The sequence below is a fragment of the Pelmatolapia mariae genome, linkage group LG9 (assembly GCF_036321145.2).
Source record: "Pelmatolapia mariae isolate MD_Pm_ZW linkage group LG9, Pm_UMD_F_2, whole genome shotgun sequence".
NCBI lineage: Eukaryota > Metazoa > Chordata > Actinopteri > Cichliformes > Cichlidae > Pelmatolapia > Pelmatolapia mariae.
The window spans coordinates 22,315,723-22,555,026 of record NC_086235.1 but is presented as its reverse complement, the minus strand read 5'-3'; the positions used below and the strand labels follow the sequence as shown (position 1 = coordinate 22,555,026).

Here is a 239,304-nt window from a genome sequence, read left to right as displayed (position 1 = left end):
TTATCTACAAAAAGGTACATTTACTTTGTTATTTTTACCCAGTAGTAGCATAACTTTTTAAAAACTTGTTAGCACAAAAGTTTGTAACCCATCCATCCATCCATCCATCCATCCATCTATTTGGAGACAGTGGCAGTGGCAAAGCTTTTTACTGCACAGACTCTGGAAGTTTTTCACTCTGAGCCTGAGATCTGCAAACTCAGTGATCTCTTTCTACAAACAGTTAAAAACTCATCTTTTTAGATTTGTTTTTGGTTAACTTTTAACGGCAAAATCCCAAACAACAAAACACACCTTTTAGCATTTCATGCATTTTAAAACTGTGTTTTTTGGAGACCTGGAATGGGGTTTTTAAATGTGTGTACAGACTGAATAAAATAGACAAGACAAGCAACACAAAAATGTTCAGACATTTTTCATAGTGCATCTTTAAGGTATACTTGTTCATTTCTAAAACAAAAACAAACCAACAATAACAATTCATTGGGTTACATACTGAACTCAGAGGACAGAAACAAAGTATCAATGCTGTTGACTTAATATCACTCCAGTATAAATACCAGATTTCAGCAGTGTTGATATTTGGTATGGACATTTGGAACATTTATGGAAGTAGGGAAGAAGGCCATGCAGAGGGCTGGTGTGACAGGGGAGGGTGAGATGCATGGAGGTAGATGATCTGCTGTGGTATCCCCTAAAGGGAACTGTCGAAAGAAAAAGAAGTGGAGTTGGAACAGTAAGATATGAAAATGACCCTTATGGGTTTCTGTTGTCTTCAACACAGGAAGCTGTAAACATGTAAAGACAGATCACCAGGCCTTCTCCTCCCTCCTCCTGTTTAATGAATAATTTCCTCCCTAAATCCTCTAAACATCAGGCTAAAAATAGTCCTGTGCAGTGACTATTAATTATTTGTGTACCATATATATTTAAGGTACTGTTAACACTCATTTAAAACATAAAAAATACTTTTAAAATTGTGAAACTAAACAAACAAACGCTTTGAAAAACTTTGCCATGAGCTAGAAAACAGTAAACAAAAGCATCCAATAGTATCTGTCAACGTTTCAGCCTCAGGAATTGAGTGGCGACGTGTGATTGGAGGACAGTCGATGATGGCGTCCAATCACGACGTGGCAAGTCAGACAAGTTCCAGTACAGGGGAGGAGGAGGGGGTGAATTGTGTGCTTTCTGAAGGGCTAGTTTGTATGAAAGGTATGCTAAAGGTTGGTGGGGCCACACATCAGTATTGATCCGGGCGGCTGGTCTGTGCAGCCCGCAGTGTTTTTGATGACATTCATCAGCCTTTTTTATTAGCTAAGTTAATTAGCCGGCTACTCGTGAGCGAGCAGCAACAACGGTTGACGCGGGGCCGTATCATCTGTGGACACAATGAAGAAGCTTGCTCTGCTGCTAATTGTGCTGCTTGGCGTTGCACATTTCGCGACTGTCAGCAGATGTGAAGAGGGTGAGTGTGGGCATTTGTACAACCCTGCAGCTGAACTAGTTATTGAAGTAGGAAGGTCGGTTTATTGTGTTAAAATTAACGAGCTAATTAGTGTAGTTGTAATAGCATGCCAGCTAACGGGACCGCTAATGTCAACACACTTGAATAAATGCACTTTAGGGTCTTCACTGAATGCACGCGGGAAATAAATCCAGGCTGTGGTGGATCTGACACAGATTGAAATCAGTGTGTGCTCTGTTTGCTTGCTTATTTGGTGTTTAGATGTTGCAGAAAGCAAAGAGGAGACTGATGAAGAGGACAGTGACGATGGAGATGATGATGAAGACGACGATACAGAGGTGAAAGAAGAGAACGGGGTGCTGGTGCTCACCGACAACAACTTCGACACCTTCATAGAGGGCAAAGACACGGTCTTGCTGGAGTTTTACGCTCCATGGTAAGTTGGATGTGCCTAACTACTTAAATCCTTATGAGTCTGAGTGAGTTGGAGAAACAGAAAACGCTCTGATATGTTTTCAAACTGTAACCAATGAGCCATGCAAACTTAACAGCGTGCCTCTTCCTATCTACATCCTGTTGCATTATCTGTGTCCCTTTGTTTTTGGTATACTTTAGGTGTGGTCACTGCAAGCAGTTTGCCCCAGAATATGAAAAAATTGCCCAGACGCTCAAAGAGAATGACCCTCCTATACCTGTGGCCAAAGTGGATGCGACAGCGGCCAGTGGTCTGGGGAGCAGGTTCGATGTGTCTGGGTATCCCACCATAAAGATCCTTAAAAACGGGGAGCCTGTGGACTATGACGGAGAGCGGACAGAGAAGGGTAAGAGTGGTTCGTCCAGTCTGAGCATCATTTTGTTAAACAAATGAAGCACCAGCATGGCTAATTTTATCCGTTTCCTGCAGCCATTGTGGAGCGTGTTAAAGAGGTGGCTCAACCAGATTGGAAGCCCCCTCCTGAAGCCACACTGGTGCTGACCAAAGACAACTTTGATGACACTGTAAATAACGCAGACATCATCCTGGTGGAGTTCTATGCCCCATGGTGAGTCATTTATGAAGTACTGGTTGGATGCCATAAACTGTAGAGTGATGGTCTCTGAGGGGGTAAAGTAATAAACTAATTATCACCTCCAGGTGCGGACACTGTAAGCGTCTGGCTCCAGAGTATGAGAAGGCGGCCAAGGAACTGAGCCAGCGCACTCCTCCCATCCCTCTGGCCAAGGTGGACGCCACAGTGGAAAGCGAGCTCGCCTCACGCTTTGGGGTCACCGGCTATCCCACTCTGAAGATCTTTAGGAAGGGCAAGGTGTTTGAATACAACGGACCCAGAGAAAACTATGGTAGGTCACAAAATGTGTGCTGCAGTTTGGCACAGCGTGTACATTTGGCTTCTTTTCATCCTCTAATAAAGCTGATCCATGTCTTCCACCTTCTCCATAGGCATTGTTGACTACATGAGTGAGCAGGCTGGGCCGCCCTCCAAGCAGGTACAGGCAGCAAAACAGATCCAGGAGCTCATCAAAGATGGTGATGATGCTGTCATAGTCGGAGTGTTTTCCAGCGAGCAGGACGCAGCCTATGACATCTACATTGAGGCTTGTAAGTAATTCCATAAAAATAGCGTACAGTTTTTTTGTTTTTTTTTCCCCTCGCCTCAGGGTTTTGATATCACTCATCTTCAGTTCTCTGGAGTTCTTTGGGATTTGCATATGTATTAACTGTATTCACTACTGTTTGGCTTGCAGGTAACTCGCTAAGGGAGGACTTCACTTTCCGTCACTCCTTCAGTGCCGAAGTGGCCAAACTGCTCAAAGTTTCTCCCGGTCACGTCGTCATTGTTCAGCCTGAAAAATTCCGCTCCAAGCACGAGCCATCGTCTCACACGTTTTCAGTCAAGGTGGAGTCTTTTACTACAACAGATTGTTGTGACTGATTTGAATTTTGTTTCAGTGTGTATGAAACTCATCAGCATTGCAAATGGCTGCGCTTTCGTTCAGTCACCGTTGGTGCATAAATGCACTGCATCGCCTAGCAGCTATCGTTTTGATTGTTGCATTACTCTGATCTGCAAATATCAGCAGTGTTGCGTTGGTGGGGAAAAACGTTTGACATCAACACGTTCTTCTTCATAACACAGGACTCGACGGTGGTGTCTGACGTGCAAGAGTTCTTCAAAAAACATGTAATTCCTCTTGTGGGACACAGAAAACCAAGCAACGATGCTAAACGCTACACAAAAAGACCCCTGGTGGTTGTGTATTATGGCGTTGACTTCAGCTTTGACTACAGAAAAGGTAAGTAGGGTGGAGGAGTCATGTGCTTACACTTGCAACTACTGTGAATAGCAGCGACACTCATGCGGGAGGAGTTCTGTAACACAACGCCTTGTCTCCTTTCACTTTCAGCTACACAGTTCTGGAGGGGCAAGGTGCTCGATGTAGCCAAAGACTTCCCAGAGTATACATTTGCTATCGCTGATGAGGAGGATTATGCGGAAGAGCTGAAGGGCCTGGGCCTGAGTGAGAGCGGAGAGGAAGTGAATGTGGGAATTCTGGCAGATGGAGGCAAAAAATATGCGATGGAGCCCGAGGAGTTTGACTCGGAAGTGCTGAGAGATTTTGTCGTGGCTTTTAAGAAAGGCAAGTGCTAAAAATCTGTGTGGGGGTTTTTTGCATGAAGGACTTGTTCATTTAGAGTTTGTATTTGACAGATGTGTAAATTTCACTAAAACTCTAAATTTTGTCCACAGGAAAGCTTAAACCCATCATCAAGTCCCAGCCGGTGCCAAAGAACAACAAAGGACCTGTTAAGGTGGTTGTAGGAAAAACTTTTGACGATATCGTCATGGATACCCAGAAGGACGTCCTGATCGAGTTTTACGCCCCCTGGTGCGGCCACTGCAAGAAATTAGAGCCTGATTATTTGGCTCTGGGCAAAAAGTACAAGGGTGAGAAAAACCTGGTGATTGCCAAGATGGACACCACAGCCAACGACGTACCCAACGACAGCTACAAAGTGGAAGGCTTCCCCACGATATATTTCGCCCCAAGCAACAAGAAGCAGAGCCCCATCAAATTCGAAGGTGGAGACAGAACAGTAGAAGGGTTCAGTAAGTTCTTGGAGGAGCACGCCACAAAGCTATCACAGAAGAGAGACGAACTTTGAACTTCCTCGGAGAAGTAGCAAAGAACTCTTACCGTGCTTGTGCAGAGTTTCAGAGGATGCTGATAAAACCTCTGGGAAGGTGAAGGGAATGCAGTAATTAAACAAAAATGGTGTTACTGATTTGCTGCGATGGTTACTTTTCAATCATCCTTTTAGTTTGTGTTCATTCCAAGATTCAGGTTTCTTCTGTTTCTGAAAGCATGTAAGCACTGTTCAAGATTAATCCTTTTTAAATAAAACTGAAAATGCTGGCACATTTGCAGGCCAGCGCTGAGAAGTGGCTCTTTGTGTTTGTTTAATGGATACAAGTCATGCCAGAGAATGTGTTGCAAATATAGGAACAGGCACTGCACGCAGTTTCAGAAAACAAGTGTTTGGTTTTAATTACATTTAAGAACAATTAAAACAATTACTAATACAATTGGCTACATTCTGAGACATGTGAACAGCCCAGAGAGTACACCTCAACGTGGCACGGGCATAAAACAACTGTTAGTTAATCAAGTAATCCCTTAAAATGAATTGGCAGGAGAGGGATGCACCTGCAGCAGAGTAAGAAACTGTAGAGACAATCAGTACTATCATCAGTTTGAACATTAAAAACTGGCAGGGCAATACTTTAAGAAAGTGCATCATGTAGTGAAACTTATTGACATCATCTTCATGTACTGTACGAACATGAACGGGGCTTCCGCCTCAGTCACGTAAAGGTACTTAATGATACTGGCACTGAGCAGTTGGTTCTTGAGATGTGGGACCATTAAGAAAACTCTTGTGTGAAGCGCAAGTGGAACTCCCGGATCTTCTGCAGTACCACCTTCAGCTTCTCAGTTGGCGGCAGGATGGTCATTCTGGATGGAGAAAAGGTGGGTTCAGATTAATGATAAAGGTATCGGTAGAGGTGCTGTAAAACTGGAAATCAGATCTACGTAATAGAAGGACGGTGCAAACAATCAGGCTTTATCCAACACAGCTTTTTTATTTTTGGATCAAGGAGTATTTGTTAAATACTGTTGGCCACCAGTGCTACCCCTCAGCCTCCTAGTAGATGCAGGTGTAGTATGCATTTGAAAATCCTAGTTCACGTTCATCTTGAGTTATCATGTTCACAAACCTGGGTGTCCACACTGCCTGCCCTGCCTGTGTTGCAGGGTGAGGATAACACCTCATCAGCTTCATACAGCTGAGAGGTAAAAACTGCAATGAATTACGCTTTTTTTCAACATGTTTTACAAACTACATTATTTTATTTTGACTAGTTTGTTTTCATATAAATGCACACTTTGCTTAGACTTAAACCTGTGTGACTGTAAACTGACACAAGGTGTCACCGCTGACCCATAAATTGGCAAAGTAAAACTTTCTCCACAGTTAAATCAAAATGTTTACATTATGAACTGACTGAGCAGGTATTGACTAGTGCTGCAGATTCAGATTGAGTTTCAGAGTGCCAGCTGCCTCTGTGCAGCACAACTGAAATTCACAGTTAGATGAGTGATAAGCTTATGTGGCACGTGTCACCGCACCCACAAGTGAGCCACAAAGTGAACAGGATCACGAACTCTCCTGAAGTCATGAAGTGTGTGTGTTTGTATTTGTAAGATAGAGAAGTTTAACTTCTCTAACTTCAGGATGGAAGGGAGACAAATAGAAGAGCAGCAGGGCAAAGGAGTAATAAAACCCAAACTTAGGTGTATTTAGTTTCAGAATATTCAGCATAATGTTAGTGCAAGGCAGTGGGAGAGTTGAAAAGTTCATATTTAAAGAAAACTGTTCATGTCACAAGAGAACTTGTGATCAAGTGGAATTGGATTTGGGGATAAGCAGAGGGTGTTAGAGCACATATGCAAACAAGATGGAAATACTGGCACAGAAAGAAACGTAATGCAACATCAGAATAAACAGATATAAGTGGTCTCATGTCTCATTCTCTCTTGTTGGTGAATATATATCAATATGACTTAAAAAATGAATGCAAAGTGAAATGTCCTTTTATTTTATTTTACACCTGAAAAGTTTCAACTCTGAATGTGGACAGCAGGGGGCGGTAGTTAGGTTTGACTAGTACAAAAATTACCTCCTAATCACTTTACCTTGACCCTGATGAAAAATGTCATGACGTCAAGGAAAGGTGTAAATTGATAAGAAGTGCGTAGAGAATCAAACCGCATCAAACCACAACCGAATCAAACTAGACTAACGTCACACTGGGTGCTGTGGGGTTTAAACCAATCCACACGTTTTTACCCCACCGATTTAGTCAGGTCATATAAATGAGAACTGATGAAAATTACTACTTCATTACAAAGGTTGGAATTTTTTAGAAAAACAAAGATATAGGGTCAGTATTCTGAGAGTACTTTAAGTTATCTAATAAAATATCAATATCTGGTGTCCCTGTATTGATACAATATTGCCACACAAAATATCACCGCTGCATCAATTTTTCCCCCTCACCCCTAGTTTATACAGTGGAAAGGTTTGTAATAACGCAGAGCTTCTCTGGATAAACCCTGCACACCACCTCAGTCTCAGCCGACGGGACCTCACACAGAGCCGGGAATTTGTATCAGAGACTTTGTCCTTTCATGAAAACCACTGATTCCTTTTCAGTCTCTGCTGGAACTACATTGCTGTTTTCACAAAGAAACACATACTTAAGGCCTGCGTTTACACTGTGTTATTTTGGACCGACTCCCTCCTTCACTGGGTCTGCTGGCTTTTGAGCCACAAATCTGCTCTGCTCTGGGCACAATGCTGGTTATTATTGAAATGAACTGGCTGTGTATGTAAATTAGCACACCGTTAGTAGATGATCCTGTGATTGCGGCATCAAGCTAATTTGCCTTGCTTAGTAAATGTCCCTCATAGCCAAACAATGAAATAAATCTAAATAAATAAATAAATAAAGTGTATTATTATTTTTTTTAAGTTTTCCTGCTGCGGAGTGTAAATAACTCATCATCAACTCCTTTTCTAGGATTTCTATGACTGAAAATTCCCTCCATCTAGCTCTTATCCCATATTTTTTTATTAATTCATGATCATTCAAAAGACCCCCACACCCCAGAAATGAACGTAAATCATACAGACACACTTTAATTATTATTGCTCACAAGTTAGATTTAGAGAGCTTACACAAATCTACATTTTTTATGCAGGGCAACAAATTGACAAGAAGGAGATTTAGTAGTTCAACTGTGGGTTTAACAGGCTTGTGTTTTTCATAATATATCAGTATTTTGTGCTACAGAAGATAATAAAGGAAACACTGGAGCTCTTTTACTCAGAGAATTCCAACAGCTCTTCCATCCATATACTTCCAGGTCACTTCTCTCACTTTGAAATCTTTCTAAGCAAAAACTATTTGAACATACTCAGCATGTGAATTTAGCCATACTGACCTGAAGTGGTAGGTTCCCTCTCTCTGACCAAAGCCACTTCCTGGTACCAGGCAGATTCCCTCCTCATCTAACAGCCTCATACAATAGAACATGTCTGGAACCAGGCCCAACTCCTGCAGACACAAACACCTTATTTATAAGCAAAATTGTCAGCACACAAGAGTAAATCAAGGGATGCAGTGAGTGTATCGAGCAGACCTTGGCTTTGTCAATGGCCTTCTGAGGTAGAGTGATGCGAGGGAAGGTGTACATGGCCCCCTGGACTGGGTTACAGGTGATACCGGGCACTGTGTTGAAGATCTGCTCTGTTAGCCGGGCCTTCTCTGCCAGAGCTGATAGCACTGCAGTCCGCTCCTGGAGGGAAAACAAAAGGTAAAACTGTCGGTAAAAAGCCGTTTAAAATAAAATACAATGCTACTATGTCAGCCCACGTTCACATGATACTATGTACTGTTTTAACTTTGGCGTTCATTTGCCAGGTTTTTGTGAAGTACCAACTGTGATTATTTTGTATTCTGCATAAAATAGTAAGGAAAGATACTGGGTAGACAAAAACATGTATATCTGGTTTCAATGTGTAATTCAGGACGTAGGCTTTGAATCTAACACAAACAATCGTTTGTTTACCAGCCCCATTGTGGCCAATGGTGGCATACCTGTATGTAGCCATCCATTCACTACACAATAATTGAAGATCAGGCTTTCCCACAGCTAAAACTCGCAGCTACACACTGCAACAACAAAGACAACTGAAGATTCACATTAGCTATGAATCACATTAATGATGATCAAGCTGTCTTTCAAGTCCTCACTGAACACATCGAGTTAATTACTCACAAAGCAGGCTGGAAAAATCAACCTAAGAGAACCTCTGTGACATTGACTTCTCTAAAAGCTACTCGGAGTCAGGTGTACCAAGTAAGGAGATTAGATTGGAAGTGTGAGTTGCAGTAGAGGCCCTCCCAGCGAATAATACACAAAGTTTGGTTGTGAAAGTCTGTGCCCAAGAAAGATCAGTGTGAACCGAACCTTGATTACAACAAAGGTTTAAAGCATTACAGATCTCCGAAAGCTAGAAAACGGTTACAAAAGCCTTCGCAAATACCTGGGTGTAATGTTCACTTCATATTATTACAAACTGCATACAAAGGAAGGTAATTCAAGACTGCTGCTAATCTCCCAGAAAAGGGTACTGAAAGATCACGCCAAGAGCACAGCTTGCAGTCTTGAAATGGATGAAAACATAACCAAGTGTAATTAAAAAAAAGATGTGCAGCAATCTTTGCACCTTGCTAGAAGACAACAGACTAAATAAAATGTAAATGGACAATATGAAAGAAACTACTGCTTTTCAAAAATAATGAGTTTTCAAATATAATATTAATGTTCCATAAAACATTTAGACAGCAAACACTTCACACTATCACCAAAGGTCCATCTTAAATCTGGATCATGAAGCATGGAGCAGAATGGTTACAGGACATTTTGCTATCTCAGGACCTGAACGCCTTGCACTCATTGAGAAAACAATAAAAACTTTTACAGGCGAATCTCTGGGCAGTACTCCATGACACAACCCAAGGGTTATGTAATGCATAAAGACGTTATGTAATGCATAAAGACAGTAACCAAAAGTCCAACATAAGTAAATCAACAACAATGGAAAATAATTGAAAAAGAAGGAGCAGCTGAGACGAAGTAACCAGAATAGGGCGGTTCAATCCGGACACCACAAATACTGATGAAATAAAAGGAGTGTTTTTTAAGGAATGATTCAAAAACCTTTCTCATCATTGTGTAAGTCTCACAAACAGCTAAAGAGAACATCCGTGGGAGTTACCAGTTTGCATACTTGTTTAGTTAGACTGTGGTCATCTATAATTGAGACTTAGTGAAGACCAGACCACAATGAGTAGTCAGCTTTGAAATCCAAAAGATGTGAAACAAAACAGCTCTGATTGTATGTTCAAATTTCAAAACCTGATCTGACTGAGTGCCACCTGAGAACTTTATCAAACCTAACACAGCTTTTGTGTGTAGATTAGGTGAGGTGATGTTTGCACTAGTTAATTCTGTTTGCATACACTCAGACCTTCATAAAAGTGGCAAAAGAGGGTTCATCGGGCTGTGGGGGGTTCACCACGAGATCCAGTAGGGCCTGTCCGGGGACTGGTGGACACAGACGCACAGACACTAGTTTTATGAGTTGGGCTTTCACTTCAGGGTCCAAGTTGATGACCTCCATGTATCCTCCACGGAATCCACACCTAAAAAACAAACAGAGACAAGAAAGGTAAAGTTTGCTCTAACTGAAGGAGATGTACACGTCAGCAAGGATTACCAACTCCACAGACCATTTTCAGCTGCCCTGTGGGGTTTTCATGCTTGTTTATTGGTTTTAGTTGAGGTGCATTACTAATAAGCATCTGTAAAACTCAACCAAAAACCCCCACTGAAAACATGAAGTAATTATGTTGAGTAAAATGCAGCTGAAATATATAAAATCAAAGGTTTATTTATTCAAACAATGAATCATCAATGAGAATATGCTTTGTATAAACAGAATAGCAATCAAGTCAATTTCACTTAACCAGATTCCAATAAATGTAAAATTTTACATTGTGTATATGTAACAAAAATTTTTTTTTGTGTATTTTAATCTTGTTTACTGCTTCCACTCATATTTACTGGCTTTCACTTTATTTTCTTTATATTTATGGCGTGTGCATGTGTGCGGCCGTATCTGTGTGAGATACTCACTCTCCCATGTAACATTTGGAGGTGGAGTGGAACGAAGCCATTTCCACCGTGTTTGAGTACTCCGGTCCCATCTCAAACAGAACTTTCTTAAAAGAGTGAAACTGGCAGCCCTCTGCATATACATTATCCTGGTAGACCTAAAAGAAAATAAACATGGCTTTATTAACATTAATAACACTTCATTGTATTTATAAACATCAAAGACATTTTTCTTATACCCTTTTTGTGTATATGATAAAATATTAGCAAAGTAAATGAAACAGTTGCTACAGTGCAGTAAGCTTGAAAGAAATCTTTAAAGCATAAAAGTTTGCACTCTAACACAAAACAGAATGTGAAATACGTACTTCATCGGCCAAGAGGAAGAGATGTTCCTCTTTAGCAAAACGGATCACATCTTCGATGCACTTCCTGCTCTGGACCTGACCTGTCACATAGGGCAGAGAGTTTGATAATTAGGAGAGGAGTGTGAAGACAGAGAGAATAAACTAAATGTCTTTGAAGTCTTAACTGTCCAAGTTCAAATATTGTTGTTAACAAGGTTTGGTTTTGGTCCACACATACACAACAAGACTCTAAAACATCAGCAGCTCCTTAACTTCACATGGAGAAACTGCAAAGAGGTGTACCCGTGGGGTTTCCGGGGTTGATGATGCAGAGGACACGAGGATTGCAGTGCTCCCTCGCGGCATTGAGCGCTCTCCTGAGCTCTGTGATGTTCAGACTCCAACAGTTGTCTTCGTCCAAGTAGTAATTTATCTGCACAGCGCCCAGGTCTGCCAGGGCAGCTGAGTACAGAGGGTACTGGGGGATGGAGATCATCACTCCTGTTCGGTCACGACCCTCCCCACACACCAGCAACTTCAATATGGTCTTGGATTGGAAGGTGTAGAGAGAAAAAGGAGGACAGAGTGGAGTGGCGTTATTATGGAGACTACGTATGGACTGTTGGGTTAATTGTGTACATTAAAAAGAAGGGTACAAACAATCAATTTTGTTGGGAGACAAACTTTAACACCTAAATAGAAACATATTGGGGAAAAACAAGTTTCATACTGCAGGATCTTTAGTGCAGAAGTTAGGGTATTTTAAGGTCATTCAGCAGCCTGATTGGGTTGCATAAAAGTGAGACAGACAAAGGTCTGTGGGTGGAGTAGTATTAGAGATGTACAAAGTACAGATAAGTATATATTTAACAAAAGCTGACTAAAGCACCTGTCCTCAGTTGCCATTTGTACAGCAGCAAAGTGAGTCAGCACATACCACAATGGCATCGCTGGCCCCAGTAGAGAGGTAGATGTTGTCGGGGTTGGAGGGGATGCCACCGTCTCTTTTCTCGATGTAGCGCGCCACATCCTGACGGATGCACTCGATCCCCTGGCTAGCACTGTAGGCCCCTAATGACATGACACTGAACTTTGTTTAACAAATAACATATTCAGTTGACCAGTTTACACAGAGATCAGACTGTCCAAATTAATAATTAATAAGCAGACAAATAGACGTAGATGCTAGTGACATAGGTGCTGAAGGACTGACGACAGAGAATGTGGTTGGTGTAGTGAGGGGGAGTTGTCTGACCTATACTGTGGCCTCCGCAGGCCTCAAGAATGCGCCGTGCTCTTTTCTTGGCGTCCTCAGGAAACTTGCTATCTTCCAACAGTGCTGGATAAGAGCAGAGAGCCAAGACCTGAGAGGAAAAGAAAAACACTAAATGTCCCACAACTGTGACCACTGTGACTTATTCAATCTGTAATTATTTGCTAAGTTAAGCATTTATTGTTCATGTTGTTTAATTTTAAATCCAGTATCGGAGGTTACACTAAAATGCCACCATTAAGCTTCTATTTGAGTACTTTTATCTCAGTGCTGAAAGTACTGTGTATATGACATAGACATCTATGGCTTTTGGGTATCTGGGGAAAACCCACAGGCCCAAGGAGAACATGGAAGCTTCATATGGTTTAAACTGAGAACCTTCTTGCTGTGAGGTGACGGTGCTAGCCACTGCACCACCATGCTACACCAGTTTCATAATATATGACCTAAATTGCAAGACTAACAAGGAGGTGGTCACTAAATATTTCTTCAGCAGGAATGTGTTGCCTCAACATTATTTCGTATGCGGTTTTAGGGTTGTTTGGGGTTTTCTGTCATACAGTTTTGTTTCCTTCTGTAATTATGAGCAAAAACACAGGCATTATCAGATTGTAAGCTTGAAGCAAGAGAGTGGTCTAACCTGTCTGAAAAATGTGATTGGTTTCTGACCCATAGCGTGGGCGTCACCTATGTTGGCCTTGATGACTTCTGTGAAAGGTTTCTTCGCTCCCTGGAACAAAACAGAGAAAGGTACCTGATATCAGTGACTGAGCAAAGTGTGAAAAAAAAAATCAGTCATTGCATTGTTAATTCTAGGAACAGATGCTCACCAAACAAGTTCGGACGTGTAAAAAAGGAGTAAGTGAGGAGGAAACAAGTGAGCAAAGGTAAAGCAGAAACGTTACTGTTTTCCCTTTCCTTTTCTCTGTCTCTTCTTTTGATTACTTTCAACATCAATCATGGTTAAAATGATTATGGTTATTACATCATAACTGACATCTGGAGAAGAGCAGATGAGAAGCATACCCGGCATAAGAGACTCTTTGTAGGGAGAGATTAAAACAAAGACTCATAGGAAGCAGGATTGAGAATTGCAAAGTAACTCCAAGGGGTACATCACAAATCACCTTTGCTGTGCTCCTAATCTGAGCAACCTCAGCTTATAGCTTACAAGCATATAACTGATTACTACACATAAAACCTCAAACTACTAAATAATAAAGTCTGTGTGAGAAGGGGATCACCATTTCAACAAGATCACAAGAGAAGGTTTTCTTTCTGACAAGCATATACATGACAGACATTTAGTCACCAGTCCTGAGCGCTAGCATTTCTTTGCCCTTTAAGCACTGGTATTGTCATGTAATCCTTTAAAGCAATAAAAGCTTGTACTTGCTGACACCATAAGAGTAGAAAGCAAGCCAAGCATGAATTATGTTTTTATGTTTACTTCCACCCAAGCATGTTTAACAGAGCCAGGGGTTCAAATGTACAGGCTATACTTGTCTCAGGAGCTGTAAGAATACATGTAATCATTAATGAACACACTAATGTCATGGAATTTACAACTGCAGTTAAAGTCAGTCACCTTGTCCTTCGATATTGTTAGGCTTATCTTCTTTTTTCATGTGCAATGTTTGCTTTTGGTTCTGGTTTTAGCTGCAGTGCCTTTAACTTTTAAGCAGTGTTGTATTTTTCATTTTCCCTATTTGGTTTGCTCTTCTAGAGGCCCTTACCCCTAGCAACACTTTCCATTTGCTCCTGGGGGATTCCGAGGCATTCCCAGGCCTGATGAGATAATCTCTCAAATCAGAAGTCCTTGTATTCATCTCACATAGAGCTTTTTGTCCCCTCAAAAACCTCACATGGATCTTCTCACCCTTAGAAGTTTTTGTTTTACAAAGGCTCTGGCACAGACTCTAGTTTGGGCTGCAGCGCAAAAGTGCTGGCCTGGAAGGGCACAGTCCTGCTGCCGGGGCTACCAGACACACAAAAACGTCATTTGCTATTGTTGATGTTGGGGTTTCAATCACAAATTGCAGGCTGAATCCAATTATAAGACACTCTCGAATCCTCTTCATTTCATTCCTCTATTTATCCAAACCATTTTCTGCTTCTGTCCACCTTCATTTTATTTGAGCCCTTCCTCGTCAACTATTTCACCTAACCGAATTATGCAAACGCTGGTCTGGAGCCCATTTGTCTATTTACTGATCACAACATGTGCCACCCTTTGCTGTTAATTAGAGGAGGACATGTGATAACAGATGTCTTCTGTTACTTTGGACAGCCTGGGCCAGTCATAAAACTAAAGTGAAAACTGTACTAAGCCTTCATTGAAGGTTTGTCTGAAATACAATTAGAAAACTGCAAATCCCCAGTTTGTATTGCATTGTGATATAAACACAACTACACAGTTCATCCACACTTCACTCAAAGGGGAACGGTGGAAAATTTGGGTTATTACACAATTATGCCTAGGTTCTTCACTTTTATAGATTTAGCCATCCATCCTTTTTCATAACTGTGGGTAAGAGGCAGGGTACATCCTAGACCAGTCACCAAACCATCAAGAGAGACAACCACACATTCTCATTTGACGCCTATAGCCAATTTAGAAATCCATTTAACCTGAGAAGCATTTGTCTGGACTATGGGAGGAAGTCATGCAAGCACAGAGTGAACATGCAGTACACAAAAAGGCCCCAGCGTACCAGGAGGCTCAGCCCAGGAATGTTCTTGTCGTGAGGCGACAGTACCCATGCACTGCTGTGTGGCCATTAAACTTTACCAAACACTTCCACAAGTGCCCTTTAATTAGCATTTCAGGAGAGGATACAACATTTTATTATCTAGTAATACAATTTAAAAAAAAACAAACAAAGGACATAAAAAGAAAAAAAATCCACAGAACAGTTCCAGAAGTACATCTGGAGCTTGCACCCTGTTTATGTAAACTGTGTTTGTGGTTCTGAAAGTCAGGACATGCTGTTCTCATTCTACTGGCTCGCACCAATTCATTTTGGGTTTTATTTACTTCTTAACATTCATCAAAATAAGTGGACTATATTGTGGTAATATACACCTTACGGCTTCTCAGGACAGCTTTATCCTTATCCTGTCGAGTCCTGTAGTTTAAGTTCTCCTTTGGGTTAAACAACTACATACACACAACAAACAAACTGCTGTTTACATTATTCTTGCCATGATTCACTGTGCTCTACATGACAAAATAGCAAGCAAACAGCCTCTAAGTTCAACTGAAAGTGTTTTTCTTGAAACCAAGTCACTATTAGTCATTTTTGTGTCCTTGAATAATATCAAGAGCAAGCTCTCGAATGTGCTTTGAGTTAGGATTTTGTCAGATAAGAGCTTGATTGGAATCTAAGTAAGGGGATGCAGCACGTTTCCTTTTTAGCCCCCATTCTCGAGCAACAAAGAGACTGCTGTTCTCCGGGTAGAATAGGAGCCAGTTGGTTCCCCGGCTCGCTGCTTCGTTTCTCCTGCTCAGTCAGCACCAGGCAAATATTACACAGACCAGACCTGCAGACCAGGCCAATAAAGCCTGTGGGACAACAGGCCTGACAGTCATCGTGAATGTTATTTCACTTACAACAGCTGTAGTTTGGACTCTTGGTTCTCTATGCTTAACTGTGCTAGAGTAACTGGAACACGGTTCATTCAAGCTATAACTGAGTCAAATTGGAAAATAACCTTGTTGCTTTAATCATGTGGTTTATCAAAGTCAATTTTACTGAAATGCACTCAGTGTTCATTTCAGTAAAAGAAAATTAAAGAACTGTTTACAGTAATAGATGGGCTCTTTTTCCCCGTTCTACTGGTGTATTGTCACCCTTTTATTATGACAGGAAGTGCAGAACTGCCAGAAGCTGAGGTTCACGCCTGAATTAGTACTGTGGGCACTGTTCTGCCAGATGTCTGGGTCATTATCACACAGACACACACACGCATAATATCTGCTGAGTTGTCAGTATGTGTTCCAGTTAAAAGATTTGACAGGAAGCTCACCAATACATGACAAGTCAACTTTGTCATGACTTCTGGGAAAAGTTTTTTTGCAGGATTTTATTTTTTTACGTTTGCTCACATCAGCAGCGCAGCGAGTGGACCCACTGCACTAGACAGGTGAGAGAGAGAGAAATGGGAAACTTAATGTTTAACTTTTAGCAAATCATGGAGTTTCTTTGAAAAAAAGCATGCTTTATATGTACAGTTTCATCAAAAGTGACACCGTTTACTGAACTGTTCAGTTTGACTTGTTGAATATAAACCTCCAAATCTCCTAAAGGCTGATTTTATAACACTGCAGCAAATGACATGTGACTTCAGTCAAACATGAAATGCTGAGTATGCTTTGGCTTCAATAAGCAAAGAAAAACAATTTGACAACCAGAGAAGTGAGGCCACCTTTCACCAGAACTGGGGGGGCTGCTTGTTATAAGGCTCCTTGCACAGAAAGGCCTCTGAGGCTGCTGGGCCTCACAGCTGCAGCTCAGTTCAATGAAACCTCTCCCCCACGTGCAGAAGGGAGGTGGGTAAATCCAGAAAGAAACAAAGGAGGACAGAGAGTGCACCCTCTCCTCTTACGTAATAACCCTTCGTATTATACACATCCTTTTGGATTCTTTGGCTGCCCCTGGCAAGATGAGAGCAAAGTGTACTCAAAGAAGGCCAGAGCCGTCCCCGCAGGCTCATCACATGTCTCGTGAAGAGGACATAACTGCAGAGCCGAGGGTTGCGTTACAGCTTTCAAAAGACAGCTTGTTCAGCCCTAGCCGTCCTTCCTAAGGGAAGCACAGTAAATCAATATTGCCCTGTTGAATGTAAGACGAGCAGAGGGCGACAAGCTCATCGTGGCGCATGCGAACACTTTGAATGCTGACCTGCCCTCTATGTCCTGCTTCCACTCCCTGAGCCAGTCAGCAAAAGTCAAGCATCTCATGCACAAAGCCTGCCCTGAATTATTATTTTGTAACTGTATCTGGAGGAAACAGAGCCGGGAAATTACACTTTTTACTTACTGTGTGCCAAAATCTAATATGAGGCCATCTTAATAATTTCTGGGCTTATATATAAAGGGGGTATTTCCAACAGGTGTGACCTATGACGGCTGTGTAGAGTTAGATTCCAGCTGTTTAATAGTTTCAACAGCTGGGCAGGATACCATGATCTGATTTCAGAGCTTTATGTACATAACTGCATAATCGTGTTTCCCCCTTGGCTAAAACAAACAAACAAACAACAAACACATTTAAAAAAAAAAAAAAAAAAAACACGGGAAATATGATTTAACACAAAAAAAACACGTTAGACCCGCACTTTAAAGCGCATAGCTTTAAATTAACAAGCCATTCTTTTGAAAACCAACTCCCTCCTGAGTGCCACCTCAGCGATACTCTTAACTCAGTTCGCGCTTTTCTCCTGCTTTGTCCAACTTTGGCTCCACTTTACCTCCTTCAGCTCCTTCTCTATCTGCACCGCCCGCTGGACGATGGGTCCACGGACCGCGTACTCCACCCGCTTAACGTTGGGGTTCATGCTGTCCAAAGTCAGCACCCTGCCCCGGTGCGAGACCCCGTTCACTGCCTGCTGGGACATGTTTGTTATGTCACGAGCGCACCGTTGAAGCTTAAGCGTTATCTGAAAGATAGAAAAAGAAAAAAAAAAGATAAGAAGTTCAGTAATTAGAAGCTCCTAGCTGCACGGGTAGCAGATAAAGTATATCAGCAGTTACCAGTTGTTCAGCGGGGATGTTGTCAGAAAAGCTCCCGTGTTTACTTTCCCTCCAAGCCCCTTTCCTTTAAGCTTCAACTGACACACGAGCCTCTGCACCCTGGGTGTTTGTATTCCCCCCAGGGCCGCCCCGTGCTGCCCCGCCTTCGCGCGCTGTCACTTGCGATTGGCTGGATTTTCCCAACCGTGATTGACGTCAGCGTCTAACCTCGCTGACTGGCGCCGTGTCATACTGCAAATTTTGTTATCGATCCGATACCAAGTGAATACGGTGCAGGTCCTGCCGATACCAATACCAATACTTTTAACCTACAAAGGCAGCTTATGTAGGGGAGCGTGACAGTGTGTTGTGTGACAGTGACATTTTAATGATTACAAAGTTTTTGTGATTTCCACTTTCCACAAAAATTGGTTATTTAAAAAAATATTTTTTGAGACTCTAAATCGCTTTGGGTTAGTTTTTGCTATGTATATAGGTTAAAACAGACATGACAGTCAGCACAAAAAGGCTAATAATTTTTTCATAATGCATGTTTGAGGTCTATTTTTCCATTTAAAACAAATAATTTATTTAGGAAAATTTAACGGGCGACATACTGTATTGGAGAATAGAAGCAAAGTATCGATCCTATTCTCCAAAAGTTGATTCTGTTCATGTGGACGTAGTGTTTTGTGGGAGAAACATTTCGTCACTCATCCAGGTGACTTCTTCAGGCTCAGCTGACTGCAGGTTTCCCCAATCTTATAAACAGTACATTGCATAATGACTGAAACTAGCCCAGTCAAGGAACAATGGGCTGGGAGGTCCAGTTTTGTGGGAGAAACATTTCTCCCACAAAACGCTACGTCCAGATGAACAGAATCAACTTTTGGAGATTTACTTACCTGGATGTGATTGAGCACGCATCAAGATATCGATCCTATTGCGTCAGTATCAATCCAATACCGATGCCAGGTTGGCATCATACTGGATATTTGGATCGATCCGCCCAACTCTAAATTTAACTTCAGCTGCCTTTTGCTTCCATGTTTTTACAGTTATTCTTAATTGTTATGCATCGGGAAGTATTTCTTTAAAGTTAAAGCATGAACTAATAAATAATAAATAAGTAAGTAGCATTTAACGTTGTTAGCAAGCAGCGGCTAATTTACGTTAAGAGACAATGTTAGCGTGTGCAAGTCCGAACCAATGTTGGCCACCTAAATAACAGTGACGAAAAAATGGATGGTAAAAGAGTGCACGAAGTACAGCCCAAGTTCTTTAATAAGGAGATTTTTCTTGCTTTCTTTGTCCTGCTTGAGAGTGTGGCTTGTCCAGTAGAAGAAGCCGCTTGGAAGATGTTAGTTTGCTAGTTTTATTGGCTTTTCATGAAGACAAGCAGCACAGCTCAAAAGAAAGAAAAAGCACTAAAGGTTAAGTCAAGGTCGAAGTTCCCACATTAAAGCGTTTTTCTTTTTTTAAAAAAACTGAACTGTATAATTAGAGAAGAGCTAAGCAATAAGCACCATTCCCAACTGTTATAAAGTCATATTTATGCTAGGTTCTCAAAACTGCCTGACTAAATCGCCTGGGATAGACCTCTGGCGTGTTGTATCTGCTGTAGAAATACTTTATTTACCTTGGACATGGACTTCATCGCGACGACGGCTCTGTTATCATGTGAATACCGTAATCTGTACTTCGTAAAATCATACAAGACTAGTCCAATTTATTAAATGTCCTTCTTGAGTATCCGCTGCTGTGATCAATGTGGAGCAAAACAGTAGAGCAACATGAAGAAGCCACTATCTGATTTTTAGTACAGTTAATCAATAACCAGACAGTATTTAATAAACAACTTTTTCCCGCATGGTGCTCTTGAATTATCTGTTCATAATGTAGGTCAGTTGTTACAACTCCAGTTACAATAGTTGTTAACAACATATAATAACTAGTTTCAGTTTTAAGTTATTTTACTTAGGTTTGTGTTTAAAAATAATATTAATACAAATCCTTTTTAGTTTTAGAGATCCGTGTCAATCACACATCATACAATCAAACATCTAACTTCTATTTTTATTTCTCTCATTCAGAAAATTCTTGCTGAAAACAAAAACTTGGGTTTTAATTGGGTGATTTGTTGTGGGTTCACCACTGGACAACAGTGTGCAGTGTAATATCAGCCATACAATGGCCCTGCTCTGAAGCAGAGATTTTGATTCGACATAGCAGGTGAAGCAGGCCTGGCTTTTCTTACAGTGAGGTGTCCCAGACAGCCATTACAGGTTGACAGTCAGCATGCACAATACCAGGACCCAGAATGTCAAGCAGATAAATGAAATGCAGGTATCATTAATTTTATTACTTAGCATTTCTAGCTCTTAAAAAAAAATCCATAAAAGAGGTATACAGCTACAGTGAATGTAACGACAGAGTAACTATTAAAGTATTATGTTGTCAACTCAGAATGGAAACTTCTTTGCTGGAGGGAGAGAGTCAGATTAATGCTGTCTGTGTCATTTTAACAGTATCATTTCTATTGGATTGTTGATGAATAATGCCCTGTATTATGACGGACATTAAGTGCAATAGCAACAGCTAACATATAGAAAAATAGACTTCTAAAGAGGGTTTGGGCAAGAGTTTTGAAAGTTTTCAAATTTTTTTTGGCTGCTTTTTCAGTCATCTTGAGTCCAGTCCTTGTACCTTCACATTTTCAGAAGAATGTGTTTGTTTGTTGAACAACTTAACGCTGACCTACAAATCATTCAACTATGAAAACGGCACCTAAGTCAAGGCATGAAACAATGTTGTGTCTACACATCACACAACTTAACAAAGAACCCATTTTAAATTGTATCTTTAGGCTCTTTGTGACTAACAGCTGTCGCAAAACTCGTCATTTGTTACATCAAAATATGAAATGCCAAAGATAACACAGTTTGAAAGGCATAAAACTTACCAAGAAGGTCATTTTCAAAGAGCTTAGTTGAAAACTTGGCATCTTTCAGCATGGTGTGTGGCATGCCCTTAAAAAATCTGATGGAGTAACACAAAAGAAGGTGCAGGTCTAAAGACTACAGCAGAAGAGCATCTGATAGTCAGGTCCTTAAGAAACAGGGGAAAAAATCCAGCAAAGACCTGATGCAGGACCTGAGAGATGCATTGCCCCTTCAATTGATACATCTGTTGTTCGCTCAAGCCTCATCAGAAATGGTGTCAGTGGAAGAGCGGCTGTTAGGAAGCCATTATTGAGTAAGGAAAACATAGAGAAAAGGCTGAGGTATGCCAAATTACACAAGACAGACTGAAATCAGTAGCAACAGGTTTTATGAAGTGATAAATCCAAATTTGAAAATTTTGGAAGTCAGGACACAGAGACAACAGTGAGTGTCTACATTCGACTCTAAAACATGGTGGAGCCGTGTTGAAGCAGTGTGGGCTCATCTTGACAGGAAACCAAAAGCAGCCAACATCCAAAGAAGAGCTTTAAATGTCCTTCAAGAAGCCTGGAGAAGTACCCCTGAAGACTACTTAAAGAAACTACAAGACAGCTTCCATTAGAGTGCAGACTGTGTTGAATAAATAGTGGTCATTACCAAATATTGATTTTCAAAGTTCTTAGAACTATATTCATTCTTTTGCATTGTATACTGTATTTTGGTTTATGTTATTGGACTGCGGCACGAAGGTATGGGTTAATAAATTACATCCACAACACATCACTGTGCTGTCTTTTCATGCGAAAGGAACTACAGTGCCAGAGAAAAACCAACTATCAGGCAAAGAATGCAGAGGAACTTGATGCCGGGGGTGCGATGTCAAAGTTCATCTTCACATGGAAATTTACTTCCTTTGCATGTTATTTGTTTTAATCAGAGACAGAGAGGTGTGTGAGCGTGTATCTGTAGGACAGTGTGAGACCCCCCCCCCCCCCCAGATGTCTTGGAAAGAGTTTGGGAAAGACATTTGATATTGCAAACTAAAACAGTTCACATGCAAGCATGTGATGCCCTGGTGACTTTCATGTGCATTTTGTCAGACTGTAAGTGCATCATCTGTTCCAACTTTACCTCAACGTTAAATGACAGATCAACATCACATACCTTATGTTGTGCAACAGCTATATAAATACTAAAAGAGAGACTTACAGGCTCAGTCCTGGTAACTCAGTGGTGCTGGCTCACAGTCAAAACAAGTCTGAACATAAGCAGCTTCCAATTTTAACACACTACCTCCCCATAAGAGTAACTGTTACCGAGGCCTTATACAACATAAGGATCTGTGCGCATATGTTTATGCGTGTGGATGTAGGTAATTCTGGTGCACCACAATGTTAAACCACCTAAATAAGCTGTCATTGTGTATTAACTGCTGCTCTGGCAGATGGCTCGGAACAGACTGTGTCATTCGAGATGTGCGGAAAGTCAGAGAGTGACTGATCTGATCTAAGAGGAAGACAAAAGGGGGAGTGAGGGCAAGTAAAAAATATTCAGCTGATCATTTTTACCACAAGAGGGAGCTGTCATCAACATCAAACAAACAAGACAGACTGGGATGTGTTCAGCTTTTTTTGAACCAACTATAAGGCAATAACCTGATCAAATCTATGCCTCAAATCACACACTTAAAAATGTAAGTTGGAATAAAATAAAATATTTCATTTTAAACCCATTATCTGATCTGATCCCCTCCCTGTAAGCATCCCAGTCATAACATCCAGATACATTCATTAAGAGTTCTTGCATATTAAAAAATATATACAAAAATCATTTGTGAAAACATGTTTTTATGTTTTGTTTTTCTAAACAGGGATCAGTAAAAATCACTAACAAAACTAAAATGCAATACAGAAAAAGAGTGCATTGAGCGTACATCAAGTCCATGTCAGACCGATTATGTAATAATCCCACTGCTCACAAAATTTAAACGTGGGACTTCGTGCAAGCGTTGCAAACCTTTTTTTAAATAAGACATTTAATGAAGGCACCAACCTCTGATAAACAATCGTGACACGTTTGCTCAGTTTGACAAGAAAACTAAACAGACTCTTTGACAATTCAGTTAACACAAACATATCATAATTTTCTTTTTATAAATTGTCTCCGGATCAGGAAGAATAAATAATATGATTACATTCTGAGGGTAGAAAAATAGAAATACTGACAGAAAAATAGGAATCTGATAGATGATGATGATGATGAGGCTGAGCTAAATTTCCCCACAGTAGAGACAAATGGTTCATTAGCAAATTGCACCATTTCAAATTTTGTGCACTTGAAAGCAACAAGAGAAAATGTTTTTCAGTCCAAAGGAGAGAAAAAATAAATCAAGCAAGGAAACGGTCCATCTTCATTAAATATAAATTCAGAATATTGATTAAACCAATCATGATCAATCCCCCATAAAGAAACAAACCTCTTTCACTCTCGTTTACAATATAAATGTACGCTAATGTAGATCATGTACCTGTCATAGCACTCATTAAGAAAAAAAAAAAAAAGAACCTCATTGATTTAAAACAAATCAGCTGCAATTCAGTCTTCTGCCTTATCTAGAAAACTTCACATGATTCTATGGCTTTCAGCCAGTCTAATTGTGTATTTAAGAGATGAGTAATGTAATGCCCCAAAAAATGGAGAGGGGGAGCTGTCTGCTTCTAACTGCAAGACTACAATCTGGAGTTCTCCTGTAGGTGAAGCAGGAGGGACAGCTAGGACCTGCTAAAGGTGTGAAATGTGCAACAGTAATGAGAAAGCTAATCAAAGGAGGAATAATCACAGATTGCACTTTAGTTCACTTGGAAATGCAAAGCAGATTGATCCATCATTGGCATGTAGCCTTAACCTAAAGAGTCTCCAGTGATTCACTTAAAGCATGTCTGTTTTAACAGGGGTTTTTTGCCACTTTTTGCCACCAGCTTTTGTACTTTATAGGCAGCATATTTGTCTGATTGCATGATTCTTTCTACATGAGTCCACAGCAAGGCTCCTTATTGTTGGACTGCTCTTCCTCAGGGGCTCGGAGTTTCAGAAGTGGAGGATCTCCACTGGCTGGGGTGAAGTACACCTGGCTGGGGGAGACTGCCTCAGCGGCAGGCGTCATTTCAGGTTCTGGCTGAGCCTGAATGGCTGTCATCTCAGCTGCTGCAACAGAGGGCTCCTCCTCAACGGGCGAGGGCAGCGGTGGTGCAGGTGCTTGGTATTTATTGAGCTTAGCAGCTGCCCGCTGGCGTTTCAGGTCAGCCAAGGTGTGGTGTGATTTCTCCCGAGTCATATTGTCTGCCCCCTCGCCCTCTGCAGACCCCGCTCCAGACGCAGAGCCGAGCTGGTAGGAGGCGCTGCGCTCCATGATTCCTCCCCCACTCCACTGCTCTCCAGGTACAGAAGATGCCAGAGAAACAGAGGTCTCTCCATTCCCTAGGCTGGGCATAATTTTCCTGTCTGCAGCCTCCAGTTCTTCCAAATGTGATGTTGCTGCACCTCGAGTAGCAACCTAAAACACGAGGGGGGGGAGAACAAACAAACAAACAAAAAAAAAAAAAAAACACAAAACATTTACACTGTTTGTAATGGTCACAAAAACAGTCATGAGAAACATTTTCCAAACAAAACCTCCATCACCATGGTGGCATGCTGGTGCAACTCATTGTCGGTCTGTCTGTCCTCATCGTCGTCCTGCGGCTCGGGCTGTCGACCGCGTTCCTGCCACACCATGGCCTCTTTGTGGTGCTCCCGGCGGTAGAGACTGGAGCGCTCGTTCACGCTGACGCGACGCACCACTTTACTGCACATAGAAATGAGAGACAGGAGGGGAAGCAGTAAAACAATGAAGCGTTTCAACTTCAGTGTATGCTTTTCACTCTCTGGTTCCACTGAGCTCCACGCTCACCCTCTGCTTCCTGTGCTAGACGCTCGTCTTTGCAGTGTGCCTTTCTGCCTGTCCTGGCTCTTCATGATGGCATCATGTTTGTGCTTCAAGTCCATCAGTTTGGCTCTGACTTCCTCATCAACACATAAATCTGAAAGGCAAAAGCAAGTTTGACACTTGTGTGTCTCTCATGAATAAGTTTGATAATAAAGGCAGAAACAGCAGCAACAACAATACTCTAGTTTCACCTAGTGGTGTCTCCTCTAAGATGGACTTTGCATTTAGATTGGCTCCGTGTGCCACCAGCAGTTCCACCATCTGCATCTATGGAACAAAAAACACAAAACACTATGAATGAGTCATTTCAGAAAACTAGTTGCTTTAGGCATGACAGCAGTATGAACCTGTCCCCAGCAGGAGGCAGCATGCAGTGGAGTCCACCCATCAGAGTCCTTCACATCCACCTGAGCCTTGTTCTCTAGTAACAGCTCAGCCACAGACATATAGCCGTTAGCAGATACGATATGGAGCTAAAAGAATAAAGAAAATGAACTGCACGTCAGTAAAGAACAAGATTTCACAACAAAATAAAATTAACAAAATATTTTCCCAATTCTCTGAACCTTTATATTATTATTATATTGGCTGAATGTTACAGAAATGGTTGGTAAAACATTACAAAGAATGCAGGAAACCTGTGCAACCTGTTAACAGTCAGGGAATTATTGCATTTATAATCAGATGTTTTTAACATATCTTTACAGCATTAGATATAGACTTGAACTCTGAGCTGACAAATCTTAAGTGCACCACACAGTTCATGTGCATGCGTCCTTGTGTCTCACCAGAGTTGCTCCATTATCATCTTGTGCGTTTAAATCTGCTCCGCTCTGAACCAGAGCCCGAATGTCAGCCAGCATAGCCGCCTCTTTAGCCCCTCTGCATTCATCTATACGGTCCTGAGTTATCCCTTCACAAAACAACACACACAGGGACAGGATTGAAAAGATCACTTGGACTTGGATTTATTTTCTTCCTACTTTGGAACTGCACATAAATGTTGGCCATCTGATTTCAAATGTGATAAATGGCAGGTAAGTTAAGCTTGATCATGCCTCTTTTTCCCCAACCTGTCAAAGGCAGGAAGGTTAATCTGTGCACAAACGTCTCACTGACCCTGTTCAGCCATAACCATCTCCAGCAGCTCAAGGGTAGCCTCGTCCTCACAGATGTCATAAGGCATGTTGCCATCCGCATTGACAGCCAGCAGATCGGCCCCACTGAAAGCACACATATCCATATGCAAAAAGACCTGAGTTAGAGTGACACACCCTAATATGCAAAGCTGCTAAGTGTTTTCATTTGCATTGGGTTCAGAAACTGCTTTCTTTTCCCAAGAAGGCTCTAAGTCTCTAATGTGGCCTAGCAAATAATATCCACTGAGGTTGAAATGAAAAAAAGCACATTATAAACAAAATATATTAGCTTAGAAATTTAAACACTTTGTGAGAGAAACAGAAAAGTTATGATGTGAGGCAGCACTCACGCCTGAATCAGGAGCTGCACCAGACCAGTGTGTCCACAGGTGGCAGCAGCGTGCAGAGGGGTCCACAACTCACTGTCACAAGCATTCACATTGGCACCAGCGTCTAGTAGACACTGCACTACCTCCACAAAATCATCAATGCAGCACTGAGAACAGACAGCAGATACAATTGGGTCCATAAGTTTTTGGACAATGACAGATTCTTTTTTAATACTGTGCTTTTGCCTGTGTGCAACTTTAAACATGATGTAATTGAAGTGCAAAATTTCCATTTGAATCCATTGGATGTAATCAAAGTACTGTAATAACCATTTAGGAATTACAGCTATTTTTATATATTTTTATATATTCCATTTTTGGAAATCTCAAAAGGTAATTGGACAAACCAACGTAAATGTTTTAAATGTAAGGATTGTTTTCAACACCTTGGTATAAACCGTTTGCAGTCACTGACTCCCTAAAGTCTAGAACCCAAGGACATCACCAAATTCTGTTCTTCCGCTGAGATGCTTCAGTCGCTGCTTGTTTGTGAGACTCTGTGCCTTCAGTTTAGTATTTAATAACTGAAAACATGCTCTGTTTGAGATTAGCTGACTGACATGGCGATTGAAGAATGTCTCATGTCTCTGCCTTGAGAAACTCTTTGGATGCTTTTGCAGTTTCCTTTGGCCCATTATCCATTAACACTGTGTTTCTGATCGGTTTGCAGCATTTCACTGAATGTGAGCAGAAAGTATAGCCCTGTACACTTCACAGTTAATCCTGCCTTTCTATCAGCAATCGCATCATCAATAAACACTAGTGGCCTGTGGCACCCATACATGCCCATACCATGACACTGCTCCTACCAAGTTTGATAGAGAGTGTGGTCTGGTTTGGTTCATCTTGTTGTTTCTCTCATTTGCCAACTTTTTCTGTTCCCATCATTCTGGTACGTTCATCATGGTTTCATCTGTACAAAGCTTTTGTTTCCAGAACTGTGCAGGCTCTTTTAGAGGTTTTCTGTCAAAGTCTAATCTGATCATCTTGTTCTTGAGTGTAACCAGTGGTTTGTTCCTTTTGGTAAAGCCTCTGTATTTACATTTATAAAGGCGTCTCTTACTTGCAGACCTTGAGAGCGATTGAGTGTGTTCTTGACTTAGTCAGATGTTGTGAAATTGTTTTTCTCAATCACAAAAATAATTATGTCATAATGCACTTTAGCTGTTTTCTGGGGTCTTTAAGGACTTTTGATTTTGCTGACATGACCAGAGCATTCCTTCTTTTTAAGAATGAACAAGATTCCTGATTTGGACCCTCCTCAAGTTTTTCCTCTATTTATGGTAGGTTTGTGCGGATTTTCAGCCTAATGATGGTCTCCCTCACTTACAACAACATCTTTTTGAACATCATTTTAGGAGTTCCAGTGAGAAAATCCCAAATGGAACTATTCTTCTGCTTAATTTGTCATGGAAACTGCCTGTCAGTCAATTTTCCAATTAACTTGAAGCCTCTGAAAATTGTGGACCGTTTATTAAAAACGGATGGAATAAACTTGAGGGAAAAAATATGATGTTAGAAAACGAGTACAAGCAGAGATAGAAAAATCTAAACATTAGTATTAATGTCAACTAAAGCACTGGATAAAGAAAAGAATTTGCATGTACTCAGCCCTCTGTGTAAACACTAAATTTTCCAAGGGAAATGGCAAAGCAAACCGCTCTTGCAGTTCTCTGTGCTAACAAACAGTCCTCTCAGGAGTGTGTAGTAGTGTGTGTATGTGTAAACATATAAGGAGAAATTAAAAAGGGGTGAGAAAATCGCAAGGATTTAAGGTGTCAACTAACAAAACACAGCAATATTATGGTGGTTAAGTGTGACTGAGGTTGCCCAGAAATAGGAATGCAAGACAAAAAAAAACAACCCTTTTTCACCTTTTCCATCTATAATCCAGGGTAATAACTACTTTCTTTATGTAAAGTAACCAAGAAAACGTTAAGACATAATAAACACAACTAGTACTTGGTGAGCTCAAAACTGTGACCACACACAAACAAACATAAACACAGACACAGAACAGAACTGGCCTAAATGTTGACAGTGGTATATGTGCAACATGTGGTTTTACCGGCTGTAACAAAATCATGCCGCGTAAGCAGAACTGCTTTGTGTGTAACTCAGTAATATTGATGATACATTTAGCATTCGATTAGTGCAAAGGCAGAACTAGGTAAGTGAGAGGAGGCATTTGAGTTTGTACAGTGTTAACAGTGAACAGTGGTTGACTGGTGGCGGCTCCTGGAGCTAAATGCATGTGTACCTGATGCAGAGCCGTCAGACCATCCTCGTTGACCAGATCTGGGTTGATTCCGCTGTTAAGCATCTCCCTCACTAGCAAAAAAGAAAAAAAGAAATTTACAATCATGTATATACAGATTATGCATGACCACCAGGGCAGAGTCTTTTCCATCAAAATACAAACAAACAAACAAACAAACAAACAAACAAAAACAACCTTGCCATTTACCTGCCCTGAACATAGAACAATCTTTACAAAATGGTATGTGTAAAATGTAAAAAGATTTACCACCTTACCAACTAGCTTAGATCCAACAACTTACAATAAAGCTCTAAATACTATTTTTAATCTCTAATATATTCAGTACAATTTTTTCACTTCCTGTAAGTCATTGGTTTTTACAGTGCAAGAGCTTCTTTCAGCAAATGCCAACAGCTACAAGACAAAGAAGCCTTGGCATTACAGTCAATTCATGGCACCCCAATACTTCTGGGGTCTCCCTTCACACGTTTCTGAGATCTGGATCAGTCTTCTACAGGTGTCAATACCCTGGATTAGTATATATTTGCACTTTGATGCTCCAAAATCACTGAGTTTAAGCTGAAGCATTTGAAAAAATTGTTGTCTTCTGATTATGAACTTTTTGTGCAGTGTGTATACCCACCTTCATCCAGGTCGTTGCGGGAAGCAGCATCAAGCAGGGTGACAGCACTGGGGAATGTCACTTTGGTGGTGCGTGGCTTCTTCTTATCTGCTTTGGCCCTCGACCCTCGTGCTGCATCCTTTTCCATCTGTGCCCAAGCCTTCAGCTGCTGAGCGCGGCGCTTCTTGGCATGCTTGAGCCGCTCTGTGGCACTCAGACGCCCCATGGTTGCCATTTCAGCAAGCAGCTCGCCGTGATCTGCTGCCATGATACCGCAACGCCACTGGCTGCCACAGTGGCTCAGCTACTATAGTACTGTTTCTTTCACTTATGTGAGGATATCCTTTAGGGGGTTTCAGCCTTCTTAATTTATCATATGCCTCTCTTGTCCTTTTTATAGGGAAACCAAAGAGGCCTACATCAGGGTGGGAGAACACAAAAAGATGCTGCAGTTCATCTTTAAAAGTAACTTGAACCACAAAAAACAGCAAAAATTTCAGAAATATGATGGGAAAGAAACTAAGTTGTGCAATCAGGTGACAGATATTTCTGTCTCTTTCCCATCTTTAAAAACTCTTATCGTGCTAAAGTAAAATAGCAGCAGCAAGGTGTCCAAAACATAATAATCCAAAGGGTAGGTTTCAACCAGCTGTCAGTCCTCCAATCCATTTCTACTTTGGGTAACTTGGCGAATCATCCACTTGGCAAACAGAAAAAACAAAACAAAACACAACTATAAAAAGGTCAGTCTATCTTAGCTTCTAATCCAAACAGATAGCAATCATGCTTCAGTATATGGTCCAAAGGAGGTGTGGATTTGTGAGAATCCATAGGCAGCAGTGAAAAACAAATCCACAAGGTGGAAAGAACCAAACATACAATGAGAATAAAAAAGGAGTCCTACTTCAGTTACTGACAATAAAAAATATTTGACAGAATTAAAATATTTCTGGGTGGTGAAATAACAACATTTCACAACTTCCTGTTGATAGTGTTGGTGCACTTTTTGGTAAATCTTCAAAAGATGTGATCTAGGTATAACGTGTTCACCAACTTGAATGACATTGTCTTCAGCCTGTGGGTCAGGGAGAGAGAAGGAAAAACTGCAGTGAGACAAAATGTCAGGGCTATGTTACAGTATAATGAAAACATACTGCTCTCTTAATCCTGTTATCTTTAACCCCTGAGCTCCTTTCCCCTACTCCCTCCTCTCCCACTCCTCTCCTGAAGGAAACTTGAGAGGGTGGGATGCTTTTCATTAATGACTGACACACCCTGCAGCCCAGCACACACATTACATGTGTTACAGGGTATTCACACGGTGAGAGTAAGTGATGGATGTTGTGGCAATGCAGTTAAGTAACAAGTATGTGACCTGTTATGGTGCAAGTTCCCACCCCTGACAACCCTGGTCAGTGAGATCACTCTCATTGGCTTTCGTTCACTTCCAAGTAGAGATACACGGCTCACACACTCGGCTCTTTCCAGGCTGTTCATTTATTATTTAGGCCTGGGCCAGTGAGCGCTGAGAGGAAGGTCAACTAGAGGCACTCAGTGAGATAGAGAGAGTGACTGATAAGGCTGTAGTCCCAGGACACAGCTACTGCAACATTGTACCAATGACAAAAAAAAAAAAAAAGCTGGGAGAACACACCGGTCCATAAATCAGCAAGATTAGAGGGCAATCAAGTGTAGAATCATTAGACATAACAATTACAGCGGTCCTCTTGGACTTTCACCTCATTAAGACTCCAACAGTGTTTTTAATAGTTGTATTAAACACAAATAGTCCTTTGTTACAAACTAAGTGCAGAGGCCTATATCTTAAAGTCTTGTGTGCAATATGATATAGCATACAAAGAACTATAATTGTGCTTTTTAAATAGGGTTTTGCCCTGCCATTTGAAAGACTAGTAGTTCTTGCCTTGGGGACAGGCAAGAACTATTAGTATTCTGTGTACACCTACTATTTTCAGGATACCTAACCCTTCACCCTTTGTCACAAGCTACAATGTAAGGATTTCCTTAGTTTAAGGTCACACTCTGACTCTCTCCATGGATTGAAGGCTACTACGCAGATCTGTCTTTTAAACACACAGATTAATGCGGACTTGGAATGCACAGGACAGAGATATGTGTAATGAAGGTTAGTTTCAATTAGAATGTACCAACAATTGTACAATATAGCTTTTTAACCTTTCTTCCTCAGAGAAGAAAGCCATAGTATCCAAAAATCAGCACTGTAAAAGTCAAGAGTAAACAGTAAGTATGCGGACTATTAAAGAATAGTCCAATTACAGTTAGTGGCCTTGGTTATACTGCATTTAACTAATGAAAAGGGGAATAAGTTTTGTGGCATTTTAAGGGGCTTTAAAGGGGAAAAGGATTAGAGAAATCTGGAAAAATCCCTTCAAGAACTTTACTGATGTATTAGTGGGATAATTCCAGACACAATCTGAGAGATCAGTGGGAAAAATATCTTAAATATGTTGGGGTTTTTTTTTTTGTCAGACTCCCAAACCTAGTGTTTTTGACATTTTATCCTGTGCTGTGACCTAATTTTAAAGTTATCTTTTCATACTCAAAGCCTATGTTAAATGTTGACACTCAGACATAAACAACAAAGCCATAATATATCACCTGTATATTAAAATACATCCCTTAGTCCACATCTTTCATAAAAATCAGCCACTACTTGATTTGTGCACATCAGAAGTTCATTTCTTCTGAAAAAAGATGCTTCTATTCTTACTTCACTAACATTTCATGTTTACACAAACAAAGAGTGATAAACTTTTTTTTTTTTTTATATGCAATTCACAACAGCGCACATTAAAGAGATGGAATTTGATGATTTGCATTTCTAAAGTGATCAATGTGAGAATCAAGGCTGCCCTCACCGCTCTTTCTGAATAACGATATCCTACTGACTAAGCAGACAATAAAAGTGTGCCCCTTTTGTCCCTGTGACTATAAAACCGGTTTACTGTGTTTCCACCCTCACCATGAAAATATGGCCTGCTGGAACTGTGCTGGCCTGCCACTGTTGTGGTGTGTATCTTACATGGTGTATCACTCTGGGATGACAGCATTATTGCGGTTTCTTATATTATTGTGGTTTCTTATACTCATGACCACATTGCTCACAAGGTTTCCACCATATTGTTATCGCTGCAAAGAAGGTGCTACATCAAAATCCTCCTAGTGTTTGATTTGGTTACAGTTGCCTGCAATGTTTCATGTTTTGTGTGCAAATACTTGGCAACTATTAACCCAGTGGTAGCAAAACTTGAAAAATGAAAAAAAAAGAAAAGAAAATGCAGATGCTTCATCTTCAAAGTAAAGGTTGAGCCAACTGTGTCCATTTACAGTTTGAATCAGACTTTTCTCCATTTGTTCTCGAGCTCGGAGAATATCTGAAAAATGTTTCTAGACAAGTGCATCACTTAGATTTATTCTACGACCACAGCAATATAATAACAGCCAAATCACAAACAGGTTTTTGCCAACTGGTTGAGGAATACATATTTTTCCCTCGCAACAGGAGGTTGCAAGATTGTTGCAGACAGGTCTCCATGTCTGTGTGTGATTTACGTACTTATTCACTTAAACCTACAAGGTCACCATGAATGTCAAACATCCAGAATGGCAGACAAATTGACATCATGCTAATAGTGGTCACATGTCGGCAAAACCTCAATGATTATTCAATGGGTCATTAGAACAATAGTCTATTCAATATGTCCTCTGTAGTGGACATTGAATAGTTCTCAGGATGATATCACCACCTCTTGCCTTGGCATGCTCTTGACAACACCTGAGAATGTTTTTGCAATTTCAAAACAAACTCAGAAAAATCAATTTTAAGAAATATCCATGAACCTATGGATGCAGCCATAGTGTGGTTAATCCATATATATCTTACGCAGAAAATCCAGTCATCAAAAACACATGTCACTTAAAACAACCCATCCCTCCAAAAACTGTCATATATGTGGTGTGTTGACTGATTCACAATGGCAGATAATGCACTGAGGAAAATGCAAGAACACTGTTAAAGTTACCTAACTATACTATTAATACCAAACTTAATACTTCCTGAATCCTTTTCAAATTACAGTCTAAAGAAAATGTTGGAGATTAACAATAGGTCACTAAAAGCTACTTTTAGCTTCCCTCTTATTTCGTTACAGCAGATAGCTCCACATGTTTGACTTGGCAGATTGTTGTTTTTCTTCAGATTTCCTTTCTGATGCAACGTTCAAGGGATTTATTTCTCCTCCCAGGATCAAACTAGGGATCTTTCACCTGTTAGGAAAATCAGTAAACCATGCCAATATGGAGCCACAGTTTAGTAACTCATGCTATTAACCGGAACTGAAAATAACAGAGAGACAAAAGGAGTCAAAGAGAGAAAGAGCAGGTGAGCAAGTCAGACAGGCAGACTTGGAGAGGTAGGTAGAACATGGGTAAAGTGATTAGACTACCTTGGGAAGAAGTTACAAACTGTGTCCATGTGAACGCTCGTGCATGCATCTTTTGTACACTAAGGGACTTGAACACACAGCAAAATTACACACGAGTAGCGATGGGAGGCATGATACATCGCACACAGGCCAACTTTCTCGCCTGTGCAACTTAACATAGATAATGTCATAAATTTATTTCTAATTAAAATGTACGATTACACACATAAACACAAACTCTGGCATCAGAGCAATATATTCTGATGTTATGCCGTGGAGTGTTAAGTTTAGCAAACATGTAAGACATCCTCTCATACCAAGGTCCAATGAAGCACATTTATTTGTTTGTTTAACCAACAGCGCCAGAGTTCCAGGTTTACATTAATGTCCCAAGGCTAATGTTTTTTTGACCTCCATCACATCTTTTTCACTAAGAAACTAATCCTGAAACCATTAATAATAAATGTATCCATTTCAAAACCAAGTAGTGTAGCAGTGATAATACTTCCTAAATCCTTTCAGCAGGAAACACAGTGACAATTTCTCTTGCCAAGGACCAATTCTGGAAGACACAACATCCTTGTAAATGTTTTTCACTACGCAAGCTGATCTTGGAGAGTGTAAATAATGTTATGTGACAACTGCACTCTGCTCAGGACACTGTGGATTCTCACAGCTACCAGTGCTACCCCTCAGTCACCAGATTTTCAGAAAACCTGAACTCTGGGGCCTTGACATTGAGGTCACTGAGATTTGAACTCATCAAGATTTTTTATATATGCACTTTTGGTATATTTTTTGAAAATCCTACATTGCCTTCTTCTCGAGTTAGCACATGCAAAAACACGGGCATCCACACTGCCTGCCCAGGTGACTACAATACCCCATTAGCCTTTTACAGTTGAGGGGTAAAAATTGGACTGAAGGAGAAATTAAGTTCTACGTCACAAGTAATTCTATGTTAGCCCATCATCAACAAAGCAATGCGAGCACCTGATTCATAGTCACAATGTACACAAATGTATTTATAAATAACAATATGGTGATCCTGTCCCTGTTAAATCAAGTATACAGCCAACAGAAGCTTTGCTGTGAATGTGAACACAGCTAACTTGTTGCTACACACTGACCCAAAAAACAGTATGTGTCAAAATCAGCCACGTCCACTCTGGATCTTGTCTCTTTAAATCATATACTGTCCAGTTTTGTTTTGTTTTGACTCCACTTTAACCACGACCTTTCAGTCCAATCTTTGCTTTAAAGCCTAAAAGTAGGGAAGTTTATCCCTTTAGAGTATTACTCCGATAGTTCAGATTTAGCCAAACAAACTACAAGTCATGTTGCTATGACGTCACCATGTGAGGATATTTCTAAGATAAATATTGAAACTACAGTACTGTGCAAAAGTCTTGAGCCATGCCTGATTTCTTTAGATTTTGCTTCCAAGGAGTCACACTTTCTTGCAATTTTTCTTTTCTTTGCATTTTCTTGCAAGTGGGCGTGGTCAGTAGTTCTCCAGGCTTTCTGGAGGTATTTCAAAGTTTTTCTTTCACATTTCATTTCAGAGGAATGTTTTGTTTGTTAAGCCACTTAACACTGGCCTATGAATCATTCAAGCCTGAAAAAGGACCCTAACTCAAGGAACCAGTGTTGTGTCTACACATAACAGACATTTTCAACTGTATCTTAAGGCACATTGTTACTAGCAGTCTTTTACAAAGGCAAATAAATTGTTCCAATTTTTTAAGCTGAATCCAGGAAAAGTGCCAAAGATGATAACAGTGTGATAGAAATAAAATAGTTTGCACCAAACAGGCAAGTCCCAAAGAGAGCTGAAAGCGGTGCATATCTCAGCAATGTGTGCTCTTTTTTTGTAGAGGATAAAAGAAGAAATGGCAGGCTTAAAGACTCTCTACAACACATGAACACTATTGGAAAGTCACATATTTAAGAAATAAGAAAAAAAGCCAATCAAAGACCTGACACAGGGCCTTTGAGATGCATCGGATCCTTCAGTTGACCAATCTTCTGTTCACTGAGAACTTAACAAATTATAGGACAGTTTGTCTAAGAGAGTTCAGACTGTGCTGAAGAATAAAGGTGTTAGAATTGCACAAAATTTGTTTGTTTTTTTTATACTGTATTTCTTGTAGTTTTGCACATTTCAATAAAGAGCTGCAACGACTTCCCATTTTCGTACAGGGAAAAAAGGAAAGAAATGTAAGCTTTTGCACAGCACTGTATATTTTCAACAGTATACACTAGGATCAAGTGTTCAACAAAGAACAACCCCTCCCCCGTCCTTTTGTTTTTTTAGGGAAGGATTTTGCTAACTATTCAAAAAGAAATGAGGAGAAGGCTATAAATGGAAATCTGAACACTAAATGAACAATCTCATGTAACTAAATGATATCAATAATAATCTTTAAAAATTTGCTTCAATTTCTCTGCGATGCTGTGATCTTACCTTACCGATGTACTCACTACAAACACTTGATGCACAACAGACCTCAGCCTCATGAGTCTGTTAGTTTTGCTTCTGCTATATAAAGAATGGGGAATTTGTTAGTGGGAAGACTGTGGAAGAACCTTGTGATTCCCAGTGTTGGGCAAAGACTAGACAGGAAACTACACAGGAAAAGACAAGGTGATAGTGTACAAATTTTAGCACGGCAGACACCACAGCGCACACTCACACACACGCTGAAAAATATGACTAACATTTATTATGTTTGGGAAAACGTCTCTTCGTCAATGTGACACTTGTAGTCTTCTGACTAATTTTCCACCTAGTGACCTAACAGGAAGGTCTGTCTACAGCTGCTGACAAATATAACCTTTCACTCAACAGCTAGAATGAATAGAGTACTATGAATACATATACTGGGGCTCAAACATTCACCAGGTGGGTGGGACTGATCAAAACAGAAAATGCAGCCTAAACAGCCAACCTTAAATCTGGCCACACTTGGTCCTCTGTGCTTCAATCATGGGTTTGTCATCATAAAACAGCACCGGACGGCTCCTGTGTACAGCCTCCAGCCTGGTGAGCTATTTGATTTGAAACAGAGGACCTTACCGACCCACTCATTGAAACAAACATTGCTGAGTCAGTGTAGCTTGATGATTCGGGAATGATCCCGCCTGCAGTCTGAAACAATGCCAAAGTAGCCTAAAATGTGTGCCAGATACTCACAAATACTCACTGTTAGAAGGGATAGAGCTGGGAATGGCTTGTCAAATCATGAACCATTACTTCTAATCAAAAGGCCAAGCGTTACCCAAGTGTAGCATCTACACTGCTTCTCTGCGTTAAAAAAAAAAAAAAAGAAAGAAAGAAAAAAGAAAAACTTGCTTTAAATTTAACGTCTTTTTGGGCTGATGGTTGGACAAAGCAAGACAAATGAAGATGTCACATACCTTGAAATAATTTCCACTTTGGGTATTGATACAGGAAATGTTTGTAGCTGCAGCCCTTGAAGGACGGACAAAAATTATAATCACTACAAATGAGAGCGAGGGAGGAGGATCTACAATAAGCCCTGTCATGTGTTAAGGTTTGAGTTGCTCCATGTAATCACTCAGAAATCTCAGTAATTCTATCAAGCAGCCAAGGGTTAGGAGAGACCATGAGAAACAAAAAACACAATGATGAAGGCAAAGATACGTCACACAAAAGAGCCGCTGCTTTTTTTGGAAGACAGGATGTGGACAGAGAGAGAGAAAGAGAGGGTTAAAAGGATGTGGAGGAAAGAATGTGAAGGAGATAGAGAAGAATATGAGGAGGAGACAGGATGGGGAGGAGACAGCCAGACTAGCTTTGACTTTAACTCCTCCGACTGCTTGTAAGTAGGAAGTAGGGTCATGTCATGCTGGAGCGGAGGAGGAGAAGTGAAGAAGCAAAAAAGAAAACAGGAATCTTTAAATGGTGCCAGGTGACAGGATGAGATGTATCTTTAATATCCCATTGTTGTTAAAAACAACAATGGGATAATAAAGAAATGCCTCAGTAAGACGAGAGAGAGCCCCAAACCCGACAGAATTACTTTACAGAATTAATCTATTAGTTTAGTGGCGATTGCTACTCTTGCTGTAAAATCACAGTCCGGCCTTTTTATCCATTCTTCCTAAGTCTCAGAAAGCACGCAGCACTGTGTGGGCTGTCACATCGTGTATCAAGGAGCCCTCACACTAATTTTAGTCTATATTGTGAAACCTGCAAATATTTAACTTTACATACCAAGTCAATGTTGTTTAAGAGGCACTTTAAACATAGGCCTGACAAGAACAAATGCCTGTGAGTTTATTTAGGTTAATAAGTTATTGATGGAGGGTTAAAGTCAAATAGCTGAAGGGCCGTGCTTGATTGTGAATAATAATCTTTTTCTTCCTTAATCTCTTCAGACTTGTGGGTCTGCCCCTGTGCAGTGTGCCTATTTTCACAATAAGCAAATAAATTCTCTTTACAATTCGCTTTTAGCTGAGAAAAGAGATGTTATCATAAGATATCAGAATTTTTCATTATTATTCATTCAGTCATCAACCTGTAATATAATTTGCCAGACTGAGCTTGCTATTTTTATTATTATATTATTATTAACAAAATAGTTGATTAATTCAACTAATGTTAAAGTAATCCAACAAAACCCATTTCAGTAAATGATTGGATCTACTTGACCCTGAACTCTGAGCTGCCGCATGTAAGATAAATGAGTTGTATTTTTTTATGTCAGGGTAATTAACTGTATAAGTTGGCACGTCGCCCTTTCACGCTGCTGTGATATATTTAGCTTTAAAAAAAATAAGTTAAACTTAGTCCCAAATCACCTTCACTTTTTCATCACAGTTTGATGCGATCGCTATAGCGCTAAACGACAGTAATACAATAATGGAAAGTTTTAACAGCAACAGCAGCGGAAGCTTTAGCTCCTGTCACGGGATTAGCTAACCGACCTAGCGGTTCATAGACAAGCCCAACAGGTGTATGGTCTGCTGACAGGTAATGCAAGCGGCTCTTCCCCCACTGGCTTCATTCGTAGCTCTCATAACGTAGTTGTATCCCACACGCTTGACTTTGTAAGTTGAAAAATTGGCAAGCGTACCTGTTGTGCGGCTACCTGTGGTGAAGTCATATTATGCTAACGTTACCTTAGCTTCGCATTAGCTCGCTGTTCACCGACGCTGAACTCGGAGCCGCTGCCCTCAGATAATTAACGTTGACGTCTCGGCGACAACTAAGTTCAACTTATACACAATCGTTTGAACCGAGCAGGACGTGCAGATTCATTGTAAAACAATAGAAAAACAAAGTGGCGACATCTTACCTGTTGCGCTGCCTGTCAGCGGTAGGTCCTGTGCGAGCCGTGAAACTGAATCAGCTGCTGTCCGCCGCAGCTCCAGCTTCAGCCAGCCCTCTGGGGAAATGCTTCACCATAACAACCGGACCTGCGCCCTCTCCTCCCGCCAAACAGCCTCCACCAGAGGGCGGCAAAGTCTGCAGGTTGCGGGGCGGCAGGAGACAGGTGATCATCTGCCAAAAACATGCCCGTATTTAAACTGTTATAAGTGACTTGCTGACTCAAAAAAAAAAAACAAAAAACAAAAAACATCCCAATGTGTAAGCAGCAATCAAGTTTTTGACAAAGTGAATTTTATACATCATTTATTTATCCAGGTACAAAAAAAGTCTCTCTGAGATTAAAAATTGTATTTTTTTTAAATGAGATCTGGCCAAGAGGGCAGCAGAAATGGCAACAAACATAATGGCTCTATAAAGATATTTTAAGTGGATAGATTAATAGATACTTTATTCATCCCCAGGGGGGCATTAACAAATTCCACATACATGCTAGACGGGCCAGGACTGATACAAAAGCAATCACGACAATATGTACTGACTAATAATGAGCTATACTGTAGTGCATCATGTTATATTTAAAAGCTGTACTTTAGCTATTAGCGTTGGCTTGTGGTCAAAGTAGCCATTCATTTTACTTGAATCTCTGCCCTTCCTAATTTTTTCCCTCCATCTATTTTCTTACCACTCTCTTTTTGGGATTTCTGTCCCTCCTCCTGCACTTCTCCAAGACTAGTGCTAAGAACAGCAGTTGTTTGTGACGCGAGGGGTTTTTTTTTTTTTTACTAGTTGTTGCTGTTGACAGTGTAGCTGCTAACATGCCGGTTAATTTGACTCATTTTGTTGCATTTTTGTTTGTCTTTCTTTTTGTCTCTCAGCTTTTCAGCTCCACCTTTCGTTTTGCTGTCTTTATCAACCACGTCTTCCACAATAAAATCTCTTATACAAGGTGCGCGGGCGCACAGGGAACGCTGGCAGGGGAGGGAACAGTTTGAAATTAAGATATTTGATTGGGCAGTCCAGTGTCAATAATGAAAATGCACCAATGGGCTGCTGTAAGTGTTTGAAGGGCCGGTGCACAGTGGCCCTACGACCTGTTGCCTGTATAAGCATATCGACCAAAAACAAACAAACAAAGAACAATTATATTGACCCACCAGGCAAATGCGCGGTATGCCAAATTACCAGTCCAGCCCTGATGATAGACATTCAATAAATACTAACAAACACTAATAGATACTTGTAAATACACAGTATTAGTTAAAAATGAAACAAATCATCAAAAATCATCAAAATCTTTGCTTGATCACTGGAACAAAATGCAGATGGCTTATTGATTGTGACACTGATGCAATTACAACCTGCATTAGTCATGATATTAAGTTAAGTCACAGAGATCTTACTCGTCTAGTTGATTGTACAGCACTGGTTTCTTAATGCTTAATGATTGAAGCTGAAATGTTGAAACTAATGTGTTTCTGGTTGAATGTTTGCCAGAAACTGAAGTTAGCCAACTCTGTGGAAAAATCTGTGCTGGTGCTAAGGATCCCTTAAGCCTTTCCTCAACCCTAATGAAGCTGGCATGTATACAGTATCTCACATTAACATTCATATATTTATAGAGGCAGCAGAATTCATTTTAGACACATACATGGTGCGATTATCAAAGATTGCACAGCAGTTCCAGAGAAAGTGGAGTGGACTAGAGTCTTAACTGTGGTCATTATACTTTCATGTGTGTGAGTAGATATTTTAGGCGATTACAACAACTTACGGTATGCCAAAAAACTACTAAAAAGCAGTTTAAAAAAAACATTAAAAAATAAACAGGTTGAACTTACCTTAGTGTAAAAACAACCCATCCTTCATTTTTAAGTCAAATATTAAGGGTGTGTTTGCATGTATAAGGATGTGTTTGCCTATGTACCTGCGTTCTTAGAAATGTGAATACACTGCAGTCTTTTCACAGTAAACTGTTAAGGTGTGTTTGGTAACTAAATGATAATCGCTGCAACACACAAGCCTGAACAAGTGTGTCTTTAACACTCCCATAATTAAAAATCAATTTTGAGGCACTCAGCCAAAAACACTGTTGGACAATGAAATACACAAGGTGTCCCTGTGAGCATCCGAATCAGTTACTAAATCCTAAAAAAGAGATAGACACTGAAGACGCTGTGACCTGCTGACCCCCGCAGTGACCCAGCTATGCATCACAGCGGTGATACCCTGCAGAGTCACAACAAGGAAACTGCGTTGGAGCTTTTGTTACCATCTCTGGTCCTCGGGAGAAGATTCAGTGCAGTGCTTCTTCAAGTGTTTTGAATATGCATAGAACGAGTTTCATAAAAATGATGGCAAACAAAGAGAAGAGTGACTCAGTAATTGGACTGGACTCAATCAGCCCATGTGAAGAGCCTTGTGAAACCAGTGATGCCCATGTTTAAAATCAATTGGATTTGGCTTACACAAATATTTATTATCCATTTCTGTGTCAGGAAAGAAAAGAAATCTTCAGCGTAAATAAAAATACTATTTTCAGGCCTTTTAGTTCTTCATTATTCTGGTTTTGAATGCTTCGGAAAAGCCAAATTTCATGTGGCATGACAGATAAACTGCCTGATACCAGCCTACAGACAAAAGGTCAGAAACACCTGATGAAAGTTTTTCTATATGCTAGTACTAACCAATGGTATGCTTTTTTATTGCTTAAGTAAGCAAAAGTCACTCTTATCTTGACACATCTCAGATCAAACTTTTCCTTACTTTCTCTGTGACAAAGAGCATGCCTTTCTTCCTCCTCTATCCCGGTATCGGGATGGATGACAGCTTAGGAAGGATTTGTCTGGACTCAATCAGCCCACGTGAAGAGCCCTGTCCCCGATGCTGACCTATTCACGTAGGATCCCATTCTCTTTATGTGTGGCTCTCTAATCCAGACCAAACCTATTAACTGGCATTCCAGCAAACAGGAAGGGATGAATTGATAGTTTGTATTCAAATCGGTGCGTCTGGCACTGAGCCCTTCACTGGAGAATGCTATGCAAATGCAGGTTGAAACATGGTGCGTGGTAGTTTAGGAGTTTCCCCATATACACCAGTGATTCCTACCCTTTTTTGTGTCAGGTTTCAGCATGTGTTTGGTACTGTTTTTCCAGTACCTCTTAAAAGTATCTAGTATTTAGTTAACTCTTTTACTTTCGTTATTATTATTATCTGTTATTTTGTAGCATTACAATTAATCTGCCATTCCCTGATTGAAAATTTATCCATTACTTTCAGCTGTTTCTTAACTTTCAGACATATACCATGTATTCATTTTCTTTATGTATAACCTACAGAGGTTTTCCATTTTTAATCTGATTTTTTGTTTGAGACTCTTAGGCTGTGAATCATTCTTATACCTGTTTAATTGTCTCCGAATCTCTCAAATAGAAAGAGATATGAGGAATTTAACCCCGTTAAATTCTACATATTTATGAATCTTATTTAATTATGCTTAATTTGAATTCTTCCATGAAGTTAGTACTTCTGTGGTTTTTGAGTGAAACCGCTAGGTGGGGATAAACCTCCAGGGAAGGTCACCGACAGTGGAAGAAAAATACTGACCCAAATTGAAGCAGGTGTGCGACGGAGATTTGATGTTCACCGTGTTTAGGAGTGCCATCTGACCTAGAAAAACAAACAAACAAACTCATTCAAATATTTTTGCCTGCAGAAATTACACATTTGTGCGGTAAGTTTGTCACACGGGCGAATTATTTATTTGAAACAAAGCAAAAACGAGCAGAGCGTCCTTTTTTATTCTAATTTTTACAGGAACCTGATTAAAAGAGCGTCATCAGCTTTGTTGCCTGGACATTTAAGGTTAACTTGTGGAGTGGTGTGATGTGAGTGGGGGTCAATGTGAAAACGCCCAGTAGCGCCTATTGAAAGTAAATGGATTTTAATTGCAGGAAAACTGAGTTGTTTCCAGCTCTGCCTCTTCTGTAACTTTCAGGTGACACAACTGTTGGATCAAATCAGCTTTAATCTGCGCATTAGTGCGAAACTCTTTACAATCCCGTGCCAAAGTTCACGCTTTGTCACATGATGGATCCTAAAATTGATTCTTTAGTTGACTTGTTGATATTTTTTTCTGCTTAAGGGAGATGTTGAGGCATTTTCCAGCAGCTGGGGGTGTACGTGATTGCCCCTGTTTAAGGTGTGAATGTTCGACCCAACTACATCACTTAGCAGCCTGTAAGCGCCAGAAACCCCACAAATGGTGTTGAAACCCCCCGCTCCCCGTATTTCCTCACATGCTAAGCAGCTTCTCTTTTTCTTGGGATGGAAAAGTCTCCAGCTTCCCGATGGGGGTTCTTCTAATCCAACTTGTTTTCACTGTCTTGCTGGGAAGCAAGAGTTTCAACATTAGCACTACGTTAAGTTGAACAAAAGAGGCGCATACCCGAAAATAGTCTTTTCAGCGCTGAATGGCATGCTCAACACTCCAGAGGGAGACCCCACTGTGGAAAAACACCCCCGTCGACTGCAGCGCGTTATCAAACAACACAAAACAATGATGACTTCAAATATTCTGCAGCTACTAATCAGCTGATCAGCGTAGTTTAGGCTTTTTTTCTTCTTTTTCTTTTTAGGAATAGCTTTCATGGGAATAGTTTCTCCTCTGGAATTAAGAGCCAAATCAAATACACAATTTGGCTAATTTGATTTTAGTTTCTCACAATTAAAAAACATTCTAAAAGAATTCAGTAGGCAGTGAAGGCTGAATTGCGTATTTAATAATTAATAAATAAATGAAGTACTGAAAGGGGCATCTTCAGTGTTTGTATATTAGCCCTCTCTTGTGTATATTGCTCATCTATAATTGTTGATTGCATCCGAGGTTAAATCGAAAATGTTTGTACCCACCCTACCCCCACAAGTTTTACCTTTTACATCTAAGCTCAAGTAAAAGCTTTAGTGATATTAAAATTAAATAGACAAATAATTTAAAAAGTGTACGATAAGACTAAAATGTGTAATTGTGTAAAGCCAGACTTGTATTAATGTAGATGTGTTCCCCAAACACTTATAGTCTCCATGCACGAATCTTGTAAACGGAGTTTTTAAAGTAGTTGCGGAATCACTACGTTGCATGTCGGCGTGTTGATAAGGTATCGTATGGGTGGTTTACAGTTTGGCCCTCTCTTTCTCTCCCCTCTTCGCACACAGACCCAGCCCAGCCCCCAGGGCTGATCAGTCATTCTGCTTTCAGATAACGCATCATTCACCCCCCCGATTACGCAGCGGGATTTACATGAAACTGTTAATTGTTTGCTCTTCAAATAGAGTCAGCCTGGAGCCAGCAGTCTGCCAGAAGTTAAGGACCGACTCTTTGACCTCCTCCCCCTCTACGTGCAGAGCGATATTCCTCCCCTGACTGATCAGCATGACAAAGCATTGGCCGGGGCAGAGTCTCTTGGCACCGATCGCTTCATCCCACCTAGGAGAACTTCTCGACCATCAACTTGACTTCCACAGAAATGAGCAGCAGAGTTTTCCTCCCAGCGGCGTAGCGCCGTGGAGCTCACCAGCCCAACACTGGCCTTACCTCTCGGATCCGATGCCTCCACAGCAGCTGCCGCGCTCGGAGGAACCAACGGAGCGCCCCGGACACCTCACCGGCGCCACGGGATTCATGGATAAAGAGGAAGCGCCTGGATCTTTAAACCCGAATGATCAAGATGGACAGTTTAAGCAGGATGAAACGCAGGACATGTGGAAAAGTGAACGGGAGAAAAGAAATGCCGGCAATGGGAAGAAAAAGAACTACCAGAGGTACCCAAAACCTCCGTATTCCTATCTTGCAATGATCGCTATGGTCATCCAGAGGTCTCCAGAGAAGAAGCTGACGTTAGCGGAGGTAATGATAAAACTAATGCTTTTATGTGTTAACTGTGTAAATGCTGCCGGAGTTTGGCATTTGTGTGTAGTCGATGCGCGCGGTGTTTTACGCACGGTGCCGCTTATGATCGTCACTTATTTCATCAGCAGAAGCAAATCCATCACTGCTTCGTGTATTTAGAGTAGACTCCATTAGAGTTTTATGCGAAATTTCTACAATCTGTCTGAGAAGATCGTTTACAGTTCCTAAAGTGACACTAAACAGCCACATCGTCGTGACACTTGAGTGACTTCTACCCGTTCCCTTCTTGGTTTGCTGAGATAAGGCTGGACTGCAGTGAAACCAGACGCAGATCTGTATCAGAAACAGTGATAAGATATACAGTACATTCCAATATTAGGCTTCAAATAGGGGCTCCATTCGCTTTTTGTACCAGATGGAAAACGTATTTTCAATTTGTTTAAAATTCTATTTTAAGTTCAATGAGTATAAAAATCCAAATCCTTCGTTGAAATTTGTAGTTTCACCGAGCTGTTTTTACGCAAGCATGGATTGCAGTTAATATAGTGACCATATAACGAAAATCTGTGATGCTGGTGTGTGTGTGTGTGTGTGTGTGTGTGTTGGTTCAGACTTTAATGCTGATATTTGTTTAAATTTTAGATCCTCAAGGAGATCAGTACCCTCTTTCCATTTTTCAAAGGAAACTACAAAGGCTGGCGAGATTCTGTGCGACACAACCTTTCCTCATATGACTGCTTTGTTAAGGTTTGTATGGTAAAATGTTATGTGATGATCATTAAACAGAGAAAAAAAAACTAAAACTAAAAAAAACAAACAAAACTACTCTTGTAGGAATACACCATTGGAGTCTTTCTATTAAAACCTAGAACCCACTTTAAATCACTTGTGTTGTAATAATTATTAATGAAACTAGGTCAGTCCTGTCAGACTAGGTTGTCCAGGCAAGCACTAATATTACTGTCCATCCTTCCTCCACCTTGTAGGTATTAAAAGACCCAGGTAAGCCACAGGGCAAAGGCAATTTCTGGGCAGTGGAGCTGAGCCGCATTCCTCTGGAGCTTCTCAAGAGGCAGAACACGGCCGTGTCCCGCCAGGATGAAACCATCTTTGCTCAGGATCTGGCTCCTTACATCATGCAGGGACACAAGCCTGAGTCTGAGGCGCCCCCTGAACCTGTGACCTCACTCCCTCCCACATCTTCTGGAAACTCTTTCCCACCGCAGGATGACTTGTACAGACCTAAGCTGGATTCGTCCTTCGCGATCGACTCCCTGCTACACAGCCTGAGGCCAATCAGTGCCTCTGGGGATTTAGATATGGCTTCAGGGGACTGCTGGGGTGAGGTGGCTCGGGCTCGGCCTTCACCGGCTCCGCAACATCGTTACACCTCCTCTGCTCGCAGTGCCTCTGCCAGCTCTGCAAGCCCAGCCTCCACCTCCTCCTCTTCCTCGTCTTCGTCTGATGAAGAGTGGAAAGGAGTAACTGGGAAGCGTGTTCCTCCTGATGTGGAAGCAGGGGCAGATATTTGCAGGCCACCACTACAGAAATCAGCCAGAAGGGAAACTGTACCACCTCCATGGGAGCTGCCTACCTCCTACGCTAAATATGCACCCCCTAATGTCGTTGCCCCACCTAGCATGCGTTTCAACGGGGGTCCTCTGATGCCCCTGCACAGCGGGCTACCCATCTACGGCTATGGTAGCTCTCCCATGACACCAAGTCACTTCTTGGGCCATACATACTGGCCCATCCTCCCCACTAGACAAGTTTCAGTGAGAGCCCCTCCTTTACTCATGGACCTGGACAACATGTTGCAATCTGTGCCTCCAAATAAGAGTGTGTTTGATGTGCTGGTACCAGCCAGTCAAAACTCTCACCCACACCATCAGCAGCCCGGTCAGTACTCTTTGCAGAATGGGGCTCCTCTCAACCGGTACCATCAATACTGAGTATTACTGTCACCCAAACAGGATACCAAACCACAATGACAAACAACTGGATACACACCAAGATCCATAAAGGAACTATATTTTGTCTGCCACTTCCACAAACTCAAGAAATACTACAATAAATGTAAAAAACAAAACTCGCTGAGCTGTAGACAATGTTATCGATTGACTCAGAGTTTTATCAGGAGGAGATGAAAGTGTGTTTTTATGTTGCAATTTAAAAAAAAAAAAAAGGAAACAGTGTATGGAGTATTACATGGCTTCACTGAAAGAAAACCCTTTATAATAACTGTACAACAAAACGAGTATCTACCTCAGTCTTTCAGTGAAACTGTGTAATACTGCAAGTCATTGCACTGCGCCTATAGTTTGCACTGTTTCTTTATTTGCATAAACAAGCTTCTTTTTTTAACCTTTATTATCATTTTTTGAATGTTTTCTACCTATTGTGACTACTGAATGTATTACACATATAAAGCCACAAAGAACTGGACTACAAGGCCTATGCAGTAAATATGAGCTAAAGACTGACACTGTAGAGTTAGTAAATGAAGACATTGCATCTTTGTCTTTATGGTGCGACGGCGCACAGATCAGTGCCTACATCTAAATTATTATGATAGATACCAAAAGATACCATTTGTTTATGTACGTCTGTGTTGGTTCTATTAATGGTGGCATTGGCCTTGTTTACAGTTATTTTCTGTCATTGTGTGTGAGGGGAAAGGAAATCTATACTGGGAAGAAAACAAAAGATTTCTGGAGACAGTGTAATTTTTATAATATCTTTGTTTTAGTCTGAAGTCAGTTCAAGTGATATAATCTGAGAATCTGACAGCTTGTCATGACACTGGAGACTATTTTTCACATTCTGACAGCCAAAACGTACCTCAAACTGAATCATTTCCTGCAGAATTTGCACTGCTGGTTACTTTGCACTATTTTAATGCCATTACAATCATCTTTTATAGGAAGCTGCTTTTAAAAGTCTCCTTACCTTGACAGGTGAATGTTTTGTGAGTTTTCTGAAATTTTACTGTGAGTTTTCTTACAATTTTTTTTTTTTACAGTACTGAGTAAAAGTTCAGCTCAAAAGTTTTGGGTATCCAAAGAAGGTTCTGGAGTTTTAACAGGGTATGTAAATAAAAGGTTTATGTTAACAGTGCTGTTCAGTGTTTTGTGAGGCTGTATAACAATTACGCTGTTAAGTGCAAAATCCTGCTAACTTTACATGAATATGCCATATTTTGGTTGCACTATTTATGTGTATTTACACTCTGCAGCCACTTTATTAGGTACACCTTATTAGCAGTGGGTGGGACCCCACGTTGTGTTTTGAATTGCCTTCAATTCAGTAAGGAGCTGGAAACATTTCTCCAGAGATTTTTATCCATATTGACATGAAGCTAATCACACAGTTGTTGTAGATTTGTCAGCTACACATCCATGATGCAAATCTCCTATTACACTACATCCCAAATATGCTCTGTTTGACTGAGATCTAGTTACTGTTCAGGTCATCTGAGGACATTGGGTAGGCTGTGGCATTTAAACAATTCTCAGTTCATATCTGGGCGACTAAAAGAAATATCATCCACATTATTAGATGACCAGCACCAACCTGAACTGTTGATACAAGACAGGATGGATCCATGCTTTTAAGTTTTGTTTTAGTTTAATCCAAGATTCCATCTCTGACATCCAAATGTTGCAGCAGAAATCAAGCCTCATCAAATCAGACATTTTTCCAATCTTCTATTGTACAATTTTGGTGATCCTTTGCAAACTGTATCCTCAATTTCCCGTTCTTACCTGACAGGAGTGGCACCTGGTGTGGTACTCCTCTGCCGTTTCTCATCTGCTTTAAGGATCAACAGTTTTTGTACACAGAGATGCTCTTCTGCATACCCTGCATACCCTAATGAGTAGTTATTCAGTAACTATTTTTTTCCCTTTCCTGCCACTGACTTGATATTTCTCCCCTTTTTGGACCACTCTGTGTAATCATTAGAGATGGTTGTGTGGGAAAATCCCAGTGGATCAGCAGTTTCCAAAATACTCAGACCAGCCTGTCTGGGACCAACCGTGGAGTGATTAAATTAATTAAGTCAATTATCTTTCTAACTTCTGCCGGTCATCTTGACCATGTCTATATAAATAAATGAACTGAGTTGCTGCTGTGTGATTAGCAGATTTGTATTAATGAAAAGTTGAATAGGTGTACCTAATGAAGTGGCTGGTAAGCGTGTTTTCTTTAATATGCAGGATCACTGGTTTTAGATGATGGTTTCTGTTACTTTAAAAAAAAAACTGAACTTTTGTATTTTGAGAATCAAAATTTCAAGATATAAAGCTTAGCTTGTTCTTTTTACGTCATTAGCCTATTTTTTTCATAATTATTTTGTGAATAAATCTTCTGATGCCCTTTATATATAAAGCAGCTGTGTAAAAATGAATGGACTGGTCTGCTACAAGCCAGCCTATTTAACCTCAGGTATTTTGTGTCACCTCAAAATAAAAAGAACAGCAGAATGTCTTCTGAGTGTTACATCATCACAAATTACACTGAATTTACATATGCGAATACCATATGACTGATGGATTAGGCTCGTTTGAATGTATTATTATGTAAGTGAAGGTTGTAAAAATGACATTATTGAAATATTTAAATAAATTAACTTGAAATTCCTACTTGAAATTGCATGGGAGTAAAAGAAAAGAAAAAACACTTAAGTACCTCACGCTCAGCCTCGGCGCTCTCCTGATGCCTCAATTCAGAGTTTTTAACACTTAAAATAGTGCCAGAGGCTTCATCTTTAGAACTCAATGCTACGTCACCTCCATCAATTAGACTCTGACACATTTTAAATCACAGCTCAGTAATCTGTGTATCAACTATAACCATCATTTTATTGCATTTTACATTCATATATTACTCCAGGATTTAAAATCTTTTTATATTGTTTTTGTTATTTTTGTGCTATAAGCTGTCCTTGAGTGTTTTGAAACTGCCAAGAAATTAATTGTCTTTGTTATTACTCTATTTACTATATGAGAAACAAATGTATCAATTGAAAAACTGTAAATGGCAATGCACTTAAATATTTGCAATGAATCAGCTTTTGCAACGAAATATTTTTTTCTTGCACGTGTCTTTGAGCTTCTCCAGTCTCTCTTTTTTATGCAAACAGTTTTTTTGTGGGTTTTTTTTTTTTTTTTTTTAGTATTTTTGGTAACAGACTTTTTTTAAGCTGTTCTAGTGAAGCCAACACATCTGACTGCTTTGACTGGTGTGACGGAGTGTGAGCGTAACATTTATGTGTCTTTAAATACTCCTTTTCCCCCCTTTTCTTTGTATTTTTCTAATTTCTTTTTATCGTTAGTACTTTCTTAAAGTTAATACTGATAATAAGCCAGTGGATAAGGTGAAAAGACAGAGTGGGCCAAGCAGCAGCAGCAGAGAGGGATTTTGAAACCTTCTCACAACAATAGATTGTTTTATCACAGGAATTGTAATCCAGAAACAAGGAAGCTTTCTTTGATCCACAGTCCACGGCCTCCATAATGGGAGTTTCTAGTACAGCTATATCCACACACACACACACACACACACACACACACACACACACACACACACCCAGCTGATTTGCATCAATCGTCCAGCAGCCGTCAGCCTCCTGCTGCCTCCCCTGCAGTGACCACTATCTCTTTATCTGCTGCATACGCATGCCTGCACTCCCTCACTATCCTTCCTGCTCTGCTCCACGATCATTCCTGACCCAAAGATGGGAGGAGGGGACAACATTTTAAACAGGGACATGCCCCCACCCCGCACCAACACATTCAACAATCCTGGGATTTTTTTTGTGGCATGTCAGAAGTCATCCTAATCCCACTGTTTTCATTAACTATCCACGATCCAGGTCAAATAATTTGAATCTGCTCGTGCCTGGGTCACAATTCAGTTTAGTTTCACTGCATTCGAAGCTTAAACTGTCCTCATGAGTGAAGTTTGTGCGACACAATGTCGTGTGGAGGATGTCGTGTCATTTGAAATTTTGAGTAAATCTGAATAAGTGTGAGTGCTGTGGTGCAAAAAAAATCTTTTTAGTAGAAATAGAGTTTATTTGTCTGATTTGTTAGGACAAGAAAACATCTAGAAATCGATATTAGACAAAAAAAAAAAAAGACTCTTTGAGGTCTCAATGCTTTTTGAAAAAGCATCAAATGGAACTAAAAAATAAAAACTACTGAGTAGATTCAGTATAAGAACAGAGCGATGGACATGCGACATATAACAACTGTATGTCCGTTACAAAGGTCCTTTTGATACCATATTTAGTCTGGTGAGGACAGACCCAGCCTGAGTTATTAGTATTTAGCCAACTTCCCTGCTAATGTAAGCACAATCTGTCTGCGTAACACACCACATTTTTCTGTGCTGCATCTTTTAAACACAGACACTGCAAAAAAAGAAAAGAAAAAAAACAAACATCTTTTAATGGTGCTCAAGTAAAAATCTGAAATTCTGCCAGCCTGCATGTAGGCTTGAAATCCTTTTTACTCAGTATGTCTCGCATATTTTTCGCAGTACAATGACAAAACTGTCTTAACTCTTCCTCCTTTTCTCACTTCTTTTCACACTCCCTCTTGTGCCATTCTGTATTCAAAGATGCTACCCCTCTCGGAGAATGTCTCATTCAAGCGCCTTCGCTTGGTCTGAGGCCTATTGTTTGCTTCCTCTTCTTTTCCATATCCACCTCCTCCAGGGGTGTAGAGGCAGAACATGTCCTGTTTGGGGACACACACAAACACAAAAGCTGTGATCAAGCAACAGAAGTACCACAAAATGAAGCTCCTCTAGGTGTTACTTAAGGCTTGGTTTCCATGTTTACACCCAACCCAAGCAATGATTTTGGTCTTCATGGCCAGTGTGCCATTTCATGTTAAAGTACTGGCAAAGTAATGCATTATTATGGGTGTAACAGGTGGGCGCAGTTATTTTGTTCTTCAGCCTACAGTTGTAAACAAAGACTTTCTAAGATATAGGTGTCAAACGTAAGGCCCGCGGGCCAGAATATGCCTTACAAAGACTCCAATCCAGCCCACTGGACTGCTTTGGAAAAAATGCGGAGGGCATAAATTCTGGAGTTTAAACTGTATTTTTAAGTCATGAGTCGTGAGTCACGAGTCTCCATAGTGTAGAACAATGACATACTGTTGTAACTGCAGTTGTTTTTCTTATATTAAGATATCTCCAGGATTCAATGTGCAGTTGCTTCTGTGCAGTGACAAATAGGGAATGTTCACTGGTTGGACCACTTAACACTAAAGTGGGCTGTACCATGACCCATGATGTAATATAGGTTTGACATCTCTGCTCTGACTGGACAGATGTTCAGTTTCTCTGGTGCATACAATTTGTTTATCAGCACATTTTTGATTCACCAAAGTTAGCTTGTTATTTAATATCAAAGTGAATTATAATTTAAGATAGCTGGGCAGTTCTGGCTTTAAATGCATCACTAATCTGCCTGCACTGCTTTCTCATGTTGTCATTTCTTTCCAGCCTTTTGTGAACCGAGTAGCTTCTTCTGTCATTCTGCCTTTCAGGCTCCCATTCATGTGACCCACTTCCTGCCCATCTCCATCCGAGCCCTCCACCTGCTTCATTTCCACTTCCAAGAGGAAACTAGACTCTGGGTGTTCCTGTCCTACTTCCTTTAACTTGGAAGTGGCCAACCTTGCTAAACACAAGGCTTAAAAACCACCAAAACAATTGATGTTGCCACCATGATAATAATCGATGGTTTTTCAACCACAATAAAGCCATGTCCTTAAGTTTAACCTGTTTCAGTTCTGCCAATTTTATCTAAATTCAACCTTTTTTTTGTAAACAAACTGATCATGCTGTGGCCGACCATAAGCTGCATGGTTGGAGTGCAGTGGCCTGGATTTGAGTCTCACCCTTTGCTGATTGTCTTCCCCCTTCTTTCTCCCCACTTTCTTGTCTGTCTATCTTCCCTGCTCATCTAATGAAGGCAAAAATGACCCCAAAATAATCTAAAAACTAATAAAAATAAAAATTGAGACAAATGTATTTTTCATGAGTTTACAGTAAACAAGAAGTAGGCTCATTTTCCTATAGAAATCAATAATTCAAGACACCTCAGATATACATTTAGATTGCTTTTTGCAACCAGAGCCCACTGATGGCTGCTGGCTTCAACTTTCTGTTGTTTTCAGACTTGGATGCTATGCCCATCTAGTATAGTTATTCTAGGCTGGCATTTTTTCTGTGTAGTGTCATTATAAGTACACTAAAGCACGACAGTGCTTCACACGTGCACAGCACAGTCTTACCCCGGGGTCAAGGCTGACACTGGTCTTGGCTCCCAGGTTGAGGACTCTGCCTTCAGCTCTGTGGAGGAGGTTCAGCCCTGCTACACCATCACCTCCCCCTGACCACCAACAAAAGATTACATTTTTTAAGATTAAGTAAGGAAAATGTGAGCATTTAGACTTTTTTTAAAATTGTTGAGGACATTGGGACTGTCATCAGGCTTTGATATTGAGAATTTACCCCGGAGGCCATAGGGGCGAGTGGATCGCCTCTCTGTCAGTACCGACAGAACAACCTTGTTCCTGAACAGAAGTTTACGAATCACACCGTCTCCACCGCGGTATTTCCCTGCACCCCCTGAGCCGGGCCGTAGAGAGAACTGCTCTAAAACCACTGGATACCTGAACACCAGAAGGACACAGACAGCATTCAGATGAATAACAGAAATGATATCATTACACGACACAAATCGTCAACTTATATCCCACCTCTTCTCCAGAATCTCTGGGTCAGTGATGCGGGTGTTTGTCATGTGAGTATGAACTCCACTCCGCCCGTTCCAGCCCGGCCCTGCCCCAGCTCCTCCAGCAACTGTCTCATAATAACCAATTTTCTCACTTCCAAATGAAATGTTGTTCATACAGCCCTAATGGAAGGAGCGAAATAAACAAAACACCATTAACTAGTCAGTTGAATGCCAATGCATTGTGTTTCACACCATGTCAACAAGCTGTTTACTCTACAGGTGGAAAACACACAACAGTAGAAAAGCGGTATATACCTATCAGTCCATTAAAAGTATGCTTCATCAGCCAAGCTATACAGTAGAAACATGCATTTTTGCAAACATATTTTGGAATATCATTTACCTGTGAGGCCGCGCACACCTCAAATGCCTTAAAAATCACATCAACCACTCTCTGGGATGTGAGCACATTTCCTCCAACCACAGCTGCCTTCTGGGAAGGCTGGAGGATGGACCCAGGAGGGATGATGACATTGATGGGTGCGAGGCAACCCTAAACATGGGAAAAGAAAGGTGGTCAAAAAAGCAGCCCGAATGAATCACGATAGCCCCCCGCCCCAAAAATTACAACCAACATTCAAACCATGAGTTATTCAAAGTCAGCCAGGAGCTCCTAGAACTGGATTTTTACCTGATTGAGGGGGATGTCCTGTCCAACCATGCAGCGCAGGCAGTAGATAAGAGCAGACAGGGTGATGGCCCGTGGAGCGTTGCAGTTCCCCCACACCTCTGTTCCTGTCCCTGTGAAGTCAAACACCGCACTGCCCTGTAAAGAAGGAGGTTCACACATTTAACCAATCACAGTCCTTCTTGAAGAGCGGTTTATATCCCGGCTTTGCAAACTAATAAATATCCTGTGTTACGATTCCTCCTCACCTCTTCTTCATTAATCTGAACACGCAGTCTGATTGGTGTTCCGTCGTCCATGAAATCCTCTGACTCCACCTCCAAGGAGCCCATCTCCTGCCGCTGCCGACGTGCAAAGTCTCTCAGCATGTCCCTCACCGCCAGTTCTGCGTTGCTCTAAAATGCACAGAGGATTTACAACACCCTCATAGCCCATACTTTTCAGAAATAAGAATACTTGCGGCCACCAGTGCTACCCCTCATCGCCTTGTTCTCAAGTTATTGCATTCACAAGATTTTCAGAAATCTTGACCTCTGTGCTTCAGGTCAAGGTCACTGAGATTTGAAATCATCAACCTTTTGAGGGGCAAAAAATCTAATTTTTCGTTTTTAAATTTCTGCTTGTAGCAACAGTTTACCTGGATGTATCCCATGTAGGCCTGAACCACAGCAAGTCCATAACTGTCAATCAGCTCTCCCACCAGCTGGCTCCCTCTCTGATTGGCCGCCACCTGAGCCCGCAGGTCTGACAGGTTGTCATGGAGATTTCGAGTCCCAGAGCAGCCTGGGTATTGGGCTGGAGCCATCAGAGCTTCAGTTACAGCTGATACAGAGAGATGGGTAAGGGGTATAGAAAACAAAATGAATGCTAAAAAAAAAAAGTAGGTTAGTCAGTCAGTTGATTTAAAAATACTGACTTTGATGATGTGTTTAATGTCAGTGAGAAATTTGAACTGTCAGATTCAAAACAGACATTTTACAACATTTCTTGTGTATTTCTTTTTGTTTTAAAAGAAATGTCAACAGAGCAATAAAAAAAAAACTATTTTTTACTAGTAATTTTAAAAACAAAGAGTCTTTTAAGTGCCAAAGAAGGACTCTTTATCTTAAGTTAAGTGTCATCTCTTGATTTTCTATGCTCTCTCCTTTCAGTAGTGTATCACATTCAGGTCCTGACTCCTCTCCTCCTCACTTACCTTCTTCCTGGAAGACCCCACCAGTGACAAGCTTAAAGGAAGTGAAGACAGCGCCCTCCTGCTGAAGGGAAGTGGAATGGGGTGGCATGGAGCCTGGAGTGATGCCACCGATGTCAGCGTGGTGCCCCCTGCTGGCCACAAAGAACACAGGGCTGCTTACTCCTTTTCTAAACACCTGAACAAGAAAGAAAAAAGGCAATGAGGAAAGAATAGAAGAAGAATTTGAGGGAAGAAATGGTGTTGAAAAGCTTGGTGGACTGACCGGTGTGATCACTGTGAGGTCTGGGAGATGGCTGCCCCCAGCACATGGGTGGTTACTCAAAATCACATCCCCTTCTTTGAGCTTATTCCCAAGTGATCTGAGCTGCTCATGGAAGAAAAAAAACACCATCCTTCTGTCACTCTACGTGTATGGCCACACTAAGAAAAACTCACTCACACATGGCTGGACTGTTTGTGCCTCACCTGGTACTGGACAGTCTCCTGCATGGCTCCCAGGTGGACGGGGATGTGAGGCGCGTTGGACACCAGACCTCCATCCGGTCCAAACACAGCACAGGAGAAGTCGAGTCGCTCCTTGATGTTCGTGGAGATGGAGGTTCTTTGCAGAACTCTGCCCATCTGCTCTGTAGGGGAAGACAGAAGAGGTAAACAGGAAGTTCATACTTCTTCAACCTTCTTCCTCATCTGATTTTGCATGCCTGCATACCCGCGATGCTCATGAAGCGATGGGAGAAGATGGAGAGCTGCACTGTGTTGAGCTCAGTGCCGAGGGCGCAGTGAGGGTCTGAGCCTACCGTCATGCAAACGTCACCACCTTCTGTCAGACGAGCCTCACAGCAGGGCTCCACCAGGATGGTGCTGATGGAGGAAATAGGAGCAAATCACGTATGAAGTACAACACATTTAAAAATCAGCACAGGAAATTAAAAGTCACATCCACAGAAGTAAAAACTGCTGAAACAAGGACCTCAACTGATAACTCAAAGGTTTAATTTGCTTAATTTAAATAGATTTGAATGTCCTGAGTTCAGAAAATGCAAAAAGGAGAGCATAAAGAATAAAAAACATTATTTAGATATGTTTAATTTGGTAGTTGTCAGCAAAAAGCAAATGCCTGCCTGTTTTTGTCAATGATGATGGCTGGTCCCTGGATGCTGTGACCACACGGCAGCTCCTCCCATAGATACACACTGGTGTTGAGGTAACCGCCCTCGAAGTAGCACTTGGTTATCTACACAGAGGAGCAGAACAGACTGACATGAAATAAATGTGCCCACAAGTTTAGGTAAAACATCAATATTACAATGATGGAACAGAACATTTGTCTGTGAACAAATGGCATCTCCCACTTCTCCCATTCTGCCTGCTGGTTTTTTATGTTCACCTGCTGGTAACCACCTTTGTTTTATTAAAGGCTCTTTTTTTTTCAGCTTCTAAAAACTCAGACGTGGTCACAGCTTGAGCCGGTGACCATGCAGTGGCCCAGGTTTGATTGTTTTTCCTTCAGGCCTTGGTGAGATTGCCTGCGTGTGATCATGTCTGATAAGTGATATATGTGGTACCCGGTAAGTGACTCCATTTACCGTGGCTGGTTTGGCCTGTCTGTGTCCCATCTCTGCTTTGTAAACTGATGTAATACCAGATTGCCCACAACCCCTCACTCTGATGTCATCCACCACGATGGGTCTGTCTGGGATGGTGAACCCGAACTCCTTCAGATAACTGTAATAAGAAGAAGAAAAAAAAAGAGTTAAGAGGAGGAGAAAGAAATCAAGGGTACTGTGTACAAATGTCATGTAATTTTTTCTCCTAAAGATAAAAGAAGATGAACAACGACAGCCAAAAATATAAACAAAGTGTACGCAGCAGTGATTTACCCTCTGAAAGCGAAAACATGTAGCAGCCAGAAGCTCAGGACATGAATGGGTAATGAGAAGAGGAGCAAACCGTTTGGTGAAGGCACTGCGAAAGTCTCCAGCTCTACAGGACCGGGCGTTGCTGGGGTATCCGGCAGCGGTAACCATGAGAGCGCAGTCCGTGCCCTCGTAACGCATGTGGAGGAAAACCTCGGTGGTTATCTGACCGCTGAAGCGAACGAGAAACAAGACTACTTTAGTCTAGCGGCTATGATTGTTCAACAAACATCATGACTTCTTAACATTCACGTTTTTGCTTTTTTCACTTTAACAAAATGTAAGCAAGGCCACAAAGTCCCTTTTTCATTTTATTATTTGCTTTTAAATCTTTAAATGAGTTGGTGCCTCCTTAACATTCATCCTTTAAATTATGCATATCCGAATTGAACGGACTGAAACTTTTATAGTCACCTCTACTTGTTTCACACATATTCATACTTCACTTTATTCTGTGGATTTAAGAATTTTATATACAACCCCCAATTCCAAAAACGCTGGGACCCTGTGTAGAATAAAGCTAAAAACAGAATGCAATGATTTGCAAATCTCATAAGCTCATATTTTAATCAAAATAGAACACAGAAAACATATCACATTTTTAAAGTGAGAAATTGAGAAAATGAACCATTTTTACAAAAATATCAGCTAATTCTGATTTTTATAACAGCTACACGTCTCAAAAGAGGTGGGACACAGCCATGTTTACTACTGAGTAGCACCTCCTCTTCTTTTAACAATAGTATGTAAACATCTGGGACCTGAAGAAAGCAGATACTGGACTGCAGGCACACCAGTTTAACACCTAGACTCTTCTGCTATGAAGCCATGCTGCTGTAATAGCTGCAGTATGCGGTTTAGCTTTGGCATATTAACTTTTTAATCATCTCTCAAAGGGATCATCTAGATTGTAATTTCTCATAACATTAAGTTATCCATTGGGTCTTTGAAAGTTGACTAGCATGCCTGGAGTCTTACAGATGTGCTTGACCCCAGCCCATGTATTGTTTTGTGGTTTCTAACCTGGTGAAGCCTCGTGCACGGAGTGTATCGTGGCAGCGTTTCGATAGCTGCTCAACCCTTTGATCAAGCTCACTGAAGGACGCCGGCTCGTACCGCAGAGAGCACGGCTCCTGCACCTCCTCCACCACATCTGCTAGAGCCAGACCGTACGCTGACAGCACGCCGCTGTACCTGCAAATCACAAACACAGGCAACCGCTCACTCTGTGGCTCTCAGCTGTCTTTCACCTCTACTGAAACAGAATCTAGAAGCCTTACTTATGTATAAAGACAGTCTTCATCCCAAGAGAGCGGGCAATCGCACAAGCATGTTGACCGCCTGCCCCCCCGAAACACGCCAGCACATGCTGAGATGTATCGTGGCCTTTGGCCTGCAAGAGTGGAGCAGGTGGGAGATGAGTGGGAGAGAGAACAACAAGATGATTTTTTTATGCTGAAATATAGAAAACGCAGTTTAATACCAAACATACCTGTGTGAGAGCTCTGATTGGCCGGCACATTGCCTCATTGGCGACACGAATGAATCCCATGGCAACCTCTTCCATGCTCATCTCTGATTGTCTGCTGTGTGAGTGGTTGGCCCCATTAGCATCAGCCTTCAAATGAAAGCACAAAGAGTATTTAAACCTAATATCATCATAAATATTTGAACTTACTCCACACAGTAGTCCAGTAAATATCAGCGCCTGTGATTGGTTTGAAGACAGGAAGACGTTGATCTCTTCAGTGAGTTGGCGGAAATGCTTCGTGGTCTCTTCCAGGGACAAAGGCTCACTCTCTTTGGGCCCGAAGATCTTTGGGAAGAAGGAAGGGATGAGACGACCCAGGGCTAAGTTAGCATCTGTCACAGTCAGAGGTCCACCTGGGAAAATACCACAGCACCCGACAGGGAATCAGGTCTCAGTCTGTTTTTCAATAACCCCATTGTTCTGAGTTTTGAGTCAGCTTTAGCGTTCAGTGCTTTACTTGGCACCGAGGATGGTGGTATCTGAAATGAAGCTTAAGGCTAACCAATGAATCTACAGGGAACGTCAACGAAGAAGACTCAGATTTCTTTTTGTTAACACACTTTACAGTTCTGACTGAGAACTATGAGGCGAGTTTGTGTTATATCATCTCAACTTTGGACGTGCCAATTTCCAGCCTTCTGACGCATAAATCGGATGATTAACCTCGGGAACAGGACAGGAGAACAAGCTCCGTGCCAGTGGGTGCTGGAGTCAGTATAATGATTTAAAGAATGGATGGGAAAAACGAGCTGAAACTGCACAATTAATGAGTCACTAGATTGAAAAAGAAAGAAAGAAAGAAAGAAAGAAAGAAAGAAAGAAAGAAAGAAAGAAAGAAAGAAAGAAAAACAGTGAGAGAAGTTGGCAACAGTAGAACATGAATAACGGAGAAGCTGTTACCTTTTCTGTAGCAGGCTGGTCCTGGATGTGCTCCTGCAGACTCTGGTCCAACTACAAACATCCCGGATCTGGTAGGGTTAGAAAGAAGGGAAACACAGAGAATAGTCATTAAATAAGAAAATAAATAAACCATAAAACAATCAAAGTCAGAATGGGTAATACCACAATTACCACAACATCACATTATACTGGTATTAAAGAAGATTGCTTGCAAATATGGAGCTAGTCCCACCGTCAGTTACACTGTTTGTGCAAACTTGCCTGAAAAACAGTCGCGATCCTCCGCCAGCAGCCACGGTGTTGATGTCCAGCTGAGGTGCTTGCAGGGTGACTCCAGCTGTGGTAGCCTCAAACACATGCTCATACTGGCCTGCATACCGACTCACATCTGTGGACGTTCCTGCAGACAACAACAAACGAGAGCATGTAGGCACGAAAAGCTAAAGATGAAAAATAAAGTTAAAAACATCGCCCAAAAGAGAAGCGTAACTTTACTCCATAGCATCTGAAATATCAAATCCTAAACGTGGCACATGGAAGACAACAAACTGTCTGAACATCACACAAAAAGATTTCAAGACAATATCAAGAAGATGCTCAGTTGTCTCCTTTGCTCCCACATACACTCACCGCCCATGTCAAAGCCAATCACAGGCTTTTTCTCCATCTGGCTGTAGGAGGTGATGGCGTATCCCACCACACCTCCCGCTGGGCCGGATAGAATAGCCCGTGAACCGCAGAACTGCTCCATGGGAGTCAAGCCTCCATCTGACTGCATGAACAACACATCTACATCCTGAAGACACACAGACATGAGAGGTTTATGTTTTCAGACTAGTTTAAAGGTGTGGTTAAGTACAAATTTATATGTGGGTTGTATGGTTGAGAGCTGCTGTTTGTCTCTGGTGGTACTTAAAGGGGTGGTGGGAGAGTGTCTAACTGAGAGGAAAAGTACTTATGCATACAAGGGAGTTCTGAAAATTGTGAACCGCTCAAACATATCGACTGATGCGCGAGAAAAACAAACCTTCAGGCCATCCCTGAAGCCCGAGGTGAAACCTTTTAGATACTGGTGAATTTTGGGTGTGAGGTAGGCATCAGCGCAGACTGTATATCCTCGAGGCACCGCCCGCACCATCGGCATGACCTCACTGGAAAGAGAGACCTGGCTGAAGCCCAAGTGACGAGCCAGAGAACCCACTGCTTTCTCATGCTCAGACCATCTGAAGCACAAAGAGAAAGAGACCTGACGTAATCCTAGAAAGCAAGTGAAACATTAAACTCTTACGTAATTTGTTCTGCAGTATAATGTGTTTGTCTTATCACTTCAGTGTCCATTGATCACCTTCTTCTTAAAGCAAAGAACACTAAGTCTGGGCTTTCAGTGTGACATGTGACAGAAATCAAAAAATTAGAACTATTGGGTACCGAGATAAGAGATAAGGCTGCTGAGGTATGACGTCGGTAGACCGAGGTCAGCTTATTTATATAATGGAAGCAAGTGAGGCATAATTTTAACTACTGTAAAGCCATTTAAAAACAAGATAAAATAAAGTTAAAAAACAAGATTAAAAAAAGAGAGTGAGGAGAGAAGGAAAGGAAACAATTTCATAGAGCAGGAGACACAATAAGTGGGAAGCTGAGGGTGGGGTTGATGCTAACTTGAACTCCTACCCATTGAACCACAACACATACTAGAAACAGGCTGCTGGACACCGCACTCCTGACATACTTCCACAAAAACACGGAGAGACAGCATGGGAATTGTATAACTATGCAGAAGGATGATAAAGGAAGGGACGCAAGTTACTGGGAGAGGACAAGAGAGCAGATTAGGATCGTGAGTAAATATTAAAGAAGCTGTAATACTTACGTGTACGAGTGCAGAAGAAGGACAGCCAGACTGGTGATACCACGGGCCAAAACTCCTCTCAGGTCCTTTTCTACTTGCTCCAGGTCTAACTCCTTCCACACCTCAAGAGAATCCCCAGTACTGCCTGGGAAAGACACACAAAGGGATTAGTGGGATTAACTGAAATTATGTCAGTTAAGGCTTCCATGTTTGAACCAATAGCCAACAGAACTTTTTTTCAATATTTTCCTCGCTCTGAAAAAATAAATTAAAAACATAACTCTCACCTGAAATATTTTGTTATATATTTAAAATATTTATACACAAAGAAATCAAACACCAAAGAAAATCCTTGTGCTTACAGATTAGATGTGTTGCCATGGCCAGCTTTGTATTTTGCACTAAATACACTTGAACCATTGTTTTGCTTGTTAGGCAAATGCGTTATTATTGTATAAATAATGGGCTATTTAGGGCTTGTTAGCTTGTTATAGCTGTCAGTTTTTCAAGGAAGTCGAGGTAGCTGAATTATTGGTTTAAATAACCTCATGATTATTCAGTCTGTTTAGATTGACAAGATTCCACAGTTTGTACAGGCACCACACGACGCTTTGTGGAGTGGCACAGACAGTGTGAAAGATGGGCGTACCCACTGTTCCACATTCCCACTGGCCAGTGAAGTGCAGCTTATGAAGCATACTGAAACAGGACATGAGCATATATCTGGAGGATTCTCCTTTCTGACTCCAGTAATGGCCATAATTTACAATATAGCATGAAACCAGTGACTGAGTCCATAAAGTCATCAGTTTACTTTTCAGATGTGGAAATTAGATCTTTGGGAGTGACAACAATGCTTTAGCTAAAGGCTCACACTGATACTGATAACCTGCTAATGTTTAAAAGGTATAATATTAGGCCAATGTGATGGACCAACTCTGGATGGATTAAAAACCTGAAGCCACATACTGCTAACACAGCAGAAGAAATTAGCAGTAAAGGGAGTGCACAACTGCGCCTCGCACCTGTGACAATCCGTTCGGGATCTCTTCTGGGCAGCTGACAACCATCTTGCCTGAGGACAACTCGCTCGTCCACCTCGATCACCTCCTCGTACAGGACGTCAGGCACCGCGACCTCCTGTTACACACGTGCAAACACAAGTGATAGCAGCTCAAAGCGCATGTACTGGGAAGCCAGAAAGTGATAAACAATAACAGTAACTGCTTTTACCAGCTAAGGCTTCATTCTGTTATGGCGCAAAAGCTTATCAGGTTTAGTTGGTGTGTTCTGCTGACCTTAAAGGTTAAAGAAAAAAAATCTATGTACAGCACAGTAGGCCACAGTTTACTGATCTGTAACCTGAGCTTTACAGATAAGCGACCACTTAATGTGTTAACTCTACAGCTGGCTCAGGGCAAACTCCAGTACTTGCCACAAGCCTCAGCACAATGAGATAATAACTAAACCTTGCAGAGACACAAGCCGTGCCTCACACTACTAATGAGCACCACATGCAGTACAATCACTGGCACAGGCTGAAAAAACAGACCAAGTCAAACAGCTTTGGCCTGGCCTGAGTGCCAATGTGCAGCAGGTCCTTGAATCCCTTTGTGACCAGGAGCGCCGTCCTTTCTCCCTCCCTCTCCAGCAGCGCGTTGGTGGCTACCGTAGTGCCCATTCTGATCCAGCCAATCTGAGAAGTGTCTACAGGCTGATCGCGGGGATACGCCTTCCCTGTTTCCTGTCAAGAAATGCAAACATCAGCATCATATATAGCTATCCCTACAGATAATGTATGGATATGAATGTAGTGTTGCTCAGTATTACATAATGTCTCCACATTGAGCCGCCTATTCTGCTTTTATTGGTACATGCTTATTAATAATCTATAAAAACAGTGAAATGACAGCCATTATGACAGCAATTAACCTGATATTTCCTTAGCTGAAGGTGGACAGCGCAACATTACCTCCTCTAAGATTCTGCGGATCCCCTCAGTGGGAGCATCTTTGTAGTTCTGTGGGTCCCGGGACAGCAGCTTCAGGACTCTCTCACGACCATCGGGCAGCCGGGCAAACACATCGGTGAAGGTGCCACCCCGGTCGATGGCAAAGTCAAATTTTCCCTTAGTCTCAGCCATAGTGAAGAAAGTAAAGTGTCGCTCCCAAGTCTATAACTAAGAAAAAAACAGGAGAACGTGGAAGTTAAAATTATTCATTCAACACTGTGCTGATACAGGAGCAACTAAGGAACCTTTAATTTGAAGGAGAAGGAACATTTCTCATTTAAAAAACACCACCTTCCTATTTTTAAGCCAGCAGCCACCATGCTCACTCCTTCACTCACTTTCCTCTCTCTGCTAGACCTCCAGGTTTTTCTTTGTTTATATGACTCCAGACTGCAGAGACAACACATGCATTCCTCTCTCATAGTGTACCGCTAATGCATCAAGTCTGCAAAGTTCATGCATGGCTACCAAAGTTACTATAGTTTTGCATTTTTTAATTAGTGTTAAATATTTATCTCATTTTTGACTTTTTACTTCTAACTCAGTTTAGTTTCAGTTAGTTTCCAGAGTGGATTTCCATGTTTAGGTTTAGTTTTTATTAGTTGCATCTTAGTTTTACTCTTTTTAATTATTATTGTATGTCCGAGTAAAGATTTATGAAAATCAGTACAGGTATTACAACAAACACAGACACCCAGTCTCTAGAAATATGTCCATCAATGCCACATCAGCAAAGCTGTAACAAAACTTTGACCAAACTAACTAAACCTACGCATGTTATCTCTAAAAAAAATTTAATTGTATTTTTCTTAGCTGTAAAAGTTCACAAAATAATTTCAGTTAACTCTAACTTTTTTAAAGTCTACTAACTACAATAACCTTGATATCCACTTGAACTTAGTTCACACTACTGTGCAAGGTGACGCTTTATGCACGGTAAAGTCCCAGAAATGTGAGTTTAAACATTTTTAATACCTGGTGGTGCTCATTTATACAAATCTAGCCTCCACTATGTCTTTGCAGAAAAAAAGAAAGAGGTGATCTGATCAAACTGCACCAAGTAGGACAGTAGCATGCATATCCCAGAGGAAGCATGCAGGAATATCACAGACAGGTTAGCCAGCAATAAGAGTCAGAAATCCTCACATACGGAACTCTGCCCGGATCCTTCAGGAGTGAAGTTTTCCTGCACCTGAGACATATGCACATCTTAAACCGATGCGAACCGAGCTCCTTCACATGCAGCTCACAGCGTGAAGCATGCCGGACTCGAAGCAAAGCAGCTAGTAACAGCACCGACATACTCACCTGTCCGCCGGGCACTGCTGCTGCACTGCTAGTCTGCTAATCTCTGATAATCCGACGTCGCTGAAATCCTCCTCCCATAACCCCGCTCTGCCTCCTTTTCCAAGAGGAACAACGTCGAAGTAGCTCCTCTGTGCCGCTGTCCGGTCTTAACTCCGCCTCCCCCAACTCTTGCGGGGAGCTCGAGGTCTATAATTTGAGCATATCGAGTTACTGGGTGAAAGTGCTCGCAAAGAAGAAGGGGCTGTGGAAAGTGGGACTGACTTTGCGCTTAAACGAACATCATGTGCACTTGAAAATAAGTGCTTGTTTTGTTTTTTAATGCTAAACAGCAACAACAATTAACTATAAAATGTGACAACGGCGATAAAAGGCGCACAGGAAGTCCACTGCAGGAATGGCGGACTGGAGCAATAACCTTGAAACCGAAAGGTGATTACAGTAAAGGGTTTTTGCTGAAAACTTTACTTCATAAAAGGTATGTGAAGAAGAGTTTGTTGTTCTGAAGTGTGGTCCCATCTGATTAAATACACAAAATGGATGAATTGTAACATTAATAAAATGTTACAATCTACTAGATGTAAATGTTGTGAAGGCGGATGAGTTTAAATACCCGGGATCAAGCATCCAAGGCAACAAACAGTGCAGAAGACAGGTGAAGTAGAGAGTGGAGAGTGGGTGGAGCAGGTGGAAACGACTGCTATGACGTATGGTTTGGAGATGGTGGCACTGACAGAAAGACAGGAGGTGAACCAGCTTCACCTGAACTGTCAGAGTTAAAGATATGAAGATTGTCATTGGGAGAGAACGGGATAGGCAGTATTAGAAATGAAAATATCAGGTTGAGCAGTTTGGAAGGGTCATGGATGTAGTGAAGGAGGAGATGCAGAAGGTTGATGTGATAGAGAAGGATGCTAGAGTTAGGTGGGGAGATGGGGAAAAAATCCCCTAAAGGGAGCAGTTGAAAGAAGGGGATAATGTTTATGTGCATTTAAGAAGACATGCAGAAGTCACCAAGTCTTCTCTTTGGACGCTACAAATAGCCTTTGAATATTTACAAGCTGTGAAAAATTTACCCTACTAAAGGATTAGAAAGTACGATGACAGCTTTAAGGCTGCTCATTCACTCAGTTCTACGTTAAATCACTCTCAAACACACGTGTGAGTTTGAATGGTGTTTATTTATTGTTAAGGCACAACATAAAGTCAGCAGCACAGTGCTGACTTTTACACACAGAAAGGAGTGAGGATCTTTTCTTGGCCTGTCAGTTCTGGGCAGTAGTGTAGTCGAGGGAATACTCAGGAATTTGAAGTTAGGCATCTTTTTTGTCCCCCCTTTTCCAGTGAAGAGAGAGGGCATTGATGGGTACATGGATAAAAACATATTTTAAGTATTTACACTGTTCTGAATTACTTTATTGTATCCGAGGTCTTCTACAGGAATAGAAGCTTATTGACAAAAGGTGTTTACATGTGCCTCCCAATACAGGAAATATAAACTTAACAACCAATACCTGCCTATTAATTAACACTTTATTGGTGATGTCACCACACAATACTCAAATGTGAGCCGTTTCTGGGCGAACACGGAGTTGTGGGTAATAAAACACGACTCTGTGAAAACAGTCTGGTTTCTCTCAGGCATCAGACCAACGGATCCCAATCGAAGGAATAATCAGACACACACTTGTTTCGGTTCAAACCTCTTTGGTAACAAGGCACCCATGCAGTCATTACACGGCATCACGCAGACGTACAAACACACACACACACACATTCAGAAATGTTTCTATATGTAACTCGGGACTCTTGCTTCATCTATTTATCACATTCATCTATCACAATGAGAAATTGTCACATTTTGTGTCTTTCAGAAACACCCTGCTACTGATTTTTGTGCACGAGAAACAAGGCCACTTCAGTTTTATGTAATGCATCCAGGCTCGTAACTGCTAAAACAGAAAGTAACACACCTGTACTGCTACATCAGCTGTGCAAACATTCTGAAAAGGCACCACATGCATTCAAAGTAAACACTCCTGTTTTTTTATACTGCATAATTCTGACCACGCTCATCTTCGTTACATAACTAACAGCATATTCTTATTAGTGAGATGCAGCGACATGTAAAAATATTATTTCTTTCATTCGGATTCCAGTGGAAAAACCAGTGAAAATAAGTGACCGTTAGAGATTTGTTGATTAAAGATCTCAGTATGTATTTAATGTATAAATTCTGCACAGTTTTGTATTAAATATAGCTTAAATAGAAATCTCAGTCTTTCTTTCCATGCTATTGAGAGAGCAGCTTTTTTCCCCAAGTTCAGTCACTCATTCATTCGGGGCAATCTGACCCATTTTGACCCTCTCAGTGGCAGTTTTGGCATTTAGGGTGACACTTTCGGTTGTTCACGTTGCAACGGCATCCTCCACTGGTGTCCCCTGGACCCTTTAAAAGCAACAGAATGAGGAACATGCTTTGATGGAAAACAAGGCTTTGCAGTCTTTTTAGGTGGACATAAACAGTTTTTGAGTCTATCTGACCAAGGTTACTAAATAAAGCAAAAATAGATAAATTGTTAAAGTTAAGGTAGAAAGGACAGATTTCATACCCTTGGCCCCCAGCGTGGCCCTCTGGTTACCCAGCAGATCTCAGTGTGACAGACTGTACAGCGCAGCCAGTCACATCCATCTCTCTTCTGTACAATGATGCCACACTGTGGACAGCGCATGGCCTCCCCTGACTGCACAAGAGTCTGTTTGTGAGAGATAAAACAAGAACAAGAAAAAGAAGAAAGAATATGAGACCCGAGGATATGGAAAGCATTACCAGTATATATCAGTTTGTCTGTAAGCATTAGACCACAAAGCCATTCACTGCTTATGAGTGGAGGTAAAAAATGGATCTGCAACACTGTCCCTTCTATCTCTGTGTATTACAAATAGCCTTAAAACAGTATACAACTCAAAAGAAGTCTCTGTCATGTCCCACATCCCACATACAGTACAGATGTTGTGGTTAGAAGTTCACATACACTCATCATTGGCATGGGTGTCATGGTAATTTGGGGATTTTAATGATTTCTTTGGACGGTTCTTTTTCTAGGGTGGCACTGTTCAGCATACATCTTTTGTTACTTTGTTACTTTAAAACCAAGAATTTCTTGCACAAGTTTGAATTTATTTGAGATATTCGCTAATCTACACAGATTTAAAAGTATACACACAGGCACAAATATATACATACACTCGCTTAAATATTTTAATAATTAGTGATGAAGGTTCTACAATGTCTTTAAACTTGACAAAGCCAAGGCACGCTTACTTCTTGTTAGTAATTGTGATTGACTACAACTTTTTGTTTTTATTTGCTGCATAAAAGGGATTTGTGTGCTGATCATGAAAGATGCCCCTGCTCCAAAATCAACACCGTCTAGTTCAACTGAAATTTGCAGCTGCCCCCATGGACAACCCAAATGTGTTCCAAAGGTTTTATGGTCAGATTGAGCTGTTTGGCCACAATTACAAGACACATGTTTGGAGGAGTAAGGGTGAGGCTTGCAAACCTAAAAACAAAGTAAAACTGTCAAGCATGGTGGTGGTAGCATCGTGTTCTAGGGTTGTGGTACTGGTACAATACACAGAAGACAGGACAATGATCCCAAATACACACATAAACTGGTTTTGGATTAGATAAAGCAGGCTAACATTAAGCTTCTGCAATGATCTTCCCAATGTACAAACTTCAACCCTAATGGAAACTTGTAGACTAAAGGCGGGTCTGTGCCAAGAGACCAACTAATTTAAAGGACTCTACCAATTCTGCCAAATAGAGTGGTTAAATATCACAGACAGAATTATAGCAGAAGCTTGTTGATGGCTACCAAAAACATCTGCTCGTAGTAGAACTTGCTATGAGATATTTAACCAAATGTTAGTGGGGAAACTTGTGCACCCAATTCTTGTTTTTCAGAGTAATAAAAAGCTAAAAGCCCCAAATTACCGTGATATTCATGCCACAAGAAATGTATGAAAACTTCTGACCACAACACCATGTCTGTTGTAGCTCACATTTAGTAGATGTGTTGTCCTTCGAGCAGCAGAGTCATTGATAGCACGCGCTGCAAGATCGTCCTGGTACTGCTTACAATTCATACCCTCATGGATAGACTGAGGAGAAAATAGAAAGAGGAACAAATAAGGATCTTTTAAAAACTGTAATTTATGTAAATCACTCTAGGACAGTTGGATAAATTCAATAAAAATGTAGCTAGGAATGAGCAAAACAGGCATTCTTTGCAGAAATAAACATTTCTTATTCAATTTGCAGCTAGCATGAGGCAACCAAACCAGTTAAAAGCATGTCAATACTTGGACATTTTGTCATTTACGCATTCATTTGTACAAAGTATTTTTCATTTTTAACAGCATAATGTGCAATTAAAATAAACTGTTGCTGGCAGAAGCCACTCAAACTTATTCTAAATTAGCTTGGACTAATTAATTCGATCAAAGTTCAATCTGCATCTCTACAATGTGCAAATCTAATGCATCACATGAGTTCAAGCACCCAATATAGGAACAAAAGACAGGAATAAATTATTAAATTTCATTTTATACCAGTATATACTGTATATGATTTCTACCTTGCAGATTAGGCAGTTGTGTTTCTTGCAGACAGGGCAGTGGAAGACATTGACAGTATCCTCATACACACACCAGCCCAGACAGTCAGGAGTAGCACAGTGATAGCTGCCCTCACACCGAGACTCTGCAACTGAAAGACCCCTCTGCAGCCAGCGTTCATACTCCTCTGCAGGAACCAACTGTCACCAGGAAACAGGAGGAAGATGGTGAATGTGTGCTAACACTAAAAGCTAAAACTGTAGTATTAAAAAAAAAGAAAAAAAAAAAGTGTCAGAAGTTGTTAGTTGGTCTCACTCACAGCTCTGATCTCCCTCTCCTGCAGGAAGCAGGAACAGGAGTATGTGTCATCTCTGTAGGGACAGGACACCTCAGGCTCCTCGCTCAGCATAATGACAGAGCGCAAGCACTCTCTAAGCAGGCATGCACACAAACACAGAAAAGTCACCCAAGGTGTACAAGAAAAACAAAACAAATCAAAAAACCGCCACCCCTAAATTTTACCTGCAAAAACAGTGCAGACACTCCCTCAGGAGGATGCCATCTCCCGGCTGTAAGCCTGCATAGCAGATCCTACACTCCACAGATTCAGGGTTAGGCACCAGGTCCTGACCATCCATCATCACCAGCCGGGCAAAGTTCTGCCTTCGCTCCTCCTCCCTCGCCTGGAAGAAGGAGCGGTGTTGTTGGAGGAGGGAAGTGAGGGTTAAAGGCAAGTTCTGTAAAATGCGCTCTTCCAGCTTTTTCTTATAATGTGCATTTTAAACTCGATAATGCTCAAAATCCTCATTTACACAAACACAGACAAGCACACAGAGTCAAAACCTTTTATTTTTATCCATTCAGAGTATATACAGTATCGCAGTGCAAAATAAATGACTCATACATTCAACTCGGTGGCAACTATTGCTCCTAAAGAGTTCATTAAAAAGCCACTTCATTTGATTTGCTGAAAGGCTGCAGTGATTACGACTGTCACTGGATGTTCAATATGAGTAATGTCTTTTGGAGCCATGTATATTTGACCAGGGTCAAATGTAAAAAGAAATCTGACAGGTTTTTTTAAAAACCTGCTCGTCGTTGTCAGCATTACTGCTCATTCAGAGCACTTTTTCCACATTTTTCAGAAAATGTGCAAAAAAAAAAAAAAAAAAAAAAAAGTAACATGTTCTCACACAACCTGTAAACTGTACGATCTTATGAATCTGCAAATATGGGATGCAACCGATGCATGAATCCTGCCTAAAGACAGCTTAAAATGACTTCAGGGGTAAAATTCGACAGTTTTATTGCATGCATGTGGACATGAATATAGTCATGGGCAGTGTCTGCAGTGGAGATGGTGCTTCAAGGATAGAAACGAACATGAGATGTATGTCTGCCTGTGTCTGTATGTTCAGTAGTTCTGGTCCAGGTTAAACAGGAGTGAGGTGTTTTGAAGCTCAGCACTCCTCAGCCCCTCTCTTCTCCCTTTCTCCTTCAAAAAACAGAGACAGAAGAGAAGAGAGTCAACCTGAGAGAGCCTGAAAGTTTCAATTCAAATACCACTGTTATTAATTTTTTAAAAATAAATACATATCACCCTCTCCCTTTCACCGGTTTCACTTTGAGCATTTTGTCAAATTTGGCCAAACTGTGTGTCACTAAGTGGTGCTCCCCTCCCTGAATTTTTAACTGAGCTTTGTGTGCCCATCATCATGTTATATTCCAGAAATCATATTAAGTATGTGCACGTAAAAGCACGTTCATACTACCCGGAATGTATTCTTTTTTAAATACCTGCTGGTATTGTCGGATAGCTTCTTTCTCCTTCTGAATTCTTCTAAGCTCCAGTGTATCAGGTCGATATCCCCCCGGGACAACGTAGTTCTCAGGTCGGTCCGTACTGCAGATCTCACAGCCCGGCCGTGTTGGTTTGTTAATGTAGGTGCACGAAGGACATGACCAACCCTGAAAATTTGTTTAGCGCCGTTATTCTCTACATTCTTTTTACCTTTCTGAACTTAACTGTGTGTCTTTTGAGTATATGTTTTCGATAGGTTGACAAAAATTACATTACCTGGGTAGGCGATGTTTTCGGGCTCAGGGCTTTATCAAGCTGGGGCATCTCTAGGTTGATGAGATCTCTGATCTCTCTGATGTTTTGCCTCTCTAAACCTCCTGAGGCATTTAAGGAGAAAAAAAAGAGACTAAGCAGCCAACATCAAATCTGCGTGCAAACATGTTTGCTCAATATGCCAGTGTGTGAAAGGCTTTATGGCTTTGGTTGATACATGTAGCAGGTGCAAATAATATATATAACTTGCAACTGCAAAAAAACGGTTCCTTGCTACAGACTACAGCTGAATGTGCTACTTTAATAGGACAAGCAGCTGCATTTTGTCCTGCAGCTATAAATTTGACTACACTGTCTAATGTTAATCATTAGGCTGGACACACAAAGTGTATGCATATAGATTTAAATTGAGTAATTATTTATTTTCCTTGGTATTCTGCTGAGTTACATTTTCACTATGTGGGCACAGACCATACAAAGTCACAGACAAACAATGGCACAGTGTTTAGTAGGCGACTGCTCACTTTACATTATTTATTTATTTATTTTTATCTAACAATAGAAATAAGGTGTTAAAGAGTCATACAAGGTGAGATCAATAAAGTCTTTGAATCTGTCACTGAAAAACAAAAAGCCATACTTAATTTAAATGTAGTCACTATTTTTGGTCTTCTTGGGCAGGGCACAACAACTTCAAACACTTCTGCTTCTAGATCATGTCTCAGAAACTGTGCTGTGACCTACTTTGTGTGACAAAATATTAAGTTCTTTGTTAAACAGGTCAGGAGCATGCTTGTCACTTTTTTCCCTTCGACATTAACCCCACCGTGCGAAACGTTCATTCCCCCAGCATTAGGCTGTCAATGCAGGCCACTACTGTAACGTCTCAAGGTGCCTGAGAGTTCAACACGCGCTGAACTGAGCAGGCAGAAGCTTTTTCATCACACCATCACACTCATGAGCCCTACTCTCTGTCTTCATACTCAAAAAAAAAAAAAAATTGTAACGTATTGGAACGGGAACACAGCACAGATTAGAGGTGGAAAAACATCGATACAGCACGGTATTGCAATATTTTGCGTGGCTATTTTGTATCAATATAGGGGCACCAAATATCGACATTTTATGAAATAAATAAAGATAATTTGTAATAATTTGATAAATTGTAGTATATGTTATTGTGAGCTTATTGCAAAATGCTAAAAATTGCAATAATACTGTATCGTGGGGGGTCTTATGATTCCCACCTCCCACAGATGCACACTTGCAAACTGTCAGAACAGGACTTCTAGGAACTGATCTAAAATAGCAGGAGCCCTGGAAGCAATGTAGAGGTGCACAAGAACACAACCTTAAAGAGGAGACCTTTCAATTTTAAATCACGCCAGGATTTTGCTTTTTTGTGGGAAGATTCATCTCTTATTAGAATAACATATAGAAGATAAGAATGTAACATACCATGGTGTATTTTTCAAAGCAATGATCACAACGGTTTTAGCGATAAGGTGTTCAAAGGCCCTTTGTTAGTAAAGCAACAAATACACATGTGTAATTGTGATTTAAATAGCTCAGATTTCACATAAACCACTGTGAAGAGACCACATCTTACCAGTGTTGGTAGTGGTACGGAGTCTAGAAGGAAGTGTGGTGTAAGGCCTCCAGTCCTGAGATGAGGGGCCATTTGCAGAGGTAGTAGGGAGTGGCGGGTTTGGAGAAGACTGAGATGAAGGGCTGAAGAGGAGGATGCTCTCCTGATCCTGCTGGAGGGCCTGCGGGGTCAAGCGAGCATGCCGGGCTGACAAGAGGTACAAGAAGGCCGTGTCACCGTGCTGACGAACACCGTACGACGCGAGGGATCGGTGGTCGACGCACAAGCACTGGCCGATCACCCAGCGCTGCACTCGTGGGTGAAAGCCGTATTCGAGAAACATCTAGAAAAAAACAAAGAGAATGACAATGAATGAGAGAGAAACATTAACAGTGGGGCAGAATCGAAATCATGCTGTGACAGGAATATGATATACATATATATATGTAGCTCAAATTAACCTGCTGTTTCAGCGACGCAGTAGTCATGTGTGGGAAAACTTTCACAGTGACACAACAGGATGAGGACGAATCCTCCACTACGACAGCCAAACTGCGAGTCAAGATGAAACCCGTGCAAACAACTAAGATTACATCAAATTATCGAAACATAAAACTACTGATTATAGATCGTGCCGTGAAGTATAGAAATCATAACAAGTAATCGTGTTCCTACTTGACTTCATTGTATTCGTGGTCTCTGGTGGAGGGCTGGATCCTAAGTGCCGCACGCTGATGGGCGAGCGTAGCAGCAAAGGCAGAAGCAGACTGCATGTCACCTGCCTCTATCGCCTTGGTCAGCTCTATACAAGTGTCCTCTACAGATGAAACAAATGCACGCATGATGAAACACAGAGAGACATGCAGAGATCAGAAGGACACTAACAACAAATAAATGAATGAAAACAGAAACAGAGGTGTCACACTCACCTGTTTGCTGCAAAGCTAAGGTGTTCTGATGATGGAGACCGTCAGGGGGCTGCTGCGGCTCATTATGGTGAGAGGAGGCTGCCAATATATAAATTTGAAACCCAGAGGGGGAAAAAAGATTTTAACTAAACAGATTTCAAAGACAAGAAAGAGATAAAGAAAACACATTAAGCTCCAGAAGAGACTCAATCATTCTGTGATTTTATCATTTCGCAAGTTTGTGTGAATTGAGCCCACAGGGGGAAGCAAGGCAACGTATGGAAATATGAAGAGTAACAGCTAACGTCTGCCACTCTGTTTCCACTATGAAAGTGGAATCAGTTGACTATGCTGTGCTTGGTTCCACAGGGCTAATTTGTATATCAGACCATCACTTCCACAGTTTGTATCCCAGTCACGCACACAACGCTGCACTTTTTCAAAAAAGAGAGGTCCCCATTGTTTGAGCTGTCGAGCAACCGTGCAGACCAGGAAGGACACGCAGTGTTTCATGCAGGTCCAAGTAATCGCTCTTGTTTTTATTTTAATAAATCAATGTGTATGTCGCGTTTATCTTATACGGTTTAACCTGTACTAATTTGCGTTTTGCATATATTACTTATGTTGCCTGTCCGATAATTTGTACAGCGCTGTGGTTGAGTTTGCTTATTTAAAAACATGCTTAAATAAATTTTATTTGATTGGATTTTGTGCAACTTCAAGCATACAGCCAGCGGCACGAACAACTATTTTTAGCCATGAGGAGAACAAAGAGCTCTCAGCTCACACAGGCCTCAGCATCCTTGAGTCAGCATGGGCAGTTATACATATACGGGAGAAGTTAAGGGAAGGGTAGGTCACAACAAACACCGAAGTGACGCAGGTTTGTTCTCTGTATTGTATGTTAAAAGATAAGGGAAAAAAGCTCAGGGCATGATTTAAACGATGCTCACTTTACTTAAAACTACACTTTATAGCTTTACGAACATCACAATGTCTGGTTAGGTTTTATACTCTGGTGAAGCTTGGAATGGTGAGGTTCATGGTGGTGTTGCTACCAGTCAATTTTATACCTCAATTTGCACAAACACAAATTCCCTACAGGGTGGATCAGCATAACAAAAGCATCCTACAATATTTTGCAAATTTGAATGCATTTGCACCATGGTGGTTAAAGCTATTGCCTCACATCAAGAAGTTCCTGGGTTTGACTCTACCATGTGGCACTAGCCTTTATGTGTGGAGTTTGATTGTTCAAACGTGTCTGAGTGGGCTCTCTCTGGCTACTCTGGCTTCTCCCACAGTGCAAAGACATGCAGTTAGCGGGGTTAAATTATTTGGTTATTTTAAATTTGTCATGTGTTAATGGTTGTTTCTCTGTGTCCACTGGATAAGCAGAATAAAAAGGCTAGATGGACTTTGCTCCAAGGCCAAATATCTGTTTGTCATCTACAAGTATTTGCTCTCCTGGGTGACTGACCTCTGTGTGCTTCTCTTAGTGACGACATCACCACAGTAGCCCACTCCTGGGCTTCCTGCTCGCAGCGAAAGTTGAAGCTGATGCGATCATGGGGAGGAACGGCCAAACTCAGCTCGTGGCACTTTGGCGACTTCACCTCATAGTTCACGCTCCTCAAATCAAACTCTGCGATGGTCTGAAATAATAAAGAAGAGCGAGCAACAGTCAGAGGAAATCAAAGGCAGTCGTGTTTGTCACTGTGTGATGGGTTTGTCTAAACTTTAATTTCCCACTATACTGTAAAACATAGCATTTGCTTCCAAGCAGAGTGGCCTGAATCTGTCCCCCTGGTCATGGGTGCCCTTTAAAAACACCCAAACAACCTGTGCAAAGAGGATATGGACAGACATTAATTTCTTTCACAAAAGAGTGGTTAAAATGGTAATATCTATCCAAAAAAAGAGAGAAAAGAACCTGCTTTGTCAAGCAACATTTTAATATTTAATAATTTAGAATCACTACCTCAAGTTGTCAAGGGTATGGCCTTTGCATAAGGCAATTTACATAAGAAACTTAAGACCCTGAAGGGCCTGCGGGGATTTCCTAGACCAGAATGGCTTTGGTGTAAAGCCAGAAAACTGTAAATCACTGCACTGTTTGAGGTAGTGCTCATTAAAAATAAACATGGACAACATAAAGCCTTGCATTGATGTGGAGGTACATCTAAAATACATCTATTTCCTATTATCTTTTAACAGCATGTTAACAACACGTTTAAAAACACACACCACAACAAGTCAACCCCCGCACTGCTGTGAACTCACCACACTCCGGCCAGTCCCGCCGTTCTCCAGGAGCGACAGCCGGAATTCCCCGGATTTCCCCGGGTCCATGCTGAGCTGCAGGCGGAGTGACTCATCACCTGCTCCCGGAAGACACAGCGGCCGAATCCCAGAATGGCATACTGACACCCGAACCGACATGAGGACGGTGTGGCAGCCAAGTTGAGACTGCGAGGCCCCATAGTGGCTGGGGAGCGCGGCGGAGTGGTCCAGTGTGTGGTCGGGGGAGGAGTGAGCCCAACCGCCTGAACTCAGCGACATCCTGCCCGAAGACTCATGTAGAAAATAGTTCCAGCGGAGTCCCGTCTGCCTGTGTGTTTACCTCCTGTCCCGCGTTCTTACCTGGTCTCGGCTTTCCTTTCTTTTACATTTCTGTCAGTGAGTCGTTTGACTGGTTATTTGACAGAGTCAGTGTCAACAGGAAGCAAGTGCGCAGAGTCGGAGAACTATTTTAGAGCCACTTCCAAAAAGTCAAACGCGAGCGATGTTTCACTTCTCTCTTCTTTTTTAGAGAAAGCTCCGTTTCAGGCAGATTCGGTGTGTCTTATTTTGGCTTCTAAGTAAAGTTCCCTTGCCTGTAGTCCCATAAATACCGTCCTGACTCCAAGGTTATGGTAGTAGTTTGAGACTGGTATCGATATTTTGCTGTTTGCTTTCATTTCACATTGCGCATGCGTTCCTCGTTGGGTGACGTATGCCGCTGTAATATTTATGAATCATGTGAACACTGTTTCTTTTTTTAGCTGCACCGAAGATTCACTTCTTTCTTCTCTCTTAACACACTATATATTTATATATTGCACACATATATTTGTTTGCGATGTAGTCCAGTAAAAAAGTCTATGTGCGCATTTGACCACAGAGAGGCAGCAAAGCATTCAGTTTACAAAAACGGTGGATGCATGTTCCCGTTATCTTCTAAATAATTCATGTCTGTGGAAATATATATAGTATTTATATAAGATTTTCAAGGTCAGCAGTGACTCCGTGTAACCTCAGCAAAGGAGTTTTTTTCAGTCTGCATTCGTTTTAGTTCTCACTTTTTGAGACTTTGTTAAGTGTCCTTTTTAGTAGTCTCAACCCAGGTGAGACTTAAACCCACAACCACCAGCTCCAGAGGCTGGTGCCTTGTCCATTAGGCCTCTGGGCCTCTCTGGTCCATTGCTCTCATCTGATGGCCTGAAAATGGCTTTTGTGACATTCAACAGAAAACATTTACCAGCCATCTATTTAGCAGTGACCTTTCGTAAAAGGTTTACTTTTAAAATATTCATGTCCTCACAAAAATAAAAAAATTTGTATCCTTTTTTTAATGTCCTTTTCGTCCCTGAGGTGTCTGTGGGTAAGGTTTGTGGATGTAGAATGTTTCTCTATATAAATGGCCTTTGTTCTGAATTCAAGGTGCAAGGGAAATACCTCCTGTTGTCCCATCCTCACACGCTTTAGATCATGGATAGTGTGTCAGCAATGTAGGAAAGAAGAGAAATGCTTTTGATCAGGGAGATCAAGCCCAACATGGTATGCTACATACAACCCTCTTTGATCTCAAGTGGGACAAACTCCCGTTTTTGCCAGTGTAAAGATGTTTAACTACATTAAAAAAAACTGTACTTGTTGATCTATTACTTAACCCTCTGGGTTCTATCCTGGCCATTTGTGGCCACTTCACTTTTCTTTTTTCAACCATTTTTGTTCTGTTAATGCAAATGAAATGAAACTTCCCAAAGCTGTGTATTTATTTCAGATTTTTTTAATTTTCAACATCAACTCCTTAATAATATCAATAATATTCACTATACACCAAATTGTTCCTCTTGACTCTATCGAGGCCATTTTTGGCCAATTGAAACCCATTATAACCACCTTTTTTGATTCCTTGTTACTGACAGTACTATATCATGCGATTTAGGTAAAATTGCTTTCATTCTAAACTCAACACATGAAAATTGTAGTTTTTAATGTTTTTTACCAAATTACATCATTTACCCATTTTTGGCCAAGCAAGCGATTTCATGTAATATTCCGAGTTTCTAGTAGCGGCCTTTGATGGCTTACCACACTCCAATGGACCTATATAATGAAACAATTTTGGCATAGGTTTGATCTTAAGGATCTAATAGTTTGTGTTTGTGCATGACATGCAGTACAAACATGTATTTGCAAGATAGACTGGAATAAATAATGACGCATCAAACATTACATAGGCTGCAGTGAATTTCTGTGGATGCAGTCTATTGAGCTTTGAGGTTCCCAGTCAAATTTAGCTTTGAAGCACATGTTAAAAGCGCTTTTACTCTTGTATTTTTCATAAAAAGATACCATACCCAAAATATTAACTCTAGAAACAAAAAAAACAAAACAAAAAAAAAAACCCAATCACAGGACATTTTGCAGAGTTCAAACCTGCAGCTGCAGCGCAAACAACAACAAACACTGTTTGTAAACGTGTCCTGGAGTTTATGCAGGTGCAGACAGAGCTACTGCTGTAAGTAAGCCTAACAGCTTCCAGATCATTTATTCTGGCAATATGGCAAGAAAGTCATCACTGCTTCAAGCACTGTCTATATGATCTGGTCAGAGAGCAAGGACAGCAAGCAGTCCTCTGCCATTGAAGAAAAGACATCTGCCCAAGATGAAGAAACTTCCTCTCCAGAAGATGAGGGGACAATCTCCACAGAGGCTGACTGCATCACCACTGATGTTGAGTACTAGCCAGTGCCTGAATCCTCTTCTTTGGGGGAGGATTGGGGTTGGGGGCATGGAGGTGGAGGCTGAGCAGCTGATGGAAAAGAACATAGGAGCATTTTCTGAGACCGAGGAGCCGGTGACTGAGTGGATCCCTCATGAAAGGAAAACCATGTGGGTCCCACCACTGAAGAGAGACTGCTCTACAATCCAGTACCCACTGGTATCAAACCAGGGGTCACCCTGTATGCAGTTTCCTGCATTAGCAGCCTGAGATCTACTTTTGACTTTTTTATATCAAAGAGATCCTTTAGCTGCTGTGCACCCTTACAAACCTGCACGGGAGGCGAAGGTGTGAGGATTGGAGGATTATAGATGAAGTGGAGATAAAGCCTACACCAGAATAAAGCAATACATAGCATGTTGGATGACAACACTGGAAGTTCTCAGGAAGTAAAAAAGGGAAAGGGGTTCAGACTCCAACTGACGGAGGAGCTCCGAGGACAACGTCTTTCCTTCGGTCACATTGGCAGAGGAACTCCTCAGATGAAAACTGGCACAGGGGAAACAACCCAGAGCTTCCTCCCCAGCTCCTCCAGTTGCAACAGAGGAAGATTTTGTTGTCTGTCTTTGGGTTCACCAAAACTACCACGGCGATATCCCACATGCCAAAGCAACGGAGGAATGCGCTTCTTTTGACAGCAACACACAAGGACCCAGTCAGTGATGGGGAATAAAGGATGCGTGAAAGCAAGAAGCAATCCTGGACTACAGTAGGCACAAATATTGCTTGGATAACTTAGAGAGGATGTTGGCACCTCGAGTTGTAGAAGGAAAACTAACTGATGGCTGCTGGCTCTTTTCTCCAATCTCCTGGATGTCTTGGGATACGATGCCTTTGTCCCGCCGGAAACAACTTCACTGAAGTGGGGGAGTCCTCTACAACCTACAAATGAAGAGTGATCCTGGGAGAGCTGGGGCACATGCTGGTGACCTCAACAACTGCAAGACACCCTTCTCCTTAATTCTCAGCCACTTCTGCCATTGATCTCAAGATACAGTAGTCTGAACCACAGTGTGACCCACACCCCACCAACAAAATGAGAAGAAGGTGCAAAAGGCGCACCTCCAGGATTGGAACAGCAGCCCCTTGCACCAGGTGTAGAAAGTGTGCTTACAAAAACCACTCTACTGTGGTTAGCACATCTTGCTGCTAATGAGGATGCACACAGAAGCACACACTGGAATATAAATTTTGATCATTTTATTGGTCATTTGGTCATTAAATTACCTTTCTGGCCACTAACACACCATTTGTGATTTTCTTTTTGGTCATTCATGGCCACTTTTGGCCATGAACAAGCTGAAAGGGTAGTGATTTTGAACAAGCCTAGAGGGTTAAAGTGTAGCATGAATCATAACAGGGAGGACTTTATCAGTAGTGTTAGGAGCCTGTGCCAACCTGCTTTAAATTACTAACCCTATAGATCCCCATGTTCTGCATGTATTCTCGACCCAAGTGGGACTTGAACCCACAATCCCCAGCTCCAGAGGCTGGTGCCTTGTCCATTAGACCACTAGGCCACTGACTCCACTTGGCTGCCATTTATAAATAATTAACATATCTTGATCTTTCAGATCTATTATGCATAGCATGTCATGGAGCAGGAAGCCCTGCTGGCTACCTGGTGCTGTGACTTGATCAATACTTCTGTTCACTGTAACACAAAGAAAGCTAATCAGCGATTATTCGGGGACCTATGACCCCACAGTCACGAGAGAAAGGTTTAAAATGAAAGATACTGCAATGTCGTGTGTTTTTGCTTTCAGGCAGGAAAACGTGCTGCTGGAATTATCTGGGCAGGAGAAAACAATGCTAACACCCATCACAGCAGTGAGATAAAAAATTGCACATCAGGAACTGAGAACATTGTTCTGTGCCCTTTTTAAAAGTATTTGTCTGCAAAATGCATCCAAGGGTGACACCAGCAAATAAGGGTTCCCTGTCATAAATCTAATTTGCTTCATTATTTATGGATTTTTCCACATTGTGTTGCAATTGCACATCCTCAGGTTGTTATCTTCTCATTACTGCAGCCGCACTCTGCAACATACAATCTGATCTCAGCCATGACGCAAATATGGCTGCTCTAATCGGTAGGAGGGGCACAAAAGTGCTGCCGCAGGGTGGAGTTGTGTACATGAACATAAACACGTGCTATCAGTGATAGTCTGTGTAGTTTTAGATGGAGTTTAATAATTATTTGATGTGCATTTGAACGGATGCATACTGTAACATAACTGACAAAAATTACAGATGTATTTTTTTTGGTTTGAATAAAGTACACCTGCTTGTTAGGCACACCTGTTCAGCTTCTTGTTAATGCTAATATCTAATCAGCCAGGCATATGTCAGCAACTCAGTACATTTAAGTATGTAGACATGGTCAAGGTGAGCCACTGAAGTTCAAACTGAGCAGGGTGAATGACTGAATGTAGTGTAAAGCGCTTTGGGGTCCTTAGGGACTGAGTAAAGCGCTATACAAATGCAGGCCATTTACCATTAGAATGGGGGGGGGGGGGGGGGGGGGGGGGGGGTTAAGTGATTCAGTAATTCAAATAACTACTTATTACAACCAAGGTGCAGAAGAGCATCTTTGAAGCACAACATGAAGCAGAGGTAAATGGGCTACAACAGCAGGAAACCATACTGGGTGATGTTTCGGTCAGCTAAGAACAGGAAACTAAGGCTATAATTTGCACTGATTCACTAAAAGTGAAAAACAGAAGTCTGGAAAAATGTTTCCTAGTCTGGTGAGTTTCGATTTCTGCTGCATAAACAACATGAAAGCATGGATCCTTCCTGCCTTGTATCAGCACTTCAGGCTGCTTTTAGTGGTATAATGGTGAGGGGACCCTTATGACCAACTGAGCATTGTTTAAATTCCACAGCATCTCAGTGATGTTGGTTAGTATCTTCATCCTTTTATGACCACAGTGTACCCATCTTCTTATGGCTGCTTCCAACAGGATAATGCATCATGCACAAAGCTCAGGTCATCTCAAACTGTTATCTGAAACATGACAATGAGTTGGCTATACTCAGATGGTATCCACAATCATCAGATCTCAATCCATTTGGGATGTGGTGGAACAGGAGATCCAGATCATAGATGTGCAGCCAACAAATCTGCAACAACTGTGTAATGCTATGATGCCAACTTTGACCAAAATCTCAGAGGAATGTTTCCAACACCTTGTTGAATCTGTGCCACAAAGAATTATGTCAGATCTGAAACTTAAGTACTGTAAACTGACAAGGTGTACCTAGTATAGTGTCTGATGGTGTATTTTAAGGTTTATGGTTTTCAACATATACAGTGGAAAATATACATTTATATATTTATACTCTGTATATTTGTTTCTGTTTTGTAAAAAGCTCACACACCTGTAGAAGTGCAACATTTGACTTTAATTATAGATTCATCCATCAAATGTGATTCAGAGACAGAGGTACAATCTATTTACTGTCAGCTCTGAGAGTCTCAACATATGGATAAAGACAAGAATTGTCAATATATTGAACCGAATGGATTAACGCCCCCAAAAAACCTACCTATATTATGGATAAGCTGCACAGTTAAATTCAAAGCAGTTTTTGTTACAGTTTCTTGACCTTTACAGATGCTGGTTTGGGCCCCAAGGCAGCTTTACAGCTCAATACATTTGAAAATCTCTCCTCGCCATGCATAGCATCTCACTTGTGATTCACTGTCACCTTTCAGTACCTACCAGTGGCAAATACAGCATATTTACTCTTACTTCTTCCTCATGTGTAGCACTGTGAGTGTACGTGACTTTTCAGAGCCCGTCATGAATCAGTGAAGTTCCAAAAGCTTATGAGAAGACATCTTACCCAAGAAGCATTTTGCAGCAGCTGATTGTGTGCTACCCAGTCCCTATCAAGCTGATTGATGAAAGGCTAATCATAAAACGCCCACCAAAGCTCCGGGTCATTGTCTCACAGACCTACTTGGGCCGGTGGGTCTCCCCATGTTCATGAATTTAAAGGTGTCTGCATGTCATTGACTTGCTGATGGACTGCTCTGCTGCGTGACAGACGTCAGGAAAACTCTGAAAGCAAACCTCCATTCTCAAAAGGATGAGTGGGGGTTTAAAGAGTGGGAGGAGCAGAGGAAGGGTGATGCATCCAGTAGTCTGGGATCACTGTGGCTGACTGACGTTCTTGATTCATCATCCAACAGCCTCATGGGCAGCATGGATATATATATAAGATGGGGCACACCTGCCAACAATAAAGACTGGAGACGTCCACCAGCTGACCTCAGCCTGTTACCAAAGTTCAGGGTAAGTATTTACCATTTGGGGTTTACATTTTGCATGTGTCTAACGCATGCAAATTCTGCGATTATTTTTATTTTGCTTTTTGCTTTTAATAACTACAATTGTGCTAATTGCGGCTAATTATAATATTTCAACCTGCACATAATCCCAAAGGATCTATGATTTATAACCATCACAAAGTTTCTATCATCATCCAGAATTATGAAATTCAAGTTTTCAGATTAGAGTTTCAGTGATTTGTCCCGAGGTTTAAAAGACTTAATCCTACTTGAAACGGTGTTTCGTGAAGTTTTACTATCGCGAGCAACAAACGCACATTAAAAACAAATCTCCAATTTTATCAAGCTCTGTCTTTTCTTGGTTTTGCGAATAGCTCCTGTTTTCAGTGTCTTCTCAAAAGTGATAAGTTACTTATAACTGCGTCCCTCCGTCCTGTCTTTAGTGCCTTGAGCGACACCGCAGCATGCTGCCCGTGAGAGCGGCTGATGTCCGGCACTGCGTCCTGACGAGCCGCTGGCTGCCCGCAGCTCTGGCGCTGCTCCTCCTTCTCTCCTCCAGCTTCAGCCGCGCTCACAGCACCACAGTGGAGCACGACTTCCACATTGTTCATAATGTAGACAACAGAAGTAAGACCTGTTTTCTTTAAATCATTCCGATTTGACTTTCCCGATGAGGATCAGATGGGATTTATGCGCTCAAAAAGAAAAAAAGAAAAAGAAAAAAAAGAAAGCTAAATAGGCTGTTACACTTTATTAAATCAACAACAATTTAATAAAGTGTGTGTCTGAGTGTACGGAATTCAATAGATCTAATGTAATTATTTCTTAATAATCCTATTATATCCATTGAAACCTTTAAACATTATTTCCAGTTATTAAGTTTGAAGATATGCTGTCTGTCAGTGTAACCAGGAGACTTTCTGTTATTAGACTTTAAACTGATTTAGTTAATTACACACTGTTTAATTCAGAGTGAGGAAATGCTAACCGGGTTTTCACCTTCCATCAGCCATCAAATGTAAATTCAGTATGTGGTTGTATCATTATTGGAGTACTGTACTGGCTCCCCACGCTGGAAATTTTGTTACTGAATTAAATGTTTTGATAGCAACGCATTTGTTAATTTATTAATACTGTCGATCAGCCTTCTGTGTTGTTGCATACTAAACATTCTGAACAGATGTAAGCATTCATGCGTTTTGTTTAAAGACTGAAAACACATTTGGCAGTTAATTTGAAAGGCTTTCAGACTTTACATGGTAATATATCAGAATGCCATTGTTTTAGGTCTGAATGATAGCCACTAAAAGACACGATTTTTTTTTTTTTAAAGGGGGGGAAAAGGCAAAATCATGCCGTTTTGTGGCTGTAATAGTACTCTTTGTCCTCACAGTCCGTCCACTAACAGAATATTTAACCACCACTTTCCTAAATATTGATTCTGTTTTCAAACATAGCTGTTAACATCTTGTATGGATCCCTTGCTTTATGTGGCACTGATAAACTTGTCTCTGCTTGGTTTCCAGGTCCAGAGATAGACCCATTCTGGTATGTGGGGCGTGGGGTGAGACCCATTGGGCGCTTTGGGAAGAGGCACAGCAGTCTGGAGGCTCTGGGCAGCGATGGGATGCCCGTCGTCAGGACGTTGGAGCTGCTGCTCAGCAGCCTGAGAAACAAGGAGAACCTTGGAAAAGTGCTCGACGGGGAGGACGGTGATTGGCTACCGTGATGTGCTCTCCTCCTCACATCCAAAAACTCAGTTTCATTTTTCGTTTGTCATTTTTTAAAAATCGAGATTATATACACGTCTTCATAATTATATTTCTCTTGTGTCTGTTATGAGCCTCACCCATGTCTGTACATAAAAATGCACTCTATATTGATTAATAAATCAGGATGTCATGATTATATCTGTTGACAACCTTGCTTGTAACTTTCGTGAGTGTGAAGGCAAACTTTTTCTTTGAAAAAACAAGCAAACAAAAACAATTTTAAGTTTGCGAATTTTATTTATTTCATAATACATTTTTTCTCCGAGTATTGTGGCACATAGAGAATCTGCATTTTTTTTTCTTTTTTTGCTTGTTAATAATTCCCCCAACATATCGTATGGATTGCAACAAACAATTGCACATAAAAGTGAATGGCCCGCCTGTGGAGCGGTGCACAGTGAACCTCTTCATAGTCGTTCACACTGGATTTAAACAGGAACAAAAGCAACATTTGTTTTTAGCTCTGGGAGAATCGCATCACTTCTCAGTATCCGCGACACTGTTCCAACAACCAACGAGACGTCCTGTGCAAATCCAGCCTCACAAGTCATGACAATTATACACAGTCTCTTGCACAACACTGAACGATTTGTCAACTATGATTGGGCAATAAACACATTATCATATCATATCCATGTTTTTCACACATATAGTATATTAACAAATTCTGCAATGAGATATTGTTATTTTTTTATTCTTTTTTTTTACATTAGAAAAATACAGGACACTGATGATTGGACCCTTGTGGCTGTGCTTCTTAGAGAGACATTTTTCATCAGTTTGATAAAGCCAGAAACATGCTCTTTTTTACATCAACACCTCTGGAGAACAAGATTGACAAAAAATACAAGATCAATGTGCAAACCCAAGATGCGAAAGGCTGGGGATGAAAAGGTCACTAATAGAAGGGGCAGAGCATTCATACAGAAGATCATCACACCTTTCAAACACTATCAGAGAATCCAAACCTGCTCTTATTTAGTTGGAGCCAAAGCAAGAACTCTGATAATTGTATGCATGGCTAACATAAAATCTCCCCAAACTGAAAGGCAGTATTCTCGTGTTTAAGGAGTACAAGTGTGCCTCTCATCACCTGTGTTTTCAAAGCATTTACCATCGTCATTACTGGCAGAACATCGAATGGTAAATGCAAGCTTACACTGAAAGCAATTTGAGTCATCACACATAAGAGAGTCTGGTAGGACTGACTGAGGTGGGTTCCTTTGAGGAGAGAATAAAGCCTTTAATTTGCAATAGTACTTATTTCAGTGGTATTGCATAAAAACGTTCAGTACAAAAATAAATTGCTCGTAACAAAATCATGGTTTCATGGCATTTGTTATATAGCCCGTCAGACTTCGTTATGTAAAAATCTTTACAAGAATTTTTGAATGCAACACAAAAGATCAGACGTGACCCCGGCAAAGGGAAAACATGAAAATACTCTTTTTTTTTCTCCTTAAATAAAAGGCCACAAAGTTTGAAAGTAAACAAAGAAAATGACAGGGAGGAGGAAGAATGGCTTTGCGTTGGAGAAACTACATATGTCACGGAGGAGGATTTTCAGACCCAACTTGAATATCAGATGGATGCTCCATGCAGATCTATTTTTTTTATTTTGATCTATTTAAATGTTGTAACCCACAACTTCCAATTACTGGAATATATATGAATGTATCTACAAATCAGCTTTTTATTTCCTCAATAAATTTACACACTCCTCACCAGTGAAATGTCAGCGTGGCAAATGGATGCTTAGCTTAGCTTAGCTGAGAGACTAAAAAAGGAGGAAGCGGTGAGCTTGGTTCTGTCCAGCTCCCTTCGTTTTCGGATTATCATTAGCTGCCCATTTCTCAATTTTACCTCTCCTTTTTTCTTGATACAAGTTTGACAGTTTGTCTTGACAGTGGCTGGACTAAGTTACTTAGGTCACAGCAAGAAATTAAATGATTATATTTCCAACATGTTGACCTGGTCTTTTAACTAGCTTAATTTCTTCTCAGCTACAGTTTCTCAATGTGCTATTCCTTTATAGTCATCGAGCACATGGTGCAACGGACAAAACCTCCCCCAAACAAAACAAAAACACTTGTGACGTGATACTTTGAACATCTAAACAGTTCTTTTTTCTAACTCTTTTCTGGTCTGCTTGTGATTTGTATAAATCAGTAAAATGTTGAAGGTTACAATCATCCCCATTTGGTGATTACCATCTGATAGCTATATGCGGGTGGATATTGACAATCATCAAAAAAACAAAACAGTTTGAATAAATCCCCCGTAACATTTCTTGGTTCATGGTGACAAAGACGATGCAGTATAAAACATGGCTCAGCCTCTTTTCGGGACATTGAATCACACAAATTTTCTTATGATTTTTCCACAGCTTCATTGCACATTAATTCACAACACTCTTGCAAACAGATAGAAAACTGAGTTCTTCTTTGTCTGTACATATATATTCTTTTAAGTCGGTTTATGAGGAGTGTTTGCAGATCTTAAGGCAGAGAAACCGACTGCTGAGTAACATATTTCTGTGTGTGTGTGTGAGTCTATGTGTGTGCAGTAAGGAGGAAAAACAGCATGAAATAGATCTTGGTAAAAGAGAAAGATCCAGCGATGTCTTCTTTGATCTCTTTAACTGATGGGTACTGAGCTTGTGTGAGGAGTGAATGCTGAGTTGGATTACACAGGGCAGGTGGTGGCCCCTGCTTGGCCTGGAGCTAGAGGCAGATGCTGGGTCAAGGCACTGGATGTGAAGGGCCCCTGTCCCCGGGGCTTGAAAATAGCCCTGAGGGACTCATTGTGCTGTTGACTGTCACTATGGCCGAAATACTTTAACCTGCTGCTCTGGCTCCAACTTCTCTGAAATTAGAAAAAAATGCCACATTTTTATTTTAAGAAAAGCACACGTGTCTTGATTCATGCTCAATCATCCAGGTAAGGAAATCCCAAAAAAGTTGATTCTGTTCATCTGGATATATCGTTTTCCCGATGATGCTACATCCAGATGAACAGAATCAACTTTTTGGGAAAAATCACATATATGTGTATTTATGTCCTTTGTCCTGTCTCCATCCTTCACCCCCAACCTATCATGACAGACGGCCATGACAGGTTGAGGTAGCCTGAGCCTAGATCTGAAAATGTGAGATCGTGAGTACAAGCAGAGGAAATGGGCATCCTCCTTAGGGTGTCTTGGTTCTCCTTTAGGTAAGATTAGGTGCGGAGCGCAGTCATTCAGGCGGTACTCACTGTAGAGCTGCTACACCTCCACATCAAAAGGAACCAACTGAGGTGGTTCAGGAATCTGACTAGGATGTCTCCTCGGCACTTCCTACATGAGGTATTTTGGGCATGTCTTGGAGGCCCTGGGCAGGACTTGCTGGAGAAATTACATCTAAATGGGAATGTCACAGTGAATTCCCATGAAACTCTCAACTACTGTTGTTTTAAGCAATAAATCATGTTTCTGGAAACTGCCAGATAAAATGAAGGTTTCATAAAACAACGTGTATTACTCCTTTCGCAGAGCTCTGCAAACTGGCTCTAACCTGATTAGGAGTGGGGTCTCCAGTACACATTAGAGTAATTAGACACTTCAGTGTCCCAAACTGGCAGATTTATGACATGGTAGTGGTAAAAGACAGATTTTGATAGTTCGTGATGGGGGGTAGTACACACAGTTGCAAAGGCTTCTTCACAACCTTGGTTTAAACAAGTCATTTATGTTTATTCCATAATGTTGTATTGGATCAAAAAGTGCTTTTCCTCATGATCATTTCAAAGCAACAAGAAGGTTTGGTAGTGTATAGCTAAATGTCAGTATATTTTCACTACAAATGTGGAGCATGTTGTATGGACTGATAGAAGGAACACACTAAGGTGGAATTACTGAATCAATATCTTGGTCACTGAGTTTGACCCATTGTCCTTTCTGCTGTCTCTCTTTGGAGCTTTGCTAAAAAGCCACCCTGAATCAAAGTCATTGTGTAGATGACGGTGAAGAAAAAAAGAGAGACAAAAAAAGAAAATAAAGAAAGCTGCAGCAGAAAGAGGCCTTTCACGAATATGAAAAGGAACCGACTTACAGTTGGTTGATAAAACAGCCTTATCCCCCTGGACTGTGTGTGTGTTTCCATTTGGCTGCTTTACATCTAATGGGGCTTTTCAGTTACTTAGTCTCTTTTTAGCAAATGTATTCACTTTTACATCCATTCAATGGCCTCTCTCTTCTTTTAGGACAAAGCATAAAATGTGTGATGTTAACTAAGGCCGAATAAAAATGTCCCTCCCCTCCGTCTCAGTTCCCATCTCTACGTGTCTTGGTTTCACACACGTACGTAAGTATACACATTCACACTTTGTATATACAAGGCTGTACCCTGCATATGTCAGCAGTTTAGTTCAGTTTTAAAAAAAAAAATGCATAAACACATTTTTCTTTGTCTCAACATAATAGATTTCTCCAAAGTGAGCAAAATTAGCACGTTTGGTACCTTTTAGTGGAGGCGCTGGAAGCTTCCTCCTCTGATGGCGTGATGAGTCCAGGGTTTGAGGCTGTAATGAGAATATTACCATCGCTCATCTATTATAGTTCATTAAAATCAACAAACCAACCATATCTGACCATTTCTTTATTCCAATAACCATTCATTACTATATAAGCACAGACAAGTTCATCAGTTACACCAATACTCTTTAAAGACAATACATATGGCCTGAAAGTACAAAAAAAAGTACAAAAGATTAAGCGTGCAGGAAGGCCAGTGAGTACCTTAGACTTTGGCTTGAGCTTGGAGAAGCGATTGCAGACAGTCACGTTCAACCCAGCCGTTTTCAGAGCTGATATTCTTGCCTCAATGTTTGATATCTTAAAGCAAAAAGAGGATTTTTTTTTCAAGAGAATTTAAGGAGGATGTTTCAGGCAACAGTTCTTGTTATCTTTGTTCAGTTTTTAGTAAGAATATAACATATGATTGGCAGTATAAAGATGTGTGCAAACAGTCATCGATCCTCTGAAGTACCTGCAGTTCAGACTGCTGGACTTGAGCAGCCGCGGTAGCCACTTGATCTTCCAGGAAGGCCAGCTCTTGGTCTGTCGTCCCACTGCTAATACTGCGGGCGCAGTGTTCTAGGTCTCCCAGTGCTCCCTCAAGGCCATACACCGCACCAGCAGCAAGATAAACCTGCACAGAAAAGAGCAAAACCTTTAGTTCCCATAAGCACCAAAAGTTCAGGAGGCAAAACTACCGGGTGGAGGTGCTCTCTAGCTTACATTCTCCTCCATTTTGGTAAGTCTCTGGTCCAACCTGCGGGTCTCAGAGCTGCTGGATATGGGAGAAGCACTCATAGACTCAGAAGGGGTGTAGCTCTCGCCTCCCGCCTCACCAATCAGGTCCTCAGTAGCATTCAAAACCTTTAGCACCTCCGTGGTGATGCTGCAGAGCGAAGCCGCTGAGCACTTCTGCTCCAGTCAAAGAACAAATAGAATTAACAGACCGTTTGAATTAAAGTGAGATTAAAATGAATTCAAGTGAAATGTCCAGAAACACTGGAGTCAGAGAGAAACTGGGAAAACCTTATTACTCACACTGTTAAAGAGACTTAATGTGTGAGAAAAGCAGAAGATGTCAAGCAAGTACATCTAATCTGTAAACATCACCTTAAGGGCAAGGGCTTAATGTAGTGTAATACACATGAAATGATAATGAAAAATATATTTCATTTCGAGAGCAAGGGGATGTGACAAAAGGCATTTATGCAACTATTCAATTTTGGAACATTATGCAATCATTAGCGCTGTAAAAACATCCCCATTTCAAAAATGAATGTGAGCCAATAAACATAATGCGGCATCATGTTTTAATCAGCTGCATTAGCCCCCTTTGGTTTTCACACTGTAAAGCCTTAAAAATAATAATACACGAATAAAAAAGAACATTTTGCAGGTGACAAGTGCACATATATTTGTCACTCTGGTCGCCTAATTAATGTTTGTGAGGACCCACATCTACACATGCTTGACCTGGATAAGCAGTCAGAGGGTGCAGAACAGGGATGTGAGAAATGGGCTAATGAGGTCTCAAGACAAAGCCAGAGAAGTGAGTCATCTTCAGTTGTTTTTTGTGTTTTTTTTCTTCGGCTTTGAATTAGAAAATGATGGCACTGTGGACACATCATCTCTGGTCACTGAGCTTCAGGAAAGCAATTGCAATTTGGATGTGAAGCTGAGGATTGGATCATTATTCAAAATAATCTAACATCTGCCAGTAGAGGAGATAAGATTGTCGATTGATGCCTCGGCTAATCAGGAAATGGGAATGACTTAAGTCAGCTGTGGAGATCTCTCATTTCAGCCAAACCCAAGCAGCCTGCCTCCAAATTCATGCCATCTGTGACAAATAATCGTTCAAAAATAAAGACAGTGAGTGAAGAAAGTTGCCGTTTCATCCTCTTGAGCTCATGTAAACACTGACCAAGAATAAGAAATAGCAGTAAAGAGAGAAGGATGTTATTCCATAATGAATGAATCATTTGCTGAAGCTTTGATCAGTGGGATCGAAAGTCCATCGATCCCTCTCAGGCACAGTGTGACAGTCCGAAAAGCCGGATTTTAGCCGGAGAAGGTAGAAGCAGGTAGTGATGAAAAAGAGACGAGATGCTGGTTACCTTTTTTTCCTTTTTAAATCACTATTGATCGATCTTAAAAAGAATGAGACGCAGAGATGGACACAGTGAGGTATCGATTTGGGTTGGTCAAAGGAGGAGTGGAGATGTGCTGATCCACTTCAAAGAAGTAGGCCATCACCCGTCTGATCAAACAGTCATCACAGACACTGATATCTCACTCCTATCAATGAGGAAAGTTGATCCTAGTACATAAAAAACAAAGAAACTAGTTTGATGCCTTTTAAATATAGGAATATGGCACACACAGGGAAGATAAATACATAAGGAGGTCAGATTAGCGTACAGGAATAAAAAGTTGGTGCTCAACTTTTTTTCCTGTATCGTTCCCTCTGTGCATACACTGGGCCCAATTACCTTCTCCACCCTGAGGGCTAATCTCTAAAGCCTCAAATGACGCCACCTGTGTCCACAGCAGTGGTTCTAGTGGGGATGAGCTCATAAGGGCATGAAACGTAATGAACACATGGACGGAACCAGAAGGTGGTTGATATTTTGTGAATCTGGGATTATTTATTCAATATTCTTTGCTTTATGTCTATTTCTGTACACCATCCAGACCCTTACCTGCTGAAGATCACGTACGCCGAAAATGCTGTGAATTAGTACGACGGCAGTGAGCTAGTCAGTTTTCATTCGGATTCATTTAATAAAGGCAAAACACTAGATATCGCTTCAAAAAGGCGCAAATATCACGGCTATGGTCGCACGTTTTCCTCTATTCACATCGCACTGAGGCGTCCTGGCGGATTTGTAAAGGGAGCTGTGAAAGCCATCAGAAATAGATCACACCAGCACATGTGTCATACAAGCTGTAAGAGGCAAGCATTACTCATAGAAGCCCTTAAAATGAGTCTGCTTAATGATCAGCATCGACCCTCATGCCTCAGATGTATTGTCCAAGTGTGTGCGTGTGTCCCATCTATCTGACTTTGTGTAGTTATTGATTTCTTGATTATAAATGCAAAAAAATGCAACTTTAAATATCAGCTGGAACATTACTTTTGACATAACGGATTGTAGGTTTTGACATCTAGTTATTTAAAGTTTATTTTACCTGCCCAATAAATGTCAAAATTCATACATTAAACAATAAAGATTTCTGATAATACGCATACTTCTGTAGTGCACAAGAAATCAAAGTAATTTACAGTCTTATACAGAAATGTGAAGAAACGAATAACCTTCAGAAAGCCTGGAAACCTACTGCTCAACACACACTTTTAAAAAATTACAAGACAGTCTGGCCCCTTGAAAGCAAAATGAAGGGATATGAGGGGTTTGCACAGCACTGTATGGACTGATAAAGAGTCCAAAAAATAGAGCATTTTAATCATGTGTATGCAATCATAATGCAATTTACTACAGTGCATGTAAATAAGATATTAAGGCCATAAGTGAAATGGGATGGCTGCAGGTATTTGTATCCTTGTGCATGACTTCCAACTACATCCTCTTTCTAGCCCTTATATCTCACCTGCTGTAAGACAGAGGAGAGCAACTGAAGCCTCTGATGTTGCTCCAAGTCATTCTGTCCCACCTGACACATACGCACATACAGAAAGCATACACACGTTTACCAGGAACACACAGACCAGACAAAAAACTCAAAAAAACACAGCAAAACAGAGAAAACATGGGATGAGGGATAGATAATGACAGCACTGATTGTCAGGTAAATAACAGAGGAGGTTGTGATAGTAAATAGGTTTTGAAGGCACAAAAAAATAATTTAAAAGCTTACAAACAGGCAACAAACAGACTGCAATGCAAGCACATGCAGAAGACGATCTGCGGATGAAAATCAAATCTTGTGTTCATCTCCTCACCTGGTTGTTTGACAGCGCCCCCTCGTGGGAAGAAGGGGTAACAGCAGGCGAACTTGCACTGGATCCGCTCCTCGCTCCCCCTTTCTGTCCCGCTTCCTTCTCCGCATCTCGTTTATGCTGTCTCTTACTCTGCCTGTTGGGCTCTCTTTTGTCTCCTCTCTTTTGTTCCTGGTCTTCCACTTTCATATCTAAACTCTCGCATGCCTTCTCAAACCTCCTCTCCCGACTTCTGCCGTCTTCTCTCACTGAGGGACTCTTTATTAGCTTCTCACTTCTTTTAATCTCTTGTCCGTTCACTTGTTCTACTGCTTCGCTTGCTCTCTCTCTTGATTTGTCACTCACTCGCTGCCTCTCTCGCTCTCTTTCCTTTGGCTTCAATTTCTCTCTCTGTCTGTCACTTTCTTTATCCGTCTGCCTGTCTGCAGGCCAGTTTGTGCACTCCTCCTCAGATGAGCTGCCGTCTTTGCTGTTGGCACTGATGACCAGCTGACCAAGTCTAGACTGCAGCTCCCCTTCTAGAGGATCTCTGGTTTTGGATCCAGGCCCTGAGCTACTGGATGAGAGCTCTCGCCCCAGGGTCAAGGAGGGGGGCTGAGAAGGGCTGGGGACCGGTGAATTTGGCGCCACTGTGTCCAGGTCCTCTGGCTCGGTTGTCATAGCATCTAATTTGAAGGCGTCTGATGCAGCTGTGGCCACTGGTATAGTGTCAGATTTTGGCTGTTCCTCACTTAATCCCCTCTTCAGCAGGGCGTGGAGTAGAATACCACTGTTTTCCTTAAATGTCGACATGTAAAATCAAAAGATAATTGTAAAAATCGAGCAGGTAACCTATATTTGCAGATTTTAAAGACTAAAGCACTGCTAAAGAGCAAAGTAGCCTGAACTAGAGACCTTCATTTGTTGCCTTCCAATGGTGAAGCAATGCTTTACAACCAAGCCGAACAGCCCCAATAAATAGATGCATAGATGGATTTTAAAGTGAGTTCCTTTTAACAACCAATAAGGAATCACTAAATTTTACCTGCACTAAGGGGTAGACGGACTGTGGATGGCTCTGGCCTCCAATCCTGTTTTGCTCTGATGATGACTCCCTCTTACTCTTCCTGCGTCGCCGTGATCTTCTGACGGGATCACTTTGCCTCTCCTCTGCCTCGCTGCTGTCTCCCATCACCTGGAAACAGTGACAGGAAGTAAACAGGTACATGTGCCACCGTTACATATCAGATTAAAGCTTTCACATGATAACATGCTTTTCTTTCTAGGACTGTCTTTTGTTATCAGGTTTTAATTGAACGCAACTATTATTTCCGTATTTTTGTTGGCTCATTTGAGGCCTCTGCACCAAGGACTGCAAGTTAAAACTCACGTATCTTTTGTTCTCTATTGTTGTCTCTACTAAAAAAAAAGAGCTAACTGGAGGGTGGGTACTTTTCACTTAAGGAACATTGAGTCCAAAAAAAGTGTAACAGTGAGCATCCCCAGTTCTACAAAAGTAGTCATGACCTTTTAACCCTTAGATGCACCACGTGGGGTCATTTTTGACCCCACGTGTTGTTTTTCTTCAATATCTTTAAAATGCAAAGTTGTAATATATTCATATTCCAGGTATTCCTCATAAAACATGTTTGTAACATGAGGCCATTTGCATTTTTATTCATTTTTTCATTAATTTAAAAAAAAATGCAGTTTTTGTATCACTACCCCACTCTTCCATAAGTGGGGTCAAAAATGACCCCAAGCAGTTCCTATGGAATCTTCTATGAAACTTTCATTCTTAGCTACTCTGACTGACCCAATTACACTTCTGATGGATCAAGAATTAATTTTTACACAATAACATACATGATTTACAGTCAGGGCTGCACATAAGTGGTCCGCAGGTGTGCATTCGCTGTCAAAATAAGTATTCCCGGAAATTCAGAGAATACGCGCTTCTTTTGTGGTGGAGGAACACCAAAGTAATTGCTTACGGAGCTTGCTTCTTTGACATCTTTAAGGGTTCTGAACAAATGTCTGTCCTCCTCCAGAACATCTAATGTACGTAAACGAGCGTTCCAACTTCTTATCTGGTGCGTGTCTTTTTTTTGACAGCGAATGCGCACCTGCGGACCATTTATGTGCAGCCTTGTTTATAGTTTCCTGTGCATTTCAAACATTGTCCTTTCTGGGTTTTTTTTTAATATCTAAAGTAACATGGCTGCTATGAGGCCAGCTAGGATCCCTGTGGACCTTGCCCTACAAATGATCCAGGGCGAATGGGATGAAGAGCCCATCGGAGGCACTGACTCCGAATCTGAAATCTCAGATATAGAGGACCCAGACTATTGTCCCCCACACTGAACAAGGCCAGTCAGATACAGAGGAGTCCTCTGATGAGTCCTCTGAAGAGGAAATGGATATTGAGTCTAACAGAATGAGCCCCTCTTACTGCTCTAGCCACAATATACTGAATTAGTCAGCCAGGGCTTGCACCTGGGTTTAGTACTGTCTCCCCAATAGATGCATGGAAGATGTTCATGTCTGAGATTATAATAGAAGAGGTTCTGACATGCACAAACATGGAGGCATGGAGAGTAGCCATAGACCATCAAACATAAGCTCCTGGCCTTCATTTGATTGACCATTCTTGCAGGAAGTGAGAAGAACTGGGATGTACCAGTCGGTGTGTTTTTTGGGAGTCCTCTGCATAACCCATTGTACAAGGCCACTATGTCAATTCAAAGATTTAAAGATATTCGCAGTTTCTTGCACTTCGATGACAAGAGGACCAGAGCCTACCGACTGAAAACAAACCACATGGCAGCTTTCCACTACATATGGAGCCTGTTCCTGGTCAACTGCAGGCAGAAATTCATCCTCAGTGATTGTGTTACAGTGGATGAACAACTTGTGCCTTTCAGAGGGAAGACCCAGCTTCTGCAGTATATGCAGAGCAAGCATACAAAAGTAATACAAGTGATACAAAAACTGCAATTTCTTAAAATTAATGAAAAAATAAATAAAAATGCAAAGGGCCTCATGTCACAAACATGTTTTATGAGGAATACCTCAAATATGAAAATATTACAACTCTTCATTTTAAAGATTTTGAAGAATAACAACCGAGTTTATAGCAAAATGCACTGTTTCTATTTGGGGTCATTTTTGACCCCACTCGTGGAAGAGTGTAGGTATTGGTAGGTTGCGCATCCAAGGGTTAATCAGCAAATAAAGAGCTGTTAAGTAATGATATTTAATGATAAAGAGCTTTTAATTGTTTAGAATGCAGTAGTTGCATTTGAAGGTTATTTGTTCTTAGTACATTTTCCTTTGGTACCATGCAACGGTAAGCCATAACAATAAAACCAGTACTAGGTGAAGAGAATAACAATGATCGTCTTGTGAAAATTAAACTAAACCCTTGGTTCGGACATTCATGTGCACTCAATGATTGTCTGTGTCTATGTGTTAGCCCTGCGACAGACTGGCGACCTGTCCAGGGTGTAACCTGCCCCTCGCCCTAAGACAGCTGGGATAGGCTCCAGTCCCCCTGTGACCCTGAAAAAGGATAAGCGGAAGCGAATGGATGGATGAATGGATGGATGGAGCTCTATAGACTCTCTATTGGTTCCTCGTTTGCATTTTTCTTTTTGTTCTTTCTTTATTTGTTCATGTCTGTTATTATTCAGAGTGCATGCGTAATATGCAATAAGTTGACATTAAAAAGAGTAAGAGAAAAGGGGGAAAAATAGGTGAAAGTATAAGAATAAATATTCTTATCCCTTCATCACTCCTCCTTTCGATGGTAAGTAACATTCTCCCTTCTGATTTTTATGTCGATTTTATGTAGACACACTATACACTTCACGTGTAAGTTCACTAGAGCCTAACTGATATAGGATTTTAAGACTGATAGCAATACCGATATTTGATGAAGCCAATACTCTGATATATCAGTCAATATACTTTCTTTCTTCCTTTTAGAATCTCCCTAACATTTCTCATGTGTGGTTCTTTATTTCTTCAGTTATGCTCTCTCCTGCTCTGCTGGGATCAGCGGGTTGTTGTGCTTGTGATGATCTATACTCGCATTTCCAACAGGGAAGTTGCAGAGTGCCCTCTGGTGGACAACATCAACACTGATAATATGGTTGAAAGGTGTTTGCAGATATTATAATTATAATATTTGCAGATATTAGCCCACCAACTCCTTGGTAGGGCTCTAAAATTCTCATTACAAAGGACAATATTTACATCTGACTTTGTAGAACAGGATAATTCAAAGACATCACCTTAGGGTTAAAGTTCACATCCAATGACTCTGATTGGACTGGGTATGGAGAAAAGTTCTGCTGAAGGTGTTGGTGATGCAGCGGCTGGTGATGAGGGTGAAGGTGCGTATCCGGTGGTCCTTTCTTCCTCATCAGATTGTGGGGTGGTTTACGGGGACACGCAGAGAGCACTGACGAGGCCTCGGAGTCCGAGTTGAGAGTCTCTGTGTTGGTGTACTGCCCCGAGGATGGTGAGGTGACGGGGAGATGCTGAGTGTAAATCCACTCTGGGTCGTGCTGCGAGTCCGTGTAGTAAGTCTCATCTGACAGTTTGCGGCGAAACTGCCTCAGCGCTGCACCCCAGCCACCTTCATCGTCCTCCTCTGAGTCAGATCCCATCTCGTCGTAAGCGGAGACAACACCGGACTCCTTTTCCAGCACGCTGAACAACAGGCTCTTCCTCTTGGTGAGCAGGCTGGGCCGAGACAGCTGGGAACTGTGCAGAGCAATCCAGTTGCCGTCTGGACTCTGGAGCACTGAAGATGCACCTGGATGAAAATCATAAGCAGCAGCAGGAAGTATAGAAGAACGGAGTCAACTGCAGGGATTCAGAGAGTACTAAATAAATTCAATATCCATACTCTCAATAAAATTATATGAGCCTAATATAGAGCAATGCATGGGGTAAATTTCTACAAATAATTTGTATGTCTTTGTATGTATGTGCATCTTTATGACATGTAAAAGTAAATCTATGGCCTTTGTCTAAAAATCTTTAAATCTATTCAGTTATGCATCTACACAAAGTTATATTCAAACTGATAAAAGCAAAATGGAAAGCTGCTCAACCAAAAACAGTCTGTGAGTGTGACTTTTACTCGAGTTATCCAGACGATCCATGCTCTTCCAGGTGGGTAAAGATGCGGCCGCCTTTGGCTCCCTTTTCAGAGAAGCGTATTCCTGCAAGCCGTCGTTGCCGCCACCGGCCTCAGCCACCTCCTCCTCTGGACCCTTCTCCGGGGAGTCGTCACTGGTGAGAGAGAACGCTGACCGCAACCGCTGCAAGAACAAACATTGACACACACACACACACAGGTAAATACACAGAAATATGACACAGATCCGAAGAATGGCACACAACTCTGTTGACAAGTTCTTTCTTTTGTTTGTTTTCTGTTGACAGGAAGTTCAGACAGATTTTTAGCTGAGAAACATCTACAAAGATAACTGGCACTTGGCCAGAAAATATAATATCCATATATAGTAATTAACTAATACACATGAGAGCATTTGGTCGTTCTGGACAATTCACTTCCTGTCCAGCAATTAAAAAAAAAAAACCCCTAAAACGTCGCTACTATGCCGGCTGTAATTTACCATTCTAACCAGCAGGTGGAGCTATAACACTGAGCAAATATCTACTAAGGAGTTCCTGTGATTGTTTCTGTGTGAAACAAATGAAAGTTATACATTTACATTAGACCAAGATTTTAATATACTAAATCACTAGTCCTTTATTACTTAATTTTTGTGTATTGTGTATTTTTGTGTAATATTTGTGTATCTGTGGAACAACATAATTCATGAGAGCTTTGTGGTGCATTTTACATTTGGCAGCTTTTAGGAATAGTGTCTGATCTGTACTCTGGCGTCAATTCGAAAAATAAGCTAAGCTAAGCTATACTTTATTCTTCCCCAAATTTGAGAAATTAATTGCAGAATTAAACACAAAAAAATCATTCCTCTTTAAAAAGGGTGGGGTACAACATTAAGGTTTAGTGTTACACCACGTAAGTACGCATGTGAGTGTAAATCTGCATGCTTTGTCTGTCAGTGAGTGGTTTTGTAGAGAGCTGATAAACACAGCTTATCCCATGGCAGGCAGAGCAGTCGAGGAGGATCCCTGCGTATTTCACAAGACTTTGATCTTCACTGAGTGAAACAGCAGGAAACTGAAGGCAGAGCCCCGGGGAGAGCAGCCTTGATGCTCTGCACACACACAGGACGATGACAAATCTCCAGGAGTCCTTGTTGACTCGTAGTATGAACCCGTGCCAGGTGTGTGTACTATTGATTTGCCTATGTGTTCCTGTGTGAGGACTTGCTGTAGTTGGCATATTGTATTATCTTTTTTCAAAAAAAAGGACCTTTCCCTCAAACCCACAACAGTAAGTAAACTCTTCTAGAATTATCCAACACATCATTAAGAAAAATCAATATTAAAAAAAGAGTCTGAGGAAAAGAAACTACAGCTTATATTAAGAAATCTAATCGTACTACCTAATTTCAAGTGACTGCATTCACAAGTAGTCAAAAAAAGAGAACCTGTCATCGGTGGGTCATGTACAGAGCAGTATGTGATCCATGCTACTGAAAAGTCGCAGACTTGCTGGCAAACAACATTCCTGTGTTTAAAGCAAACAAAACTACGGACACAGCACAAACACACACCCACAAAAACAGCAAAAGAAAAAATGTACTCTTTGTGCTGTGAAATGAAACATGATAAAAATGTGCAGCATGTTTGCTGGGAAAAAAGAAATCACACACTGTAGTGCCTCTTAGAAGTGTCTCATTGGCTATGTCCTTCTTTAATATACAGCTCATGCTTTATCTGTATTTATTCTCCACGTATGTTTTTGACTTAAATAGAGATGGCTGAATACGGCAGCATGACATGCTCCATGTATCCCAATAGTTTGGACTGACACACGGACTCACATAGAGAGAGTAGGAGGTTTTGAGCGGGTCTTGTGGTCCTTGTGATGAAGTGTGAGGCTGAGAAGGAGAGGGCAGTTCACTGGGCTGGATCAGAGACTGAGACTGAGGCCAGACAAAGTCATACTCTGTCTGCATCTCTGAACGCTTCCTTCTCTGGATGATCTGAGGGAAAAGAAAAAGAAAAAAAAGGAAGTGAAGAAGATGATGAGAAGAGAGAACATGACAGAGACTGTGCATACAAGCTATAAGGCGTACACAACAAGCTTTTTAAAAGGATGAACTAGAATAATAAATGCACAACGGAAAACAGAAATGCGCTCGTACAACAGAATTTTATATTTAGCCATTAATAATTTTTAAAGCGATGATTTAATTTTCATTTAAATTTTATTGTAACATTATGTGCTGAAAGTATTTCATTTCCAGTGAACTGATTTCCAACACGTTTGACTTTAAACTCAAAGGCAATCAAACAACTGCAGATCCTGGCTCCACTCACTATCTGCATGCAAATTAGATGCCATGTGTAAAATTAAAGCAGTTGTCACTTGAATTTTAAAGTAATTTATGCAGATTTTGACACTCTAAATTATGATTTTCAAAGACCTTCTGCTCTTTTCTTGCTTGAAAATTATTTCCTGTGCCATATTTCACTAAAACGTTATATAAGTGTAATGATTTCTGTTTGAAATTATAGAGTAAAAGCGTAATTATTCATCAATCCATTTGTAAAGGGTGGAGAGGAAAGGCATAGCCTGAAGTGTTACATTTTTTTTATTTTGAAAGATTTTAGCTGCAATTAATGCTTCCACATAAAAGAGATGAATAAACCTGCAGTAAAGTAATACCTACTTTTTGTACAATGGTTGTGGCGAGTTCTTCTATGAGCTCCTCTTTGTGGTCCCGCAGATACCGAGCCTCATTCTGTTTCTCCTAGACACACACACACACACACACACACACACACACACACACACACACACACACACACACACACCATATTCAGTTCAAAGTGAATGTGAATTACCAGGAGAGAGTCTGTGCAAAGGTCTTTGCCAAAAACCATGACTGTATCCCGCTGATACTGAGACCAAGAGGGAGGCAAGAGGAGAGGAGAAGTAAGAAGCCATGACAGTGATATAGGGGATTGAAAATATGGGGATGGAGAGCAGGAAGGCAATACGAAAGCTCTGAAAAGTGGGGGGAAGAAAAGAAGAGGCAGAGGAGAAGAGAGTGAGAGGAAGAAGGGGAAGAGAGGGATGTCTTACCAAGCTGTCACTGAACTCCTCTGCCTTAGCAATGGCCTCCTCTATAGCCTCCTCAGCAACACGCAGGGCGACTGTGAGTGTCTCTGCCATACTGTGCCCTGATAACACAACACAGCGCACACAAGATAAATGCATGCATACATGTATACAGAGTTCCCTTAACCTTCCCTCACCTGTGGATGGTGATAGTGATCCACTGCTTTGCTCCAGAATGAACTACACTACATAGAGAGAGCCACATACACATTATACCTACAGTATCGACTTGAAACCCATGCCACAAAGCTCCGGGTGCACAGCTTTTGTGCTGATGTTAATGCCAATGGAGATTCGGTTCTATGCTGTTATTGAGTAAGCAAAGCGTCAGAGACTTTTATGAAGTCCATCAGCACTCTGCACAGAGAGACATAGACACCGCTTAATTAACTTTACACAAACCACGCTCAAATTCAGTCTTTAAACGACCGAATTTTTTAAATGTTTGTAAAGGCGCACTGCATGGCTAGCGGCAATGGGACTGAAAAGACCTGAATCCAAAGATTTAGAGGTGTGGCCTAATACTTTGGTCCATATAACGCATTTAAATGAATATTTCCTGAAATTTCCTACAGACATTCATAGTTTCCTAGAGCCCTAAATTACCTTATTTGACCTTTTTGCACAAATTTTAGTTTCTAACTATTGCAGCAGCAGTGCCATTGAAATTAGACAGGTGCTTTCTATTGTAAGGTAAAGACCCTGCAATAATACAGAGAAAACCCCAGCAATCGGACAACCCTCTACGAGCAATTGGTTGGCAACAGTGGGAAGGAAAAACTCCTTTTAACAAGAAGAAACTGGCGCCATCTGCTGTGACCTGTTGGGCACAAGGGAAGGGACTGTGGAAGGGTGCCTTCTGTCCTGAATGTAATTATAATAGCTAATGGTTAAACACAGTGGTGTAGAAACACAAAAAAGAGTGAAAAAGAGTGAGTGAAGAAGAAATGCTAAGTGTTTAATGGGAGCAGCCTGAGACCATTGGTGCATAATTAAGGTAGGTTTTCAGGGTCACCTGATCTAGTTCTATCTCCTTTATCAAAAAGGAAGTTTTAAGCTTAATCTTAAACACAGTCTGTCTCCCAAATCCAAACTGGGAGCTGGTTCCACAGAAGAGAGTCCTGAAAGCTGTCGACTCTGCCTCCCATTCTACATTTAAATACCCTAGGAGCCACAAGTAAACTAGCAGTCTGAGAGCGAAGTGCTCTATTGTGGTGATATGATACTATGAGGTCTAAAAGTTAAGATGGGGACTGATTATTCAAGATATTATTCAAAATGCTAGACTTAACAGGGATCCATCGAAGGCAAGGTAATATGGGAGAAATACGCTCTTTCTCCTTCTAGTTCCTATTTAGTGCCTGCTTAGTGCTGATGTTGCTAGGATGCTGAAATACAAACATCCTTTCAAACAATTTTATTTAATGTGTACAACGACCCTCAATTTGACTCATACTACGATTATTTTACCCTTGCTTTAAATCATCATAAAAGAGCGCAGTTTTGTTGGCATTTCTGACACACCTATAAACACAAATACACACACACACACATTAAGCATATGGTATTTTTTTCTGCGTGGGCCTTTTAGAAGCTGACATTATCTAAATGGCAGATCTTGATCACTGCACAAACAGCAGATAATTACCAGTAAACAAACAAAATTGGGTTTGTTTATTGTCAGCCGCATATCTTGTTAGCATATTTATCCATTTATGAAAGCGTACGTGTAAATATAATAAGCATCCACAAGAAAATCTGCTGTCTGTGGTGAGCGCAGGGCGAGAATTTTATTTATGTGCACTTTTGCATGTAAGGAGGTTTATTTGCATTTGCATCCAGGGGATATAGAAAAGCACAAGCATGCTGATTCTACCTGTGGCTGGAATTACCCATCTGCAGTGCCCTCCCATCACCGCATCCCTCACCTTCGCTCTGCTTGTAGAAGGCGGAGTCACTGCCGCAGACGCTGCCATCGTTGTCGTTGCTTCCCTCGTGAACGCTGCTTTCTGAAATACAGAGGCCGTGAAACGAAGCCTTCAGATAAAAGCTTTCAAACACAGCCTGTCACAGAACTTCAAATATCCTGCGTGTATCATTCCAGATAATATAATCGCCGCATGCTTTTTTTTCTGTTCTGTCACCACGTTAAAAGTAGGTTACACTGCCAATGTCACCAAGACCTCTTTTTCTACTCTCGTCAACTGGATTCCCAACTGCACTTTTGTCATCTTGTCAATTTGTATTGTTTCGCTTCTTCGACTCGGTGCCATTTCCCAATTGTGATGTTTAAAAAAAAAAGAAAAAGAAATAAACAAAAATAAGATGACAGTTGAAAGAAAATGACAATTCATCTGATAATTCCCTTTGCCTTTCAAACAAATGACATGTTTTTGCTCACCAAGGACACTTTCTCTTAAGCATCACAGTGCAGTGGTGTGTTGTTTTTCCTGTGTGTGTTTTGTGTCTAATTCAGGCCAAATCTCTTGTGAGTCTGTGCTATATTTGTGCAGTTATCTTTTTTGAGCAAATTCCTAAAATCTAGAGTTACAGCAAAAGGGACGTTACTGTAACTCAAGATGGAAATTTGACAGGTCTACTTAAAGAGCTGTGAAACCCCAGAGAAAGAGTAGTAGTTACTATATGCCCGCCTTCAAAACCAAATATTCCCTTAGTGGCCCATTAACTCCTGTTAGATATCTCCCCTGCGGTTCCCATTTATTGTGGCCTTTCACATCAATCTAGCTGTTAAAAAAAAATGAAAAGGGAGCACGTGGACATGCAGATTTTAAGAAGACAAACTGTCTGATGACACCAGAGAGCTCTCTGGGTGAATTTCCAACTTAGCCTCTGATATAAGTCCTTCTCAAACATGAATCCTGGCTCTTTTTCCATCTTTGGTTTTCACTTCAGCTTGTTTCCACTTAGCACCCGGAGCCAAAACAAAAACCAAACTTCTACTCAAAGCCTAGGCTTTGTCCCAACATTTCAGCCCCTGCTGCTAACAAAACCCACAAGCAAGACTAAATTCCATGATTCCCACTCTTGGCCCGTCTCCTATAGCTTCTGCCGTTAATCTAGCCCCGATGCTGCTCCTGTTGGACGGGCTGCTGTCACTGACTAAATACACAGAAGCAGCAGAATGTGCCCGATGGTTTGGTGCAAGTCTGCCACTGATCTCTGCCACAGCTAACTGCAACACTGCCAAGAAAACAGGCAAACCGTTACAGAGCCATCACTCTTTCACACTCCAGTGTTTCTATTGGATGAAAGGTTGATATCTCCCCTGAATATGTACATTTTGCAAGGAGCAGCAATATGTCTTATAAAAGGCTTTCAGTGCGGGTTTAATGGGTCCCACGGATGAAAAAAGGAAGCCAAGTAAACAAAAAAACAAATCCATCAAAATTACAGAAACAGCATTTTCTCCATTCCCCCATGAGAGCAGCAGTAACAGAGCCAGCTGTCAGCCGTGCTGTACTAGTCCAACTCTACTGCAAGATGAACTACTGTTTGTCAAAGCTCTGCAACATTATAGTGCAGAGCCCGAAAGCCAGGAACTCTAAACTGCTATATTACTTCTTTCAGAAAAAACAATGTTGAACATGCCTCTGCGCACTGCTTTAAAGTCGCGTTTGCCTCACTCTACTTTGAGGAGTTGCAATAGATTTTGCGCTGCCTCGTGCATGTCCACCTGTAAGCCCAGTTCTCCCAGTTGCAGTAAGGTATAACAAGCCCCCAAACTATTACACGCTCCACACCTCCTTTCCTCTTCCAAAGTTGTCTCACCTTGACTCACACAGAGTCCAACAGAGCGGTACTGTTCTCGCTTGGTTAGAGCTGAATTATAGTTTCTGACAGTGTGGAAGGAGACAATAGGTGGGGGAAATTACCTGCAGCTGCTCAGGACAATATAGACACAGAAAAGACCGCTGTCACAGAAAGTGACACGCCTCACAAGAATCACACAGACACACACTGACTGGTAGGAAAGTGGGTGGAACTGCACGTAGACACAGAGGATGAAAATCTTTCTTAACCTTAATGGAAGCAGCCTGGAGCACGCTGTCGTTTATTCAGCGTATATTCATCACCGACGAGCACTTTACAAATTTAACAAAAAGCGCCTCCACTCGCGACGAGCTGCAAACACAAAATTGACTTATCGCATAATAAAGTGAATACAGCAAATGTGTTGGCAAACAGTTGCTTATTTAGCATTCCCCTCACCGACCGTTGAACAATATATCTGTCTTACTCCATTTGTAATACTCTACTCTGCTCACCAGCAAAGTTGGTAATGTTTTCAGCAAATGGTGATTGGCTGGGTAGTGTATGCTTGATTTTTAACCTACATTAATATTTCAAAGCTTGTTTCACGGAAAGAGTCGCCTGCTGCAGCTTGCAATTAAGTCTGGAAGAGCCGTGAAAACAAAACAAAGAGTTTAAATGAACGACACAGTTAGCTGGACAATTTTTAAATAAAATATATACCTGCATGTCCGTTTTAAATAAAGAACATCATTGCTTCTGATATTTTTGATGCCAAAAATAATTAGATGTTGTGAAATTATTCATATCACTAAGCTTTGCAGCATTTGTATAATCATAGTGACTGCCAAAGAGGGTTTACCACACCATTGTTTTATTTTCCATTCTTCTGCTCATCAATGAGTCACATGTCCAAAGCAGCTTTGTGGCTACTGGGTAATAGGACACAACAGAGTCATTAGCTTGCTCAGAATGACACTGATATCCATCATTACATTTCCTTAAGGGGACAAATCCACCCCATACTGAAAATCGTTATATTTGAAGGTTGTTTAAATGTTTGGGGAAAGCTGAGATTTAGGCTAAGGTTAGCTTTACTAGTAGTTATTTTTAGGGTTGGAGTAAATCTCCAGGAAATGGATGTAAGTCAATGTACTGACCTCTGACAGAATGAAAAACAACGATGCACATTTGTCACTTAAAATCCTTTTTAAATCCTTGGAGGTGTTTTATTCTCATTTTGTGCTATGAGACACTAAAATATAGGCTACGTCTGAAATCGCTGCTTTTGTTCATTCATTCACAAATCTCTACATACCTGCATAATAAGTATGAATAAACACTGCTGAAAAATGAGTCATGTGGTGTAAGGTATTTTCCCCAAGTAACCTTTCCATATGGAAGAAGTGCAAAATTTTTTACCCAATTTGAACTGAACTGGAGAGCACAATACCAAAAAAAAAGTGATGCAGATTAGGAGTCAGATGCACTATTATCATCATCATCATACTATAATGATCATACAGTATGTCTGTATATTTGTTTTGTATCTTATATCTGTCTTTATGCTTCTGTATTGGTTATTATGTTATCTGACTTTTAGACCGGAAGGTTTTTTCTTTGAATTTGGTTCCTTACTGTCTTGTAGTAGAATTCCTTGGTCATGTATTATATCCTCTGTTTGTAGCCTGCCTATATTCTAGTTCATTTTCCTTTTGTGATCCTTTCCTGTCTCCCCATTCGTGTTCCCATGTCTCTCTGGCTGTCAATATCCCTGTTTTGCCAAGTGCGCGTGTCATAGTCTGGTTCTCAGTATGTGTGTGTTACTTCCTGTTTTATTTTGATAGTCCCTTGTCTTGTGTTTGTGATGTTCAGTCTGTCAGTCAGTTTAGCTTGTTGTCAGTCTTTCAATCAGTTCCTACACCGCCCTATTATAGTTATAAATTAAAATGATAGTTTCTTGTTTTCATGGTCTTTTGCCAGCAACAAAGTTAAGTTCACCTCTTTCTGCCGAGTCCTGCATCCAGGCTGCTACATTCTGCTAATTCTTTTATACATGTTTGTGAAGGTACACTAAACAGCTAGGGACTGAAATGCAAAGATTAAGAGGTGTGTTCCAATGCTTTTGTCCATATAGTGTATAATGGATAAATACAATACACTACATAGGCTAGTATGTAGTACTATAACTCCACAGTATGTGTAACCAGTTAACTACACAGGCGCTTCAAATTACAACTGCACAGACAGAACTAGCATTGTTATTGACTTTTCTAACTGACCAGTTGAGAGCAGTTTACTGTATAATTTATAGCTTTGGCGTGTTTGTGGAAACACATGTTGACACATGAAGGAGGATACAGAGTCCACACAGAAACACTGTCTGTCTGAGAGGCTGCAGTGTGCATCATACATCTTCAGCTCCAAAGGCTGAATTAATACAACCAAATGAGGCAACATTTGCTGAGTGTTGTCAATGGCAGTGTGAGAATAAGCCAGAGGCTCAGAGCAAGTGTCCCATGTGAAAAGCGTGAGTTGGCGACCCTGCTGATGACGTTTAAATATGCAAAGTATGTTGCCCCCGGAGACTGCTGACTGAAAATGTTACCATGCTACAACGCTGATAGTGATTTATGACTGATTTATGAGCAAACACACTAAAGTAAGATTGCAAAAATAGTAAATAATATATTTGCTAAGGCATACGCCACTGTGAACACACTGATTTCTGGATTTCGCCCACAGGACGTCTATGCCTACAACCTTAACAAGCTGATGGATGTAGCTAGCATATTGCTCAAGAACCTCCTTGTCCTTCTAGAGTGCTTCAATCTCCAACCTCTATAATGCTCCATATATAAGACAGAAGCAGTGTAGAGTCAGATTTTATTAAATTTTAAGGCATTACAATTAGATGAAGAACTTAATCTAGTTCATGCATGGTCTTACAAGAATAAAACTGTGTACGGATATTGAATAATATGGTTTAATAGGCCACTGCGTGCAGCAGAAATCCAAATTCTCTGCTGTGTTGGAATAAAAATATTGATTACAAAAGCAAGCGGAACTGCATGCTCTCATAAACAATTTGGGTTATGTTGATTGAAATAAATAGAGTGTAATAAAACAGACTATGTGGAAAGACAGAGGAAACAAAAGAGAGTAAGGGTGCATGAATAAATGAGCCAATAAAGCTCCACTTAGAGCATTCCTGAAGTGCCAGCAGCAGCGGCAGCAGGAGGAGGAGGAGGAGGAGAGTCTAGGCCGTTTCCTTTCAATTACTATGCAGCATCTGGCAGCACATACAGTCTCATAAACAAAGTCCTCAGAACAATGGCTTAACTGACAGAGTGTCTGTTCACATCATGAAAGCCTAGGTAGTGAAGAAAAGTAACGTTTATTTATCTCTTTAATTTCTGTGAGAATTTGGCGTTTTACTCATCCTTATTTGAGATTATGTCAAAGTCATTTAAATCTATCATGAAATGTAAGACACACGATGTAGGGTGTTTGATGAAATAACTTCATCCAGGTGGGGCTTCTAGCACCGGGAAGCGTGTGGGTTCATGCGTGATGAGAAATTAATTAGTATCGGGGCAAACACGGCTTTTAAAGTTCAAATGATGGCGGCGAGCAGTAAAATGAAGGAGAAAAATGTTTCCACTAATTAACTGCAGCTTTCAAATTTTTTTTTCACTTCTGAAAAGCATCCAAAGCCACCTGCAGACCATAATTACTTAAAAGGACTGACTTGATGACTTGAAGCAAGCAGCCGATTGGACTAATCTTTCTAATGCAGGAAACAGGTCACGAACAATGCTGTTTAATGACCCAAGAATGCAGCCCCGAGTCAGCGAAAATGCTCATTTGGGAGAAGAAGAAAACATTAATCCCACACAAAGCACTGCATGAAAGAAAAAGATAAAAACAAACATTATGGCAGAAAATCTTAAGAGGTTAGACATTAGTGTAGGAGTAGTTGAAAAGAGGAGTGGGATGTAGAAAAACTACTAGAAATAATACAAGGTGGGGCTAAAGATCAGACCTTTCAGTGCATCAACACACACACATACTGTATCTAAATGAATGCCAACAGATGCAGCTGACTTGTTGACACCACTAAAAGTCCAAGCCTTGTAGTTGTTTGCTTTAAACGTCAGTAGCTCTAGGCTCCCGGTTAACATTTTGCCCTCATCTTTGCACACATACAGAGCACTGTACTAAGAGTCACCAAGCTTTCAGCTCATAGAGCCCAGCCAATCAAAAGAAAAGATCCCACAAATGCCAATAAATGATTTCCATGACTGTCTGGTGGAATAGCTTTATCATAAAAGGTGCAAAAGAAGGTCTCAAATGAGGACAAATCTCTTAAAAATAAAAAATATATATAAAAATGATCCAGGAGGTCCTTGGGTTTTGTTACTACATTTCTCTTCTTCTGCACTATTTTAGCAGAACAGCATGAAGACAGACTCAAGGTCACTGTTCACATTGTCCTGTCAGTGACTCAGTAGATAAGCTACATGTAACCTACTGCATAGCAGTTCAGTGCTGAAGGTTGAGACTCTAATCAGTCAGTGGACAGAAATGGATCAGACCAGACCTCGTTCAGCAGCATTTAAAAGAAGTTGCCTCATGAGCACATAAAATAAAAGCTGAGCCAAGGTAAAGCATTGTATTTGAAAGCAATCTGCTGTTTGCATGGAAACACATTCTGTATTATTGTAGCTGCGCTGAAGCTTTTTATCACCACATGTGAATTGTGTGAATCCAGTTTTACAATATGCATCACATTCAAAAGAATGAGAAAAATAAAAGAAAAAAAAAAGAGACTCCTAAGAGAAAGATTTGCACAAATGTTTGCAGCTACACATCAAACATTTGGAGTTACATCAGGTTTACTCACACTCCTGCTCCTCTCTCCCTCAACTTTCTCACTACTGAGAACTGAAGGTGATACGATGCCGGAGGATTTCTCAAGTCACTGTCACCTTCCTCGATAGGTAAGCCTCCCGAGCAATTGAAGGGATGTGACAGCAAACACAAAAGGCAGGAGAAAAGTAGGACATCAGTAATCCTCCATTTGAAATGAATGAGATTTAAGTGTCAGAAAAAAAATTCACCATTCCTGCTCTTGATCTTTTATAACCAACTCACTGCGCTGCGTTTCATGGCAAATTTTATGATGTTATACCATAAAATGAGACTGGAGAGGCAGGGAGATATCTATAAACATTACATTGTGATGGAGATATTTAATCCAAAGCTAATCTGTTATAAAAAAAAATTGCCAATGGCCAATATCCAACATTGGCTACTGCACTTAAACCAGTTTACCACAGTGGAACAGAAATAGATTTTAGAAAGAAGCACAGCTTTTGCAAAAGACATGAACATGGAACAATATTTATTTAAAGTAGGCAGCCACTTTTTTAAGCACACCTGTTCGACTGCTCAACAGCAACTCAACAGGAAGAACAACCTACTAACACCATCAGATACAAGCATTTTAATTTCCTAAGCTCCAAAGCAGACAAGTGGCTTACATTAAACTAATTTAGAAGTTTGAATGACTCTGTTTGACAAGGTACTAGCAAGATGCCACAATTTAGATGACAGACATCTTTATTATGTATAACCAAACACCTAGCTGTGCTCCAGCTACAAAAAAGTTGATTACCGTACCAGCACGTCAAGCTCAATAGCATTACATTAGGGTTGTGCCGCTGGACAATGATGTCAGGGACTGATGATGGTCATTTGCTCTTCACACACTACTCTCCATTTAATCTTTACTTATTATTCATCTTTGGCTGTCCTCTGCAGTGTGTCTTTTGTCCTGACTTCCTCACATCACCCCCAACCAGTTACAGCAGACCATCTGATAGGCCCCTCCCTGAGCCTATCGGAGATTTCTTCAGAGTTTTTCCTTCCCACTGTCGCCAAGTGATTGCTCAAAGGGCGTTGTTTAAATGTTGGTGTTTTCTCTGTATTACTGTAGGGTCTTTACCTTACAATATCAAGCACCTTGAAGTGACTATTCCTGCTGGTGCTATATAAATAAAACTGAATTGAACTTAACTGAATTGATGAAGGTGCCTGTGCAGACAGAAAGGCCCCAGCCAGATAGATCCAGAACACAGGAATCCTCTTATCCCATCATAGAGGTGGCCAGTGTTGTTTCGACAGGTTTGAGAATCAATGATTACGTAGCACCACAGTTCAGGTCATTTCAGTGGGAAGAAAATGACCGAAGACAGAATCTGTGGGCCCCCTCCCACGCTGTTGTTAGTGTTTCCAACCTTGGCATCAGCAGTTTTGTACTCCTGCGTTGATGCCAGCTTGGAACTAATTCTTGATATTTCATATCAGTATTAAAATTTAAATGGATTCATACTCTGTCATGTGCTCTGTGTGCATAAGAGAAAGAAGTGCTTTCCCCTCTAGCCTCTTGCCATGACACTATACCATATCTCTGCTGTTTTCTGTCACATCTAATAGCCTCAGTTTGTTGACATGTAGGCTCTTATTCGCTGCAGGCTAAGAGTTTAATACTAAACTGTTTAAGAGAGACTAATGCACAATTAAAAACAACCGCTGCACACACTTCTTTTAATTTGATGCTATATTCCCCATCAAAAGCATTAATTACTAATTTAACACACATCCAGATTAGTGCTTTGCATCTGCCGATCCACTTAATCAGACACTTGGATCAGTTCTGAGAAAATAGACGGATGGATGATTCCCTTTAAGTCTTCTATCTGTCGTCACTGATATGCGATTTGCTCGTCTTCAGAGAACGTGGTCACCAACACTTCATCCATTCTTAATGCGAAAAAGTCCCCAGGCGCCACATTGATCACGGAGAGCAGCACTCATATCCTTGTGTGCACACACAGACTATCGCCACAAAGGAGCATCGCTGCCTTCAACAGGAAAACATGGACGTGAAAGCACAAAGAGAATGTTCTGTTCCTTGCGTGACCTTCTCTTTGTCCTCAAAGAGAAGGTCGCACTCTCTCTTTGGAAACACGATAGATGTAGAACAGTCACATCACTCCCACCGGCCGTCATGGCAGCTGACATTTCACACTCATGTGGAACTGATTTCACTTTCAGTGGCCCCTCGGTGATGAAATATTTAACACTCTTTTCTATGAAAGCAGACTATACTTCACATATAGCCAGGGATGGTTTATGAGGCCGCTTTTCTGTATGCACGAAGAAAAGAGATTATTAACATTCTGGCGGAGTTTCTGGGCTACATAACAAAAACTTATTTTTCTCGAAGCAAAACAGACCAAATGAGATGGTGCAACATCGGCTTGTTAATGAGCAACATCTTTATAATTGATCCCCCCACCACCACCCACCGCAATCTATTGCTGATTTACTTGCTGATCTTATTATTCTGTTGAAGTTAAAGCTCAGCAGTTCTGATGTAAATCGTGTTAATCTGTTTCCTTTATAAACTTGTCAAAACACTTTACATATTTAATTATTAGCAGCCAAAAAGGAGGTTTTAGGAGCAATTTTCTTAAAGTCAAAGCCCTTACTTTTCTCAGCTTTAGCTCTGTCTTTTGACCATTTTTTTAAAATATCTTTTGAGTTATTTTGACAGAACACAAAGGGGGTGGATGCAGGATGAATGATAATATATTTAATACAAACACAAAAATGAAATATAACCTCTGACAGCGAGGACATCCACAGCTCTCCTGTACAAGTCACTAATATCCAGACACACACAAAGAACCTGAACGGCCTGCACACGTCACAGCATATCCATATCATATGGGCAGTCCGTTAGCCAGTTACTGGGAGTGGGTGTGAGTGGGTATTTGAGAATTGGAAGCGGTGTAATCTACTGGTTGGTTCAGGCAAGCTGGAAGACCATGAGCAGAGTCACATAATCCCTCCTCCTCCTCCCCAGATGGAGGAGAGGAGAGGACCCAGTGCAAGCAGAATGGGGAGGAGGATCGATGATTACAGGGGAGAGAAGTGGAGAGGAAATCAAACAACTAGAGGTTTACAAGGATGATCATTTTGTCCACTCACACACCAAAATAAAAGCTACAGTCACAACAACCAAAAAAATAAAAACCATGAAAGCTTTGTACTTCTCCCAGAAGGACACCCTACTGTGAAAATGATAGAAATGAACTGCAAAATGTCAAAAATGCGTGGAAGCCACTGAGTAACTGCATACTTAGTTTTGTTTTTTTAAGATTAAGATTGATGCGCAGGGTGCAGATGTAAAAACAAAACAGTCCCATCAAAGCTGTGCGATCAAGCTTTAAAAACCAGCATTTTATTGCTTTTAATAAGACCATATAGTTGCTAAACTGAATTCTCACCATGTTATTAGACATATAGACATTAGACATGTAATCGTTTCTCTGGACATCATACTTTTAGATCTTTGTCATGCAGAATTTGGCCAATCCCATTAAAAGGAAACAACAATAACGCCACAGTAATAATTAATGTAAGTTGCATCGCAGGCTGTTGTACTATAGCTAAAGTCCTCTACTGTGTGCGTTACATAGTTGCAGATATAATTCCTTCTGGTTGTTATATTCATTGTGCCTCGGAAATCACTTTAGAAATTTCAGACAAAATAAACTTGATGTATTCCCTAAACATCTCAAGCTCATCTAATCGTGCCTCAACTCTGACCTGATTTATCCCCTCTGTGTTCTTTTCCTCCATTTAATCCCATGTACCAGGATATGAAATAATGCCTTGTTGTCAGCCACAGGGTGCAGCCCGATCATGGTGCAGCCCGGTCAAAACAATGTTACGTGAAGCAGAGGAAGGCTGGGAGAAAAAAAATAAAAATCTGTTGGTATATACAAGAAGCAAAATGACCTGAACCTGAGATTAGGTGGCAGGACTTTTCCGGAGGGTAGCTTAACCATGACCATTACCAACTCCAACACTCGTGAGCACCAGCAGCAGCAGCAGTGACTCACCCACTTGCACGAAAGGCCAGTTCATAGGTGCAGAAGTATTTTCAACAAAACCAAGAGAGTCATTTGAGAGACTAGATTTCTCAAAACAACAAAAGAAGAGTCAAAGGATGCGCAGCGGCGAGTTTCGCGTGAGCTGAAGATGTGCATGTGTGTGACAAAACCTTTGTTACCGATGACAAAACAATTAGGCAACCCATTACACGAGACGGCAAAAACACGTGAAACAAAGCGAGTGACCATTTAACAACGCGGACTAATGAGCAATCAAGTGAGCTTGGCTGCGTTTACTCTTAATGTCTGGCCAAAACCAAGAATCTCAATTTTTTTGATCATCTTTCCAGCAAAACTGCTTTAATCACAGCGAGATGCAGACGCTGCCAAAGAAAGATGGTATCTGAAATCAAAATGATGCCGAAGGGAATAATCACAGGGTTAAAAAAATATATGGCAATAAAAAAGCCTCATAATATGCAGGAATGTACTTACCTGGAAGATCAGAGAACGTTCCTCTCTCGATGATGTGCTTTCTGTACAGAGTCTTCAAAACCTTGGCGCTGCCGAACCTCTTGAAGCGACTCTTCACATTATTGTAATACCATTCGAGCGACTGCGTCTTCAAAATCCTGTAGGAGTGAAAGGAAACACGACATTGAGTCAAAATGAACAGATGGCAATAAAAGTGGTAGGGTTAAATTTCACTATAATCACAGCAGGATTATAACTTTGAGCTTAAGCCAAAACAATTAAATCTGCATAAGCTGAGTATCTTCTAATAATTACAGAGATAGGCAGGCAACCAGACCTTATAGATCAATTAAGAAATGAACGGATGTATTACCCACTAAAGAGTGACGCACACAGAACTGTGGATCTCTGTTTTTGTGGACTTTTCATGTGTTTTCATTTAAAAAAAATGGCTTTTCAAGGGCTTCTTCCTCTCGTTATGTGTAGGCTGTATAGAAGCTACAAAACCGTTTAAGCAGCACTGTTATGCAGCATCTTAGCAGCGTCTTTTGTGTTTGACAGCAGTGGATGCTTGCGGTTTTCAGATCTGTCGTCACATCATTTTCCAGCCCTTTTCTTATTTCTTGATGCACGGGCCAGTGTGGATGCTTGAAGGGCAGCCAGGCAGACCTTAGCAGAGAGCAGATGATTACATAAGCAGTAATTCATAACGGCGAGGGTTATGAAAAGCCCTCAGAAAACGCGCTCCCTTTGCGCCAGCGTTGCATTGGATTGCATGAAACTCTGCCAACTTTGTGGTTTATCTTGCAGTCCCTCCTGCTCTCCTCGTGCTTTTCCATGCCACTGTCACTCACATGGGAGGACAAGCAAAGACATATTCACTGTTCAAGCAAAGAAAGCCACATAAACGCACTGTATACATCATAGTACACAGTTAGGGCTTGTATGTTTCTGCCTTTGGAACAGTCTTCACAAAACAAATCACCATAAATGATGAACATTTCCTTTGTAATTTTTTTTTTTTTTTTTTTTTTTTTTTAAACCTGTCCCGTTTGGTTCTTTTGCCATCAGAATTATTGTCTAAAGGCGAAGAAAGATGCCCAACGGATTTACTTTACCAAATGGACCATCCCAGCCTTGCCGTAATGGTCCATTTGATTTACCTTTTATTGTTTATTTTATTTTATTTTATTTTATTTTTTTTACTTGCTAGATACGGGACAGGGGAAAAGAAAAGGGAGAAAGAAAGAGGGGGGAAAAAACAAAACAAAACAAAACAAAAAAAAAACAGCGGAGAAGAGGGACGGGGATAAAGGGCAAAAAACAAAAACCAACAAAATAAGCAGACAAAAAATACATATATCGATCACCTGGATCACCTGTTGAGAAAGAAAAAAGAAAACAAGCAGAAGAAAACGAGAGTAATAGAATAAACAACATCACAATGATATATGGGAATATAACACTAAATACTTAATATTAAACATTATTGTGCAGCACGTAAGATCGACAGCGCACAGTGTGCTTTGAGGTAGGAGCCAAAAAGGGTGTAGTTTGTGTGTGTGATCACCTGTGTGTACACCTGTGAGCATGAGCGCGCTTGTATTTAAAAGGTTCCTTAATGTAATGATCTGCTAGAGGGTGTGGGGGGCCACAGTCCCATCCTCCAGGGCATGAAGCAGGTATGGAGGAGATCAAAATTTACAAATCCTTTGTAATTTGTAATTTGTCTCAACTCAATTTCATTTGTGTGTGTGTGTTACAACATTTTGTGCACAAAAAAACACATACATTAAAAGTCTGTGGTACATAATAATTGATAAATTATGCTTTGACAACACTGAATCAGCAGTGGAAAATATCCCCCAACAAAAGTTCAATAGTCTGCTTTTTTTGTCTTTAATATGAATGAACAGGCTTCAGGTCTGAGAGCCGGGGCTGCGGGCACACAGTTCTCTGTGCAAATATGACTCCATGCTGCACATATCATTGGCTCTATTTCCCATATTATGAAAGAGCAAAGTGAGAGAGCTCAAACAGACATGACAGAGTTTTTTAATGCGCGCGCATGTTGGTGCTTCTGCTCAATGAGTGGACTGGTTGTGAAAAGGGAGGGCGAAAATAGCTATTCTAATAAAGGGATGTGGTGTGTCCCTGAGGCTACATGGTCTGCCACATCCATCCCCTCCTCCCTCCTTTTTAACCTCCCTCCGCTGGATTTATTATCCTCTGCCTCTATCAGCTGGGCTGCTCAATGGGCCTCAGCTCCTTAATTTCATGCCACGGGGTCAACCCAGTCAATTTAATGGTGGCTACCGAGCTCAAGTAAAAAGGCCTGGCTCTTTTTCATCTCCATATGGGCTCGGGGAAGGCGGTACAGACATGAATCTGCGAGTGCAACGCAGTTATGAGCTGGCGTCATATGAGGGAGAACTACAAATAGGGTCCATTTCTGAAATGAGCTGGTGCATCGGGGGCAATCTTTAAAGTGAAGGAAATACTGCAGGAAATGAAAGTGCTGCAAAGCAATGGTGAAATGAAGTTGTATGCCTGAGTAGCATCTATGTATAGAGCACAATGAAAATAAGTATCACTGACTGTCTGCTAAACCCCATGGCCATTTGAAATTTGTCACTACTGCTATGCCCTACTTTCTTAAAAGCCACAGTACTACCTGGAAATGTGGATTTTTTTTCTGAAATTATGACTGTTTAACATACTAATAGTTTCCACCATAGTCAGTTAAACTTGTGGTTAATTAGAGTATGCTGCCTCTGGCTTTCTTTAAAAAAAAAAAAAAAAAATCTGTACCCTTTTAAAACATCTTCAAAAAGGCATACCGAAAGTGCACCGAGGATATTGACACCAGACCAATAAGATTATAACACTGATCATCTCAGAGTGAAATTTTTCTCTGGAAGAGCGTTGTTGCTGTCAATCGTGGATATTACTTGGACACATAAAATCCACATAAACTTTGTTGCAGACCAACAACAATAACAATAGAACTCCTTGACAACACTTTGTTGCATTGTTGATCCATTCAAAGAGTCCAAATCTTTGACCAGACTTTAATCCAACCAAGCACTGCAATAAGTCTATGAAAATCCCATCCATGGACTGAGACCCAAAGGATCCAGTCCTGATGTCATATCAAATGTTTAAACTCATAAATGTTACTATTTCATAAAAAAAAAAAAGGGTGCTAATTTAAAATTTTATATGAGCAACGCATCTCAAAAATGTTTGGAAGTAGGTTAAGTAAGTGGTACTAAAAAGACAGCTGGAGCAACACTTTCCAACTAATTCGATTAGTTCGGCAACAGGTCAGCAACATAACTGGATGTCTTGATGCATTCTCAATCATCCAGGTAAGTAAATCTCCAAAGGTTGATTCTGTTCATCTGGACGTAGCAATATACGTTTCTCCCACTGAAAACACTACGTCCAGATGAACAGAATCAACCTTTTGAGAACATGATTGGATATAAAAAAGTGCATCTTAGAGAGGCAAAGATTGTCTGAAATAAAAATGGGTTCACTACTCTGGAAAAAACAGCATTTGTCGCACAATGTGAAACAGCAAAGAATATCTCATCATCTATAGCAAATCTCTGTGTGCAAGATACTGAATGCTACGCAGTGCTAAACTTGCCCGGTCTGACGTGTAGCTGCCATTAAATTCAAAATTAGATAACATTTTTCTTGAAATTTCAAATGTTCTTAATTTAAACATTTTATATGTTTTCTATGGTCTGTTGTGAGAGTTGGGGTTAAATGTGGCTTTATGAGATTTATAAGTTATTGGTTTACATTGTAGACAGCATCCTAACTTATTTAGAATTAGGGTTGTATGTTATATATACATATATATATAGCTTAGCCTCACAGTGGCCCAGAGCTTTCATTCCTTGGTTTGCCAGTCTCACTGGCACAAAAAACAGCTGACCAGTAAATGCAATCCCCAGCTTAGACATCTGCTTCGTTCCATACCAGTGACACAAACTTTTTATAGTCAAGCGCTCCCTTTAAAAAAAAAAGACAGATGGATTAAGGACAGAGGGAGAGGCGTCTTGATGAATGAAGCATGACATTGCTTCCCTGGAGTGATCTGATCTAAAAAGAAGATGAAGAAGGGAGGCGAGTAGAGTGGATAAGCAGAGGCTTTCAAGCAAGAGCTCCACTGTTGTGTGAGCTTCTGCAAATACTCATACACACTTTAATAATGAGGCTGGGAGATTCCCTGAAGCTCAGCTGCTGCATGAATAAGAGGGATTCCTGTGGTCTCCTGACGCTAGGTTTACCCTTCCTTCATCATCACTTTGCTCAACTCCCTGCCGAAGCTTTGGAACCAGCGCTTCATTTCTTAAAAGGGCTTCTTCTCTACCCCGCTTGCCCTCTGTACTTCAGAAACCAATTTGCACATCTAAATGAATCCTAAATAAAATATATATAACAGTATGTCAAAGAAGTGCAATAAGAGTAGCTGGATTTGCTGACTTCCCACCTCCCCCAGAAAAGGGAAACTATTATCATAATTGACTTTCTGTGCCTTCTAATTAGTTGGTTCAGCTTCTGTTGAAGTTGCTGTAGAGGCAACGGAAGGAGAAGGGAAGGTGGGGGCTGACTATTACAGCACATCAAACAAACCACATTCTCTTCTGAAGACATGAAGAGTGATTGATCTTGTTAATGTAAGACGAAAAGATGAAAAATGAGATTGTATTCAGCTCCAGGTTTAGATCAAAGTGCCTTATGCAGGGGAGGTTAAAGCTCCCAGGTTGTAAGGTCTAACTGAGACAAAAGCTCAATGACTTATTCTATACAGTACAATCCTGTTTTCGTTCCACAAACTCAATAACTCATTTTTTTGCCTCATAAAATTTTGAAGTAGTCTACACTAAGTTTTCCATTCTTTCACCTAACCATAAAAAGCATTAAGCCACCAGCAACCCCAATGTCTCTGTTAACACTACCATCAATAGAATGTGTCTTTATGCAGATGATGCCAAACTGTCTGATAAAAAAAACAAAACAAAAAAAAACAAACTCTAGTTGCATGGGCGGCAGCCTAAGCAGAGAAGCCCGGACCTCGATTGACATTTGTCAGTGTATTACTTGTGCCTACTCCAAAGGAATGTTAGGTCACCCAAGGGCCCCAACAGCGACCCTAGAGGCTGTCAAGATACAACATTTAGCTCAGTGACATTTTTGGATATTGCAAGCTATGGTGAAGAATCAAAGCTTGATTAGGGGGAGAATTTAATTGTAATTTATGATATGAGCACCAGGAGAAAACGGTCCCAACAAGGATTAATGTGTTTCATCTGCATCTTTTGCTGCTTCTACAGTGGTGTGTTTGTATAGATTAGATTTGTCCAGGAGGGAGAAGTGGGAATGAGAGATTGATTTAACATGCACACTGTAAACTGTGGAAATAAAACCAGGACAAGAGAGCAATATATACCATATGATTTAATATATGATTTAATTTCTTTGTGTGTTTATTAATAATACAAACTACATAAGCAGTGATTTACAGCAGTAACAAAAATGTATTATTATGGTGAATATAAAGTGAGGGTTTTTCAAAATATACTGGCAAGAATAGTCTTCATTTAGCAGTTTACTTCATGCTCTTTACATAATGTCAGTAATATGGGATGTCTTGAATATCATCTCAGACACTCAGGCCCACCTCCTTTTCAAACCTTCTCTTTGTTAGGGGCAGCCAATCAGAAGAAAGGTGGCTTAGAGGGAGGGTGGCTTTAAAGTAAATGAAATGAAGGGGTTTTGTAGTGCCAGTATTTATTACCTCTCACTAAAGTGAAAGATTAAGAACGTTAATAATATATAGAACTGGAAAGAATCATAATAGTTTGAGATTAGGAAGAAACTGAAACCTAAATCTATTTTAGTATTCAGGTCCCTGTACTTTTTATCTGTGTTTTAAGGAATATAGCCGGTCATGCATACAGGCTTTATGACACAAAGCTGAGAAAAATGCTGATTATTTTACATTATACTGTGTATATATGCAATGCATTGTAAAATAATTGGCACCGTTTTCAGCTTGGTGTTAATAGCAATGCTGTCTGTTTCACTATATCACAGCACTAAAGACATGCTACTAAAATATAGGCATTGGCAGAATAGGACAAGGTCGTGGGTCAATGCAATGCCCATGAGATTTTCTGCAAACCTGGGCAGAGCCGTACTAACCTGTCGGTATGATTTAAAACAGCGTGTGGCTTGCAGGAGGCAGGAAAACAGCGCTCACACAGCAGTAATCCTGTACATAACCTTTCCAGGAAGCAGCATGAATATTGATCAACTGCCTGTTCCTCTGTGATTGACATTTAGATAGGCAGGAAGAGGAAAATAAAAAGAATACATTATTTAATAAGGCAGTAAGAGACGTATTTGTATTTCATGCACCATTTCTCCTTTTCTAATTTAGTGAGTGTGTGTGCTTTTTATTATTATTTCTGCATGCTTTCTCTTGCATGCTTTCTGTTCCTGCTGGAATAAATAATGTGCTCATTAAAAAGCACACCTCAGTTGGAAATATATTATATAAAATGCCAGATATGATGTTCAAATACAGGTAGAATAACAACCCAAACAACACATTGCATGCTACTCATTTAGAAGTTGACCATATGATCAGGGTATGTAGAGAACACTGAGCATCTGTTTCTAGGTTACAGTCTATATATCACAGGAAGAGCAGGAGGTCACTTAATGAACAGGGCACTATGACTGGAGCATTTTCATGCTGCATGTATTTAAATATACACAGGATTTAACTTGGACAGTTGCTTCAGGTTCAAAGTAAGGTGCTTTGGCACATTCATTTCACTTATCTGTATCTTTAAAAAGTATACAAATTTAGGTACAGAACAGCTTTAAGCAATGGGCAGACAATTTACTCTTCCATTGCTTCTTTCTGCTAGCTTTCTTTCATGGCCTAAAGCTATCATCCTTACTCTCCCCATCTCTCTGCCTCATGTGTGTCCATCCTACTTTTTATCATTCAGCTCTCTCTTTAGACCTTCACCTTTCAATGCTGGCAGCTGAAAGAGACCAGGGCACAGTGTGGAAATTACTATGCTACTTATGCACTGCCAAAATGGCTTTCTTAAAAATCAGTTAATCAATGAAGGATTAGACACTGAGCTTAATTAATTTCTTTCTGAAAGAAGTGACGCCTAGATCAATCAGTGTTTACTCATGAGAGACATTTAATATTCTCCTTGAGGTTGATGTGGAAAATTAACAAGTTTAGTTTGTGAAATGTTAAAACTGTAAGATATCTTATTTAGAACCATATATTATCTAATAACTAGCACAATACAGGGTATTGCAAACAGCATTTGCTCTACTGTACAGATAAATGTAATAACAGCATTTGAAGCTTTTGGACAGACTGGAAGTTTATCAATTATGAGGGTTTGAGTTTCAATTTGAGCTTTAAATTCACCCCTCATGGTGCAATTTTGGCATGGATTACCTACCTTGTCATTCATACATCGTCACAGCACAGGCACGTCTTGAAGAATACTTTATTTGAACAAAGAGAGGCTCAAATATGCTGCTCAAGAACATACGAAACTCAGGTGACGTTGAGCCCCCAAATATCTACACAGTGTAGATATTTGTGTTTTTTAATTGCAAAGGTTTAAGAATAAATTAAGAAAGTGTTTGTGTTGATTTTAGATGTGTGGTTGTTTTCTTGACCTGTAAGATATTTTACATTGTTTGACCCTGTGGGTCACCGCCTTTGGTTTAAAGTGACAAGTCTTGACCAGAAGCATTTGTTTTTTCATTGAGTTTTTTTTTCTACAGTGCAATTTTCTACTGGATGGACTGCAGTTTTGGCATTTCTGCACGTCACAATTCTTTTTTTGAAGTTGCAGCTTGATCCAAATACACAAAAATGGCATGTGGATAAAATTGAGGAAAACCAGAAACTAACCCATGCTTCATGACCTGGAGTAAACTTACCTGGAGCTATAAGCTCAAGCGATTTGGGCTCTTCATTAATCTCTCTTCCTGTGTTTACAGTTTGAACCAATGGGGGAAAAAAACAGCCTGTAATGCTTTTACTGCTTGTCATACAGTGTGAAATAGAATATGATTAAAATTTGGAGAAATTAGCAAAGTGAACCAAAATTAAGGCGCGTACACAGTGGAGTAATTGAGCATTTGAGAATTAAGTAAGGGCACTGACCACAATTTGGCTCCTGTAACAGCTGGCCAGATGTGTCGTCATGTGTTGCTGTTCAGTTGCACATGTGGCTCTGTTAAAAGTGATGTCAGACATATTTACTTAAAACCACTCCATACACAAGCTACACGGCCATCTGGCGAAATGAGAAAACTACAAAGAAGGTTTTTTAACACCAGCTGCGGCGCATTTACATATTATTTGACGTGACTGTATAGAGCATATAGGAAAAGGAGATAATCTGCTCTCAGAGTCCTCCTCCTGCACAGCTAGAGCACCACATGGGATTTTAAGCGGAGCATGCGGAGAGGCAGAACGCTGCAGCAGCCCAGCAATGTGGGGAATTTTGTCACAGAATAGACCGCAGTTACGCTTTCCACCACACAAGTCCTCCTCCATCTGGCTATTCTGTGTTGATAATGAAAACTGCAGCTCCCTGCAGCTTTTATCTGAGCAGCTATGTGAAGCCAAAAATCATGGACGGTCAATATGATTAGAGGCTGAATGAGGCGAAAGCGTGTAAACAAAATGAATTAGCTAAATGTCGTGTGAGAGAACTACAAAGCTTGCGGTTGTAATTAAACCTCAATAAGATGGCATCGCTGGTGTTTTGATTTTTTTTTTCCTAGGTCACTGTGGGAATCCTGATTTTATCCTCTTAATGTCATCAAACACCTCAGCAAGGAAATGAAAATGCAGTCAAATAAAAAGGATTTTAGAGATTACACAATAACTGAATAAAAAAAAAAAGAAGAAGCAGGAAATATATGTTTTTTTTTATATCCCCAATATTACAGCATCAAAGGTGGAAGAAGTACTTTAATGTAGCAAAGTTATTATTGAGATTATCCTGTAATGAGAAGATCAGTCCTCCTAATTGCAAACGTTTCCATCAACAATTATCTTGCAGAAATGCCCTTTCCCTATTGACCCCCGTATATGCTCAGTAATTGCAAACTTAGCTGAATAATAATGTCAGCTATGCACGTACGATGTATAAAAGGAAAAAAATCAGTCAGTGGGAAATGAGAGAAGGGTGAGCTGAATAGAGGTCATTAACCTGATTCAAACCTCAGACATTCTCTGCGAGTTACTTTGACACAAGGACAAACAGGGAAAAAAGTGGTAATCCTGAATGCTGAAGCTGCCAGAGCTCAATGTACCGGAGTGTCATTCTTAACAGCCTGTTAGAGAGCAGGAGGACCGAGCCTGACAACACCAGACAGATATCAGGATACACTGTCACCAGTCAGAGGCAGGAGAGAGGAGCAACGGAGGGGAATGAGAGGGCAGAGCAGGATAGGAAACGAAGGCAACGATGGTCATGTTAAGAAGAAAGGTCATTGCGTCGATGGGCGTCATGGATGCCAGGCACACGGGGCATTTACTCTGCGTAGTCTATTTTTAGAAGTCTTTTTGAAAGCACACCACCATCCTATAATCCATGTGAATCGATCTTCAGTGGAAAATTGGGGGAAGCGAAGATGTCTTTGGTTGCAGTTGGCCTTTTAAGATGACTTTGAATTTATATGTGTGTGTGTGCTTGATAAGCCAGGAAACCATGAAAGAGGTTTTTTTTCCCCACATAAGAGGAACATATTGTATGGAAAGTGTTTCAGAGAAGGTTACAGAACAGCTCCAGACATTAAAGTTTGACATTTTGAATCAGGTCGCCTAAAGCAACGGTCTGTATGGAAAAGTTCACCTCGCTTTCCGCTTGCATGAAAGAAAGATGAAAAAGGTTTCAGGTTGCATTTCTGGTGCAGACGAAGTGCTTGTCCTTGGCTTGAAAGACACATCCCATTAATGCACTAGTGTCATTTATAGCATATGCACAGCTTTATTGTTCTACACACCACAGAGCTCACATGCAGCTGAAGAGAAATCAGATTAACGGTGATTATTTGTAGACGTTTTTAGAGCAGACTGATGCCCATTAAAGACTAACCACCCTGCAGTGCTTCCAGTCTGAAATCTATATGCAAATGGACACTAAAGGCGGCACATGGCTTTAAAAGCCAAACCCACAAATCTGGTCAGTAGACCCGCATGCCTGTCTCTATCTCACAAGGACATTTCTGAATATTATGAATTGCACTGCCACAGGAGACCATTTCTTTTCTCCGGTGAAGACGTTATAAACCAGCTCCTATTACACTCAAGTGAGTTTTTTTCCCTCTGTGTGTGTGGGTCTGAATATACAAGCATTTTTCTATTGAAATGATTCCTGTGTAGCTGTGACCTTAGGGCCACATTCTTCACTTTTTAAGTGTATTTCAAAAAATTCAGCCAACCAGACGATAAAGCTGGCCATTTCACTGCATTCCCACCAATTAGGAAACCAACAAAGGGCCTGCTTCCCAAACGAGCCTCTGGCTGCCTTCATCCTGGAAACAGTTCCCATTAAGTTAGTCACACGCCACCACCCAAAACACAAAAATCACTGGGACAGCAGAAGCCTCCTGTTTTTTTTTTTGTTGTTTTTTTTTGTTCGGCCTGTTTTGTTTTCAGTATCACTGCATGTCTGACTCTCTTTGTTTCTCTTGAAATGCTTCCCTTAACTTGACCTCATTCATGAAAAATTACACATGTATGTTTAATCTGAAAAGAAAGGAAATGAGGCACAGGATGGTCCCACTGCTGACGTGTTGTTAGCAGAACAGAAACAGCACTGGATTGTTTAGTGGTTTATCGCCCCAAAACACTTTGCAACAAACAAAATTAATCCACCAACAATATGTTGATGTCAACTAGCAACACTTATCTGAATATTAGCATTTTTTAAAGAATATTGGACATGCTCAGCCAGACCGTGAAAGTAATGTACACGTGCTAGTGACAAAGGTTACAAACAGAGGTTAAAGACAACTGCTATGTAGCAATCTATTTTTTTGCAACTAAAAAGTCAGAAAGTCAAAGTGAGAATAAGAGATGTAAAAATGTGTTTTATGTTTCAGTGCTATGGCTAGAAGGTCAAAGCTCCTCATTTGCATGATGACCGAAAAAAGGAATTTAGGACGTAAAAACGAAGGCTAACTATTCTTGTGATAAAAACAACATTAAAGTAATTACTATAACAAGCCCACTACAATAGGAACTGTTTACAGTTTATAATCGTCGTGCTTAATATTTCTTAATTACCTCAGTTTAACCTGTTTGTGCTAAGTGGAACACTTTCAGGTAAATATTAAGATAAATATAACATTATCTTGAGCACTCACACAGACATAAACAGGTACAGAGCTAATAAGACTCTACCCGGCTCAGTCTGGTAGACAGGGCGTGGGAGACGGATGACAATGAATCATTAATGTTAGGCACAGAAATGCATGCAGTGTGCATACACACTCGCTCTCACACACACATACACATCCTTGTACACTTCTCTTTATGGTGACCCTTCAATGCAATTCCTAGCCCAAACCTTGGCTGTCTACCTGCAATTTGAAACATGTGGGGTCCCCAAAAGCTGTTGTACCCTTCAAGTATAGTGGGCTCCTGGTTATCAGACCCCACAAATTTAGTAAAACAAGTCTATGCACACACACACACACACACACACACACACACACACACACACACACACACACACACACACACATTAATTTATCTCTTCTCTCTTACTCATCCATCCTTCCCCATTTACAGCATGGTGTTTTCTCTGCGCCATCGCTGATTTTGTGGTGACTGAGACAGATGGGAGGGCTGAGAGGGGAATGGCTCACCAACTGAAGAGGAGAAATCTCTCATTGTCTTTTACTATGAACTGAAAAGGAGTTATCATCATCATATTCTTTAGGCCTTTTGCACCATTCCCCCTTCATTCCCCCTTTTGCTTTTTTTGTCAACATATTATTGTTTTCAAGTTGGTCTCTTCATTCATTTCTCTGTATATTTTTCATAAAGAAATCTGGGTAAATTAAAAACAGGGTAACAGTATTAAAAGAGTTTCTTAACCTCCTAGGACCTGGCGTCCACATATGTGGACATCACATTTTGGGTTGTCTAGTCCAAAATACTAAATTTTGCTCTACAGGGGCCTGTTATCCACTTACGGGGACATTATACTGCCACTTAAAACGAATGTCCTCATATGTGGATCTCATTTTTCTCAGAAACAAAAATCAGGTAAAAAAAAAAAAAAAAAAAAAAAATCTGGTAATTCTTTGTTTTTACATTCATCAGGTCCCAATCAGCCCAAATAACAAAGAGAAATTAAAAATGCATGCCATGAAAGAGTTCGGGTCTTAGGAGGTTAAAATAGAGTTCAACAGATATATATATAGATCAACTTGGAGTGTCTTATGATTGTGGAAACAGTATTCAAAAGGTATATCTCAGACTGTGACATATCATCATGCACCAATAGCTTCAGTGTGATCAGGACTGTATATTGGAGATATGGTGTTGGTGTGAAGTGGATGAGAGGATAGCAGGCTGCAAAGATGGATGCGGTGTAGATGAAACAGAGTGCCATCCATCAACCAGTGGCCTCTGTGACAGTCTACCCTATATGACTAACCAAACACATACTAAGCTAAGAGGGCTTTACCGCAGCATGAGAGGATATAACCTGACCTTCAAACTATTTCACCATTAGGTCAGATCATAATCTTTTCAGCCTATATTTTTTCTCGTCTTTTAATTACCAATGTAAGCTTCATGAGGATAAAACCTTCCAAAACTACATCAGAAAAGCAAAATCATATATGGCAACATATGAAGGGAAATGTACCAGTTCAAAGATTAAGCTCATTTGGATGACTGGTGCATTAACACACTGCTGTTTAAGCATCTTTTTGCCGGTTTTTGGCTTTGATCACTCAGAAGAACCTTTGCCCTTCCTCTTTCATGTCAGTGTGCACATGCAGACGTGCACCGCACTCCAGGCCAGGGCAGGGAAGCGCTGCATTATTCATACTAATGCTGTCACACTGAGTAATTGAAGCCAGGAAGAGGTGGAGGGTGCAAAGTGCGAGTGTATAGACACCTTCTCTCACTGCCTCCAAGTAGGAATTGTTTTGATCATTATCAGTGACCTCTAGGTGCAATCACTGCAGACATCAAGGTGATATTCTTCATCTGATGGCAAAGTCAATATTGAAAGAGGTTGTGGCGGTCAGTGTATGGACAGACATACAGCTGCACTGTATGCTGCTGGTAGTAATGTACTGGAAATACAGGAAAAACCCTTCATAAATATGGGATACTCAGTTCTCCCAAATTTATTTTAAAATAATCATTTTTGACATTCGGAATAAAGTATCCAAGTCCTGTTCAATTCTATTTTATTTATATAGCGCCACACACACGGTGTCAGAACAACAGTTGCCCTAAAGTACGTTATATTGTAAAGGCCCACAGTAATGGAAGAAAACCCTACAATAGGATGAACCTCTACGAGGAAGCACTTGGTTATGGTGAGAAGGAAAAACTCCCTTTTAACAGGAAGAGACCTCCAGCAGAATCAAGCCCAGAGAGGGGCAGCCATCCGCAATGACTGGTTGGGGGTGAGGGAAGGAAGACAATATTTATCACTATGAAAGAGATACTCAAATGTTTTCTCGAAAATATTAATAAAACGTCTGAGTTCTGAATTAATGAATATTGTAAAATTTAAGTCTGTCTAATTCATGTTGTACTATACACATCACGCAAAGTTTTGTACAGAAAATTCCACATTTTGTTAAGAAACCTATTTAAACCTTTTAAAAATATGTTGCACATCCTATTTTTTTTTATCTTTGTTCTTATTTAATAGATACCTGCAGTTGCACTCTCAACATTTGTTGTTGAGATATTTGATGGAATCTAATTCAGCTTCATGCTGCTGTGTTGGAAGTGTTGTAGAGAGCTAATGTGGCCGATCACTCAGACTTCAGCTGTGACTCATAACGTTGCCTTCACAAGATAAAGGATCCTCTTGCCATTCTTTTTCATGCACCTGCTTTAAATGTTATCAGCCCATTAGGCTAAATATTAGGCTAAATGACTGTTATCACTCACACAGAATTAGCTTGTATGGGCTCTCCCCCACCTTGTAGCTGGTTCAGTAGGCTTACAACATTAAGTGGTGGTGGTGGCGGTGGTGGTATATATAACACATATGGGTGTTTGCTGAAACAATCGTGGCAAGTCTTTATTCAGCAGAGGTGAAGTAGGTGATGGCGTGAGTCATTTGCTGAACTTTAACCCCAGAGATTCAGGTAGGTAGCCCATATGTTTTAGTGATTTTACCTTTTTACTTTGAGTTTCTGTTTGGTTTGGTTAAAGCACAAAAATTCCTTGTTTAGGGCAGGGAATAACTATGGCTTGGGTTTACCATTACACACACTACATGCACCCTTCTGCTCTACTGTGTGCAGTTGGGCCCAATCTGAATCCGAAGCCTCTGGGTAGTAAAAAAAAATTCCAATGGTTATTTATTTTTTTATATATGAGGAACTATGAGTCACAAAACTGAATAAAGTACAAGCTGAAAAAGTAATGTGTTCTGCTTGATCTATTTTTATTTAAAGCTACATATCTGACTAGATGAAAATGTCAACTGGACGTGTAGAATTTAAATCTGATGCTGGAAAGCTGATTGTAGGCTATGTTGAAGTGACAGGCACAGTGGAGGAGTGAGCATTCTCTGTATAAGCCAGAGCCACTAAAAGGCTGCAAACATGGTAAGTGGTGAGATGAACTAATGAATTACACTTGACCTGTGCACCCAAACAATCTTCTCCAATGCAATGTCAGAATGTAGGGAAGTGTTTTGGTGTGTGTGTGTGTGTGTGTGTGTGTGGGGGGGGGGGGGGGGGGGGGGGGGTGTAAGGAAAGGGATTAGCAAGCATGATCTAACCCAAAGATGTGTTTAACCTCTTCTTCACCTCATTTCTTCTATCCATATTTCTTCCTTGTCCTTTTATCTTTGTCCATCTTTGAGTTTTTTGCTGTCCATGTTTGTACCAAGATTTCTGAGCGTGTTCGTGGTAAAATATATATATTTCTTCCAGATGATACTTTGTCCTGTATCCCTGAAGTGTGCATTAGACTGTCTGCTTGTAAACATGAGAGATTCATGTTTATCTGTTAGGTCCGTGTGTGTCCTCTGCGGGTAGAGAGGCAATCTTTTTTCATACCGTCAACAGGAGATGGGCCCAGGTTTAGGGGATTTCAAACTCACTTACGTATTCTTCACATCCCTCCCCCCTCAAGATGTGTATGCTGAAGTAAACAGAAACAGCGTGGATGTGTGAATCCTGCGGCCGTTTGCTGGGGTGAAAAATGATCCTAGCTGAGGGCGAGTGAGAATGGTTTCATGCCTCAGATAGAGAGAGAGGCTGGGATACAGAACGAGAGAGTGACAGAAAGTAAGAGAGTGGTGACGCAGAAAGTGGGGGAGAGCGAGAGAGAGGCACCACAACTGTGGAGAAAGCCTTCATTCAAAATGCATGAATCTACAAGTCAGGTAATCATGAGAGAACCTGCAAGGCTTCCACAAAGAAACCTCTGCAGGTAAAAGCACTCGATACTCAGGGCACTTAATGCACATAACACATAAATTAATATGTCTTTATTGTGTCACGTTGACTCACACAATAAAGACACATTCCAAATAAGACAACAAAAACAGACACATATGCTACATATCTCTACAGCATGGCCCCTATTTGTTATAAAAAGCTGCCACAAGTCTCAATAGCAGCGCAGAGTACATTTGTGCATTGCGCTCTTATTTGCGAGCTCTTATGCCAAGAAATGTGCACAGAGTACCTCACTTTGCGTTTGCGTGCGTGCATGTGTTTGTGAACTAGATCTATGCACAAGTGTGTCTGCTTGCTGCTTTGATATCTTTCACATTGGCAGTCCCGATATGAACGGCTGCTTTGATCCCATTCGAATCAGACAACATCACCCGGGTTCCTTTGCTGCTGCTCTAAACACACAGCCTGAAAGGTACAAAGAGACAGAAAAGGAGGGGGATTCCTATTGTTTTCCAGTTGCATTGGTTGCTATGGATCAGCGGTCATTCCATGTTCAGAGGAGCAATCTCCTGAAAGATGTTCTGTGGCTTTTTTGCCAACAGATTAATAAAAAAAATAGATCTGTCCATATTTAGATTTGATACGGCATTGCTTGTGTTTCGGGAACATACTAAAAGAAAGTGAAAGTAAAAATCTATAACTTTTCCAGTAGAACATCCAGAGCAAAGAATCCCTGAAACCAGTTTGTTTTTTAGAAAACTGACAGAGAACCTGTACTTGATTTTAATATGTGACAATACAACAAGGAGGTGAAACGCATGCCCTGGTACAAAACATGAGAATCGCACTTCTTAATGCAGAGAGTTTCCAATTATGTTAAATGCTTAAATGGGAATCCTATCCCTCCATTTTCTTGGTGACATTAGTGGATAAAATGATTAACAAAAATGAAGGTGGAAAACTTCACACGGCTGTTTCAAAACTGACCATGCAGGCAGGGAGGTATCCAGCACCAGAAACAGTAGGAGGTACAGACTTAATAACATCATGTGATTTTTCAACAAATGAGATCAAACAGCACTTCTCGCTCAGGTGGGAAATCATGACTAAACAAGGTGAACGGAGTGCTCTAAGCACCGCAGCGATGCACAGACAAAGCCTCATTTAAAGCGCTGAAAAATGGAAGAGGAGGTGCAATGAGACAGGAGGCCTGGAGCAATGTACAGCTATTGATATGCAGCAGAGAGCACAATAAGGATGTGTACATACACACCACTTGAAGTCCTTCGGAACGGCAACAGTACAGGGAAAGTGGGGTAGTGAAATTAGCATATTCGTCTAATTGTTATTCATTTACACTGGCTCCATTTCCCAGTGCATTAAGTCCACATGTGAGATGTGTGCATTATATTTCTCAGCATGCCCGAGCATATGCTGCAAGGACAACTGACGGATATCAGGCAGCCCTCTGAAGTCTTGTCAAAGAAAGCGCGCGCAGCAATAAAGTCACATAATCAGAAACACTGTTTTAAAATGAACCTGGTTAATTAAATAAAACCTTCTACATGTTTATGGTAATTTATGCTGCGTTGCACAGACGCTTCCTCTCTTTGGAGAAAGCACAGGGTGAATTAATAATGACTCAGTTACACACAAGTTTTTCAGTACACCATCACAATGAGCCAGCACACACAAAAGCGTGACATCATCAAAGTGGAATGCAGCCATCATTACTACACCTGCGCTTTCCCTTAAGTGGAAAATATAACAATAGCTTTGATCAGCTATTAAAAACGTAACTGATACTTTTATGTGTTTTGGTGAACTGCTACTCCATCAGTTATGTATTTATACTTTATGTTGATACATAAAATATTTACTGCATTTATGTGTATACCTATGAAAACCTTGAACACACTCCTCTTTACCTCAAAACTCATCCATCCATCCATCCTCTTGTGCTTAACTAATTCAGGCTAATTGGGAGCTGAAGCCTATCTCGGCGGTCACAGTGAGAGAGGAAGGGTACACCCTGGACATGTTGCCAGTCTATTAAAGTCATTCAAAGACTTGTTTCTAATTTACATGACATATTATACTTTGATTAAACACCTCATGACTCACTCAGCTGAACCACATCTGGCAAACTCGGGTATTTGGAACAAGGTCAGCTCATGTCAAATATAATCTGAATCACAGATCTGGTAGACTGTAAATAGATATTTAGCGGAGTCAGCTTGTCTTTTATTATCAGCCAAAAATATTTGGCTTTATTTACAAAAAAAAATAAAGGTCGCAGTAAATGTAACTGCAGCATGTAGTGCAGGGGAGTAGTGACCTACATACACTCAAAGTATTAGCCTGTTTTTTATAGCTCAGTGCCATTTCAAGCACATTTTGATTTTCAGAATGATTAAATTAGTTCGATCACTTTTCTGCCAATCTTCTATGTTATATTATTGAAAAAACAAACAATGCCCCACTTAATATTAAAGTGCGCTGTATATGGCGCATGACGTACTCTGAGTTTGACATCCCTGCTCATCTATCAGTGACGTACCCTCTAGAAACTAGAGTCCTGTTCAGGGTGTTTCACCAACCTGTCTGACACCAATAACCATGCTCATGTCCATATTCACACTCAATTAAACTCTCTTTTAGTCAACAGGTGCACCAAAACTGTATTTCATATATATATATATTTATTTTTTTTCCATGTAGTAGTAGTAGATTTTGTGCCGTTCAGTCATTTCCAGAGGGAAACTGAAGCTTTACTTTTAAAGTAATTATTAGTTCAATTAAGCCATGATGAATGGATCAGTGTATTTATTTAATCAATCAAAGGATTTATGTTACAGTTCTTGTTAATCCTCCTTGCAGATCCTTCTCGGTAGTCATTTTGCAGGATATATGCTTCTTAAATCCTTGTGAAATCTAACCCAACATTGACAGAATGTATAAAAATACTGGAAAATTGGGTTAAAAAAAACTAACTTTCATTAAAGGGACTCTTGGGTTCAAACCAAGGAATGTGCAATGAGTATGAAAATCCCGCAGCAATAATAACCTCTGTTACACTGCAGAGGGTTCACTGTGGCAGGAGATCAGACAGGATGATCTGCCTGAGGGAAGGATGAGGGTGCAGAAGAGGAAGAGAAAAAGTGAGAGGTGAAGTTAGGATGAGAAAAAAACTATTACTATTCATGCAATATTTTTCATTTCATGCCAAATTCTTGAAGATTTACAGGAAAAGGAATACATTGTGATCTCAGTGTGTTGTGAAAGCCACTAAACCTAATTCATAACCAAAAACCAGAGATTGATTCCACTGATCTGCCAATCACTGAGTTCACATCTTCCCCTGCCAGTCCATCAGGATATCAGACATGAATGGCTGTACTGTGGGGCATCTCCCCTGCTGAAGATGTTTTTGATAGATCACATCTGCAAAAGCAGTCATTGTGAAACAGAGTGAGTCAGTGAGGGAGGAGAGGACTCAAAGGGAGAATGTGCATATTAAAATTTCTATTTGAGTAAGACAATGTGCAGTAGTTACTGAGCTACAAGGTCTTTACTTTGTAAATGTTAGGAGATGGATTAAAAGTGTTGACCTCAAATGACACGAGTAAAACACACAGATTCTCCAGCAGCACTGCACTAATAGCAACAAATATTTCAAGTCTGTTTAAACCATACTGGAGGATACAGTTTGCTTGATTTACCAAATCAATAATAAACTAAAACTGACTCTCTTTTTTTTAGTGGAAGGGAATATTAGCTATAATAATTTTGCAGCTAATGTAAGAGGAGAGTCTAGATCCTAAGCTGCTATGGAGTTGGGGGTCCATGATGGAACAAAAGGCAACCAACATCTAAAGAACAGCTTTGAGTGTTAAAGAAATGAGACATAAGAGAGTTCAGGTTACACTGAAGACTAAAGGTGATCATAGCAATTATTTCATTAGAATTGTAGAAACTCTGCTTCTGCCGTATACACGGTATTTCCACGCATTTTTGCACACGTTTTAATTAATGGACCCGTTTCCCATTTTCCTAACAAAATGTAAAGAAATCAAGACTTTTGTGCAGTATCGTACCGCACACCAACCAGACACTGTCAGGACTAAAGATTTACTCAAATGTAGAGGTTGAGTGGAAAAAACTTCCAATAAAGGCTTCCAATCGAACACACAAAAGCTAGACTAGACTATAAAGTAGCATTAGTAGGTACTTTTCTGTCTCCATTTCCACTAACCCACAATGAAAAAATGAGTTTTATAGCTTGTGTTATAAACCACTAGCCAACTTACTGCATAAACTGCTTTATTTATTTATTTCCAATCACCTCGGTGCTGCAGGCTTGCTGTGCGAGCACTGAAAGCTGTAAATCACTGGCTTCACATGGAGCGTTACAACATGGCAGCCAGTTTCCCCAGTCGAGAAATTACAGGATTTTACCTGCTGGTACACATCAGATCACAGGCACTGCGGATTGTGCTGCTTCGGTGTAGCTCGCTCCACAACTGGACCTGGAGAGGTGCTCAGTTCAGAGGTGTAACTGATTCAGTCTCACCCACCTACACACACACACACGAACACACACACACACACACACACACACACACACACACACACACACACACACACACACACACACACATACGGAGGAGGCCTGGGATGTGGAGCCTGACTAGTGACATCAGAGAGACATTAATAACTCAGAGCCATAGCTGCAAAATAACACACTGGTAATAGCACAACTGACAGGAATTAGCACACCCGCAAGAGGGAACGTCCAAGGTTCTTTTTGTGCATGTGTGCGCTCGCATGTTTACCTGAATAATAGTGATTTATTGCTTTCAACAAGACCTCATCCCCTACAGAGAAAAAGCTTTTATGCTACACAAGGAGCCACACAATGAGAAGCACTGCAATACAAGCGTTCACACGCACATGAACACACACACACACACACACACAAACACACAAATCCCTACTGAACAGACACACAGAGACTGCTTCAAGGCTTACCAAACTCTATAGTAATTAGTTTGAGAGTAACACACACAAATTGCATTAGTAAAATTCAAGCAAGTGCACTTCAATTAACGTGAGAAATACACCTGAATAAAACTTAAGTGGAAATGAAATGAAAAGGCAAGGAGTTTCTTTGAACCTAAGGCTACATCTAAGCTAAACCATTTTTCTTGTAAAACTATCCTTTAATGAAAACTATATCAGTTTACAGCGCATTTATAATCCCCATCTATATTAACTGTAAATACAGTCATTATCATTTAGGTAGAGTGGGTATGATCCTAGACTCAGGAGATGGACATGTAGCTTGCATAAAATTGACTTACTGGGGCAATTCGGCTACTTTTGGGCAAGATGGCCTGCTGAATGGTTGTTCTTCTCGGAGTCTGCGATAAAACTCGACATTCAATTTTACTGCGAGAACACTCAGATCGCTTGAAAGACAGAAAAAGAGAGGCGATGAAACCGTCTAGACTGAAAGTTAGGGAAGATAAAAAGAAAACTCAGACAACGAGTAGGAGAAATTATTCGGTTTTATTAAACGTTTAAACTTTATTAGTTGATATCTAGAGAAGCGCGACTCAAAGGTTTTAGCTTAATCTGTAAGGATTAAGTATACAGTTACTGAACTGTTGCTGCAAAGCAAACACGCTCACATTGGAGCATTTCCCATTTGCAAACAAAGACACAACAAATGAGAAACAAGTATCCACAAAAGGATGAAGAAATAGGAAAAGGCATGACAGTCTGCTACTACTACTGTTCCAGTTTCATATGAGCGACTGACATCACCCATCTAAAAGTTTCGGCACATCCAGACTCAAGCACAATCCCGGTGTTTTCAAACCACAACTGGGTCAGCAGAGATTCTTAAAAGTCCCAGTTTTAGATTAGTGTGCATGCTAAAACTAAAATATATTAATGTGGATGTACACTTAATCTGCACTGGGTTCCGTAAGTGCGTTTGTGTGTGCATCTTGTGAGAGGCCGTGCGCGTGCCTGCTGTCCCGGGTGACTCTATGAAATGCAAATTACAGGCAGGAGTTATGATCGACTGGTGGCTACTGTGTCAGCTGCGTTGGACACGAGACAAGGCCGTGAAGGAGGGAGAGAGGAGGAGGAGGAGAAGGAAGCAGAGAGGGTGATTAGTGGCTCTCCTTCCTGTGCCTGCAGCTCAGAGAGATGCAGGGTTTGTGAGCTGGTTCAGCTGCACTCTTGTTTCTGATAAAAAAGCTTCCCGGAAGTATGGGAATGTTCAGAGTCCCAGTTTAGTGTAAATTTTGGCTGCTGATTTTAATAAACCTGAGCAAGTTTACATGGAAGTATATTTCCCAGCAGTGCAAAATATGATTACACCCACATTAATTTGCATTACGGTTAACTGTGTTGTGTGATTTAAACATTCCAATCTAGAAACTGATAGTGCTGCACTGTGATGAATGAAACAGGGGGTCGGGACTTTCATTGTTCACCCACTGAGGCTTGCAACTTTCTATTTAGGCTCTTTATTGGACAAACAGCAAGGAACCTGTCCTGCAATGCACGGTGCACCCAGCTGCTAGAAACCTGGCAGAAACATGGAGTAAACAAGCAGCAAGAAACAAAGCAACACAGACATGCAAATGTCTTATTAAAAATGAGACGCACATTTCATCTGCAGCCTGGTGCTGTAGGGCACACCCTCCCCGTCTAAGACTATAGTCTTGCTCACCCACACTGATAAAAATACCCCCGCAAGGAGGACAGAAAAAGATCACACTGTGACTTGCTTCCTCTGCTAGCCGCAGGTGCTTGTCTGGCAGCAGCGTGAGAGTTCACTGAATTTTTGCACCGGTGTCTTAGTAAACACACGCTATTGTTTTGGGATCATTTGGAGATGCTAACATAAATATTCATGAGCAAAAAATGTGAATGCAGTAAAAAAAAGAAAGAAAGAAAGAAAGAAAATTAAATCCCATGCTTACATTTTGTATTTGTGTGGAGGTGTTGATAAGGGGGAAGATTAATGGGTTTGGAGACAGGCAGGTGAAAAGTCAGAGAAACTGCACAGTCAAAATAAAAGCTGCATATTTGAATTCATGCACTCTAATAAAACTGTAAAAGAAAAAAATATACAGCTGTACAAAACAACCTGTTTGTCTGGATCAGACTAGAGTAAAAACAAGACAACAATCTTCTTGTAACTAGGAAAAACCAGTGGCTACCTGGTAACTGGAATGAATTTTTCCATTGCAAGTGGTTGTGGTGGCCAACTAGTTGCCCAGAGGCTACCTTTGAGCAACCACTTTTGATCACAAAGTGCTTGCACCTATCTTGAAACAACTATGTTTCAGCTCAGACTGACTGCAGTCACTCTCAGATTGGTGAAGGTTTCTAAATAATTGCTGTCTAATTTATAAACGTAAACAGATGCCCAACACATTGCAATCAATCGGAACCAGTCTATGCGAGTGAGAATAGCTTCTTTGTGATGTCTCTCTTTCCTGCAAGGGACTCAAAACAACTGGTTGCCAATTGGTTGTTTTCTGATTGCATTCCTATAAGATTGAGCATCAGTTTGCAATTAAATTGCCATCCTCCAGCAGCTGTATCACTATTTGTGGAGGAATTTCAGTTTCAAATCTATGCAGTTATGAGTTAATCTACGCAAATTTCTGTGTATGCTGAAGGTGACGGATTTGTGATTTTCACCAGTCTGGAACAGTTAATTACACTAACTGCAATCGGTTTATTACAAACCGATTGCATGTCATTGCCAACTTGACCAGATTCAAACACAAACTGAAAGGAGACCGTTCCATCTTACTGCAGTTTTATCGAGACCAAAAGTCTCTTTGAAGATTGACTGCAAGTGGTTGGAGACCCCCGTCTTTGAAACAACCATGTCAAAGGCAACAAGATTGCAAGTTCACGGTACACACAGCTTCTGTAATTTTGGTCATGCTGCCTCTCCAACCATTACTTCCCCTAGTGTGTCTGTAGCGTTAATGAGCTACGGTGTAGAGGGGCTGTTTAAGAAAATCAATTAAACAGTTACAAGATTGATTTGCCTTAAAAGCTGAAATGATTTCAATATGGGGCTTTGTGGTGAGAACAGCACGGCAGCGTGTCAGCACAAGGAGATTTACGCAATCAATAAATAGTCTACAATACACAATGGAAGAATGGACAGGTGGAATCAAATGGCAGAAACAGACTAGAGAATATGTCAAATGTCACGATTTTAAAAGGATCTAAACATGCTACTGATGCAAACAGTTAGATTTCTATGCAAATGCATTTCTATGCCATGAACAAAGTATTCACACGACGAGACCAGAGGCAGTAGCATCACATTCCTTTGGGTGAATCATCTGATCAGCACCCCTTCATCTCCTTTTAAATGAACCTATTGCTATGAGACTGACAACCTCTGTCAATCACAAATCTGAATCATTCAGATGTGGTGTGAACCATCAATATGGTTCTCGTTAGACATGAAAACAAACAGAAGGACCTCCCGGATTCACAAACAGCTTCTAGGACTGAACAGGGAGTGCTATTTGTAGCAGTGAGTGGATGTAACATATATGTGGATGTGTGAGGTTGCATGTTACCAGTAGCGACTACATGCTCTTTACGATGTACGATGCATAGCTAACGTCACATCGTAACTGCAGCAGCGCACATGGAAATGTCTGTTTAAGAGGACTCTGAGGTATATGTGCAGGGATCTGTTTGCGCTTGTTCTTGCTAATCCATAAGCTGCACAGTAAAATGATGTGCATCCATGCGTGATCTGACTAAAACATTACATTTAATGGCAAAAAAAACCAATTAATGCAAGTTTCAGCATGGCTTTCTGCTTCTCTGTGAATTCCACATGCATGTGCTTGTGTGCAAGCCTCGCCTGTTTGCATGAGTGTTTGCGTACATGTATTGTACCGCGTAGCAGATGCCATAATCTCCTCAAAGTCATGCTTTAGGATGAGATTACGAAAACAGTACAAACATTCTGTCTGTTCGGTTTTTTTGTTTTGTTTTTTTGCAATTTCTGTGCAGACCAGCCCTCTGTGCATACACTGCCTGACAACTCTATATAGAGATGCAGAGAGAAGCCCCTATAGTTTAAATGCAGGGAGGTGCAGCAGCTCTAATGTTAATGTGGAAAAGATGGATGAAAAGAGAATACTAAACTAAAAGCAAGAGAAGGCTGGGGGTAGCAGAGAAGTATTTTTTCCAAAGGCAGAGACAAAGAGAAAGAAACAAAGCGATTTGTGAGACACAGCAAAAGGAGAATTTACTTGCATTTCCACTCTTGAATAACTGGGACAGGTCATTTCCTCTTCTGTCATTCCTTTTTCATCCTTCTGCCCTCCCTTCTTCTTCCTCTCTCTTGACCTTACTTACTCCTTCTCTGCCCCTTTAACATTCTCACCAGTGCTTGGGTGTAGAGCCGAAAGGAGAAAAAAAATTACTTTTCAGTTCCCGCTAAAATGTTTTGACTTCTCCGATAAAAACCACTGGTGTGTGGCAAGTGTGATTATACTGTGTGTGAGCGGTTGTGTGTGTTTGAAGACCATGGGCCGAGGATGCCGTTAATTCAACCAGGCTGCAAAATGGTCATGCCTGTCCCATCCGTTCAGGAGGGGACAGATGTGTTTGGTGCGTGTGTGTGTATACATATATATATGTGTGTGTGTGTGTGTGTGTGTGAGAGAGTGTGTGTGTATACATATATATGTGTGTGTGTGTGTGTGTGTGTGTGTGTGTGTGTGTGTGTGTGTGTGTGTGTGTGTGTGTGTATATGCGTGTTTCACAAGGCTAGAAAGGTGTTATTACAAAGCTGCCGAATCACTGAGTCTTCTCTACAGATACCATCTGCCATCGACACGCAACCATTTCTGTGGTTGCCCTGAAACATTTATGCAATCCATTACAACATCTATGTCAACCAGTCCTGCTTACACTTAATTAACAAACATATAACCGATGCATGTCCTCATGTCTGCTTGCATGCGAGCATAAGTCTGCCTGGATATACATGCATACATTCTAATATGCATCCATGTGTGAGTGGGTGACTTTAGCCTCTGAGTGCGTCCATGTGTGCAATGATTACAAATCTGCTTTCCGTAGTTGGATCACACTTGTGGGCAGCGTGGCCACGCCACTGTGAATGTTGATGGACAGCCGGTGAATGCGAGTGAGAGCATTTGGTGGTTTGTTTCCTTTGCGAACAGATTTTGCATTTAGATTCAGCAGAAATGGTTCAAAAAGAGACAAAACCCATGAACTTTTTTCAACTCGTGAGTTTGACTAACATTGTATTTCATTCGATGTTTTCTCTAATGAAAATACTGCTGATGAGGAGGTACTTTGCATCGAATCGGTGCATTTTCTTGCAATCGTAACTAATAGCCATTTCTGAAAATCAAATGCCAGCCTTCTCTTCCCAGTGAAAGCTGTTCCAAATGACACGACTCCACCCAGAGAGAGTAATTCATGCTAAAACCAGATTTAAGCTTGTTTAATGCGCTAATGAAAAGTGCTGTATTTATATGTAGCTGGTAGACGGCAATGTTGTGACATCAGGCCCATCTGTGACTCAGTCTAAAGCTGTAATGAGAACATTACAGAGCCCCCAGCAGAGATACACACACACACACACACACACACACACACACGCACACACACACACACACACACACACACACACACACACACACACACACACACACACACACTCAAAAGGAAGACAGACAGAAATAAGAAGAAGATGAGGGGGAGAGATGATCGATGCAAATCTTGTCACCGCCTTTGACTACCATCATCTCTTTCCCTCCTTCTCCTCCTCTTCTTCGCTGCCTCTCCTGCTCCCACTCCTCCTTCTCCCTCCTGTCTCACACACCAGGACCGAGGGCAGTGGGTCTAACTCAATACACCATGCAGCAAAAATCAATGAAAGACAGAAAGAGACAGAGCTAGGCGACTGAGGGGATGAAATAAGGCGAGGGGCGGCGTAATTTTTTTTTTCGGCGGCTTTGTTGCGCTCTGAAATCCTGTCCACTCCTCTTACCCTAACCCTAAACACACACACACACACACACACACACACACACACACACACACACACACACACACACACACACACACACACACACACACACACACAAACAAACAGTCAGAAAATGCTAAATGCAGCACATACAAACATGCGTGCTATTTTTTCTGGAATGTTGCTAACATTACAACAAAAAAATTACACCTTTGAAGACATCACCTCATACAAAAGAAGCTTTTACAAGCTAATACTTAGAGCCTAAACACACACACACACACATACATATATATATATATACATACATATATATATATATATATATATATATCCCAAACCCCACTGAATCCACCACAAATGGACTCACATTTCGGCGTTGTATTTTCAACAACCTGCTCAGACACAGAGAGTTTAATATTCATCTAATGGCAAGTCGGGACACACGAATAACTCCCAAGGCTTTGGACAAAACTGCATGCATAAACAGCCCAAAACAGACACAGACACAGACACATACATATGCACACACAGCAGTCATTTGCAAACACAATTGGCTCCAACACGTTCCCCTGCCTCACACGCTCCTGATTGTTTTGTTTTTTTTGTCCTTCAAATCACAAACATGCATTGATTCCTTTAAAACCCTGATTTTTTTGTTTGGGAGAAAAGCAGAAAGAAATCATTTATTTCACTGTAGAAATTGGGTCTTTTTTATGTAAATGTGAAATCTGCTGGAGAAAAATGGACACGTGCCAATTTTCATCACCACTGCCTTGTTGTATCTCTATTACCAACAGTTCATATCAACAATCGCAACATTTATTTTATAACTTTTCTCCACTCCTCAGCCCACCTTTTCATTAACTTCCCCTTCATCACCATATTAAACATGCAGAAAAATGCAAATGGAAACAGGGATTTTTCAGTAAGAAAGGATTGGACAGTATGATGTTTAAAAAAGCAGCAAAACAAAAATCAGAAAAAGACTCAAAACACACCCATCCTTAAGGCACTGTCACCATCAAAGTCCACCTTTCCCTCTCGTTCATTCACTTTTCCCCATCTGTCTCCTTCAGAGTCAGTATTCCTACAGCCCTCTTCCTCACTTAATCTTCTTTTCTTCTTTCATAAATTCCCTCCCGTTTACCCCCCCATCAATTTTCCTCTTCCTTCAGTCTCCTCCAGTCAGCCAATTCACAGCTTCTCTCATATCATAACCCTCATTCATTCCACTGACCTAATCTCCCCTGCCTCTGCCTCTGCCTCTGCCTCTGCCCAGGGTGTGTATGTGAACGTGTCTGCGTGGAAACACTAACCTGCCCTTCTGGCACGCTGAGCAGAGCCACGCTTTGTCCCTCTTGCTGTAGGTGCAGCAGGTCTTGCAGACGTTGTACTGGCAGTCCGGGCACTGGCGCTTGGGGTTGAGCAGGAAGGTGAAGGGCGCGCAGCAGCGGATGCAGCAGTGCTCGTTGAAGCGGTGCTGCTTGGAGAGGATGGAGCATCTGCTGCCTTCCTCCGCCAGCTCCTGCTTCATCTCACTGAAACCGGGAGAGCAAGAGAGAGAGAAAGCGAAAGAGAGAGAGAGAGAGAGCGAGAGAGATAGGATGAGGGGAGGGGGAGAGAGAGAGAGAGAGGGGATGTAAGCGCCTGGTTGAGAGGTAGGACGTGAAAGCGGCAGAGGACGCCGCGATGCAGAGTGAATGAAAAAACTGTGGCAAATGAAAAATTGGGCAGTTGGGGGGGGGGGGGGGGGGGGGGTGAACAAGGGAAGGGCAGAAGGGGTCAAGGGTTTGGTGAAAACATTCTGCTCCTCCATGTTTCTGCCTCAAACGCCTTCTCTTTCCCTTACGCCGATTTTGTGGAATTAACGTGATGGCTGACATTTCAATTTGCGTGGACCTGTCATGCCTTTTTTTTGCACTTCAGTCGGAACTCCGCTGAGGACAGCATGTCATGCGCATCCAAAGCATCAGATGAAACTGAATTGTAGTTTGTTAATCAAGATATTATGAGGTTGGGAATAATTACAATAAACTGGCTTAAATCGCAGTTAAGTTGAAGGTCAATACACACAAATGAGCCTGACTGGGAAAAAAAGGAGCATAAATAGGAAGCCTCTGATGAGCTAATCAAACTAAAGTTTAAAATGACATAAATGATGAACAAAGACTCGCTGATCACATCAGAGAATTGTTTCCACTGATCAGCAATTAGGAATTAGGCTAAAAAGTTGAACAAAACCAGCTAAAAAGAATCAACCAGTAATCCACAGTCTCAGCTGACTCTGACAATCCTACAGCTTCCTAAAATTAAGTGAGCCTAAATTTATATCCTTCACCTGTAGCTGGGTATTAAGCTTATGAGAGAGACAGTATAATACGGACTGTTAATCAGTGTTTTAACCAGCAAAGCATCTTTCCTATCTGAAGCCTCAAGTGTTCACATTAACTATGCACATGGGTTTACCTCTGCAGGATTTGTGCTTACTGGGCAAAATGCAAAATCAGCAGAGGCTACAATAAATTATGTAATGGTTCGCATTTGTATCATAAACACATCGTCATCATCATCATCATCAGTCGATGTTGCACTTGTGTCAGCTATATTTAAAATGACCCTCAGTGAGAAGGAGAGCTCGAGTAAGAACACATTTACCCATGTTTACATCATCAGCCATCACTTGTCATTAGGCACGAGCGGCAGCTGAGATGCAGAGATCGAGATGTTGCTGCTGGCGAGGTGTGAAAGTGAGTTCAGCTTGAATGGGCAGCGGGTAAATTATTTAAAGCCTCTACCCTACCCTCAGTCAGGTCACGGCCTACTGAGCTTACGCTGATCTCACAGATGCACACATGTGCATGGCAGATGGGGCTTATATGTGCATACCACAGGCGTTAGTATTCTTTACACCACAGAGTCAATCCTAACCAAACCACTAAGTCATACGTGAAAAATTAAGTATGGAGCACAAAGTGTGCTGAATGCAGCATATTGCAAATTTCCTGTGTGTATTTTGTGTACATGTTGTGTCGAACCAGCGGGGACCCTGCACTTTCCTGCTTCCCTAAGTTATTAACGCTGCTCCTCGAGCAGATCTCCTCTGCCGCCTCGCTGATTGCTTTTCCTATGCATCATTAGACGTAGCATAATAGCAAGACGAACCAACCATTTCATATACAGCGTCATGCGAGAAAGAGGTGGGTCTGGGGTGACGAGTGTGGGCGTTGTATATGGACATGGACATAAACAATTATATACCAAAAACATATTCAAAAGGAGGCTTTCATAGTTTTGCAGCTGGCAAATATTGGTTGCACTCAAATTAAATGATAAATGAAAACATTAACAAAATATTCAAAACACATTTATGTGCGCAAACAAAAGCAAGGGAAATGTATGCAGAGAACATTAATATCTCAATAAGCTAAAGAGGCAATTGCCTGGAAATCATTTCCCTCAATCCTGATTGTGATCAGGATCCATTTTGCCTTTCTGCTTTCGTGTTATGGGTTTAATGAGCAGCCCAGTTAGACTGCAGCTAGCTATAGCCATTTAATTAAATGATCGGGCAAATGTACACATATCCAAAGACAAAGAGGGCTCATCATGCCTGCTATCGCTTCACATTACCTCATTTCCCTGTTAATGAGACATGAAAACCTGTGCTCAGTGCAGAGTAATCAGTGTAGATACATGTGGGTCATCCAGGTATCAGCGAGGCACAATTGGCCTCAGTGAGAAATAACACAAGGCGCTCCCTATTCACAAAGCAGTGTTTTGAGTTACTGATTTTTAACAGGTGTTTGGCATACAGCTTATAATATAATAATAATGTGCTGGAAATATTATAGCATTACATTTTAAAGAATGCTCCAAAATTCCTGCTAACGGCTGATAGCTCAGGCATGTTAGAGCAAAAAAATAGAACTGCAAGCTCCTTGTGAAAGGAAAGGGGAACATCTGCCATTGCCTTGTGCTTGCATTTAATTACCAGCTCATTTTTGATCACAGGGTGGTTGGCAACCCATCTCCAAACAGTCATGGTCCACCTCAGATGATCACTCTCAGACAGACTGGCGAAAGTTTGCGAATAACCGCCATCTACTATATAAACACAGACAAACTGCCAACATGTTGCAGTCAATCTTAGTCAGTCTGCAGCACTGAGGGCAACTTGTCTGAAACGAGTCTCTTTCAAATAGGACACTCTGGCTGCAGACTGGTTTATTAGTATTTGTTATTCGGTATATATGCCTATATAAAAGATTATCCTATGTAAAGGATTTCTGTTTCTGATCTTTGGGTTTCTGACTGAACTCTGAATGTATGGAGTTAATGTGAATATCTGTGTAAGACGATGATAACAAATTTGCAATTTTCACAGGTTTATCATAATTAATTGCCATATTATCACAAACAGATTGCTTATAATGGTCAACCTGACACCACTCAATCAAACTCATAGCAAACTGACCTCATCTTAACAGTGTTTCAATGCACCAACGTCGCGTGGAAGGCGACTACTGACTACGACTGAATGGAGACCTGATCCCAGTCTCAAAGCAACCATTTCGAAGGCAACAAGGTTGCAGGTTCATTGCACAGTAATTTTGCTTGTTTTGAATTACTGTTTTTCCTACTGTTTACTAGGTCTACTAAGCTACAACACAAATCTTTTGTTTAAATTTCTGCTTCATCTTTTTGGTCCAATGTCGTTGTCTTCTTCCAGTTGCCCTTTAAAAAACACACAAATGTGCGAAATGGTTAATAATTGGACTTTGTGGTAACACTGACATTTTCTTTTAACCCAACTCAGAGTACATTGCTTTTATACATCTTCTCTTGTGCTATGCAAAGAGATTTATCTCCTATATCGCAGTCTGAGACATTCTTGTTGATCTTTAATTGATTCACACATAGATCTTGGGTTTAATAAGAGCATTGTGCTTATAAAAAGCTCGATAAATAATTTAATAATGAGGGTGAACTGTTTAAAATTCACTCTTTCATCTTTAAAGGAGGGTAAAATACTACATTTTTATTTATTAAATAAGGTCAGTCACTCATTAAAATGAATCTTATTTTGTCAATCAATATGTGTATTGCACTACTATAACAGAATTAAAGTGCTCAAGTTATTTTTCAGATTAATCAATGTTAATGGTTTTTCTCTATAATGTGACAGAAAATAGCAAAAATGTATTTTTAGAGCTCTGAGGAGCCTGATGTCTGACAGCAAGATGCCACATTGGAGAGGCTGTGGGCTGAGAATGTTTGGAAAATGACAGTAACCATTAAATGAATTTAAAAACAATATTCATATAGTTACAGAGCCAAACTGTTGATTAACCGTCACATTTATCAATTTTACTTCATCTCGCCTCAGTTTATTTTAAGTCTGCCAGGTAGAGCAGGTTAAGCACCAGCACTGTATTTACACCATCTCTGCGTTTCCTCGCTGCATTTGAAATGTGTATAATATAATTAATTACTGAAGCCTTCCTTAATGTCAACATGATTAACTGTAGCAGCTCTGCAAAGTTCTACGGGTGCTGAAAGTTTAAGGATGCCAAACTGTTAAATTAAAAACGATTGATTATGCAAATAAGTCGCTGCAGTGCACATGTTGACGGTGCCATGGGTTTAAGAGGGGGGAGAGAGCACACCCGCTGAATACTAATTTGTTTTGTAATCCAATACAGAAGAGTTGGGATGATATGTGGACCTAATGATGTTCAGGCTATTTCTGACAATCTGTCACTCCTGGCAAATATTGTTTGTGCTGAAGATCTATTAGCTCGAGTCTTTTTCATCTCTTTCTCCTTTTCCATCAAGTCTGCCCTGCATCCCCTTCTCACTCACACTCCTAGTGTCTGCCAGCCATCCATTAACATAGTAATTTTCCCTCCGTTTCCACCTCTCCTTAATGTCCATTCCTCTCTCTCTCTTTCTGTCAGATGACACAGTCTCCCAGATGACAAACAGGCTGGCTTAGGCTTAAGTTTCTGGGTGATGTTGAATCATGTTATGGTCAGATTTGTAATCTAGATAATGGCATTTTGCAGTCTGGCTGGAAAACAAAAACAATTGTCGTTTCTTTCTAAATGATGTATCGCCCTCTCAGCAGCTGTTCTCTTGCTCAGTGCAAGAGCTCAAGAGTTATAGCTCTCAAAACAGTTGCACTGATGACCTAAGCCTGGCATCACAAATGCCCAAATGTGAATTACTCTGAAACCAGTTTTGATTTCCAAGGGGCATCGTCAGCAGGTAGCAGCCAAAATAGCTCTGGATGCAATTAAAGAGCCAAAGAACCAGCACAAGGCTGAGTGGACATCCAGGAAGATTTTGTCCAGGGCAGATAAAATACCAGTTCACAAACTGGCCTGGAATCCAAGGGCTAATGACTAGCACACAAGCGAAAGTCACTGTGATTAATAAGGTGGATTGGCTGTGAAGAATCACTGTAAAGAATCACTACTGTCCATCCATTCTCTTCCGCTTATCTTTTTAGGGTCGCAGAGTGGGGGGGGATGGAGCCTATCCCAGCTGTCTTAGGGTGAGAGGTAGGGTACACCCTGGACAGGTTGCCAGTCTGTTTCACGGCTAACAAATAGACACTGACAACAATTCGCACTCACATTCAGACATATGGGCAATTTAGTGTTTCCAATTAACCTATCCCCACTAACTGCATGTCTTTGGACGCACAATCTGATATCCTCGTGTTGGTGTTATTCCCACATCATCATAATTTATGTTGCTCCAGATTCTGATGATGTGGGAGCAACACCAACACGAGGATATCAGATCGGCTGTGGGAGGAAGCCAGAATACCCGGAGTGAACCCACGCAAATATCTATCTATCCATCGATATATATCATATATGTATATCTCATCAATCTATCGATCTTTTTTTTTTTTTTAAATTTAACTTCAAAGCAAAAGTGATTCGAGTCGAATCACTTCAATTAGATACAGATAATTCCAATGGAAACACATCTGTTAGCGTCAGCAACTGTGTTATAACTACAGTCATGTGAAAAAGTAAGGTTTGGTAGGACTCTATGCAGCCCTCTGAAAAACTGAGTCCACCTTTATTGCTTCTATAGGAATTAAGAGGGTAAGTAGCAGCCGGGTGCTGCTAATCAAATGACCTGGATTATGATCAAGTGTGACCACCTCTTTAAAAGCTTAGCCAAAACTGGGTCATGCAGCAAGACAAGGATCTCAAGCACAGCAGCAAATCTACAACAGAATGGCTGAAAAAAAAAAAAAATCAATGCATTGCAATAGCGCAGTCAAACTCCTGACCTCAACACCGTAGAAAGACCTCAAGAGAGCTGTGCCAAAACAAATGCAACAAAATTCCTCTCCAACAATGTGAGAGATTAATGAAGTCATACAGAAAACTATAAATTCAAGTTATTGCTGCTGAACGATGGGTCAGTGTAGGTAGATTTTCTATAGATAGCATGGAGTCCTGTGTAAAGCTTCTATTTCACATGACTGCATGCTGAACAGGCACACAATTAGCTAAATCCAAAGGTAATGAGTAAGTAGCATCAGAATAACTATCATGACAGTAAAACATATTACTAGGAACTTAAAAATCCCTCTTCATTCTAAACTTCAGGTTGCTGCATTTCTATACGAAGGCCAGAGAGACTCGCCATCTATGAATAAGGAATGGGATTTCATTTCTGAGCAAATACGGAGGGACTAGTGAAATCTGAAATGGCATAAATCGAAGCCTGCTTAAAGACCATGCAGGGTGTTTTTAAAGTTAATTCAAACGCCACATAGATTTTTCATCGCGGTAGACATGCGCACTCAGCTAAAAACAAAACACAAGCACATAAGAGTACATAAATAGTTGATATACCACACGGTAAAAAAACTGGCATGCGCAGTGTCATTTTGGATAAATGGCACGACTTTAATACAATAGGGAAAAATGTGGCGGTAGCATGTCACAGGAAGGTGGGGTCACATGTAGTGATACTGTTAAGTTCATGTTGGTATTGCTGAGCAAAGCATCGTAGAGAAAATGAGCGTAAAATATACCACAGAGACTTTTATCAAATGTTTGATCTGCCTGCTGCAGCAGAAACCTGCAAAACCAGCATCTGCACTTTACCAGAATCCCAGTGACTCACACAGCCTGGGAGCATAGGGATGTGTGCATATACTGGGGTGACAGGATAGTATTAGTGTAGCGTAACTGTGTGTGTGTCTGTATTTATTGATCCAAGCATTTTCGACTGTACAGCAGCTAAACGCTTTGATAACTGTGAACTGATCGAGACCTTTCTGAGCACTTAAGCTGCTTTCAGTTCAAAGTGGAAAATACAAAATGTGAAGAAGTACTTTGACTTGTGTTTGGATGTTTACAAAACTCACACAGTGGGACCTGTGTCCCTTCTGTGGTCAAAAAGAAACACTTCTCACTGCAAATCATTGAGCGTTAGACTGAACAATTGATTAAATTTAGCGGAAGGTGAAAATGAGGGCAAGGTTTAAGAATTGATGGTTTAGGTCAGTCTTCAGGAAATGAATGTAATCAATGTGATGTCCTTTCAACTAATGGAAGTGCGACTGGCTGCCTGTGTGGACTCAGGCTTGAGTCAGGATCTCAGCTTGACATCCCCTCCTGATGTTATTCAGCCTGAAGTGACTTATCTACACACTAAATTCTTGCGCACGAACACACATTTCTGACTTTGAGCATGAACACCTGAAGCAAATTTTGGCTCGAATGAAGAGAAAAAAACTTTCCTTTGGACCCCGGCAGGATAAAGCTGATTTACACAGTTCATCCGACTTCAATGCCGGTTCCAAGAGACAGCAGCGAGTACCACAATCTCAACTCTTATTCTCCTCTGCAATGCAGTAGCAGACTGGCACATGGGTAATACAAATCAAGGTAGAGGAGTTGTGACATTCAGCTGTTGGGTTGCTGGCAAGCTGCTGATTGATGTGCAGGTGTGAAGAGGCTGGTGAGCTGAGATGAAATCATATAGCTTGCAGGCAGATGGCAGGGATCCCTCTCATGTGCAAGTTAAAATATTAAAGTGTCAAATGAATAATCCACTGAAAAAATAAAATAAAACATGCAGCTCTAGAACTTCAGGCTACAGAAGACAGAGTAAGCCCCAAAGTCTAACTTTTATTGAATGAAAATCAGAGTTACAAAACCTTTCACAATGCACCAAAACTCAGTACATAAGTCCATATCAGAGTACAAATGTTAACCTCATAGTGGCACTACCATCCAGTAACTAGCAGTGTTGGGAAGGTTACTTTTAAAATGTATTCCACTACAGAATTTAACTTTTTTACAACTACATGAATGTGCTATTGCTGTGTGATTTATTACTATTACTGGAGGCTACTCGCCATACCAATACCAACTAGATGTTTAAATCTTAATATAAAATGAGTAACAGTAGGGTGGACATTAGGTAAGGCTGCACTTTTTGCAGCGATCTCATATAGAAAACTATTCCACGCCTATATAAAACAGGTCCGCGGCTCCTAACCGTAGTAAAGGGACCTCTGACTAATACGTCGGGTTCCGTGTCGGGCTACTCATATTACTCATATTTAGTATTTTAAATACGTAACGCCGGTACATGCATTCCATTACTCCCCAACACTGATAACTAGAGTCATACTGTGGCATTTGTATTCGACATTGTTTAAAATGTAAACTTTCATGTATTTTACATTTATTACATCAAAAATAAAATATTTTAGGCCTTTTCATCTTGATTTTGATGACTATAGCTTATATCTCATGAAAATCAAGTTTTATAATATTTAATTTCCAGTTTGAAATTACTATTCAGAACGTATAAATAGTGTTTATTTCTTGGTTTTGTTCAGTAAACACAACTACAATCGTGACTGGTGACTAGACAACTGTTCAGGTGGCAATCATCAATGCCCTGCATAAGGAGGGTAAGCCACAGAAGGTCATTGCTTAAAAGGCCGGCTGTACACATAGTGCCGTACTGAAGCATGTTGATGAAAGATTAGTAGTGTGGTAAGAAATGGTCTCCAAGGAACAGGGAGCCTTAAGAGGACTGTGAGGAAAAAATCAATTCAAATTTTGGAGACGAAGACGACATTAGAAGTGTCTTACCTGGGTTAAAGAGAAAAAAGAACTGGCCTGTTGCTCAGTGGTACAAAGTCCTGTTGGAAAATGGAAGTAATTTTTGCATTTCTTTAGAGAATAAATGTCTTATAGTTGGGAGGAAGAACTGAGGAATTCTCTGAAGTCCAGCGTGAAGTCTGTGACGGTGGCTGTTCCTCTCTAAGTCGAAAGTCAATGCAGCATTATACAAGAGATTTTAGAGCACGTCGTGCTCTCATCTGCTGACAAGCTTTATGGAGATGCTGATTCCTTTTGGAGCAGGAGTTAGCACCTGCCCACAAAGCCAAAACTACTGCCAAATGGTTTGCTGACCATGTTATTACTGTGCTTGATTGGCCATCCAACTCATCTGACCTCAGCCCCACAAAGAGTCTGTGAAGTACTGTCAAGAGGAAGATGAAAAACAATTGACCCAAAAAGTACAGAGATGATTATAAACCTGATCAAAGCAACGTGGGCTTCAATACAATCTCAGCAGTGCCTCAAGGTGATCTAGCCACTGGAAACAGTGACGTAGTCATTTCTGATAAAGGAGTCCCAACCAAGGAGTGCACAAAAGACCACACTTTGCAGGAGTGGACATTTCAATTAAAAAAAAAAAAAAAAAAAAAAAAAAGGACGTTCATGAAAGTTTAACTTTTCGTATTGCAAATAAAACCTTTTTTTTGCACAATTTTTTACGTGGCACTAGTTTAGTGTGGCGGATTGACATGACTAAAAGTGATTATTACCACTTTCTACTTTGCAGGCTTGAAACATTATGCATATATTTCACTGGAACAGAAACTTTTAAACACACATTCTCAGACTTCTTTGTATTCTGTGGTTGAATTTGGATAATTCAAACAACATGCATTAGTAATCATGTTCATTTTTCTGTGGTTGCCTTGGTGTGGTTTACTCATCCACTTCATAAATAAAGAAGAGCCACAGACTTGCTGTCTTTTCTCTCCGTCTCTCTCATCTTCACTTTGTGCTGAATAAGTGGCAGACTGGTAGCTTTTAATGCACAATAAGCCCCCTTTTCCTTTCATGCCTGCCTGTCACTCTGCAGGGTAGCGTATTAGAAGCTCAAGGTGACCACAGCCCGGATGAAGTGAAGCTGCTGCTGTTGCTCTCCCCAACTGGGTATTTTTTTTCCACTTGAAATGAACTGTGATAGTCTGGAAAGACACCCACAAATGCAAGCATGCACAAAAACACACAAACCCACACAGAAAGCTTCCATACAGCCACACCATTGATAAAAATCCAGTATCCTATAATCCCAAACATCACACCAGGAGAGACAGCTGTCTCATTCAAGATTGTGTGGGTGACATGATTACAGACATGATTACTTTGCTCTGTATTTTGGTATCTTAAAAATTTGTATGGTATTTGTTCCTATACCATATAGACATAGACTTTTAAGCAGTGACTAGCAGCAATGTGGTGAGCAGATAACAAGGAATGTGCATGAAATTCAGAAGCTTGCAATGACAGGCAAAATGACCTAAGCAAAGTGAGCGGTACACAGTTAATTTGGAGTTTTGAGAGTGAGCCAGTGGGTTTGAGGGATTTATAATCAAATGGGAAATACGCTCCCATTGCCACAGGTGTATAAAATAAAGCACCTACCCATGCAGTCTGCTTTTAGAAAACCTTTGAGAAAGAACAGGTCGTGATGAAAAGCTCACTGAATTCAAGCTTGTTACTCTAATAGGATGCCACCATTTCAACAAGTTCATGAAATTTCTTTCTTCTTGGTTGTTCTTCAGTCAGCAGTTAGTGATATTGTTGCAAAGTAAAAGTGCATGGGAACGACGACAACTCAGGCATTAAGTAGCATTTGAAGATTCCAAACCTTCTCTGGCATTAACATCAGCACATTACTGTAGGGTTAATGTCTACATATGTCTATATAATGTATTTTTACCCATACAAATACACTGTTTTTTTAAGCATTACCAAATTCAAAGAAAAGCAAAAGAAAAATAAACCATAAATAGAGTCGCCAATCAAATTTAATTTAAAAAAATACATAAAAACTAATTAACTTGATGTTTTCATAAAACATTTTTCCTCCTAAATGCTCCTCAGAATGGAAAAACCCATTCCCCCTCCTTTACTATGCTCTTGGTTAGTTTTCCACAGGGACTTATTCTTGAAGCATCAGCAAGCACACATAAAGACAAGCTTCATTTCTTCAAATACATCATTTCAAAATGTTTTCTTTCCAGCTCACTGAGCTAAGAGGCATGTTACAAAACACTATGAGGAAAAAAAAATAAAAACATGTACGCAGACATATATGTGGCAAAATGGATGGAACAGGGTATGAATCCATATAAAAGACACATGGGAACATACAACAGAAACCTACAGAGTTATTGGGACACAGTTCATTTAAACACTGTGCTGCATGCCAGGAGAAACCAAGGCTGTAAAGCACACAACGTTCATGAGATGGTTTAATGTGCCAATCAAATCTATTCAGCAGGTATACCATAGCTGCAATCATCTATGTCATTCCCATTCCTTTATTAAAGCAATTACGTGTGTGAGGGAACATTATCTTTGCAGACTCCTTAACACAGGGTAAACTCGTGATCTGTGGAGATTATTGCAGAGCTTACAGCCGTAATTACCTGCATTAGTATGATCTGATTTTTGATTTAAAAGGTGGCACCCATTCTCACTTTTGACTCTCAGAGCTAATGCACTCATACAACAATAGGGTTATTAAAGCATATACATATGCTGAGAGAGTTTGTATTGACATGACAAATGCATTTTAATGTGGAGTTTACCCATTACAGCAAAGTAAGAGCAATTATTAAAGACTGTATGCAGGGGGAGAATCAATTACACACAGCTTCCAGGCAGATTATAAAGCTGCCAGTGGTTTAAGATAATGTCACACTCACAATTAACTCTTTCCTTTCAGTTCCATGCTTCTTTTCTTTGCCCGTCTATGATTTCCAGTGTCAACTAAACTTACCGCATCTCTCTTTAGTCTTCCTTCCCCGAGAACCTTACAGGAGTATACGTTATATAGTTTGACACCATCATCCCAAGCCTTTAAGCGTCTGCTTTACACTCTCCAACCGTGGCTTAGTTTCCACAAACTTCCACACATCAGCAGTCTTCAGCCTCTGTATCCCTCATTTTCTCTCCCTCTCTGTGAACCCATGGCTAAAATGAAGCCTCTGGGCTATGGGGAGACTTCTCTTTGAAACAACTTTGGCTGTCGACAATTATACAACAGGGCAATAATGAGCCCTCACTTTGGGAAACAATCCAAGTCAAATGTGTGCTACTCTGATAAGGTTTCCAATCAGTGGTTTGCCTGCATGGCAGCTATGCGAGAAAATGAGACCGAGATAAAGAGCAAGCGACTGCGCAGTGTTTTCTACTCCTACTTCCACGGTGACGCAGGCACAGCGAGGTGCAGAGATAATTTGGAAGCGGGGGATTTCAGTTTTGCCTTCTGTTATTGTTGTTTAGACTCTTTAGTAGCTCAATACTGAGAGATTAAAGTGAAGGAAAGCTATAGCTGTTTAACTTGACTGTCTCTTCTCCTTTATCGGAGAGAACTGAAGAACTGAAGCCGGACCAATGCAGATTTGGTCTGTTGAGAGAAAGAAATGCCAAGAGCTAGATATATTAAATAAGTTTCAGAGGCTAATTTACAACTTTTAATTAATCCTTCAATGTTTTAATGTAAGAAATCAGCATGAAAAGACTATTTGCGTTAAATGTGAGAATCATTCAGTTGTTCAAAGAATAGTCAATGCCTGCATTATGCTGCAGCCTACTTATGTGTCATTTTAATATTCAGTTCAATTCAATTCTATTCTATTTATATAGTGTCAAAATCACACCATCAGTTGAAGGAAAAACTCCCTTTTAACAGGAAGACGTTCAGCAGAACCAGGCTCTGGGAGGGCGGCAATATTATTATTATTATTATTATTATTAACAACAACTAATAATTGAAGAAAAAAAGGTGTATAAACAAATCAAGAGTGAAAAAGGTGACTGAAGAAGAAACACTCAGTGCATCATGGGTATCCCCCCAGCAGCTGATCCAACCCTAACTATATGCTTTATCAAAAAGGAAAGTTTTAAGCCTAATCTTAAAAGTAGAGATGGTGTCTATATCCCGAATCCAAACTGGAAGCTGGTTCCACAGGAGAGGGGCCTGAAAGCTGAAGGCTCTGCCTCCCATTCTACTTTTAAATACCCTAGGAACAACAAGTAAGGCTGCAGTCTGAGAGCGAAATCCTTGGTACTATGAGGTCAGGTAAGATGGAGCCTGATTATTCAAGATCTTGTATGTGGGGAGCAGGATTTTAAATTTGGTTCTGGATTTAATAGAGAGCCAATGAAGGGGAGAAGCCAACATAAGAAAAATATGTTATTTTTTTCTAGTCCCTGTCAGTACTCTATCTGCAGGATTTTGGATCAACTGAAGGTTTTCGGGGAGTTTTTAGGACATCCTGATAATAATGAATTACAGTAGTCCAGCGTAGAAGTAATAACTGCATGAACTCGACAGGATGTTTCACATTTTGGAGATATTGTGCAAATGGAAGAAAGCAGTCCTACATATTTCTTTAATATGTGCATTGAAGGACATATTCTGTTAAAAAAGACTCCATGATTCCTCACAGTGTTATTGGAGGCCAGGGTGATTGAGAGTAAGTATCTGGTTAGACACCATATTTGTAAGATTATTAGGGCCGAGTACAATAAGCTCAGTTTTATTTAAATTTAGAAACAGAAAACTTGAGCTCATCCAGGTCTTTATGTCTTTAATACATTCCTGTAGTTTAACTAATTGGTGTGTGGCCTTATGGATAGATAAAGTTTAGTGTCATCTGCATAGCAATGAAAGTGTATGTTATGCTTTCTAATGATATTGCCTAAGGGAAGCACAGAATTGGTCCTAGCACAGAATCGTGTTTATACACTGGACGTTTCATATATTTTGAATATTTTGTTGGTGTTCCTCCATCATTATACTAGTGTTGGTCCAGGATCAACACTGCAACTTACTAATCGCATTGTGTGATGCCATATCTTTGAAATGTTGGGGGGGAAAAGAAAAAAAATGCATTTGTTCATATAAAACTCTCTTGTGGAACAAATAGTCAGCATTTCACGTGTTTTCTCTATTAATTCATACAATAGAAATAAAAGTATTATCAAGTTAAGTTTGCTGTTAGCCAAGTTTAGGTTACTCATGTCGGTTTGATGGTATAAACATAAGGTAACTTCTTGGCCAATGCTAACTGACTGCTCGGGCGTTGTCAATAGTCAGCTGCACTGCTGATCCTGGCCCAACAATATCATGATGATCCAAAACAACAACAGGACAGGAAAATTAGATCACGTTTAATCATGTTTATCTGTTTATCTCCTTTATTTTGCCTTTCTTCAAGAAAAATAATGAGATAATTTATCTCCTAAAATGCTAAAAAATGTCATTCTATATCACCAGTTTATGATGCTTTAAAAATCTGCCATAGTCAGGTGATCACTTTAGCTACAGTCGCACTTTATGCTGTGTGGTGACACTTTAGCCGTGGTCTACGAATGCTGGGTGTGCGAGGATGTTCTGCTGTATATTACGAGGAGGTCTGGGTTAGCCGCCAGGGAATGAGTGGCTATTTCTGTGGCAACATAGATGCAGAGCTACAGAGGAGCATCGTTCACTCAATTCCCCTGTGATGAGAGAAGAGCCGCATGCAGGAACTGAAAAAAAAAAGGAGGAACGAACAAGAAAAAGACAGACAGAGAGGAATAATTAGCGCTGAGCCAGGCAGAAGACAGGAGGGAGTTATTTTTGGGAGATGCCAGTTCAATTACAGGCAATAGGGATTTGGCTGTGCCTGTGACATAATAACCGCTCCCCCCAATTCTTGAAATGACCAGGAACTCCAGATCTCTATTTATTTCTGCAATAGGCTGACTGGCAGCCGCAGCCAGCCTGCTGCACCTTAGAGGCTTAGCGTTCATGCATGTACCCTTATTGCTCATGTTGTGGGGACATACACAATCACATTGTGGGGGATCTGCAATACTTGAGGGGGAACAAATCAAGCTTGTGTCTGTGTTGTTAAGACAATGTGTAGTCTATGTGACAAATTTGACACCCTGTCATATTACACCACAACATACAATGATGCAGACACACACACACGCACAGACTCACACACATACATCAAATCAATCTGTTACGCACGGCCTCAGCAATCTGGCAACAGCAGGGGGACTCATGATGACTCCACATACACATACAGTATAGACACAAAGTCATACACACAGGGTTGTGCACCACCCGCCACCATTTCCAACTCCAGAGAGAGCAGCTTTTGTCGGCGGTAATTTGAGGAAAGAAAAGGCAGAATACAGTATTGAATGCAGAAGACAAGCTATTGATTGCAGCCTGAGAAAGGAGGGCATTTGTGGCTGCACAGCGCACTTGATTTGACTAATGAAAAAGTGCGGGGAAGAAGCGCATTTTATCAGTGTTGAGTGCATTTTGCACGTGTTCTTCAATTCAACCCCAAATCCAAAAATAATATACTCGCAACTGAGTGATTTATAAAGACGACCTAATGAAAGAGACGTTGTGATGCAGCAGACAGATTTAAGAGAGAAATAAAGAAAAAGGAGAAAAAGGAGCAAACAAAATGCTATTGACTGTTTGTGCAGCCTTGCTTGCGAGCGGATTAGCACTGATAACAAACAGTCTTAATGCACTTCCCGTGGCAAACAGACATGCATACTGAATTTATGATAATGCAGCACGGCAAATCAATAGAGCCAACCACACGTACTGTGCCTCGTGCAACATATGTCAGGCAACGGACCACTTACACCTGGAATAAGCACAGAAGCAAAAATCAATCTGAAAACAAAATCTGCAGTCGCTTATTCCTGTCTGTTAAATCTGTTAAATCTTTTAACGCGCTCATATTGCCAGCTATAACGCTAGAGCACAATAACATGAAGGAGGCTGACAGGGGATGGTCTTCGTTGACGGGCAGATTTTATTTGGAATCCCACTAAATCATATTATAACAACACTGAGTGTTATGGGTGTCTGAACTTGTGCACACTATTGCATTTTCTCATCATATAGTCAGTTTGCATTCTACTGAGATGGCTTTAACCTTGTAGTAAAGTTTTCCTATAAAGGCTGCTGTGAGCCGAGCTGCAGGTAACGCTCCAAAGTTCTGAAGCGTCCTCAGATAGCCCGAAAGAAATGCATTTACCTCAGCCGCAACACAAAAACGCACACACAGACACACACATATACTGTATTTATGATATCTGGACAGCTTACACCACAGAGAGCTCAGACCATACTGTGGCGCTTTCAAGCCGCACACATTCATTTCCAGAGTGGTTATTATTTCCTGAGGCACTATCGGCGATAAAAGGGAATTTTTCATCTTTGATGGAAGCGTGCAGACAGAAGCTACTGTGTAATCTTGCAGTTACACATAAGAGTACATGAAGGCACTTGTGTTCAAATAAACCAAAGTATATCCTTGTGCGCATGCAAAACACCTAGAAGAAAACAATCAGACAATAATAATGTCTAATTCCACCCTCTGGGATTTAGATTGAGAGGGAGAAAGTGAAGGACGGCCATTTTTACAGGCAGATGACGTCCTTGCATTGGTCACCTTGGGGTTGTTTTTAGCAGCTGACTTAGGGGGAAAGAGAGAGACAGGGGGAAAGGGTTTATCACAGCTGGACAGGTGTAGCTGAGGCAGAGGTTGAATGACTGGGCCTAAGAGATTACTACTACATTAAAGGAAACCTGAATGTGTTTTGCTCCAACATCTGCTACACTTCACTCACTAATTTGCCAACACAGGTCAGCAACATCAGAAGAATATACAGCACTTAAACTAATATGCCGAGGCACACCTCAGTGCACTCTTGCATCTTAGCATGGACTTTATATAGTTTGCACGCTGGAGGTGCAGGCAACATCGAATAACAATGATTTAGCTTGAGGCCAAACTGGCTTATCCATTAAGGGATGGTAAAACCAGGCAGGAAGCAGTTTCTCAAAGCAACCCTAAAGCAAACTGCCCCACTGAAAAGCATGTCAGCTTACTGCGCATGTCATCAATGATGTGCAGGAAGAAAAGGCAATACTAATGATGTAACACAAATGGAATTTGCAGTATGGCATGTTATTATCCATTTTAAATGTATATTAATCTTTTTTTTTAATAGTAATAGTGGTAACATCCATTCACCCATCCCAGAACAGAAAACCCACACAGGAACATGGAGAACATTCAAACTCCACACACTTTCTTGCTTTAAGTGCAGCAGAAACATGAGATGAGATTATGAGATTTCTTTACTCACTAACAGTGTAGTCATTCATCTTATGCAAGTGACAGGACGTGAGATTGCTAGTGCTATGAGCTGTGTATACATGTGTCAATAATGCTAGGTTTCACATGTTTGTTCTTGGAATTGACTATACTTTCCTTACTAAAGCCCTGGACCAAGGCTATCCCTCTGCCTCCATTTCACCCTATCCCTACCATCCTCGTGTGTGAAACCAACCCTCTGCATGTCCATCTTCACTACATCCATGAATCTTCTCTGTGGTCTTCCTCTTTTTTTCTGTTCTCTGACAGCTTCTACCTTTCCTTCTCTCCATTATGTCTGCCAGCTCTCTCTCTCGCCCAGTCCCTGCATTTAAAGCCCCTCTTCTCACCTCCACACTCCTACCTTTCCCTATTTCTCGCTGCTTCTGAATGCACCTCCCCCATCTCCTCCTCATCTACCTTCAACCAACATTAGCACAGTTTCCACAATCACCGGAGTCTGTCATTGTTAACCCAGGCCCTGACCGATCCAGTACGGAAATCTCCTTCTTGATGATTTGGAAAAGATGTTTCCCCTTCCTGACACTACTATTCCTCATCTATGCCAAGTTAGGAATGGCACAAGCAGCTTGTTCCTGGGAAATGTTTCAGCGGACAAAAACAAACTACTTTTACAAATTAATCCTCATATTTCATTCTAAATATCTGAAAGGAGTTATAACCCGGCACAAAGCAAAATGCCTCCAGGTGCAACTGCAGGGATCTACAACTAATCACAATGATGGAAAAATGCAAACAGACTACAGCATGTAGCCACTTTATTAAACCTGTCCCAGATTAGATAACTGGTTATGACTGGTTTGTAATGGACAAGGCTGAAAATCTGTCTGAACGGGCACATTCTGCCAGAGCGAATGAAACATGAGCTCTCAGATTCATCTGGTTTCCCGGCTATTCTTCAATAACTCCGTTTAATGAAGTAACAGACCCCAGTGACCGCAATGACAAGAGCTGACACTCCATCCATTCCCCTTCACTGGGAACCTGACTCTGACATGCAGGTCACACTGTAGCTTATTGCCTCACAGAGCAGAAAGACAGCTCCTTGTACACAGGTAGGTGGGCTGTGTGTGAGAGTGTGCAGAATGGTAGATGAGAGAGTTAGCAGTCCGCGATGCTTGCACCTGCATCATAACATGAAAGAAACAGCCATATACCAATGCAACATATTATTGAGGGAGCTGACAACATACATAGCGGGTGTATTTTATAAATAAAAATGTATAATGTTAATGTAATAATGCTTTATAAGGTTGTATTTTTTAAACCATTCTCTTCTAAGAATAATTAATGTAATTTTTCTCTCTCACACAAACTCCAGTTACAGCCATTTGGTGCATTCCTTAAACACTCAAGAGATCCAATATTGGCAGATCAGAGACTTGGCAGGCAGTCTACTCTAGCCTGCATGTAAGGGCACACTGTGTGTTTACTTCACCATGAGCAAGTGTCAACCTTCACAACCCCAACTATCAACTGAACAGACAGCCTTGATGGCAGCCATTTATCTCCCCATCTGATTGCAGTCAGCTCTCTCCCACTGCCAAGGAATGGGATGGCCTCCGAAAAGGGCAAAATACCACTAACTGATTGCAAACTGCACCATACACAGCTTTTAAATCCTTCTATAGGTGATAGAAAAAACAAAACAGCGGCATGTTTATAAAAGGCAAATCTTCATATAATAAAAACCTAAACCATCGATCTCTGTAAGTCACATACAGATGCATATCTTCAAGTAAGTCCACTTACTTGAAGATATGCATGGTCAGAAAAATGCATTTTATAATATTACAAATGCTAATCAGCTAGCTGATTTTATGCAATGCTGTGGTTTATGCCATGTAACTAGAAAAAGAATTTAAAAAATACATATAAATATTACATTTTCTCCCCAATCAATGCTTTCCAACAAAAAAGCTCATACAAGCCAGTTATAATTGGCTTCCTATCTGAGTTTAACATGAGCATTTCACCTTCAGCATGGTCATTATCACAAAGTCTCACTTTAAACATAATAAATCGCATAACAAGCCGAGACGTAGATTCGACATTTCCTGGTGCAAAAAGATAGCAAACAAAGCTAAATATCAGACAACATCTTTTATTAGAGAGGGGGGAAAAAGCCCATATACGCTTGAAAAGCCGTTGTTGACTTCAAACAGTGTGTATTGATCCTAGCTTGTAATAATTCAGCTGTGTCTGAAAATGACCTTCCAAAGTGCCAACAGAGCCTTTCACCATTCATTAAGATCCTGCCTCCAGAGGAGACGAGCTGCAGAAGACAACAAAGCTTGTAAACAGACAGTCGGTCTATTCATCTTCCAGCTGCATTTACAGACATCATTAAAAACAATGAGTTCATTAAAAACTATTGTGTGTTACAGCTTAATTATTCTCCAGAGGAACAATAAGACAGTTCCATATTCACAGAAAGTTTGGGCACTTCTGAGCTAGAAGGACTGCGAAGTGAACATATTTTTTCAAACTGCAATTTAAAAACCAAACTACTTAAAGTATAATCAAATTGGTGGATAATTGCATTGAGCATGCTGTGGTGTTGTCACCACAGACATGGGTGTGGCCAACGTGACATCACCCATTTGTTTCAGACTTTTAATTTTGAAGCTTAAATATTAGCATATCACCCACTCCCATGTTGGTGTTTTTTTAAAGCCAGAAGTTAGCCTTGTTAACATACATGTAATATGTATGGTCTGCAATATACAGTACATAGTATAGTACACTAAAACACTTCTCAAGGCTCCAACAGCACACATACACACACAGAAGAGGTCCACTTTAATGACTAGTAGACAATGTTCAGTTCCTGCTGCCTGTCAGGACACCAATGCGACCACGCCCACACTTCAAAGAGGTATTATAAAAAATTCATCCCATTCAGAGTTCTTATGGTGGGCCGGTGGACTATCCATAAACTAATGAGTCTTTTCTGAAAGTAGGAACAAATGACTGCTTATGTTCACCAGCTTTGCATTCCCTACTGTTCTTTTTCACAAAACAGTCAAAGACTAAATCTCTCTGCTGTTTTATCTCAGAGCTTCTCACTGTGAAGCAGTTCCCAATTTGCACTGATAAATACTTAAATGCACTGCAGTAGACTAAAAGTGTGTACATTTTCCCCCTGACAGTCACCACACATACATGACAAATGGTTCCCCTACTACTTATATGAGTAGTAACCTGGCTCGTATATACATAGGCTGAGAGAATTATGGGCCTTCACAACAGGAAAGTCCAAAATGGGCTCAGATGTAGTTTATAGATCACACCCTGATTTAGCATGTCTCCTGAAAAGGCCTTAAAAATTGACTTGCCTCTTGAAGCATAACAACAAATAATTCAAGCTCGTACCAGCCGTTCAGAATATAGATAACCACTTACCAAGGACGATCAATGAGTTATTTTTTGCTGTAACACACTTCTTCATAAAATCTGAAATTTTGCTAACTACTTACTTTAACAGGAAATGCTTGGCATTTTGGGAGATACAATTATTTGTGGATTCTCCAGACTTGCATGTAAATATCAGTGCATATCTACTTCTAAATAAGAAACCAGAGTAGGATGTGATTAGCTTAGCATAAATACTGGTAGAGAGTAGCAGCTAAGCTAGCTCTGTCCAAATTCAAAGCAATAGATATGACTAGAACTTTTAATCCATGCGCTATGCTGAGGGATGTATTTTTGAACTTTGGACTTGCTTCTTATCTTAACATTTGCTTGGCTTAGGAAATAGAAATATGTGAAATGAATATTGACATTTTCAAAAAATACACACACAAGGCACCTTATTAAATAAACCTTGGATACCCTTTTGACTTCAGAAATGCTTTAATTATTTGTTGCACAGACTAAACAGAGTGATGGAAACATTTCCCAGAGATTTTAGTCTATATTGTCATTATAGCCTCACATGGTTACTGCTGATTTGTTGGATGCACATTTATGACACAACTCTCTTGTTCCACCACATCACAAAGGTGCTCTATTGGAGACCTGGTGACTGTAGAGGCCAAAAGAGTACAGTGTCCAAATTGTGATGTTCAGTTTAATTTGAAGTTTGTGACATGGCATCAGAGAATGGGTATACTGTCTGTTAATGGAATTGACAGACAGCAACAGTACTCAGATAGGTTGCGGTGCTTAAATGATGCTCAGACGGTACTAAGGTTCCCAAAGCATCCAAATTGTAAACATCACACTGTTTACACCAAATTCTGACCCTACCAAATGCAAATCACAGTAGAAATCAAGACTCATCAGGCCAGGCAACCTTTTTCCAACCTTCTTTAGTCCAGCTTTGGTGAGCTTATGAAAACCGTAGCTTCAGTTTTCTACTCTTATCAGATAGGAGTGGTACGGAGTGTGGTCTTCTGCTTCAAGGTTCAAATCTGTACACTCAGAGATGCTCTTCTGTATCTTTGCTGTAAAAGTGGTTATTTTAGTTACTTTTACACTACTCTCAGGTATAAAGCCAGAACCCAAAGGCAATTAGCCTAGCATACCATTAAGATTGGAGGCAGGAGAAATGAGTAAGGAAAAAAAAAGACTTAAATACTTATATATTTTCTCAGTTAATTACTTCCTGGCTGTAGCCTTGTTTTTAACCAGACAAAAGCGTTCCTGTCTGAACGAAATATTTATCTCCCCAGCTGTCAAACTGCTCCTTTATTTATGACCTATAACCTACTTCGTTGCACTGATGTGAACATACTGTATGAGGTAAAACAGGGTGCCTTGTGTCCTTAGAGCACCCGCTTGACGACGGGTGATTTGAGGAGAACATTGTTGCTCCAAGACACTGATGGCATGGGACAATATACGAGAGACAATAAGTGTTAGGGAAAGTGAAAGACAGCACACAGAGAGAGACAGCGGAGGAGAAACAGTGAATTATAGAAAGGGAAAACAGAGGAGGAGGAACAGTGGATTGCAGCAAACAAACAGGGATTTTCAGAGAGCAGTGAAGGAAAACGGATTATCATTTGGATAGACTGTGTCAGTGTGTGTACAACACACACATGGATGAGTCATAGCTGGAATCACGCTGATTTCTAGTCAGACATACAAACTGGGTTTGTGCAGCATTTTTGGCTCTTCAGATTCTCAACTGCATCTTTAAACAGGGAGTAACATTTTTGCTATAACTGATATACTGTACATGTACAACTCCTGACTCCAGTGGGCTGCATTTGAAATGAACCAAAGTGCAGATTTCCATCTATGTACATCTGTTTAGCTGGTATAACAAGCAGAGAAGAGCATTCATGCACTATGGCTTAATACCAGACAAATCCCTATCTAGGCATTAATCCCTATGTTAAGACAGACTTAGCTGATATGCAATGATACCTTGCTGGGTATTAGCATGTCGGGTACACATTTTAGTCTGACAAGAAAATTTTATTTTTATTTTATTGCTGTACGAGACATCTGCAAAATATCTATATCCTATAACTGACGGATAGTACGTGGTAATCAAATCTGTAAATGCGGTGAATGGAACAGACGACAGAGAATGTTTATTTGGACAGATAATGCCGTAATGGGCGAAAGCAGTTCATCATGTCGGCATGGTGATGCATTCATACGTGTCAGACATGCTGATGATCTTAATCCTTAATCTCCTGACAAATGAAAAAGAAGCCAATCTCATTAGGAGGTGCAACTGTCGTTATGGCAACGGGAAATGACTGACAACTTGGCATAAGTAAGAGCTGGAGATGAAGTGAGGTTAATTAAGGTTTCTCTCTTTAAAGCCTACATATACAAGCTCATTTCTTGACCCAGTGTATTTGGGTTTTTCCCACATTGCCTGTTTCCCATTTGCCTCCCGAAATATCACTTTTATTCCGTTTCACGTCTTTTCCCCACACACACAGTCCTACATACAAGCGTTCTGTACACTTCAAACTCCACAGTGGTGGGCTGTATTACTCTGTGAATCACTGCTGCATCCTGCTGCTTCTGTAGCTGCACTTGTGTCCCACACAGTTTGATTCACACACAGCTACAGGCCTAATAGCCCCCGTAACCCTCTCTGCTGTCACCTCTGAGCCCTAACATCCCTCACACCTCTACACCAAGCTGTGAGATCCAAATTTACAGAAGCCACAAGCATCACTGCTAAAGGGCAAATAGTGGGTTAACATGGATAGGTTGGCATTTTGGGAAACACATGCGTTCACTGTCTAGTTGAGTTGGAGACGATAGGATCAACCCATTTATCTGTGTACAGTGCTGTGCAAAAGTCTTGAGCTACCCCTCATTTCTTTATGCTTTGCTTCCAAGGAGCCAGCCTTTTTTATATTGTTTAAAAGTTATTTCAAACTATAGTTCTTCTGGCTGAAGTTTTCTCTTTTGATATTGGCTGTTTTTATTTTCACTCATTATTAGTCCAGTCCTTGTACCTGACCATTTTCAGAGAACTGTTTTCTTAGTTTTGGTTTGTTGTTACTTGTTTGTTAAGCCAATTAAAAATGACCTATGATTCATTCAAGCATTAAAAGGGCACCTAACACAACTCAACTAGTTTTTAAAATGCGTACAGTTTGTTCTTAAGAAAATTTGAGCAAAGTGGCAGGACATTGCAGTCCCCCCGAAAAAACACTACCTACAACAGATGAACGGTATCTTAAAGTAACTTCCTTCAGAAATAGAGGGGTCCAACAAAAACCTGTCACAGGACCTGACTTTTGCATCTGTACTTTCAACTGATCAATTAACTGTTTGCCAAAGCCAAAGCAAACATGGTCTCAGTAGAAGGCTGGCTGACATTCTTAAGCAAAGGAAGGTATGCCTAATTACACAATTACTGGACTGAAAATCAGTAGCAGCGGGTCTCATGAGGTGATGAATTGAGATTTACATTTTTTTATTCAAATCGTCATCAATATGCGAGGAAGAGGTCAACAGAGAGGTAGAACAGTGAGTGTCTACAGCCATCTGTAAAACATGGTAGAGACTGTCATGATTTACGGGTTGCATTTCAGCCATTTGTGTTGGAGATCTTATTAGATTTTAGTAAAAGTACCATCAAATTTTAATCCATCATACAGTTCCATAATTGACAACAGCTTATTTTCAGCATATCAGCGCTCCCAAACACAGTGCCAATGCAGTAAAAGCATCGTATAGAATAGAATAATCCTTTAATTGACCCACAAGGAAAAATTTGGGTGTAACAGCAGCAAGAAAGACACATATACAAACAAACAGTACACAAGACACAGAACAGAAACATACACAATTTTTACATATTTACATCAAGGACAATGGTTACCAAAAACAGAGTATTGTACCGTTATTAAATTAAATAAAATTAAATACAGATAAGAGGCAAACCCTGGTTATAGTGTGAATCGGTTGATAAAATAGTGCAAGTTACAGCGCTGATGTAAACATCTATGTTTGTTGGGAGCAGTTCTGATTGTACAGTCTGACAGCTGCAGGGAGGAAGGACCTGCGGAAACGGAAACGCATACCTGGATTGAAAAAAACCCCCATACAACTGAACATTATCAGTCATGGATTGGCCTCCCCAGAGCCCGGACCTCAACACTGTTGAAACAGTGTGGGAGTAGTGTATACTAAGTATGAAGCGAACATCAGCAGCAAATCATCTTAGTTTAGCATAACATGTGAAAGACACTGACTAGGGCTGCACGATTAATCGTTAGAAAATCGCGATCTCGATTCATACTTATGTGCGACCTCATTTCCAAATGACAACGATTAAAAAAAAAAAAAAAAAGACGACGACGATTGTACCGCATTTTGATCCGGGACGTAATCTGCATGAAAACAAGCGCTCACTCTTCCTGCTCAACAAATGACAAGGGCGGAGCCTTATACCACGCGATACAGAAGCTGTGCCATGTGATGCTCAAATTGGCAGGGAAAAACAACGGAGAGCACGTCAGGGATGACGAGGAAGTGACAGGAGAAAATCCGTCTGGGTCAATCACCCAAACATCAATAAGGGGAACCTTATACAGCGCTTCCCTATACACGTCGAACTCCCGCAGGCACAAAGAAATTACGGAGGCTATTACTTATCACCTGGCTAAAGATATGTCTCCCATCAACACTGTACAAAACGAGGGATTTAGGAAAATGATCAACACCCTAGACAAACGCTACACAGTGCCGTCCCGCAACTATTTTTCTGTTGTTGCACTACCTGCTCTATACACGCAGTATCGAGCAACGGTGGAGGAGGAATTTCAAGCAGTACAACATTTTGCGGCAACCACAAAATGTGAGGCATTTATTGTTTTTATGTTTATTTATTGTTTTTATGTTCAGTTTCAACTGTTACGAAGTTGATGTGCAGTTAATAAGTGCAATAAATATTTATATTGGAAAAGAAAATCGTGAGAGAATCGTGATCTCAATTCTAAGCAAAAAAATCGTGATTCTCATTTTATGCAAAATCGTGCAGCCCTAACACTGACCCAGCTTCCCAAACCACCCAGAGCATCCATGGGATGTACTGAAACAAGCCCAATCCACAATCACTAAGATTAACCCACACCTGAATTGTCACGTGTGGCCCTGTGTCCATACCTGACAAATCAAAAGTGTTTTGTCAGCACAAGGATGGCATAAGTTGAATCAGGCATGTGGCCGTGGTCTGCAATTCCTCTAGTGAGTAGCAAATTATTGTGGAGTGTAAAATTGTGAGTGCCACTCTAAACAAACCACATGTTAATTAGTGAATTATAGAGGTCCTGTTAAGAGGTGTTGTTGCCCTAGGACAGAGCCAGTTGTGTTCCCCTTATTTGCAGTCTCTCTGTTAAGCTGAGACTGTCAGATGCTGGCTGAACAGTTACTTCTTCTTTAATGTGCAAAAACAAGAGCGGCAGTAATTCTCTTCTCTAACCCTTAGCAAAAGACAGAATAAACACATTTCCAGAAATCCAAACTGTTACTTTAACCACTTAAGTTAAGTTAACCACAAGAAAACCAAAACAAACAGACATCAAGTATATATATGCATATTTCATGGATCACATCACACCTGCACCTATTGTTCATCAATATAGCTGTAGCATTACACTGCACTGGCTCCATTCTATATCCCCAGTCTGTAATAAATGTTATAACATCTATAACGATGTAAATATAAATTGTGCCAGTATTGCTACCAGCGAGCACAAATCTATAAAGTATCAGCAAATAGCCCAAACTGCATTCATAAAATATGACGGTGACACAGGAAGGTGGTTTAGGAGGGCAGCACAAACACCAACAGGTTCCAGGAAAGAGAAGGAGAGAGGTGAAGAGAAAGGGGACTCATGTGTTTGTACAAAGGAAGAATTTGGGTGATCTAAATAAGACAGTTTTTAATCTTTACTTAATATCTGAACACTAAAGAGTTACATAAATAACCCGTTGTGCCCTTGACTGTGCTGTAAACAACTTTGGCGTTCTGAAAACCACTTACCTTATTAAAATCACATCATAAATATATCCAGCTTGAACTGTGAGAGAAGTGAGAATAATTATTGCTGACACAACACCATGCAGAGTGTGCAGTGGATGATAAAGTGTGGCTAATACAAAATGGGGCTATAAATTACAGTGCAGGCCAACAAGCCTCACAGCAAGATCTCCTTCAGGTGGAGACACTTTGCTCAGTGTTGCCTTGGGAACTGGCTTGATCAAATTTCAACTTTAGTCCTGATTCAATGATGATTCACAATTTAATAAATAATGCCAGTGGTTATCTGCTGTACAGACTTATGGTGAAAAAACACTTACTTCTAACAGATTTTGCATAATTTCATGCTTACACATTTGAGTCTATTTGGTATTTAAACCTGCATTGTCAGATGATGTTGTTTAGTTTACTGGCAAAAGAAGAAGTTCTACAGATAAGGTGAAGCATCATTATTTCTCCATCCGTTTTTTTAGAGGCGTAAAAGCAAAGTAATGGTGAAAGATCTTGTGCAAGCAGTGGAGAATAAGTGTCAGTAATGCAGCCACAATCCGATGGCTTACTGCACAAAGCAGTCTGCAAGACACAATCGTTGTCTGAGAAACACAGAGTCGCTACAAAAAAAGGGACTCTGTGTTACAACCTTTCTATCTGACTGGGTCTTTCTATACCAGAATTTCAAGGGAAAACTGTCTGTGTATCGAAAGCTGTTTGTACAAAACATTACCAATTACTCTTCCATGAAGCTGCTGCGTCCCCACACTGAAACTCTTATGCCTTGTTGATTTGAATCTTTGAAGACACTCTTCTTTCATCCATTTCTATGGCATCTTCAGGACAGCCGTGTTAAAAAGGAAGCCAATTTCTACCTCGTAGAGGCAATAACAGTTTTTACAGCTCCAGTGGAAATGAGAACAACTCAGTAATGACATATTGCAACATTAGGAAATTATTGTGGTGAACGCAATCTGGTCTTCCAGAAATTACCTTTATATGCAACCAAATTGTTGACGTCTTCAGAGGCAAAATCACATTTATGAAGTGGAGATGATCTGGGTAGATGCATACAACAAAAAAAGCTCTGTTTGAAACTACTAAGCTGTCTTTAGTTGGGTTTGAAATGTGTTTGGGGTTTGTTTAAATGTAATGAAACGTGTATCTTCATCAAGCGGCAAAATCCAGGGCCAACACAATTGTGCCAAATATTCCTCGAATGGCTACTTGACACCAAAATCCAGTCAATCCCCACATTCTTACATGTCAAAAAACCCAACTTCCATATAACTTCCATGGTCTGCCCTGTCATCAAAATATGGTCTTCTTTGGTTTCAAAGACATCCAAGGTGATGATGGCCAAAATGCCAAACGTGAGATTACAAAACAGTGGCCTGCAGTAGTGGAAAATGTCTTGGTGGCTATGTCCATCTTTTACATACACTCATCAGGTATTACCACATTATGACCACTGACAGGTGACATGAGTAACACTTATTGTCTCTTTATAACGGCACCTGTTAGTAGGTGGGATATGTTAGGGAGAAAGTGAACATTTTGTCCTCAAAGCTGATGGGTTGGAAGCAGGAAAAATGAGCAGGCGTAGGGATTTAAGCGAGTTTGACAAAAAGCTAGATGACTGGATCAGAGCATCTAAAAAAACTGCAGCTCCTGTAGGTTGTTCCTGGTCTGTAATGCTCAGTATCTATCAAAAATGGTCCAAGGAAGGAACAGTTGCTGGTGAACCAGCGACAGGGTTATGGGCGGCCAAGGCTCGCTGATGCATGAAGGCTGGCCTGTGCAGTCCAATCCAACCGACGAGCTACTGTAGCTTATACTGCTGAAAAAGTTACTGCTATTAAGCCATATGATGATGTCAATATTAATAGACGTTGCACTGGAAGATTGGATATGAAAGCATAGAAAAGATGGTGTTATTGAACACACTGTGGCAATTTGAATTTAAGATGAAACCAGAGAAACATAGCCTGCATAAGAGATGGATGTACATACACACCACCCACTGGTTTCTTGAGTCCCGCTTCGAAGCCTACAAACATTGTCGCTGGTGCCATCTTGGTTGCAAAAAAATAACTGTACATTCATTAGTTACCGACTTGTGATTGACAGGTCCTTAGCCAATGAACCTGCATCATTTTTTTCATTCAATATGACCCAAACTGAGAAACTGAGCCCATAAAGGAAAATGTTTACAGAGAATCAAAGATCTCTTTTCCCATAGACTTCAATAGGAGCTGTAGTCTGTTTGCAACCACAGCTATCGCCATCTGGTGGCCTTCAGACAGAATGCAGGTTTAAGGCACGCTTTATTTTTCCAACCTGGAAGCTATGTCCATTTACTGTGTGTCTATGATAACAAAACACATCTGATTAGAGCAATAACAGTGAGCTGTAGAACTGGTTTGTCATGACTAAATCCCCTACAGTCCTTTTAAATACGAACTACTGACTCATGAGGTTTAAAACAAGAGCAATCACCCAAAATCCATGCTTCTGGACTTTCTAAGAATTTATTTATTTTTGAATGTGTAAATCAACTAACGAGGCAACCAAACGCACTCGATTTCTCATACAACATTTAAATACCCCATTGATTATACCAACATGCGCAAGAACAAGCATCTGTGTGTAAGCAGAGTCATATAACTATTTTGTTTGCACTCTCATTATAAGCCTGAGTCTTCTGTTTAGCAAACAGTTTATGCTCCCTGCATGCAGCAGGGTGACAGGGCGATGTGTGCTTGGAACGTGAATCTAAACTAGAAACCAGTGCTGCATTTTGCCCAAGGAAGAATATGTCTAGTAACAATGTAGAAAATAAAGGTAGAATATTCTCAGTATTAGCAGGGAATTAAAGAGCCCCGCAAGAGGAAAACAGGGGAGAAAAGTTGATTTATTGCCTCGTGTAATATTTATCAAGCAGCTGTGCCTGGCAGAATAAAGGCTCTTGTTTATTCAAGAACGGAGTATAGAGAGAAAAGAAAAAGAGGAGTGCCTGAAGTTATTGATGCGAACATTATGAGTGAAGGGTACCAGCATTTTTATTATGAGACAAGGCAGAGAAGGCTAATATTAATAACCACCAATACACATTACTTACTGGAGCTTTTAACCTGCGAACTAACATGCACTTATTAGAGGGGTACAGCAAATTCGTCTTTATTTTTGAAGATAGCAGCAAGCTCTTTCAGCAGCCATAATGACGCCTATTTATCAAGTATGTGCTTTGTGAGAATAATGCAGGAAGTAACAGGTACCAAAAGGGATCACTGTTCAGGAGCAAAGTCAGCCAGTATGTTCGCATTACTTCTGGCCCATAAGCAAACACTGTTCAGACCTACAAGCAGGGAGGTGAACTGCACTTATGTGCTGCTGCATTGCAGTGCAGTGACCCAGTCCTCATGTGTCACGTCTACACTAACAGCAGAACAGCCAATTTAACTCCATGTACCCACTGAGCACTCTTCTAAATCAGTGTTTAATCACTAGAATGACAAGCTCAGCTAATTATTGCCCTCCCCCCTAACTCTTTAACCACTCCACCTCACCCCACATCCTCTGCGCTCCCTTCCCCTGTCAACTCTTTCCACGGTGTGCTGCCTGCTCAAGTAGCCTACTCAGGCAATGGTCGGCTATTTAAAGCTATATACTGTCAGCTAGAGCTGCGTTATACGAGTGTCCTCTTTTGGCCTGTTAATTATTACGATCATTCCGTACAGCCCGAAGACACAATTCGTTGCCTATTTGCGTTGGTGCGAATCACACAGCCTGTCTTTGCTGGGAGTGCGTGCTGCCAGTGAAAACGTGGTGAGGTCTGAGTGGATGCCTGCTGGAATTTGTCTTTGCACAGAAAATGGACTGAAATGCTTTGAAACGTTCGCCTTGGAAGATCATCTTTTCAACAACAAAAAAAAAAATAAAAAATAAAAAAAAAATCAGAGATTCTTCACTGATTTACAAATCTTTTTGATGCCTCCTTTCAAAAAGCATGAGGATGCTGCAGATAAGCCACCACGCAAAACCCAGAGTCTATTTGATTTTAGAAATTAACCCCAGAAAACATCTTGCATCTATGTTTATACATCTGTTTGCTCGCAGGAAATGAAAGCAGGGATGAATGATTAGGGGAGACGATATTGACCAAGAGGTGCAGTTTTCACACTCCAAACAGTCATTACAGAGAGATTTATTTTATATTTCAGTGTGACATCTCAGACATACAAGAGAGCGCTTGTTGGGATTAAAATCTGCAATTAAATCTGGAACCAGAGGAGGGCACTAAAAGCAATGAATACAGCTGTTAAATACTCTGTATATGTGATTTACTGCAGTATGAAGAAGGAACAAAAACTAGAGGAAAAAATGCAGAATAAAAAGATTTGATTTAAAACTCGTATCAGCTGTTTTTCCTTCCAACATAAATAAAGCTTTGGCAGAAAACCTAGGTAGTATTCTCTCCCCCCCGCCCACCCCTACCCACACTAAAGCTCGACAGACTGACACTGAATTAGACCTGAATATAATTTTGACAGGAGCCCTGTGGGTCACTCAGTCTGGTCTGGAGCCTGTGGTCAGCCACCGGGATGAGGAAAGCGCAGCCATGTGTGTACAGTCTAGCTTGGTCCTGACAAGACGGACAACAGTGCTCCCTATGGGCCCAACGGAGAAGGTCATTTTCCAAGGCTGCACCCAGACAGGAGGGTTTGGAAACCAGGACTGCATTCTAATGGCTTAGAGGCATGTTACTTTCCTGGTCAGCATAGTTTAACCATAGAAACTTTTTTTAAATGAGGGGGAAAGGTTGTTGTGGTGGAGAGAAATATTTTTTGCTTTAGAAGCACACTGCCAGCAGTGCAATCTGCAGTCTGAAAGTATTAGCAGTGTGAAATGTTTTTCATTGTTTTGGCTGCACTCCAGCATGCTGGATTTCAAAACAATGGGTTTAAAGTGCTGACATTATGTTTTAAGGGTGTCTGGTGGTGTTCACATCTATATATCGAGGCCAAAATAAGACGGCGCTTTCAGTTTGTACAGCATATACAAAAAGGGCTATCATTTTTTTTTTGCAGTTTATTTTACATACCCTGACCAATTAAGTTGAAAATAATGCTGAAAGTTGGAATCGCACCTACTTGACAAAACAAATACCAGCACACTGTGCTCTGTGTTATTAAAGTTAGTTTTTCTTTTTCTGGAAGATCACAAACCCATTTTATTTTATTTCCACAATCCAGCTCGTGGTTGCGACTGGCAACTCAACGAGCTGTGGCACTACTCCATCAGCATATTTGGGTTAACATCTGACAGCCTGGCAGCCAGGCAGTGCAGCTGTGCAAAACCATCAATACAGACGACACAGTCATAAAACACAGCCTCCTATAAAACACTGGGAATTGACAGAATTAGTCTGACTCCTGTGCACCAGGGGGAGAAAAAAAATCTCAAAATGAGAAGAGCAGGTGGTGCTGCAACATCGCCGAACCATTATATTTTTACATTTTAGTGGATTAGAAATTTTCCTCCCCAGTTTAGCTGCTAAACATAGCGGGCAGGATGTAACCCAGGCTTACTATATACTTAATTGCAATTAAAGATGAATGTTGGGTTTCCCGAAATGACAAAGAGAAGTCTGGATATGTGTTCCGCATGTCTCCAGATGTCCTCGAGTCTACCGCTGCTTTCCTTCACCTGACCACAAATCTAATTGCAGATGTACAGCTGGCCAAAATCCAGAGCCTGAACTAATATGTACTGGCAGAGGAGCAGTGCCCCCGCCTTCGCCTCCGCCAGGCTTAATCCACCTACACCATGATGTACTGTACTGACCAAAAAATTAAGTGTTTACGATGGCCGAACATTAAAAGAGGTGAGCACAGGAATACTGGACTGGCTTCAGCAGAGAGCGCTCAGCTCGTGGAAACAGAATATATGTCAGAGGAAGGTATTAACAGTCCTGCCAAAACCGCAAACATCAAAGGGAGCAAAGGAAAGTGGAAGAAAAAAAAATATTTAGAGAGAGATGCTCACAGAGAAAGAGTGGAGAAAAAGTTGAACCAGGTGATGAAACCAAAAGCAAGCAGCACGCTTTAGATTTCCTTTGTGTGGAATCATTAGTAAAGAAGACTCAGTTTTCTAATCAGCTTTCTTTGACTTAGCGAGTGACTGGAGGAGAGCTCCAACGCAACATGGAGCTTTCTACCTGGACAAGTGGCTCAAATTACAGGACTTTGTTTCTGCATTGCATGCCTTCTCATTGTGGGTTTTTACCTCATGGATACGTCTCATTGCTCAGAAGGACATAGCAGATGTATAGTCACAGCCCATCAGCAGCAGTATGCTGACACAAAATATGTTTTACAAAATATCAGAAGACATATTTGATGCAGTGCTCTTTAAGCACAGGCCTTCAGTCTGTGCATTTAATCATCCAACTATAGATTAAGTCTTCCTTTTGGCACTAAAGTGAACATAAATTCGTGCCTCTCCTCTCGAGCCCCGGCACATGCAAATACACACATGCTTATACACGCACAAACACACACACACACACACACACACACACACACACACACACACACACACACACACACACACACACACACACACACACACACACACACACACAAATTTGATCAAGAACTCACAACACACATAAATGCAAGGCAGCTGCTATAACAGCCAGCAGCAGCCTCAGTTAATAGGACAGAGCTTGACGCATCTGCATCTCCTGTGTTTCATCAAGGACACATTAAAAAAAACTCCAACTGTTTATCTTCCCTCCTCTTTCTGCCTTACTCTCCATTTCTCACACAGTTGAATCCAACTGCTCCTCCTCCTGCCCACCTTCACCTCCAAAAAAAACCCAAAAAAAACCATGAGACTCACGTTTCAACTGCAGCTTATGTCCTTTCCAATAGGGACTGGAACAACTCAAACACATGAGGAAGTGAAAAAGAGCAGTGGGCAGCTGATTGACAATAGGCTTCAAGGTGACATTAAAAGTGAAATGGAAGGAACCGTATGAAAGTGTGAGGAGTTTTGGCTAGATGAAGCAGTGTCAGTTGTAATTAAGTGTTAATATAAATTATAAAGAAATATATCTTCTAATCTCTACACGAAACAAAAGAAAATGTGAAAAAACATGGAAGGATGACCAACTGTACACAATCCACTGTATAATATAGCGTGCAAGCAGCTAATAAAAAAATGCATACTTGTGCTCCGGTCAGGGCATTGTGCCCTATGCCTATAGTATGATATTACAATTTGACAAGGACTCGTGAGACAAAGGGTTTGCTACAAGAAATGTAGAGAGTACCAATACCACTAAAATTAAAGAGTCAGGGCAGCACTATTGCAGCTGCTGCTGCACTAGTCGCTACCCTCAATGTGCAGTTTTGCTGTGCTCACAACCACCCTTCTTCTTCTCAACCATGTAAGGACAGATCAGAACACTTGTTGGTATATGCTGCCCCCGTCAGCTCCTGATTAATTACAGCTTATGCACATTTTCTGCCTATGGCACTGTAAAAAGTTGCAACACATTTTCAGATTTTTGGTATCAAAAGCTTCTGTTCATGACAATAAAAACTGCTTCAAATTGCACTTTATCATGATTTGAAAATAGGACTCTAGTAACTCAGCGGTTCAGTTTCTTTGGTAAGAGGATTATGTTTTTAATTTGCCAAAACTCACATATAATAACAGATGCACCTCACTAACTAAGCCAGCTACATAACCTAGCTGCCAAGCACTAGTGTTAGATGATAACACCCCCAGCTCTCCCTATAAAACAAACACAGTGAGACAAAAAGAAAAAAAATGACACCCTGAACCCCTGAAATCCCACAGTTGACGCTTCAAAACACTAGTCAACAAACCAGTGTTTGTTGTCATCGAGACTATAGCCATCTTTGATATGCAGTCTACGTTTAAACCAACAAAGCAAACTGTCCTGGAACCAGTTTGTGTTATACTGTAAAACCCTCCAAGGTTCCCCATAAACTGATTCGACTTTCTAACTATGAAAGTTAACCTCTGAAACAGCTAAGATTATTCTGCACATACATCACAGAAGGTAACATGGGGTGAGGGTGAAATGTGGTACAATAAGCACTTAAATGCATTTAAGCAACCCACCATTGGTAAACATTTGAAAAATGAGGACCTGCGTTGAGTGTTTCACTTGCTAATAATGAAAGCAGCAGCTTTATCAGAGCGTGCAACTCCTGCAGTGATTAAACAGAGAAGGGAGAGCCAACTGCTGCGCCAGCTGTGACTCATAATCTCCCGAAACCAGTCACTCAACCAATGACGGCTTCTAGAGAAACACAAGCCACTTGGAAGAAACAGCCACGGGTGGTGGAGTGGCACCCCCAAATGAAAACAAGAGGGTGAGGGAGTCTTATTTGATTTATTTCAATTTGGTGAGCATGTGCAGAAAAAGCACAGGTATATGGAAAACAGTGGCATGCAGGTACAGGTATAAGTGAAGATTGAAGTAGACTGAAAAAAACATCAACCATGCATTTTAAATTTGTCCTCATTAGTAAGACAAATTGACTGACAGGTGTCTTTTAAGGCAAAGAGGTCGGCGTCTGCTCCTCTCACCTCAGACCACAGTAAAGTTTAAGTGCGGTGATGCAGATTCTTTGGAGGAGCTTATACTGTCATTACTGGGTTGTTTTGATTACAAGTCAGAGAGATGTCTTCATGTATGTCTAGCCAATCAAAGTGAAAATATATGTTGTTTACTGAATGTCAACAATGGATTTCTGATTTACAGAATGTCACCGAACGCACCATATGCCTTTATGTAGAAAAAAATTGACTTTAAATCTACATTTCTGCATATTTGAGATGACATTTTGAGAACTCTAAGGAATTTTATTTTGATTAGAGGGCGAGATGGTGGTTAGTGAAGTTTCTAACAATAACACTTAAGACATCTTTAATTTGGATAAACTGGAGGTAGCGATGATTTGGTAAAGACTGTCTCTGTATTTACTCTGATTGTGGTTGAAGGTCATGAGGAGTGTAGGAAGACTTGTTTAGTTTTCACAGAGTCTGGTTCCGCAGGACTCAATTACACCGCGCGCGCGCACACACACACACACACACACACACACACACACACACACACACACAAATACCAAGAGACTAATTACATTTTCTGAGTTCTGTCAAATTATCAAACATCACCGTTTGAGAAACCAGAGTTTGACGAGTGCGAGAATTTCATAAAAGAGGAGGCAGACATCTCGCTCTCCAGTGGGAAGAAATGCTTAAAAAGGAAATGACACAAAATGCAAAATGGTCTTAAATGTTCTGTGTGAATATAGCTGGATACTGCAAATGTTGAGGACTATCATAATATATGATGTATCATAATAAGCAGCAATCCAGTGTTCCAAAACTACAGTGTTTTTTAGTGTGTTCACCCATAATTCGACTGGGTAAAATCATGTTGAGGAGGCACTTACTTATTATGACCAATCATTTGCTGTTAAAGGCAAAGAATGATGTAATTTTTTGCATAAATTCTTTACTAATGCTGTGTTGCTTGTTTCTGTCTTTATTGTTGTCATGGCCAGTGTTTGTGTGGCCACAAAGGGGCCACTATGACTGAGATTAATCGTATTCGGCCTGCATTCATCTTCACGGTCACTGTTAAAATGTTTAAATGCGCAGTATTACTGTAGCTGTGTGGTGCCAGGGGCAAAGCATTCACAACAGAAGCTAATTTCTTGTTACAGTTTAAAAAAAAAAAGAATTCAGTGCAAGACATTTTACAGCAATACACATTTTATGGATATTATAGTGGGAGAGTTAAAAAGACACTGTATAGGCAACCTTAACAGATAACTATAAGAATACTGGCGACAGTTAGTGGTAACCCTCAGCCTCCTAGTAAATACAATGCTATCAATTTCAAAATCCTACGAGACTCCCCTCCCTCATAGTTTCCACATTCACAAGATTTTCAGAAAACTTGACCTATGACCTCAGACCTTGAGCTCAAGGTCACTGAGATTCAAATTGATACAAGATATTTAATAAATGCACCTATGGCATCAACTGAAAACCTTTTGTCTAAAATTTACAAACTTGGGCGTCCATAAAGTCATATTCTCCAGCATACTTTTATAATATTGGGCTTCCGGTTCCAAACATCCCTTCCAAACATACCCAGCTTGCTTTAAATTACATTTATTGGGGGGGGGTTGCATTTTTTTGCTGTTTTATGTTGTCTCGTCGAAGTGGAAGATGCATATCTATAGCTCAGCTGATCCGAACTGCTCAGGATGGCAGCCCACACCAACTGAACTCTCCACAAACATGTTCCATCAGAGATATGACACAACAGGCTAGGCTAAAGGCCCACCCCTACAAACCTGCCTTTGCCCGTCACCTTCTGGCCAACTCCCAGTGACTTTATAACAAGACAGACGAGTTGAGAGAGCAGGTTACTGTGTGATGATAATAATAGCTGAAGTCAAGCATGCCAGATTTTCCTGTTGAGCTAGCAGGCTACACTGTCCAAAGTGAACCAGACTCGTAAAAGGAGAGGTGGAGGAGTCAACTTTTATGTCAACACCAGCTGGTACACCGACACAAGCGTCATCGACATGCGCTGTTCACCAGATATAAAGTATCTGATGCTGAACAGCAGACCTTTTAACTTTAAGGAGTTTACCTTAAACAATATAACTTCCCCACCAGGCAAGAAGAACATACTACGCCAGATCTACACAAACTTTTCAGGTCCCTACAAAGCTGCCCCAATGCACATTTCAAACTTTCTTACCAATCTGAAAGTCTCATGCCTTTTACCCCAGTATCTGCAGACACAAGCCATCTATGAAAACAGTTCAGGTACTCGCTAAGGGGACCATCTCAGCACTGCAGGACTGCTTCAATGTCGCAAAATAGAGTAAATGTGCTGAGGGTGCAGATCTGGAGGAATATACTTCAGCAGACCTCTCTTATACAAACCTTTGTACTGTGAATGTCACTACAACAAAGACAGAAGTGTTTCATAATCAGAAACAATGGCTCAATAGTGAAGTTGGAGCTCAACTTAAAGCACAGGGCTCTGCTTTTAAGGTTAACCTGTGAAGCAAATCGATGGAGGTTTTCTATCACTCAGTTGTGGCAAGTGCAGTGCACTTTGCTGTGGTCTGCTGGGAAAGCAGCATCGGTGCTGGTGACACCAACAGACTGAATAAACTGATTAGTAAGGCTGGCTCTATGATGGCTGTAAGCTGGACACTTTCAAAGCTGTGGTGGAGAACAAACTGTTACCCATCATGGATAATCCTGACCACGCTCTGCACCACTTACTGGAAAGGCAGCAAAGCACAATCTCTAACAGAGAATAATGCAATACTGGCAATGGGTCATGTGACTTGATTTTACTGTAATTTAACAGTGTCAGAGTGGACCATTTCCACTATTTCCCTCAGGTAAATAACTGATGTTTTTCAGTGCTGCTTAGATTCAAAAATCTAAAAAACTAAGCTAAGTAAAATTTTAAATCATGGCCAACATCAGCTGCTTCGTTTGTAGACTAAATCTAATTTCTTTAATTCAAAACAGTACAAGTAACCAAAAATGAGCAATAATAAAAACATAAATAACCATTTGCAGACAAATAAAAGTATTGGAAGGGAAGATAAAAAGAAGCGGTGCAGAAATTAAAGTGGCAAAGATCAAAACCAGTATCTTTACAGAAAAGCAGCTCTAAGTTTATAGTGTTTTAAGAGGTGATTTAAGTTTAGTTCATAATCTTTACGAGGGTGAGAAAAGAGCACAGAATCAAGTAGCCCGGCTTTAATTAAGCATGTTTTATGTGACTTCTTTAAAACTGGGTTTTATGGAAAGGTAATTATATATCAGCCACAAAGGGCATCACCTCAGCTTGTGAGTGCAGAGGAACGGGGTGGTGGATTTTAAATACAGTGTAAATACTGTACACACACACGCACACACACGCACACACACGCACAAATAAGACAAGATTCAAAGTGTTTCTCACATGAAATACAGAAACAGTCCTGAGGGAGATATCGATTCGGTTCTGTCCATTTCCTCAAACTGAGAGCTAAGCTCCAACTGAAAAAAAAACATATACTGGAACCAGTGGAGGAGAAAATGAGAATCAATGGCCATCTCAAATAAACCCAAAAAATCTTTAACATAAGACTCAAGCCTGCAAATTGAAGCTGCAGCACACTTACATGCAATACGTTTCAAATATAGGAGGAAGATCATATTCTTTATTGTTCCTCTTCTTCATTACTTCCTGTTTTCTTTTAAAGCTGTGCACCATGTGTCTCTCATGTTTGGATGTGGGAATCTCTAGTGCGGGGATGTCAAATTTATCTTACGTCATGGGCCAAATATAGCACGCTTACAGTTTAAGTGGGCAGGTTCAAGTGAAACTCCCCTTTTTGTCACTGTAAAGAAGTTTAACTGCACATTTAATCCTACAAATATCTTAATATAAGAAAACGTGCAATTATAAGAGTCTGTCGCTTTTCTGCATGACAGAAAAATGCTGGTGTAGTAAATGAAAGAAATCTGCCACACCACACATTTACATATCGGGGTAATATCTAAAGAAATCCATTGCTGGAACTTACCATCTTTAACTGCTGGTGCAAAGTCGGGATCATATTCTGGCCACCGGAGCAGTTTTACCACATCCTGTAATTTTTCACTAAGTCTCCCCACATTTTAAGGGGGAGATCTACCCACTGACTGGATGCCTTCATTTCTTTATCAAGACAACCACGCACCATTTGTAATGGTTTAACTACTGTAGAAAGTTCGATGTTGTTCCAGCTAGCTTCATAAAGTTAATTGCACCAACATACAAGTGGCTGTAATTGTGCAGATGAGTAATAATCCCTTAATAAAGGAAGGGCCCTACCCCCGTCCCCCTCAGGCAGCCCAAAGGTAGAGAATTTCACCCTTGGTTTCTTATTATTCCAAATGAATCATAAGATGTTTTTATTCCAGTCTCTAAATTGTTCTTTGGGTATTTCTGTAGGTGATGCTGAGAAAAGATATCATAAATTGGGGAGAATGTTCATTTAAACTGATCCGATTCAGCTGCCAAAGTCCAGAGGGAGCAAGCTCCACCTTGCAAAGTCTTCTGTAATTGTCTTATTGATGCAACTATAATTAGCATCAGACAGCTTGATTATGTATTCCTAAATATTTAATTTGTGATGAATATGAGTTGAAATTATATTTTGAACTACATTCTTGTTTTGGCCTGTTTTGTATTTGTTTAGCACATATCCTGAACATGTGCCATAGGTTTCCAAAATTCCCATCACAACAGGTTAACTTGAGTCTGGGTCAGGTAGTGTGACCAATACATCATCTGCATATAAACTGACCTTTTAATCATTTCCTACGATATAAATACAGTTTAGTCTACCTTCCTGGCGTAGTGGTTGGGCTAGTTGTTTAATAAATAACTTAAAAAGATTTGGGCTGAGTGGACAGCCTTGCCAACAGCACATCCCTGGTATAAGGTGAAGGAACTGAACTTTGTTCAATAATATGTAGTGTTCTTTCTTATCGTAGTGGGCTTGTCCATTTTTATATAAAGCCATGATCCAGGAAGTTATTATACTGTCCATTCTTTTTGCCACAATGGAGGTGTATAATTTATAATCTATGTTCAGGACACAGATGGGTCTATATGATTTCCATTCAAGTCTATTCTTCCCTTCTTTTGTATAACTGATACAAAAGCTTCCTTCCAGGACTGGGACGGTGGGTGGGGGCACTACCTCCTAACAAAATATAATTAAAACAATTTTATAACATAGACAGTAATGTTTCCCCTTAGATTTGTACTATTCCGGTGGCAGCCCGTCTGCGTCACGAGACTTATTGGCGTTCAATCTAGAAATGGCCTTACCTATAATTATTAGATATCCTACTGAGTGAGGGTAAGTCTAAAGAGTTTAAAAAGTCAACAATTGTGTGTTTGGTGGCCTGTGCTTTTGGGGAGTAAAGGGATCTATAAGATTTTTCAAAAGCTATTTGGATACCATCCAGGTTATTAACATAAAATTTTAAACAAATCAGAGATGTTTAAGCAGAAGGTCCACATTACTTTGAGAAGGATTCACCTTAGGGTTTTTCCTCAGTGGGTTCTCTGTGTGTTAGAAGTATTATTTGTCAGTCTGCATAGACCTCCTTGTGTCCCTGCTCTGTCTTGTGTGTTTTCTTCCCTTTAACCTCGTAAGACCCGAACTCTTATATGCCATGCATTTTTAAATTCTCTTTGCTATTTGGGCTGTTTGGGACCTGATGAATGTAAAAACAAAGAATTTCCAGATTTTTTTTTTTACCTAATTTTTGTCTCTGACAAAAATAAGATCCACATGTGAGAACATTTGTTTTAAATTTCGATAGAACAGTGTCAGTATAATGTTCTCGTAAGTGGATATCAGGCCCTTGTGGAGTAAAATTTTGTATTTTGGTCTAGATATCCCAAAATCTGATGTCCACATATGTGGACGCCAGGTCCTAGGAGGATAATACTTTTTGGATGAAAAGGGTGAAGAGGATGCCATACTGGATGGGAGTTGTCAGATTTTGTCAGAGTTGTACCCAAGATGGCCCTGCTGCTTTTGGCAGCCTTTAATTTTTCCCATCAGCTTTTTTTTTTTTTTTTTTTTTTTTTTTTAAACACCTCCTGAAAGCCTCATTAAAGCACACAACATTTATTAAGTCTACAGCTACAATGGCATGCTTTTTGATTATCAATCTGCTCATTATTTTAAGAACTAAAGTTATGAAACACATTCATTTCCTCAGAGGCTAAGATGACCACATCAAAGATTCAGTGTTAAATGACATATTTAAATGCTTACTCTGGATGATGGCATAAAAAAGAAAAAAAAAAAAACACCTCAAAAGAAAAATAAGACAACCAGAACAGAGACAGAAGATCACCTGCATACAGAGGAGTTTCAAGTACGCAAGTCTGCTTCAAAAGGAAAAGAGGATTCAGTTTCTGTAATGAGTTATTTTGCACCTTGTATAAAACACACTGTCTGTCTCCCTCTTCACCTCATGGACCGGGTGCTTTTCATTATGCTAACTTATGCTTCCTTGTGTCATTTTGCATTCCGAGACCATGAAATCCTTCCCAACATGGAGGATCTTTAAATGCACCGTGAAGAAAAAAGAGAGAGAGAGAGAGAGAGAGAGAGAGAGAGTGCAGTGATACAGAAATGTTACACCTCCACAAGTGGCACACAGTTTGACATGCATAAGGCTGATGCTGTTTAAGCATGCATTTTTCATTTGGCAGTTTCAGCTGCTCTGTCCTTGCACCATCCTCACGAGAAAAAGATGTAATCCCACAAAGGACGTCTCACTTTCTTAAATCCTTACCTCCCAAAAAGAGACCCATTTTCTCTGAAGATGTGGGTAACTAACTGGGTATTTGCTGCTTAGTAACCCTGCAAACAGCACCAACCACTGAGTAGACCTGTGATAGAAGATAAATGAGTCTGGTGTCTCTTAGCCTTGGTGTAATGAAGAGTTGCACTGGGGTGAGAACAGATTGTGAATTATTCAGACAAAATAAGTAGGGGTGCTGTTTTGCCTGGTAGCCCTTCCAGCCCATCTAAAACACATAAAGGACCTTGCTAAGTATCTACTGAGGTAGCAAAACATCCACAGATAGCTGCATAGAGGATATACTACTGAATGGAAAATGGGACTGAATCAGACACTGACACTGAAGCCAATCTCAAAAAGGGAGAGATAGGAACCAAGAAGCCTGATAAGACCATCATTCTGTTGGAACCAACTATTTTCCTCCGACTCAAAACAGCACTTGACATTTGGCCAGCAGCAGAAGCAATCATAGCAGACCGCAGGAGAAATATTCAAGTTATTGCTCTGAATCAGTCTTAGTCTTCTTGCAGATAACCCGCAAGTTTATCTTGGTGGGAAAAGGAGCAGGTTTATCCAGAGAAAGACAAAGATGAGCAGTGGTCCGTTCACCTCCATTTGAACCTTGGCTAGCTGAAGCTCAGATACCACATGCTGGCGCTCTCTCTCTCTCTCTCACACACACACACGCATGCCAGGTTACTTGCAGGCAAGGTGACACCTATCTACTCAGTCAGCTGGAAACGCTAAAGGGGCGTAAGAGCTATGAAAGGAAATGTGCCACAAGTAGCTAGGATGGATTCGTTTTTCACCATCTCATCAGCCAATCCTGTTGGCTCAGCAGCTCCAAGGGGATGAGCAGCGGCTGATTTGTCACACTCGGGGGAAATCAGAACCTACCTCCAAAAAGACGCCGTAAACTGGCATCTGTTAGAGACGCTTGTTCTCCAGGGACTCGGCTGACGCACGGCCAATTTCATCAGACATTTCAGTTTTCTAATTTTCTGATTTCTAGTGTGTTTTATTTTTAAGTTAACAGATCATACACATGATTGGCTACCATAGTGCAACTAAATGATGCCGATTAAACAAACACAGTATTGTGCAGCTCCATCTCTAACACTTAAAAAAAAACCTGCAATCCATCCAAAAATAATAACCAGTAAAGGAAATAATTAAACAAGCACCAACTGGTTAAATGTTGTAAATAAAAACATTGGTGAAGATGTAGTTGGCAGGTAAGATGCTATTTTCTATAAGAGCATAAGATGAGCCATATATCAGAAAAAATGTGTCTGTACACAGAGAGCAAGACAGTGTATGCATAAGCACGCCCATGTATAATTGCTGTGGTCAGGGGGCTTATATTTCCTTCTGCTAATTAAGTTCAATTATATTAATGTCGTGTACTTAGAGCCATATTAAAATCTAATTAGAAATCAGAGTCTGTGGCACCTGTACAGCCCCTAAACACAGGTATGCAAATTAAGTAGGTACTGATCTGAAGTCAGCACGCAGACTGTGCCATTCAAACAATGGGAAGCTTGCTTTGCTATTTGAGATATGAGTCAATGGCATTTTATTTATTTTTATTTTTTTATATGATTAAAAGACAGAACACTCTGACCTGTCACACAGAAGTGGGTGACATTATTAAAACAGTTACCGCACAACAGTGAGGTCATAGCAATTAGCAGCTCTTATCAACTAAAGAAAAATTAAATGCTATAGTGCTCCTGATGTAGCCAGGGTGAAAAATCTATGCATAAAACATATTCAGGTGCTTTTCTTTTCTGAAGTCTAAAACAAAGTTAAAAGAAATAAATTACAATAACCAGAGCAGTGTAATGTCACCCTGGCAGATCGTGAAATGTGATGACTCACAAAATTATGCTGATATTACACCGGCCAATGTGGCTTCAGAAACAAAAAATGGGGTCAGAAGGATTTGTCCTTCCTGCTTGCTGCACACAAACACATACAGTACAACACGCTGCTGACAAGACCGGCGCACACACACACACACACACACACACACACACACACACACACACACACACACACACACACACACACACACACACACAAAGCACTTTCACATCAAAAACAATCCACATCAATATGAGTCAGACAAATAACCCACACCAATAACACAACACAGCTAATACCCACCAAAGAGGAACCACAGCCAAGAAAACACAACTGCCACAACAACAGCTAGACTGAAATTAAACTACGCAAAGACCTACTTTACTGGCTGCTGCACAGGTTATATACTGCTTATCTGCAGTAATAAGTGTTAAAAATAATTTTAAAACGGGGCCTAAAAGTGGATTATGGCACAGAAAAAAACACCTTAGACACTGAGAAGAAAAGAATAAGGCATGTCTGTTAAACACAATGGAACCATTCAGCCGCCCAAAAACCTCAAAGCTGCGTTGGACCAGTTATGCAATTTCTGGATTTTTCCTCAACAGAGACAAGTCGGGGTCATTAGTTCAGTCTGGGGAAACCTGCTTCATTAGAGAAACATTAATAAAACAACACTCTGCTGTATTTAGAGGATGACAGTGTAATAGATGTGGGTGTAAACTTAAATCCGAGTCGAAGCTGTGAAAGGAAAAGACCTCAGGCCTTAAAGTTGATGTCAGAAGGCTCATTCCCCCCCCCCACCCCCACCCCTCCAGTGCAGCTTTAATAGAGGAGATGGCAGTGCAGCCCAGAGGGACTGTCCTGCAACAGAGGGCAATATCCTCTCTTACTGCATGCGCTCTGAAATCCAATTACACCAATTTATTGATCCTCGTGAATAAGGAGCCGCTTGGACCAAACAAACCTGGCTGTCTTTCATCTCGGCTCAAAAATAATACATTTTGAAGCTGTCCCTTTATATATCTACAAAGCTCATCTTTATCCTCTTGCCTCTCTCCACACAGGCAGCCAGGAGGATGAAATAGAGGTCATTCTGTCCCCGACAGAGCGACAGCCTCCCAGTGTGACTTCTGTGAACCCGTCCCTACCTGTCAGCCACATCAACCGGAGCTAAAAAGAAACCACTGACTAAGAAATGAGAAGAAAGATGCCAAAGCCTTTGCTTGTATGACACATAGCATTTGACCTAATGGTTGGAAATGCCAAAAAAACTAAGAAAAAAAAATAAAAATTCTCTCTTACACAGAAGCTCAATGTGTTTAATGTGCAATAATAACAGCTGCACAATAAAACAGGAGCACATGGTTTGAATAAAGCTTCAAACAATCACAAGATCTCTAATAAAAAGACGTCAGTAGTTACTGCTCACTTCTCTGAACACAACTTCATAACTTAACCACTCACAATTTTACTGACTAATTAAAGCTGGTGATGCAAAGTATCACCCTCTGCTATTCAGCCAGCAATTACACAAAGACTAAAAAGGAGGGTGAATCACTATGAAGCACAGTGGGCAACAACTTCACATATAATTAAGACTTACCCAAAGAGCACCATTTGCTTTGGTCAACGCACACAAAGGAGCTGGAATAAAGGAGAGCCTTTCAACTGGTGGGACAGACTTGCCACAGCTGCATTTGAAATGAGTTTTGGAGGTACAGTAATTGCCCTATCCATGCAAGGACTTGCCAGACACTTTAATGAAGTGGATCCTTCCCAACACCGAGAGAAAATTACCTGTAAGAGTCACCAGCGGCTGAAACTCCAGCCATCGCCTCGCTGTTGACAAAGCAACAGTGGTGGATTGCTATCTATAATAATTTCCCAGTCTGTCTCCCTTGGGTGTGCTTGTGCTGTTTGTTAAGTAGATCCAAGCCCATGCTCCCCTGAGCTGCCTGCTGCTACATAATGAGCCTCTCCAGCTGGATGACCACTGAGTCGGTGGAGGCCAGAGGTTGAGCAGCTCACCCCCTCTAACTGAATCGCACAGAAGCACACCCTCACCCCTCAGATGCAGTCCAGTGAGGTTGCAAATGGAAGCTATTACAGATTTATTTTCATATCATCTCAGCTCTGTAGTGTGGAACTCAGTTAAAGCTGGTAGCTGACAAAGTATTTGCCCCCTTCCCAATTTCTTATTTTTTACTTACATGTAACTTATATTACATTTTTATATTTCACAAAGATAACACATATCCAGTTTTTAGATGATTTCATAATCATAGATTGTTTGTTAAATCATAAATTAACTGTGATTAACTACATTTTGTGGAAAGTTGAGTTCAATTTCACCAGCTACAACCAGACCTGATTATAGATCCTATCTGACAAAGTGAAGCAGATTAAAAGATGTCAGAAAGCACCACATCGTGGCACTGTTCAGAGAAACACAAGAAGATCTAAGAAAAAGTCACTGACATCTATTAGTCTGGAAATGACTGCAAAGCCATTTCTAAGGCTTTGAGACTCCAGCACACCACCCAGTCTCCACAAACGGAAAAACCTTGGAACAGCTGTGAAACTTTCCAGGTGTGGTTCGTCTACCAAAATTGTTGAAAGTTGAAATCGTGCATCAACGACTCATCTACAGTGTCACAGAAGAACCCGGAGCATCACTTAAAGGGAAAAGGGAAAACCACTGCTGACCAAAAAGAACAAAAGCTTGTCTGACATTTGCCAAAAAACATCTTGAAGATGCCCAGGAATTTAGGGAAAATATTCTGTGGACTTAGTAGACAAAAGTATAACTTTCTGGAAGGTTTGAGTCCAGTTACATCTGCATAAAACTAGCTCAGCATTTCATAACAAGAACATAACACCAAGAGTGAAACATGGTGGTGGTAGTGTGATAGTCTGGGGCTACTTTGATGCTTCAGCATCTGGACATCTGCTGTAACTGATCAACCCATGAATTCTGCTCTCTACCGGACAATCCTGATGGAGAATGTCCAACCTTCACTTCATGCCCTATAAAGCTCAAGTGCACTTGGTTTATGCAGGAGGACAATGTTTCAAAACACACCAGCACACAGACCTCTGAACAGCTCAAGAAAACAAAACAACTAGTTATTAGATTTAGGGGTTTCTCATAACACAGTTGTTTCCCTTAATAAAAGATATCATTTAAAAACTGCGGTTTGCATTTACTTGGACCATCTTTGTCCGTCCATCCATCCTCTTCCACCAATTCAGGGTTGTGGGGGGCTGGAGCTTATCACAGCTGTCTTAGGGTGAGAGGCAGGGTACACCCTGGACAGGTCGCCAGTCTGTCACAGGGCTAACACATCGAGACAGACAACCCCACTAACTGCATGTCTTTGAACTGTGTGAGGAAGCCGGAGTACGGGGAGAGAACCCACGCAAAAACGGGAGAAGATGCAATCTCCAAGCAGAAAGACCCTGGCCTGATGGTGGAATTGAACTCACGATCTTCTTGCTGTGCAAACCACTGCACAACCCTGTGCCCTGCAGCTTTATCTAATATTAAAATTTGATGATCTGAAACATGTAACTGTGACAGCACTGCAGGATAAGCACAAGTATTACTAATGACATTTTCAATAGCTTTATTCTATTTAAGTTTCCCAGTAAGCCATTTAAATTTAAGTTAGCCATCCAAATTTTCATGAAGTTCAGCTTTTCTTTTCCTACTGTAATTTAAAAAAGTGCTTTGCTCTATAAAAACCAGCAAAGTTTAACAAGAGCAGTTGGAAGGAAGTGTCAGTCAAGCACCAGCAGCGCTAGCTCACACACAAGACAGAATCAAATATGACATTTAAGTTCTTGTTTGATTTTTCAGATTAAAGATCACAGCTGCACGGCTGGTTTACGGGTTTCTAATGAAGGACTCAGATCTCTTTAAACTTCATTTGAAACTAGGATTAGCACCCCACTGTTATATCCCAGCCAGTCAACTTTCAGTTAAAGTCCATGTCTGCACATATTCATAACAAACGCGTGCACTGAATTCTTTCAGCGAATTCAATAAAAGATATTAAGTGTGTCTAACTTTAGTAAGTGTATCTAAAGTTGTATTAGAGTAGACAATGACTCAAATATGGATGTTTCTGCAAAGCAATGACAAATTATAAAATGCAGATACATCATGAGCATATGTATATTGTAAGAACCTGAAGTTAAATCACTTTTTCTCTTTGAGACATTTATGGGAAATCTTGTCATCGTTAGCGTATGAATTATTGAGTTCTGGTCAAATGACTTTCATGAGTTCACAGTGCCCTTTGGCCACCAGATTTTAAACAGTTGATTGCCGAGCCCAAGTGAACAGCTGTTACAGATGTAATGAAATTCCATCCAGGTGTTGAATATGACAAATACATGTCATCACACTACTGAAATTGAGCATATGTATACCTTAAACAGACCTCGGCATCAACAGAATAGTAACTATCTAAACAAATTGAATTGTGTTATACATTAATAATAAAGATAGTTTTAAACACTCATTCAAAGCTATTAAAGCAGTAAAGCTGGGAGACATCATAGACTACCTGCAGTTTCCGACATTAAATAATTTAAAGAACAGCATCGCTTGTCTCTAACTAAGCTTATAGCTATCTGTGCCATTTCTTTAATGCATTTATTTTATCTGAGTGTGTATAAGATGGCAAGTAAAGTCAGTCAGGTGTTTCAAATATTTCTTATTATTCGCCATGAGGGAAAATTAAAATTCAGCATTGAAAGAGGCAGCTGAGCCTTAAACTGTCCTACGAAAGTTTACCAGCCTAATTTGAAGCTCTGCAGGGCTGCCTTCCTTCACAAATAAATAAATAATTACCATAAATCAATCGTAAAAGAGTTAGCCATGCATGGTTAAAAAAAAACAAAAAAAAACAAAACAGAGGAAGCCTGCTGTGAATGATATATAAATGGAGAGAGATTTATATTCCTATTCGTAACTGGGGAACATTTTCCAGTGCAAATGAGAGGATATGGGGTTTCTTTCTTTTTCTTCCTTCCGTAACTTGACTGGCCGTGGTAGTGGTCAGGATGCAGATTTTTTTCTTTTGTTTCTCTTTTTTCGGAACTGTATAAAGTCAAACTATGCAAAGACCACCGCACAAATATTTTTTATTTATTAGATGAAGGCGGAAAGAAAAAGCAAAACACAGTTCCCAAGAGAGAGATGGACCAAGAACACGTCCTTGTTCAGTATTTAGCCGTGGGCAGTATTCAAGAGAGTCTAAAGCATTTGAATGTGCAGGCTGATGAAGCTTGATGATGTTATGGGTAATGTAAGCAGTGGTATTCAGTCTAAAAAGTAAAGCACAGTTGTAGCATTTTTCCACTGTAATGAGATGGTCTGCTTTGTCAAGTCACAGTAATCCCCCGTGAGGCCACGAGGCTCATCTTGGTTTGGACTCGGACACTAAAAATTCATAAGAGATGAGACACTGTGAACAGGCTTTGAACAGACAGGTTTAAAGATGTGGGAAGGTCTATTGAAAGAAAACATTTGTTTTGGAGCTTTGCTGTTTACTACTCCAGTAAGATTTTGCCTAAAATGCAGTTATAAAATAAGGTCAATGGGGTAGGGGGGTTCTTCTGTATTTAATTACATGGATGACCATTTTGACAGCTGAAAACATGCAAATTTTTCTTTTTTGCAGATCTGTGTCACTGCTTTAAATGTAGAATTTACTAAAACACTCCTTTAGATTTAAGAACTACAGCTCTTAATTTTCACACAATAATCCGATTATACACAAACTACTGGCAGGTGAAGTGAATCACATTCATCATCTCATTAGAAACCAATGATTTGCTGTGTCACACATCACCAACTTAAGCAAAGAAAAGAACACTCCCCAACGGCAGCAGTCTCCCCAGAACTCCAAAAAATGAGAAATCAAAACAACCTTAATGTACAAATAGCACTACAGGCTACAATTCATTTGAATTAGGCTGAAATACCCCTTAAATTTAGGTCTATCATGGGGGACAAATTTACATCAACTGTGACTTTGCGTCCTCTGGAAAAAAAAATTCATTTGTTTGGGTTTTTTTTTTTTTATCTGCTTTGCTTTTTTTAAAGATTGTTGCCTAATAAATATTCCCCTGTGATTACATCATCAATATTCTGCTCATCTCCTTGCTGTAAACAGCAGTAATAACAGCCTGAGAGTCATAATTTATTTCAGCTCATTCATGACAGACTGATGGGGGAATATTTTACAGCCTAGTAATTTGGGAATGCAGCATCATTGCTCTGAAACTAATTCTGGGAAACTAAGTAGAGTTTCGAGCAGCGCAAACTGACGGCTGCATTCTGGTTTGTGAAGCAACTTTGTTTTGCTCCTTTGAGTACAGCTAAGATGTTTAGCGCTCCGAGTAAAGGAGCCTAATCACTTGTGGCATTCACTCAAGAACAATAAACCACTGAGGCTCACTGTTCAAGTCTGAAGAAAGACATCAAATTTCCACAACAAAATAGCTGAGGCAGTCAAAGGAGAATATTTGCGTTTCAAAAATTATAGGGTTCAACTAAATTCCAGCTGAAAAACAGCTAAAAACAACTTTCTGGATTTTGTGGTGGCATTAGATACACTAGCAAACCTCCTCCTGTAGTCACGATGAAACAACAACACTGAACCGAGCATATGTTTGATGGCCGGCCTCCTATTAATGTCTGTCACAGCCAAACTGAATCCGCTCTGACTACTCCCTGAGGGAGTGAAGGAAAGGAGCTGAAGGGATGGAAGCGGTCTAGCATTTGTTAATTAAGAAGATGTGACATGAGAGAAAGACCAGAGGGCCAAAATAATGACCCTATCAGACCCGACAGCCTGTAAGCAGAAAACACGAAAGGAGTTACACACCACAGCAGAACTGAAAACTCAGTTACAAAAACTACTTTGCTACTTTACTTCATTTATAAACTGTATAAACTCTCATCAGAGAAATTGCTGTTGCTGTTATAACATTGGCAAAAAAAAAGCCACACTGTATGATATGGATCTAATGGTGGAGGATAAAGCATGATGGAAAACACCTGATACAAACAAGGCTTCTGATGCCACAACTAAGCTAGATTTAATGTGGTAAAAAATGACATTCATCATTGTTTTACGGGGAAAAAACCAAGTGTGGCTGCAGTTTTGCTCCACGCTTTGCACGGCCTAAAGTCACATGTGACAGGTGTACTAGGAAGCAAGATGATTGGCATTTGAGAACTATGTTGAACTTACAGTTGGAATTTTCTGTGTCATGAAAACAGTACTTTTTTTAATCACCGTTGTAACTTATACTGAACACATAACCTGGTCCATCATCTGATGAAATCTCTGATTGAGGTGGGTGACACTCACAGGGATCATTTTGTGTGGAAGAAGAGCTATTTTACTGCTGCTTTATTTGACTGCTTTACTTTACAAAAGCCATGCCTAAGAGGCTTTCCATTGTAGCATAGCACCCAGTTCAATTCACAGTGATTACAGTGGCCCGTTCAGTAATTGGTACATGCATTCATTTTTGAAACATTGGGTCTTTACCCAGAAATGGAAAGCAGGTCATTCATTTCAATGCAAAATCTTAATTTCACCCAGATCAGCAGTTTTTAATCACTGGTCTCATTATTTAGGCTGTACACAGTCACAGTCCGCAACATGTAGGCATAACTTTCTATGTACCTCATTTTAGCTTGCAGAGTATTGTAAACTTTATGTGGTAAAAGGTTTTCTGTCTAAATCAGATTAGCATCTCCATTTGATAAAGTGTCTAAAGTCGCACATTAATCCAAGGCCTAAAGAGCCTCTTTCCTTTCATTTCTGGTGAAATGGATAACATATATACATACCCTTCCTAGAGTAAATGAGCTGTACAGACGCTGACAAACTGTAGACCTGAACAAAGACACACTTTTAAGGAGCAGACATTAGAACTATGTAATACATAGTCTCAACATATGTGGGCGTCTTTGTTGTCGAGTCTCCTGAATGTCCTTGAGAGTCAGGCATATGTACCTGCTGTGCCTAGTCACTGTTGCCAAGCTGTGATTGCACCGTTCAGAGATTTAGTTTTGCAGACAGTAAATGTAATTTTTATATACTTTGTAAACATTTTATTGCACAAGAAATATACTAGTAAAGAAGCAGGTTGCAGAAAGGAGATTTGGTAAGAGCCAGCTGTAGAAGCGAATGACATTGCCTTGCATCAGTTCCTGTCACATCACCCTGTACTTGTCAAATGTGCAAAAAATACTCAAAATAAAAAATAGGCACTGAATATAAAATTCCAATCTCACCTCAGCCTGTCCTCCTCCTTTTTTCGCAGTTTCATGTCCCGCTGGACCACCTTCAAGACGTGCTCAGCCTCGCCGTCCGTCAGGCCCGACAGGTCCAGCTTTCGGCCCATTGTTCCTGCCCTCGCCACACCGAGCTGCTGCTGCTGCTAGTCAAAGAGGAGGTGGAGAGGCACAGGAACCGCTGCTCTGGGGGCCGAGGCTGGGACAACCCTGGAAGAAGACAAACGGATAGAAAAATAAAAATGGATTGTGCGGTTTTTAAATAAATTCACTTTTATATGCTGTGTGAGTATGTCCGAGTGGATTTTAGTAATTTAACACGGAATGATGCTCATCTCACAGTGAAAATGACTGCGTAAATTTCCTTGTATGACTTGTGGATAACTTTTGAGTCACAGGTTGCTTTGCCTGCAGGATGAACCTCGGCTGAAAAGTGAATATCGAGTGTCTTGAAAGCATCCTCTTCACACATTCTGGGACCATTCAGGATACTGTTACATAAACTAGCACTGGAAGCAAAAAAATATATTTTTGAACTTATGGGAAAATTTAACCCAATATATCTGCAAATGTCAAGCCAATGTATTCAAAATCTTCTAAAAACATTTGTATAGTTCCTGGATATTTCTAGACTATGAAACAATGTGATGTGCTATACTGCCATCCATGAATCCTGTCTAATACAGTAGCTGTGGAATTGATTATACCTTTTTTGGTTAAACATAAATAGAAATATAGAAGTCTATGTTGGCTAAGACTCTATTGATAGGCCAAGCATCTTCCTTGGAAGCTGCAAAACTGCAGTTCCTCTTCTGTCCACTTGAGGCTTCCACAGATTCCCATGTTAAACTGCCCATTTTCAGAGCTGAAGTAAACATGCTTAAAAAAATCTGGTCACTCTAGCTAATTTTTCTCTTCATACCATAATATTTTATATTATGATAATATATAATATTTTATATTTAAATATAAAATGTAGAATTCACACATTTAAACAGCGTTAAGGATTAAAGTTATAATTTTTAGAAGCGGGTGCCCCTTTGACTGACAGGCGGATGCCAGAACAGGCGGCTGTAATCAACAGCCATCTGTTAAGTTTGGCCTCGGTTGATTGTAGTCACTGAACTGGCCCTCTTGACCATCTGAAGTATTTTTAATGTCATTATCTGAAAAATAAAATGTCTTGCTATGATTTTATTTCTACTAATGGTGCATGAACTGGCATATTAGTACATATGGTGAAGTAAAAATAGAACCACGGAGACATAGAGGGGTTGCCTTTAAAAAACAACAACAAAAAAACAAGACCAAAACAGTAATAACAGCACAGAAAGAGAAGCAAAGACAGATGAGGAGATGGACAGGAGGAGAACATTAACAACAGAGCCTAAACAAGATGGGTGAGCACTGCCAGTGAAGAGAGCTATGATGAGAGCTATGACTCAGAAGACCAGACAATTATGTCCATTCTATTATTGGACCAATAGCTTTATTGACAGCGCATCTCCCTTTCAGTCCTGCTTCTTACTCATTCCTCCAGTCACTTCAAGACCTGGCTCACCCCAACACACTGTTAAACTTTCTGAATTAATATCTGAAAATAAAACTGAGCCAGTCATACTTGGTTTATGTATAATAGTCAATCTCAGTTCAAGTTTGTTAATAGGTTTGTAATGTTTAATTGTAACATTAAGTTGTGGAACTGTAGAGCATTTCCTTTCAGTTGTGTGGGGTGTCATTTTGATGAAACTGCAGTTTTCCTTTTTGTCTACAGGGATATCCTACCTGATCCCAAAAGACAAATGTGAACATACACAATTGACAAATTGAATTTTCACATTATCAGCACCCTGGCCCAAAAAATAAATAAACCCCAGTAAAATCTCTGTCTCAAAATTCTATTATCACACAGAGTAAGCACACTGTCACATTACCACTGCTTTTCATTCAGCCACTGTAAAGACAGACCTCTGTAAAGGCTTTCCAGTCTGTCAGAATCACACTTCTTTTTCCACTCAAGATATTAAAATACACACTTAGTCATATGTGGACATAGAGTTCCATGTGCCAGCAGGTGCCTAAAAGTATGAATGGTACTCGTCATATAGCTGGCATTCACTTTTGTTTTTCTGGGAGGTGAAACAAAACAAAAAATCTCTAGAAAGGATGTTTTGGGCTTTTTTTTTTTTACCTGCATTTGTCTTCTTTCTCTGATTTTAACACTTTAACCACAGACTGTATATGAAAGATGGAAAAGTAAAGCCCAGTCTGAACCACCTTAAACCTGCAATCTTTCTAATCACCAGCAGGGGGTGACTACTTGGCTGCTAAAAAGAAAAAAAATCAGACTACACTGAAGTCTATCAGAAAAATGACACTGCTTTTCTATTGACTTAATCCCCGCTTCTGCATTTTTCTCCACATGAGTTTGTGGTCTTAATAACGTTGAAATAGTCTTCAGTACAACATAATGTTTGTTACAGAAGAGAAAAATCACCACTGAGTGATGTCACAAAAAATGATATATACACACACAGTTCTTACCCTGCTTGACTTTACTACTTGATCAGAGCAGTAACAAATACTGAAACACTGTTTCAACAGAAAACATAGCATAGCATATTTCCCAATAATGAGGTTACTGCTGTGCCAAGTGTCTTACTAACTTTGAATTTCTTCACATCTAGTTGAGAAATTCGGGCAAAACACACTTTCTCACCTGAAAACTAATTATGCTGATCTCAATTGTGCATTAAACCATGTTTACTCCTTAAATTAGCAGCTGGAATATCAATCTATGATCTCGGGAACAAATTACAGCAGCAGCAGTGGCTTATTAGGACAAGTTATTTTTCTTACATCCATGTTACTTTTGATGTATAGAGAAGATGAATACACTATGATTATATGGCCATTAGTGTATAGCCACAAGGGAAGGCAATTATTAGGCCTTCTTTTTATAGTGAGTGGTGTCAAGGACAGGGATGAAGCAGCATTTATGCGTGAGAGTGTCTGCATCTGAAGCTTAGTGACGCATATACTTGATGGCTGCAAACACACATTCAGTTCATTATTACTTTCACTGATAATTTCCAACAACATGCAATTCATGCATGCACACAAACACGTGCATATTATGTCTCAAATTTAGGCTTCCCACACGGAGTAGAGTCACTAATCTCCAGCATCACTAACAAACCAAAGTCAATACCACAGGTGTGGTGCACACAGTTGAAAAGACAAAACATTCACCAACACAAAACTGTCTTAGTGGTTCAAAGGTCCACAATCCGTTCAGTGTTCTCGGTGAAGATGGGATACTGAACTGAATAAACGTGATCTGTATGTTTTTACTTCTGAGGTTAAAGCTGCCTTTACACTAATAGCGATCACACTATGTAGTACCAAACATCTAACGCTTCATCTGCAGAAATCAGAGGTCATAATAAGCACATTATCATAAATACAGCAGATCCAACTCTACAGGCACACTTAAACAGTAGCTTGTTAGTTATAGAGTAGCTACCCATAACCCAAAACTGGTTTGAACACCAGCACATACCATATTGTATCAAATAATACTAAAAACTTGCAATTTAGACAAAAATTGCAATTATTAGGATAAAAGTAAGGCAATTTTCTTTTATTCCTTTCCTCCAGTTTAATTTGTTTTTGCAACCAAAGCTGCCAAGCCCTGCTGACTTCACATGAAACACGGGTTTAAGGTAGCTCAACACTGGCTTCAGCCAATCCTTGAAGGTATAGTCATACGGGCCTACTGGCAGTCCCGAGCGACTGGTGGTTATTCCATGCTAACTGCCAGTTGCTTGGAAAAAAAAAAGTATATTCCCCAGCTGATTAGTGAGTAGTTGCATGTGGTTGGTTGATGTCGATGGCAGAAATTAGTCAGAAACAGGTGACTAACGCTGCAGCACTGAAAACATCCTTGCTTTACACATTACACAGAGAAATAATATTTTGTTACACTGCTATGCCGATGAGGCACAGCTCTACCTCCCAGTTAAATTTACTAACCTCTTTTCAACCTTACAGTCTGTCTGCCTGATATTATGACACTGATGTGTGGATTTATTAAATTAAAGTCAGATAAAATATAAACTCTTATCATGAATTCAGACAAGCTGCATCCAAACATTAAGTTTCCCCTTGGTTCCTTATCTGTCCAGGTAAGATCCGCTGTTAGAAACCTGGGTGTGTTATTTGATTGAGAAACATACACATTTTATCTGTAAAATACATAATTTGAGCCAAAATAATACAATAACCTAATACACAACAGACAGTCAGGTGACTAGAAAAAATACAGAGTTTAGTAAAGGTAATTTATGAATGATAGCATCTTTCTGTGTTTGAAACCATTAGAGACATTGTAAAACTGTATTATAAAAATATTGAATATTGATGTTATACCATAACTGCATCCACTCTGAGGCTTCTCTTTCTGTTCAAAGTCACAAAAATACCGGATTTGTTACTAGTGTCGCATTTTGACTGACACAACAATGGGGTGCACCAGTGTAATATTGTCAGATTACTAGAGCAAACATGTTCAGGCTGACACTCTGAGGGCACCGAGAATCACTTCAGACAGAAAATAGGTCACACTGATGCATCTCTCAGGAGAACAGAATACAACCCCTCCATTTTCCTGCATTTTCACCAAGACACACCATCTGCATCAATCATTTCTTTAAGAAAACTGCAGACACGCAGATGCTAGATCATCCTAAATAAACTGGAGCATGCAGAAAAACGACTCATCCTGCACCGTGCTGCAAAGCACTTGGCTCTTCTGCTGCTGTCTGTCACCTCGGAGAGTCAGCAGAGGAGGGGCGAGCTGAGGACAAGGCCCTGCTGGAGCACTAAAAGGGCAGGTGCAGCCAAGCGCTAAATGAACTGCTTGTTTTAGACACTCTCCATTGCATCAGCTTTTTGTGACAGCTTGAGGTAAGTGCATTGAGGATGACTTCATTGAAATTACTTTTTGGACAGAAGGTAAATACAGCGGACTGACTTTGCAGATCAGTCAGTTTGTGTGTGTGATGCATCTTTGAATGGGAATATGAGCTGGAAATTGTCTTACACTGTGCTTGAAACTTTAGAGTGACAGCTCACTGTTTTCTCAGTGTATAACTTTGGTCATTTGTCTTCTTACAGCCACGTGCGAGCAGAAACAGACGTGTTCAAGGTGTTTTTGCTACCTGGGATATGACCACTATCCGTCAAGATGACATCAAGAGTTGCCAAGCAAGAGAAAAGAGAAGCAATAAAAACTGTGGCACCAGATTTAGTTTAGGACAGATACAGTGAATCCTGCATGTCAAAACAACATTTTAAACAGCTCCACATGACCAGATCTGTCATTAGAGATGAATTTGTGAGAATATCGATTCAACCTAAAATCTACAATGGAAAGAGAAGTGTACGTGCTTAGGCATGGCATAAGGCAACGGCAGAATTGGTATTAGAAACATTTGGAGAAAAAAATGCATATAACTCAGTAAATATGAGCCATTATGGTGCTAAATTCAAAAAATTAAGTTGTTACTTGTGTTGCATGAGTTCTTCAATTATCTGAATGATGGGGGAAAAGGAAGAAATCATCAAATGTGCACTTTTCCTGAGCCCTTGTGCTACAATCAGCTGATTTCAGTTCATTTGCAGGGAAGATAAAAATAGTAGAGCAGTCTACAACTTTTGTTGGAAATATAAAACCTGCTTCCATTTTTACTGCACTAAAAGGGAACATTGACTCTTTGCGATCATCAGCAAGGGAACTTTAACACAAAGCTACTAGTGAAGAACTTGCAATGCAATGGCAAACCCAGAGAGACAACCATGATAAACAGCCAGGCTTGCCTCAGTTTCTACCTCTGCCTGGTTCTACAATAGAATCACCAATGCTGTAGTCAGTTTTACCTCAGAACCTGAACACTAAAAGTGTGTACGTGTCCTCATTTGGATAGGGATTTGTGTCTGTGTGTGGGCATCTAGCCTCAGCCTTTTATTGTTAACTGGTAATTGTGAGACAGTGCATCTTGGGACATGTTGCAGAGTAACACAAAAGTAATGGGACAGGAATTGCTTTCTTCATGAAGTAAATCATTAACGTAATGTTGTAAAAAGTAAGTAAGTTAGTCTACTGCATTACACAACTGGGTATAGTATCAATCTTCAATGCCAATAAAATGCCATCACTTTTTATATTAAAACATGACTCTTCACAAACAAAACAAACCTCCTTTGGGAAGAGATGATCTGTGATATAATGATAGGATGGCATAAATGCAATAATTTGACACAAAGGAAATGCAATATAAACCACAGACAAGAGGGTGATTAAGATTAAGGACGTTAGCTGGTTCAGCAACGACTCACCCCACATTAACACTAAATGCCACTTTGGGAGCAGCGAATGCAGCAACACTGACAAAAAGCAATATTAACTACATCATATTTGACCATTCTATCATTTTTCTACTATTTCCATTGTTGCCATTTATAAACTCTATCTATGACATGTCAAAGTAGATAAACTAGGAAAATTAAAGCTGTGTAAATTCAATTAACCTGCTTCAGTCCCCGGGTCCTGGTACAACGCATGCTGGCTCACTGTCACAGGAATATTTGAATTTTATTTTACTGGTAACTTCTGTGATTTTACTGCTGCTTAAAAAAAACATCTTGTTTCTACTTTCTATGAACATAATCAACCAAAATAAAAGGAAAGAGGAGGCTTAAAAAGCATGGCCTGTTTTCCCACGGCTCAGCTGGTCCAAAGCAGCCATGCATGGTCAATATGGCACCAAATGTTAACTCTGCCAAAGAATTTTCTAACATCAAGACCGTGGGAGCATTAAAATCCCCACTGAGCTCTCGATCACTCGTCCCTGTTTGACATCTACCTGCTGTGTCACATCTATCACTAACAGGCCAATTACCACTTTATGCAGAGCAAGACAAGAGGCTGCGGAGACCAGACCGTGAAGACACACTACACAAGGCATTAACCGTGAAGTGTTAAAATAAAAACAGGTGCTGAATAAATCTGCCTGGGTAATTGTGGATGTGACTAAGTGTTGAGAACTACTGTAACATGAGCACCAAGTGTGATTTTTTTGCTGGGTGATCTTCATTTTTCTTTGAATGAACGCCTCAGAATAGGAGACTCATTCATTAAATATTTGGGGGAGTGTCGCCCAAGTGAGCCAGATGTCCCCAAGTGTTACTGTCAACAGGTGACAATCAGCACCACAACAACAAGAAAGCAACACAAACAGCTGCACTGAGAAACAGCTCCCTGTACCTGCACACCAAACTCAGAGTAGCAGCCAAGTAAGGATTTTTCCAGCTTACATTCCTGGGGGTTAAAGTTTTTTTCCTTCTTGCAGTGGCTCAGACTCAAAAATGTGACTTTAGTTGTTTTTTGATGGCTTACACTGATTAATCCGAAGCGTCTTAGTTTCTCAATTTAAAGAGGTGAGTCACGCCGTGCGTTGCCTGGACGTGCTTTTAGTTTCCAGCACTTGTGATGATGCAAATTCACCTGCACCTCGCAAGCTAAAAATACCGCATTTTTTCCCCTCATTTAAAACCAGCACCTATACTCATCTCACTCGGGCTGCCACGTTAGCTGCGATCGCATGATGACATCTGTGCAACAAAGATCTCCTGTAGCTCTTGCACGAGCAGCTGGGCTGGCAGCATTTTCATACTGAGGTATGCAAGAATCGCCGAGCCGTTAAATCGTGCATCTCAAAATCAGGCACCTGACCGAGGCTCCTGCCTCTTACGCCTGCTCATTATAACGGGCTAACGTTCACCTCTTCGCCTATTCGGTGAGCCGGTGTGGAGAATTACTTACACAGGATCAGTGGGAGCCGAATGACCGCCAGTCACAGTCTCTTTCACGTTATTCCAGATAATGAGAGAAAGGCGCGGAGGGGATGCGCCTCTGCAAGTGTAAACTTCCGCGACACCTGTCCGTCTCCCAGATACTTTTCCTCTCCTGCCCCTCGGTTAGTCAGCTTATTGTGTTTCCACCCCCCATCACCACCACCACCCCCAAAGCAGCGGACGTAGGAACCGCTGAATGGGCGATCACGAGGTTTGTATTACACGGAGGAAGAAGGAGGAGGGAGGGGAGGACGCACGGCGAGGGAGGTAAGGGATTGGCACCCAAACCTCGATTCTTCCCTGGTGGCGCACAGCGTGAACTCATATTTAGGGATGAAATTTTCGAGGTTGGAGAGAAACTAGTTGGGGCTGTTTCCGCGCTTTGCTGACGCAATATCACATTTCATTTTTCTGCAGGCACCTGGGCATCCCGAGCTCCAGTGTTGGCACTGCATGGGGAGAGTTGGGGGAGGAGGCGCTGTGTTGGCTGACTGCTTCATTCACAAAGCCATTCACTGTGCAATTAACCAAAGAGAGGGTGAGGCAGCTCGTCCCAAGTCTCTGTCAGATGGATCAAATCGTTAGATGACTTCACTCTTGCAATGGTCTGGCTTAATTAACTTTCACATAAGTTACGTAATGCATTAATTAATTTTAAAACCCATTTCAAGAAAAGATTTGAATATAAATTGTTTTTCATAAACAGATGGACTTTAGAAAATCATTCCAATTCCTGCGTATCCATTATTAGTCCTGCCTTGTGCTCTGCCAAAGCACCAGAGCACTAAAACCTGGCTGCTTGTTCTCTGTATTAGTGCTCTGTCTTAAGAAATGCTGACACTGTGCCTCACAAAAACAATTTCTGGGCTGTTGCCCTACATGCTTTTTTTGCAAAATAAAGAGCTCACCTAACTTTGCAATTATGGGCTACTTCGCCTGTATTATAAATCAAGCAGTGCTGATGCTTACTTTATTCTAAGTGTAATTAAAGATGCTGGATTTGCAGCAGATGTTGCCAGGGCAATTTTTCAAAGTCATATTTTATCGCACATACCAAACCCTGTTTTCACTTATTAGATAGATTATGTACTGGAAAAATGGAGGCCCCACCGTTGATCTGTAGGCATAGAGTACTGTTCAAAAGTCTTGAGCCACCCTTCTTCATATTTTGCAAGGAAAAGGGGAAATAGAGTCATTTATTAAAACATATGCAATTATTGATGGAGATACACAATATAAGTTGTTTTTTTGTTTTTTTTAAAGAGTTATGCAATTCTGACAAGCTTGAAAGTCAATATTCATTCATTCTCCAACACAGCCTGAACTCTATTAAGGAGGATTTCTTGTAATTTCTTTAAGTAGGCCCTTTAACACTTAGATACACTTATTAGTCAAATATTCTTTAAGTAGTTCTCCAGGTTTCTTGAAGAAAATTTAAAGTTCTTCTCTGGATATTGGCTGCCTTTTGTTCAGTTCTCTGCTAAGATGATCCCGCTTTAATAACGTTGAGACCAATCCATGACTGATAGTGCTTTTTGTGTTCAGGTATGCTTTTACTGCGTTGGCACTGTTTGGAATCATTGTCATCCTGAAAGGGAAGCTGTTTTCCAATCAGACGCATTCCAGTGTTGCATTGTGGATCAAAATCTGATAGTACTTTTCTGTGTTCAGAATTCATCAATTCTGACACGATTGTCAACATCACTGGCTGAAATACTATTGTAACATTGATACTAATTAGGTTTATTGACACCAAATCAGCCCCAAACTATGAAAGAGCCTCCACTGTGTTTTACAGATGGCTGTAGACACTCACTGTTATGTCCCTCTCCTGGCCTCCTCCGTACCTCTGTACATATTGATGAAAATTTGAACCAGAAATTTCACATTTGGATTCATCACTCCATAAAACCTGTTACCACTGATTTTTAGTCCAGTACTTGAGCAATCTGGGATATCACAGCCTTGGCTTCTTGGCTTTTTGATAGCCACCATTCCACTAAGAGCATTTCACCAGATCAACTGAAAGTCCAGAGCATCTCTCAGGTCCTTTGTCTGCTCTTTGATGGATTTCCCTTTTTTTTATTTCTTAAGGACATGACTATCAAATACTGTTTTACTGCTGTAGACTGATCTAACCAAAGAATTGGGAGAAAATTATGTTTTTAGTAGCAACCGGCTACTAGTTACAAAGTTCTCAAAGGTTTTTGTTAAGTTGTCTGTTACATGTAGAGACAACACTGGTTCAGTCCTTGAGTTAGGTACGTTTTTGATGCTTGAATGATTCATAGGTCAGTGTTAAGTGGCTTAACAAGCCAAAAAAAAAACCTGGTGAAAATGGTGAGGTACAAGGGCTCGACTGTGCGTGAGTGAAAAAGCAGCCAATGTCCAAAGAAGGACTTGAAAGACCTTGAGAAATCCTGGAGAACTATTCCTCAAGACCTGCTGCAGTGGCAAGTCTCTCTTTAATTATACTTATTCAGACTTTGAAATGGGTTGTGGATGTCAAAGTGTTATGGTTTTTGCATAATCAAATGCAACTAAAGACCTAAACTGGACCCAAAGTCACAAACTGGAAATGTGTGTAATTAATTATTCTAATTAGAACCTCAATGATTTTTAAAAGATAATTTCCAGGCTAAAAATAAGCCAGATGTTCCAGCTCTAAGGCTGTGATAGTGTGGCGATGCATTAGTCCACATGGCATCTGCAAAAGCCTAATTAACGCTAAACACTATATACAGATGTTGTACAGATAATGTCTTTTGCAGCGAAAGTCTTTTGGTGTGTTGCGACCAGAAATGTTGAGGAGCTGAGACCCAATTAAAAGCAAGAATGCGAAAACCTATTATTTTTATAACAGCAGCTACTGTTCTTCTCACCTCAGCTCACAAATGCTCGCAGACGATTCTAAAAAAGAGTAAAATAGAAACATGCCGCAGCTTTTTTGAAATGGGTTGTTGGCATTAAATTAATTCTGACCTTAAACTGGAAATATCATTAATGTCAGTTATTCTTTTGTTACCTTCAAACTTATTACTTACCTTCTGTTTTGAAATAGATAATACCGCAGATAAAATTATAGTAAACAATACATCATTAAACCATATAAAGTGCATCACTGCAAGACCCCGGCGTATAAATAAATAGACTTAGCAATTATTTCTAGATGGTCACGGTTGGGGATTATTCATTTCGCTTCTTTAACTAGAGTGAATATGACTGCATGCCTGATATTCAGCGGTGCACTTTAAACCAAGCGTGCTTGTTATGGTTCAGTGCTTATTGCTTGGAGATTGCTTTAAATAACTTGTCTGGCTTGTTAAACTGTGGTTTTACTTGCTTTGTCTGCAAGCTTTAATTACACCATGGGAAGCAAACATGTCTAACAAATGTATTGAAACGTTCTACCTGTGCACTGTTATAACAAGGGCGAGGTAGGGGGTGCTAAATTGACCGTGTGTAGAAGTTCAGCAGGATGGCCAATTCTCTGCATAACATAAACTGCAATTATCTTGTAATAGGGATGCAAGAGTCAGTTAGTATGCATATCACAGGGATTAAACTAAACTGAAAGCAGTCAAGGAAGGAGGATGAAGCATGGAGACTCCCAGTACTATTCCAGTCTGGTATTGTGGGTCACTTAGTATGGCACTCCAGTGTGAAACTGAGGGTCATTCTAAGGTTTTGTGTGCAAAATCCTCTGGTCGTGAGCACATGTAAAAAGCTTATTAAAAGCTTTACACTTTGGTAATTCTAATGTGCATGCTTCATGTTTTGCTGCTGAATCACTCTCTATATGACCCTGCATTTACCTCAAATCTGAGGTGAGCAAAGTCGGTGAGCCTGGGGTGTTTTAGGTTGTTAAAATGTCCTGTTGAGAGCTGCCATAAGCTCATCATGTTCACAAGTGGGAACTGTGGGAATGTTCGTGCAGTCATCTTCTACAGGAGTTGCGTGAACGTGCAGTCAAACAGGTAAAGCCTGCTGAGGAGTTATGGCTGAAGTGGAGCGACGGGGACGGCAAAGCACACCCCCCTTCTATCCATGTCACATGCTGAAGTTACAGCGTTCATGTGTGCACAAACGCAGCTATGTGTGGGTATTATTTGCTGTGACAGTCATTGTCTTTATGTGTTTGGAAGCAGATTATATCTCCACATTCTCAGCGATGGCATTTCAGGTTATTGTCCTCTGAGGCTTCGCTGCACTGTATATGATCTCGTCCGTTGGCAAATGTCACCCTTCGAAACCATATAAATGGTCTGTGAATCACAATCCCATTTTTAGCAGGCAGAATGAGTTGATCCATGACTGTTTTGTATGGGAAACTCATAACTTTTTTGGGGGTGGAAAACACAACAATTTGTACTATAAGTGGAAGTTTACAGGCACAAAACACTTATCGTTGTGATTCCTACCCACTAGGGAAAAAATGACAGGGTGTTAACCATATTCAGCCACCAGGGGGCCTTTAAAATGTAACCTCACTCAAGTTATTACTATAATAATATAATAGCATAGTTTATGAAGACACAAACCACTATGTTTTTTTTAAACAGGTCATTTAAAAAAAACATGTTTTTCACATACAAAAGCTTCACAGATTCACAGGTGGTGATGTTCTCGAAACAACAACCCCATGAGTGATTTAGTGGCACTACACAAATCCCTAAGATTAGCATCTTCTGTGATTCTCATCCAAACATTATTATGTTTACTGCTCATCCATTTAGATAAGTGTAAGTAATAACAGTAGTAAAAAGAATATGATTTATAAATTCATGTCTTTATTTGATTTATCTGTCTGCTGTTGGGCTTTTATACCCAGTGATGCACAAACAAGAGTTACATCATTCAACTGCAGAAAACCACAATACAATATAAATACAAAACTACAATAAACACACAGACATTAACTCAATAAAGATTTGCACACAATTACCTCCAAAATGATGAATAACTGTGAAATATTTAATAAAATTTATCAAAATGACTGCAGCTTTACTTTACATTTAAACCAACCTTTGACCTGTATTTAAAAAGATTTAATAGACACAAAAGAAGGAATCAATTTCATTTCTGTTGGAAGTTTATTTCATAGATGAAAAGCCTTTATGGAGAATGTCCGAATTTAGATCTGCAATGCAGTATTTTACAGTCTGCACAATTTCACATGTAAAAAACACGGTGACGTCTCTGCATCCAGGAAGGCAGCAGGTGCGTGAGATGTACTGCTTTTGCACCTGCGACAATCACCAGTCAGGATATCCTCAGTGATCCATATATTGACCTAAGCCTGTCTCTGTGTCCTCCGGGTAACAGAGGAAATATCCTGCTCCTGTTGACTTTACTCTTTGAAACGACTCTCCCGGGGAAGCTTTTCCATTTGGGACCACTCGTACAGTAAATTACTCTCGATGCTTGCCACCAAACATGGTGGTTTCTTCGCTCCACTTCAGCCATAACTCCTCTTCAGGCTTTACCTGTTTGACTGCACGTTCACACAAGGTCATTTAGAAGCTGAACAGAAAGGCAGCCTCACAATTACTTTGATGGGAGATTGCTTAAATAATCCACTTTCATCCAATGTGACTGTTCTGGAAGATCAGAATATCTGTAAATTCAAAAATTGTGCTTTAATCTGGCTGCTCACTCAAGAGCAGGACCTTTGCAAAGCAATGTTGAATGAATGTGCACTTTACGTTTGCATAAAAATGGGAAGCATGACTTTGCAGGAGAATATCTCTTGAGTAGGAGATCAGCAAGCTGTTGCACACCAGCAAGTAAGATGCTTCTCGATCTCAGGAATATAATTATTCAAAGCATTTAAGGGCTGTAATTGCTTCATGTATCTACGTAAGTGTTAAAGGCCTAAAATACTACAAACCTCAGAGTATTGGATCAAAGCTCCTGTTTAATCCCCATAATATTTTGTGTGTTAAACCCTCTGCAGTCTAGCTCCTAAAGGAACAAAATATTTGCCTCCTCTCGATGCTTTCACTCACTTTACTTCCTTTCCAACATATAGTGTCTTGCGTTAGTCAGTGACGAGGTGGAGGTGAAGCCTCTGCCTACTCAGCATGACTAATTGCCCATAAGTGGCCATTTCAGTGCTGGAAACAAAGCATCGCAAACAGCAAACAAACACTGTGAGTCACTCTGTGCATTGTGGTTATGCACTGTGTGGATTAAATGGAAGAAAACGTATTTAATCGTGTAAAGAACAGACAAAATGTGAGCTTTTTTAACGTTTGATAAAAAAAAAAAAAAAAACAGCTGAAAAACAGATAAATGGATTTGTCATTTTTGTGGTTGATGAATACTTTTTCTTTTTTGTTAGAATTCCCCGGAGTGACGGAAGGGAGTCATTTCCCCTGTTACAGCTAATAAAGCACTAATTGCCCTCTGGGTTGGGACGTGAGTTATGAGCAGGAGCTGAGGTAAATCACTTTTATAATGGAAAACAACAGCCTTCCCTTCTGGTTACACTATATACAACTCAACCAGTTGGCAAGTTAGCAGTAAAATACCTTCAGAAGAGATGCTCAATGAGGCTGATTTTGAAGACAGGTTAGCAGAAATGCAACGGAACTGAGCTCGGGAGGTTGTGGAAAGTAACATTTTTTTTGGAGGTTTTATGATTCACATGGCAAAATGATTTAGATTCAAACTCATACTTTAAGACGCCCCCTTTAGCCTCCACTAACCCCAGACTAATTCTTTTTCCTTCTACTGTTTAGAAACCACAACATATTGACAGTCTGGTCAGTCTGCTCGCAGACTCTATTAGTCACACAGCACAGAAGCCTGCTAACTCCCCTCCTTTCCTGTGTTTATTTCACAAATGTGCATGAGTGAGAGTAAATTTGCCAGCCACTCCACTTCCCAGTTTGCTTGCCAGCAGTTTTCTCCAGCCAAGTTGAGCCACAGCTGTTTACAAAGAAGGTGTTTCTGTTGCTACAGCCAGCCGGCCTTGGATCATAGGTTAGTAGCACTTATTAATGCATACAGTACATGTAACACAGACAATCAGCTTCAGCACGGCTCATGATTATTTTCAGCAGTCATGCACTGGTAGCAACGATGAAATGTAAAGGAATCAATTATGCAGCTTCATCTCATTTTGTGTTTTAGCCCAGAGATACAAAACTTTCCACAAATCCAAGCTTTGTTATGCAAAAACAAACTGAAAAGACACTGATAGCGTTTATTTGTATTTTTTCTGGCTTTTATTTCGGCATTTTTCAGCCCACTTTAGTGGTTTTGGATTCCGCAGCTTTAACGTCTCAGTTTGCTCTCACCACTCAGACCAATGAATCTTTTACAGACCAGCTATATCATGAAGTGCTCTCTGAGTAACACTACTGACTTTGTGCATGTGTCACATCGCATCCACATTTTTTATTTTCAGTTTCAGGGGTATTCGCAGGAGAATAGAGGAGGAATAGGTGGTATGAGTGAACTGTGGCACATTATAAAATGTAGAAATCGTTTGAGGGGATGTGGCAGGATTCTTCTTGATGGCAGTACTGAGATCCTCTGTGTAACAAAATGAAAGATTATACTATTGCGGTCCAATTACAAGCAACAAGTGGCTGAACTGGTCTTTGTTTTACCTTCTGTGACAGGCTTGGTTGAAGCATTGACCAGGTACAGACTCCAGCTTTACTGAATGTGTTGTGCAACAATATTATGGGAATATTACACAGCACTGACCTGAACCTGCCAAGGAATAACAGTTAAGGATACCACCTTAACCAAAAACAAAGGGTATTGCTAATCCAGTGTCATAATAACAACAACAGAAATCATACACGCGTGTGACTTGTGACAGAAAACACAATGGGAGGGGCCCCTTTGCGATGCCATCACTGTGTTTACTGCCTAAAAAACTAGTTTCCAGGTAGGTTAAAGGTCTGCTGAAACCTGTGGGGAGCCAGTCCGGTTGTCACTCTTTATCTGGTTGTCACCACATCAGGTCTTAGATGTCTAAAGACTGTTAAGCTTCCAACACCACATCCAGAAAAAAAAACCCTGTTCTTTATGGATCCATATTTATGTAATAAAGATGCACTGTGACACTAATTGCTCTCTGATTATAATAGGTAGCCTAGTGTCTGTAGTACTCCGTGTATGAGTGTGCAGCTGGAGAGGCTAGTGGAGTGGTGTGCATGTGAAACCGAAGCCCATCCACACCTTGCCTTGTCTGCTCTCTCCTCTCCTCAAAGGCTTCAGCCCTCAGTGGCATTTGTGTGAATCCAACTTCTTGCCGCCATGGTAACCAGAGCAGAGAGAGGATTCGATATAAATGAGAGAAAGTGAGAGGGCATGACCCGAACATCACACAGTCTCCCATGATGCTGTGTTTAGTATTCCGGCTGAATGAGCAGTGCTCACTCTGCTACAGTAATAACTGGACAATTTGGACTTAATTATCACCTTCCTACTTACTTCATTGTTTTAATAAGATACAACACTGATTATAGTATGACCGTGTTTTCATGAATCTTATGATCCGTCCTCGGTCTCTTTTACACGATGCAAATTGTGCAGAATTATGTTGCAGCAAATTGTTTGAATTTTACTTTCATAAATCATATCTGAGCTGATTCCCTGGATTTTCTAGCATGCTTTTGCATGATGGGCAGGATTAGTTCATTTCTGTGTCTCTGCATTATTACATTATCAAACAATCAAAATGAATGAAGAGCAAAGTGCAATTAACAGCAAAAGTAAGATAGATAAAATTGTAGATGTTTGTCTTTTGCCACATTTTTTTGGAGCAAGCGTTACTGAGTCTTTGAGTGCAAGCGAAGAATGATGCAGGAATGCAAGATGAGCACAAAGAATTCTCATTTCTGTGTGAAGAGACTGAATCAGAGTCTTTTGACTCAGTTAAACTCATACTGTAGAGGGGTTTGTGGGGGGGGTTTGTTGTAGTTTGCAGGAATTTGGAACCAAAAGCAGACTCTATAGGCAGGTGGGTTTAACATAAAGTTCACCTTTAATGGTGAAAAAAACAACAGACCAAAATCCAGAGAAACAGAATATGTAACAGAATTCAAATACAGGGATGGAGAGGAACACATAGGAGACAAACACATTGTGACAAAGATAAAAGAAAACTGAAGCTAATAAAGAAGCAAAGGCCTAACTACGGGGGAGGTGACAGCTTGGTGCACAGGTGGAATAATCTGAGACAAGGTGCTACAAAATACAAGGAACAAAAGACTAATATAACATAACTAGAACAAGAAACACTTAGCACAGGGACGAAGACTGGACAAAGAATTACGGGGCACACCAGGAAAACAAGAATTTAACTCTTATCCTCATCCCATCCTGAAATTAGCCCTTTTTATCCTTTCTTCCTCCCATCATCCCCAACCAGTGACAGCATATGGCTGCCCCTCCCTGAGCCTGGTTCTGCTGAAGGTTTAGTCCTGTTAAAACTGAGTTTTTCCTTCCCACTGTTGCCGAGTGCTTGCTCAAAGAGGGGTCATTTGATTGTTGAGCTATTCTCTATTATTGCAGGGTCTTTACTTCATAATGTGAAGCTCCTTGAGCTGACTGCTCCTGTGATTTTGGTGCTATATTAATAAAATTGAACTGAATAAACTCTACAACATATCTATGTTCAGAGGAAACTAGATCAGAAAAAAAAATTAGAAAACCTAATGACAAACCTAAAGCTACAACCATAAGGAAGGTAACCAGTGAATAATTGTTAAACAGAATGTAAACCCAGAGACTCAGATCTCTGTAAATACAAGAAATCAAAAAGTAAATCTCAGGAAAACTGTGACAGTTAATTTGCCCTTCATGAAAATTATTTTTCAGGTATTGCTGTCTTAAATATTTCACTAAAAGCCATGTAGGCTGAAAACAAGCCTATTATTTTATTTAATGTGGAGTTTTTGTTTTGTTTTTTGTTTTGAATTTATTTGAATCATCTGTGTCAGTTGTTTTTATTAGTCCAGAAAGTTTGAATGAAAAAGTCACATCCTAAGGTGGATCTTATTTTTTCAGTTATTTACTTAAGCCCGAACCACTTGGATAAACAAGGATTATTTTGAAGCGTGAATCATGCAAAGCTATTCTGGAAGAGTCCATTAATAAAAATGGAATTGAAAACAAGCAAAAGAGGCCCTCTCGTGTGTGTCACACGCTTAGAGGTTGGCATGAGCTGTGTCATGAATCAAAAATATGACTTCTGTGGATTTAAAAAGCATCTCCCTCCTGTTTCACAAAGGTTATGAAATCCTTCCTCTTAAAACTTGTCATGTCTTATATTTTCCGACTTTTTGAAAATGACAACGAATTATAATGTGGCATCCATAGCTAAAAGAGTAAATTTCTCCTTTAGCCTGCCTGTCAGGGAAGAAAAAGAAAGCGGGCGGGGGCTTATCCTGAAAATGTCAGTGCACACATTTACTTGCTTATACTAAAACTTAAAAAAATCCCCTTTAAAATAATCAGAAAGTGCTGTTCAGCATCCTTTTATTTGTATTCTGTTTCAAAATGCAAATGGGATATTTTCCTGATTTTATGGGCTAATATCAAATACTTTTCTACTATTTTAAAGCCACACAATACATGTATGTATATGTGTTAAAACATTTGGGACGTCATGTTTCCACAGCCCCGATGACATACCATTTAACCGACTATCCACACAATTAATATTTTCTGTTCCTGTGAACAGTACCACACAGAGATGGTATAGGTGTGAGACTAAGGGCAAAATCTCTTGCTAACTAATGATAGTGTATTTAAGATTAACTCAAAGAGTTGACATAAAAGGAAAATCCAGACTGTAATCAGTCTTTGTTCAATGACAAACACACAAATTGCAGCACAGCTGTGTTGTTTTTCCTGAGCCTCATCTTTGGCTTCCTCTGCTCTTTCCACATGATAGCACTGAAAGCCTCACTGCTATTCTCTCCCTCACACCTTTCACATAGCTGTTACCAAAGCAGCAGCACACAGAGAGGGAGAAAAAAAAAAGACGACAATGTGCTGTAGAGGAGTATTGATTCGCAAACAGACCTTAAGGTTGTTCACTTGTACAGAGAGGTGATGGATGGAATATGAGTTGCAGTCTCTCATTTCTCAGCAGAGGTTATAGTTACACGGCCCTGCACTAATTATACACACACGGAGTCCATTCATTAGCGTGCTACACGTAGGAGATCTCTTCGTGAGCGACGTATCTGCACAAAGCAGCAGAGACACGCTGCTTTCTGGTGCATGCCTAAATGGAGGCTAAATGGCGGCAATAAACAAACAAGCTTCATCCTGGTGAACAAAGAGGCTAATTTATTATTGTGTTAGAGCTTCATATCATCTGAAAGTGACTTATAGCATTTGCTAGTTCAGAATGGGCCTTTGGAAGTTGACAAGACAACACACTAAGTCAAGTCAGTGGTACCTTATGTGACAGAAATCTCTGTTATTTTACTAATATTTGGTTTTAAAAAGCTATTACCTGCTGATTTTCCTCTGGCAGAAACCTGAAGACCTTGTATGCACTTCATGGCGGTGCAGAAAGCATGAGGAGGTCTGGGTTCTTTCTGTGTGGCGTGTGCGTGGGTTTTCACCAGGTGCTCCAGTCTCCTGAGCCCCTGCATGGTGGGCTAACTGTTGATTCTAAATTGGCTGTAAGTGTGGATGTGAGCGGGTGTTTGTTTTTGTGTTAGCCCTGTGACGGCCTGGCGACCTGCCCAGGGTGTAATCCCACCTACTGTCAGCTGGGATATGCTCCAGTCTCCCCATATGGAGAGTTAGCTTTGGTTTTCCTGTTTCATTGAGACTTGAAACTCTGGGGGAAAACACTTGCACATTCATTTTCTTGCACAGACGCAAAATATTTAGCTGAAGCCCACAAAGGGTTAGCTTAGCTTAGAATAAATACTGAAAACAGGAGGAAATACCTCCTTCAAAGGCAACAAACTCAGGCAGTCCCTGCCAATGGCTAAGAAAGTTTGCCACATAACCCCGTGACCCCTAAAACCACATCTTGCTTTTAACCCTAGAGAACCCATGGGGTCAGATCCGACCCCATGGGTTTTCTAAGGAAACCATGGGGTCAAATTTGACCCCATGGGTTCTCTAGGGTTAAATACTGTTTTTATACAGATTATACAGACCACATTTATCATGTTAAATACTGAGCTTTATAAGCAAGGTGAGCTCTTTCCTTTTGTTAACACTCTTTATGCTTTGGTCAGCTAACTGCCTCCTGAAATAGGTGCAAATTCATGTAAATCTTAGAAACGTCTTCTTCCTCCAGACCTTCCCTTTAGGGGCCACCACAGCGAATGACCTTCCTCCATCTGACCCTGTCTCCAGCATTCTCCTGTGTCACACCAATCCTCACTACATCCATGAATCTTTTCTGTCCTCTTCCTCTATCCACTATCCCTCTTCTGCCTTTCCTTTACAAAGTTAACTTTGTTTTGGGGAACAAAGCAAGGAAATATACATCCCAGAAATACTATATAAAGAAATCTTATAGCTGTCATAGTACAGAATCCCTCATTACAGTAAAATAACTTTAACTTGGCTTACCATTAGCCCCATTATGTCAATAATCTTTGCATTTCAGCAGAAGGAACACTCAGTCTAATAACAGTTCACAGCCAAGTCCTGCTGCTGTTGACATCATTACAATGCAGTGCTGAACACCATAACAAAACTATAAAGGCCAATTTTCTGAATATCAAAACCTGGACAATAAAGTCACTTGGATGGATTAAAGGAAAATGTTTTATAGCACTTTTCACAAATAAAGCTGTAAGAATCGACCTTGCAAAGCATCCATTACCTTATGAGTCACTTCTCTTAATCCAGATGTTGTTACCTAAGTCACATTTTCTGTTTTCACTCATCTGTCACGCTGCTGCCAGTCAGTTTGGTTTCTTACCGTCACTCGCACGAAAACACATTTCTGCAAGTATTTATATCACAAATTACCTGTCGTCAAATCCATGGTTAAAGACACGGGGACACTTTGTGTACAAAATGAGTGTTTTTTTCCCTACAAGGTCAAAGGCTGCTCCCCATAGAGCATCATCACCAGACACAGTGACAGCAGCTCAAAGCAGAGATACCGATGAATGACACTCCCTGTAGGGGAGCAGGGAGGGGGGAGAAATGGAAGTGGTTCTGCATAGCAGTTTTATATACTTAACTTTCTGAGATGTTTTAAAAATAGTTACTTTAAAACTGAAAGCGCAGAATGAGTAAAAGATCGTGTAGACTTAAATGACCCTCGCCTAATGTCTTTGGCCACATTGAGGTTTGTTTGATTTAAACTTGTAATTTTCTCAACATGTTTTCATACACAAAATCACCTGCTGTTTTAAATTAAAGCACAAAGTCTGATTCCCATTAGGAATGACAGCAGAATTAATTACCCAGCTTGTCGAGCAACATGACTGGCATGTTTGTCCGCCAGCAGACTTGTGAGGATTGACTGTCGAAGCAGCGCCGGTTACTTTTCTACCCATCTCTTCCCCTTTTCTTCCTGACTAAACATCGCCTTCATCGATTCACATCATTAGCTCGCAGCTGTCTAGCCAGTGGTCTCGCTGAACCTCCTGGGAAAAGGTTCGCAACAACATGTCTTAGGCAGCATATCTCAGGAAATATAGGAAAGGGAGCTGGAATTCAGAGCTGGGGGATGAAAATAAATAACCATGTTTCATTCTCGCCACTTAAACTGTGACTCACTCAGAAATGCTCTCACAATCTTTTTCAAGTTGTCTGAGTGAAAAGCTAAATCTTTCACTGATACGCAAAGTAGTATAAGTGGCATGTGGGCTTGACTCGGACTGGGAATAAAATTTATTTGATTTCCATAATTTTCACAGCAGTGCATGTCCTACTGGGAGGCATTTCCTCTGTGAGCGAGCGCCCAAAGCTTGATGACTTTAAAGTAGATTCATTCTCTCGCTCCCTCTCGTTTCTTTTTCCCATCCTGTTACACACCTTGACAGACTGTACCCACTCATGTACAGCTTGTCCCATCATGAGATGCAGTCTTTATGTCTTCCAGCGTTTTACCGGCAAATAAATTCCTGCAGAGAACTGCCAAACCCTTAAAAATAATTGCCAGTTCATTTAAAACATACTTTTAAATTAAAAACAAGTTCCTGTCTCTGTCTCAAACACTCAAAAACTAAGAACTCCTCCCAAAACCAGGAAAAAAAAGGTATCATGTGTTTTTTTATCCACATCAGACAGTTGTGATTAAATCTGGTTTGCCAGTGTTTAGTCAACACTAGTCTGGAGGCTGAAAGATGAATTAACGGTGTCTGTGGCTCCTGCATATTTCACTGAAAAGTCTGCTGAGGAGTAATTACTGTAATTCCTTAACGGCTCGCTGAAGTGTTTGGATCCGTTAAGGAACTTTATAAACAGTCACAGGACATATATGTCCCGAAAGCGCAACGAGAGAGAGATGTCTACAGAGCCGGGAGACAAATTTGCTTCATGATGCAGGATTTCTTCAAACTACCACTTTTTTATGAGTTATGTACAGAAGTCTGACAACACAAGTTTCCTCTCTGCGTTGGTGTTTTTGAACACACACACTTTGGAAGCTTTTACACTGCAGCTTTAAGTGGAAAATGGCCTTCATACTCCCACTTGGGTTGGGGTAGCTGGGCAGGGTAGGTGTTTTCTTTCTTTTGTTTTTTCTTTTTTTTTTTTTTTTCAAACCAAGGCCCCTCAAGATGTCTGACATGTTTCTGCAGGACCACAGGCCACTGGTTGGCGCACAGCAAAGGCTTGTGGTGGGCTGTTTGTCTGTGTGAAGCTGGCATAGCCTCCTGTTCCCCTGCATCTGTTCCCCATTAGCAGAGCCGAGAGTATAAAGCAGGGAGCTGACAGGAGCTGAGGACAGTCTAGTTCCTGCCTGGATCATGGGGTTTACTGTCTGGCTGTGCGTGCTGTGCCTGCAGGCGAGCCTGCTGTCACACGCCTTCGACTGCTCAGGAGCAAGCCGGGGAGAGCTGTGTGTCAGCGGACAGACCGCAGACGGACAGGTAAGAGACGCACTTCTAATGGATGTGATAGTTAGCAGAAGACAAGGGCATTCATTATGTATCAGTCATCATCTCTGCTGCCGTGACACGACCGGGGTAAGTACAGCCTGTTTGAGCCCATTAAATGCTGTTTGCTTGCTGTTAAGCGACATAATAACCAACTTTTAACGCAAATGAAACTGAAAAGAACTAAAATTATTAGGCTCGTGTAAAGTAAGTGTGCTTTAAAAATTGGTGATACGTCTCTAATGTTGCGTTGAGGTAGATTTGATTCCAATTTTTACTATAAATTTGAGTTAAAGTACAAACTAATAATACAAAGTAGCTGTTTGTAGTCTCTTTTGTAAAAATAGCCCATATCTCCACTCACTGAAAGCTTTAAAAATATGTCTAGCACATTTGTTACTGTTTACCAGCATTTTCTCTTATTAAATATGGGGAAGCTTTGGATTATCTCATAAATGGAATAAATGTTTTTAAAAGTTTGCACTTTAAGTAAAAGTTCCATACTTGTTTCATTTGTTTCTGCTCAGACACAGCATGATTAGTGTTTATATAATAGTTTGGCCAAAGGAAACCAGTAAGTTTGCTGGAATGTAAGTACGTCCAGTCTGGCTCCTTTAGAAAAAAAAAAAAGGCTGCTGTGGCGATTATAGTGGCCAAATGTGTTTCGAATGGATGGAGACGTGTACAGTCTGACCCTGACCTGTGGAGACATATAATTTTTTTTCTTCTTACAGAAACAAACTCTCATTGTAATGGTTTTTACAGCCATAATGACACTCCACCAAAAATATACCCTTCTGTGGAACAAAATTCTTCAGCTCCCCTTTTTTTGGCTTTTCATGTGGCTGCTGCCTGTTAAACTTTAACTTCGTGGTTAGCGTTTTGCTGTGGACAGTCCTCATGTTCTGTCCAAAGTAATCACCCTCATCTGGACAATGCATTTGACATCAGGAGGAGAGAGAGAGAGAGGGATTCTCACCCACACATGAAAGAGTCTGAGTGGGGAATTCTGTTCCGTGTGATGTAGTTTGCGCCACATATGTGCTCTTCTGCAGCAATTATTTGTAATGTAATTACAGCACACGCAATTACAGGCTTCATATGTGGTGGGAGCTAACTAATACCAGCAGCAGCATCCTTTTCAGGATATATTTGCTGCATTTGGTTTAGTTTACTTGCGTTTCCCTCTTCTCACCAAAAGGCACTTGTGTTTGTAATGGGGTGGTATATACTAAATGTGTAATTTATGGGACTCGTCAGCACATAATGTGCGCAGCAGCAGAAAACTGAATGGATTGTGGCAGGGTCTGATGAATATCCTAAACATACACACTTAAAAAACATAGCACTTTACTTTATGAGGTCATCAAGAGCCAGCAGATAACAGCTGCAGTTTTATTCTGCTCAGACGTGCTGTCTTGTTTGGTGATTGGAGTGCTGAAAAATGACTTGTTTTGATGAGTGATAACATAAATTATGATATATTGTTAGATGGGGCAGTATGGCCTGTTTCTTCTGGGATAGGAGAGTATTTACACACTGTGAAAGTGACTGAAAATCTAATCTCATTCACAAATAATCACGCAGTCATTGTCATCAGTGGAGAGAACAGCTTTTCCCAGAAGCCACAGTAACTGAATAGTACTGGAAAATAAAAATTATAAAGCATGAGTGTTGACTTTCTTTTTTTGTCCCCAGTCAGATGATCAGACACAGCAGAGGGGGCTACCCTTACCTGAAGGACTGGTATGTGCCACTTCCTCTTTACTTTCACATCTTATATCGAATTCTTTAGTTTCTTTTTGAAGGAAACCTTCTCGGAGGAGGTCTAAACTCAGGGAAACTGCTTTATGGTCACAGGAAGTCCACTGCTGAAATAAGATACTGAAAAACACATAGTGGTATAAGAAACTGAGAAAGAGAAGACAAAGACTTATAGAGGGGAATTAAATGGTGTGGAAAGGGGTGGTTGTGACAGGTTCATTTTTCATGTCTCTACGCCAGAATTAGTCACTATGTTTTTGTGTGACTGACCCATTCTAGGGAAAAGTGGTACTTTTGAACATGCTAAGGGAATGTATCTAAGTTTGGCACATACAGGCAAGAATAAAACACCTTTCAAAGGAAATTTTTGGCCATAAGAAATCATAAGACAAAATCTTGCACAAAATCTAAGAGAATAAATGAATAAAGTGATAGGATTTCATAACTAAAAAGATTGAGAACTTTATTTTAACACTAATCTTTCATGTCCATTTATTAAACTACGTCAAAAGCATTTATTTATCTTCCTGTTAAAAGGGAGTTTTTCCTTCCCACTGTCGCCAACTGCTTGCTCATAGGGGTCATGATAGTAGGGTTTTCTTTCTAATATTGTAGGGTTTTTACCTTACAATATAAACCACCTTGAGGCAACTGTGGTTATGAAGAGTTTGGACAGACATGGATATTACTGTCAGTCCACAAGTTGCAGATCTTACTTTAGAAGGCAAAACATGACTGTGTTAATCAATGCAAACTGCATGACTAGATGATTGGGTTACTGATAGAAATGGTAATATGATGTAACTGTCACAGAGACATCAGGCAGTGAACCTGTAGAAACACACTCTCCGTGAGCTCACAAGAGCATTGCAGCATGTGCATCCCTGCAGCTTCAGATATAGAAACAAACAATAATGTATGCATATTGCAATTAACCTTCAGCTCCAAAGTGTACAGCTGTTGTGCCACAGCCAATTGTAAAATATTCCATCCCACAATGCTGAAAACAGAGGCAATCAACAAAATGTAGGTCAACAGCAATCACTGTAAGTACTTTAAATGGCATCACGAATGATTGCGAGGCAAATATTTTGCAGCTAACATAGTCATCTCTGTGTTCAGTGAAATGGAAAAAGAGGAGGAAGTATTATGCTGGAAATGATCTAGTTATTTCCACACTTGTGTAACTTTGTGGTAAATTTGTAACCGTGCTGCAGACTGTGCTGCAGGGCGATGACTCCACGAGCCTCTGCCGTTTATTCCCCAAAGTCCCAAATGGCTAACTGAAACCTGTTGTTTCTCAAAGTGCCAATCCATTTATTTGGAATTTGAGTAGCTTAATAGCAGTCTTTATTTTCTGCAGATCGATGCAGGAAGTGGTTGGACCAGTAACAATAATAATGTTGCACTTTCCTCCTTTCAATGTTGCCGCTTGACTTTAAGCATTCTCAAAGAACAGAGGCTGGATGTGACCAGAGCAGGATAAGGAGAAAGGGCCAGGCTCACAAACTATCCACTGCACACAAGACTTGACGCACGTTATCACACAGAGAAACAGGAGTTGTTTCCCTCTGTGGTTGTGGTTGTGACTGTCTCATCCTTGTAGGCTTTGTTCAGACGTAAGAGACAGTTGGAGCGGAGAGATCACACCCACCTGAGTCACTCCAGCCTGCCCGGGGCCGTCTCTGTCAAAGGCTTCCCTAAAACTCTCATCCAGGTAAATCGTTCTTGTTACTCACAAGGGAGTCAGAGGGAGAAAAAGCCTAATGCGGGGGAGGTGGTGACTGGTTCTTAGCGGTGGTGGCAGCTGCCGAATGGTCCAGAGAAGCTTTAGTCATAGTGGATCAAATGTATATGCTGTGGAAAAAAGAAGAAAAGAAACCACATTTCTTACCAACTCAGTAAAAGTAAAAATGAAAGCATCTGTGTTAGACCAGTGCTTCACTGAAGGGGCGACAGCTGTGAGATGGTCACAGCAGAAGAAATGCAATGTGTGCATGTATGTACTAATCTCTGTGTCCGGGGTTTCTTAGGCTGATAGGTCCCGGCGACACTTGGTTACAGCTGCAAGCAAGAAAAGGCGTAACAAACTCCGCCCTGGCTCCTTCTCTGTCATCGTCTACGACAAGGAAACCACCCCCGTACAGGTGAGTCTCCATGGCAACCTCTGTGCAGAGAAACAGCTGAGGCCGGATGTGCAAGCAGTCATAAGGCCACCTTATATGGTTTTATTGGCTCAGATTGGTGTGCTCACCTGTATAATCTTTCCGAAATTGCTTCTTTTTTTTTTTCATATCGGGCAATCATTCAGACGACTTTCAGTTTTTTGAGTGTGAAGTTATAATATATGCGTGAACATGCAGAAATGACACATTGTAAAACTCACTGTAACACCGATTTGTCTGGGATCACTTTTTCAGTTGATCAGAGCGAGGAGACAAGTGAAGCTCGATCCAGCCAAGAGGGGGAAATCGGGTCGCTCTGGAGCTTTCTCTGTCCTCGTGAGTCATTTACAGTGTTTATTATCCTGCACACTGCTTCAAAAATAAAACTCTGGCGTACTGTGTTTAAACGACGTGTCCCTGTGCTCTCCAGGGGGATCCTCAGACTGATGGACAGAGCGACAGAGCCGAATGGAGCACATAAAAGACAAGAACTGGAGAACACACAAAGAAAAAAGTTCCTTGTCATTCTTGCAAAACCTAACAAGGGCCTGCGCACAGTAGAAATGTGTCCAGATGTAACCCCAAAACGTGTGGAGAAACCGACCGCTGACATGGACAACATTCCCAGTAGAAAAACCTCTGTTCTGTTCTTCTTGTTCTAACTGTAAGCTAGCTTACATTTATCAGCTGGTCTACATTTATATGGATACTTTTATATATAGTTTTTAATTTCTAATATATTCCTGCATGTTGTTGTTTTTTTTTCATCACAAAAAGATCTTATATTAATATTCTTCTTTGCCATTTTGTTGTAACCTATTTAATCACAGAATCCTTATGAAGATTGGGGTTATATTTTTGCAGAAATATCTCCTGTGTTGTTGTATCAGGTTTCAATAAAAGTTAAGTAGAGACGTACGGAGTCGAGGTTTTATAATGTTTAAGCACTTCATGCTCCACTGGAGGATTGCACACATTGTCCTTTTGTCCCCCCAGAATGACTTGTTATGTTTCTATTCAAATATGAAGGATTATTAAAAGGTGAGTATCAGGTAGGCTGAAATGCCACTAAACCTTCAATTACAGATGGCAAGTGTTACAGGTATAGTGCATTGCTGGCCATGAGAAGCAGCAGGATAGACCAGCAGGAACCTGAGAGACTCACTGATCCATTAGCATTTCAGCAACCAAGGGAAAATGTGAGAGAGAGAGAGAGAGAGAGAGAGAGAGAGAGAGAGAGAGAGAGAGAGAGAGAGAGAGAGAGAGAGAGAAAGAGAAAAAAATCCAAATGTAGTCCACGCCATCTGTTTCAGGAGTCAGACTTTTTTTTTCTATTTTAATATCTTGTGTCATTTTTAATTCATTTGGCCATGAATGGAAACACATTATGGTCTAAACCAGAAATTCAGTTTGAGTGTTTCTGCAGGACGCTGACGTAAAAATATGCACAAAATCACATCTTTTGTGGGCTGCTCCGTATTTTGGTAGATCAGATTTAACAAACACCTGCGTCACTACAGTGAGGAAAGCTATACGGGAATTAATCGATGAATGAGGGGCTGAAAATCAAAGAAATAAAAATGAAATATGTACAGAGAAAATCACAACTAGGAGGAAATCTGATGAAGAAAACAAGCCAGGCAATCTAAGTGAATAGAGTGACTCATCCTCCTCTCGTTTACTGATCAAAGCCCACAGCTCATGACGTAGATACACGGTGCTTACACTCTCTTTTTTATGGTTTTATAGACCCATACAGAGGCACACAACAAAAAAAATGCTATTTATTCACTTGGAATTTTCCCCAAAGCACATAAACGGCGCTAAATATGCTTCAGCAGCTCGCTCTGGCAAAATATAGACACGCGTAAGGCCTGGAGCCGGTTGTTCAGTCACCAGATAACCTGAATTAGCTGGTTGTGAGGGGCCTCTATGTCGTTTTCATCACAACCCACAGCAGCGTGGCATCCTGATTTCTCCGAAACACTGACGCAAATTAAGACCAATATCTGATTAATCCCATTTCAGAGCAACAAGACAGACACAGCCCGAGCTGACTCCTCTGTAAACACACAAGCACATAGATTTCTGTGACAGCTGCCAGCAGGATATCATTTGAGAGACTGTACCCTTGAGCTAATGCATCCTGGGAACTCCTTATTGATGACCTGATAGAACAAGGGGGGAAAAAGTGTTCTCACTATCACCAGACACGGATGCTTTGAAAATAGATTTCAGCTTTATAAAGTCATTTTATCTTAATGATATAAATGTTAGTTTGAGGGTGAGTCCACACACTATGCGTCATCGCGTGTGGCCAACACAAAGAGATCCTCGTAGATGTGTTTCAGTCATTCGTTGCGGTGGTGACACTGGTGTGTGCGGTGTTGTTTCCACTCTGCTTTGGCTGCAGTCATCCCTTTGAGAACAAAGCTGATGGTAATCACGGCTAAAAAAAGTTACACAGAAGCACTGAATCTATAGAACTGTGGTGAGAAATGGTCCAAGCAGAGCCACATGTGAGATTTTCCCATAAAAGCTCAGTCAGGTTCATGCATGTAGTTTGTGGCTCACAGTCAACATCTTCAATTTCTGGAAACCACTACGTAAGTATTAGTTTCTTGTTGATGAGTGCATCTCTTCCCAAACAACATGCAATGTGGGGCAAACACAGTCAAAAGCAAGTTCTGTGAGAGTCTGTCCTTAAGAAAGTTAGGCTGATTTTCATAACAGTATCAACTGTTTTGTTTTATTTAAAGAATTAGGATAGTTTTCATTGTCAATCATACACTATATTGACAAAAGTATTTGCTCATCTGCCTTCACACACATATAAATGTGAGCAACATCCCATTTTTAATCCTTACGGTTCAACTCCTCTGGGAAAGCTTTCCACAGATTTAGAAGTGAGTTCATGGGAATTTTTGACAGTTCTTCCAGAAGTGCATCTGTGAGGTCAGACACTGATGATGAATGAGAAGGCCTTGCTCACAGTCTCCACTCTAATTCATCCCAAAGGTGTTCTATAAGGTTGAGGTTGGGACTCTGTGAAGGCCAGTCAAGGTGTTCCACACCAAATTTGTGTTAATATATATATATATATATATATATATAATCCACCTTCCACAAAAAAGTCACGTTCTCCTGGCAACTGCCAAAATCAAACAGCACCGTCCTTTACACCACTGTATCCGACGCACTTGCTGCTAATGACCCATTCCATGAATGAACACACACAGACTACAAGCACACAGGAGGTGATCAGGGGAAGTGGAAACACATGGGGAAATAGCTGACACAAATGAACATAACGACGTCACAGTGGAAGAGTAAAACTAAACAAAATGAACATAGAAACACAAGACTTCTTCAAAATAAAACAGGAAACAAGACACGCAGACATGAAACATATGAAGGACAAGAGAGACTTAAACACAGGGGTCACGGTACCAAGCTGGACTTCACTGAGCTCCTAAGAGCAATCCATTTCTTTACAAATGTTTGTAGAAGCTGTCTGCATGCATTGGTACTTACCTGTGGCCATGGGGATGATTGGAACAGCTGAATTCAATGACTGGTATGGGTGAGTGAATACTTTTGACAGTATAGTGTATACATTTTGGTAATAACAAACTTATAATCCCAAATCTGGGAGTGAAAGAACAGCAAATTTTGATAATGAGACTCCAGAAGCAATTCAGATATGCCTGCTATTGTTGCGCTCATATTTCCACCAATTAGAGAAAAAAAATCTATTACATCTAAGCAGGAGCATCCCAGAATGATGAATAGACATATCTGTAGCACTCCTCAGAGAGCTCTTTTTTGGCATGATGACAGCACAGACTTCAACTGCAAAGACAATATCTGTTTAATGTAATTAGGTTCCACAGACATCAGGGGGGCTTTTTGCCACTTTTTTTTCTCGCACTCTTTTATGTTTGTCTGTGTTTTTCTGTTGTTTTCTTCCCGCTCTTACTTTGGCACATCTACCCTGTCTTGCACACCCACTCAAAGCCAGGTCATTCCTTGAGGGTTTTTTTTTTTTTTCCTTTTTTTCCAGTGCTCTCTTTAGCCTGGAATGAGAAAGCATGCAAACTCTACCCTCTATTTGTGAGGCAACACTGCTAACCACACAGTCACCATAGTGTCCATGTGGAAACTCACTCAAGTGAACTTAGTTTGATTAGCCAGGGCTTTTGGTGCTTACCTGATTGTTTTCTCTGTACTCCAGATCTTCCTAGACTCATGTGACTCATGCCAACCAGAAAAAAAAGGCACACACACAGTAAACTGTCAACACCACTCACAGCCACTACCCTCCCTATACAACCTTTGTCCTACTTCACCCCCTGCCAGCTTTGCGCTGACCTACAAAGCCTGCCTGGCAGTTATTACAACTTTGTCTTTTACAATACACACCTTCAAACCATATGTTCAGTTATAAAATCCTCATCATCTCTGGAAGGTTCCTAAGTGTTGAAAAATGTTTTTGCATTACTGCAGGCAGCACGTGGCAGTAACGTACACCCATAAGATGGTGCAAGTTACCCAAATAATCACTCTAAAAAGAAAGGTTACTTAGTTATTTTCTGAACTTGCTAAAGTTATTCAAACAGTTTCTGTTTATCTGCAATGAAAATTCAATGATAAGACTCTGTGAACATTGAAATTAGGTCTCATCTTTTCACAAAGTGACTAAATTAGTGTATGACAGCTTGTGTTTATCACATAGGCCAGCTATGTTTGAACTCTCAGATCTACTGATTTTCAGACTTTGGAAATTCAGCTAATACAAATTATGGCAATGTTGAGCCTAGTTTAATTAAACGTTTCTTAAAAGTGACAAAAATTGCTGCAGACCCTCTGTAATGTGCAATTTTAGTGTAGGCTGACGGTCAAGACAAGGTACTCCCCACTCAGTATTCCTGGGGTGATTCTCATCTCTCCTCTGGTCCCACTGACCTTAGACTGCCGCCACACTCAGGCTGAATTTGACTCCTTCTCTTCATCTCCTGTCACTTCCCATCAGATCAGATCAGATTCAGGGCGTTGGCTGTCTTCCCGCACCTCTTCTGTCTCTCTTCTGTGGACTGACATCACCTCCCTTGAGCAGCTTCTCTAACTCTATCTGTCAAAACTTCCTCTAACTGCTGTCACATTGGCCCAGCCCTGTCACATCACTCTGACCCTAATGAAGAAAAGGCAGCGAGAGACGGAGAAAAACAGATGTATGTTTGAGATTTGCTAATCCTCAGTACCGTTGTTGTAATGTTAGTTCAATATATCTCCCTTCTGCCCTTTAAACATGTTTTGCAGCACAAGAGCTAGGCTATTTATGGTCCAACACAGAATTCATTGAATTTTTAAGGCCCTGTCAGCTGTTAACAAACAAAACCTTCATATCCAGAGGGAGTACCCTGTCTGCAATCCCTGCTTGTAGTCCTGGAAAGCTAATGTACAGTCTCTGACACTGCCTGAAATATGACTTTTAATTCAACTTTCTCATAAAAATTAGTCATACAAAATGTTATGATGGAATATTGTAGCAACAAGGCTATATTACTAGTGGAGTATAATCCTAACACTTAAACCGCTGATGTTGCTAATCATTTGCAACTAATAACTGTAACTAATCATTTGATCAGTGCATTAGTGATAAGCCTACAATGACAGTAATTGACAAAACTGCATTTTAACATTTTATTACAAGTTTGTATGCTAAACATAAAGGTCAAACGTGATGATTAGCATAGATTAGCTTAGTTTAACAGCGAAAAATGTTGTTTAAGACATCCTATTGTGCTCTTTTTTCCAGCTCTTTATTCATATTCTTGAACTCCTCTAGAGTATCTTTGCATGACGCATGTTTTAAAATAACCCTTATTTATCTTATGCCAAGACTTGGAGCAGCCTCTCAGTTCATCCAATCTCTAAAACAAGCTCTTCTCTCATTAAGCTAGCCCTCTTCTGATTGGCTGCTCCTTGGAAACAGAAAGTTTGAACAACAGGTGAGTAGGGCTCCTGCTCTCAGAACCAGATCCATTCCCCTTAGTACCAGCTGATCAGTGTTTAAACAGCACAGCCTTCATGAGTATTGTTGCTGACCATTTCCATCTGTTCACGATAACATAAGGCTGCCTGGTCTTACAAAGAGCTAGAATTGAGGAAGTCACTACCTTAGCAAACTGTTTGGGGTTTTTTTGTTTTTTGTTTTTTTAGGGATATTAAACAATGAAACATGACTTTGTGAAGATGAAACAGGTGGGAGTACAGTTGACACTAATCACAGAGGACCAGACAAGGGGAAAAGAACTAAATATAAAACATGAGGGGAAAAATGACTGTCAAAATAAAAGAGGAACTATCACTAACACTTAGAGACCCAAACAAACCAGCTTAACACAGAAACAAGACTGGATGAACAAAGGGAGCACAAAAGGGAACTAACAAACCAATAAACAAAACCAAAGCAAGGAAGTAGAGGCACAAATTACCTCATAAGCACACAGGAAGCTGGAAAAGCTATAAAGCTGGAATCTAAACTCTTTCTCAAAACAAAAACAAATTATGAACCCACAAAAACTAAAAAATCCTGGATCCAAGACCTAGGGGCCGTGATCATTTAATAGATACAGGCAGATTCCTCTATTTTTTCAGCCAAGTTAACCAATTTTTTTAGCTTGAAAAAGTATTGACAGATCACCTAACTCTCAGCAAGAGTTACACACACCTTAGTGAAATAATTTGGTTTGTAGAGCACATAATGACTGGAAAAACACAGGGAGAAAAACAGAGTTGATCTCTGAGACCATCACATCACCAAAACAGGTTTTACAGCCTGTTTTCATGTCAGTGGCGATTTTCTAAATGCTGTGGTGGATGGTGATTGAGGGCTAAAAGAAAAAAAAATGCAGGATTTTGTCTATTCCATCTCAAGGCTATTCATCTGTGTGGCTCTCCTTGAAGGTGATGGATGCCTGCTGAGTCACTGCCATGGCCCAAATCTCTGCCCTGCACAGCACATTAAAGCAGAAAATATTGGTGAGTTTTACCCAATGCCCACTATATAGATCCGTGGAAAGCTGATTTATTAAGAAGGGAATATTCGCAGACAGCGTGGACCAATTTCATAGATACAGATTAAAATAGGACAGCAGAGAGAAGTGATGATAAATTGGGAGAGGATAATTTTCTGTAATACATTTTGGAGGATATGGAGCAAAACTTCGCTTAAATCCAAGCTTGGTTATGATTCAGCTCCAGAAACAGGGCGTAAAACGGGAGAAATGGGCATAGAGACAGCGAGATGAAAGGATGGCGGGTGGGTTCAGCTCAGCCTGAGCAAAGCACTGTGGAAGTTAAGTTCCTCTCATTCTCTTTCCTCTTCGTGACATTAAAGGTCATCGCAGGCTGTGAGGTGGACAGGGCTGTCAGCGGAGATGGGAGCTGAGGGGACAGGCAGGGGAGGAATTCCAATCAGCCTGAGCCATCTCTGGAGTTACGTGCGGAGTTCTTAGAGAGAATATGAAAGGCAATTGTGTCTACGCAAACTCAAAGCATCAGTGAGGAGGGATGGACGGTCAAAGCGAGTGATAATAAGGGCTGGGGAGGTAGGAAATAACATACCACTTGACTCTTGCTTCCAGCCAGCACTTCATTAACTTTGAAGCCATTCGTGAAAATTACAGAGGTCTTAAAGTGGCATGATGATGTTCCTGTAGGTGAAAACAAGGGTGGAAAGGAACATTACATTCCTCAGTTACATTCCTCATGGGCAACAGAGTAATGGAGTCTCTGGGCTGGGAAATATTATGAATAAGCACCGTGAGAGAGCAGCATAACACATTAGGTCACTGTCTCTACGTCTACAAACCGCTTCAGGGGCCTTCGGTGATGAATAAGAAGAAAAGTAATTTTGGCTTGTGGTCGGAAAAAGAAACCTGCTTCCAATTTTCAAGCCAAGTCTCGTGCGTAGACGTCTTTTTTAAAAGACCAAAGCAGCGCAAAATGACTTCTGATTACTGGGAATGATTACAGCTCTGCAAGGTATAGCGCAGGCTGCTGATAGAAATCATCCACGCCTTTTCATTCCACTATCTCTCAGTCTGTAGCTGCTTCTGTATCACATTATTATCTTTGGTATCTGTCAGCGTTTGCAGAATAAGTGCATCAAAAAGTAAACATCCCGTACCATCGCTGATAAGGAATAAAATGCCAAATGCTCTCTGGGAGCTGACAAGACGAGAAAAATACTTTCAAAAACTTCTCAAAGTTCAGCACTGGGTCCGTAAGGGGGACTGGTGGCAGTCAGGCCAGAAACATATTAATATTTTATTCCAGCCTAAATGTCTCTTTGAACCTTGTGGTCTCACTCTGAATTTTGAAGTCGTAAATAGATGTTTCAAAGCTGCAGAGCAGCTTGCACTTTAAAGGTCCTGAGAGGACAATAAATCATTTGGTCACACGTTCCGTAGCTACACCGGCCCTCTCTGGATCAAACAGCTCTCTCAGCATCTCTGTACCACTCTGCTACTCAAGTATGAAGTTCAAGATTAGAGAGAGAGAGCTCTGTGAGGACTTACATTCCTATAAGTGTTGCATAATCCAATTGTCATACCACAGACATATCAATGACAAGGTGTATAACAGCTCAGCCTTACTTGAATTAAATCATCTTTGTGGATTTAAAAAAATCCCAAAGAACTATCAGATCGTCTCTGGTGGTTGAAAATCTACACGCTCAAACATTTCTGCAATCAAGTCAATACCGGAGATTCTTGTTCGACCCCCCTGGAGGAGAAAATTATGGCTGTGAATGTCATCCACAGTATAAAGTAGCTTCCCATAGTCGGTTTAGTGGCTCATTTCCTTACAAAAGGAACTCTTACCTGAGTGGAAAAGTAAAGACTCGGGTATGCAGGGTTTTTACTGATACTTTAATATTTTATCTCTGAATGCTGTTCAGCAGATTCTCTTTGTTTTGTTTTTACATGTTACTAGAGACTGTTCTCTGAGACTGCGGTTAATGTGTGCTACAGTCACAGTAGTGTAACCACAGCTTGCTAAAGAGTGCCCTCTTGTGGTTATTTTCTATAATGTCTGAACCATTGAGTGACTCCAGCAATTGCCATGGACATTATGAATGAATTAATAAATGAATGAATCATCTTTATTGGCTTTATACATAGTACAATGAAATATGGTTTGAGATCTCTTAAGATAAAAAAAAACAATAACAAAAATAAAATGAATGCATAAATAAAGGATGGATAAAGAAAAGAATAGATGAGATAAACAGCAGCATTGTAAACGATTTGGCCAGTTTAAGGTGTCAGAAGTGTCCTCAGTGCCATCTTGTGCATTATCTGTATTGAAGTTTCTATGATATGTCTATAATTAGTTGTGTAGTGTGATGATAGCTAAAAACTAATCCTGAGGCTGTTGGTTCTTGTTCTTATTGTTCTGAACCGTTTGCCAGATTGCCACAGTTCCAACAGAGAATGTCTCTAGAGTGTTCTGTGCTTATTGATAGTCTACCTTCTACTTCATCCTGATGCCCAGGGAATTACCCTTGACCTCCTGAAGTCAATAATCATCTCTTTTGTTTTTGAGGTGTTAACAACAAGCTCATTGTCTCTACACCACTCAGGCGGATGACCCACTTCCAGCATATAGGCACTTTCATTCTTGTTAAAAATTAGGATGAAGTCCAAATCGACAGTTTCCTGAGTGACTTGCACACAGGAGGCACCAACACAATAATCTGGCATCAAATAAGGGGCTGTCTCCATATTAAATTGGACCAACTGCAACCAGGTGTGTAATCAGTGATGCTTCTCAGGTGTGAAGTAGTGAGGGTGGAGACCAGGGCAAAACTCCTACTCGGAAACACAACAGACACACAACACACACACACACTTACAGAAAGGACAGGGGCAGACTTCTAAGCACATTGCAGTGGCTTTCATCTAACTGTTGTGTATATTGTTTCCACATTACTTTTAAGAGAACTCTCATGAAGAGAGTTGCCTAAAGTTTTTAGATTTGTGTCTAATCTGTTTCTAACCTCTCCTCCACCTGGCCTCCATCCGGCAACACCCAGGAACTGTCAAACCAGTCTGGGGCCGTTTATCAATTGTCAAGTACACGAGTACGTACTCGCGTTCTCGGCGAGTACGTACTGGCCGAGAACGCACGGGAGTACGGACTCGCCGAGAACGCGAGCACGGACTCGCGATTTGTACAATTGGAACACCAGCGTACGTGATGATGTCACAGGTCCGGAGTTTTTACTGCCGTCCCCTCTTAATTTACTGTGAGTAACATGTTATGAAGCTTAACTTTAATCACAGCCAAACCGGTCTACTCAGGAACAAATAAAACACTGAAATAAACCAAACATTAACATTTAGAAGTGATCTACGTGACTTATATATCATTTTTAACCTCAGTAGTGAAACCTCTAATAATAAAAATAGTGTACATGTACATACGTGTACATACCTTAATAAAAACAAGCAGGTGAGATGTTAGAACGCTTTTATTTTTATTTTAGTGGACACCCAATACTATAGACAGCTGCTGGGGTTTCTTTAACCTGAGTAGTGAGAAGAGCGGGTGGGGGGGTGGAAACGATGTGCCGGGAGTCCGCTGTTGAGTTTTGGACGAAATGCATTCTGGGATATTTAGCTGTACCAACGCTAGCTGTGTCCCAAAACGTCGGCTGCATCCTCCGGAAGCCGCATTTGAAGGCCGAGTCCTCCGAAGGATGCAGCCGACGTTTTGGGACACAGCTCAAGTCCACACCGATGCATGCTCGATAAAACGGGCGGAGCGAGAACACATTCGGGACTTTTTCGCGTTCTCGGCTTGATGCGTACTTCGAATTGGAACAGTACTTGGTCTCCGACTGATGACGTATCACGAGTACACGAGAACGCAAGTACGCACAAGTACGCATATTGAGAAACGGCCTGGGTCTTTTTGGCCTCCTTTTATAGTCAAGGTCCCAGGAGGGAATGTGCCAAGTGTACTGGAGACTTAAATAATCTACTCATTTTAAACATTCACAGAATTGGGACATTTTCTATACTTGTGCTAATGTTCCCACTGTTAACTTATCATTATATTTGAATGAAAGATTAAGCATTGCTTTAACTTATTTAATCCTTACTTGATATTGAATTGTTATTTCAGAGGCTGGGGGGAGCCACTGGCTATTTAGTCAGCAGTTGCTAGTGCTCTCAAGGACTAGTGTGTGCTAGGTCAAGATGGAGACTAGCCATAGTGGCTTATTGTCGGATGCCCTAGTTACATGGCTTGTATACCAGTGCAGAGCTGTTTCTGTTTAGTTTAGGATTATCTTTAAGACTTGGAGATGTGTTATTTTTTCCACTGTTTCCTTAGATTATTCATGAATAAAGACAGTGATTTCATGCATGTAAAAATATGATTGACTGTCTTTATTGTTTCCTCCTATCTATCTAACCTGTGTTCTCAAAAGTGAACACAGGGTAGAGAGATGAAAGGAAGAGGTTGGAAAAGAGTGTGAAAGAAGATGGTGGAAAAAACAAAGGGATAGAAAGGTGGAAAGAGGCATAGGAGAGAAAACCCCAACAATTCCTTCTGAGCAAGCACTAGGCAACAGTGGGTAGGAAAAACTCCTTTTAAACAGGAAAAAACCTCCAAAAGAACCAGGCTGAGGAACGGACAGTCAACTGCCTGGACTAGTTGGGGGGTGAGGGTGAAAAAAGAAAAGAAAAGAAAAGGGATGAAGAGGAAGGGGCGAACGCAGAGAGGTTATAGGAGAGAAAGGGGGAGAGGAGAGGTGGAGGAGGAAGCAGGAGGGTCCCTATTCCTGAAAAAGTGGAAGCATTTTTTCTTCTTTCTCAGGCACTGTTCCTGGAGCTCTTTTATCTGAAGGATGAGATTTTTTTATGTCATCGATTGTTTCTGCATTTTGCTTCTCAAGTTTCTTGAGTCTTTTCTCCAGTTCTTAAATGTTGCTTTTTTTTTTTCTTCAAGTTTTTCTTTCAGTTCTTACAACGCTTTGCCTGGTGCATTGCTGCACCAGGCAAAGCGTTGTACTTCGTTGTACAACGCTTCGTTGTACATGTCTTCTAACTCCTGAGATCTCTTCTGCATTTTATTGAACCTACACTGCATCTCTAAGCATTGTTTTTGCAGGTTTTCCCTTCTCCTTCTAGTTCAATGGTTTTGTCCTTCATTTTGTTATAACATTCTTGTAGTTTTTCTCTTAAAGTCTTGGAGAACAAGTTGCCTTTCTTTCTGTATTTCTTGCTGTTGCACTTTTTCTTGAAGTATTTTTGCATTTTTATGCAGTGCTTCATCAAGCATTATTTGAAGCACTTGGTGGTTCTTGTCCATGTATTGGAGTTTGCACTCCAGTTCTTTCTGTTTTATTTCCAGTTGTTTCTTCTCTTGAAGAAACTCTTAATTTTTTTCCTGCACTTAATCAAGTTTTACTTAAAGCTTGTAATTCTTTATCTCAGTTTCTGTGAGACTATGCTGTATGTCCATACCAGTAGCTTTAAACTCGTCCCCTCTTATCGGACACTTGTTTTAATTGAGCACACTTTTTCTTGTTTTCTCTCATCAGCCCTGTAATATGCTGGCGTGTTTGTTCTTCTCTTGAAGAATTTCTTTATTCTTTTTCCAGCACTTCATCAAGTTTTACTTGTAGCTCCTGGTTGTTTTTCCTCTGTGTCTTGGAGATTCCACTGTATCTGCTCATTAATAGCTTGTATGTCTTCAAGCTCGTAGGACATTTCTCTTAATTGAGTACAGTTTTTCTTGTTTTCTCTCATCAGGTCTCTAATCTGCTGGTGTGCTTGACCAAACATTAATCCCCAGCCCTCATTTATAAACTGAATGTTGGGCTTGTATTGTGTGTTTTTAATTTGTTGGTCATGTCAGCACCTTCAGACACCAATGATTTTTTTTATAAAAAAGAACAAAAATTAAAAAAAAAAAAAACCTGTTTGAATGAACATGAAAAGAACAATGGAAAGGATTTCCACGCTATTAAATGTTATTTTAACATTATGAAATTCTGTTATTCCTACTTAATGTACGCATTTAGTGCAACTGAGTCCAACTTAATTTAAATAACTTAAAATAGGGGCCAGTCAGTGGCAGGGTCATCCCTGGATAGGTGGTCACCAGTCCATCACAGGGCTAACACAGAGAGATAGACAAGCAATCATACATATGGGTAGAATCACCAATTAATCTAACCCCACTAGCTGCGTGTCTTTGGATTTGAACTCAGGACCTTCTTGTTGTGAGGTAACAGTGCATATAGCATACACTTAGTGTGTGTATGCTTTTCTGCCTCTTATAACCCCAGTGATTTTCCTGTGGTTTGGAATCTCGTGTGATCTTGTGCATTTCGCGAGTCCAGGCAACTAGCCACTCTTACTAGATTGTATCATTGTGTCATCTCACCAAGAATAAATTAATTTGTTGAATTCCATGCAGATCATACATTATTTAATTACGTTCACCATAGAAACATTAAATTATTTTGTTCAAATTACAATTTAGACTCTTGTAAATGTAACAACAACCCAATTTATTTTTTTGAGTGCGTAGAGGCCGGAGGTCTCGGCTGTGTCACTGAAGGGTATTTCTCTACGCCCGCCTCTCCTCCCCGTTCCTCCCCTCCACAGAGGGTGTCGTGTTGAACTGACGAAGAGTTCACCTCCCTGAAGGCTTTGTCCCTCTCAAAAGCCGCCAGCATGACCTGCTTTAAAACGACCTCATATTTCTCGTTCATCCGCTTCAGCGCAGGTTCGTAGCTGTTGCACTGCATCTTGACTTTCCTCATCTCCTCGATGAGTAGGTTTTTCTCCTGGACAACACGCTTATGTTGCATCCGATGAAAGTCTCTGCTTTTTTGCACCCTCACCAGAGTCCCGGCTGCTGCAGAGACTGCACGCCTGTACTCCTCCATCTCCTTCAGAGCGGTTTTCAGCTCGTTTTCCAGACGCTGGTTTTCAATGTGCACGAATGGGGTCACCATGAGACCCTCTTCCTCCAGCAGTCCTTTCTGCACCATCTCGTTCCACTCGGTTTGAAAACAATCGAGGGTTTCTGTCATGCCCATTTGGAAGAGAAAGTTCCGTAAAAAGTCAACTACGGCTGGTGGTTTGGATGTTCTGTTGGTTGAACTGGGCCTTGCACTGGCTTCTGCCCGGTCTTGAATGGCTTTCACCGTCGCTTCCAAGTCTTCTTCACCTTCTTTTAAACTCAATTCGTCTTCTACAGAAATTTCTTCACATTTAAAGTCATCATTACTGTCAGGCGATGTGCCGTCAGCCACTTTCTGTTCACTTTCCTGCGCTGCATCCATTGCTTCGTTCAGCCAGAGTTTGACGTTGCTATGGTAATACGGCGCTCACTCAACGCGAGATTTCACAAGCTCGCGTTTTCCACCGTTCCAGCAGTCATTAAACAATCATGGCGGACTACCGAGAGGCGCCCTTGGCCACTCGGCCAAAAACATTGGATCCAAACGAATATTTCAACCTTTCGCCGGAGCAGAGGCGTGCCGAAGAAGCCAGGGGTGCACTGCGAGCAAATCTGAAGCGCCAGTATCAGCTGCAACTCAATAACCCGCACAGAAAAGAGCTCATTGTGAGTGGCTACTTGCTAGTTAGCAATGTCACCCTTGAAAAGGGCTCAAGTTATTGGCTAAAATGCTAACGGGTAGCATTAGCGGGGCACAGCGGTGACTATATGTATTTATTTAGTCTAAATTTTAGATAAAATTAGAAACGAGACCTTCCACTCCATGCTAGTCACTACTACATTACGAAGATCGTTTACGTCTTGGGACTTTAGAGACAGAGAACCGTGCGCTGCAGTACAGATTGCTTTCTTCCTGGTGTGCTCTGAAAACTGACAGGTAACAGGAAAAAAAGGGGGAAAAAACCCGACCCCTGCAGTGTTTTAAATTAGGGGGTCTCGTGTATCTGTTATGCTCCTAGAGAGCATTTCGCTGACATGGTTTGGGTCCACTTCAGTCTTTAGTGTGAGGGGTCACTGTATCCTGTGATGAAACATGTCTTTACAGCTTGGAGTAGCCCCCATCCGTTAGGCACCAGGGTTCACTGAATGATTTCATCGTTATATAAAATAGTTTGAATCATATGCCATGGCCTTTGCAGTCACCGGACCCCAACCCAGCTCGACACTTATGAGAGATGGTGGGCCAGCATGTTATACAGCATGCTGGCCTGTTATACAGGTCAACCACAATCATCAAAACACAGTATAACCGAATATCATGTATAATATCTAAAGACTTGAATCGCTACAGTGCAGGTTCTGCACTGAAACTTAAAGTCATAGCAGATGTCCAACCAAAGTAGCTGTAGCAGCCCTTCATGCTGACTTAGTTTGTCATCTGTCTGGATATACTTCAGTTCTTCCATAACGTCTTTACGTCTTTCCATCTATACTGTGTGCGCTGTGATTGTTTTAAAGGCAGACATTTTGCCATGTTACTTTTACTGTTACATTTTATAATGGCTTTGATCTCTTAAGTTCATGAAATTGACCAGCAAGCACAATACCAGTAAATTAAATGTACCAGTAAAGTAAATGTAGACTGTTTAAAATATGTACACCAGGATTTTTCTGGAAAAATGTCCTGTCCTTAGAAAATGCCCCCCCCCCTCTCTCTTTTCTGCTGTTTCCTGAGTTCTCTCCACCTAAAATAAAAGGTTTAAGTATAATAGATATTAATATTTTTAACGTCACTATGAGACTTTTAAATTTTAGTTGATTTGTTGTAAATATTTGAGTCTATTTTTCTGCTGTGAATTCTACATTTACATTTGGTGATAAATGTCATTGCTTACTTCTGTCTGTACAGGAAGACCCTGCCTTGACACGCTGGGTGTACGCACGAGGCAATCCCTACGCACACTTCAGGCCTACAAACAAGACCTCTCTGCTGGGTGCAATGTTTGGAGTTGTACCTCTCTTTGCCCTTTACTACATCTTCAAGACAGACAGGGTATGAGACAAGAAACACTGTAGCCTTCTCACTCGCTGTCTGCTTGATCTTAATGGGTAGTTTAATCGGCTCAGCTGTGTTTTCTCATCACAAAAGTTTGTAGAGAGCTCTTGAACCACAATTTAAACCCCACTGGCCCTCTTTAGGCTGTCTAAAGGCACGTGTGAGACTAGAACCAAAACAAGAACAATAGAAACTAGGAGTAAA

At 40.7% G+C, this 239,304-nt stretch overlaps 10 protein-coding genes across 20 annotated transcripts in view; 5 read left to right on the top strand and 5 right to left on the bottom strand.

Moving 5' to 3' along the window:
* Positions 1–1,171: 1,171 nt before the first annotated feature.
* On the top strand, positions 1,172–4,911 carry pdia4 (protein disulfide isomerase family A, member 4). Its single transcript, XM_063483342.1, has 10 exons — positions 1,172–1,468; positions 1,730–1,904; positions 2,084–2,289; positions 2,373–2,511; positions 2,604–2,809; positions 2,910–3,068; positions 3,215–3,366; positions 3,607–3,763; positions 3,875–4,108; positions 4,219–4,911. The coding sequence occupies exons 1-10, from the start codon at positions 1,393–1,395 to the stop codon at positions 4,632–4,634; spliced, it is 1,920 nt and encodes a 639-aa protein (XP_063339412.1). The 5' UTR covers positions 1,172–1,392; the 3' UTR covers positions 4,635–4,911.
* Positions 4,912–4,991: 80 nt separating this feature from the next.
* Positions 4,992–18,262, bottom strand: si:ch211-217a12.1 (alanine aminotransferase 2-like). Its single transcript, XM_063483893.1, has 12 exons — positions 18,153–18,262; positions 17,870–18,058; positions 13,038–13,127; positions 12,380–12,488; positions 12,062–12,195; positions 11,428–11,671; positions 11,146–11,225; positions 10,799–10,935; positions 10,131–10,305; positions 8,237–8,392; positions 8,039–8,151; positions 4,992–5,485 (listed from the first exon to the last, which is right to left on the bottom strand). Exons 2-12 carry the CDS (start codon positions 18,014–18,016, stop codon positions 5,395–5,397), a joined length of 1,476 nt encoding a protein of 491 aa, XP_063339963.1. The 5' UTR covers positions 18,017–18,058; positions 18,153–18,262; the 3' UTR covers positions 4,992–5,394.
* Positions 18,263–22,902: 4,640 nt separating this feature from the next.
* ppp1r16a (protein phosphatase 1, regulatory subunit 16A) lies at positions 22,903–39,369 on the bottom strand. 4 transcript variants are annotated; one of them, XM_063484100.1, is made up of 13 exons: positions 39,259–39,346; positions 37,355–37,409; positions 37,131–37,241; positions 29,490–30,543; positions 28,847–28,917; positions 26,548–26,693; positions 26,178–26,281; positions 25,847–25,971; positions 25,406–25,531; positions 25,250–25,325; positions 25,023–25,152; positions 24,755–24,917; positions 22,903–24,626 (listed from the first exon to the last, which is right to left on the bottom strand). In XM_063484100.1, exons 4-13 carry the CDS (start codon positions 29,734–29,736, stop codon positions 24,099–24,101), a joined length of 1,716 nt encoding a protein of 571 aa, XP_063340170.1. In that variant the 5' UTR covers positions 29,737–30,543; positions 37,131–37,241; positions 37,355–37,409; positions 39,259–39,346; the 3' UTR covers positions 22,903–24,098. The 4 variants fall into 4 exon arrangements, with proteins under 4 accessions (XP_063340170.1, XP_063340169.1, XP_063340172.1 ...); XM_063484099.1 differs by having other exon boundaries at positions 37,141–37,241; XM_063484102.1 differs by lacking the exon at positions 37,131–37,241.
* A 5,355-nt stretch (positions 39,370–44,724) lies between these two features.
* On the top strand, positions 44,725–47,153 carry foxh1 (forkhead box H1). Its single transcript, XM_063484561.1, has 3 exons — positions 44,725–45,198; positions 45,844–45,948; positions 46,188–47,153. Exons 1-3 carry the CDS (start codon positions 44,725–44,727, stop codon positions 47,151–47,153), a joined length of 1,545 nt encoding a protein of 514 aa, XP_063340631.1.
* A 4,477-nt stretch (positions 47,154–51,630) lies between these two features.
* oplah (5-oxoprolinase, ATP-hydrolysing) lies at positions 51,631–65,467 on the bottom strand. Of its 3 annotated transcripts, none has more exons than XM_063483792.1 (28): positions 65,364–65,467; positions 64,017–64,223; positions 63,597–63,788; positions 63,070–63,184; positions 62,066–62,189; positions 61,220–61,415; positions 60,823–60,988; positions 60,454–60,592; positions 60,193–60,260; positions 59,470–59,645; positions 59,254–59,379; positions 59,042–59,154; positions 58,785–58,955; positions 57,796–57,933; positions 57,432–57,570; positions 56,967–57,079; positions 56,555–56,706; positions 56,311–56,471; positions 56,108–56,209; positions 55,846–56,020; positions 55,288–55,472; positions 54,899–55,045; positions 54,654–54,788; positions 54,366–54,515; positions 53,985–54,142; positions 53,737–53,897; positions 53,517–53,614; positions 51,631–51,944 (listed from the first exon to the last, which is right to left on the bottom strand). In XM_063483792.1, the coding sequence occupies exons 2-28, from the start codon at positions 64,185–64,187 to the stop codon at positions 51,792–51,794; spliced, it is 3,924 nt and encodes a 1,307-aa protein (XP_063339862.1). In that variant the 5' UTR covers positions 64,188–64,223; positions 65,364–65,467; the 3' UTR covers positions 51,631–51,791. The 3 variants fall into 3 exon arrangements, with proteins under 3 accessions (XP_063339862.1, XP_063339861.1, XP_063339864.1); XM_063483791.1 differs by lacking the exon at positions 65,364–65,467 and adding an exon at positions 65,202–65,357; XM_063483794.1 differs by lacking the exon at positions 65,364–65,467 and adding an exon at positions 65,206–65,357.
* Positions 65,468–65,683: 216 nt separating this feature from the next.
* Positions 65,684–85,743, top strand: prlh2 (prolactin releasing hormone 2). Of its 3 annotated transcripts, XM_063483798.1 has the most exons (4): positions 65,692–65,792; positions 83,808–83,910; positions 84,350–84,533; positions 85,433–85,743. In XM_063483798.1, exons 1-4 carry the CDS (start codon positions 65,758–65,760, stop codon positions 85,633–85,635), a joined length of 525 nt encoding a protein of 174 aa, XP_063339868.1. In that variant the 5' UTR covers positions 65,692–65,757; the 3' UTR covers positions 85,636–85,743. The 3 variants fall into 3 exon arrangements, 1 of the variants encoding a protein (XP_063339868.1); XR_010094842.1 differs by lacking the exons at positions 83,808–83,910; positions 84,350–84,533; positions 85,433–85,743 and adding exons at positions 76,056–76,283; positions 76,774–76,862 and having other exon boundaries at positions 65,684–65,792; XR_010094843.1 differs by lacking the exons at positions 83,808–83,910; positions 84,350–84,533; positions 85,433–85,743 and adding exons at positions 76,056–76,283; positions 76,774–76,862 and having other exon boundaries at positions 65,732–65,838.
* On the bottom strand, positions 66,523–78,549 carry shrprbck1r (sharpin and rbck1 related). The gene is made up of 14 exons (XM_063483796.1): positions 76,840–78,549; positions 76,037–76,211; positions 74,578–74,655; positions 74,324–74,465; positions 74,110–74,200; positions 73,670–73,991; positions 72,064–72,164; positions 71,784–71,954; positions 70,509–70,669; positions 70,306–70,417; positions 70,007–70,186; positions 69,432–69,530; positions 67,973–68,116; positions 66,523–67,809 (listed from the first exon to the last, which is right to left on the bottom strand). Exons 1-14 carry the CDS (start codon positions 77,116–77,118, stop codon positions 67,729–67,731), a joined length of 2,136 nt encoding a protein of 711 aa, XP_063339866.1. The 5' UTR covers positions 77,119–78,549; the 3' UTR covers positions 66,523–67,728.
* A 166-nt stretch (positions 85,744–85,909) lies between the features above and the next one.
* Positions 85,910–204,231, bottom strand: myripb (myosin VIIA and Rab interacting protein b). 2 transcript variants are annotated; one of them, XM_063483788.1, is made up of 18 exons: positions 204,030–204,231; positions 196,145–196,354; positions 143,782–144,003; positions 115,708–115,844; positions 104,401–104,481; positions 102,437–102,534; positions 102,021–102,101; positions 101,169–101,330; positions 99,326–99,506; positions 98,469–98,995; positions 95,219–95,368; positions 94,198–94,971; positions 93,846–93,908; positions 90,957–91,145; positions 90,706–90,867; positions 90,456–90,551; positions 90,178–90,238; positions 85,910–88,543 (listed from the first exon to the last, which is right to left on the bottom strand). In XM_063483788.1, the coding sequence occupies exons 2-18, from the start codon at positions 196,252–196,254 to the stop codon at positions 88,500–88,502; spliced, it is 3,138 nt and encodes a 1,045-aa protein (XP_063339858.1). In that variant the 5' UTR covers positions 196,255–196,354; positions 204,030–204,231; the 3' UTR covers positions 85,910–88,499. The 2 variants fall into 2 exon arrangements, with proteins under 2 accessions (XP_063339858.1, XP_063339859.1); XM_063483789.1 differs by lacking the exon at positions 93,846–93,908.
* A 14,631-nt stretch (positions 204,232–218,862) lies between these two features.
* si:dkey-12l12.1 (uncharacterized) lies at positions 218,863–223,873 on the top strand. The gene is made up of 6 exons (XM_063484248.1): positions 218,863–219,114; positions 220,819–220,866; positions 222,491–222,601; positions 222,918–223,031; positions 223,305–223,385; positions 223,480–223,873. Exons 1-6 carry the CDS (start codon positions 218,992–218,994, stop codon positions 223,528–223,530), a joined length of 528 nt encoding a protein of 175 aa, XP_063340318.1. The 5' UTR covers positions 218,863–218,991; the 3' UTR covers positions 223,531–223,873.
* Positions 223,874–233,742: 9,869 nt separating this feature from the next.
* ndufb4 (NADH:ubiquinone oxidoreductase subunit B4) overlaps positions 233,743–239,304 on the top strand; it is a 6,343-nt gene continuing 781 nt past the window's right edge. Inside the window, exons 1-2 of one of the 3 annotated variants that reach the window (XM_063483471.1) lie at positions 233,743–233,994; positions 238,954–239,097. In XM_063483471.1, the coding sequence (XP_063339541.1) occupies positions 233,965–233,994; positions 238,954–239,097 (174 nt within the window). In that variant the 5' untranslated portion in view covers positions 233,743–233,964. Of the gene's footprint in view, positions 233,995–237,505; positions 237,711–238,953; positions 239,104–239,304 lie in introns of those variants that run through there. The other 2 variants (XM_063483470.1, XM_063483469.1) reach the window with 2 other exon arrangements.

What these genes read in the sequence shown, in the direction of transcription:
- pdia4 (XM_063483342.1), top strand. Translation starts at nt 1,393, where the DNA reads ATGAAGAAGCTTGCTCTGCTGCTAATTGTGCTGCTTGGCGTTGCACAT. An exon ending in CGGAGAGCGGACAGAGAAGG is followed by an intron (nt 2,290 to 2,372) that starts GTAAGAGTGGTT and finishes CGTTTCCTGCAG; the next exon opens with CCATTGTGGAGCGTGTTAAA. An exon ending in TGTCGTGGCTTTTAAGAAAG is followed by an intron (nt 4,109 to 4,218) that starts GCAAGTGCTAAA and finishes TTTTGTCCACAG; the next exon opens with GAAAGCTTAAACCCATCATC.
- si:ch211-217a12.1 (XM_063483893.1), bottom strand. Translation starts at nt 18,016, where the DNA reads ATGTCCCAGCAGGCAGTGAACGGGGTCTCGCACCGGGGCAGGGTGCTG. An exon ending in CTTTTGCCACTTTTATGAAG is followed by an intron (nt 8,393 to 10,130) that starts GTCTGAGTGTAT and finishes TTTTCCCTCCAG; the next exon opens with GAGCGGACTGCAGTGCTATC. An exon ending in AGGCCATTGACAAAGCCAAG is followed by an intron (nt 8,152 to 8,236) that starts GTCTGCTCGATA and finishes TTGTGTCTGCAG; the next exon opens with GAGTTGGGCCTGGTTCCAGA.
- ppp1r16a (XM_063484098.1), bottom strand. Translation starts at nt 29,736, where the DNA reads ATGGCAGCAGATCACGGCGAGCTGCTTGCTGAAATGGCAACCATGGGG. An exon ending in TCTAGCACAGGAAGCAGAGG is followed by an intron (nt 24,918 to 25,022) that starts GTGAGCGTGGAG and finishes TTCTATGTGCAG; the next exon opens with TAAAGTGGTGCGTCGCGTCA. An exon ending in TGCACCAGCATGCCACCATG is followed by an intron (nt 24,627 to 24,754) that starts GTGATGGAGGTT and finishes CTCGTGTTTTAG; the next exon opens with GTTGCTACTCGAGGTGCAGC.
- foxh1 (XM_063484561.1), top strand. Translation starts at nt 44,725, where the DNA reads ATGACAAAGCATTGGCCGGGGCAGAGTCTCTTGGCACCGATCGCTTCA. An exon ending in AGAAGCTGACGTTAGCGGAG is followed by an intron (nt 45,199 to 45,843) that starts GTAATGATAAAA and finishes TTTAAATTTTAG; the next exon opens with ATCCTCAAGGAGATCAGTAC. An exon ending in CATATGACTGCTTTGTTAAG is followed by an intron (nt 45,949 to 46,187) that starts GTTTGTATGGTA and finishes TCCACCTTGTAG; the next exon opens with GTATTAAAAGACCCAGGTAA.
- oplah (XM_063483792.1), bottom strand. Translation starts at nt 64,187, where the DNA reads ATGGCTGAGACTAAGGGAAAATTTGACTTTGCCATCGACCGGGGTGGC. An exon ending in CAATCAGAGCTCTCACACAG is followed by an intron (nt 59,155 to 59,253) that starts GTATGTTTGGTA and finishes CCACTCTTGCAG; the next exon opens with GCCAAAGGCCACGATACATC. An exon ending in ACCTCACAGTGATCACACCG is followed by an intron (nt 56,021 to 56,107) that starts GTCAGTCCACCA and finishes TTTCTTGTTCAG; the next exon opens with GTGTTTAGAAAAGGAGTAAG.
- prlh2 (XM_063483798.1), top strand. Translation starts at nt 65,758, where the DNA reads ATGGCGGACTGGAGCAATAACCTTGAAACCGAAAG. An exon ending in GCCTGTTACCAAAGTTCAGG is followed by an intron (nt 83,911 to 84,349) that starts GTAAGTATTTAC and finishes TCCTGTCTTTAG; the next exon opens with TGCCTTGAGCGACACCGCAG. An exon ending in TCATAATGTAGACAACAGAA is followed by an intron (nt 84,534 to 85,432) that starts GTAAGACCTGTT and finishes CTTGGTTTCCAG; the next exon opens with GTCCAGAGATAGACCCATTC.
- shrprbck1r (XM_063483796.1), bottom strand. Translation starts at nt 77,118, where the DNA reads ATGTCGCTGAGTTCAGGCGGTTGGGCTCACTCCTCCCCCGACCACACA. An exon ending in GCGGGACTGGCCGGAGTGTG is followed by an intron (nt 76,212 to 76,839) that starts GTGAGTTCACAG and finishes TTATTATTTCAG; the next exon opens with ACCATCGCAGAGTTTGATTT. An exon ending in CTTAGCTTTGCAGCAAACAG is followed by an intron (nt 74,466 to 74,577) that starts GTGAGTGTGACA and finishes TTTCATCTGTAG; the next exon opens with AGGACACTTGTATAGAGCTG.
- myripb (XM_063483788.1), bottom strand. Translation starts at nt 196,254, where the DNA reads ATGGGCCGAAAGCTGGACCTGTCGGGCCTGACGGACGGCGAGGCTGAG. An exon ending in TCTCCTCTGTCTTACAGCAG is followed by an intron (nt 91,146 to 93,845) that starts GTGAGATATAAG and finishes TGACTGGAGCAG; the next exon opens with AAGTGCTCAGCGGCTTCGCT. An exon ending in AGCTCAAGCCAAAGTCTAAG is followed by an intron (nt 90,239 to 90,455) that starts GTACTCACTGGC and finishes TTCTCATTACAG; the next exon opens with CCTCAAACCCTGGACTCATC.
- si:dkey-12l12.1 (XM_063484248.1), top strand. Translation starts at nt 218,992, where the DNA reads ATGGGGTTTACTGTCTGGCTGTGCGTGCTGTGCCTGCAGGCGAGCCTG. An exon ending in TACCCTTACCTGAAGGACTG is followed by an intron (nt 220,867 to 222,490) that starts GTATGTGCCACT and finishes TCATCCTTGTAG; the next exon opens with GCTTTGTTCAGACGTAAGAG. An exon ending in CTGGAGCTTTCTCTGTCCTC is followed by an intron (nt 223,386 to 223,479) that starts GTGAGTCATTTA and finishes TGTGCTCTCCAG; the next exon opens with GGGGATCCTCAGACTGATGG.